This window comes from Macrotis lagotis, chromosome 1 (genome assembly GCF_037893015.1).
Source record: "Macrotis lagotis isolate mMagLag1 chromosome 1, bilby.v1.9.chrom.fasta, whole genome shotgun sequence".
Lineage (NCBI taxonomy): Eukaryota > Metazoa > Chordata > Mammalia > Peramelemorphia > Peramelidae > Macrotis > Macrotis lagotis.
In genome coordinates this window covers 519116884-519394305 of record NC_133658.1, presented here as the reverse complement: position 1 = coordinate 519394305, position 277422 = coordinate 519116884, and the positions used below count along the sequence as shown (strand labels likewise).

The 277422-nt window shown below is 35.8% G+C and overlaps 1 protein-coding gene across 1 annotated transcript; it reads left to right on the top strand.

Annotated features, from left to right (window-relative positions):
* Window positions 1-126148: 126148 nt before the first annotated feature.
* Window positions 126149-245286, top strand: TSPAN7 (tetraspanin 7). The gene is made up of 8 exons (XM_074214182.1): window positions 126149-126281; window positions 215778-215966; window positions 219281-219355; window positions 222180-222275; window positions 225269-225424; window positions 234770-234853; window positions 243120-243195; window positions 244201-245286. The coding sequence occupies exons 1-7, from the start codon at window positions 126201-126203 to the stop codon at window positions 243186-243188; spliced, it is 750 nt and encodes a 249-aa protein (XP_074070283.1). The 5' UTR covers window positions 126149-126200; the 3' UTR covers window positions 243189-243195; window positions 244201-245286.
* The last annotated feature ends 32136 nt before the right edge of the window (window positions 245287-277422 follow it).

The window sequence follows — 277422 nt, the reverse complement described above, 5'->3', positions numbered from 1 at the left end:
TCCCCAAGTTGCTTTGAGGATCAAATGAGAGTATGTTTATAAAACCTTTAACATGGTGCTGGAGGTATAGTTTTGTTGTTATTGAGTTGATTTTCAATCCTCTCTTACTCTTCATGAATTCTTTTCGGGATTTTCTTGGCAAAGAAAGAGGAGTTTCCCATTTCCTTCTGTAGCACATTTTTCAGATGAGGAAACTGAGGCTAACAGGGTTAAGTGATTTGCATAGGGTCACAGAATTAGTGTCTGGAATCATAATTGACTCAGGTCTTCCTGACTTTAGACATGGTGCTCTAGGAACTATGGTGACCCCTAATAGCCCACCTGACACATAGTAGGTGCTTAATAAATTCTTCTTCCCCCTTCCTGCTTCCCCATGATTTCTCATTTCCTGAGTCCCAGTGACCTTTTCCAAGTTTTAGTCCTCTTTGACCTTTCTCTAGCTTCTGACACTTTTGACCAGTCCATCCTGGATACTTGATCCTCCTTTGGCTGCAATGACACTACTTACCCCTTTCTCCTAGCTATTTCCCCCATAGATCCTTTGCTGGATCATCATGCATCACCTGTTCCCCTTAGTACAGGTGTCTCCAAAGTCTCCAGGTACTCTTCTTTCCTTGCATTCACTTTATTGTTGAACTCATCTGTTTCTATGTGTTTGGAAATCACCTTGATGAAAATTTCTATGTCTAGCCCAAATCTGTTGTCAAAACTCCAGTCTCACATGGATGACTGACTACTGATATTCTGCCAATGGTTAAAACTCAGCCTATTTGAGACAGAATTTAATCTTATTCTACATTCCCCCCTAATAAAATTCTCTCTTTCTATTGAGGGTACCAACATCCTCTCATTTACCCAACTTTATATAAATTATTTTCTCTCTTTATCTTCAATATTTAATAAATTGCTAAGTCCTATTTATTTGTTTTATGCAAGAACTCTTGCACTGGCCCTTTTCCTATCCATCATCATCTTTTACCTGGTCTTTTGCTAGTCCCTCCTATTTGCTCTTCCTACATTCAGATACTCCCCATACATGCAAAAATATCTTTGCTAAAGCACAATTGTCAAATCACTCCATCAATCAAAAAATCTCCAGGAACTTTCTATCAAACTATCTAAAATCTGGCTCCAATCTACCTTTCAACCTTATTCTTGCCTCCTCCTCCTCATCTCCATATTCTACTATCCGGCTAAATAAGAATACTAGCTATATTAGTACCCTACTGCTATACACTACATTCAAGTTTTCACATCTGTGCCTCAAAATAAACCGTCCTTCATGTCTGGGATGCATTCTATTCCTCCAGTCCTGATCCAGAAACCTTTACTTTTTTCAAGTCTAAGTTCAAGTCTCACTTTCCTCCATGAAGCCTTTATTGATGCCCCAATCACCCCACATTTATTAATACTCTGTCTCTGTTTCTTCCCTCCAATGATCTTTTATGCATATTTGTTTATGTAGTTTGAATGACATATAGTCTCTTACATGTCTTTGTGGTCCTAAAACCTAGTCTAGTATCTTGTACATAGTAGGAGTTTTATAAATGCTTATTGGAATGACCTAAGTTGAATTGATCAGAAAGAGTTTCATGAAGACTGTCAAATCTGATATAAAATATATTCAAATAATGGGAGAAAGGAAGAAGGGAAGTCAGAAAGAGAAGTACATTTGTGGGGACAGGTGATAGATGATGATCCAACAAAGGATCTATGGAGGAGATAGCTAGGAGAAAGGGGTAAGTAGTGTCACTGCAGCCAAAGGAGGATTTATTATCCAGGATGGACTGGTCAAAATGTAAATACATAAAAGGAGAGAGAAATTAATAGATAGGTGAGATCTGACTTGTAGAATATTTTTAAAATTTAACATTATCCTCTATGGCACAATAAAGTAGGAAGCCATTGAATGGATTGGAGTAAAAGAATGACATAAGGGAAGTGGTACACCAGGAAGATTTGTGGGTGAACAGATAGCTATCCCAGTTGTCTAGTCATGAAATGAAAAGGTGTGGCAGTACTGAGGATAAAGGGGCATTTTTAATGAAAAGTTGACAGGACTTGGTGATTGTCTGGAAATGAAAGAGAAATGAAATAGGAAACTCTAGATACAGAACCTATACTATGCACATTACTAAAAGAAGATTAGCATCATGGGCTCAGTTTATTCCTCTGTAAAGGGGATAAAATTTGCTTTCCACCTTCTTTCCAGGGATAAGATGAGTTTAAGTAATCATCAATACTCACTATTATGTAGAATTTCAAGTCTTATGAAGTACTTTTCTCACATTCATCCTAAGAATTAGGTATCACAAATATTAGAATTCTCATTTAAATTGATGAGAGAAGTGAGACTTAGGGATGTGATTATATGTCTTGGATGTGGAGGGAATGAGATGGAAAATATATGACCACACCATGTCAAATGTGCTTTGAAAGCTTGGCAAAGCATTTATTCTAGACGATGAACTAGAACTGGGAAAAGTTATGTAAGATGGTGGATCTATAGAGTTGATTTTTTAGTCTTGCCTTTCAGAGGAATAGATCGACCAAGGTCAGAGCTCTTAGGTATTTTTCAATAGCTCCTTAGTAGATGTGAGTGATGAAAAGATCATGAAACTGTTATTAATGCCCTTCTGTTCTTCCCTTTTCATCAGCCAATATTTCTAAGTGGTGTTGGTGAAAACTCAGAGCTACAAACGTTGCCATCAATTTCCTTGACCATGCTCTTCAATAATTAAATTATTAGTCCTTTCAGTGTCCTTGTGATGAGATTATAAATATTTAAGTAAGAATGAACATTTATTCTCACTATTTAAATGCATGGCCTTTTACCTCCATCAGGATGGAGGACTGTGTAATCACAGGCAGAGGCCAGAAGAAGCATTCTAAAAGTGGAAATCTCAGCCCCCTCTTCTCTCTTTAAAAGACTAAGAGATGGTTCTCCTGGCTGACTTCTGAGGGTAGTGGAATCAAGTACTACTCCATTGTCATGAGATTTTGGTAATGAGAATTGCCCACTATTTCCAAGAAACTAAAAAGCATTCCATAGGTCACTCATAGAAAAAAAAAGAATGCTTATTACATTTCTGTGATATAGTATATGGTCAGAGTTAAAACCTTTCCTGAGATCTCTAAATAGCCATCCTTTAAGTGGTGATCTCTGACTCAATCCCCTTCCTTTGACCACATTGCACAATGTGAGTCCCTCTTCCACTTGAGAATGCGGAAACATAACTTATACTGTATCTTAGGAAAAGAATGATAATAAGCAATTTAAAATACCTATTACATGACCATAAGTATACCAAGAAATTTACAAATATCTTTTTCAACTCTCCTAACAACCCTACATGAGATAGTTGCTATTATTATCCTCATTTTTCAGTTGAGGAAACTCAAGAGGAAATAAGTCAAATGACTTGTACAGGGTCAAACAACTAATAAGTAATTTTTATTTTAGTTTAAATTTTTTTAATTTTTTAAATTTCCCCCATCTATATGCAAAAGCAAGTTTCAAAATTTGTTTCCAAAACCTTGAATTCCAAATTCTCTCCCTTCCTCCCACCCCACTCCCTACATTGAGAAAGCAATTTACTTGATATAGATTAAAAATGTGTAGCCATGAAAAAAGTTACTATAATAGTAATGTTACTACAATAGTAATGTTGTAGTTACTACAAAAGTAAGCATAATCCTCTCCCCCCCCACAACCAAGAAAGAGAAACTGCAATAAAAACAAAGGGAAGGAGAAAAAAGTGTGCTTCCATCTATATTCAGACACCATCAATTCTGTCTTTGGATTGGATAGCATTATTTAGCATAAGTCCATCAGAGAAATTCGCTATTTTTTCCACAGTTGCTATTGCTAGTTAGTTGTATTTCCCTCCATCTTATTCCCCTCACCCCCCCCATTTATTCTATTCTCTCTCCTTTCACCCTGTCCCTCCTCAAAAGTGTATTGTATCTGACTACCCTTTCCCATGATCTTCCCTCTCTTCTGTCACATACACTCCCCCCCAGCCTCCTTTCTCCCATCCTTTTCCTCTATTATTTTCCTCTAAGTTAAGATAGATTTCTATACCCAATTGGGCATGTATGTTATTCCCTCTCTGAGCCATTTCCAATGAGAATAAGGCTCATTCCACTTCACTGCAAAAACTGTTTCTTGCCACTTTTATGTAAAATTAACTTACCCCATTCTACCTGTCCTTTCCCTTTCTCCCAGTACAATCCTTTCTTGCCCATTAACTCCATCTTTTTAATATATTATCTTCAAATTCAACTCTCTCCTATGCCTTGTCTATATGCGCTCCTAACTAATAAATGAGATTATTATATGAGTTATCAGTATCATCTTTACATGTAGGAATATAAGCAGTTCAACATCATTAAAACCCTTATAATTTGCCCTTCCCATCCATCCTCTCTGAGTCCTGTACTTGAAAATCAAACTTTCTATTCAACTATGGTCATTTCCATCTGCAAAGTTTGAAAGTCCCCTATTTCATTGGAAGCCCCTCTTTCCCCCTGAAAGAGTATGTTTAGTTTTGCTGTGTAGTTGATTTTTGGCTGTAATTCAAGCTCTTTTGCCTTCTTGCATATTCCACCCTATGAACCCCTTAATATAGAAACATCAAAATCCTGTGTAATCCTGACTGTGTAACTCCATGAAATTTGACTTGTTTCTTTCTGGTTGCTTGTAGTATTTTCTCTTTAACTTGGGAGTTCTGAAATTTGGCTTTAATATTCCTGGCAGTTTTCATTTTGAGATGTCTTTCAGGAGGTGATTGGTGAATTCTTTCAATTTTGATTTTACCCTCTGCTTCCATGATTTCAGGGGAATTTTCTTGGATAACTTCTTAAAAAATTAGGTCTAGGGTCTTTTTTTTGATCATGACTTTGAGGTATTCCAATAATTTTTAAATTTTCTCTTCTGGATCTGTTTTCCAGGTCAGTTGTTTTTCCAGTGAGATATTTCTTCCAGTTTTTTCATTCTTTTGTTTTCCTTTTATTGTTTCTTGATTTCTTACAAAGTTATCAGCTTCCTTTGGCTCTATTCTACATATTAAGGAATTATTTTCTTCAGAGAACTTTTGTATCTCCTTTTCCATCTGGACAATTCTGCTTTTTAAGGCATTCTCCTCATTGACCTTTTGGACTGCTTTTTCCATTTGACCCAAAATGATTTTTAAGATGTCATCTTCTTCAGTATTTGTTTTTATCTCCTTGACTAAGCTACTGACTTGGTTTTCATGATTTTCCTTATCATTCTCATTTCTCTTCCCAATTTTTCCTCTACCTGCCTTACTTGATTTTCAAAATCTTTTTTGAGCTCTTTCACTGCCTGAGCCCATTTCCTATTTCTCTTGGAAGTTTTGGATACAGAAGCTCTGAGTTTGTTATGTTCTGAATATGAATTTTGATCCTTCAAAGAACCAAAGTAATTGTCTATGGTCAGGTTATTTTTTCCTTTTGTTTGCTCATTTCCCCAGACTATGACTTGATTTTAACTCTTTGTTAAGGTAAGGCTCTGCTCCAGAGTGGAGGATGTATTGTTTCAAGATTTTGATAGTTTTTGCAACTATTTTCAAGGATAACCCTCAGGAACCTCAATTCCTCCAAGATCTCATGAGAGGCTCTGACAGCTCTCCTGGCCTGTGCTCTGATTTGTGGATGACCACAAGTACTCCTCTCTGCCCTGGAGCTGTGAGAAGAGTCCCAGATCCTCTGCAGGCCATTAGCTCTGTTGTGCTTCTGCTCCTCTTCCTGATCCTGGGGCCCCAGACTGAGACCTGGATCTGAGTAAGGGAGAAGCAACAGAGTCCTGCCTTAGGGAGAGGAAAGAGACTTCTAGAATCTCCTCTGATCCCATTACCATCAGTGGCCTGAGCACTCTGGAAGCAGCTCCTCAAGCCTGCTCCTGGTGGGAGCCAGGTCTGCATTAGACAACACTTCACTTTCACTCTGGTGCAGCAGGGTTTTCCTGCCAAGTTTCCCAATTGTCCTTGGTAATCCCTGGGCGGAGTGGTCTGGAAACCACCACTGCTGTCACAGATCCAGGAACTCTGGAGTCTGTTTCTGGATGGCTGGAGCTGGTTCACTCTGGCATGGCATGGACTATGCTGCAGACACTTTCAAATCCTAGTATAACCGACACTTGCTATGGATCTTCCAAGTTGTATTGGGCTGGAAAATTGTTTCATTTAGTCTTTTTGTGGGTTCTGCAACTCTAGAATTTAGTTAGTCATTTTTAAAGGCATTTGGAGTTATTTGGGGGAGAATTTGTGAGAGTCCCTGCCTTTACTCTGCCATTTTGTGCCCCACCCCATAACTATTAAGTATCTAAGGCTGGAACTGAACTCAGATCTTCTTGACTCCAGACAAATGCTCTATCCACTTTGCAACACTGCTGCCTAGAAGCTATCACACTTCTATACTAGGAGCTAAGTAGAATGGGTTTATCCTGAATCTGGAGTATATGGGAATTAAGATGATCCTTTGTAAGGGACTTAATAGTCGTGCTGAATTCAAATTTAGAGCTTCCAGTGCCCCAAAGAGAAAAAAATACAATATTAAGTATTTTTTTATGGTGGGAAAAGGAGTCCAGATCCAGGATTTCATCAGTTTAGAGAACTCTTTTTTTTTTTAGGGTTTTTTTTTTTTTGCAAGACAATGGGGTTAAGTGGCTTGCCCAAGGCCACACAGCTAGGTAATTATTATGTGTCTGAGGTCAGATTTGAACTCAGGTACTCCTGACTCCAGGGTTGGTGCTCTATCCACTGTGCCACCTAGCTGCCCCTAGAGAACTCTTAATGTGGAATTTCCCTCATCTGATGCATAAGGGAAATTATTTATAATTTGTAGATATCAAGAGAGATACCTGAAACATTGAATGGTTAAGTAGGCACACATCCTTCATGTATTAGAAACAGGATGTGAACCTAGGTCTTCTTGACTCTAAGATATATCCAGTGTTCACTAGGTCACCCTGCCTAACTATATCACATTTATATAAAATCATATAGTATATCCATATATACTCATATATGAACAAAGTATGCATTAAACCCTTACTAATTGCCAAGAAAATAGGTGGCGCAATATAGAGTCCTAGACCTGAGTCAGGAGTACTCATCTTCCTGAGGTCATATCTGGCCCACAACGCATATTAGTTGTGTGACCCTGGGCAAGTCACTTAACCCTGCTTGCCTCAATTTCCTCAACTGTGAAGTGAGATGAAGAAAATGGCAAGCCACTTCAGTATATTTGCCAAGGAAACCTCAAATGGGGTCACAACTGAAACTGAAACAAATGAACAGAAAAAAATGTGCAAAACACTGAGCTAAGGTATGATGATCCCTATTCACATTTTAATTAGAATTCACTTCTAATGGAGAATACAACACATATACTAGCTTTCAGCTGAAATTCAAAGTTTAAGTCTCACTTGGTCCTGGGCTTAGAGTATGACAAAAAAAGAGAAGTAAATACTGCTTTAATGTGATTTCCACTGATAAAATTATGTCAGTTTCTTATGTTGAATCATTTGATAGTACTAAAGTTCCGGGTTTTCAATAGTTGTATCTGTGGTACCTTGCAGAAGAAGTTATCAAGCTGCATCTTCAAAGGAACTATTCCAACATTTCTTCAGTTCAGGATCCTAGAATTTATATGGATGGAGAAAGTAGATTGTTAATTACATAGAAGCTCTAAATAAATTTCTTCAGAAATTTATAGTTGGAGAAGCAATTTCCTTACAATATGAAGGAAGGAAATATGGGTATTAGAGAGAAGCTTTGATATTTGACAAAGACCTGGAAGACAGGACCTTAGGGAGGCTAGGTGGGGCAATGTTTAGAGTACCCGCCCTGGAGTCAGGAGTACCTGAGTTCAAATCTGGCCTCAGACACTTAATAATTACTTAGCTGTGTGGCCTTGGGCAAGCCACTTAACCCCCATTTGCCTTGCCAAAAAAAAAAAAAAGACAAGATCTTGCTTTGAAAATAAGCCACTTTGTGACCTTGAGTCCCTCATAACCCTCCTCTGGGTCTCAGATTGTCCTTTATAAAAAAAAAAAATTGGATTTCATTGGATATCTAAGTTCCCTTTCAGTACAAAAATTCATTAGTTCCAGTTTTCCAGATAAAGAAAGAGAAGTTCAGAGAAGTTTCATAGGCTAATGATTACAGAACTACTAAAGAGGAGATCCAGTGGGTCACTCTAGTGAGGACTCTGTACTTTGGGCAGTGGTGTGAGTTTGGGAAGGAAGCCATGACAAAAAGGGGTGAGGATGGAGATAGTGAAGACTAACCCTTAGCTCACAGTTCCTACCGCACCAGAAAATATATAAAAATCACAACAGTTCACTTTGAAAAAGACTGGTATTGCTTGTGGAAAAGTGGCAGCTAGAGAGTTATTGTGAAACGATACACTTCACATACAAAGAGTGTATTCTCATTGTTTTCTCCTGGAAGAATTCAAGTAGAATAAACTTGAATTTTCAAAATATTCCCTGCTATATCAATCACATTGGAACAAATTCATATTTTTAAAACACTTATGTTAATAGAAATGACTATATTCAACTGGATCTATGATGATGCAGATCACAATCTTTAACTTGCTCACTTTGCAATTCTGGTCCATATTAACCATAATAGGTCCATTTCAATATGCTGGAGGTCATTCTTTCTTGCTCTGTCCTCTCAAGGCAAGGATATGAGTGGAACATTTGGGATATACTTAGATCTCTTACTTTCACCACATAAATGATTTCTTTAAATCATATATTTATTATTAAATTTCTTACTCCTATTTTTCTTCAAAGTTTTTTTTTTATTTTATGTTGTAGCCTGTTCATTGTCCATTGTCCATTTCATGATAATAATTTCAATTCTTCAAAGACTGTTGCAATCTCTATCTTGTAGTCACCTAATAACACTGGTAGAACATTGATATTAAAAAGATGGGTCTTTGTTTTAAACAGAAACCTCTTACCTTTACATTATGAACATTTTCTTTGAGAAAAGACTGGGGAGAGGCCATTGCAAGGCAACAGAGGAGGAAGTTGCAGTACAATTTCCTTAAATACTCCCGTAATTATCTAGGTGGCAGAGTAGAATCAGGAGGACAGGAGTTCTAATCCAACCTCAGATGCTTGACTCTTACTAGCTATGTGACCTTGGGCAAGTTACTTAACCCCGATTGCCTTCCATTCATGGTCATCTCCAGTTGTCCTGATTCATATCTGGCTACTGGACTCTGATGACTGAAGTGGAAAGTGAAGCTGGTGACTTAGCATGGCACCCCCTCACTAAAATCCAATTCATGTACTTTTTTCTTTTTTTTAATTTATTTTTATTAAAGATATTATTTGAGTTTTACAATTTTCCCCCAATCTTGCTTCCCCCACCCCATGGAAAGCACTCTGTCAGTCTTTACTTTGTTTCCATGTTGTACGTTGATCCAAATTGGGTGTGATGAGAAAGAAATCATATCCTTAAAGAAGAGAAGTCTAAGAGGTAACAATATCAGACAATAAGATATCTGTTTTTTTTTCTAAATTAAAGGGAATAGTCCTTGAACTTTGTTCAAACTCCACAGCTCCTTATCTGGATACAGATGGCACTCTCCTTTGCAGACAGCCCAAAATTATTCCCGATTGTTGCACCAATGGAATGAGCAACTCCTTCAAGGTTGAACATCACTCCCATGTTGCTGTTAGGGTGTACAGTGTTTTTCTGGTTCTGCTCATCTCACTCAGCATCAGTTCATGCAAATCCCTCCAGGCTTCCCTGAAATCCCGTCCTTGTTGGTTTCTAATAGAACAATAGTGTTCCATGACATACCACAGTTTGTTAAGCCATTCCCCAATTGAAGGACATTTACTTGATTTCCAATTCTTTGCCACCACAAACAGGGCTGCTATAAATATTTTTGTACAAGTAACATTTTTACCCTTTTTATCATCTCTTCAGGGCATATATATATATATATATATATATATATATATATATTATATATATATAATATATATTATACATACCCAGTAGTAGTATCGCTGGGTCAAAGGGTATGCCCATTTTTGTTGCCCTTTGGGCATAGTTCCAAATAGCTCTCCGGAAGGTTTGGATGAGTTCACAGCTCCACCAACAGTGTAATACTGTCCCAGATTTCCCACAACCCTTCCAACAATTATCATTATCCTTCCTGGTCATATTGGCCAATCTGGGAGGTGTGAGGTAGTACCTCAGAGAAGCTTTAATTTGCATATCTCTAATAATTAATGATTTAGAGCATTTTTTTTCATATGGCTATGGATTGCTTTGATCTCCTCATCTGTAAATTGCCTTTGCATATCCTTTGACCATTTGTTAATTGGGGAATGACTTTTTGTTTTAAAAATATGACTCAGTTTTCTGTATATTTTAGAAATAAGTCCTTTGTCAGAATCATTAGTTGTAAAGATTGTTTCCTAATTTACTACATTTCTTTTAATCTTGGTTACATTGGCTTTACCTGTGCAAAAGCTTTTTAATTTAATGTACTCGAAATAATCTAGTTGGTTTTTGGTGATGTTCTCCAACTCTTCCTTAGTCATAAACTGCTCCCCTTTCCATAGATCTGACACATAAACTAGTCCTTGATCTTCTAATTTGCTTATAGTATTGTTTTTTAAGTCTAAGTCTTGTAACAATTTGAATCTTGGTAAAGGGTGTGAGGTGTTGGTCTAATCTAAGTTTCTTCCATACTAACTTCCAATTATCCCAGCAGTTTTTATCAAAGAGGGAGTTTTTATCCCAATGGCCAGACTCTTTGGGTTTATCAAATAGCAGATTACTATAATCATCTCCTGCTTTTACACCTAGTCTATTCCACTGGTCCACCACTCTATTTCTTAGCCTATACTAAACAGTTTTGATGACTGATGCTTTTTAATATAATTTTAGATCAGGTAGGGCTAAGCCACCTTCTTTTGCACTTTTTTTCATTAAGCTCCTGGCAATTCTTGACTTTTTTATTTCTCCATATGAATTTACTTGCAATTTTTTCTAACTCATTAAAGTAATTTTTGGAATTTTGATTGGTAGGGCACTAAACAGATAGTTTAGTTTTGGTAGAATTGTCATTTTTATTATATTAGCTCTACCTATGCATGAGCAGCTGATATTTGCCCAGTTATTTAAATCTGAGTTAATTTGTGTGAGAAGTGTTTCTTAATTGTTTTCAAAAAGATTCTGAGTCTGTCTTGGCAAATAGACTCCCAAGTATTTTATATTGTCTGAGGTTACTTTGAATGGGATTTCTCTTTCTAGCTCTTCCTGCTGTATCTTGCTAGACATATATAGAAAAGTTGAGGATTTATGAGGGTTTATTTTATAAACTTCAACTTTGCTAAAATTGCTAATTGTTTCCAGTAGTTTTTTGGATGATTTCTTGGGATTCTCTAGGTAGACCATCATGTCATCTGCAAAGAGTGAGCATTTTGTCTCTTCCTTCCCAATTCTAATTCCTTCAATTTCTTTTTCTTCTCTAATTCTCTAATACAATATTGAATAGTAGTGGTGATAATGGGCACCCTTGTTTCACCCCTGATCTTATTGGAAATGCCTCTAGCCTCTCTCCATTGAATATAATGCTTGTTGATGGCTTCAGATAGATACTGCTAATTATTTTAAGGAACAGTCCATTTATTCCTACACTCTCTAGTGTTTTTAATAGGAATGGATGCTGTATTTTGTCAAAAGCTTTTTCAGCATCTATTGATATGATCATATGATTTCTGATAGGTTTGTTGTTGATATAATTGAGAACAGTTTTCCTAATATTGAACCAACCCTGCATTCCTGGAATAAATCCTACTTGATCATAATGTATTATCCTAGTGATGACTTGTTGTAGTCATTTTGCTAAGATTTTATTTAGGTTTTTGCATCTATATTCATCAGGGAACTAGGTCTATAATTTTCTTTCTCTGTTTTAACTCTTCCTGGTTTAGGTAACAGCACCATATTGGTTTCATAGAAAGAGTTAGGCAGAGTTCTATCTTTCCCTATTTTTCCAAAGAGTTTATATAGAATTGGAACCAATTGTTCCTTAAATGTTTGGTAGAATTCACTTGTGAATCCATCAGGCCCTGGAGATTGTTTTTTAGGGAGTTCAATAATGGCTTGTTGAATATCTTTTTCTGAGATAGGGTTATTTAGGTATTTATTCTCTTCTTCATTTATCCTGGGCAACTTATATTTTTGTAAATATTCATCCATTTAACTTAGATTATCAAATTTATTGGCATAGAGTTGGGCAAAATAATTTTGAATTATTACTTTAATTTCCTTCTCATTGGTGGTGAGTTCATTCTTTTTCTTAATCAAATCGACCAGAGGTTTACAATTTTATTGGTTTTTTCATAATACCAACTTTTGGTTTTATTTATTTATTCAATAGTATTTTCCTTTCGATTTTATTAATTTCTCATTTAATTTTTAGAATTTCTAATTTGGTATTTAATTGGGGATTTTTGTTTTGTTCTTTCTCTAATTTTTTTAGTCGTATGTTTAGTTCATTGATTTCCTCTTTCTCCAATTTATTCATGTAAGCATTTAGAGCTATAATATATCCCCCGAGAGTCGCTTTGAATGAATCACATAGGTTTTGGTATGTTGTTTCATTATTATCATTATCTAGGATAAAATGGTTAATTCTTTCTATAATTTGTTTTTTAGTCCACTCATTTTTTAAAATGAGGTTATTCAGTTTCCAATTTGTTCTGGGTCTATATCTCCTTGACCCAGTATTGCATATGACTTTTATTGCATTGTGATCTGAGAAAGATGTATTCACTATTTCTGTCTTTCTGCAGTTGATCATTAGGTTTTTATGTCCTAGTACATACTCGATTTTTGTATAAGTTCCATGTACTGCAGAGAAAAAGGTATATTCCTTTCTATCCCCATTCAGTTTCCTCCATAAGTCTACCATATCTAATTTTTCTAACAATCTATTTACCTCCTTAACTTCTTTCTTGTTTATTTTATGATTCGATTTATCTAGATCTGATAGCAGGAGGTTGAGGTCTCCCACTAGTAGAGTTTTGGGGTCTATTTCTTCCTGTAGTTCTTTCAGCTTCTCTTCTAAGAATTTGGGTGTTGTCCCATTGGGTGCATATATATTCAATATTGAAATGACTTTATTGTCTATGGTACCTTTTAGGAGGATAAAATTTCCTTCCTTATCTCTTTTAATGCTATCTATTTTTGCTGCTTCTTTGTCTGAGATAAGGATTGCTACCCCTGTTTTTTTTTTTACTTAAGCTGAAGCAAAATATATTTTGCTCCAACCTTTTACCTTTACTCTATATGTATCTCTCTGCTTCAAATGAATTTCTTGTAAGCAGCATATTGTAGGATTTTGGTTTTTAATCCACTCTGCTATTTGCTCTCCTTTTAAGGCAGAGTTCATCCCATTCACATTCAAGTTTATGATTACTAATTCTTTATTGCCCTCTATGTTATCTTCCCTCTGTTTGTATTTTCCCCCTTCCCCCCTTTTATCCATATTCCCCAGTATTTTGTTTCTGAATACCACCCCCTTCAGTGTGTTTGCCTTCCTATATCATAACCTCCCCTTTCTTTCCCCTTTCCCTTTTTCCATTTTCCCTTCCCTTCCTTTTGTTATTTCCCCTTTTTCCCCCACTCCCCTTCCCTTTCTCTGTCCCCCCTCCCCTTTTCCCCTTTTAATACTTGAAAGGTTAGATGTTTTATAAGTTAACTGAGTATGTGTAGGTTGACTTTAAGCCAAGTCTAATGAGAAGAAGATTCAGGTGTTTCTCATCTGCTCCCTTCTTCCCCTCTATTAACATAGGTTTTTTGTACCCCTTAGTGTAATGAGATTTACCCCATTCAGTCCTCTCCCTCCTCCAGTCTCTTTCCTGTCCCCCTTTTTAAGGAGGTAGTGTTTTTTAGATCATTCTAAGTCATAGAAAATTCTGAGTGTCTGTCCCTTCTAGTTCAGTATATTCTATCAAATAGAGTCAAAATTCCTGAGAGTTATTAGAGTTTTTCTCCCAAGTGGGGTTAAAGTCAGTTACATCTCTTTAGATAGCAGTCTCATGGATAGGTCATGAATGTCCATCATTTCTGGCTATGTGTATTCTCTCTGTTAGGGTTACAATTATCAAGATTTATGAGAATCTTTTTTCCCCCATGCTGGGATGTAGCCAGTTTCAACTTAATAGATAGCATTTTTTCCCTTTTACCTACCCCCCCCCTTTATTTTAACCTTTTCATGTGTCTCTTGAACATCCTGTTTGATGTCCAAATTTTCTGTTTAGCTCTGGTCTTTTCATCAGAAATCTTTGGAATTCTTCCATTTCATCAAATGTCCATGTTCTTCCCTGGAAGATAAGGCTCATCTTTGCGGGAAAGTAGATTCTTGGCTGCATTCCAAGCTCCCTTGCTCTTCGAAATATTCATTCCAGATCCTTCAATCCCTTAATGTTGATGGAGCTAGGTCCTGCATGATCCTTACTGTGGCTCCTTGATATTTAAATTGTTTCTTTCTGGCTGCTTGCAGGATTTTCTCTTTTATTTGATAGTTCTGGAGTCTGGCCACAACATTCCTTGGTGTTTTCATTTTAGGATCTTTTTCTGGTGGGGATCAATGTACTCTTTCAAGAACTACTTTGCCCTCTGATTCCATGATATCAGGGCAGTTTTCCATCACTAGATCCTGTAATATTAAGTCCAGGCTTTTTTTCCTCTTCAGTGTTTTCAGGAAGCCTTATAATTTTCAGGTGGCCCCTCCTGGATCTATTCTTGATGTCAGTGGTTTTGTTGATGAGCTATTTTACATTTGCTTCTATTTTTTCTATTTTTTGATTTTGTTTAACTGACTCTTTCTGTCTCATGGAGTCAGTTTCTGTAGACTCCATTCTTTTTTGGGGGGAGGAGTTTTCTTCATTAACCTTTTGCAACTCCTTTTCCAATTGGTCAATTCTACTTTTGAAAGAGCTTTCCATTTAACCAGTTGAGGTTTTGAGAGAATTAATTTCTTTTTTGCATTTGCCCAATTAAGGATCTGAGAGAATTATTCTCATTTTGTATTGGTCCAATTGATGATCTGAGAGATTTATTTTCCTTTTGTATTTGTCCAATTGTACTTTCTAAGGTTTTGTTTTCTTGTTGCAAGGTATTAATTGTCTCTCCCAAATTTTTAAGCTCCTTCCTTATTTCTTCAAGAAAGTATTTTTGTGCTGAAGACCAGATTGTATTCTCCTCAGAGGTTCCAGGTCTTTCTGAGTTAGGGTCTTTCCTTTCCAAGAATTTTTCTATGGATCCACCTTTCCGTTGATCCTTCTTCATTTTGCTAAGACCTGAGTTGGGGAGGGGCTGGTTCACAGGGGCTTGGGATCACTAAAGGCTTTACTGAGAGCAGTTCCACTGGCTGGCCAGTAGGAGGTGCTGGTTGCTTTCTCTGGAGTGTCTGTGACCTTGATTGAGGCCTTCTCCCTTTGCTTGAAGGGAGGAGTTGGAGCTATGGTGGGCTTTACCCTGGCCTGAGGTCATTCCTCAGCTGGGCTGGTTCTTCTGCTCACACACCTGGGCCTGAGGCAAAAGTAGTCTGCAATTGTTTACTCTGGGAAGAGGTCTGAGCTGCAATGGGACTCTTGAGTTCCTCAGACCAGAGGAGCCCAGGAATGGTGTCCCCAGCTCTCCTGCTCAGGAACTCTCCCCCCAGCCCTGTCCACAAGCTCCCAGGGGGACAGCACCAACACCAGCTCCTCTGCTCCCCAGTTGACTCAAGCCCATGTTGTCTAGCCCTACCTGATCCAACAGGTCTGGCTCTTGGGCCCTCAGACTCCGGGCTCCAATTCAGCTGTTAATCTGGTTGATCCTGGGCTGATCCTCCCTCTGAGCCCAGACTCACCTGCCCGAATTCGGCCAAAGCTGCTGCCAGAGACAAATGCTGAGGTAGATGTTCTTTCTCCTGGCTTTTCTTTCTGGATTTTGTGGGTCAGATTTCTTTTAAGAGGTTTTTTTCATATGATAGATGGGGAAGAGATCAGGAGACTTTAGAACTGTGCCTGTCTTCTCTCCGCCATCTTGGCCCCCAATTCATGTACTTGTCATGGCATGACCTCCCTGATGTTGTGGTCTTCTTTGAAAATGAAGGAAAAACATTAAAAACACTGGACTGAAGAATAATGAATAGGATCTCTTTTTTTAGTTTTTTTTTTTTGTAAGGCAATGGGGTTAAGTGTCTTGCCCAAGGCCACACAGCTAGGTAATTATTAAGTGTCTGAGGCTGGATTTGAACTCAGGTACTCTTGACTCCAGGGCTGATGCTCTATCCACTGTTCCACCTAGCTGCCCCAATGAATAGGATCTTGAAGAAGAAATTACAATGGGTCATCTGACTAGTTCAAGATCACAAATTTATTCTATAGGCAAGTGACCTGATTACTATTATCATTTACTTGCATTGTGTACCTAATCTATTCCACTGATCCATCACTCTATTTTTTAACCAATGCCAAATTGTTTTCATGATTACCCTTTTGAAGATCTGGTGTTGCTGGGCCACCTTATTCAATCTTTTTTTCATTGATTCCCTGGATATTCTTGACATTTGTTCTTCTAGATGAATATTGCTATTTCTTTCCTAGATCTATAAAGTAATTCTTCAGCATTTTGATTGGTATGACACTGAACAAATTAATTTCATTAGAATTGTTATTTTCATTAAATTGGCACAGATAACCCATGAGCAATTAATGTTGTCTCTGGTTGTTTGAAATCTTTTGTTTGTGTGAAATGTTTTTCAGTTGTGTTCATATAGTCCCTGGGTTTGTTATGGCAGGTGATCTCCCTAGTATTTTTTTTTTATTATCTGTGGTTATTGTTAAATTTTTTTGGTTTTGCAAGGCAACAGGATTAAGTGATTTGCCCAAGGTCACATAGCTTGTAAGTATTAAGTGTTTGAGACCAAATTTGAACTCAGATTCTTCTGATTTCAGGGCCATCCTTACTGTGTCATCTAGATGCCCCCATCTATAATTGTTTTAAATAGAATTTCTCAATCTCTTCCTGTTTGTTGGCAACATATAGAAATTCAAATGATTTATGGGGCTTTATTTTATATTCTGCAGCTTTGCTAAAAATGTTAATTGGTTCAGGTAGTTTTTAAAATTGATTCTCTAGGGTTCTCTATATCATTCTATTATCTGCAAAGAATATAACTCTGCAAGAGTTTTTTTTTCCTTATTTTTTTTATTTTTAACCATCCAGCCCTACCTACCAGTCATGTGGGACCATTTATCCTAACCCTACTGTTGCCCGAGTCCAGACTGGTTATGAATAATTGGGATAGATATTTACAGTGAGGTAGGAGAGAACACATTTATCTAGTTCTAAGAGGGAAAAGTTGAGACTGTCTGGTAATAAAGATTTGCTTTTCATTTCTTCCTATAACTCATTGAACTTCTTTAAGAATTTGGAGGCTATACCACTTAATACATATTTGTTTAGTTTTGATTGTTTCATTTGCTATGATAGTTTTCTTCCTTATTTCTTTAATTAGATCGATTTTTGCCTTTGCTTTGTCAGATCAGGATTGCTGCCCTTGCCTTTTTTACCTCAGCTGAAGCATAACACATTTTTTTAATGCATTTAAAATGAATGATAGAGGGAAAAATTGGAAAATAAATAAGTGTTGAGGGGAATCTTAGAAAGGCAACAAGTCAATTCAACCAGCATTTATTAAGAAACTACTATGTGCCAAACCCTGTACTAAATCCAAAGGAAAGAAAAACAATAACAACAACAAAGGGACTAACAGAAGGCTGTTGCAGTAGTCTAGAAATAAGAAGAGAAGAGCCTGAACCAGAGGGGTGGCAGAGAGAAAGGAAGGGAAAACACAGCCTTGGAATAGCTTCATGATTATTTCTTTTTTGCTGGAACCAGCAATAATAGCTAGTCACTGCTAAGGAAATGATCACAGAAGTAATTGAACAAGAAATATGGTTTTCTTACAGCAGAGTTATTGAAATAATGCCCAAAACAATGACAATCCTTCAAAATTGCATGCATTCAAAAATGCAAGCATAGCTTCCATTTCTTGGGTGTGTTCTGAGCAAGCTACACACACACACACACACACACACACACACACACACACACACACACACACACACATAAACCCACGCACACGGGTGCTCTCTCTCTCTCTCTCTCTCTCTCTCTTTCTCTCTCCATTTTTTGACAAATGCAGTAATTCTAGAAAATAACTACAAACTATTTCTATATCAAATTAAATTCATACCTTTGGAGTTTAGACAGTAATGGGTCTCAGGTAAAATATATTGCCTTCTCCATTGTATTAATAGTGGTTTGCTATTTGGAAGATGGTCAATAGTTATCTCTGGGTAAGTGATTCAGAGGTAGATTGTTTCCCTTTTCCCATTATGGGTATAGAAACAATGCCTCTTACTCTTTTGTAAGAGATGTAATTTATCAATGTCATCAGACCCTTCCAGACTTTGTATGGTACCTGAATATTTTTTTAAACTTTTAACAGTGTCCCAATTATATGTAAAAAATTATAGCATTCTTTTTAAAAAAAATTAGTTCCAAATTCTTTTTCTTTTCCCCCTGCTCCCAGACAACAAGAAATTTGATAAAGATGAATGATCTGAATATTCCAAACCACAACAGAGACAGATGGTGTCTTCTTCCATCCTATTTCCTGAGGTCACATTCCCCAGGTTTCTTGTTCAATTAAACATGTATTAAGTGCCTGCTCTATGCAGAACACAATGATAGGTGACAGGGATGTCAAGTTTAGATAAATAGAGTTACCTACCCTCATGGAGCTTAAATTCAGTAAGGTTATAACATAAAGATGTAGATAACTACAAGATAAAATATTTGCATGTAAAGTTAGCCATTACATGATTAGAAAGGTCTAGAAAAAAAGAATAATATATGAAGTTCAAAGAGGAAAGCTATTTGTGGAGATGAGGGATGTGGAGTGGATTATATATAATATAAATGTAAATATATAAGCATGGAAGGGGAAGGGATGGGAACAAGTATTTTATTAACATTTCTATTTAAAGTTTTCAGTTCCAAATTATATCCTTCCCTCCTTGCTTCCCCTACTCCATCCCTGAGATGATAAGCAATCAAATATGGGTTATACATGTGCAATTATGTAACACATTTCCCCTTTTAGTCATCTTGTACAATAAGACTTGAATAAAAGAAAGAAAGTGGGAAATAACATGCTTCAGTCTATATTTAAATAATATTAGTTCTTTCTCTGGAGGCTCAGTATGCTTCATCATTGTTCTTTGGGATTATCTTGGATCATTGTACTGATGAGAAGAGTTAAGTCATTCACAGTTTTCATTGAACAATATCACTGTCCAACATTCTCCTGGTTCTCTTCACTTTCACTGTATCAGCTCATGTAAATCTTTTCAGGTTTTTCTGAAATCTTTGTTGGTCTGTGGGGGTCCAGCCTCCGCGGGGTTCTTGGAACCTGACAGGAGGGATAGAGTCGGTGAAATGAGTTGAGTCAACAAGTGGGTAAAGGCAGGAGCAGGTTGACTGTCAGCTGCTTGGATTTATTTTTATAGTTTCAGAATCATGTATGTTTCAAGCAAGCAAGCAAGCTGAGATAATTTCCTTGGTTAGAAGAGTGTACAATTTTCATCAGCAATCATATAGTTCATATGGTTACAAGTTTTAATCATGTGATTACAAATTTAAGTAATAATCATATAGTTAATTGATTTCTTATCCCTACTCAGACCATGATGACCTTAACCTGTCTGTTACAATATTTATTACTACATTGTATAATTGTTAATTCATTTAAAGTTATTAATTAAGCAATTCTTTTAATGGAAAGTTTTTTATATTTTTTGTGTAGATAATATTTTTCGATACACTTCCTTAACAGTCTGTAGTGAGGGTCTTTATGCTTGTCCACCCATCCGTTAACTCTTACAATAACCAATTTTTCTTTCTGGTCTAGTTGGTAGAAGCCACAGTTTCTGTGACTTTTTTATTCTTTCCCATGAAACTAAGGCTGCTGGAGTTCACATATCAGTCACCTGTACTAGCTATTTTCTCACCATCTTTTTCATATATTCCTGTGTATGGTAAGGGGGGCAAAACTATTAATTTCCCTGGAATTCTATCTGACCCATCTTGTGTCTGTTTTCCCTGTATATATTCTGGCATCTCCTTGGAATTCCCAGTGCTGGGTTTCCAGAGATTTCCAGAAGCCTTTTGTATGCCTCAGGGAGAGGCAGTCCTGTTAAATTTGGACAGTTTACAATCTGTTTTATTCAAGGAAATTTTCTGAAATCCTTCCTTTATAGTCATTCCAGTATTAGGGTGAGTAAATATTGTAATTAATAATAAACCTATAAATATTGGTATGCATGAAATCCCTATATATCTATATCTATATCTATCTATATATCTATCTATCTATATCTATATATATATATGTATATATACTGAAGAAGGAAATGTTGTTCCATCAGGCAGTGTGACTGCCTTGAGTCTTCTTGCTGTGACTATGTCAAACAGCTTGGAGACCCTGGCTCTCAACAAGAATAAGCATTTATGCATTGCTTATTATGTGCCAGGTACTATGCAAATTCCTTTCCAAATATTTGTTCTTCTTCTCAATGGCCCTGGGAGGTAAGCAATAACCACCATCCTCATTTATTGCTAAAGAACTGAGGTTGACAGTTTAAATGACTTGCCCAGGATCATTTGGCTAGTAAGTATCTGAGATTGGATTTGAATTTAGGTCTTCCTGATTCAAAGTTCATTGTTCTATTTACTATAACACCTAACTTAGACTCTTCAGTGGGAGAGGAAACTCTAGCTCTGGTTGATTGTTACTCCTGAAATATGAATTATATTCTAGCCTACAGTTTACCTAATGCCAAAGGTAAGGAAGCTTCTGCAAAGAAGATCAAATCCTAGATAGTTTATACAGGCTGATGAGATGTGTTTCAGATATTAGGTAGAGAAAGTTATTTTGGTAGAGAAAGTAAATGCATTTCTCCTACTTATTGGGTGTATTTTAAGATAAACAATCACATACACACATACACACTGATTCTTAAAATAAATATTTTAGAAGATAACTTCAAAGTATTTCTTTGTTAAATAAAATTCATACATTTTGGATTTAGATGGAATAGGATTCAGGTATAGTTGGGAAAATGAGTTGTTTCTAGTGCTTTTCAAATCTCAAATTAGTAAATGCTTAATGTTTCAACTTTGTACTCAGGGGGCCTTTTAAAAGATTTTCTACAGATGAGGAGCTAGTTTGGGGAATATGCTTTTTGCTCTTCTGATAGGCAGTGTCCCATGGTGTGCTATGCTCTTACAAGACCTAGCTGTTCCAAGGAGAGTCATTGGGATTTGAGAGAGAATAGGGTTGCTGGTGGGGAGGACTCCCTTTGGGAAGGGTGTGAAAGGAGGGAGGGAGATAAATCACCTGCAAGTCTGAGGGGGAAATGACAGCTGAGATTGTAGTCACTATGTCTGAATCTGGTATTAGCACTGGAGCTTGCTAGGAGATGTAAAGGGGGAATTATTCTTGATCCCTGGATAAACATTCCCACCAAAAGTTGGTGGGGAAAGTAGTCATTCAGGGGAGAAATTCTATAAATATTAAGGACCTTATCTGATACTGCCATAGAGCCAACTGTGAAACAGGGAAGGAACTGGGTTGGGCCATATCTAGAGAGAGAGAGAGAGAGAGAGAGAGAGAGAGAGAGAGATTATATAGATATAGATACAGATATGATAAAGATATAGACAGATATAGAAATATATGATATAGATATATATATATAGTAGATAGATGGAGATGGAGATAGAGATAGAGATATAGACATAGATTCACTATATAGATATAAATATTGATATAGATTATACAGATATAGATATACAGTAGATCGAGAAGGAGATGGAGATAGAGACAGATTAGATGTAGAGATATAGAGATAGATATAGATGTAGATAGACATAGAGATAGATGATAGATATAAATATGAACTTCTTTCTCCAAGAGCTGAACTTGATATTCTGAAATGACAAGGGGGAGTGTTATTATTCAGAACAGGTTCTCAGGAAGTTTTGAGGACTTCCTATCCCACCCAGGAGAGTATGGAAGTATCACCTGCTTGGAAGCCCAGGTCAGTCATGACTGTACTCCAAGTGCTTTCTTGGAGACTGGAATGCTCACAGGAGCGTGTCTGTATTTTGTATGATGTCCCTTGTGAGTCCTGTTTTATCTTTTTTCTATTTGTAAATAAAATTCATCTACAATGAGTTTTCTACGTTGTTGGACTATAAGAGGAGTTGGTGTCAGCATACTGGGTGCAGTAATATATAGTAGTGAATTCTACATATGTTCCAGGGAAGAGGGAAGAGAAAAGAGAAGTTTCCTGTATAGTACTGTTACATTTTTGTTGTTGTTCAGTAATTCAGTCATGTCCTGCTCCACATGATTCCATGGACTTTGCCATGGAATTTTCTTTGCAAAGTTATCAGAGTGGTTTGTGATTTGCTTCTCCAATGGATCTGGTCATTGGACCCAGAAATGGAGAAAATGAGGCTGGTGATTTTTGAACAGCCTTCCATCACTTAAATCCAGTTCGCTTGCAAGTCAAGACATCAACTTCCTGATGCCATTGATCCTATTTGAGACCAAAGGATAAACAACAACTGACTTGCATTTACCGACATTAAAAATCAATCTCCCCCCCCCCTCCCCAAATAGACACATACAAACAGATACTCACAAAATAAGTCACTAGTGATGCTTAAGTCATTTTATTTCTTTGCTTCTTGTTAGTCATATGAGCTAAAGAAAGTGGAAAATTGGCATTACTGCTTTTCTGTTTTTTCCAGGCTCTCTCAAGTCACAAGGCTTTTCTATTTGCTCTCCAGAGGCAGCCTGGAAACTTTCACAGCCTAAGGTGATCCCTTGGTGAATTCAACACCCAGACTCTGGCTGGCATTAAGCCAGAACACCCCCTTGACAGTACAGTTGTGAATAAACACAGCCTTGTTTACCTAGTTAAAGAGGGTAAACACTGTCCCTCTGTGGCTCTGCTCTGAGACCCTGCAACTCTAAGACACCTGGTCAAAGTTGCAGCCAGAATGAAACTGAATTAGAAACTCCAGAGGAAACAGGGGTTCAAGTGTCTTGCAATAAGCTATCAGGAAGTATTATTCCTCTGGCAAGAAGATGAGTGACAAGATCAGCATTGCCAGCTTCTCTGTATTATTTCTTTACAGGACACTGAGATTCAAAAGGACTTTGAAGCAGGATTATTTTTGTTTTTTGTTTTTTTAGTTTGTTTTGTTTTTCCGATGTCTGGTTATTTTTCTGTCAATGGATTGCAGGAAGGGAGAAAATTAGAAAGGGAAAAGGATCTACCCCCTAGATAAATTGACCTGGGGGTACTTATACCTAATTCTTTTTCCTCCTTCTGAGCCCAAGTGGCTTAAATAGAATGTAAATTCTTTGGAGGGGTTGGAACTAGGACAGGAATCATTTAGGTTTTTGTTTTTTTTTAATTTTATGTTCTCAGTGTCTAGTATAGTTCCTAGAACACAGTAGGCACTTTAAAAGTGCTTGTGGATTGAACAACTGATTGGTCAATTCGGTTTTTAAGTGAAGAAACTGTCAAAAGAATCATAATAGAAAAGTATGTTTTTAAAAAGTTTCTGAACTGTTGTAGATTCTTTCATGCTTATAGAAGAAAAGGTAAAACTGGAATACAAGATATTTATGTTATAGTTAACAGTAATTGTGCTCTGCTTAAATGATTGTATGACAATGGAAAGAGTCTTGAATTTTAAGTCAAAGGACTTGATTTGAAATCAAGCTCTGCTCCTTATTAACACTATGACATTGGACAATTCTCAGACTTCCTTCTAGTTTCCTTATCTCTAAAATCTAGGGGCTTATGCAGAAATGATCTCTTCTAGCACAAACTGTTAATAAATATTTTTTATGCATGAACGGTCATAAGAAAAAAATTAGAGCATACCTTAAAGGTAACCTAGTTCAACTGTCCCATTTTACAGATGAAAAAACTGAGGTCCAGAGAAGTTAAGTGAGTTTTCCAAGGTGATTGGAATGATAATGGTGGTAAGAGGCAGATATGATAATTGAAACCTAGAGGTTCTATGAATACAAAGTCCAGAGGAGTTTGAATGTAAGAAACACCTTCCTATTAAAGTTATTGTTGCATTTTTATACAAATTCATTCCATATGACTTACCTTACCTATCCTATTTAGCTTTGTTATAGTTCTGAATAAAAAGCTCTCAGTCATGGTTTTAAAATTTCATTACATTTTTTGGTCTGAGTTAAAGACAGAATTTATTCTTTGATATGTCAACATTGACAAATGGGGTATTCAACAGCTACCTTAATCCATAGGCTCAACTGATCCATTAACTGTGTCTTAGAGGGTCTATTTCCCTTTAGGTAATGATAAAGAGGGAAATAACATGGGATTCTGTTGGGGGTTTTATTTAGTTTCTTGGAAAAAGGCCAGCCTCATTCAAATGAGACATATACATCATTTGAAAATGTAGCACATGAAAACAGCACTATATTGATGGTCTGAAGATCAAAGTCTGAGTTTTGACAAGTCCCTCACATCCCAGAGTTTTAGTTTCCTTCCCTCAAAAATAAGGGTAATATTTTCTCTAGTTACTTCCCGGTTTTGTTATAAAGCACTACAGAAATGCAACCAATCATTATTAATAATAAATATACACTAAATTTAAATGAATGCAAGGTCTCAGGAATAAACATCATCCTCTTCTTCTAGGTAGTAAGCATATTACAATAAGAACCATAGTATAGTCTATATGACTTTCATTTACAAATATTTTTAAGTGCTCAGATCTTCTTAACATGTTTTCAGATGTGGGTAAAATTCAGACAATAGGATCATGTTACAACTGAGTTATAGCAGTGCTCCTGGTAACAATCTTAGCTAGAGAATTTCTGTGAGAGAAGGGAGATCCTCACAAGTTTGGGAGGTAAGTGCATTATTCCCATTTTTCAGTTGAAGAACTGCGACTAACAGAGGTTAAGTGACTTGTCTAGGGTCACACAACTATTAAATATCTGAGGCTGAATTTGAACTCAGGCCTTCCTCATTCCAACCTCAGAATTGCAACAGTGTACTATGTAGTCATTTATCATAATGTGGATAAATCCACCAAATCTTTCAAAACTTTGCAAAACCACCTATTACTAATCATCTTCTTACTTCCATATCGCTAAGTCTTCACTTCACAAATATTAACATTCTATATTGAGGGTAAGAGTAATTGAGTGGTTTAAGGTGTCAAAATCAAGAAAGAATACAACAGCTGAATAACAGCCAAAAATTATGATAGTCAGAAAGTTAAAATCAAGATTTTCTTCTATTTAAAAAATACCTAACTTCAATCTTTTGCAAAATATAGTTTCAATACAATTTTTAGGAAAAAGAGAGAGAATCTGGATTTTGACACATAATTACTGGAGAAAAAGCTGACCTTTAAGACCTCAAGCATGGTGTAAATTTCTAAGCTTATCATATTACTAATCTAGTTCCTCCAAGGAGAAACAAAATGCACATGATAACATAGGTCTTTGTTAGAGAGGAAAAATGCACTCGAAGTACACGTGGAAGAGAGCTCTATTATGGACACTCTAGGTGACCTGACAATGCTTTGTGATTATTGAAGCACAAGTATTTTCTATTCCTCAACCAGGTTTCTTCTGAGAGAAGTCTATCACACATCATTATTCTTGGTTATTTTAAACTGTGAATTAGCATGTTCCCTAAAGCATTCCTCCCACCCACTTAGATCAGGTTTTTCTTGTCCAAAGGGTTTGCAGATAAAGGAAGAAAGATGGTAAGATCCTAGCTCTTGGTCTCAGCAAAAAATGGTTGTGCACATATAGGGTGGCAATACCAGTAAGGTGTTTGTACAAACCTTTCTAGAAAATCAACATGGGGGGTGGCTAGGTGGCACAGTGGATAGAGCATCAGCCCTGGAGTCAGGAGTACCTGAGTTCAGATTTGACCTCAGACACTTAATAATTACCTAGCTGTTTGGCCTTGGGCAAGCCACTTAACCCCATTTGCCTTGCAAAAACCTAAAAAAAAATCAACATAGGTCAACAAACACAACTTTCCTGAAATCCTAATTTTGCTTAAATGATACCAACACATCCCTTCCCATCAACACACACACACACACACACACACACACACACACACACACACACACACACTCCACATATATACAGAGACACTAAAAGACTTGTATTCTTTTCACTATGTCTAAAATATGTCACAGGATCTTAGAATTGGAGGGGGATCTGGGCCTCTCTTTTCCTTAGGACCTGGGGTGCATTTCTTGACTTCAGTTTCTTCATCCTCAACAGCAGCAACAAAAGCAATAATAATAATGGCTCATGTTATGATAAACCAAATGAAGACCTCCCTAGACAAAAATTATGATGCATTCAGATGTACGTAAGAAATCATCCTCTGAATTATCCAATTAGGAACTCACTAATCTCTGAGGAGATTTTATAGTCTTGTCACAACTTCACGATCTATAAAGCTAGGTGGCAGACAGTACTGTTTGGCCAAGTAAGGATGAGACTAGAAAATGGTGATAAATCCCTCACAGGGAGGGAACAAAATGAAGACCAGAATGATCCAAAAGGCATGGACCCAAATCATCAACATTTTCCTCTAAAAGGTGTCCATTCTAAGCCACATGTGTGCCTTACTAGAAAGTACAGAGATACCATTATTTCCCCCCATGCCCAATATTCTCTGTCCCCTTTCACCTGACATTACTTTTATATATTCAAACTATATGATAAGGGAATTTTTATTTATTAACAGTAGTTAAGGGAAGCAAATTGGAGTAAACTTCCAAGTACAAAATATATACACCCATATTTTCAATATATACAACATTCAATCCCTTTCAATTTTAAAATTTAGACACAAACACTCACCAAACTCAGTAATTGCTGACTGGCAACATATTTTTAAAAAAAAAAACAAATTTCACTGGTTATCTTTAGTTTAGTTTTTATATGACCTATATTTCTCAGGGTAACCCCTCACTCTTATAATGCTCAGAATGTCATGATAAAAAATTAAAAGAGGAAAAATTAATTCATCAAAACTAACCAAAATAGCAAAACAAACAAGGCCAAACCCTGATGTTACATTCAGTGTTCCTCACTAATTGTCTCCTAACATTTCTTTTAGTTCTAGTTTGTGGTTCCTTCAAGAAGGGAGTAAGAAATTACTCTATAGCATAAATAAACCACTTTTTCCCCCACTCTCCTAGAATTACTGAAATTCTTCTTACTGAGAGACTATAGGAATCACTGTCCCAATACTCTTTACCCATTGACTTATTAAGGATACTTCATCATTTTTAAAAAAAAATCCTCCACCTACTTTTGTCCCATTTATTCAATCTCTTGCTCTGTAATTCCATCCCATAAAACATACTGATTCACTTGTTAGGTGTATTTGTAGGGTACAATCTGAGGTGTTTGAGTTCTGCTCTTCTAATTTTTTTTCATTCTTTAATTCTATATTTTTATACTCTCATGCCCCCTTTTATCTCTTAAAGATCCCTTATTGTTTACTTTAGCCTATAGTCAATCTTAACTTTATTTTAACAAGGAAAACCTCTGATATATATCTCATTACTTATTCTTTAATTAGTAGTTGAACTTATTTATACTTTCATGTATTTTTGTTTCCATATTTTGGATACTGCAAGCTGAATATTCCATTGGTGTCTCAGTCATTTCCTGGCTCCCTCCACTCCATACCAATATCACTTTACTGTTGGATCCTTCTAGGCTAAGCTACAAAATTCCTCAGCCTCCTCATGTTGGGGAATATCATATTCTCTTACCTATTTTCTTATCATGAATAACCTCTTTAGGTATTGTATTGACTCCCACGAGTTCCCTTTTCCTTCAAGTTTAGGTCAGCCATGCACCCCAATTCCTGATCCTACACACCAATTCCTCTCTTCCTGCCTTCATTTTTCTAAACTTAATCAGTATCAGCTGCTTTTTGTGGAGTAAAAGGAAAGTGAGAATGATATTTTGGGCAGAATCATCTAGTCCCTAAAATCATCCCTAGTCATCCTCCTTTTTTTTTTTTAGCCCTTTCCAACCTTATCTTGTCCAGGGATAGGATGCTAGAAGATGTCATTTATTTGTTTGTTTATTTGTACTGTCTTTATTAGGAGCTGATAGCAGTTCATGTTTGTTCATCCTATTAGCATTTTGTTTACAAGGTGTTTTTTAAAAATCTATTTCAAATACCTCATGAGGGTCATATATACTTTATTCCTATATTTTACCCAGACATTATGAAGTTTTTGATAAAGTATTTCATTTAAAAAAAGTCACTTCAATATATCCCTTCAGGTAGAAACTATTACTATGTCCTTTTTCTATCAGATTTTGGAGCTCAGAAAAGCAATTTAAGATTATATAGTAAATTAGGAGGAAAAGTCAGGAATCCAGACGAAGAACTTTATAAACTAATAGCTGAACATCTTCTTCCCTATGGCACTCACAAATAACTTATAACATTTCTAAGACGTTTTAAAGACCCCAAAGCAGCCATAAAAATGTTTTATTTGCATTGTCTCTTCTCTCCTCCCTACTAAAAAATGGAAGGGGAAAAATTCTCTTGAAAATATCTGTTTAAAAAGAGGTAGGTAGGAAGGTGAAACAGTGGATGAGCCTGAAGTCAGGAAGACTCATTTTTCTAAGTTCTAATTTGACTTCAGACACTCACTAGCTGTGGGACCCTGGGCAAGTCACTGTTTGTCTCAGTTTCCTCATCTGTTAAATAAACTGAAGAAGAAAATGACAAACTATTCCATTAACTTTGTCAAGAAAATTCCAAAGAAGAATCGAACATGACCAAAAAAAGGAATGTACAACAATATTAAAAAGGTTTAAATGATAAAAATAATAAGATACTGATTTTCCCCGTCTTTCCTTCTCCTTTCCTCTTCTACCTTCCTCTACTAGTGTGGCATTGACAAGGAGATCAGCATGTTGAAGAGAAATGCCTATGAATTCGGGTAGATATCACACTAACTTCTCCTTCCTTGATTCCTGATCACCTAAAGAATTGCTTTACGTGGACGTTAATGGAGTTGGGGGCAGAAGGATGGTATTGATGTGACTTGTAGATATGCCCTCCCAGACCGAGAAACTAGGGACAGCTAAAGCCACACATGTGAGTGGATTTGGTGGCAGAAGAGCAGAGTTCAGAAGCAGAAATAGAGAGTGGGAGAATGGAAACGATGCAGTGAAACCATAGCAACCATTAGCCCCTTCAGCACTGGACTCAGACTGCGGCTGTGGCCATAGAGATTATGAAAGGGGAGTATTGAGATTAATGCTTTGCTACCAGGATGGCTACTCTCTCAAATAGACCTTAATTTTTCTTTTTTCCTTTTCCTTCCCTTTCTCCCAAAAGGGAATATGTTTGTTTCCTGAAATATATCTATTTCTTAAGTTAGTTTACCTGTTAATTTGTCTTTTTAGTATGATAATGAGGTTAACCATTGTATTGCTCATTTTTTGAGCAATACATCCTTGCTCAAAGTGAATAGAGACACAACGGAGAGAGACAGATTGATGGCTCTCTGAACAGAGTTGTTTTCTAGAGGGGAGGGAGGGAGGAAAAAACAGGGAGGGGGGGCTCAGAGTTGATGAGAAAGAATAATTGATTTTTTAAAATAGTCTCCCAGAGAAAAGTAAATACTTATGCCAGGATATCTAGGCAGCTAATCAATAGTCTAGTAGTAAGGCTGTGATTAATTGGGCTGATAGTAGAGGTAAGACTATAGAAATACTTTTTTTCCTTCTTCCTAGGCTTGGTTTGATAAGCCCATCTTAAGAGGAGGAAACAAGGGAGTGTCTTCATCTACACAAATATGAGAGACCAACTAGGAGTAACCACTAAGTTCTGAGTTGTGCATATACAATACAGCACTTCCATCAGTGTTAATGCTGCCCATTTATTTGCAAATTCTGCCCATAATCCTGAGTAAAGCTCAGGGAGGAAGATATGCATGACTCAGCTGCCTCTTTTCCCAGACTAGATTCAGAAACCTTAGCTTTTTTCTTCTTAGAATGCCAAAAATAACCCCCCAAAACTCTGATTCTTCACAAAACAGCATGATGTAAAAGATGAATATCAAAACTAAATAATTGTTATTTCTACTATATATCCTAAAATTAAAATCTATTTAAAAATCAAAACCAATTCATTTGAACCTGAATCATTAAAATTGAAGATACTATGACAAATACTACAATGGGAACTTAACCATTTAATTTAACAGCATTTTGTTGGTCTGAAAGACGTCAATTTTAATAAGACAATAAAAAATTCAAACATGTTGCTGTGGAGAAAGTACTGACTCACTAGTCAAAGAATTTGGGTTCATTTTACCTTTTTGTCTTTGAGCAAGTCATTTAATTTCCTTGGGCCTCAGTTTCCTAATCTATAAAATGAGGAAGTTTGAGCTAGATTGACTCTTAGGTCCTTCCTAGCACTACTTGTATGAGTTTATTTCACTTTGCTGGCTGTACAGTGAATATCAAATAGACCAAAGCAGAGTGCCAAAGATGAAAATATTTTATTTTTTAAAAAAGACATTGTGGCAAGAATGAAGTTTAATAGATGGAAGTATTGAACTTGTATCTGCAAAATGTTAAAAAAGAATTAGAGAGGTCCTCAGAATGTTCCCCATGGAGTTTTTATGTAAACGTACAGTAATGTACAATAATACAAAATTTAGGTTCCCTTGGCTAAAATCTGTCCCAGTGGAGGGACGTCTATACTATTTTATATCACAGATTCATTGAAGTATTAAGATATTTCCTTTAGCTTGATTGCTTTGATGAGAAACCAGAGAACACAGTGGATTTATGCTGGAGTCCTCTACCTTTGGAGAGCACTAATATAGAAAATGTATCCATCCCTTTCTCTGTGTGTATCAGCTATTGTCTTGATTTTCTGAAAGATGAAATTTACTGGAAATTGGGTTTTCAGCAGGAGATACCCTTTGATGTAAGTTTTTTAATCACATAATCTATTGGAAGCTGTATAAATGAACCCATTTTTCTGATTAATGGTTTCCAAGGGATAGGAAGAACATAAATATTACATTTATTCTTCTAGGGTCACTGCTAATTCTACCAGTATAACCTAACTTAAAGGAAATGATTCTATGCTTATTGGGGCTAGAACATTTAATCACTTCCTTTTCTGTTTTCAAGTATAAGAGTTGGGTCTAGTTCATCCCTGGGAATCTAGTTTTTAATGAGAGGGTGTCAGGATTCCTGTTCTCATACTTATCTTCTCACTAAACTATCACTCCAACATGCCAGAAATGATTTCATTTAGAACTTAGATTATGGCTGTGAATAGAATTCCCCCCCCCAAAAAAAAGAAATAGAAATATACTGTATGAATCAAGTATGGGACAGTTAACTTATTCCCATATAAAAGAAAGAAATGCTAAACATATAAGATTTATAGTATGCATTAATATATTGACTTAAAAATTTTCATTAACAACCTAAAACTATAGTTAGAATCTGCTGGAGGCAGGGGGTGCGGTTAATACTAAAATTCATCAGAAGATAAAGTGATTTGAATTACTTCTAATTTGGCATCTTACATATTTCATCTTGACTCTTTACTGTCTTGGAAACTGTCTGCTGTTAAAATGGTCAGACCTGCCTGGGCTAATGCTCCTGTTAGTAATGATCCTCTTCCAGACTGATGCAGTAGTTCTTGTGGGTTCCTTCTCAGCTACCATTTAGCTTTAATCATATGGGACTCAGGACTTCCAGACTATTCAAATCATAAGGTCACCTTCAAGCCTTGACATATCTATCTTGGGATAGATATTTACCTAAGATTAGGAAATATCAAATACAAAAGGGGAGAAGGAAATAAGAGACCTGGGTCAAGATTGCCCTAGTTGAGGGGTGGCTAGGTGGCATAGCGGATAAAGCACCGGCCCTGGAGTCAGGAGTACCTGGGTTCAAATCCAGTCTCAGACACTTAATAATTACCTAGCTGTGTGGCCTTGGGCAAGCCACTTAACTTCGTTTGCCTTGCAAAAACCTAAAAAAAAAAAAGATTGCCCTAGTTGAGTCCCCTTCAGGAACTGTCATGTGGACACAATCACCAATATATTGAAGTGAAAAAAAGATTATCCCTCCATGCCTCAGTGGAAGTCTAAAGTTACATGATGCTACCAAGAAAGTCAAAGCAGGAGAGTAAACTAAAAGTTACTTCTTCTTCTAACTGATTTAACATTCTGTACACTCCCCTACTTGCTCTGTTACATAATGGGGACGTCCAAACTATCATCCAGTCTTTTCAGTGCTGGGTCACCATGTGGTCAGAAGCAGGTCTCAAAACTTCCTCTAGAACTAGGAGGGCTTAATGAGCATGCTCCATAAAATAGCCTTTCTACTCCAAATAGACTTGAGAATAACTTAGAACCAAAACCATTCCTCCAAAATATTTACTTTCAGGTGTAATCAATTCCTGGAGTTCTATGGGAGACTCCAAAGTCACTATGATAATGAATAATATTACATATGTGTCCATATATATTTCTCACATGATGTCTATTAATCAATATTAGTTCTGCTATTAATATATTATAAATATATTGTTATTTTATCTATATATATAATATTCTGTTATTTAATATTATATAAATGAGATGTATTCATATCTTAGGTGAAAAAACTTTTAATTACTCTAAAAGGAAACTCTAGATTTTTACAAAATTCAAGAGAAGTAAATGATCCCAAGAGGTTAAAACAATTATGCTTGTTTTAAATTAATTTTAATTTTTTCAATCTATGAATGTCTATCTGCTTTCTCCTCTACTTCCCCCACAACTGAGAAAAAACACTATTTCTAACATGTTTAGTCAATCAAAACAAATTTTCAATTGACCATTTTGAAAAAACTGTATCAATTTTTCCTTTGAGTTCAGCATCTCTCTGTCAACAGGTGGCTAGCTTGCTTCATCGTGAATCCTCTGAATCATAGTTGATCATCTCATTGGTCAGAGTTACTAAATCTTTCAAAGTTGTTTATTTCAATAATATTGTTGTTATTGTAAAAAAAATGTTTTCTTGGTTCTGTTCACTTAGAATCAATTCATGCAAATCTTCTCAAATCTCTCAAAAACCATTCCTTTTATCATTTCTGACAACATAATATAATATTCTATATAGTCATATTATTGTCACTTATTCAACTATTTCTAAGTTGATGATCACATCCTCAATTTCCAATTTTTTGCTGCCACAAAAACTGCCATAAATATTTTTGTATATGTGAATTCTTTTCCTCTTTCCTTTATCTCTTTGAGATATAGACTTGGTGGTGATATCAATGGATCCAATAGTTTAATAACTCTTGGAGCATAGTTCCAAATTGCTTTCCAGAATGATTGGACAACTTCACAGGTCCATAAACCATATATTAATACAGTTGTTTTCCCACAGGCTTACCAGAATTTGTCATTTTCCTTTTTTAATCAACTTTTCCAATTTGATGCTACCTCCAATGTGAGGTAGCATCTCAGAGCTGTTTAAATTTGCATCTTTTAATTATTAGTAATTTAAGGTATTCTTTATATGACAGCTAGGTGCCATTGTGAATAGAGTACTAGTCCTGGAAAGTTAAATTTCCTGAATTCATATCTGACCTTAGACATTTTCTATCTGGAGGACCCTGGGCAAGTACTTAACCATCATCTTTGAATGATCTGGAAAAGACAATGACAAATCATTTAGTATCCTTGCCAAGAAAACCCAAAAGTCACAGAGTCAGGTATGACTGAAAAACTTCTCAACATCATCACCACTTATAACTGAATTTATTTCTCTAAAAACAGACTTGTTCATATCCTTCAATCATTTATCATTTTTTTTTGAGGGAATAGGGATTGAGTGACTTGCCCTGCATCTCATAGTAAGTATCAAGTGTCTGAGGCTGGAAATGAACCTAGGTCCTCCTGATTCCAGGACTGGTCCTTTATCCATGTTGCCACCTAGTTGCCACCAATCATTTATCTATTGTCAAATATAGTCATTTGATTATTGTCCAATCAACAATAAGATTTATAAAATATTGGGCACTGGACCCAGAGTCTAGGTGATTCCTACTTCTGTTGTGTGAGAGACTAATCCCATGGTGTATTGGATAGAATGATGACTTTGGAGTCAGGTAGATTTGTGTTGGACTCTTGCCTCTCATGCATAGAAGCTGTATATATATATATATATATATATATATATATATATATATATATACACACATATATATGAAATTTTTATATTTATTATATTAAAATAAAATATGTTAATATTATACAATGTCAGACATATATTTTAATGCATTTCTGAGTTTCTAAACTTTTATCCATATTGTCTGATGGTCTTTATGTGTTATTTATGGCTTCTTCAAAACTCCCCCCCAAAATTCCCATGAGCAGGTCCTGTAAACCCTCTGAGACTTAATTTCTTCATTTGTATAATTGGGAGATGATATCAAGTCAATAAGTATTTATTAAAATCCTACTGTGTACTAAACTCTGGGGATATAATAAAAGGTAAAAAACAATCCAGGATCTAATGAAATAAATAATATATAATAATATATAATATATAATAAATAAATATAAAATATTATATAAATATTAGCTATTATGGTTATTTGATAACCTGTTTAAGTATCAGTTTCTCCATTTGTAAAATGGTGATAGCATCTGACTAGCTTATTTTAGATAGTTTTTATGAAGATCTAATGAGGCAATGCATGTGAAAAGAACTTTCAGAAAGTTATTACTCAACTCCCATATTTGATGTTATGTTTTCAGCCATTTGAACTATCCCAACATACACATTTACACTCACATATAGACCTATCATATATACACACCTACACATACACAAGTTGTACTATAGCTGATGTTAGTCAAGATTTTCAGTTATCCATTCTTCATTTGTTGCTATGGGATGAAAGAAGTCAATTTGGAGAGAAAAGAAGATGGGAATGGATTGGAACAACACAGCCTCCTAATGCACTAGCAGCTGTGAATTGGCTGAGTCAGAGTCAGTTCGTCAACTGGGTGCAGCAGAACAAACATACTTCATGTAAAACCAATGTTCTCTGATCCAGACGGAGGAAGGTTTCTGTCTCATGCACCATTTACTGATTCAGGGGCTGGCTGTAGCCATCAATTCCCAGGGCTCCCTGCTGTGGGAGAAGCATTTGTCAAAAGAAATAAACCTTTTAGCAGAGAACCAGATAAGGAGCTATTTTCTCTTTAACCTCCTTTTCAGAATGGTATACATATTTTATGTATCAGACAGCCTTCTGGTTTGGAGCTGACTACTAAAAAGGATGACTGTATAGCCATATATGGTATATAGTCATATACTGTTCAGAAGTGAAGTTTGAAGATTTTTCCTGTTTTTAGACAAATGATATATTTTGGAGGAAGAAGGGAATTAAATGAAAAAATGTTTGCCATTGAATTATACTTAGCGATCATTTGTGTTCCCAAATCAAGATCAATAGGTTAATTTACTTAACAAAATACTATAATTATCCCTTCCACATCACAGGGGGTTAGAGACAGAGATCTGGAAAATACATGTAAAATTTTTGGTCCTCCCTTCCTAACCAGAGAAGTCTGAATTTTTTTTTCTTTATTTCCTCTTATGGACTGTTTTCAGTACCTTCTGGTAAATTCTGATTTAAGTTTTGGTCTTAGATTATACATAATTTAATATTAAATAAAAATACTAGCTTTTGTGTATTATCTACTGGCTTTCATGTTCTTTTCATAAACTTTAAGTTTTTATTTATTTTAATTTTAAAACAAATTGTATATATTTATGATATTAATATTAAATATGTTGATATTATATAATGCTAGACATATAATGCACTTATGAGTTTCTAAACATTTTCTGTATTTCCTGTTGGTCTTTATGTGTGGTTTGTGGCTTCTTCAAAATCCCCTCAAAATTCCCATTTAGTTTGTTATGCCAACCTGTGATGTATCAAAACAGTGATGGGGGGAAAATCACAACATAGAAGGTATAACTCTATGTTTCTGGACCTAAGTTCAAGTGTTTCCTCTATATAAGATGTTAGTACCTCTCTTCCCTCAAATTACTTTGTAATTCAATTCTCATCTATTACAAGGGTAATGTTCCTAAAAAATGGCATATACTGCCTATGTTGTTTTAAATAAAATCTGTGAGTTTGATACATTGAACCTATGAGAATTTGGGGTTAGGTTCCTGTGATCACCAAAAACTATTATCTTTTGCTAGATACTGATAAAAATCCAATTTTACACACACACACAATTCTTTATAGCAAAGCAGTAATTTCGAATATGTACTTTTCCTAAGTTCTGAACACAATAGCCAAGAAATAATCCATAAAATTCAGTACAAATAAAATTGGTAACCTGCAAAACATTTTTTCTTGCTGTTAATTCCCTAGAATTCCAATAACTTCATAAAAAATAAAACTACTGCTTTTGGACAATATTCACTTTTCATAATACATGAAATCTACAATGCAAATAAAATTATTCAAACTAAAACAGGGTATTGATTATATATATATACAACATATACATATATATCATACATATATGTGATGTTATATGTATATGTTGAATTAAAGTTAATTATGATTTGTCACTAAACTAATCAGATTTGGTAATTTTTCACTGTGTTTTCCTTTATATTACCATAATCATCATGCAACTCATTTTCCTGGTTCTTGTTATTTCACTCTTCATCAGTTCATGCAGATCTCAGATTTCTCTGAACTAGCTATATTCATTAACTCTTATAAGGTAATAATATTTTATCATATAGGCAGTGCAGTAGATATTGTACTAGGGACTGGAGTCAGGAAGACTTATCTGACCTCAGATATAAACAACTTTGTGACCTTGGACAAGTCACTTTGGCCTGTTTGCCTTAGTTTCCTCAGCTGTGAAATAATCTGGAGAAGAAAATGATAAATCACTCCAGTATCTTGTTAAGAAAACCCCAAATGCAATCAGGAAGAATTGGACAAAACTGAAAATGACTGAACAACAATAATGGTTTTGAACTTACAATCCTATATAAAGAATTGGCCCTTATTTTTTTCATAATGTTTAGAAATGGAAGGAATTTGGAAGATCATCTCATCTAGACCCCCTCATGTTGCAGTTGGTAATAACATATTATAAAAGTTTAACAAGCTCTTTGAAAAGCATAATACACTTTTAAATTAATCTGCATCATTTTTATTTTCTCTATCATAGCCACAAATTAGCAAAACAATAAATCAAAATCTCAGTTGCAATATTTGCTGATTTCAGAGGTAAAAATGCTTTGAAAATTTAACATTTGAGCTCTCTAGCACACTTTTGAATTTGGGTGAAGTTCTGTTAAATTATTTGCTTAATGCTTGTTTTCAAATTTCCTTCCAATATACTGGGATTTAGGGATAGTAAACAATTCAGTTTAGTTTTAATATTTCAAAATTCTGATGGACTTCTAGATTACTTTTAAAAATATTTTACTTCTTATTTTCTTCTTTAAAGACTTTTTCTTCTTTTTTTCCTCCCATCTCCCCTTTTTCACAAAATAAAAGACCTCTCATGTAATAAATAAGCAAAATCAAGCAAACAAGTCAATAAATTATCTGTGTCTTGAAATTGTATAATTCTTCTCCTTCTTTCCAAAAGGGAGAATGTTTCATCTTAGGTTTCTGAAGTTATGATTAGTAACTAAACTAATCAGACTTGGTAATTTTTCAGAGAGTGTTTTCCTTTATATTACCATAATCATCATGCAACTCATTGTCCTGGTTCTCATTATTTCACTCTTCATTAGTTCATGCAGCTCTCAGATTTCTCTGAACTAGCTATATTCATCAACTCTTATAAGGTAACAATATTTTATTATATGGCACAATTCTGTTCATGATGTGAAGTTTTACGCAATAAACACTATTAGCTGAAAAAAAAATGGAGAGGTGAAGAACTTATCTAATGTACCTAAGCTGGTGGTGGTGGGGAATTCCTGATTAGGGAAAGAGTTGTTCATAGGAGATATAATCTATGATTTCAATGACACAAAATGGAAAAGCCATTTCAAAAGCAACATCAAAACATTTGAGTATGGAAAGGAAATAGTTATCCTCTATTTATTTTCTATGATAACCTTTATATTTTATCTGGTTAGGAGTTCTCATCACCACCATTGTGAAAGGTATCTTTCTTCCTCCTCCTACTCTATTTTAAGTAACTCTTCAATATTTTATATATCTTTATGTGTTAAATATATCTTATTTTCTAAATTCATTTTTATTGATTTGAACTTGACACATTACCATTTATAAAGAACAGGAAAAAAAAGGATTGTACATGAAACTATGAAACTCTGCTATATACTGCCTATGTTGTTTTTTTATATTTCACATTTAATGTGGTATATGCTATTATGCTGTGCTTCTCTGTGTCATTTTGTCTTTTTTATATTTATTTTTTAACTGATTCATTTTCTGTTTTCTTTCCTTCCTTTTTTACAAAATCACTATCATTACCTACCACTCCCTACTAACCACCTGTCTTACAAAAAATAGATAGATAAAAGCCTTCCATTGTAACAAATTAATATAACCACACATAATTCCCTTAAATGACTGAGTCTGAGAATGTATGTCTCATTCTTCCCCTCTCATCCATTACCCCTCTAAAAGAGGTAAGGAACATTCTTCATCATCACTATTATTGCATAGATAATAATATAGTAACTAGCATTTATAAAGGTTTTCAAAGAACTTACACAAATATTGTCTCATTTTATCCTCACAACAACCTTGAGAGTAGGTGCTATTATTTTCCACATATTATAAATGAGGAAACTGGCACCATCAGAAGGTAAATGATTTGCTCAGGATGATATAGCTACTAAGGGAGGATTTGAACTTGGATCCTCCTGACTCATGGTCCACTGTGCCACCTAGCTTCCACATAGTCCCTTAAGTCTTTATTAATAGGTTTCCTTTATGAAGAAAGTGCTCTCCTGGTTCTGCTCATCTTATTCTGTATCATCAGTTTTTACATATCCTCTCAAATTTCTCCAGATTGCACTATTTCTTTTTTTTCTTTTTTCTTTTTTTTAGTTTTTACAAGGAAATGGGATTAAGTGGGTTGCCCAAGGCCACACAGCTAGGTAATTATTAAGTGTCTGAGGTCGTATTTGAACTCAGGTACTCCTGACTCCAGGGCTGGCACTCCATCCACTGCGCCACCTAGCCGCCCCAGGATTGTACCATTTCTTATGGCACAATAAATACTGCTTATCTATCCACCAAATTATGGGCACCCACTTTATTTCCATTATTTTGCTAAAACAAAAAAGGGGGTTTGGCTTTCTTCTTTTGAAAACCATTTTTATCCTTTGACCATTTATGTACTGGAGAAAGGCCTTTGTTCTTAACATGGAAGGGACAACTGAACCCTCATTAGTTACCTCCCCAGCAGGAGGCAGAGCATTTTGCCCTCCTCACTCCAATGCAGCCAGAGAGAAATCAGTTGAGGGAAGTAGGAGGGAAGGGGTCAAAAAGGTGGTACTTTTTTATGAGTTTTTGCTTAGCAACCAATCAAAATGCATTTTTAATGACATATTAAGTAGACAAGAATAATCAAAGAAAAATATAGACTCATCAACCTTATGTACTCTCATGGTTGGGAGCAAAATGGTCAGTTTCTCCTTTACATACTTTTCTATCAATTCTCTCTCTCTCTCTCTCTCTATATATATATATATACGTATATGTATATATACATATATATATACATATATATATATGTATATATACATAATACATATACACACATCTTAGATATCATACCTTTATCAAAAAAATGGGGGTAGCAAATGCATATTTTTGTCATTTTAAAATTGACATAGTGGATAGAGGGAAGGTCCTGGGGTTAGGAAATCCTAAACTACTAAAAGTAGCTATTTGACCCTGGTCAAGATATAAGCTCTGTTTGCCTCAGTTTTCTCACCTGGAAAATGGGAATGTCAACCTACCCCTCAGAATGGTTGTGAGGATCAAATGAGATGATAACTATAAAGTACTTAGTACAATGATGCATAATAGGTTCTTAATGATTATTTCTTCTCATCTAATTCTAACTGAATTGATTTTGATTGTTCAAAAACTTAATTTTCATATTATCAGAATTTCCATTTTATCATTATTTCTTTCCCTTATCAGGAATGCTTTCTCTATCCATAGCAGTGAAACATATTTATTTCTATTCTCTAATTTGTTTATAATATGACATTTTATATCAAGGTCATGAATACATTGGGAACATTTAGGTATGACAGTACATTTTCTCTCCTTGAATTTCTTTTCTCTGCCTTCCCATGTCATAGAAGTCTTCTTGTTTGTGGTACTTTAGAAATAGAAGCAATGCCAGACTTTCATATTTCAAAGAGATAGAAATGTGTTATCTTGGTGGCAAGAATTAGGGAAGATCCTAACATGCATCATGTCAAATAAATGCTTATTGAAGGAAGTAGTTAATAATAAGTTGAATTTTAACTGATTCATATTCAACATTAACTTTGTAAGGTTTGCCTCCAACACCTGTGTCTCAAGTATTCCTCCCCACACTCACTGATAGGATATAAAAATGTATAACTCAGCCCAGTATTTGCATGGAAATCACTCACAGCACATTAAATGATGCTCCCCTCCTAATCTGATTACCAACCACCAGCAGCTGTTTTAGGAAAGAAGAATAATATCTAGGAGACAGCACTAACCCAGGGTGCCCTCTTCACTTGAAGAATGTGTTTTTTGTTTTGAGTTTTGCTTTCCTTGCAAGTTGAGAATCAACCAAACACAGATGCTGAACAGAGATTTTAAGAAAATACCTTCCCCTAAGAAGAGGAAGCACATTGGAGTGTCAAGCTGCCTCCCCCAGGTTCAGGTCTACACAGTCTTCACCAGGGCTAGGGAGAAGAGAAAAAGGTTGCTGAGGCTAAGCTGTCAAGGGAGGTCTTAGAAGTCTGATAGTGGATGTGACATTCTGCAGCACCTCTCCATCAAGACTCAAGTCAAGAGGGGCAGAGCCAAGATGGTGGCGTGAAGGCAGTATTTCCAGGGAACTCCTCCCCCCCCAAAACTTCAAACAAAAGCCATCAAATTATGACTGTAGCCAAAATTTAGAGGGGCAGAACCCACAGAAAGACTGAGTGATACATTTTCCTAGTCTAAGATAACTTAGAAGTTCCTTGAGAAAGGTGTGTTTCACTGGGACTGGGGGTTGGGAAAAAACCGTGGCCACAGCTCAGCCCAGCCCAGCCCAGCCCAGCCCAGCCCAGCCCAGCCCAGGGCAGTACAGCCCTGCCTAGAGATCACCAGCAATACTTAATAATTACCTAGCTGTACGACCTTGGACAAGTTACTTAATCACATTGCCTTGCAAAAAAAAGTTAAGTCAAAATATGGAAATATGTTTTGTATGATTGCACAGACATAATCCCTTATCTTCTCAGGGAGGGGGGTTTGGGGGAGGGAGAGAATTTGGAATCCAAAATTGCAAGAAATGAATGTTAAAAATTGTCCTTAGGGGAGAGAGAGAGGGGGAAGATCCTGGAAGAGGTTGGTCAGATACAATATACTTTTTGATTTTTTTTTTTGCGGGGGGGGGGGGGTAACTTGCCTGGAGTGATTGTAGGGCTGGGTGATTGTAGTGTGTCTGAGGATGGATTTGAACTTCAGTCCTCCTGGCTCCAGGACCAGTGCTCTGCACCACTTGGCTGCCCCACAACACACTATTGAGAAGGAACAAAGTGAAAGGAGAGAGAGGATAGAATAAATGGGAGTAGGAAAGAATAGATGGAGGGAAATACAGTTGGCAATAGCAACTGTGGGGAAGAAATATTGAAGGAACTTCTCTGATGGACTAATAAAGAATGTGATCCATCCCAGATAACAGGGCTGATAATATCTTACCACAGACTTCAGTCTTCAGAAGTACAATTTTTTTCTTTTTTCTCTCATTTTATTTTTCATATGGTTTCTCTGTCTTTGTATGAGGAGGGGTATTATGCTTACTTTTGCAACAAAAATATTTTAGTAATGTGAAAATAAATAAATATGATTTTTAAAAATTGACTTTACATGCAATTGGAAAAAAAATTTTTAAATGAAGAAAAAAAGAAAAGTCCATGAGCATAGAATAAGAGAGAAAAAGACTTCATTATCAAGACCAAGATTGATCATTATAAATCTAAATTGTTTCTTATGAACAAATCTTGTTTTGCCACTAATGAGATCTTATAAAGTTATAATTGACAAATATGTATTAAATGCTGTCTATAGCAGGTTGGTGCTACAGTGGATAGAGGGCCAGAGGCATTTTGGATGTATATTGGAGGTTATATAACTATATGCAAGGATATGCTGACAAATGTTTAACAACAGGTTCTTCAAAAATTGATAACCCATTTTAAAGTTTAAAGTGCATTATTAACATTTTTCTTCATTACTTTCTTAAACCTGGACAAGGAAGAAAACAGGAAAGCAGGCCCTATTTATACTGTCTGCCAATTTCCAAAGTGTAAATGCTTACACTAAAAATTTAACCATTGCCTCTAGAGCTGGCTCCAGCATACGCCTAAGCATAAAGGAGATTCATTTTCAGGTAAAGATTAGACTAGATAATATCTGCAGTTCCTTCTAACTCTGAGATTTTTTGAACTGGCAAGAAATGTGAGACTAGGACAAAGTAATAGGTATCTTTTTTAGGGGAAGAGGTGGGTGGGAGGGAGGGAGGGAGGGATTTAGACCTGTGATCTCAATAGTGTAGGAATTCCCTAGAGAAGAAACTCCCTACACCAAGGCAGATTAGCAACTAACTGTTCTATAAGTTATGACCTTTGTGAGTTGCCTCAAGGCACTAAGAATTTAATTGGTATAGCAGAAGCAGAAGCAGACCTTGAACTTGGAGACTTTCTGACTCCAAGACTGGCTTTTATTCATATCTCCCACACCCACCCCATGCTAGGCTTATTCCTGATTTTCTGAACTTCAAAACTATGCCTCCTCTATTGCTGGCTCATCTTGGAACTTCCCAAAATTCCAGGGGCCTACTCACCTCGAACACCCTACCTTCAAAGCTTCTTCTCCCCTTTCCTACCCGCTTTCTTCCATTGATAGATTCCTCCTGGAGTTTCCATTCTGTGAAAAGATTCAAGTTGATTTACCTTTATTCTTTTCTTAGCCTCATTCCTGACTTTCTGGATTTCAAAAAGTACCTTCAATCTTGAAACAACACTCCCCTGTGCCCCCTTTTCAACTTTCTTTTTTTTTGTTGTTGTCTTCCCCCAATGAAATGTAAGCCCTTTAAATCCCCAGAGCATAACACAGTGCTTTTTAAGTCCTTCCTTCCTCCCTCCCTTCCTCCCTTCATCCCTTCATCCCTTCCTTCCTTCCTTCCTCCTTCCTTCCTTCATCCATCACAACATTGTCTCTCCTTGAATGACTTGCATTTTTCTAATAAACTACAAGGCAGAAAATTGCCTTAGAGGAGTGGGATAATGAGGAGAGTAAAAGGGGCAATTTTAAGCACCAAAAACTGGTGGCACTTCCATAAACAGTGAATAGAAGAGTAAGAAAGAATGGAAATCTGGCTAATTGGAATTCAAATGTCTCTTTCTGTTGATGGACCTTTCTGCATTTATCATCTTTATGGATGATCTAAAACTCAGTGTCTCAGATGAATAAATGTGGTTTTTATCAGAAGGCTTCTAAACTTCACAATCAACAAGCAAATATGATTCACCTTGCTTTGTGACAGGGAGCTGAGATATGGCAAAATTAAAGGACTCAACCACAGTAGCATTTAATTTTTTTCTTCTCTTTTTTTTTTTAAGGCTTGGCCATCTTGCCCAAGTTGTAAGTATAGGGGCTAGTTATAGACAGTTCCACCACTGATCAGCATAGATCTGATCTGCTCCATTCTGATGTTTCCTAGGTCATACTTAAACAACCTGGTGCCTACACACACACACACAGAAACAATATTGATGGAAAACTTAGCTCAGGTGTAATCAACATAGTCTAATGAAGCTCAGAATTCCTGAGTTCAAGTTAATCCTCCATCTTTGTCTTTCAAGGGTGCTAAGACTACCAGGTGTGTATCATCATGCTCAGCTAAATTTTTAAAAATGTTCTATTAATGCTTTTTTAAAAAAAATCATTGTTATTTCCAATGATTACCTCATCCTGAGTATAGGTAATCTCAACAAACACATTGACAACATATGCTTGGTGCCACACCTATAACCTACCACCTCTCTGCTGAGAGAATGGGACATGTTGGATTGTTTTTGTTCTAAAGGCAAAATTGATCATTCAATTGCACTTTCCCAGTGGTACAAGAACAGACTTCAGACTTTCTGTCCCTCTCCTCCCTGTCCTCTCTCCTTTAGTAACTGACCTTTGGATAGTGAGGTCAGATGATTCACTCATTGAGCAAACATCTATTAAGTCTCTGGTATGTGTAGTAATGTCCTCTTCAAGGAGCTCTGAGCTACAAAGATAATCACAAAGATTCTGTTCTTATACATCAAAGAGTTTACAAAGATTTAAGTAATTCCAGGTCTTTCTCTTTCTCCTTCCCCCAATATCTGGGGATTTCATATGGTTAGTTAGAAAAGTCTTTGCAACTCTTTGGCAGGAAATCAAAGTCTTCAGAATTACTTTAAGGTCCATTAAATTATGCCTATTAAGATTTCATTAGAGCAGAGAGAGAGAGATGCATCTGTTTAAAAGTATATTCCACAGAATGGAGGACATGGTCAAACCAATGGATTATTCTCCAAAGATACCTTACCACCTTAACAATTCCTGAGCCTCAACTTCATTTCTTCATTTTGCACAGATTCAGAGATTGTAAATTATTTTTTAACATTAGACAAAGGAAAACAACTAAAATGATAAAACTCCTGTTGTCTCCCACTGTAACCTTTCCTCTCCTCATCCCTTCATCAAAAACAAAACAAAACAATAGCAACAACCTACTATATCCCATTAAAGGTTGATGGAAGTTAGAGGCAGTATGATGTAAGAGCATTGTAATGGGACTGGAGATCACAGAGTATCAGAGTTAGAAGGGATCTCCTTGTCTTTTGGATTCAACATCCTATTGAGTTATCTCTGACAGCATAACAAATTAGGAATTGACCATATTGGGCACTATGTAGGTAGAGAGAAAAGATCACTGAAATCAGAAGATCAAAGTTCTGATCCCAGTTCTCTCTTTAACTACTTGTTTACTTCTATATCTTCATCTCTCAAATGTGAATAATGGTAATTATGCAATTTATCTTACTGTACTATGTGCTGAGTTTAGAGTTAAGAAGACCTGAGTTCAAATCCAACCTCAGATATTTATTAGCTTTGTAACCTTGGCCATGTCACTTAATAATTTTTCTGTGTCTCAGCTTCCTCAACTGTAAAATAAGGATAATAATTACAAGCTCCTCCCATTGTTGCTGTGAGCATCAGATTAGATCTTTATAAAGTTCCTTAGCACAGTGTCTCACATATTATTATGGTTTGTCTTTTGTATTCAAAGAGGACCAATGACATCAAGATGTTTTGATTTGCAAATGAATCGAATTTAAGTTGTACAGAGCCATCAGCCTCACACTCTCTTCCTGAGTCATTAAGGTCCAGTGGCAAGACAAAAGTCAGGATGATTTGCAATGGTCCAGGATGCAGTGAATGACCTTGGCACCTTTGATGTTTGACCACAGCATCTGCTTCACTTACCTTCATGGATAATGGAACAAATTGTTCTCATCTATTCATTCCACAGGGAGAAGTTTTCACATTCTTTGAGTAACTCACCAATGGTTTGAAATCCTTCCATGACACTCATCCTGGTTTAGCCTTTCTGCCTAGATAATTTTCCAAGGTGTGACTACTGAGCATGCTACAGGCTCCCAGGATCCACAATTGAGAGATGAATGACAGATGAACTCCAAAGATAGATGAGTAGTCCTGAAGAGAGCTAAGCAAACCCTCATACCAGAGGTGCTACTGTTCCCTAAACATCCCAATCAACCTCAATCAGTCTGAGGGGCTTAATAAATATTTTTTTTCCTTCCTTCCTTTCCCCTCTAGAATGCAAGCTTCTTGAGGGCAGGAAATATTTCATTTTCATCTCTGTATTTCCAGTATCTACCACAATGTTTGGAACATAAGAGGAGTTTAATAATTGCTTATTGATTGATTAAATAAAACTTCATAACTTCAAGAGGCATGCACAGAATTACACACAGCCAAGGAACCAGGAGGACTTGACTCTAACACCAGCTGTATGACCAGGGGGAAATTATTTAACTTCATCATGTCCCAGCTGGATGGTGCAATGAATATAGCAACAGCCCTTGAGTCAGGAGGATCTGAGTTCAAATCCAGTATTAGGTACTTAATGTGTAACTGTTAAGTGACTTGTAAGTCACTTGGCCCCAATTGCCTCAAAAAAAAATTACAGATCTTTGACAAGTTGTTGATCTGCCTCTGAGGACTGAATTTTAAAACCAGAAGTTTAACACTAAAAAAAAAATCACAGGTCTGGTTGAAATCAAAATATACTATGTAAATGTAAGTTTTTGTTATTAAACACTGAACTTGGAAGTATCATTATTTTTAATGAATTATTTGGTTCTGAATCATTCTCATGAAAAAATTCCCTTGGGTTCCTTTCCTCATCAATCAGAAACTTTCATATTTGTAGTCCCTTTAGTTACCAGTCAGTAAAAAAGCATTATTAAGCACTTTCTAGATGCTAACCTCTGTGTTGACAGTTGGGATGGGGGCACAAATAAAAGCATGGAATCTCCTCTCAAGGAGCTCACCATTTAATAGAGGAAACTCCATTAATAATGTAAATTATTATGCATATAAATAACTATGTGTATATAAGATATATGGAGTGTAAATGGAAGGTAACTTGAGGAAGAAGGAAGAAACTGGAAGATGGGAATAGGGAGTCCTACTATAGAAGGAGGAATTTGACCTTGAAGACCAAGGAAATTTAGTTTCTAATACCTTCAGTGGGAAGTGCTTTTTCAGTATATTTGCTTCATGCTAAATTCTATTTTAACCAACAAATTCATGATGTACATGTTCATTGTTTTCTTTACCACTTAATGCCTGCATTCATCATTTTGAGAATAACATTGTTCATTATAAAGAAAAAAATGCTTTAAGAAGATGAATAGGATGAAAATATGGAAAAGACATTTCCCTTTCTCCAAAATTAGAAACATCCATAACCCAATGACTCAGAATATGATATTTTAATTCTAGGAAGATTCATCCCCACATTGACATAAAACACAAGAGGTTTAAAAGAGGCTCAAGTGTCCAAAAGTTCATGACTCCAACACAAGGCAATTCATAATAGTCCATGGTTTTTACTGGGTCAATTAATTCACTCCTCCTACTCAGTAACTAGGCCAGAGTAACCATCTGTAGGAGAGAGGAATATTATGTGGGTGAGAAGTAAAAAAACCCTTCTTAGAAAGTACATTCAATAGCAGGAGACTAATTTAGATTTAGCTCTGTAATGACACTTCTATTCAGCCTACCATCTGTGAAGGAGAGGTCAAAATACTGTTGCATTTGCTCATAGTAATGCGTAGTCCTTTAATGCAGGATTTTAAATTACCATGTTATAAATAAAGCATCCCAACAATAAGGTTTCACATTAGCAACAATTTAGAGGGAAAAAAAGTAGAGAAGAGGTAAAATACTTTTCCCCTGACTCACTGAGAAAACCAGAAAGGAATGAATCCTTTTTATTTCCATTTGATATGGTAAATGTGTTGCCATTGACAGCAGCCATAAATAACATATCAGAAAGATTCATTGAGGACATCAATAGAATAGAATACAAATTTAGGTCATATATATATATATATATATATATATATATATATATTAAACAAATTAAAGGTCACATTGAATATTTATTCACAGTACATCAGGTCGGGTTGGGAAAGTATAGGACATGATTCCTACCCTCAAAAACCTTCAAATCTAATTGGAAGAACCAGATATCTAAAGATGAAAATGTAATTAAAAATAGAAGTTAGTGCATGATTAGTGACAAATGAATGACCAAAATTATGATTACTAGAGGAGTTCCAAGGAGGGTGAGACCACCTTTGCTATCTTTGGTCAAAGGGGACTCCAAAGAAGAAGTGCTATTTGAATTGGGATCTTAAGGCATTGGAATTTTGTATCAGCAGAAAGGAAAATAATTGGAGTGTCTCACATTCCCTTTTAAGGTTTGGTTGTCTAAATCTACATCTACAAAGATCAAGGAATTACCCCCTATGTTAAGCTTTACTTCGTTGCCTTTCTTTCTACTTGGGACAACTAGAGGGACTTGGGTTTGGAAAACTGGAGAAGCCAAAATTTCATTTATTTGATAACTATTGGGCACCCTAAAATCATATTTAATAATCTAGTTTTCAGAAGTTAAGATTGATAGGTATGAAGAATGTTTACTATAAATTAGAGTAAGGTCTCTGACAGAGTGGCATAGAGTGCTACACCAGGAAAAGAGGTTGAAAGGAAAAAAATGAAGATGAAGAACATTAACTAGAAGAACTCACCCCCTCAAAAACTTGACACTTAGGCTGAGAATCTTGTATTACAGATCAAAGGTTTAGTGAAGACTGATGGGAGTAACAAAGGAGATCATGAGGAAAGACTTTTTGTTTATCAAAGTAAGGAATGCTGCCTTTTCTGAAAGTAAAAAAAACCTATGAAGTTAAACAAAAAAAGAGTCTAATAGAGTCTACTCTTCCCTTGAAGAAGATATAGCCAAGAAATTCAGCTGATTTCCTAACCATATATTCAAGCTGAATAGTGTTAGGTAGAGATTGAGATCAGTTAGTCAATTAATCAACTCAATAGCAGCTGTTTTGGACATTTTTTATTTCCTTTTATTCTCCTGTATCTTTTGCTTAATATTCTAAGACTTGTCCCACAGTATGTAAAAATTTACTTAGGAGTCTTACTTAGTATTCCTCAGATAAGAAGACAGAGGAAGAAGATCCGCTGTCCCTGACTTTTACACAATAAGCTAAACAAGATGTTTAATCTGTAACTTGATTGACATTGAAGCAAGAATGGGATTATGGATCTATCATCTCTTTAACTTTTACGGCCTAAAAGGAATGTAGAAGATATTGATATGTAAAAAGAATTATCATTTTCCCTCTTGATGTAATTTTTCCTTTAAAAATCCTTGTCAGAATATTTATGGTTGTTCAGGCTTCTTCTGAGACTTGAATTTAAGCTCCAGCATAGTAATAAAATCTAGCTATTTACCTCCACAATTTCTGCATTGTGGTAAATATATATTTGAAAGTAATTACCCACCACATAAACTCAGAGAGAATATAGTTCTCTGATAACAGAATAGTGCAATGATATCTCTAAAAGCTGCTGGGGATCCTATAGATTAAAGATTGAAATTGACAATTTATGTGTGTACCTGGCCACATGTGGCCCTTCACATATATTCTCTAAATTTGTCCATGCTTCGCACTGATATTGAGACAGTGTGTCCAGTTAATGAAGTAAATGTTTTATTGCATTTACATAAGTAGAGAAGAGTTGTAATCTCTATAGAGATGAAATAAAAAAGGATTATCTACAGAGATGAAATAAATCTCTGAAACATTAAAGACAATAAACTGACAGTAGTATGCAGAGCTGAGAGGCAAATCAAGGATATTATATATGCAATTATATAATAAAAGAAAAAATTTCCATAAAATTTTATTGATGGAAATTCAAACTATAAAAATAATTGAGTACAATTTTTAGAGGTCTAATCATGAGAAAAATGTAATAACAAATAACATTTCACTTAATTGGAATTAAAGTTAGTATTTCCAATAATCAAAATCAATTGAAAATTTTCTTCTGTTAATGCAGATCCATAATGAGATTTTACATATTTTATTTTTGAAAATGCCTTTGCACAGATATATTGCCAAATATTGGTATCAATTCATGAGCATGTGATTTTAATTGAGTATATTTATCATTTGGGAAGCTTTTATAGAATTCTATTAGAGTCTCTTATTATTTGCCTTTTAGCATGCAGATTAATCATTTCCAATTGAAGGTTAGGTGGAAGCTCCTCAATTGCACAGTTAAATGAATTTTGAAATATAGAAATTTATTTTGCATTTGCATTAATTCCTCCTCCCCAAATACTGCTGAGACTGTAGTCTGAGCTCAAATAATAAATTCACTGAAAATTTGTGTAGGAATGGAGATTCTTGTTTTAACTTTACAGCACAGGAAGTGAATAAAGCACCTTGTATTATTTGTGATTCAAACAATATTAGTTGCCATCAATTTGACTTTACCACAGCATGCACTGTACATATAAGCATTATTTTTGCCTTGAAATTTTAGCTGAATTCATCAAGAAACATTATCAAGTCTGAATCAAAAATCAGTTTTCAAAGTCATTCAGTGTTCAGTCATAGTTCTTGTTCAGAAAAAAATTTAATTTCATCCCTGATCTGAAAAAAAAGGTAATAAAACTTTTGTTTTGACATAATAGGTATGTCCTGATAAAATAAAATAAATGTCACATTATAGTGATATACATGACTCAAAATGCTGTTAATAGTGTCACTACGATTTGTAATGTATTTGAACAACATTTGAAGTGATGAGTACCAACATACTATGGGGACTAATCACTTCTGCTGATTAAGCAGGAAAGCAGCCAGCCATAGACAAACAATATATGAACAAATGAGCAATAAAACTTTATTTAAAAAATTTAAATCCTTCCGTAGCTTTTAAGTGGAAAACAGTTGTGGGTCTAATTTGGACTCTTGTTTTAGAAAGTAGTTATTTTTCCAGACCAGCCTTCAAATGTGAACCCACATTTCCATGGTCAATAGTATGACAAGGTGGGAATACTTGTCCATAAGGATCTGGGATGCCTGGTTTTAATTCTGGTTCCACCATTAGCTTTCTGGGTGACTGTAACCAAGACATTTGAGTTTCCTAGGCTTTCTTTTTTTTATCCAAATAATGAGAGGGTTTGAAAAAAGTGATCTTGAAATGTCTCTTTCTGTTTCAAGATCCTTTTTTTTCCCCCAGGGAAATCTTTTCCACAAATTAGAGAAAGTGGAACTCTGTCAAGACTGACAAAAAAAGTGGAAAGAGGCCATATGAGATTGAGAACCATTCTGGAATTTAATTTGTTTCAGAAGACTGATAAGACCAAAAATGCCTGACCAAGTATTCAGCCTTTCCCTCCTTAGCTAAGCTGGTCCTTAGCCAGGGACCACACTCAAAGTTTTTCCATAATGGTAGGACCTGCTGAAGCTTGCCCTCTACTATCATAGACCTTGAGAACTCAGGGTAGTGTTTGCATCCTAATGAGGTACTGAATAATATTTCTAAAGAGGAAAAGAAAATTCTGTAAAATATATGGAAGAGGATACAAAGCAATTTAAGATTAGTAATAAAAATGAGCAATATATAATGTTTTAAGGTTTATAATGTATTTTATATAGTTATTTCTTTCTAAAAATTTTAACAGCATTTATATAATGTTTTAAGGATTGTAGAATATAGCTACAAATATAAAATAGCTAACATACATTATATATTAATTACAAATTTATAAAAATATGTAACAGCATTTATATAAAATTTTAAAGTTTGCAGAATAATATATTATCTATCTGTGCTACCCTTAAAACATTATGCAAATACTATCACATATTTTTAAATATACAATGTATAATATATATAATATATATAATATACATGTATGATGTGTCTATCTCACACATCATAGAGATACTCACATATAAACATATTAACAATATTAATTATTTATATATATATATATATATATATATATATATATATATATATATATTATATGTGCACATATAAGTGTAAATTTGATCCTCACAACCCTGGGAAATCAGTGCTATTATTATCTCCATTTTACAAATAAAGAAGTTGCAACTGAGAGAGGTTAACACACATCCAGTATGTACTTGAAGTAGAATTTTAACTGAGGCCTTCTTGTCTCCAAATATTCTATTCACTGTGCTACATAGCTATCTATGTTTTCTCAAAAAAAAATTTTTTTTAATTGGCAGGAGTTAAGAGTTTCTTGCACAGTTCTCTTCCCTGTTTTTTTGTGTCTTGAAATATTTGTGATTGTTGATGATTGGTGAATTCATTATTTAAAAAAAGAACACTGAAAAAAAGAAAAGTATAATTGGAAAGCTGATTGTTAAGAAAATATGATTTTGTACATATTGTATCCATTAAGCTATTTTTCAAAATATAGACATGTAACATCATAAAAACAAATTGTCAGCATTGTAAAACATCCTCCCATTCATGTGGTTTTGCTTTCTTTCATTCTTTCCAACTTTCCAGTTATATACATACACGATTATCTAATATTCAGGCAGGTCCTCAAGAAGAACATTGGGTTGATTTAAGATTTTGTTCAGTTTTCCTATATGAACTTTGCATCAGTAGAACACCAAACATTTCTTCTTACGCACTTTTCTTCAGCATTTCAGTACTCCACTAACAACAATGACAATAATTTTTCCTCCAATTAATTTAAATTTTAATGTCTTTGCAGCAATTTTTTTCTCTTTAGGAACATTTAATATTCAAAATTCATTTCAGACTATTAATAGCTTGTTATAAATTCCTCAAGGGTGACTAAACCAGATACTATTATCTAACATTTTTGTGAAATACATAGAATTTAACACAGTGTCTTGTACCTAAAAAGTATCATTTTTTGAAATCATATTTTGGATTCTGGAACTTTCCTTCTTTCCTCCCAAAATAAATGAATCAACTCAACTCTGATGTTATTACAGCCCAGGTATAGTCAATGTAGTTTCCTCTCCCCTCCCCTCCCCTCCCCTCCCCTCCTCTCCCCTCCCCTCCCCTCCCCTCCCCTCCCCTCCCCTCCCCTCCCCTCCCCTCCCCTCTTCTTCCTCAATCTCTCTCTCTCTCTCTCTAATTTAGATGTTCATATACACTTTCCTACTATCAATCTTTTCTATCTTTTCCACAAATTCAAGAAAATAGATCTTTATTATGATTGACAAAGAAGTAGAAAGTGGTCTGTAATGGATTGAATACCATTTTAGATTTTAATTTATTTCAGAGACGGTCAAAACCAAAAATACATAACAAGTAAGCAATCTTTCTCTCCTTAGCTAAGCTGGTCCTTAGAAAGCAGGTATAGCATGTTGCCAGGGACACTCAAAGTTTTTCCATAATGGTAAACCTACCTGTTGAAGCTTGTTCTACACTGCCTTATTTTTATTATTATTATTATTATTATTATAAAATAATGACTATTTTTTAAAAATTCTGATTTTAAGATGATTTTTTGCAATTGAATTCAAAAGTCTGAAAGTTGAAGAATGATGAACATCTGAAAAAGTTTTGTTCTTGTTTCTGCTTTATAATTCATTCTAGGTTTAAAACACAATTGCTATCCTGGTGCACTTCTTATTGCTAACACAGATAATAGACAAAACTCATTTCAATAGAAATAGTGTTTCCAATTAATTCTTTTTTAGTATCAAAGAAACATGTACAAAAACAGGAAAATAGTTTTTTCTACTTAAGTGATTTGAACTTGTTCCTATCTCTGGAAAAAAGTCCTAGTTGAATTTCTGACCTTTCTAGAAGAAAAGATTACATGTTTTGGTCTTCCTGCTGTAGATAAGAAGGGTTCTGTAGGAAAATGATTTGACTCCTTTTTTTTTTTGCTTAGTTTAAATTAAAAACAAAAATTCCTAGGGCACTAGATGGCGCAGTGGATAGAGCATGGGCCCCAGGGTTCAACTATGACCTAGATACTTAATGATTAATTAATTGGCTGTGTGACCTTGGGCAAGTCACTTAACCCCATTGCCTTGCAAAAACAAAACAAAACTTCTAGTGCCAGCTTCTCAAATTACAATTTAAATGATATTCCTATTAAACTACTAACTGTGAAATACAATAGATACTGGATATATAGGATATTAAGGAATTCTTCAACCCATAGGTCTCAAGATATTATCTGAGAGTAACTCCTCCCACCTTCATCTATTTGCCTTGAAGTCAATAAATGAGGAAGCAAGGTAGGTAAGAAAGAAACTTTGATTAGCATCATCTGATGGGCATTTGATCCATCAGTTAGGCTGATTTAAGATTTTGTTCAGTTATCCTATATAAACTTTGCACTGGCAGAACACCAAATATTTTTTCTTGGGCTATAAACAATGGCTATGAAAAAAAAGGGAGGAAACAAACATATGTGTGTGTTGTACAGATATATACATACACATACATATTCCTTTGTATGTGTGTATTTATGGTTTTATGACATTTAGGAAGACATTTGGGGGAAAAGAGGAAAGTTGAAGCAGCCTATCAGGTGAGTCTGCCAGACCACTTTCCTTTTTTGGGAGGTTGAACAATAGGAAGAGGATGTTAAGTAATTTGGGGAAGAATGTGTTAACTTTGGAGTCTTAGGAGTTGCCTAAGACCAGGGCTGTGTCAAAGAGATAAAGTTTTCTCTGTAGTTAATCTCATTAGAATGTCCTGTTTAGGCAGCAAATTTCCTAGCTAGTGAAGGCCTCCCTTTAAGACAGAATGAATTGGGGCACACCCTGTCCTTGCCAGCCTAGGGGTATCTATTTATACAACCCTGTTGCTCTGTTTCTCTAGACTATGAGGTTATATTTTCTGGAAGGAAGATATTTTCACCAAACTCACAATACATAAAATTTTTGTATTTTTTTTTCCTGCTCCTTCCACAAAGGCAATCCAATTCCAGAAACAGAAATACAAAATAGTGTAATGAAAAGCATTTATTGTTTCCTAGGTACCATACACAGTGTTAAGTTGGGAAAACAAATACAAAATTGAAATACCTGCTGATTGTAAGGAGTTTTCATTCAAATAGGAAGGACATCATGTTTGTGGCAGTGACCAATAGGTAAAGGAGTTTCATAACTCCTGGGAAAACAAAAATTGTCAGTGTAAATAAGGGGTAGCCAATTGACATGCCTTTTCCGGGAGCAATGGCAGTTTTGCTGGGCTAAGAATGCTCAGAACCAAAGTTAGAAGGCAGTCAGGAGTGGGCTGATACCAACTTCTTGAATTTCTGGTGTAAGCATTTACACCTTGGAATCTGAAAACTTTACAAATCAGGACTTCGTTTATTGTTTTGTTGATTATATAAACTTAAGGTGATGAAGAAACTGTTAATAATGAGAATTCAAAGGGCAGCTAGGTGGTGCAGTGGATAGAGCACTGGCCTTGGAGTCAAGAGGACCTGAGTTCAAATCCAACCTCAGACACTTAGTAATTACCTAGCTGTGTGGCCTTGGGCAAGTCACTTAACCCGATTGCAGTAAATAAATTTAAAAAAATTTTAAAAATAATGCAAATTCAACTTAAAAATCCATAGCAGATAAATATTTCACTCATCCATCCTCAGTTGTTTGTCAAACATTCACCAGAAAGCTACTAGAGATGGAAAAGCACAGTAGCCAAGCAGAGCTTTAGGGGAGAAGATTGAAGGAGGCCAAGTAGGCCAGTAAAGTCATATAGTTTAGATTACTCTGGGAATGGTCTCCATGAGTCTGATTTTGATGGTGCAGTGTTACCAGAAGCCAGAATCTTAGAATCATAAAAAAATCTCCACAGTTTGCTTCTGTCATTTCTTTTTTGTTTGTTGGATCCAACCTCAATATGACTACTACTTGAAAAACAATTTTTAATACCTTAGCTATAGCCATAACTTCATCAAAGTAGTTTTCTTCTCTCTGCTTGATGATAATGATGATAAATAGCAAGAGCAATAATAATGCATGATGATGATGATAATGAACTAGACAGTCATTTATTAATCTGGGTCTTTATAATATGATGCCATCTTCTCAGGTATTTCTTAATGATTAAGAGGGTTTGGTTGCTCTTTGTATGATTGTTCCTCATCCTTCCTACTCAAAAAAGATCATGACATACAAGTGAATTGGATTCAAGTGAGGGGGGTGCTGTACAATCGTCAGCCTCACTTTCTCTTCTAGAGTCATCGGGATCCAGTGACCAGATATAGATCAGATGACTGGAGATGGCTTTTAAAAACTATGGTCTTTCCTAGATCATAGTTTGATGAAGCAATGGCCTATTCTGTAATTAAGGCTAGATAAGAGAGAGATGAGACAAAGGGGTCAAGAATGACTACTTTTGCTTTTTCCAAAATAAATTTTTTAAAAGTGGGGGCAAGTCCCCCAAGGTTTTTCAATGATCAGTGCTCCTCCCCTTAGGGTGTGTATCAAGGTGTGCTGCAGCTGGTCTTGAATTATCTAATGAGCACTGATTAAGTGTGTGAGCATTTATATCTCAGATATTGGCAAGCCTTTGAAATCCGGACTTGATTTCCTAACTCTCTTTCCTCCCTCCTTCCCTTCCTCCCTTCCTTCCTTTTTAGCCTTGTTTTTTTAGTTTCTGTTTATTTGTGTTTCCTTCTTTCTTACTGTCTTTCCTCATGTATAAGACATATCCTTTTTCAAAAAATTTAGAGTCTAAAAACTATAGTGGTTGTAGATTTTTTTACTTGCATTTTCCATTTTTTCGTGCTTTTTGTCTTTGAGGTCATTGTTTCACATTTGTTTTCCATATATTTAGTTACATTTTGCCATGTTCTGCCCAGAAATGACTCAGAAAAGGTTTTGGTACAGTGTTGAACTCCAGTTCAAAGAGATCCACTTCGCAAAAGTGAATGGAAATTGTGCTGCTGAACGTCAGTTTGGTCCTCCTCCAATTGAGAAAACAATCTGGGCCTGGCTAGGAGAACTCCAGGACAGAAGAAGGCCATGACAGGCAAGTCAACCAAATGGCCTGATTTAGAGAGGGAATTGAAGAGATGGATTGAAAAGCAAAGGGCCATTGGAATTCCTTTGTCCACAAAGATGGTTCAGCAGGAGACCAGAAGAATTGCTGATGAAAAAGAAGTGACTGATTTCAAAGGAGGACAAAATTGGTGCTTCAGGTTCATGAAGTGGAATGGACTAAGCATGCATCCATGCACCATACTTTCCCAAAATAAGCCTGGAAACTGTGAGTAAAGGGTCCTTGAAGTACATGATGAATAAAACTTTAGTTCAATAGTTTTAGCTAATTTTTTTTCAAATTTTGGGCCCCCAAATTAAGGTGCATCTTATACATGGGGCAAATATGGTTTCTTGTTCATTCCTTTTTTTCTTTCCTCCTTTTTTTTCTTTTTTGATTGTCTAGTTAGTCTAAAGAAGGGCAACTAGGTAGGGAGTTGATAAGAGTGCCAGGCCAGAAGTCAAGAAGTCTCATCTTCATGAGTTTAAATCTAGTCTCAGGCACTTCTTAATTGTGGGACTCTGGGCAAATCACTTAACCCTGCTTGCCTCAGTTTCCTTATCAGTTCCTTAAATGATCTGTAGAAGGAATTGGCAAGCCACTCCAATATCCTTTCCAAGAAAACCCTAAATGGGATCAAGAAGAGTCAGACATGACTGAAATAACTGAATCACAACGGTCTTAAGAAAGCACTAATAGAGAAAATTAAACTTAAAAATGTATCAGGGGTATATTTTTGTTTGCTTAGAGCTACTATTGTAGCTCTAGTCAGTGCTATGTTGGGGTCAAGAGAAATAGATTAGGGCACAATATGAAAACAATTACAGAAGTCTGGTTTGTGCATTGGATGCTCATGAAGAACCTTGAATCATGAGATATTTGAAGAGAATTTAAATATCAGCTAATCTAATCCCTTTATTATATTGAAAGATCAAACCCTTTTATATAGAAAAACTGAGGTCCAGAAAGTGAGTTGCCCTAGGACACACAGCTAATTAGTGACAAAACAAGAACAAGACCAAGGTTGGCTAAATACTAATCCACCACATTTTTATAAGTGACTCCCACCTACTTTTTCATTCTTTTTTCATATTTCTCGCTTTTTCATATTCTCCATTCTAGTCACTATGTCCTGTTAACTATTCCTCATTGATAGCATTCAAACTCCTACCTCCATAATATGTTATCTGATGCTCTGTTGAAGAAATGTAGGAGGATGTTTAGCTTAGAGAGAAGAATTAAGGGAGAATATAACTACTTTTATGTATTTAGAAGAACGATTATCCTTGCTTTTGAGTGTTTGAAAGAAGGCCATCTTAACTAGGAAGATCCTGGAGCTTTTTCCAAAACAACTTTAAATGAAGCCTCTAAACAGACCCTGAAATGACAACCCACCAAAAAAAAAAGCAGAGTAAAATAAATTCTCAACTCAAGATATCAAGAAGGAATTTTAGTAAATGTCTGTCTCATGTGGGTAAAAGGGGAATATAACACAATATAGGCAAGAGAATTGGAAAACTGGTGTTGCAGCAGGCCAACAGAAAGGGTCCCAACTCCAGCCTGGAAGTCAGAGTTTGAACCCCTGGAATGCTGGAGCAACAGGAAGGACTGGATTAGGCTATACTAACATAGAAAACAAACCTCCAGTACCTGAAAAGCCATAGGCAAGCAGTAAACCTGGAACCAGACCCTCAGCTCTAGCACAAAAAGCTAAGAACTTTGCCCCAGGAACAAAGCTCAACTATCAAAATAAACAAAAACAAACAAAAAACACCAAAAAGAGCACTAATCATAAAAAAAAATGATTCTGATAGGGATGGTGAAAACACTATTTTAGAAAAAAGGAAAGCAGTGACAAAATTAGAAATAGTCTCAAAATTACTCCCAAAGAGACCTTTGGGAAGAGCTCAAAAAGGCTTTTATATTATTCATATTGGGCAGTTAGATGCAGTACAGTAGAGAGAGTGACCTGGAGTCAGGAAGACTTCTCTAGGAGTTAAAATCCAGTCTCAGATATTTACTAGCTATGTGACTCTAGGCAAGTCACTGAACTCTGATTGCTTAGTTTCTTCATCTACAAAATGAGTTAGAGAAAGAAATAGAAAACCATTACATTATCTTTGCCAAGAAAACCATAATTGAGGCCACAAAAAACTGGACATGACTGAAAAAAATGGACAACAGCAGCAATAACAAAACCATATATAGCATGTATAAGTATGTATGAATGTATTTCTACCTGGAAAACTATTTTCTTATTTGCCTAGGTTCTTGCTACCACCTTTTATTTTAGAAAAGATGATCTTATTCTTGTTTGGGTATTTTTCTCTTCTATTCATGATTTTGAGGGGATCTCAGATAGCATTTGTTCTCTAGCCTAATCCACTGGGAGCAATCATAGTCCCAGAAATCTTGGTAATTGTATTTTTGTTGTGCTGTCTTGCAGGAGATACTTTCTTAGCAAATTGAAAGCTTTACTTCTCTTCTAAATATTCTTAACTGTGTGTATACTTTGATCAACCAAATAAATGTATAAATTAAATATGAACAAATCCTTAATTAAAGGAGATTAAAGTACTTTGTCCATTAGATAAAGACAAATATATCATACAGGACATCCTCTTGGGCTAAGGTGGAGAGCTAGTCAGGGGAAGGGTAATGTAATCAATCCACTGACTGAGGACAGCAAATTCTAGGAAGTGAGAATTTCTGGTTCCATTGTAATTTGAGGAGACTGATGCTTATGCCTTTTCCAAAGGACTGCAGAGGGGAAGGGAGAAGCAGTGAACCCAAAAGAATTTTCCTGATCAACCACTGTAACCAAGATCAAAAGAAATGAAGTAAATTGGGAAACAATTTTTACAAGTGGTATTTCTGACAAAGGACTTGTTTCTAAAATATATAGAGAACTGAATCAAATGTTCAAAAAAAAACAAGCCATTCCCCAATTGACAAATGGTCAAAGGATATGCAAAAGCAATTTACAGATGAGGAAATCAAAGAGATCCATAGTCATATGAAAAATTGCTCTAAATCACTACTTATTAGAGAAATGCAAATTAAAGCATCTCTGAGGTGCCACCTCACACCTCTCAAGACTAGCCAATATGACCAATGTGATCAATGTTGGAAGGGATGTGGGAAATCTGGGACACTAATGCATTGTTGTGAGAACTGTGAACTCATGTAGCCTTTCTGGAGAGCAATTTAGAATTATGCCCAAAGGGCAACAAATATATGCACACCCTTTGATCCAGCAATACCACTACTGGGTCTATACCCTGATGAGATTATGAAAAAGGGTAAAAACATTACTTATACAAAAATATTCATAGTAGCCCTGTTTGTGGTGACAAAGCATTGGAATTAAGTGAATGCCCTTCAGTTGGGGAATGGTTTGATAAACTGTGGTATGTGTATGTCATGGAACACTATTGTTCTATTAGAAACCAAGAGAGATGGGAATTTAGGGAAGCCTGGAAGGATTTTCATGAACTGATGCTGAGCAAGATGAGCAGAACCAGAAAAATATTCTACCCCTAAGAGTAACATGGCGGGGGGGGCGGGGATGAGCAACTTTAATAGACTTGCTCATTCCATTAGGCACAATTTTGGGCTATCTGTGATGAAGAATATCTGTATTCAGAGAAAGAATTGTGGAGTTTGAACAAAAACTAAAGACTATTACCTTTAATTAAAAAAAAAACCTTATCTTATTATGTAATTTTGCTATTTCTTATACTTTATTTTTCTTCCTTAAGGATCATCACATTCAACTTAGATCAATATATAGCATGGAAACAATGTAAAGATGTTAACAGCTGCCTTCTGTGGAGGCTGAGGGAAGGGAAGCAAGATTAGGGGAAAAATTGTAAAATTCATAATAAATAAAATCTTTCTTTAAAAAAAATAATTGTCACAATTCCTCTCCCCACTCCCACATTGAACATGGTATTGAGGAAATTGGACTGATAGAAAATAATACATCTGGGGGTGGCTAGGTGGTGCAGTGGATAGAGCACCGACCCTGGAGTCAGGAATACCTGGATTCAAATCCAGTCTCAGACACTTAATAATTATCTAGCCATGTGGTCTTGGGCAAGCCACTTAACCCCATTTGCCTTGCAAAAACCTAAAAAAAAAAATACATCTAGTGTAAAAAAAAGACATTCTAGTGAAATTGTAATGACTCTATTTTTTTAGGCCACTAAAATATACCTGAACATTCTTAGAAAGGTATAATTCTACAATATTTGAATGTACATATGATTACATAAATACATATGAATTTGAATGATAATAGTATAGAATTATAGAATCTGTCTTAGAGTTATAAGAATATGGTTTGTGTCTGTGTCCACACTTGCTAGAAGTTTGCCTCTAGCAAAGTCATTTATCTTTTCTAATTCTATTTTCTTATCTGTAAAGTGAGGATGACAATATAATTTTAAATATTTTACTTGGTTATCCTAAGGAAAGCATCTTGAAATTTATACAAATTTGCTATTATCATCATCACTGTCAATATCATTATTATTATTATTATTATTATTATTATTATTATTATTATTGAGAGGCAGCCTTCAAGTAAGGAAGACTTGGGTTTAAGTGCTGCCTCTGAAACATGCTGGCTGCAAATGTCTGAGCAAATTACTTAACTTTTCAGTACTCTAGGACAGTAAAGTGAAGAAAAGGTGCAAGGGTTTTTTTTGTTTTTTTTTTTTAGATTTTGCAATATAGTGGGGTTAAGTGGCTTGCCCAAGGCCACATGGCTAGGTAATTATTAAGTATCTGAGATCGGATTTGAACTCACGTACTCCTGACTCCAAGACCGGTGCTCTATCCACTGCGCCACCTAGCCACCCCTGAAAAGGTGCAGTTTTACAATGTGTGTATGTGTGATAGAAAGGTCACTCATTAGAAATTCTCTACACAATCATATCACAGGTCCAGTTTCTTCTCACTAATTATTATTTTATAAATGCAAACTATTATTTGGGGAAAAAATGACTTCCCTTGTCCAAGCAGAGTGGATAGAGCACTGGACCAGGAGTCAGGATAACCTGAGTTCAAATCCATTCACAGACCAGCTGTGTGTGATCTTGGGAAAGTCACTTAACATATTTGCTTTAGTTTTCTCAATTGTAAAAAGAGGATAATAGCATCATCTACCCCCAGGGTTGTAGAGAGAATCAAATGAGGTAATAATTATAAAGTACTTAGTAAAGTACCTGGTAAAAAAAGTAAGTTCTGTATAAATGTTAGCTATTATTGTTATTGCTATGATTATTATTTTTATTCTTAGCATGATGATTGACAAATAGCAAGTTCCATATAGATGTTGCTGTTCATTCATTTGAAGTTATGCCCATCTCTTTATGACCTCATTTGGGCTTTCCTTGGTAAAAATATTGAAGCAGTTTACCATTTTACAGATGAAGAAACTGAGGCAAACCAAGTTAAGTGACTTTTCCCAAGGTCACACAGTAGTAAGTATCTGAAACCAGATTTGAACTATCTTCAAACCCAGCACTCTATCATTATACTACCTAGTTGCCCATATAAATGTTAATTATTGTTGTTATTATTATTATCATCACCATCATGATCATTAGTAGCTTTGGAACACAGAATCCTGCCATACAGGAGGGCCCTCCTGACCTATTGAACTCACAGAGTCTGAGATCCCAATAGCCTTCACCAAAAAGGAACAAGAAGACACAAGTCAAAAAACAGAGGTCTTGTCATAATGTCAGGTCTCAGAAGGCAAAGGGCTCTTTTGAGCCTCTACTTTTATACTATTTATTGTCTCTCATCAAAAGCTAAATACAAAATAAAGCTTCCTATAGAAGTTTATAGTCCAAAACTTTTCAGATATTGCATTTGGAGGGTTGCAAAAACTGTTAAAACTCTCCCAAAAGAATAAGGAAGCTCTTTATGTTTTGGACTTCCAGGAAATCATGGGAAACCAAATAGAAATAAAATGATTTTCCTTGTCTTGACTGCAGGGAATAGAATAGATAGAGCATGACTTATTCTGTAATTTGAAGCTTTAAGGAACCAACTAGACTCGGTTTGAAATGTGTATTTTGGACCCTATTCTTTTTATGACTCTTAAGAAAATGTAAGCAGACTAGTTTTTGTTCATTCATCATGTTGACCTTGACTGATAAAAATTTTGAGCTCAGTAAAAATTTCAAAGTATTATATAACTGGGGGGCTGAGCCCTTGATCAGTTTTATGAACCTTCCCCAATCAATTTGCTAAGAATTCAGGGTATAGATCTTTGAAAAAAAGGACACCTACATGTCTAAGTCCATTGTTGAGAAGACAAGAGGACCTTCTATGACTCTAGTTTCCTTAAAGATATTTGGCAACTAGGATGGGGAGTGGGTGGGAAGAAATTTATCAGATGAATACTCTCCCTGTGGTTTGTAAGAGTGAGCTATGAAATATGCCTGTTCAAGTTGCAGGATATAAAATAAATCCTCAGCATTTCTATATATTACTAGCAAGATACAGCAGCAAGAGCTAGAAAGAGAAATCCCTTTTAAAGTAACTTCAGACAATATAAAATCCTTGAGAGTCTACCTGTCAAGGTAGATTCAGAAACTCTGTGAAAACAACTATAAAACACTTTTCATACAAATAAACTCAGATTTAAATAACTGGGCAAATATCAACTGCTGATAGATAGGCTGAGCTAATATAATAAAAATGACAATTCTACCTAAATTGAAACTATTTAGTGCCTTTACCAGTCAAACTTCCAAAAAATTCCTTTAATGAGCTAGAAAAAATTGTAAGTAAATTCATATGGAGAAATAAGAAGTAAAAAAATATCCAGGGATTTAATGAAAAAAAGTGCAAAAGAAGGTAAGACTTTAGCCTTACCAGAGCTAAAGTTATATTATAATGTATCATTCATCAAAACTTTCTGGTATGGGCTAAGAAATAGAATGGTGGATCAGTGGAAAAGACTAGGTGTAAAAGAGATTGCAGGAAATGATTACAGTAAATGAGTATAGTGATCTAGCGATTCCACTGCTGGATCTATACCCTGAAGAGATCATGAAAAAGAGTAAAAGCATCGCTTGTACAAAAATATTCATAGCAACTCTGTGGTGGAAAAGATTTGGAAATCGAGAGGATGTTCACCAATTGGGGAATTGCCGAACAAATTGTGGTATATGTACATTATGGAATACTATTGATCTATTAGAAACCAGGAAGGATGGGAATTCAGAGAAGCCTGGAAGGATTTGCAAGAAGTGATGCTGAGGGAGATGAGCAGAACCAGATTTACATTGTACACCATAACAGTAACATGGGATTGATGATCAGCCTTAATGGACTTGCTCCTTTCATCAGTGCAATAATCAGGGATAATTTTGGGATATCTGTGATGGAGAATACCATCTGTATTCAAAGAACTGTGGAGTTTAAACAAGGACCAAAGAATATTCCCTTTAATTTTAAAAATTTATCTTATGTAATTTTGCTATCTCTTATCTGATTTCTCTCTCAACATATTCAATTTTGATCAATGCACAGCATGGAAACAATGTAAAACCATCAGACTGCCTTTTGTGTGTGTGGGGGGGGGAAGCCAAATTGGAGGAAAAATGTAAAATTTAAAAAATTTTTTAAAAAAAGAAATATGCTTGCTCCCCACCCCACCTTTTTAATCCTTTTTCTCCTTTTCTTGTGCTTTCTCTCTGAGATTGCTAGACTTAAGTGCAGTAATGGTGGAGAGTAGGAATTACAACTTTGAAGAGCTCCCTGGAAACAATTTAAAATGATCACATTGCAGGAGAGCAAGTAAATATAGGAATCTAATGAGACAAGATCACTGGAATATACTTCCTGTATATTTTTATGTATGCCTGTAACATTCAAGTTGCCCCCATCTTTAAAAAGAAGAAAAAAATACTTCATTAGGTCATACCACCCCCAGTGGTTACCATTCTATATTTCCCCTCCTTTTCTTAGTAAATCTTGAAAAAGTTGTCTCTACTGCCTCTATGCTTACTTTTCTCTAGACTCCAGTCTGGCTTCCAAATTTACCATTCAATTGAAATTATTCCCTCAATAATGATCTCTTAACAGACAAAACTAATGGCCTCATCCTTCTTGAGCTCTCTGAAACATTTAACAGCATCAAGCACTTTCTTCCTGGGTACTCTCTTGTCTCAGGTTTTTGTGATATTGTTCTCTCTTATTCTTTTCTATTTGTTAGACTGTTTATTTTTAACTTCTTTTATTGGATCATCATCCATGTCATACCTTGTGGTGAACCCCAAGTCTTAGACTATCTTATCTTTTTTCTCTATATTTTCTCATTTGGTAACTTCATTAGTTTTCAGGGGGCCAATTATCATCTCTAAGCAGATGACACCTAGAACTATATATATATATAAAGCCCCTAATCTCTCTGTTGAACTCCAGGCCCACCATCCAACTGGACATTTTGAATTGCATCTTAAATGCTCATCTTAAAATCAGATACTCAGATTTGCAACTTTAATGACATCTTTGCCTCCTCTGTTACCAAATCTTGTGATTTCTATATCCAAAAGGTCTCTTAAATATGTTTCTTTCTCTTCACTCACATAACAACCATCCTAGCTCAAACTTTCATTATCTACCACCTGAACTATTGCAATAACATGCTATTTGGTTGTCTAGTCTCTCCCTACTTTTATCTATCCATTGTTGTTTTTTTGGCCTTCACTTTCAAAGACCTGTGACATCACAGGGCTATGTCTTGACTTGTACATATATTGGCTTTAAGTGGTGCAGAGTTAGTTGAACAAAGTCATCAGTCTTACTCTGTCTTTCAGAGGCCTATTTATTACCCTCAAGTTGGGTTAGTCCATATGTTGAAATAATTTTTATCCAGATGTGGCTTCTAAGTATGCTACAATTTTTTGGAGCCACAGGTAAGGGTTGAGTTTCAAATGTTCACAAAGGTCAATAAGTAGCCCTGAAAAAGGGTTCCATAAACCATCATATCAGAAGTGCTAGTCCTCCTTGAATATTTCATACATTTCTGTTTATCCATGACAAAGTGATTTTCCTTAAGAACATTTCTAACTTTCTAACTTTTATTCTTTCCCTCTCTTTCCCTTTCCATCTTTTTTCCTTTCCTCTCTCCTTCTTTCTCATACTCTACTCTTTACTCTCTCTCTCTCTCTCTCTCTCTCTCTCTCGATCCAATATAATCTCCTCTGTTTAATATTTAAAACTCTTGACAATCTGGATCTACTTGACCTTACTCAACTTCTCACAGATTATTTCTTCTTTACTCCCTTATCTTCAGTTTTTTCCTCTACAATTTTCTTGACAATCATTAAGGTGCCAGAACCACATTCTGGGCCCAGGGCCCTTTTCTCTTGGTTGACTATCTCTACTGGAACATTTTCAAGAAAAGCAGCAACTTGGCTGTCATCTGGTTTGCATTATCTTTTCTGTTTCTCTCCCCTCTGGTTTTGTAACTATAAATCATGAATAAATCAACTTTAACACTATTTCTAGATGTGGTGTGTCAGTCAATTCCCCTATGTCCCCTTCACTATCTTTGAAACTTTCTGTGCCAAAGCATTCTTCCTTGACCATTGCTCCTCTATATATGTTATTTCCCTCAGTTAGATTGTAAGCTTCTTGAGGACATCATGATTGGCTCTTAAGAAGTAGCATTCTTGCTGTTTCTCATATATAGGATACTTTATTTCACATCTTTGTACCATTTCATCTGACCCCATGCTTAGAATGCTATTCCTTAACACCTCTTGGAATCCCTACTTTTTTTTCAAGAGTTGGTCTATGCCTTCTGCTTGAAAGTTGTTCTAGCTGCTAGTGTCCTTGCCTCCAAATTTACCTTGTGTCTTCTAGCTATAGATTTTTTAATATGTTTACATTACAGCACATTATCCCATTAGAATGTAAGCTTTCTGAGGACAGAGAGTATTTCACTTTCATGTTTGCATCTCTAGCTCCTAACAATATTTGGCACATGGTGGTTCTTAATGAATGGTTGTTGCTTGACTGATTGATATAAGGACCCTTCCAACTCTGAATCTATGCTCCCTTGTACATAGTGATCACAAATAGGTAAAAAAATGAGTAACTAGTGCTTATTTCTAGAACTTAAAGGCTTATCAGATACCTCCTTTTTTTAAAATTTATTTTTAAGGGGTTTTTTTTGCCCAAGGCCACACAGCTAGGTAATTATTAAGTGTCTGAGACCAGATTTGAACCCAGGTACTCCTGACTCCAGGGCTGGTGCTCTATCCACTGTGCAACCTAGCCACCTCCTAGACACTCCTTTTTTTTCCTACAAATTTCCTCGTAAGTTGTGATTAAAGTTGTGATTAAAAAAAAAAAGGCAATCAGTCAAGTGAGCTCTTTGGTTAGAGAAAACTGAATGACATCACCCAATTCTTTTCTTTTTTTTAAAAAAAAATATTTTATTTAAGGCAATAGGGTGAAGTGATTTGCCCAAGGTCACATAGCTAGGCAATTATTAAGTGTCTGAGGTTGAATTTGAACTCAGGTCCTCCTGATTCCAGGGCTGGTGCTCTATCCATTGTGCCACCTAGTTGCCCCATCCAATTATTTTCTAATCAAGAAAGTATTGAAGGCAATGGAGCTTGATCATTCAATGAATAAATATTTATCTAGTACCTCAGGTTTTTAAGCTTTGGAGCTATAAAAGGAATCAAAAGATAGTCTCTGCTTACAATCTAATAGGAGAGATAACTTATAAACAAATATCTATAAAACAAGCTCTCTATAGGAAAAATGGGAAATAATTAAGAAGGGGAAAGTACTGAAATTAAGAGGGGCTAGGGAAGGCAAGATTTTGGTTGGAACTTGAAGGAAGCCAGGGAGGTCAGTAGTCAGAGGGGAGGAAGAAGGCATAAATGCCTGGAGACAAGAGATGTAGTGTTTTGTTCATAGAAGAGCCAGGAATCCATTACCACTAGATCAAAGAGTATCTGTTGGGGATTAAATAAGAGTAAGAATGCTGGAAAAGTAGGAGAGGGATATGAAGATTGTGAAGGGCTTTGAAGGGCAGAGCATTTTATAATCTGCTCTTGGAGGCAAAAGGAAGCCACTGACATTTATTGAATTGATCTAAACAAAAGAGGAGTCTATTGTTTTCTAAGGCAGAAATCCAAATTCTTATGGAGAGCCAACAAAGAATATAGGAGGATAATCATTTATTTGACTTGGCTATCATGCTTATCTCAATGTAACCTATCATATCCCACTATTGATTTATATTGAGCTTGTGAACCTTTCAAATGGCCAGGAAAATTTTCTGTTCAGTTTTCCAGTCATGTTTCCACCACCTTGCATTTATAAAGCTGATATTTTAAAATTAAGCTTAGAACTTATATCTATCTCTAATGAATTTATTCTTATTAGATATGACCAAATAGTGAAGATTTTGAAGATCTGTGCTGAGATTGATTATCATCCATTGTACTAACTATGTCTTCCAGGTCTGTGTCTTTCACAAATTGAATGAGCAAGTGGCATATGTCTTTATCCAAGTCACTGATAAGAATGTTGGGGGGGGGGGGACAAAGCTGAAGACAGCACTTGAGACCTCCATCTAAGCTGGTATCAAATCACCAATAACTTCTCTTTGAGAAGTCATTCAATTAGTCACCTGCCCTATCATCTATCCAGTTCACACCTCTCCATTTCACCCACACAAAGATCATGAGAAACTTAGTCAAATGCTTAGTTAAAATCTAGATAACTGTATTGATAACATTTCCTAATCATCAGCTTAGAAATACTGACTAGAAAAGAAATACAGTGGATCTGGTATGCTTCATTTTCCATGAAACCATCATGGTTCTTCATGATCACCACTTTTTCCCCTAGATGTTCATTAACTACTTCTTTTATAGTACATTCTAGAATTTTCCTAGAAATAAAAATCAAGCTAACTGACCTATAGCTTTCAGATTCAATTATCTTTCTTTCTTTAAAAACTGGGAAGGGAATAAGACTTTTTTAGTGCCCTACTATGTGCTAGACACTGTGCTCAGAAATTTAAACTATTACCTCCTTTGATCCTCAAAATAATACTAAAATAATAAATAATATGAGTAATAATAATAATAATAACAAAAAACCTGGGATTGAGGTACTATCATGGTTTCCATTATGTAATTGAAGTAGACAGAAATTAGGTAATTTGCTCAGGACCACACATCTAGAAGTATCTGAGACTAGATTTGAACTCAGACCTTTCTGATGCTAGCCTGGTACTCTATCCACAGCACTACTTTCTCCAAGTCAGTATCACCTCTCTTGCTCCCCATAATCTTTCAAAATTCACTGCTAAATACTCAGCATGCACATTTTTTTTTGTTTTGCCTTGTTTTTTTTTTTAGTATTTTAAGCTATAGTTCCTAAAACATCTCAAGTACACTTAGGCATCATCTTAGTATTTACCTATTTATCATGGGGTGATTTGATTAATGATTTGATCTACTTAGAGTGATATTTCTATTGGACAAGTCAGGGATTGAAATACCATATCTGGTTAGAATGATGGGCTAAATCTAGCAATAAGAAATTTAACAGAGTAAAAATGTAAAATCTTATACTCTTAGTTTCAGAAAATCAGCTTCCACAAGTGAAAGGTTGGTGTGATTAGGCAGTTGTTATTCTGAAAAAAAAATCTGTAGGTTTAAGTGGACTATATTTGAGATAGAGACCAAAAATGTTAATAGCATCTTGGGCTTAATTACAGGAAGTATAGTTATCTAGTGAGAATAACACCTCTGGGGTATAATGCTCAGATTCAGGTATCATACTTCATAAAATTCACTGACAATCCACAGTACATATAGAAGGTCAAGATGTAGCTCAAACAGCACCTTCCACATGAAACCTTTCCTACTTTTCCCAACTGCTAGAGCCTTCCCTTCTTCCCAACCTACCTTATCCTTAAAGTAGGGAGACAAGTAGAAAAGAACAAAATAGAGATTATGCTATAAGAAAAAGATCACCTGGGAAGACTTTTGTGAGGAGGAAACAGGAAATCTCTCTTTCTGTATTTGAAGAACTGACAGAAGGAAGAAGGATTAGATTTGATATGCTGGTTCCAGATGGCAAGACTTGAATGAATGGGTAGAAATTGTAAAGACACAGATGTCAGCTTATTGTAAGCAACATTGATAATTGATAATTAAGTACGTTCAAAAATTAAATGACTGTCCTTGTAAGTAATGGATTCTCAGCAAGGAAATATTCCATTTAGATTTAAATATTGTATGATGATTTAGATGGTACATAGAGCACTGAACCTCCAGTCAGAAAAAAACTGAATTCAAACCCATTCTCTTGCTGTAGGATCCTGTGTAAGTCACTTGACTTCTGTTTCCTTGTAAAGTGGGACTAATATATCTCTAATGCACACTCACATATTTAAACTTTCATGCATAAATGCATACATAAATATAAAGAAAACAAATAAAATAAACACAATGCAGTGAAATATGAAGTAGTATGGTAAAGAGAGTAGTAGCTGCAGGAAAATCAGGAAAGTTTCATGTGGAAGGTAATATTTAAGTTTATTCTCAAAGCAAGAGGGGATTCTATGAGGCCAATGTGAGAAGGGAATGAATACATTCTAGGCATGGGGGATTGTTATTGTTGAGACTTTTTAGTTGTGCCTGACTTTTCATAACTCCATTTGGGGTTTTCTTGGGGTAAAGGTGCCATTTCCTTCTCCAGCTCAATTTACAGAAGAGGCAGAAGAGTCTGAGGTCAGGATCTTCATTTAAGAAATATCACTTTGGGGCTGCTAGGTGGCGCAGCAGATAAAGCACCGGCCCTGGAGTCAGGAGTACCTGGGTTCAAATTCGGTTTCAGATACTTAATAATTACCTAGCTGTGTGGCCTTGGGCAAGCCACTTAACCCCGTTTGCCTTGCAAAAACCCTAAAAATAAAAAAAAAAAAGAAAAAAGAAATATCACTTTGGCAACAGTCTGCAGAAAGGACAGGAGGGGAGAGATATAAGGCAGGGAGACCAATCAGAAAACTGTTGGAATGTTGTAGGGGAGAGGTGAGGAGGATCTGATCTAAGGAGACAACTGTGTGAGTAAAGAGAAGGGGTAGGATGAGGTGGGAAGTGAAGGGAAGACGAATTTCTCTAGCAGGAACTGTGCTACTTTCTTTATTGATATCTTATTTGATTCTCACAACAACCTTGCTAGCTAAGGATTGTTATTATCCCCATTTTACAGTGGAGGAAACAAAGGCAGATTTGCCTGGGGTTACACTGCTGAGACTGGTTAAGAGAGAGAATATTATAGAATGAATAAATGAATGGTTAAACTGTGAGTTTTAAGGGCTTCTTCCCAGAAACAATTTTTGAGACCAAGGAAATAGAGTTATAGGGTTATATAAATAGAGACCTTTAGGCTGGCAAAAGCCTGATTTCTTAAAATGATTTTTTTTTCATAAAGGACTCCACTAGTTAAGAGATTTACTGTTCAAACAAGATATAGTGAGATTTACTAGAGTAAAAACTTTATCTCACTTTAACACACTTGATCTTGGGCAACTCCTAAGACTCCAAGTTTAATACATTTTCCCCAAATTGCTTGACATTTTGTCCCTATTCCTCAACTTCTCAAATAAGAAAAGTAGTCTAGCAGCCTCACCTAATAGGTTGATTGAACTTTCCTCTTTGCCACTTAATGCTTCCTGAAGATTGAGTAAAATCCTATGTATGTGTGTGTGTATATCTAATCCTATATGTATGTGTAGATCTATTTAGTTTGCAACTGCCCATCAGTTGATAAGAATGAAACTTTTTTTATTTTCCAGCCTTTCCTCTTGATTTATTGACCTCTAGTCGAATGGACAATGGAAGGGAAGATTCATTCTCTGGTCTTGGGACCACTGAATTGAATGCTTTCTCCATCCATATGGAAGTAGCAATTGCAAGATGTGAAAACTAATTGGGATATTTGGGATGAGAGACAGTCTGGAGTCAAACATAATGGCAAGATTATAAACCAAGGAAGGCTTTGAAATTCCTTCCAATTCTAAGATTATGTAAAAAATTCCAAAGGAGGAAGCAGATCCAAAGTCAGTGGTTCTGGGTCAGCAGGTCATTAACAGAGAAGTGTATGGGGATATGCCAGGTCAAGGTCAGCAAAGTCAGACAAAGTCACATCTATTGGGAATCTAAGAAAAGTCAGAGTGAAGAACAATGGCTTTGCATAGTTGTTCATTTAAAGGTTCAGGACTCACTCCAGTGTCGATCTACCTTCTACAATAATTCTGTTTTGGCAAAACAAGACTTTCTCTTTTATTTGCCTTTGGATAGTGGAATACCATATTCTCTAAACAAAAATGAGGAAGTTGGGTGTGAGGCATGAAATGTGTTCTTTTGGGCACCATAGAATCACAGAGTTAGAGCTCTATTATCCTACTCTTCAGTCTTTGTTTACACACTCCCATAGTAGGTAGGAGGATACAAGGATCTAGAGGCAAAAAGATAACAGACTTGCATCTGGTGTGTGTGTGTGTGTGTGTGTGTGTGTGTGTGTGTTTGTGTGTTTCATATTCCTCAGATTTTGCCCCCTCTTCTCAGATTTCATTCAAACATATGGAAGTGTCTGCCTTGGACCTACTGTTCCAACAGAGGAAGCGTATTTACCTTTAACCTGGATTTCAATTCAAATGGACATCCTCTCAGGAGCAGAGCCACATATTGATTTTTTTAACTGGCTCTACACAAGTATTTAAGATCCAAAACATCTGAGGCAACTCGGGAACTGACAGGCTGTGAAATGTTTGCTTAACGATATGCAGAACAAACCAAACCCACCTGACAACTGATGTCACATAAATACAAAACAGTTTCTTCATTGCTGTCATTTTCTGAAAGGAACAACACAGGATGCAGTTAGATCTTTTCTCTCCTTTTCTTTGCTAAAGAACAGGGTTAGCACTAAACAAAATTGTCTTCAGTATCACCTCCCCTTCTCTCATTCTCCCTCTCCTCTCCCACTTTGGCACACAAACACATCCACCCACAAAGACATCCTACATGAATATCCTCTTTTAGCATGATAAAAATCATGGAATCTGGGCAGTGGAAGGGACAGAGAAGCAATGGAGAGGTCCAACTTCAACCAATGAATTCATTACAATGATTATACCAAATGATTATTCAGGTTCTACTTGAATAATTCTCTAAACAAGGAATTCTTCTTTGGGAAGCAATATGGCAAAGCAGATAGGGTGATGAATCTGCAAACAGGAAGATGAATTTGAATTTTGCCTATGTCAGTAGCTATATGACCTCAAGCAAGTGACTTAGCCCCCTGGAGTCTCAGTTTCCTCACTTGTAAGACATGTTTCTATCACAGAATGCAGCTTAAAAGAGGTAAAATATGTAAAACCCTTTGCAAATGTTGAAGCACTGTAATAATGTTAGCTATTATTAGGTTGAGCCAAAACTGCCTCCCCATAATTTCCACTCATTGGTCCTATTTATACCCTCTGAAGCCTCACAGAATGTCTAATCCCAGCTACTCAATGCACTCTTAAAAATATTTGTAAATAGGTATCATTTCCACCCTAGGATTATAGGATTTAAAGTTAAAAGGAATTTCAGAGATCAGTTAATCCAATCTCCTCATTTTACAGATGAGGGAACTAAGGCAAACAGGGTGAAGTAACTTGTGCAGGGTCACCCAGTGACTAAGTTCTGAGGCCAGATTTGAACTCAGGAAGATGACTCTAGGTCCCAATACTCTACCCATTATGCTACCTAGCTGCCAGACAAGGGATTTTAGAAATCAGTTAATCCAATCCTCTCATTTTACAGATGAGGAAATTGAGTCCCAGAGAATTTCTGACTTACCCAAAGACACACTGGAAGCAAACAGCCATAAGGCTGAGACCATGAGACACATTGGTGATACTCCCTCTGATTGCCTATGGAACAGAGTCACTGCAGTGAAGGCTTCGCTTCTGTGAATGGTACCAGTTCCTACTTGAGCAAGTCAACAGACTGGATTGAGAGCCCAATCAAGAATACATTCCAAGTCAGATTCAGTGTCTTTGATTTCAACTTGGATTTGAACAATTTTTCCAGGGAGGCTATGTAGGAGCAGTGTAACTTTCTTTACTACATTAATAATTCATCTGTCCTGTAGATAAGTGATTGACTTAGACCTTCAGTTTTGACTTTGGATTCTGCCTGGAACTATACCTGGTTCATTCACAGTCTGAGTTTTTGCCTGTTTATAATTCCTAGTGAGCAACAAACCAGATGGTATAATGGATAAAACATCAGATCTGGAGTCAGGAAGAGTCTGACCTCAGATAATTATTAGCTGTGTGACCTTGGACAAGTCACTTAATCCTGTTTGCCTCAATTTTCTCCTCTGTAAAATGAGCTCAAGAAGGAAATGGCAATCCATTCTAGTATCTTTACCTGAAAAACCTCAAATGAGGTCATGAAGTATCAGACAGGACTGAAAACTAAACAACATTAAAAATATCCTCCCCCCAGAGACTACTGGGGCTCAGAATTGCCCATGACATATAAATCTCTTAGGGCTCTATTGGCATTGTCTACAGATGCTGCAATTGTTCAATATAAGAGGACCCTTGAACCCAGCACATTTAGTTTCATTGTTCAATTGCACAAGCCAGGGATGATCATCTTTGCATTATACATTTGACCTCACTTCCCTAATAAGGCAGTAAATGGTATAGAAGATTATACAAGGACTGTGAGCAAAATCTGAGTTCAAATCCAGCCTCAGATACTAGCTGTCACCTGGGCAAGTTCATTTAACCTTTATTTTCTTTTTCAGTTTCCTCCTTTATAAAATGAGAATAACGATACCTATTTTCCAGATTTGTTGTGAGGATCAAATTAAATAATACTTGGAAAGTGATTTACAAGCCTTAAAAAATATGAATTCCAGCTTTTGCTATTACACTCCCTCCACAAATTGCCGGGGAGTGACACACAATTACACTTATATTTCAACTTTCACACCATCATGTCATTCTGTCTCTCTCTTTCCAAACATGTCATATTCCCCATCCTCTCTCCTTTCTCCCTACTGAACAGTGGGGGCCTACTTCTCTAGACACCTATTCCACTGATTACCAATATTAGAAGAACATTGATAATACCTGTTAAAACTTGCTTACATTTATATTCAAGTAAATAAGTAGCAAACTAAAATGTTAAGAACCCCCCCCCCCAGAATATTGAATAGATCATCTTGAACTTGGAAAAGAGAGACATAGATAATTATGGTGATGATATTTATCCTTGTAATGAAAAGAATGCATGGATGAGTTATGGGACAATTATAAGGAAAACCAACACTCATAGGAATACAAACCCTTCAATGGATCCATTGAAAAATCCAAGTATTCATTAGGGGAAATTATTCAAGAATTTTCTATTTAAATGTTATCCTCAAGGTTTTAAAATTCAATCTCATAAAAGGTCTTGGTCATTATGCCATCTATTACCTATTTTTATGAATACTCATTTTAAGGATAATTTGTTGATGGAAGGTTTGAAAACATTCATCTGTGAATCCATCTGAGTCTTTTTCTATGAGATATTTTACTCTACTATTTCTTCCCTGAGATTGTTCTATTGTATAAAGTATGGTTCATGTTTTTAGAGATAATTATCTATTTTAATTTCCTTAATATTTTTTAGTTATATAACTATCTAATAATGATAGTCTTAATTTCTTTTGAATTTTCCTCCTGTTTATTTTGGAATTTTGTTGATTTGTGTATTCTTTCCTTTTTAAAATTAACTCTGCTAATTATTCATTTAATTGAACTTTTGGAAATAAAAAACAGCTTCTGGTTTTATTATCAAATTAATCACTCATTTTTTAAAAAAAATCCATTCATGTCTGCTTTTAGTTACAAATTAAATTCTATCTTATATTCATTGTCCTGGCCAACTGAGATCATTTTGGCCCCTGATCCTGTCAATTAATAGTTCTTTCAGAGAGAGAGAGAGAGAGAGAGAGAGAGAGAGAGAGAGAGAGAGAGAGAGAGAGGTTACTGACAATCTTCCTTTTTTGAATGTATAGAGCAGAGACCTAAGATAAGATTTGAGAAGTAGAACCTCATATTCAACACTATAATTAACTAAGAGATTTAGAAACTTCTTAACTTGCTCCGGCAAAAATTTTTGCCTTGTTTTCAATAAAATTTATTTTACAATTTTGAGAACTACAAGCTTTTTAAATAAGGAATTGGACTTGGTATTATTGAGGAGTACCATGGTTTTGATTTAATTAAATTTTATAGATATTGTGTCTACCAGCTATCACAATGTTTACATTGATTTGATAATTTATTCTAGAATTCTGCTGAGGACTGAATTCTGCTAAGACTCGTCTTTTTTTTTTTTTATCATTTTCAGGACTTACCTTCTACTTTCTTTTTCTGAAGATATTCATAATATTTTCTTGTCTTCAGTGTTCTGGCACATTTCCCATTCTAGATTGTGCCTAATATCTAAGAGCTTTCAATAATCTGTTTCAATACTCTGGATAGTTCACCCAAGGTAAAAAACTTGTAGTCAATCTAGAGCAGCGAGGTGTTCTCTATCTTCTCGTCTATCTTATGTTTCAAGACATATTTATTTTACTTTTCTACATTTGCATGACACCTTACTAAATGCCTTACTTATAGGGATTGCTTCAATCTTTGTATTTCTATCTTCAATATCTGGCACAAAGTGAATGTTTAATGCATATTTCTTGCTTGTTTTCTTGTTTGATTTTCTCATTGCCAGCCTGAAAGATACATTTATTCAATTTTGGGACTCTACCTGGGGCTATCCTGATTGGTGGGAGGAGTGATTTTCAAAACTCATTAACCCATTCTATTTAATTAGGCTAATGTTATTTTTCATATTTCTGCCAGTTAGACAGGAGGGCACCAGGATCTACCTAGATAAGGACTTCAGCATCTGTTCCACAAGCTGCTGGAAACCACACCCTCTTCTCTTCTTTGCATTTTTTTGTTTTGAAAATAGTAATCACATCAATATTACCACTGTTACTAGAAAGGGTGAGGCAATCGATTACCTCCATGACTATTCATAATCTTGAGACTCTTCAACCCCAACTCCCTTCACTGATCATTACATTTCTATATGTGCTATTGTTATCTTTCCATTCTTGAAGATGACCAATAACATTTGGAAGGACATGTCCTGATTTGCAAATGGATTAAATTTAAGTGAAGAGGGTGCTATGCAAAGGCACCAGTCTCACTCTTTCCTCCAGAACCATCTGAGTTCAGTGGCAAGACATATATCAGGACTACTGGAGATAGTCTGGAATGCAGTGATCTTTTTAAGCTAAAGTATTTCATTGGTTACAGTTTGTCTGAAGCAAAGCTCATTCAGTGATTAAGTCTAGGTAAGACAGGAGGCAAAGATAAAAGGCCTTTTATCTGATTAAAAAATCAATTTGGGAGAGGAAGACCCTCAAGGTTTCTGGTCAAAACAGAAACAATTGCTATTTACAATTGCTCTAAGCCAATGCAGCCCTAACTGAGATCAAATGAGACCTGAGCTGGGACCTATTATTGGCCAATTGATGAGAAACAATGATCTGGTATTAAGGCAAGGTTGTTAAAAAAAGAAATCTAGCCCATAAACCCCAAGATATCTTGTGAGGTTTCACTGATCAAAATTTTTATTCCTTTGGGCAGAGTACCTGAAGGTAGGGGTGTTGTTGAAGGATTGGGGTCTCCAATAAAAGATTGAGAGACCTTAAATAGTAAATGAATTCACATACATCCCTGGGATTTAAAACTGCTCAGGATTTATTATAGATGGCTGCAAAGTGTACAGATTAAAACGTTTTCTTCTAGAAAAGCAGTAAGCACTTTGAGCACAGTCTAGTTGGAGAGAGAGACAGACAGCCAGACAGACAGAAAAACAGAGGCAGAGAGAAAGGATAGATAGCAATAAGGGCTGGCTTAGTCTGGCCACATGGCATAGGAGCCCATGGTTCTCTAGCAGTCCCATGCCAGGAGCATGCAACCTAAGATAGAGAGAGAAAGATAGCCATACTTGCAAGGTGAAGGTAGGGAAAGAGGGGTGGGGAAAAGGGGCCAGTGCTTCTCTTCTGGACTTAAATGTACTTTTGTAGTGGATTGGATAGGGGTATTGCTTGAGAAGGTCTAGCACCTGGTTCAAAGTCTTCTCCCAAAGGCAAGATATGTTCTGGTCCATCTTGTACCAAGGTATGTGACCTCTAAGTCCAACACATCAGCATAAGCTTGACCCATCAATGAGGGTATTTGGAAACTGGAAACTGTAGGAAAGGGGAGCAAGCCAAGGTTACCCCCATCCTGGAATGGAGTCACTTTAAACAACAGAATTTTCCAGATAGGTACAAGCTATATTTTTCCTTCCACAAAATTTGTTTCTAATCATAATATCTACTATGTCCATAACTCCTTGCATCAAGGATATAATTCCCTAAGTGGACAGAGGGAAAGGAGGGAGAGAGAGGAAGGAGGGAGGGAGAAAAGGAAAGAAGGAGGGAGGAAAGGAGTAAAAGAAGAATGGAAGGAAGGCAGGAAGGTGGGAAGGAAGAGGGGACAGGAGGATGGGAGAGATGGAGGACAGGAAGGTGAGAAGAAAGAAAGGAAGGAAGGAAGGGAGGAAGGGAGGGGGGAAAGGGAAGAAAAGAAGGAAGGAAGCAGCATTGCCCAACTGGAACTGGCCAGTTGTTTTCCCAGTGGGGCAGCTATTCCTACTTAAAGATTATTGCTTGTCCTTGTAGAGGACCTTAATCACTGAATATGTACTATACATCCCTATTAGAATTTAATATTGAAGGTAGAGAATGTTTCATCTTTATACTTGTGTCCACAGTGCTTAGCAGAATATCTGACCAACATGTAAGTGTTTGAGAAATGCTTGCTAATTGACTCGTTCATTCAACAAGTCCTTATTTACTAATATGTTATTTTGTAATTGCGAATTGGTTGGATCTACTCTGGAAATCAGCTTGGAATCACCTCAGAGATATTATAGGTTTGGTTTCAGATCACCTCAGTAAAATGAATATTGTGATCAAGTGAATATAGCAACAAAGTGAATCATACACATTTTTTGGTTTCTCAGTGCATAAACATTTATGCCTGGTTGAAGAGATAAATTGTTATAAAAAATTTCCTAAAAATTAGAGTAACTCCCCCCCCCCCCCCCCCCCAGTGAATGAGATGCCTTGGGAGGTAGCAAGTTTTCTGTCATAAGAGAGAGGTCTTCTGGCAGAAGATGAAAGATGTTGAATGTGTTAGAGTGGCATTCTTTTTCAGATGTGAGTTCAAGAACCTTCTAACTCTAAAATTCTATGATTCTAGTTCTTGATTATACAAAAAATTTCTGATTCTCGAAAAGCATACCAACATGGTATTTTTTATCCTATATCCTTAAAAATGGAAATTTGCCTATTTCAAACAATAACTGATATTAGAGAAGTAGAAATGAGTATTGATGTCATTAATTTTGTGACTTAAAATTGGAATGTCCAGTGGTGTATAAGTCGACCTCGGAGATATCACAGGTTCAGTTTCAGATCACAGCAATAAAATGAATGTTGCAATAAAACAAGTCTCCCAATGTTTTTGCTTCTCAATGCATATAAAAATTGTCTTTATACCATACTGTAGTCTATTAAGATGTCATAGTATTATGTCTAAAAAATATACAAAATTTAAAAATTCTTTATTGCTAAAAATTGCTAGCCTTCATCTGAGCCTTCAATGAGTTGTAACCATTTTCCTAGTGATGGCTGCTGATTGCTCGGAGTGGTGGTTTCTGAAGATAGGGGTGGCTGTACCATTTCTTAAAATATGAAAACAATGAAGTTTGCCTCATAGATTGACTCTTTCATTTGAACACTTAGAGGCCTCTATTATTTTTATTTGTTACTAATTGACCTAATTTTAATATTGTTGTATCTCAGGGAATATGGAGGCCCAGCGAGAAGAGAGAGCCCATACAAGCAAGTCAGTGGAGAAAGAACACACATAACATTTTTATGTATCAAATTCACTCTTATATGTTTTCAGTTCAAGGCATCCCAAACAATGATGTTACAATAGTAACATCAAGGATCATTGGTCACATTATACCACCATGATATAATGAATGACAAAATAATGATGAAAAAGTTTGAAATATTGTGAGGATTAACAAAATGTGACAAAGAAACATAATGTGAAAACATGTTATTGGAAAAATAACTCCAATATTGCCTGACACAGGGATGCTACAAACCTTCAATTAAAAAAAAAACCTCAAGATCTGTGAAGCACAATAAAGCAAAACTCAGTAAAACAAATATGCCTGAAGAGTGATTGAAATATCCATCCATTCCCTTTGAAATACAGATTTCAGTACTAGACATATAATCCAAGGGAGTTAATGATAAAAGAAAGAGCCCCACATTCATCAAAATGTTTATAACAAGTTTTTACTAGCAAGGAATTAAAAATAAAGTAAACATCAATTAATTATGGAGTGGATGTTTATTTTATTTAAGATGTGGTACATGAATGTTATTCTTCTCTAAGAAATAATAAGATAACTATAGAGAAGCATCAGAATAAAAGGTATGGTCAAAATAGGAAAACAACACACTGACTATAATGTAAATGAAAAGAGAAACAACAACAAAACAAGGGAAATTTCATCTTGTAAAATTATAATGATCAAAGTCAGGACAGAACCCCAGAGGAGTTATGACAGGGTGCCTCCTTTCTTCCTTTGAAGAGGCAGGGGATCAGATATGTTGAAACCTACATATAACGTCAGATATGTTCATTTTTCTCTTAAAATTTTTTTAATGAAGCATGGCTCTGAGGCAAGGGAGATTATATATATATATATATATATATATATATATATATATATATATATTCTGTATAGACATACACATAGACACATACATGTATTTGGCACATAGTGAACAAGTATAAATTACATATATGTTTAGTCAGAGAGAGCATATGGCTCATTAGTTGTATTGAAAATATTGCCTAGTTCAAGATGAACACTTCTTAATCAAAAACAGATGCATATTTTAAAATACTCAATGGTTCTGATAAAGAATTACAAGTTCATATGTATGTGTATAGAATATATAAATGTATATTATACACTTATACCTATGCAGACATTCACATACATATATGTATATACATATACACTCACAATGTATATATTTGTGTATATATGTGTTAGTTTGTGAGCATATGCACCTGTTGTGTATAGAACAATGTATCAGGCATTAGGAGGAAAAAACGAGATCTGTCTGAAGAAACATATATAGGTGTTAGAAAATGTACTAACTTAGATTTTTCAAAAGATGGTAGTTAACGAGGTAATAGAAGACAAATATGAGACTATATAGTATCTAGGTGACTCAGTAGATAGTTCTATAGTAGGGAGAACACATTTCCTAGTCATGTGACCTTAGACAATCACTTGATCCTATTTGCCTCAGTTTCCTCATCTATAAAAGGAGTTGGATAGGAAAATGACGAACCCCACCAATATCTTTGCCAAAAAACCCTAAATGGGGTCATGAATAGTCACACACGACTGAACAACAACATGAAAGTAAAGTATGATCCCATAAAAATATTATCAGGAATGCTAAGGGTTAGAACTTATTAAGGTTGGTGAAGGAAGTTAAGGACAACAAAAGCAATTATTTTAATTTGTTTTCATTTTTACATATAGGAGATATTTAGGAGATTTTAAATATATTAGGAGATACAAGAGGGTCAAATGTAGAGAGAGGATCTTCAAGTAAAGGTAGATGGGATAATGATAACTGATCCCAGGGAGAAGGAAGAGCTACTCAAGTTTCTGTTTTATCTTCGATGGAAAAGACCTTTACACTGGAAATGACAATCAAAAATGATACTCAAGATAAGTTAGGAGATAGTGATAAGGCACCCATCTATCCTTGATGAATTCAATTACCCTGACCTGGATGAATTACATCCTCAGTTCCTGAAAGAACTGGCAGGAGTGATTACAGGGCTATCATTAGTGATCATTTAGAAGATCATGTAAAATAGCTGTCCTGGCTTTAAAAGGGGGAAGGGAACAGTCTGCAAACTATAGTCTAGAAAGTTTGACTTTGATTCCTAGGATCAGTTATCATTAACCCATCTTTGATTCCTAGGAAAATTCTTTAATGTATCATTAAAGAGATGATTGCAAAGAGGAGAGGAGAAAAGGATGTAGTGATTACAAAGTGCCAGCATGTAATTTTTTAAACATAGAAATTGATAGGTAGATAGATAGATAGATAGATAGATAGATAGATAGATAGATAGATGGATGGATGATTGAAAAAAGGAAGGATAGGGAGGCAGGAAGATGAATGGGTGGATGGATGGATGGATGGATGGATGGATGGATGGGTGGATGGACAGAAGGAAGGAAGAATAGATAGACTATTAGTTAAATGCTTGTTATGTGCACTGTGCTAAGCATTGAGGACATAAAAACAAGCCAACAAGAAAACCTTTCAAGGAACTTATATTCTAGTGGAGAAATATACATATATAAAGGAGGCTAAAAAAAGGAGATGATATTGTCATGATTTGGAACTGGGAAGTAGTGTTGAGTAGTGGTTTCAAACTCAAGTAGAAACTGAGGGTCACTAAAACATACATAAGGATCTCTGAGGGCAAATGTTAATTAAGAAAATCACATATCAACATTTTATTTGGCCTATTGTCTTTATATTTATTTGGATTATTATTTCCCATGGGAAATTAATTCCCTTCCCATAGGAAGGGGCACATATGTAATATTTAAACTCATATCACACTAGCTTTCACTGAAATGACAATAATAGCCCCTAGCTCAAGTCTCTGTGGCTCATTGTTTAGGTTTTGACGACTTAGAATGAGTATAAATAGCAATTTTTTTCTGTTCTGGTCAGAAAATTTGAGGGTCTTCCCCTCTCAGATTGCAATTTTTATGATGGTAAATTAATCTTTTGTCTTAATTCTAATCTAACTCTTAGAAATTGAATGAGAAGGCTTCAGAAAACAGACTTGGATAAGACTTTAATATAAAAAAAGCCAAGTCACCCACTTCATTCCAGGTCATCACTTGTCTTCTGAGACTAGAGGAGAGAGTGAGGTTAATGACTTTGAGTATCTCTGCCTCATTTAAATCCAGTTTACAGGTAAGTTAAGACATCACCTCATGATGTTACTGGTCATTTGAGAACAAAGAACCAGCAACAAGAACAGTAATCTCTGATAAAGATCTTTGGTTCCAGACAGCACAGTACACAACCTCATCTTTAAGAATTTGGTGTTCTAGGAGTAGAGTCCTAGGGGACAAATGGAGAAGACAGTCGGAGTAGAGGCAGGTTATGGGAATGGCCAAGAATTATTGTGGAGGCAAAGGTTCTTTACAAGAGAAAAGGAACATTTATGAGAGAAGGGGAGGAAGAATTAATCCTATTTTTGATAGAATTACTCAACTACTAGATGAGGGAACTGCTGGGAATATATCAGGGGTGTGCTGATTGTTGAATTTTTGGTGTGAGGATTTATATTTTGGAAATTGGCAAAGACTACAATCAGAACTTGTTCTGTGACTTTGTTGATTGCCTAGACTTAAGAAGTGATAGAGACAATACTAACACAGATTAAATATAAAAGTGTATTGTGCTTTTTGGAGAGTTAATTGTTAACACATTCCTGGATATAGTTTACTTAGATTTCAGCAAAGCTTTTGATTATTACATACCACTTGTGAAAAAAAATGGAATGATCTGGATTAAATGACAATACAGATTTAGAACTGATTAAAAGAGTTCTTGTTAATGGTGCAGTTTTACAATCACAGAGAGTCCACAGTCAGGGATATGTGGATAGAAATTTAACAACTGGCTCTGAAAATAAATAACATGCTTTTAAGTTTAATTTGCATTGTTTATATTTTATCCATCACTTTCTTAAATCTAAACATCAACAAAAATATCAATTGCTGATTTATAGCAAGGTATAAGTGCACAAACTGAAAATTTACCTATTAGCCATCAAAAACTTGTGGGAGTTGGATGTAGCATACCCCTTTCTTCAGAAGAAAGTCCTAGGGATATGTGCTTGTCTCTTGACTGTTAAACATTTTTATCAGTGACAGGGTTAAAGGCATCTATGGTATATTCGTCCCATGAAATAGGGAATAATACTGAATAATAAAATAATACTCAGGTTCAAAAATTATCTTGACAGGCTAAATCTAACAGGATGAAATTCAGTAAAGATGAATGTAAAGTCTTGAATTTATGTACAAAATAAAATCACCTTTACAAGTAGAAGATGGAGGGTCATAGTTAGACAACAGTTGTTCTAAAAAAAATTACCTTGGAATTTTAGAAGATTATAATTTCCACATTAATTTCCACATTGATATGCTAGTCAAAAGAACTGTGATCCTGGGCTGAATTAAGATGGGGTGCAGTTCCAGAAAGAAGCAGGTATTAGTGTCTCAACTTCATCAGAGGATTGTTTAGGAAGAAGATAGAAACTAGTGAGGGTTGACTATTTATGAAGCTAGGGCTGAATCTTTACTGACTCAAATCACTTGATACTAACATATATATATATATATATATATATATATATATATATATATGTATATATATATATATATATATATATATATATATATGTAATGCACCTTACAGTATCTGTTTGTTTTTCAAAACAACCTTGTAAGATAAATGATGCAAATATAGTTTTTCCCCCATTTTATGGGTAAGGAAACTAAGAGCCCAAAAAGTAAAGTAAGTGATGAGAACCAGGTTCTGGTCTTCTCTGAATTCTAGACCAATATTCTTTCATTTTTAGAAAAGGGCATAAGACTAGAAGAAATTAAGAAATAGAAGTCAATTCATGTGACACCTCAACCATAGACACTTTCTCTGACTCCCCAGCTAAGACAACTAAAGTCCTTCCTTCTTTAATCTCTCATACCTTTCTGACATTTCCTTATACACTTAATCTATATTTTATTATAGTTGTGTAATATCTCAGCTCTATGCTCAATTGCATCCTTGTGAGGATGAGAAGGCTGTTTTATTTTAGCAATCTAATGGATCTAATGCAGTATCATTATGAAAATAACTCAGATCTATAATATTTATCATTTCAAAGTTTACTAAGTATAATATTTATCATTTCAAAGTACTAAGTACTTTTCTAATAATAATGTAGGAAGGAAACAAGTATTAAGCTCCTAATGTATATCAGGAACTGTGCAAATATCACCTTTGATTTGCCATTACTCTTCACATTTTACTACTGAGAAAACTGAGGCAGAGTAGCTTGAGTAATTGAAGATAATTGAAGATCAATTTTATTAATAAGAAAATGTGGAAACTGAAGGATAAAGAGGTCTAGTTGTTGTTTGTCTTTCCTTTTTAAAGATAACTGATGTGTGACATCACAGGATGATGCCTTGTCGTATGGGTGAATTGGATTTAAATGGGACAGAGTTGCACAAAGTTATCACTTACTCTCTGTATCTGAGGTAGAATTTGAACTTAGGACTTCTATACTTCTCTGCTTACTATACTACCTAACTGTTTATGTAGTGAGAGAGAGTGAAGATTCAACTCTAGATTCTTTGACTCCAAAATCAGCATTCTCTTCACTATGTCTCATTTGACAGTCCTTAGTATTCTCATTCTTATAGAGTAGAAAAGTGAGTCTGTGGCCAAATAGTGTCAGAGATGCACTCAAACTCATGTCTCATGTTTCTAAATTCCAGTTATCTCATTTGATCCTAAAATAACACAAGTGTTTGATATTCTGGATTCTTCTATCCCTATTTTTTTAGAGGGAGAAAGTAAAACTCAGAGAGGTTTAAATGATTTGTCCTTAGTCAGACAGTGAGTAAGTTTTAAAACTCCTGTCTTTTAAATCAAATGCTTAAATTGAATTCAAGAATCTATTCCTTCCCTGCTCACCTAGTCCATATGCACACCTGGTAACCAACCCCAGAAGATTTTAGAGCCTTTCCATTCAAAATTCCCCCTAACTTGCTTCTCCTGCTTACAAGTTCTTCTTATAGGACTGGGGTTTGTTGATAGTTAAATTTATTAGATTATCCTTTATCTCTCCTTCCACATTTTCCCAACTCCTCTTGGTGTGTGTATTCTAATAATGATTTGCTATCAGATTATAAAAGCCTGCAGATGTAGATAAAGACAAATCCATCTGGTCATGACTTTCTATAGATGCAGAGTGGCAATAATGAAAATTCAATTACTGACCAACAGCCAGTGAAGGGCATGAATTGCTTGTCCAACTTCACTTCCCTGGGATCAGGCCAATGGCATCTGCTGCAACTTGTAGCCAAAATACCCTATAGTAGTTAAATTATGAGCTCATTCTTCTGTTGTAGAAATGGCTGTTCAAACAACTGTGATTCAATTGGGGTATATCTCCAAGTGAATGTATTGATTCACTGGCCTCAAAAGGCAATACATTCCATTTTTTCTTGCCAAACTCCAGTCCAGCTCCCCCCCGCCCCAGTAATCCAACAGTAATTGCAGGTTTAATATTAGGAATTAGGAAAGTCGACCTGGGAATCAGAGTCCAAGAATAAAAAATCAAAATTTCATATTAATTTCCAGTTCTAATAACAGTGTATAACAGATATATAGTTTGTGGCAGGCCCAGGCAATGATTTGTTATTAAATGACCAAAAAAGTTCATTGTATCATATTTTAAAATTAACCTTCAGTCAAGTCCTCCCTGTGATGAATCTTAAATAGACATTTTGCTTCTTTGTTTTCCACCATCTATGTTACTTGGGTTTCAACACAAAAGAACATTTTGCCTCTCCCATAAACCGATCATTTGAAATCATGTCACTCACTATGCAATGTGACACAACTGCAGATACTCAACCACCCTCCTCAGTTACCTAGGTTGTCTCTTTGCTCTGATTGGAGGGCAAAGCAACAAACTCTTTCCAAGGATCTCCAATATAAACTCAGAATATTTAGGTAGCTCCACTTAGCTTTAGCACCTTTGCTTGATCTCCAAGAAACAGGAGGAAATCTTGGTGGAACTTGTTCTGTACTCCCACCCTTTTTATTAATATTTGTGTATTGTTTTCCATCATTATCTTGCAAACTCCTTTTTCTTATTTTTATCCTCACCCAATACTTGTCACAGTTCCTAGAGTCACACAGGAGGCACTTAATAAATGTTTGTAATTGAGTCAAATCTTTCCCTGGGTATTCAAGTGCTATCCTGAGCTCCTTTCTTTGTCCATTCTATAATTTCACATTTATAGGTTACTTTTCATGAAACTTCCAAGCTATCTTATAAATCTTATTTTATAATTTATAAATATTCCTTTGTTGCAAATTACCTCATTGTGTGTGTATATCTATATCTATATCTATATCTATATCTATATCTATATCTATATCTATATCTATATCTATATCTATATCTATATCTATATCTATATCTATGTCTATCTATATCTATCTATCTATATATATATATGACAAGTTTGAATGATCAATTGAAGGTCACACAATAAAGGTATACATCCCATTTCTCACTATTGATTCCCATTTCCATTCCATTGGAATGGTCAGATGAGAACAATTTCTTCCAATGATCATGAGGGTGACTGAAACAGAATTAGGTTAATCAGGACTAACTGGTCCAATATCCAAAAAAAAAATGATTTGGCAGTACTGGTTCCATTCAATAGCCCCTGGCCATCTAATTTGATGATACTATCCAGAACAATGCATCTCTCCTCCCCTCCATCCTCAGACTCAGAGAAATGAACATAAAACTTCTTCTGTTACTATAGCAACAAGAGTCTGCTTCCAAAGTGATTTCGTGGGAGGGGCTCCCAGTGGCAGGAACAACATTTAGAATCAGAAGGGTGATCCAACAGATCTTTTCAAGGATAAGACTTTCTGAGTTCTACTGAAAAAGATTACCAGAAATAGAAAGAACGACTAGATTACCCTCCTTGGTGAAACCAGAAAGATACAAATAAAGCAAGGGAGGGAATAATTGATTTGGCCCTTAGCTTGAGTCAGTCTTCCAAGAGAGGCATTTGGACTGAGTATTCAAATATTGTTGGACCTGAAAACACTCAAATAGTTTGCAACAAACATTTTCCTATACTTCTCCAATTGCTCAGCAGAAAATTGATCAGAAGTTGTCCAATGTCTCTAATAAAAGGACATTTTCAGCTGCCACAGGTCCTGATTTCCCACTATAATGTAGGAATGAGTAAGGTCATCCTCTCCTGGAAGAAAGAGGTTAAAGCATAGTTTTTTCTTCTTTTTTTAAGAGCCAAACATGTAAAATCTTATTGAAATGTGTTATTGTTACAAAGAAGTCATGAATGCAGAAAGGAATGGGACTCTGTAGACTTCTGCTTGCAAAATTTGCATACTCCCTCAACCCTTGCTCTTTTTAGATCCTGGGCAAGTTATAAAGTTGACCAGCATATTCCTTTTTTAATTTTAGAAAGGTTTTATTTATTTTGAGTTTTACAACTTTTCCTCCAATCTTGCTTCCCTCTCCCCCACAGAAGGCAGTTTGTTAGTCTTTACATCATTCCCATAGTATGCATTGATCTAAGTTGAATGTGATGAGAGAGAAATCATATCCTTAAGGAAGAAACATATAGTATGAGATTAAGCAGAATTACATAATAAGACAACATTTTTTAAAAATTAAAGGTAATAGTCTTTATTCTTTGCTCAAACTCCACAATTCTTTTTCAGGATACAGATGACATTCTCTATCGCAGATATCCCAAAATTGTGCATGCTTGTTGCCCTGTTGGTATAAGCAAGTTCATTAAGGCTGATAATCACTTCCATGTTGCTGTTAGGGTGTACAATGCTCTTTTGGTTCTGTTCATCTCACTGAGTATCAGCTCATGCAAAATATAGTTTTTAGAAGGGAAAAAATCCCTCTAAATGCTATGACACAAGTACAGCATTATGGTAAGGGGTATAAGAGTCAAAAAAGGATATGAGTGTTGATTTGTGCTTTGTATAGGGGTTTCCCCTGGAATGATACATTCACAAGTTGCTTTCTTAAAATATTTATCAACTGAATGAATGAATGTTTTAACTGTTCCTGGTCTGCTATGAAGCAAGTGACTTATGATTGCCTCCATACTTCAAGCAAGAAATCAATCAAGAAGCCTTTATAAGCACTTACAATATGTTAGGCATTGTCCTAGGCACTGAGATACAGACAGAAACAATAAAATAACTTCTATTTTCTAGGATCTTACAAGGAAAGAGATATATAATATACATGTATATATATATATACATATACAGAATAAACATAAAGGGAATAAATACAAGGTATTTTGGGAAGACTTTTGCATAGATAGATCACAAAAGACTTCATCTAGAAGTTGGTACTTAATCTGGGTCTTGAAAAAAAACAGGGTTTATGAGGTGAAGGTAACAATATTATGTATTTGAAGCATGGGACAAAACCATAGCAAAGTCAGTGATGCTAGAGATGGAGTATTATATGTGAAGAGCATAAAGAAGACCAGTTTGACTGGGTAATTGGTGTATATTTATCCCTTAAATACTTTCTCACTTGATTATCCAGGTTGTAGATAGATTATATATAGATGATAGATAAATTATAGAGAAAATTATATTAATTTCAGACATATAGATAATAGGTGATAGATAAATTTAAAGACAAGTTTATAGATGATCAATTGTAGATGGATGAAAGATTAAATAGATAGCTGGATAGATATTTAGATAGATAAATAGGTGATTATTGGATAGATAGCTAGATAGCCAGACAGAAAGATAGAGACAGATAAATTGTATCACAGGGACAGGATCAAAAATGACATTCCACTTTAAGTGATATTTTTTCTGGCATAAAACTTTATTTTTCTGTGGTAGAGGGAAATCAGTTACAAAATTTTATTTAAAATGTCTCATATTTACAATCTATCCACCTCCTCTCACCAAGGATATGTATATATGTACCTTATAGGACTAGAGAGGGACAATTCCACCCATTCTCTGCAATGTCATTTTGTTCTCTTCTCTATGGCACTGGAAAAATCAGGGCCACCAGACACCTCAGGTCCCAAAAAAGGGCTGTCTCCCTAATTCTTAAACCATACCTTCTACCATCTTCCTTATATTAGCTTCCTTCATACAGAGAGGGATCATCAAGATTGTATGGGGGTACTGGTTGAAAGAGGTTGGAGTGATGAAACATCCTGTGCGTGTCCTCTTATTCCAACTACCAGACCATTTCTAGTTACTAGAATAAGAGGAAAAAGTCAGTCATTACCCCAGATCAGGCAGTGAGAAGCCCTAATTTTTTCCCTACTACTTTCCCTTCTTTATTATTCAGGAATTCCTGGCCAAGTTACCAAGTTTTACATGGAAGGACTTGGATGTAGAATCAAGCATCGAGAAAATTTTGGACTGAATCAAGTCTCCTTATGCATAGGAATATTCACTGCACATCCATGAAGATCATAGTAAAAAGCAAAAGAGGCATATTCCTCCTTTCTTCTATCCTTCCAATTGCTTAGCAAGAACAAATCCACAGGTATCCTTCATTAAGAATACAGTACCTGCAGTTTTAGTCAATGCATTCTTTAGGCACTTTAGCTGATTATTAAAATCTTCATTCATAGATTTATGGATTTAGAACTGAAAGATCATTCCAACTCTCTCATTTCACAGAAGAAAAAACTGGCCTAGTGAAGTGACTTGTTCAAGGTCCCATAGATAGCAGAATCAGCTTCAAACTCAGACTTAGTGGGCAGTAGGATGGGGTGTGGGGTTCCTCAGTGAACTGAGTGAGTCTACTAGGGATATTTAAAGATATTTAAAGAGGTTTTACTTTGCACTGTGTTTCTGCCTCCTTAGCATATACACTCCACTTTAGTTACCCTATATCTAGGGCACCACTCCTTTTCTGAGATGTTTGGGTTACAGAAGTTTGCAGAAAATAACTACTCTGATATCTTGCCAGTTGTGTGATCCTCTTTTTGGTGAACATTTAGCAACTGCTTCAGCAAATGAAGTTATTTCAGTGTGTCCTCAAAGCATTTTCCCCTGCCTATTCTATGTGAAGTCATGATCATTTTAACCTATTGGACAACTGAGCATCTGCTGTTTTCACAGAGTAGAAAAATAAAAGTATAAATGGTTGTTTTTAAGAAGTTTATATTACCAATTGAGGGACATGAAGGAAAAATTTTAGGATCTTGACAAATTCAATTGCTTCTCGTTCTTCCTGATCTGAGAGAGAGGGAGAGAGAGAGAGAGTCAAAGGCAGACAGTGCTTGTGTGATTGCTTGATCTAGGAACCATTCTTACTAAACAAAAACAAAAACAGACAACTGAGGTGTGTTTTGTTTTTTCTTCATTTTACTGTGTCCTTTCTTCTCTTTGAGTGCCCCCTCTCTGCATGACTCATGTTCTAATAGGTAAATTAGTTGAATTGATTAGAAGACTCCGAATCATTTCAGAGCACAATGAATAGTATATACTGTGGTTCAGTAGTTGCCACACTTGGACATGACATCTGAAAGACTTGAATTTGAATCATGCCTCAGATACTAGCTGTAAGACTCTGGGCAAGTCTTTTGACCTTAGTTTTCTCATCTGTAAAATGGAAGCAGTAATGTCAACTATGTCACAGTTATTGTGAGGATCAAACTTTAAAGTGCCAAATAAATTCTAGTTATCATTATTATTATTATTATTATTATTATTATTATTATTATTATTATTATCATCATCATCATTAAATTGTACTAGATGTCTTTCAGTCAACATAGCAAAATGATTTATCAACAGAGGGCCAACTCAGAAGCAACATCAACAAGACACTAAACAACCAGGAGGAAAGTCAACCATAAATATCTTTTTTTTTTTGAAGAAATTATTCTCATGTGCTGCCAAATAGTCAGCTGAACAAATTCCTATCATTTGCTTGGCTGGTTGTTTCAATATCCTAAATGCAAACAAAGCCAAACATTCCTAAAATCCATCCAGATCCATCAGTCACTGAAAGTGAATCCAATAATGCTGACTGTCTGCTCTTGAAGTTGTCTTTCATTTTCAAAGAGGATCAGTGACGATCAGGGGTGACTCATGAGAAAATTGGACTTAATGGGGCAGAGTTGCACAAAATCTTCAGCTTCTTTCTTCCAGAGCCATAGAAGCCCAGTGGCAAGGCAAAAGTCAGGATGACTGATGATGCCATCATTCTTGCAATAACAAACTCAAGGTGGTGGGACCTTAATCTTAAGGAAGCCATGGAATGAATGAATGAATGAATGAATGAATGAATGCTCTTCCTTTTTATGTGTTTCACTAGAAGTCAAATTGAACATGGTAAAATCTGAGTTAAGCCAAATCTCATTACTTCAGTTTCATGGAATTCACCATCTTTCACACTGACATTTGGGGACAGTAAAGTGATTTAGCAGCACCATGTGCTCATGACTCAGAAGGAACCAAATCACACTTTGTTCTGTAGGAGTCCAGAGGAACTGAATGGAATGATTATCAGCTCACACACAGCACCATGAGAAGCAATCAGTATAGGCAAAAAATATATATACTTCTTTCTCAAAATTCTAGGCAAATAGCTAAGGGACCCAAAAACTATTTCAGGAATAGTAAGTGGGAACTTGGCCGTTTTTGTTCTTGCTTTACTCGTTTTTTGTAATGATTTTCTTTAAAGAATGATGCAAAGGTTCTTTAGCATGTTCCATTTCATCTAGCTGTATGTTTTCCACTAACAGGTGCTATCATTGCATGGGGTGTGAATATCTGTACTTGTTTAAGAGAAGCATCCCCTGAGATAAACAATTCTGACTAGGTTCTTAGACCAGACATAGTACTCTTTTTCCAAAGTCCAGTTCTCACTCTTGGACTGTAAAATCATTAAGATAGAGAGAACTCATTTGATGCCTGTAAATTTTTAAGAATTTATTAATGGTTTGAGAATTGACAATCACAAATTATATTTTCTCCAGTTCCATTTGAGATGCAAAGTAAAACAGAAACAGAACTGTATTTTTCTTTTTAAAGCTGACATTCTTGAACCAAACCCTGTGGTATAAACGTGGCCCAACAGAATCCATGAAAATTTGTTTTAATTGGTTTTCTATTAGTCTGCCTAATCCATTGGGAAGTCCTAATTGCTGAGATAAGTCTTGACTCCCCACAGCTCTAAACATGCCTAGCTGACTGCCTTGCATCATTATTCTTCCTTCTCATCTATTTCAGCCTAAAATGGGACAAAATGAGCTCCTTTTACCCAGTGCTGATTATAAGCTGACCTGGCAACCCTCCAGCTGGGATTCGTAGGGCAATCCATTGCTTGCCCTTTCTGAACTTGACCCTCTAGAGAGGACCATTTTAAAATTCAAATGCAAGGAGATGACTATTAATCATCGTGTTTTTGGCAATGACATAATTGCCCCTTGAAGAAATGACTTGGCAGCCTCCCAAAAGAGAAAGAGATTATGTCTTTGAGGAGAGTTAGCTTCTGCATACAAATCCCTCTGACTACTTAGCCTTTAAGAAAAATTGTGAAAAACACTCAAATGAACATACAAAATGGAGTCCAAGAACTCTTGTGAGCTGGAAATGGAGGGATGGTGGACAGCATCATATCAACTAAAATGAAGACAAACAGAACCAAACCACAGAAATCTGGGCCAACTGAGGTGTTGACCTCAGGATCTATATTTTTTTCCTGTCAGAGAAGTCTTTCCCTCTGAAGTATGAATACTTAAAAGTTCTATTTTATAGTATAAAAAGAAGCTTGCAAAGTAGCCATATGATCACTGACCTATAAACCAAGTTATTTGGATTTTAGTCTCAGCCCTGCCACTAATTAAGCATGTGACCCTGAACTCCTCACTTAGTTGGATTTTAGTTTCTCAGTATAGTGTATAGGGTCTTAGATTTATAATTAGAAAGATTTGTGTCCAATTTCTACTACTGTAGACAACTACTCTGAGTCTGTTTCCTTGTCTGCTAAATGGGGATAATTGTACCTTCAGTACCTACCTCTCAGGGTTGTTTGGAGGTTCAAATGAGATTATATATATAAAATTCCTTGCAGATTTTGAAAGCTTCTGTAAAGGTTGTCTATGATCAGCATTTCTTCATCTGTAAAAATGAGGGGTTAGACTCTATTCAAAAGTTTCTTTCAGTATGTATCAGCAGTCTCTGAAATGTTTGTATGCCTCAGTCTGTTCAAGATAGAGTGATATTTTATTTAGATGAGGGATTCCTGACCTTTTTGGTGAAATACATCTCTCTAGCATTAGGATAAAGCCCACAGGCCCCTTTTCAGAATAGTACTTTAGATTTTTTCAATTAGAGACTAGTGAAAATAAAAATATAACTTTATTTTCATCCAAGTTCCCTCCTGCAATCTATCTACAGATAAGCTAAGAACCTCCGAGCTAAATTGTTTTACAATGAACTGACTAAACTTTATGAGGGGGTGTTATGATTTCAGGAATGAAGTGAAAGCTCCCCTGATTCCTTCCAAAACCTATCAACTTCTCATGTTGTATAATTAGTCTTTATAAACCTTAAAGTGGATTATCACAGCAGATAACACTATATAACTGGTTTTTGTTTGTTTTTTAGGTTTTTTTGCAAGGCAATGGGGTTAAGTGACTTGCTGAAGGTCACACAGCTGTTATTAAATGTCTGAAATCAAATTTGAACTCAGGTCCTCCTGACTGCAGGGCCGGGGCTCTATCCACTGTGCTTCCTAGCTGCCCCAACATTGTATAACTAAAAGAGCATTGCCCTACAATCAAAATGTCTCAACTCTGACACAATTTGCATGATTGTGGGAAGGTTACTTCTTTGACACTTAGTTTACTGGCCTCCAAAATGAGAGTAATAATAGTTCAACTACCTCTCTCTCCCCTAGGATTTCTATGAAGAAAGTATATTGTCATCTTTAAAGAGTTACATAGACATAATACTGATCTATCTCCCAGTTAGAGATTTAGTCTAAAGTTTGTATTTTTTATTAATGTGTAAATAATCCTCCTCTGCAATGTTCCACAAAACTTACTGATATTAAGTATATTCACAATAATCTGTCAACAAAGACATTATTGTGAATAATCTCCCGAGGCATACATTTCAATACATTTCAGTAAGAGTAGCAAGGGTTAAAGGGCATGAAATTTTGGAGGACTGATAGGGGAAGAGATACTACAAAATTAGGGGAATGGAGAGATGCACCTCCTTAATGTGTTTTTGTTGTTTCTCTGATGGTTTTGGAGGTGGAGGGGGGGAATGAGCAGGGGGTGAGGGGGTGTCTGCCTTACCTGCTGCCCCCCACCACCACATGACCTTAAATTGTCCTATCTCAATTGGGATGGAAGTACAAAGGCTACTTATGAAGATCCCATCCCACTCTGATTAGTATAAGAGATTTTGACTTGCTCTACTTTCTACCCCTCCTTAGGCAGCCTGGTGGCCCTTTAAATTCACAAATGTGAGCTTACTACCACCATCACCTCCACCACTCAAAGTCACCACTACTATTCATATCACAATTAGAACAAAAAATGGAGAATATTCAACTAAAACATGTTGGTCCTAGACTTAATGGGGACATCTAATCAAATTCCCAAGCTCAAACGATCCACTATTATGTCTTCTCAGTATCAGGAATTACAAATGTTCACCATCTCCCCTATTATATGTATGTATGTGTTTATGTATATTTATATGTATATATAAAACATACCAGTAACTTGTCACATATACATGACACATATACACATACACACAGATAGATGATTTTTTTTTCAATTAAGTCATTGATGACCATGGAATCTGATGTTCAAGGAATAATTTATGAGGGGAAAAAGGAAGGGTCATGGTGCTTCTTGCCCTTTATTTTTTTTTTAAATTATAGTATATCTGAATAGGATCGGAGTAGGGGACAGAATTAAATCCTATAAGAAATCCCCAAAACTTTGTGCAGACAAGATGAGTTAGACAATCAGTCAGCTCCATGACAACATCTTTATCTTTCCTTTATGACCTGAGTTGAACTGGTATGAATCCCTGCTCCTGCAACTGCTTTTCATTATTCCCCACCCCCCCACTTGTTTCTAAACTTTGAATTTCAGTACTGCAAAGACAACTTGGTACCAACCTCACCTATCTGAATCTGAACCCAACTTCCAAGATCACCTATCTTACCTATCTGAATCTGAACCCAACTTCCTTGGTCCCTCAGGAAGGATTGCTCAATCCACATATTTATATTGTTTAAAGTTTGGCTGATGAAGTTAACTATAAATTCAGAATCAGAGCTGTGTCTGAAAGGGGTCTTTGAAAGAGGAATTCAGGTATGAAAAAAACAATTGCCTCCCTAGCCATTTGTCCTTGCTCCTTATCTTCAAAGCCCCTGAATTACACCTCCTTGAGAATTTCCTTCCCACCTGGACATAGCTTCCTTCCTCCTTAGATCATTCCTTACCCTTAGCTCATCCCCTCACCTCCTTGTTCCTGAAAATTCAAAGGTCTCTAATACTGACTATCTGGTAAGAGGGAGGAGACTTAGTTTCTCTATTTAGCTTCACCCTGCTCTCCCTGAGGCAGAAAATTATATTGTCTCATAGCACCTCCTTTCATACTATTAAAGAAACCTTTAACTATATTGGTATCCTTTATCTCTGCATTGTTCTTTCAGGAAACTGACACCAGATCAAGTATCAGAGACCTTCTGGAAGGGGGATTGAGCTTCCTTTCAGGGTTCCTCTGCTTTCTGCTATATGGCAAATGGAAATTCTGTTTAGTTAAAGTAGGGTATGATAGGAATGAGCAAAGAAAATAACATCCAGTCAGCTACAGGATCTAACTTTATGACTTTGTGTACTACAGCCAAAACCAAGGATCAGGAGCAATAGAGACAGTGAGAACATCTAAATCTCCAATACCACCACCCACTATCCCTCCATTCCCCATCACCTATCCCTACCCCCTACCTACCCTCTCCACCCACTACCCACCACCACTACCACCCTCAGCCCCCTCTCCATCATCCACCACCACCACCACCACCTCCTCCACTCAGTCTCCATTACTATTCATACCACAATTAGAACAAAAAGGAGAATATTCAATCAAAGCATCGGGAATTGTAGCCAACCCACACTTGCAACCTCTATCCACCTCCCCCGGTACCCGGAAAGCAATATTTTCCTTCCAGTTAACAGACTCCTTCTACTCATTCTAAACCAAAAGATGCCAGCTGACCTCTTTGTTTATCTGTCACTCAAACCAGCAGTCTTCTTACTTCTTTCCACCCATATATTCCTCTTGTGGGAAAAAACCTCTATGAGCAACTATTCCCCTCCCCACCTATTCCTCTTAAAGTGCTAAAAGCTGAGGAGAGGAACATAACCCGGATTCTGTGAGCAGCAATAACCTGTGCACTTATATCTGCCAGGCCTCCATCTGGCACCTCCATCTCTCAGAACAAATCTCATTCCCCTACCAATTTTCTCTATTCCAGTCAAATTGGAATATCACTCTCCCCAGAGAACATCATGAGAAACCTCCAAACAGACCATGCCCCACCCCTTCTCATGCTCATGCAATATCAAAGTCATAATCATAGGTGATTGCCAGTTCTTCTCCATTTGGATGGAAGGAGACTCACAGGAATGTGAAAGAAAGCACCAGAATTATTGTCCTATGTTAGAACCAAGATCCTTTTAACTTAGTATTACAATTTTGAGCACCAGAAATACATTGTAGAAGGAAGGTAGAATTGTCCATTCTAACACCATCCTAATAGATCAGAGTTCTGTGTTCTAAATATTCTGGTCTTCAAAACACCGTTCCCTGCCCTTTACTCACATATATGTGTCATCTTCCCTATTAGAATATAGGCTTCTTGATAGTAGAAATTATCTTACTTTTTTTGTATTTTTATTTCTGCATATAGAAAATTGCCTGTCAAAGAGTAGACACTCAATAATGCTTTTTTTCATTCATTTGACCTTCCCTTGCTTTTTAATATATTTCATATTCATTTTTACAACATAGTAATAAACATGTCTATATGCCACAATTTGTTTAGTCATTCCCGAATCAATGAGAAGCTATTCCCCATCCTTCCACATTCCCAGTTCTTTGCTACTACAAAATGTGCTACAATTAATATTTTAGTGCATATAGGACCTTTCTTTAATCTCATTGGAATACATAACTATCAACAACATTTCTGAGCCAATTGTATTGACAATTTGGTCACTTTTTAAATGTAATTCCAAATTGCTTTCCAGAATAACAAGATCCACTAACAGTATATTAATGTGCTTGTCTTTGTTCACAGATTATTTCCATCATTTGTCACCTTTGCCAGTTTAATGAATATGAGATGAAACCTCTGTATAGTTTTATTTGAATTTACTTTGGTATTGTTTATGTAAAGCAACCTTTTATATGACAGTTAACCACTTGAAATTCTTTTTTTGAGAATAATTTATTTGTTAATTCTCTATCTTTGATATCAGTACCTCATTACAAGTATTTGATGTAAAGATTCCCCCTTTGACCCAGTTGACAGATTTCTTTCCTCATTGCACTGATTTTTATTGTTAATGTTATTGTTACATAAGACTTCGCTTTTTTGATTGTTTATATTTTTAGCTTCTAGCTTCTTCTGAGGAAATAAGATCCAGAAGCTTCCTGCTTCCTATATGAAATAGTACTTCCTTTTATTTGTCTTAAATATACTGTGTTTAAAACTCTTAAGAGACAGCACAGAGTTCTAGCATTATGAGTTTTAAATTTACAGTCTGTGTTTTGCCTCTTTGGAACCACCACAAGTAGAATGATTTTTATCCAGTCTTCTCTGAGGCAGTATGGTATAGAGTTAGCTGACTCAGGAATTGGAATTGGGCAAGTCACAACTTTTCCAAGTCTCAGTTTCCTAATTTGTAAAATGAAAGGATTAGATTAAATGATCCTTAAGATTCTTTCCAGCTCTAAATCCTTTAAGCTTTCAAACATGAAAAAAAAATGATTAATTTACAATATCCATATGGTAGATTCTCTTTCCACTTGTATTATTGAATTGCCTTTTCTGGATCTTTTTTCTTCTTCATTATCTCTTTCTTAAGGAGTCAGGGCCAATATTCAGGAGTGAATCATGTGGTTCTTTATAAAATAAATTAATATTGTTAGATTGAATTCTAACTTTTTTTAAAAAATAAGTCATCACAGATAAAATAAGTCATCAAAGTCTCATTATACTATTTCAAAGCTCCATCAGAGTTGAAAATAAACTTCTAGTTCATCCATTTCATTTTACAGATAAGGAAACTAAGTCTATTGAGGTAAAGTTATTGACCTTCCTTTTTTTATTTTTTTTTTTTTTGGTTTTTGCAAGGCAAGGGGGTTAAATGACTTGCCCAAGGTCACATAACTAGGCAATTGTGTGTGTGTGTGTGTGTGTGTGTGTGTGTGTGTGTGTGTGTACTCCAGTCCTCCTGACTCCAGGGTCGGTGCTCTATTCATTGTGCCACCTAGCTGCCCCCTGACCTTCCTTTTGAAGAGGAAGAAACTAAGACCTAGAGAAGATAACTTGCCCATAATCACACAGATCTCTCTTATTAGATTGTAAGCTCTTGGAGAGTAGGGTCTGGTTTGTTTGTTTGTTTTTTTCTCTTTTCATTGTACCTTCAGTGTCTTGTACATTGCCTGGAACATATAAATATTTACTAACTGATTTGCTGTCTACTGAACTCAAAAAATATTGCCAATTCTTTTCATAAGATTATAGACTTGCCACTTAAAGGGATCTTAGAGGTCATTTTGTCTAATTCTTGTATTTTATAGAAAAGGAAAGGGGAGACTCAAACAGATTAAGTAATTTGCCCAAGGTCAAACTAGTAGTTTTGTGAAAACTTGTAGGTTTAAAACCTAGTTCTATGCTCACTGCAACTCAGTCACCTCTTCTTCACAAAGAGGGGAGGAGGAAGATGAGAATATGAAAACCTAAAAGTTCCCCCACTTGGTCAGAACCAAACTCTATCTAGGTCAACATCTCTGAGTGTCTATCACATCAAAATACCAAGTTGAAAAGGGAAATATTCACTTATCTAGGTTTCTATAAATATTTGTCATAATTTAAATAAAAACTTCTGAGATCACTGATTTTTTTGCCCACTTTTCATCTGGGCTTTCAGGAAAATGTACATATTGCTTCTGGCAAAATAATATGCTTGAAATCTTTCAAAGATCAGCTATCATGAATAAAGACAACCTTTTCTCCATTATGTATGATTAGTGTTATAAATGATTAATCTGGGTCTTAATAGTTGTACATTTGGTGAAGTGAAGGTATTGTTTATCTTTGAATAGTTTTAACATCTCTAATGAAAATGAAATATTTAAATCATAGAATATGAAATTTCTATTCAGAAATGCACCACCTAGAATTTATCTGCCCTAAAAGAAAAATAGAAGATAAAAGTAATGTTCCCCTCTGTTTCTTTGAATATAAAATGAGGGAAGATAAAATGGTCTCTAAGGTCCTTCTTAGCTCTAAAATCTAAATCTAAAATGTAAAAGCATCTAAAGTAAAATTTATTGTTGTTTTAAAGTAATATGTTGCCTCTATCTATATCCTGGTTTCATAATTGAATCTCATACTATAGATTAGTCATTCATTTAGACACTAACAAGGGCATCTAGGTGGCACAGTGGATAGAACACTGACCTTGGAGTCAGGAGGACAGGAGTTCAAATCCAGCCTCAGACATTTGACGCTTACCAGCTGTGTGACCTTGGGCAAGTCACTTAATCCTGATTGCCTCATATCCAGAACCATCTGCCGTTGTCCCGATTCATATTTGACCACTGGACTCAGATGGTTCTGGAGGAGAAAGTGAGGCTGATGACTTAGCACAACCCTCTGCCTTACTCAAATTCATTTCACATGCTTGTCATAGCATCACCTCCCTGATGTTGTAGTCTTCTTCAAAAAATGAAGGACAAACATTATAGATACTAACAGCATCATCCCTTCCTCTCTGATCATTTCCTCCATAAGCCATCTAGCAATATTTTATTTCCCTCTTCTCTTTTCCCAAAAGCCACAAATCTTGTTTGAATCAATCCTGTTTGAATCATGCCTATCATTGTTCTTGGATGGGGTAGGCCAATCTACCTCTCTAAGGTTCTAACCTGTAACTTTCTGGCCCAAAGTGCCTAGTCCTCAGCATAATGTTTTTTTCCCCATAGAATGTAAGATGATTTAAGGTAAGAACTGTTTTTGTTTTTATATTTGTATGATAAAAACTTTGGTAGCTAGGACTGGAGTAAGGAAGACCTGAGTTTAAATGTGACTTCAGATACTTGTTATCTGTGTGATCCTGGGCAAGTCATTTTACTCTATTTGCCTCAGTTTCCTCAATTTTTTCATTTTCTTTATAATTCTTTATTTTATTTTCCCAATTACATGCAATGGTAGTTTTCAACATTCATCCATTTGCAAGTTTATGAGTTCCACCTTTTTCTACCACTCTCCTTTCCCTTCCTCTTCTCCAGCCCCCTCCCACCTCCAGGCAGCAAACAATCTGGTAAAAGTTGTACATGTACAATTGTGTCTTACAAGTTTCCATATCAAATCATTTTGTGAAAAAGAATTAGAACCAATGGGAGGAGGAGTGGCAAGAGAAAGAAAAAAACATAAAAGAAGTTTTAAAAAGTGAACATAGTATGCTTTGCTCTGCATTCAGACTCCATAATTTTTCCTCTGAACATGAATGGCAATTTCTGTAACAGCTCTCTCAGTACTGACCTTGTTGAGAGGAGTTGCATACATCACAATACTGGTTTTTTTGTTTGTTTTGGTTTAAATTTTATATTTTTATTTTCCCCCAGTTACATGTAAAAACATGTTTTAATATTAATTTTTAAAATTTTGAGTTCTGAATTTCCTTCCTTTTTCCCACCCCACTCCCCCTCACTAATAAAGGAAGTTATTTGATATATGTTAAACATGTGTAATCATGCAAAACATTTCCATAATAGTCATGTTGTGAAAGTAAACAAAGGTCCCCATCCCCCCCCAAAGAAACCTTGAGAAAAATCAAATTAAAAAAGTATGTTTCAATCTGTATTTGGATACCATCAGCTCTGTCTTTGGGGATGGATGGTATTCTTTATCACAAGTCCTTCAGAATTGTCTTGGATCACAGCATTTCTGAGAAGGGGTAAGTTATTCACAGCTGATCATCCTACAATATTGTTGTTAATATATATACATATATATATGTATATATATTACATTTCCCAATGCATCAGCTTATGTAAGTCTTTCCAGGATTTACTAATTATTAGTTCTTATAGCAGAATAACATTCCATCATAAAAATCACATACTGCAATTTGTTCAGTCATTCCCCAGCTGATGGGCAACTCCTCTAATACCTTGCCACTAGAAAAGGCCTGCTATAAATATCCTTATATGTAGATTTGTTTCCTTACTGTTTTTCATCTCTTCAGGAATATAGACCAGGTAGTGATATTTCTAGGTCAAAGGGTAGGCATGGTTTTATAGCCCTTTGGGAATAGTTCCAAGTTGCCCTACAGAATTGTTGAATCATTTTACAACTTCTCCAGCAGTATATTAATAACTGATTTTCCCTACATCCCCTCCAGCATTTTCCATTTTCACGTTCTGTCCTATTAACCAATCCAATTGATTAGTATCTCAGATTTGCATTTCTCCAATCAATAATGGGTTAGGAAAATTTTAAAATATGGCCATAGAGAGCACTGATAGCCTCATCTGAACACTGTTCATATCTTCTGATAATTTATCAATTGAGGAATGGCTCTTATTTTTTATAAATTTGAGTGAATTCTCTATATTTGAGCAATAAGGTCTTTATCAGAGAAACTTGTTTCAATATTATTTCCCACAGTTACTATTGCTAACTCTACTTCCCTCCATTCTTTGCCCCCCCCCCCATTTATTCTATTCTCTTTTCTGTCATCCTCCCCTTCTCAAAATACCTTTGTCTCTGACTCTTCCCTTCCACAATTTCCCTTCCCTTCTATTCCTCCCATCCTTTCTCCTATCCCAGTCCCTTCTTTTTTTCCTCTAGAGTAAGATAGATTTCTATACCAAATTGAATGTGTATGTTATTCTCTTTCTAAGCCAATTTCAGTGAGCATAAGAGTCCCTCTCCCTCAACTCCCTACTCTTCCACTCCACTGCAAAATTTTTTGCCTCTTGAATGTGAAATAACTTTTCCTATTCTACCTCCCCCTTTCCCTTTCTCCCCGTACATATCTCTCTTATCCTTTAGCTCCATATTTTGAATATATTTCTGACTCCCACCTGTGCCTTATCTGCATATGCTCCTTCTAACTGCCCTAATAAATGAGAAAGTTTAGGTGGGGGGGAGGGAACTAGGGTGGGGGAAGGGAAGTAAGATTGGGGGAAAAATTGTAAAACTCAAATAAAATCTTTAATAAATGAGAAAGTTCACATGAGTTTTAAATATCTTTCCATGAAGGAATATATGCAGTTCAACATCATAAAGTCCCTTTATCCTTCATATTTACCTTTTTATTCTTCACTTGAGTCTCATATGTGAAGATCAAATTTGCAGTTCAGGTCTGATCTTTTCTTCAAAAAAGGTTTGAAAGTCCCCTATTTTATAGAATTTCCCATCTTTCCCCCAGAAGAGTATGTTCAGTTTTGCTCATAGTTGACTCTTGGTTGTAATCCAAGTTCTCTTGCCTTCTGAAACATCATATTCCAAGACTTATGATTCCATAATGTAGAAGATGCTAAATCTTGTTTTAACTGGACTATGGTTCTATAATAATTAAATTGTTTCTTTCTGGCTGCTTGCAATAACTTCTCCTTGGGAGTTCCAAAAATTTGGCTATATTCTTGGCAGTTTTCATTTTGGAATCTCAGGAAGTGATTGGTGGATTCATTCAGTTTCTATTTTACCCTATGCTTCTAGAATATCAGGATGGTTTAACTTGATAATTTCTTGAAAGATGATGTCCAGGGTCTTTTTTTTTGTTCATGACTTTGAAACAGTCCAATAATTTTTTAAATTATCTCTCTTGCATCTCTTTTCCAGGTCAGATTTTTTCCAATGAGATATTTCACATCATCTTCTAGTTTTTCATTCTTTTGGTTCTGTTTTATTCTTTCTTGATTTCTCACAAAATAATCAGCTTCCCTTTGCTTAAATCTATAGTTTAAGGAATTATTTTCTTCAGTGTGCTTTTGTATTTCCTTTTCCCTATGGCTAATTCTGCTTTTTAAGACATTCTTCTCCTCATTGCATTTTTGGATTTCTTTTTCCATTTGAACCAGTCTGGTTTTTACGATGTATTTTTCAGTACCTTCCCTACTTGATTTTCTTCTATGATCTGTGACCAATTCATATTTTTCTTGTAGGTTTTGGATGTAGAATTTTTTATTTTGTTATCTTCTTCTGGGTATTTTGTTATTCCCTATTCTTATAGTAACTGTCTATGGTCAGATTTCATTTCTTCTGCTGTTGCTCATTTCTCCAGCCTATTACTGGGTTTTTAACTCTTTAATAAGATAGGGTTCTGCTTCCAGATGGATGACACACTGTTCTAAGCTTGGGGGGCGGGGTGTTGCAACTGTTTTGCAAGATATGTCTAGGGACCTGCAAGTTTTCAATTCTTTCAAGGTGGTTTGATCTATTCTCTTGGAGTGTTATTATCTCTGGGTGATCACAAGCACTCCTATCTCCCCTGGAGCAGGGAGGAGGGTCTGCTGTTGTTCTGTGGCAGCAAGCTATATTGTGCTATTGCTCCTCTTTTGGGGATTGTGTCCTGAGACTGTGACCCAGATGGGCAAAGTAAGAGAGTCCTACCTCAGTGATAGCACAAAGACCCTTGTGATCTCCTTACTGTCTGTTGTATGAAAGCTCCAGAAGCAATTGCCTCTGTTGATTCAGTGGCTCCCAAAGACCCCTTCTGGTCCTCTGGGATTGGGTCTGTACTATTAAGTAGACTGTGCTCTACTCTCACCCTGATAAGACAGTCTTTTCCTGCTGACCTTCCAAGTTATCCTTAGCAATCTCTGGACTGAAAGGTCTGGAAACTGCCACTGCCACTGACCCAGTTCCCTGTTTCCTGCTCTTGGATTGCTGCATCTGGTTCACTCCAGTTTGGTATGCCAGTTCCTCTCTCAACCTGGTACAACAGACCCTTCTTACCAATCTTCTAAGTTATCTTGGACTGGAAAATTTTTTCACTCCATCTTTATGTGTTTTCTGCCACTTTAGAATTTATTTAGTCATTATTTAAAAGGTTTGGAATGATTTGAGAGAGAGCTCAGGCAAGTCCCTTACTCTTTACTCTTGGCTCTGCCCCACCTGACAATGCTGTTGCGAGTATGTACAATATTCTCTTGGTTTTGCTCACTTCACTTGGCATCAGTTCATGGAACTGCTTCTGTGCTTCTCTAAAGTCTGACTGCTCATGATTTCTTTCTCTCTTTTTTTAACATTCATCCATTTGAAAATTTATAAATTACAATTTTTTTTTCTAAAACCTTCTCTTCCCTCCCCCTTTCCCTTGTCAGCAGTCTGGTAAAAATCATACATGTAGGGGCCGCTAGGTGGCTTAGTGAATAGAGTACTAGTCCTGGAGTATCTGAGTTCAAATCCGGCCTCAGATACTTAATAATTAGCTAGCTATGTGGCCTTGGGTAAGCCACTTAACCCCATTGCCTTGTAAAAAAAATCATACATGTACATTTCTGCTTAACATGTTTACATATTAATCACTTTGTGTTAGAGAAATTAGGACTAAGAGAAAAAAAAAGAAAACCATGAGATAGGAAGGAAAAAGTAAATGTAGTATAGATTTAAATTCTTGGGGGGGGGTTAATTCCCACCCCCAAATGTGAATGGCATTGTCCTTAATAGATCTCCCAGGGTTGTCCTAGATCTCTGAACTGCTGAGAAGAGTTGCATCTATCAAAGTTGATAAACTTACAATATTGTTATTATTGTGTACAATGATATCTTGGTTCGGCTCTCTTTTCTCAGCATCAGTTCCTGCAATTCTTTCCATGCTTCTCTAGGGTTTGACCATTCATAGTTTTTAATAGAACAATAGTACTCCAAAACATTCATATACCATATCTTGATCAGTCACTCCCCAATTGATGGGCACCCTCTCAATTTCAAATTCTTTGTCACTACAAAAAGAGTTGCTACAAATATTTTTGAACATGTGAGACTTTTCCCATTCTTTTATGATCTCTTTGGATTAAAGACATAGTCTGGTATTGCTGGGACAAAGGGTAGGTTTCCACATCTATAAATTGATTTAGAGAAGGAAATGGCAAACCCCATTTGGGGTCAAAACTCCAAATGGGATCACAAAGTGTAGGACATAACTGAAACTATTGAACAACAGCAAGAAATTAAAAGCACTTAGCATAGTGCTTGGCACATAATAAGACATTGATAAATGTTTATTTCATTTATTTATTTATCTATCTATTTTTTTCATTCATTTTTCATTTATTCATCCATTCAGCATTCTGATTTGCACACAAGTTGATGGAGAGACTTTTCCTTTTTCTCTTTCCAGTTTCTCAACTAAAAGAAGTGTGCTTCCTAGGAGGAATTTTTATAAGAATCGATCTTCACACAAAGGGTTGACTTTTTGAGTAGGCAATTGTAGGTACCTCATATCATTTACCAGGAAATTCTTCCCCACAATCCATTCCTTATTCCCTACAACCTAAAGTGACCATTAGAGATTTATTCCCTTTTTTCTAGCTTTCTGTTCTTAAAGAATCATCCACTAAAATGCAAATACTTTTTTTTACCTTGAAGTGAAACTTGAATGTCTTATGATTTTCAACGTTGGGGGGGGGGCACTTTTGAGTAAGTTCTTTTAGCCAAATTAAAGTCATTTTTCTACTAGCATTTTAGGGTATGAGCTGAAATTCTTTGAAGAGAATAATCTTAGTAGAATGGAATGTGTACTAGTCTGGCAATCAGAAGTTCTGGGTCCTGGGTTCTCTCAAGAATGAATTGTGTGTGTGACCTTAGACAATGTTTTTAAATTCTTCCTATCTGTAAAATGAAAAGTTTGGGCTAGCTACTCTCTAGAGTTCTTTTCATTTCTGAAATTTTCTAAATAACTTTGGATTTGAAGCCTATTAACTTTATAATCATTCAAATATTAAATTGACCTTGTCTGGTTGGTTGTTGTCCTTCATGCTTGAAAAGGATCAAAATGGCATCACTATATTGGGGTCAAGGTTCTGTGTGTCTGATTATAGCTGATCTGACCAATATGAGCTCAGAAGGTTCTACCACAGGTCAGGCACAAATGGTCTATATGAACATTTGGAGTGGAGATATCTTTAAATGTGTACATTTCACTTTTATTTTGAGTTGCTGTAATTCTGCTTTGCTTTTACAGAGCACAGAGCCTTTTTATTATTATTATTTTTTTGCTACAGACACATCTTACTGGACAGTGTATCTCAAAATTGATTCCAAAATTCTTTTTTTTTTTTTTTTTTTGCAACGCAAACAGGGTTAAGTGCCTTGCCCAAGGCCACACAGCTAGGTAATGATTAAGTGTCTGAGGCTGGATTTGAACTCAGATACTCCTGACTGCAGGGTCAGTGCTCTATCCACTGTGCAACCTAGCTGCCCCCTGATTCCAAAATTCTTCAGAGAAACTTTGAGAGTAGCTTTATATTGATTCTTTTGACTTCTGTGTGAACACTCACCTTGCGGGTGTTCTTTGTAAAGTATTTTTTAGGCAAATTTATTTTCGGCATTTGAACAATATGGCCAACCCAACAGAATTGCGCTCTCTACAGTAGAGTTTGAATATTTGGCAGTTTAGCTCAAAAAAGGACTTAAGTGTCCAGTACCTTCAGTTGCCTTGTGGTTTTCGGAATCTTCTTAAGATAATTCACATGGTATTGATCCAGTTTCCGGTCATGGTGTTGGTGGATTCTTTACAGGCATACAATGATTCTGTAGACCTTCTCTTTGGTAGGCAGCCTAATACCTCTTCTCTCATACACTTTCCTTTAGAGCTCCCCAAGTACTGAGCTAATTATGGAAATGCAAGTGTCAACCTCATCATCTATGAGTACATCCTTAAAAAATATACCGCCAAAGTAAGTGAACTTATCAATAGTATTTGGAATTTTTCCATTTGTTGTAATGATACTTCTATGTATGGCTGATATGTTGCTAAGTGTGTTTTGTTGGTATTAATTGGTAGGTCAAAATTAGCACAAGCAGCCAAGAACTGATTAAATGCACAATCATCTGCAAACATAAAATTCATATACCAATTCTCCCCCAACTATAGTCTTAGCTTTTGTCCTTTTCAAGTTAAATAATTTACTATCATTGCTGACCCTGATACCTTTTTTTGTTCTCATTGAAGGTGTCAGAAAACATCACTAAAAACATCATGTTAAAATCTGTGAGAGCAAGCACACAGCCTGCTTCACTCCATTAGTGACTGGGAAACTGTGAGAGCACTGTCCAATATCTAGAGCTTGGTTATATGAAGGAGGAATGGTGTATGCAGACTTCTGTTCTCCTCCTGGCATTTCTCCTAAAGTTGTTGGGCAACTTTATCGAGTCAACTGCTCCTCAGCTCTTTTTGAAGCCACACTGACTCTCAGATAGATGACCCTCTTTCAAGTGAAGGCTCAGCCTTTTAATGAAGACTCTGGCAAGAATCTTGCCAGCAATGACTAAGAGAGAGACCTATGCTACCCCCCATCCCCCAGCCATAAGGTTGTCATAAAATAACCTATTTCCTTTTTCTTTATTGAAATGGATAATGGAGGGAGCTTTAAAGTCCTGAGGAATAATTTCTGCTTGCCATATAACCTAGAAGATTTCAGTTTTGCATGAATAGTGGATCCCTGTTTTGTAAATCTCAGCTGGAAGATAATCAGCATCAGAATCTTTGTCATATGAGAGGAGCCTAATGGCATTCAAAACTTCTTCAATTGGAAGTTCAACTACAGGATTGTCTTCATTCGGAATTATATGATAAATGACTTTAGCACAGGTTTACAAGCTCTGTTGAGAACATCAGGGAAGTGTTCAGCCCATTTCTCCAGGATCTTGTTCTCATAGATCAATGTGACTCTATTAGTGCTGAGTAGTTGGGATGCATGGGACCATCTGTCTTTGGCCCATAAATAGCCTTTAGGACATCACAAAAGTGCTTTGGAGTGTTACTATCAGTGTAAAACTGAATTTCATCTGCTTTCTTACTGAACCAAGAATACCATATCTTTTAGCCTTGCTTGAGCTTAAATTAAATTTATGAGAAATTAACCTTATAACAGCTCTATATAAAGGGTATTTGGCAATGATTTATCTTCCTACTGTGCAGATTGGGAAAGAAAGAGTCAAATTTAGCAGTCTGAACTGGATTTGATAGTGGGTATTCCTAATAGGTAAAGTAGCTCCTTGCAGGCTCTGTGTGTGTGTGTGTGTGTGTGTGTGTGTGTGTGTGTTTGTGTGTGTTTGCATGTGTATGTGTGTGTGTAAGAGCTGGAAGAAACCTAAAACAAATATTTGATGGTGTCACTTTGTATTATGTGTTCATACATGTAGAAATTAAAAGATTAATAAAACAGTACAAAAGTTAGCAAAATGATAATTACATCTGTAAATTCAAAATAAGATCAAAAGCTAATCTAAATCAATCCAATTTTCTGTTTACTTAAATATTGCCAAAATAAACATTTTACTTCTGTAGACATGTCATCTTGGTCTGGCTTAATATACACAGCAAAGATATTCTGGAGACCATGCCCTCTTTTGAGATGTTATGGTTCAGTAGGACTGACTCCTTACTCAGTAAGTTGTAAAATAAATAGGTAAAGGGGATGTATATTATCACTTTATCTATTTAACATAAAAGCAGAGTAAATCATATGAAATGCCATGCTAGATGACTCAAAAGCTGGGAGAATTATCAATAATCTCGGATATGCAGATGATACCACTCTGATGGCAGAAAATGAAGAATTAAGTCTCTTGTTGAGAGTGAAAGAAGAGGGTGTAAAAGCTGATTTGAAGCTGAATATCAAAAAAACTAAGATTATAGCAACTGGACTCATCACTTCTGGCAGATAAAGGGAGGAAAAAAAGAAAAGCAAAGTAAGATTTTTATATTCTAGTGCTAAAGATCACTGCAGATGACAACAGTAGCCATGAAATGGAAACATTCCTGTTCATGGGAAGGAAAGCTGGCAAATCTGAACAGCATACTAAAAAGCAGAAACATCACTTTGCTGATTAATGTCCATATAGTCAAAGCTATGCTTTTTTCCAGTAGCAACATATCTTTGTGAGAGTTGGACTACAAGGAAAGCTGAGCCTGCAGAATCAACTTTTAAATTATGGTGGGGGGAAAGACTCTTGAGAGTCCCTTGGAAGCAAGGAGAGCAAAGCAGTCAACGTTTAAAAAAGTAATTCAGACTATTCATTTGGAGGACAAATACTGAAACTGAAGCTTAAATATTTTGATCATAGAATGAGAAGACAAGTCTCAGTGGAAAAGACCCTGATGTTGGGAAGGATCAGAGACAAAAATAGGAGGTAGAGGATGAGATGAACAATATCATGAAAGCAACAAACATGATCATGAACAGACTTCAGGAGATAGTAGAGGACAGAAAGGTCTAGTGTACTTTGGTCCATGGGGTCATGAAGAGTCAGAAATAACTGAACAATAATAAGGACTGGTCCTGTGATTTCATTGGTAGAATAAATTCTCAAGTAGGGAAACTCCCTTCATCAGTGAAAATGGATACCTTCTAGAAACTTAAAGCCTTTGGGAGTTTCCAGAACATTGAGAGGTTGAGACTATCCCAGAGTACCACTGCTAAAGACAACTTTTAAATTTCAGTCTTCCTGGCTTTGAGTCTACCATTCTATCTACTAACAAAACAAGCAGTTTTCAAAGTGTGGCTCTAGGAACCCTGGGTGTCCCAGAGACTCTTTCAGGAAGGTCTATGAAATAAAATCCATTTTCATAATAATACTGAGACATTATTTAATCTTTCTTTTTTCAAATAATATCTGTATGAAGCTGCATTTTCTTCATATATTTCAGCCAAAACAACACCACAAAGGCTTGAATGTATAAGCAAATATGAGAATCTGTCTTCTATTTAGTTAGATATTAGAGTGATTTGCAAAAATATGTAAAACAATGACACTCAACTACTTTTTAATTTTGGAAAATATAGTATTTTTTCATAAAACAAATGAGTTATTAAAGGAATTGATAAATATTTTAAAATTTGTACATCTTAATTTTAATACAGTAAACATTGATGATATAACTCAAGTAACAGGAGTCCTCAGTAATATTTTTAGAATGTAAAGGGTGCCTGAGATCAAAATAGTTTTAGAACTGCTACCCTACCATGTTGATTAAGTAGGTATATGTGATTATGAACTCCTCTTTTCCACCTGTTTTCCTATATTCTCATCTATCCTTCCTAAGTCTTCAGTCTCTTTATTCTCTTCACCTTTTGATCCTCGATTTCAAAACTCTTTAAAGGATGAGATATATTCCTTCTCTCTGAATTACAAATCACTGATAAAGCATAATGTTTTATTCCTCTCAGAGGTACTTGCCTTTTACTAGAGACAAAGCCTTAAACCAAAGGAAATCATTTTTAATTATGAAATTTAAATTAGGTGAACAGGATCACTAGCTATCATTAGTAGATAGAATTCAGGGCCTAGGGTCAGGAAGAATCGTCTTCATGAATGCAAATCTCATCTCAGAAACATATTAGCTGTGTGACCCTGGACAACAATTCCTTAATCCTGTTTACCTCGGTTTCCTTGCCTATAAAATGAACTTAAGATATGGTAAACCATTCCATTTCTTTGCCAAGAAAATCCCAAATAGGGTCAGGAAGAGTCTGAAATGATTGAACAACAAAAATAAATGAACAGGTATTTTGTGGGATGTGGGAAACTGAGAGAAGTAGGTGAGGGGAGGACTGTTCCATGCTCTAAGATCTACCCATAGACTACTTACCCTTTTTTTTTAAAAAAGTGTTCCCTAAATGTTTATTTTATGCTTTCTCTCAGGTACTTGAAATGTGTTGAGGAATTAGCAAAATGATTATTTTAGGACAAAATTAGGTAGGAATTTCCCAAGGTCATGCAGACAGAGGAAATACCTGAACCCTGGTTTTTCTTGCTTTGACCTCTCTTCTCTATCTTTCACAAGATATCTAAATAAGTGGTTTTTGACACCTCAATCTCCACTTTTTTTACCTTTCCCATTTTGTGCCCAACATACTCAGTCTCATCTCTGTTCCTTAATCTTCCCATATTTCCTTTTCTTCATCTGAGTATTAGCTATGTGATCAGAGAAACTTCCATCTTCTGGTATATGTTTTTCTTATTTGTAAAATAAGGGGCTTTCACTACATGATCCTTTCCATTTCCATTTGAATCCTATGAAAACTTAGTGACTTGGCTCACAAGGGTATTTCTTTGAATTATGTAATGAATGACTTAGAAATCCTTGGAAAATACAAAGAACTGTTTCAGTTCTAAGAATAATTATGCTCTAGGATTTTTAAATATATACTCAGGCCTAAAACTGAATAATCAGCAGCAGCAAGAAAAGATTCCATTTCAATGTGAAGCAGAAAGTGTCTGTAACTTGAAGCATCATCAAAACTGCACTATCTCAAATTACATCATCTCACTTATGAATTTAGTGTCTTCTAAAACTATGAAGCAATCTGGAAGAAATCAGAAGTTATGTGCTTAATGTTTCTGGCTTTATTTCTCATGTGGGGACATGAATGGGTAACTGTGGCTATCAAGTATCTGGGGATAAATTAATCGAATTTGAGAGGTGGTTAAAATTAGATCCTGACCATAAAATAGTGGTAGGAGGAAAAACAGCAGAATACCAGAAGATGACTAAATTTGACCTAGAGAAAGCAAATAATTTTAGTTAATTCAAATTTCTTCATTTTTTGAAATAAATAGCTTTTGATTTCTCATCATCTTTTTTTTCCAAGTTATCATTCCTTCCCTCTTCTACCTAGACAGCTTTTCCTTATAACAAAAGAGACAAAAGGGGAAAAAAAGCTGTTTAGCAAAATTAAACAATACTTTAACTGATTCTGACAGTATATGCAGTGATCTAAACCCATAGACCATCACCATTCCCAAGAAGTGAGGGAATTGCCTTTTCTCATCTCTTCCTTAGGAACCATCTTGGTCATTATAATTGCATAGACCTGAGGGTTTATGTTGGTTTCTATTTTGTGTTTTATTTTCTAGGTATATATTCTTATCCCCCCCCCCCACAAAAAATGTAAGTTTCTTGAGGGAGCAGCTAGATGTTTTGTTTGTTTGTTTTTACTTTTTTGCTTTGTATTCTTAGTACCTAGCCCAGTGCCTCTCTCATAGTAGATATTAAGACTATTGAAAGAATAAATTTGCAATGTGGTTATAATTGTTTTCCTGGTTCTGTTAACTTAGATTAATATTATTTCATATTTCCCCTGTGTTCCCCTAAATTCTTTGTATTCATTTTTGTATTAATTTCCACTATATTCTATTTTATTATTAATATTCCATTATATATGTGTGAACAGAATTTTGCCATTCATGCACTAATCTAAGATGGAGGGATCTACTTTTGGAAGAAAGCATCTTCTGCTTTCCTACTATATGGGTGAGAGCAACTTCTATCCATTGGCTTCATAGTTAAAACTGGCTGTATTTACAACTTCCAGACTTGTCATCTTTCTCTCTTCTACCAGCATCCAGGGGACAAAGGTCCTATTAATCCAAAGCTTAGGCACCTTGCACTAGAATTCTTTGGACCTATAAGCCTAAGCTATGGCAATCTGTGAAGCAGAATTCCAAGCCAGATGTTACCAGAGGATCAAATAAAATTATTTGTAAAGCACTCAACACAATGCTTACATATAGTAGTAGCTATATAAATACTAGACTAATTCAAAGCTTTATTAATAGTGTGTAAGTAGTTTCAAATACTTGGTTTTAAGTAAATTAACCAAAATCAATTCCCAACTTTTTTTAAAAACATTTTTTTCCAATTTGCTAGGCATGAGGTGAAAGCTCAGAGTTGTTATTTGCATTCACTTATTGTCAGTGATTTAAAATAATTTTTCAAACTGCTAAAAATATTTCTAAGACTATATATCTTCTATCACTGTTTATATTATTTTGGGAATCTTTACTGGAGTCAGAACATTTTGAAATTACTTGCTAGGGATAAAAACCAGAACAGTATGTTTTCAAAAATAATATTCTGACTGTATGACACCCCACACTTCCTGCTACTGGGATGGCTGAGGGTGATGGACCTCTTGAGGATTTCTGATCTATAGTAGGTATGGTTGATTGGATATCTCCACTCAGTCTGGCACTAATATAGTGAATGCCACCAGGCTGCCTAAAGAGCTCAGACCAGTCCAAGAAGCTCCCAAAGTCCATCAGTAGTGATATCAGACCTTCTGTTGCCTCTTGAAAATTGGCAGGTTTTGCCTGTCCTAACTTCCTTATTTTCATTCTTGCCTCATCTTAAGTTTTAGCTCCTTAGTGAAAAGGATTTCCCACTCCCATCCTCTCTTCCTCCTCTTCCTCTTCCTTCAATATGAAAATATTAGATTCTTCCTCAAGATATTTTTACAGAACTTTACCTGAACAGATCCTTTGGGACAGATCCCAGGGAGCCCAGTATTAGAGTCCTAGACTGGGAGTCAGGAAGACATCTGTTGTGGAAAGGGACCCAGAAAGATTCTAAGAATCCTATCCTGGTTTGTGGCCCACTGTCAGAGAACTCATATAGACAGGAACCTATTTCAGTCAGCTTTTATTACAAGTAAGCTCACAGAGTAAAGAAAAAAAGGGGTTTAAGATACTTGAATGACTGGGTTGAAAGGAGATTGCTTATAAAGAAAGATTGTGGACCTTATTCCAGGTACCCTAGAGATTAGGGAATTTTCCAAATGCAAAGTTTTCAAGGATGAAGTTTGAGAGGAAGGGAGGGAAAGCAAGGGAAGGCCTTGGAGATAACGGTACAAAGATGTTTTGTCTCAGAAGACAGTCATACTCAGGTCAGTTTATAAAAACATGCTTATGCTAGTAATTCTCTGTCTGAGACCTCTTTTCATACAAAGCTAGGTGCAATAATATCACTGTTAATTCTTTCATTTCAAAGTTCAAGTTAAGCACTTCGGTTAACCCCATCATATCAGTTCATATCCAAGCTCAGATACTTATCAACTGTGTGACCCTGGGCAAGTCATTTAATTTCTCTATGTCTCAATTTCTACTCATGTAAAATGAAGGTAATAATAGCAACTCCCTTAGGATTATTGTGAAGATCAAATAAAATAATAACTGTAAAGAGTTAAGTACAATTCCTAGCATATTTTTATTTTTAGATCCTCTCTCAATCTTTGTGGCCCCTTTGGAGTTTTCTTGGCAAAAATACTACAGTAGTTTGCCATTTTCTTCTCCAGTGGATTAAGGTAAATGGAGATTAAGTGATTTGCTCAGGGTAACACAATTTTAAGTAGCTACTCATAAATAGGTTTTTGTTGAAAAGAACTGAATTTTAATTGTCACTGAAATGTGATTTAGCTTTTCTTATCTTAAGCAGGATACCTTGTACTTCTGGAATTTGTTGGCAGCAACTAAACAAGAGATTAAATAATTTATTGGATTAAGCTACAGAAGACCTAAAATGTATAGATGTAGTAATAACAAACAATAGTAATAGGCATAGCAGAAATAATAAAATGAGCATTTATATAGCACCCTACTATATGGAAGGCTGTTCTAGCTTTTTAAAAAATTAAATATTATCTAATTTAATTCACACCATAACTTTGTACAGATGAGGAAACTGAGGCACACAAAGATTAAGTGATTTGCCAGGTTACCTAGCTAGTCAGTGCCTAAGGCTGGATAGCATTATTTCTCACAATTAGTTCTGGTGAGCTCTATTTTATAATTTAGCAGGCAGACAGAAGATGGAAATAACCCAGTTAAATATCTCTTTAAGGTAGTCAAGGAAAGGGAAAATATATCCCCACCTACATACAAAGCTGTGGCACTCTAGTCATCATCCCTGGGGATATCTGAGTGGGTGATGCTATTATTGTGGATAATACTTGCTTGTATATCCAGAATCTAGACTCATGATTAAAGAAATTGCTTAGGAAACAACCCTAGCTAGTATTTGGTTGGTGTTGGGGCTGGGAGCTGGGGGTGAGGTGGTTATAGAAGTGTAGATGCTGGATAGGCTTCCATCTAAACCAAGATATTTATAGATGAAGGAGATGAAGTTTCTAGAAGGGACTTATTTAAAATCCCTTTAGGGGATTTTAAGAGGTGGCAAGTGGCAGATGTTAAGTACTATATTAGTCACTAAATTGAATTGGGGTATAAGCCTATTTTGGATGGAGAAGGTGGGAGGAGCCTGGAAAAGGTCCTTTTTCTCTTTAATTATTCCAGAAACCATGCTGTTATTTAATTTGAACCTTCAAGGGAAGAATTGGTGTGTGTTTTGTTTTTTTAACTATAGAAGGAAGGCATATTTATAAACACAAATATTTGAATCTTAGAAATATGTAAAAATACTTTTTTTAAATTAGATGTTCACCCATATAGTCCTATTCTCTCCTTTGTTTATGCTCTTGGGAATAGAGAGGAGAGCTTTTTTCACTGACTTTCTTAAATGTATGTAATTACTTATTCTTTTACCTTAGGTATAAGGGAAAGTCAAATGATTAGACTCAAGTTACTTTGTATAGAATTCATGGAGCATTTATCACATATATCTAAGTGTTATTGTTTTTATCATGCCCATATATTACTTTACTGGAATGTAAACTTGAAAACAAGGACTGTGGTATTGTTTTGATTATATACATAAATAGATGAGCAGTAATAATAGTATGTGAGGCTAAGATCAAGTATAGGTTTGGGCAGCTAAGTGACACAGTGGATATAGCACCAGGACTGGAGTTAGAATGACACGCTCAAATCCAACCTCAGACACTTTAGTAGCTGAGTGACCTTGGACTAGTAACAATGATTGCCTCAAAAACCCAAAAACAACAAAAATAAAGTTGCAAAGATGTTTGAGTCATTTGTATAAAGATGATTGGAATACCAGACAATGGAGTTCATATTGGATTTTAGAGCTAATAGGGAACCACTGTAATTTATAGAGTCTGAGAGGAAGTTGGTCAAATCTGCACATTAGAGAAATCACTTCGGCAGTTGTGCAGAGAATGAATTGAAATGGGGGGAGACTTGAAGTAGGGATACAACTTGTGAAGCTATTTGTCTCAATGTAATGACCCAAGGGTCTGTACTAGCATGGTAGCTATGGGAGTGGAGAGAAGGGAATGGAAAATAGTGATGGTTTGTTAATGGAGGCAGATATGACAAAATTTGGCAACCAATTAGATAAACACATGTTGAGGAAGACTGAGGAGTGGAAGATGACCCTGAAGTTGCAATCCTGGGTGACTGGAAGGTGATTTTATCCTGTACAGAAATACTTACATCTTGATTTATCTTGAGTCAGTGTAACTATAGGAGATAGAAGGCTGACCCTGGAAACAGGAAAACCTGGGTTGAAGTCCTTCCTCTGAAATTTGAAAACAGACTTTAGTATCTTTATTAAATATATACACACCTAGAGGATGTGTATACACACACACACACACACACACATCAATCAAGCATTTGTTTACCTCTTAGTGACTAAATATCACTTTACAAGATTACAAGTTGCTAATGAGTTGTCAGTGTATACCAACAGAAGAAATGTCCATATTGACTTCCCCCACCACTGAAATCACATGGAGAGTTTCATATATAACTTTGTTTATCTGATGGTAATTTATACATAGAGCATCTGTATAAAATAAACATCTAAGTATTATTTTCTGAAAAAAAAAGATGAATAATTGAAAAAGTCAAATACTAGAGAGACAAAATCACATCCTCACAATTTTCCAGGTATGAGATAAGATGATTACTTAAACTTACCCATAAACACACACACACACACACACACACACATATACACACATATATATATGTATATGGTAAATATGTAGTATTTATTTTGTGTAAATACACACATACATATATTATATATATATATATACATATATATATATATAGTGTATGATGATGTTTGACCTTTGTTCTCAAAGAAGATCATGACATCAGGGAAGAGATGTCATGACAAGGACATGAATCAGGACAACTGGAGATGACCTTGGATGGGAGGCAATCAGGGTGAAGTGTTTGTCTAAGGTCACACAGATAGTAAGAGTCAAGTGTCTAAGAACATATTGAACTCCCGTCCTCCTGACTCTAAGGACAGTATTGTTTTGATTATGCTACCTGAGCTGCCTCCTGAGCTAGAGGGATGTGGGTTTGAGTCCTACCTTTGATACATATTGACACCTAATCATTGCTGAGTGAATGATTGGCAGTATTGTATGTGTGTATGCACATACATCATATGTTTATGTATATGTAGATATCAGTTACTTCTTAACTTTCAAAAAGTCAAATATAAGCTCTCTTACAGGAAAAAAATAAATAGCTTCAAGCAAGTTGGAGGAAGAAATTTATTTTTATTACTGTTATTCTAATATATACAGGGAAAGAGAAAGAGAAGGAAAAGAAAACTGAGCCTACTAATTTTATTCCTCTGTAACTGGAGCCTTTAACTTCATCTCTTATCAATGGAGTGTCAATACTTCATGTCTGGGATCCTGATAGTTTCCATAGAGGGAAACTGATGAAACAGAATTCATAAGACACTGGGAAGCAAGACTACATTGTACTCTATTCTTCTTTAGGTAAGAAGGAATATAGAACCAAAGTATTTCTCCAAGTGAACTCTGGATGAAGGTGGCATGATCTGTCTACTGAAGTGTACTAGACTGGACACACCTTATTCCTTTTCCATGATCTAGGTATAGGCGGTTTAGGAACTCCACTTGTGACCCTTAAAGGACAAGGAAGACAATCATGAGGTTCTGTATAGAGGCAGAAGTCTTCACAGATTGTAAACTGTAGAATTCCATTGTGAGTGGTTCCATATACTTGTATATGAGTGTGTGTGTGTGTATGTATGTGTCTCAGATCATATATATATGGTCTATGTAGTGAAATATATAGAACATAGTATCATAGATTTAGAAGTTGAATGTAATTTAGAGTCAGTCTAGGCCAACCCTCATTTCAGAAATAAGTAAATTGAGAAGTCAAGAAAAATAGATAAATTGGAACCCAGGGAAAATTAAGTTACTTACTTCCATAAAATTTACTTCCTGAAAATTTGTGAGAAAGATTTACCAAAATGCAGGTAGAAATGTGATTTAGAATTTATTAAAATATATGAATTATGATATAATTTAAGTTAGTTAAAAATAAACATACATAAATATATAGTGCCCAAGAAACCCAAACATCTTTTTGGAAATTCATTGAGTCAACAAATATCCATTATGTGCTTACTATATGCCAGGTATTCAAAAGCAATGAATGCAAAAATAGTTGAGTTAAATGAAACTTTGGCATCTTATTATGTAGCACATATTACCTATAATTAACCTCTACCTAGTTTTTAAACTAACTTTTTTAGTTTGTAGTTCATAATCAACTCCTCCTGAATCAAGTTTTTTCATTCTGCTTTTGTGACAGGTGTGTCTCATTTGCAGATAAGCTCATTTGCAAATAGGTTAGTAATGAATTCTTTCTTCTGTCCATCGCTTTCTCTGTTATTTTTACCAAAATTTCTGATTAGATTTTCCTTTCTTAACTTCTAGCTTCTTTTTTGTTAACAAACAAACAAACATCATGACCCCAGTCAGAAAAAGATTTTTAGTTAACACAGCACTGCAATAACATTCCATTTCTAACCTCCTACTTTTAAATTGCTTTTTATCACATTTAGGCTCTGTCAGAAATACCACTATAATTTGTTAGAAACAACAAAATCAACATCTCAAAATTTGAAAATGGTGCTTTTGTATTCTTGGCTACTTTACTCAAAATAATTTATTTTTAATGTGATTTTTTGGTTGCAATTGGCATATGAAAAACAATGAGCTTACCTTTCAGAAAGAGAGAACTATAGTGGTAGTATTTATTTTCTTTTATAGATTAATTTGTTATAGGGGAAAATTACAGTCTTTTAATATAAGATCCTATTATTAACAGGCTGAGTGCTTATAAAGGACTGATGAATGCAACACCTTATACATATATTATATGTATATGCACACAATAATCCTGATATCTTTGGTCCTTATTAGATATGAACAAACAATGAAACCAATTTCTAAGTATTTGTTTAAGTATGATAAAACAAAAGCAAAGTGAACCTTCAGGCAATCAATAGAGTTAATCTAGGCTGTAAAGTAAAGATTTGGGACCTGAAATATAATAATAATAATAATAATAATAATAACAACTGTTATAACTACTACTAGTCCCAACAACAATATTATTGCTGCTGCTGTTACTACTACTACTGCTACTACTACTACTACTACTTTAAAGAATCCACCCCAAAGGTTCAAATGTAATATTTGTGCCCAACTTTTGGTAGAGCATTCCAAGCTTGAATTGGTCTGATCAGACACATTATAACTTGATTCTAACAAAGGGATGTCATTTTGACCTTTTTTTTGAGAATGAATGACAAAAGCCAACCAACACACTACTTCTACTGCCAGCAACTATAATTTATAAAGCACTTCAATTTTGGCAAGTCTTTTACAAATTCTCACCTGATCCTCATAAGAGCTCTGAGGGATCCAGGTAATTGTTATCTCCATTTTATAGATAAGGAAACTGAGATTGTAGAGGTAAGTGATTTGTCAAAGGTCATATAGTCAGTAAGTGTCTGAGGCAAGATTTGAACTTAGATCTTCTCCACTTCTAGTGTTCCATCCACTGTGCCATTTACTATCTAAAGTTATTCATTTCCTGGCCCTAGTTCATCAGGGATTACTTCAACTTTGCACTTTAATGGGATAGTTCTTTCTTGTATTTGAATGAAATTGGAATTTGGTCTATCATATGTAGCCTTGGCACATTTTGTCATATGAAGTGCATTTCACAATAATAAGGCAGGTAGGATTCTAATAATTTTATTTTTATGCACAGATTTATTGGAGAGGTACAATAAAAAAAATACTAAAATTAACAAATGAACCCAAGCCCCTAGATCGTCCATCACTGTGTAGACATAAACTTACTGAAGATATTGGACATGTTTATCTTCCAGAAACTAATTGAGTCAAATAAAACCATGCTTTGAATAAATGAAATCTGTGAAACAGTGCAAAGACTCTGGGTGATTGGCAGTGTCAATCTCCTTGACTGGCTTCATTTAAGCCAAATCGCCATCCCTTTATGTAGTGAATAGAGCAAATATAACAGGTGCTGTAGGGAGTATAATAAAATGCCATCAAATTTGAATAAAAGATTCCTACTCATTGAATATTCATGCACCTGTTACATGTGTTTTCTAGAGCTGGACATGTGCAAGGGATAAATGTCAGCAGGATGCTTCAACAGCTGCTATGCTGAAGAGTCTTAGAATAATTGGAAGGACAGCAGACAGAAGTGCTTTAAGCTTCACTTTAGATGCTGTAACATAATTGTGGCATATTCGGAAAGAACTGTGGTTGACAAATTTGCTATATGATAATCAGAGACAAGGTAGACTTGTTTTATTTTGTTTTGTTTTATGAGAAAAGATATCAGAACCACAAATAGTAATGTTCCCTAAATGTCAGAGGAAAGTCTATATTGTGCAATGCAATTTGAAAAGGACCACTCATAAAAATTATCCAAGTACCTGCATGAACATTAAGCTACCAGTGGTGTTATCTTGGTACCTAAAAGATGATGGAATATTTTCTAGGGAAATATTCAGAAGAAAGGATTCATATTCCTTCATTTAAATTTATGTTATGACTTCTCAGGAAGGATAAGAGGGCAGGAATCCAGGGGAAAAAAAGCAAATGAAAACTAAAAAAAAAAGCCAAACTTCAGACAACTCTTTCATGTCTCTTTAGGGGACATATATTTTAAAAGGAAAGTACTGAAGTTACTTCAAAAGGCTATCATATGCCTAACCAGATTTCCCACTTCAACATAGATTGCTGTTCTCTCCCTTCCTTAGAAAATTGAGACTTTCAAATGATATTCTTTCTAAAATAACTTTCTAAAAGCCCATAAAAAGATACATGTCTGAATACATAATATTTTGTGTAAATGAAGACGTGTGAAGATAAATATTTAGTTCTGGGAGGGTAAAAATGCAAATATGACATATTTTAAGTTTAATTGGTATCACTGATATCTTTTCATAATATTTTTGAGTCTAGACAATCAATAAAAAAAATCAGTCAAGGCCTGATTTATAGTGTCTATCAATTTCTGAGGTGGGAATGTTCACAGTGAAAATTTAACAATCAACCTTCAAAAGCCAATTAGAACTGGCTTCAACATACCATAGTGTTCATGTATATTTATCTATACATATGTAAAGGATGCAATCTTAGCTTTAAAGAAGCCTTTGGGAGTAAGTTATTTTTGATATCCAAGAGTTCCAGATACCTGAGCATTTACCGCTTTCAAGAGTAAAACCAAAACTTTTAATGTTTCAGATGGAAATCTTTCTAGGATGGTTATTATATTGTACATGAAGCCCTATGATGGATATTATCTCATTTAATTATCACACCAGTCTTGTGAGGCAGGACAGAATTATTCCATTATGTGTAAGTAATTATTTTCCTTTTACTTTTGGGCATCTAAGGCAGAATGGTTTAGTTCAGACATTCTATTTGTTTTTTTTTTTTTTGACAAGGCAATGGGTTAAGTGATTTGCCCAAGGTCACACAGCTAGGTAATTATTAAGTATCTGAGGCTGGATTTGAAATCAGGTTCTCCTGACTCCAGGGCTGGTTATTCTTAATCTTTTCACGTGTGCTACAGCTCCCCCAGGAAGAATGGTGAAGCATATGGCCCCTTCTCAGAATGTGTTAAAAATGAATAAAGCAAAATAGATTGGAGTACAAATGAAACTAATTATATTGAAATATAGTTATAAGAAGTTCATAGGCCCTAAGTTAATAATCCTATGATAAAATGGAAAGTTTGGTCTCAGGAAAATCTGGATTCAAATTTTACCTGTGTAACACATTCTACCCATGGGAATCATTTAACCTTTTAGTATGCCGGGAATATGACAAGTTGTCTATCTAAATTGATGTAAGAAATTCCCCCCAATGATGATATAACAGGTCCAACATTGACCCCCTCAAAAAACAAAAAAACAAAAACAGAGGCATCTTACTTTGGGATGGCTCTAATTATCAAGACATTTTTCCTTACATTAAGCCCAAATATAAATCTCTGAAAATCTTTGCTAGTTCTACCCTCTGAGGACAAAATAAGTCCATCCTTTCTTTCCCATGACAGATGTTTGAATATCTGAAGATGGTTATCATGGTTCTCACTAGGTCGTCTCATCCCCAGGTATGTCCCTCCTCAGTAATTTCAGCCAGTTCTCATCTAACATGACCTCGAAGCCTTTTATCATCTTAATCACCCTCCTTTTGAATGTTCTTCCTAAAACATGGATCCTAGAATTGAACACAACTCCCCAGCAGGGTCTGGGGGGGTGCACTGTAAAGTAGACCTATCCCCTGTGATTATCTGTAATTAGTTTATAATAAGACTTCTGGACGCTGTGTTGCTTTGTTACTCATTTTGTTCAGTTGAACTTCCAGATCTTTCTCATTGCCATTGTCTCCTCCATCTTGTCTTCACTTCAAATCTTTGAATATTCTCTGTTTGTGTGTCTGGCATATATGTAGGTATTCAATACTATTTTTGTTAAAGGGGGTCCTGCAGATTTTGATTTTTCATTATCTTAATAACTCAGCACAACCATCAGGCTCATCCTGGTAATTATGAAAGAGTTCTTCTATAAAGCCACTGTATTGTCATAGCATCTCTTGGCTTGAGAAAAAAGGAGGAATGTAGCATTTGCTTATCTTCTTCCATCTCTCTTTTTGCTCTTGTTTGTTCCTTCCTTTCTACCTTAGTTGAGGAGATATGGTGTCATTTTAGTCATGATTCACCTTTTCCTCAGACAACCTCCCATCTTCCTCACATGACTGTTTCTTCCCCCTGTTTATACAGTGACCTCACCAGGCAGAGACTGCATCTAATTCAGTGATAAATAACCCATAATAACCACCACCACCACAACAGACTGCGGCAGGCTTTTCCAAGGCTTGTTCTTTCTATTTTTACTCCTCTAGCTTCATGAAGGAGCTTATTAATATAATTTGCATCTGAGTGTGAGGCCCTGAAGGGTTAAGCTCTGCTCCTTTCTTAATGTGCTTAGAATAATCTATGAATTATATTCTCTCTGGACATAGCAGCTAAGAACGATGTCACATCTTTTTCATAGATCAATTGATTTCCTTATATGAAATGTACCCACAGGTTGGATTAGCTGCTTTTCCATCTTTTATACACGGGCAAATTCTCTCGTTATTACCTGACATAAAATGGTGTCTCTTATGATATAAAAAGGTCTTTTATCTGGGTGCTCATATACCGATCTTCCTGAATTTTCTTGTTGTTGATTTATTGACCAAACAACAAATGATTAGCCAAGCTCGGGCGTCCAGAGAAGCAGAATAAATGTGAAACTACTTGCAAGGGACAACCTCTTTGGAGATTGCTTCTTCGTTTGTAAGGTTCCTGCAGAACCTCCATTACAGGATTCTAGATGCTTCATTTTGCAAACTTAGCGTCCTATAAATATCAGCTATTCTTGTTGCCCCAGCTGGAGAGACACTGATGGAGAGGTCTGAGCAGGGAGAGACATGGGCTGCCTTTTATTCCAATCTTTTTTTTTCTCAAAAAGGAGAGATTATCATAATTACTCCCTTGCTGCAGTTGGTTTGCAGCGAGTCAGAGATTTGAATCTCTCTCCTCTCAAATCAGCGCTGCCCGCTGTGCTTCCTTCCCACCTGTCAAAGGCTGCTTGCCGTCAGACCCCCGTTGGCACTGCCCCTCTGTTGACCCACTGGGATGGGTTAATAGTAATTTGCACCGGATGGTCAGTGGGGAAAGGGCATGCGAAGACACGTGTGTGTGTGTGCCCTCTGCCAGCTGGGCAGCCTAGGTCCATGCCTGGCCCGGCCAGCGCGCTCCCGCCCCGCTCCTTGCAGGAGACCAGGACAGGTGCCCGGGAGCCTAGCGAGGCCACGGGCCATGCCAGTAGGTGAGCGTGTTTATTTAGGTTCTTTTGCTCCGTAAGCGGGGTGCGGCGGGGCCGGGCCCACAAGGGCCCCCCAGGGCCGGCCAGCCGGGGCCCCGCCGCCGCGGAGACAAGCGGCGCGGAGCAGCAGCGGCCGCACGGCCTCGCACTCGGGCCCGCGCCCGCGCCCGCGCTCCCCCCCCCGCCTCCCCGCCACGCGCGCGCGTGCGCACACGGGGCCCGGGCTCCCCCCCGCCGCGCGCGCGCACAGCCCACACACGCGCTCTGGCGCTCGCTCGCCGGCTCCCACCCCCATCCACCCACCTCCCCTCCTCCCGCCCGCCCAGCGGCTGCCGAGCTTCTGTAGTATGGCATCGAGGAGAATGGAGACCAAACCCGTGATAACCTGCCTCAAAACCCTGCTCATCATCTACTCCTTCGTCTTCTGGGTGAGTGCCCTCGCCGCGCCCCTGGCCCGGGCTCCCGCAGCGCCGCGGCGGGGCGGGGACTGCGCGGCCGACCCTCGCCCGCCCGCCCGCCCGCGGGGAGCCGGGCCGGGTAACGGTGCGCCGGGGCTGCCCGGGGGCGGGGGGCATCTCTGCAGCAGCGGCCGCGGACCCCGCCGTCCCGCGCGGGGCCCTTGGGGGCCGGCGCCGGGGAGGGTGGGGGCGCTTCCTGCGGTCCCCGCTGTCTCCCTTTTTGGGAGGGGGAGGGAGCGGGGCTGGCCGGGGACCCCCGGACCCCCAAGGCCGGCTCTCCCAGAAGGGCGCTGCCGCCCCCCCGTGAAAGCTGTGCAGGTGCGCGTGGAGCGGGTCCCGGGCGCAGCCGCCCCCCACCCGCCTTGCCCCCGGGGTCCCCGATCCGCGGGCGGGGGCGCCCTCCGGCCCTGCCCAGCCCGCCGCCCCGGGCCCGTGCAGGAGGGTGACGTCATGCGCCCACAGCCCGGGGCCGGGGTGGGGGCTGCGCCCCCGAGGGGCGGGGCCGGGGCCCGTCCGTGTCCCCAGACAGGTGCAGAGGTGACATTGCCGGGAGGCGCTGGGGGGGGCGGAGAGGAAACAACCTTTCCGGGCAGGTGGGGGCTTCGCGCTCCTTCAGCCCGGGTCGCCAGCGACCTGAGGAGCCCCACGGCCCACCCGTGGGCGCCTGCAATCCCGCGTTTCCCTTGTGCGATCTGGGTCATTCACTCCCCTTGCAAACCGAGTCTGCAGGGAAAAACCAATATTGTCTTTGATTTGCTCAGCCAGCGCTTTTCCCTCCCCCGCCCCCATTTGCCCTAATTTTTGGTTTGTGACTTAGTGCACAAAGATATGTCTGACAGATATAACTCGGCCCCGAATGAAGCAATCCATTTGTAATGACTGGATTCGTGTCTGTGTGTGTGTGTGTGTGTGTGTGTGTGTGTGTGTGTGTGATTTATGGCAAGGAGAAAGGAAAAGTTGTGATTTAAAAAAAAAAAATTCTGGCTGCGCCAGGCTCCCCGGATCTGTCTGGAATGATAATCTCTCATTTCTCGGATCAATGACACAAATGTTACAGCACCTTTGAACGGTATCTAGGTAGCACACACCGGCTCTCAGATGATGAGGGGAAAATCCTTAATCGGTGCATAGAAGATGATCAAAAAATAGGTTTTATTTTAACCAACAAAACCGTGTTAGACCAATTTTAATAGTCATAGAGTCCCTAATAGTATTTTATTTAGTCGCTGGAAATGTAAGTTATTTTAAATTCATAGCAGTTATTTCCTTGATCTGTTTGCATTAATATAAAAATTACTAACATATATTCTTTTTGCCATATATACTTTGTTTTCAGATTGGGAGGGGATGGAATTGATTTAGGTAATTATTTTCACTTCTAGGAAAAATTAGAATTTATGATTAGATATTATTGATAATAAAGTCATCCTCATAGGATTATCTGAATCTAGTTTTTCTAATGTATAACTAACTTCCTCCACCCCTAACCTATTTTGCCTCTCCCTGCCTCAAAACCCTCTGTTCCTTTCCTCTTTGACCCTCTATCTTTATTCCCTTTTCCCTTCCTCACTTTTGTTCTTTGGCAATTAATGTCATATAAGCCATCTCAAATACCATTTTAAGTATAATCTAGATTTTAAGATATTTTAGACAAGAATGACTTAATATTCTACAGCTGCAACAAAAGATTTCAGGAATTTAATTTACCTTCCACTCTTTAAAAACAATTAAAAGTCATTTAAAACTAATCATTGTTATTTCTTTGTAAAAAAATGATTGTTTTTAACCGTCTGCATTTTTCTAATGATGGATACATTTTTTTTCTCCGGTAGATTTTCAATAAGGAGGAGGATTTTACATATTTTTGTTGACATTCTCATTTGAGAGTTTTATGGAAACGTTTGGTATGACAAAATGGAAAATTAAAAAAAATGTTGCTAGAGTCTTTATGTCTTTTTTCTAGGCGAATGTAGTGAAAAGATTGATTAGGACTTACATCTTTGTGTTATTTGGGACTGTTTTGATCAAATGATCACCGTGGTCTTAAAATAATAATACTGATTTTCAGTGGCAAGGGGAAATGGAGATCAATTTGGGAATTTCTTAAGAGTGCCCTCCCTTCCACTTTCCCAAATGATCAGCTTCCAGTATAACCAAGTTTTCAGCAGAATTTTTCTTCAGTGATTGGCCCCCTGTTGTCTTCATCTGGCATATTTATAGTGCCAGCCTGTGTAGGAGGTCTGGCAGAGGTGAGCCCACACTGTTAGTATTTCTTTAGGATTTTGGATCTGAGCAAAATTTAACCTTCTGCTGCTTCCTTTCAAGTTACTATAGGGATATGTTTTTTATTTCTGGAAAAATTTTGGAAAACACTTGCACAGGCTATATACTCCATCTGGTATGTTAAAAAAAAACTTCCTTTAAGTTCAGCCCTTCCTCAAGAAGCTTTCTCAAGTTCAAAATTGTTGTCTTCTCTCTCAGAGTTCCAAAAAAAACCTTTTGACCTCTTCTTTGCTACCTTCACTCTCTATTTTACATTATTCTTCTCAATGTGTTATGGTCATTGACAGTAGTTTGCCTCTATTTTCAGGCCTACCACAGTGTGTGGAGTACAGTGGTATTTTATAGTTAGATGTTTTTGACATGGGAGGACTTAGCAGACCTAGAGTTAATACAGACCTGGCCAAAGTAATCCAGTTCTGACATCACAATATACAAATACAACACTCTTTAATCATGGATGTCACTGAAGCAGGAACTAGACCTGGGTAGAGTCTGGGTTGTGTATGTTTATTTGCTTTACATTTGTAGTTCTAGAATTAAATTGTAGTTCCAGAATTGACTCATTATTTTCTTAGGGTTAATTTTGTGTCAATAGGTAACTTGATCTTTCATTTGATTATTCTTCTGTGTAACTGGAATCTGGATCAGTACCATTAAAATTCTGTGCCCATTTACTATGCCTATTTTTTTTTTTTTGCAAAAGGTGACATACATTTATTTGCTTAGGTGGTGTGAATGGGTTTTCAAGGAGCACAAGGATATTCAACAAGATCCTTGTATGATACATGTGCCTAAGGAGACAAGTTAAATAATGACAGCTGTCTTTCAGTTTAAATATCTTCCCTTACATGCTGTGTAAGCTGATACTTTATTTAACTTAGGATAATAACTCTAGAGATGGTAGGGAACTCAGGGAAGAGAACACTGAATTAGATTCCCCTCCTTTTATAGATGAGGAAGATAGCCCAAAGTAGTGAATAGGGTTGTGATTTGATTTGAGTCAAGGCTAAAGCCAGTGCTCTTTTCATGGTATTATTTATATGGCTTTAAAATACTTTTTATATATGTTTTTATATCGTTTTATTTATATATTCAAGGAAAATCATTCTAATAATAGCTTGCATTTTACATACTAACAAATGGCCTATTTTTATGGTATCTTGTGGTTCATTTAGTATAACAGCTTCTCTTGGCTTATTTCAAATCCTTGAGAGTCAGGAAGGGTCTTTAAAAATAGATTCTGATATGGCTGAGGTGACTTGAAGGTGATACTGCCAGGGCTTTGGGGAGGAAGGATGGATTAGATGACCTTTTGGAGGACTTTGAATCCTAAAATTTAGTGATAATATTAGTTAATGATAAAATATATAGAGAATCCAAAAAGTTAAGTAGAAATCTTTCACAAATGGTAAATACTTTTAAATTTAATTTAACTAATTTTTTAGGGAAAAATTAAAAAAAAAATCCCAAACTTCTTATGCGTAAACATAAGGATTATGTTTTCCCAGTACACAGGACATTTTTGAGTGCTTTTCAATTGATTAATATTTTGCTGCTAGAGATTCAAATTAAAAATGATGTAAAAACTTGGAAGTTTTATTTTTAAGACCAGTTTTTTAAAGCAAAATTTAGCATATTAGGGTTGAGTTCTTCCATTCCACAAAATTAGAAAAACAGTATTAGTTATTGAACTGCAAATGTAGTATCTCAAATTCCTCTTTCACTTAAGAAAAATTGATGGTGGTTCTTGGAAAGTTCAATTTTGAAATCAAAATTAGTATATAATTGGTATATAAATTAGTATATATAAATTATAGTATATATAAATTAGTATAAATTAGTATATAAAACCTTGCTTTCAATTGTCCATCTTTATTTTTGTTTCTCTCTAGGGCTATTAGTGATATGAGTGTATGTGTGTGAAGATATATATTTTTGTATATATAATTTATCAGAAATTTTTATTTTTGCTGTTTTTAAGACTTTGATTTTTCTTGGTCCCCTTTTCATGAATAATTTTTCCTTCTTGGTTGAATTTTTTTTCTACCTTCATGTAAGCTAAAATCTGGAATGTATTGGAGGATAAAAAATGTTATTTTCAAAAAACCTTAACTTTTTGTCAATGAATCTATGCTTCTGTGGTTTAAGAACTCATTTAGTGTAAGGAATGTGAAAAAAAATAGAATTCTAGTGTTAAGAGGTGAGGGTGGGGTCTAAGGTCTAACTAGACAATATAGGAAGAGCTCAGAATTCAAGAGAAAACATAATGGCCCTGGTTAAACTACAGGTTAGTCTTGACTTTTAGTTGAAAGTAGTATTAGAGAGACTCAGTTACTTGGCAAGCTAGACAAACCAATTCTGCATTGATTTTGGAAAGGGGAGTCCACTGAATTTTTTTGAATTTGGGTGAGAAACAAATGGGGATATATGTATCTATGGAAAGAGACCCTAACGAGGTTCAGATTAATTCCTCATCTCTTTTTCTCTAGTCCTCAGTTCTCCTGTGAGATGAAGTTGATTCTGGTTCTAATTCTTCTATCACTACCAACAAGTCTGATGGGACCAGTGGATTAGTTCATTTGAGCTTGCTCAGGTCCCCCAGGGTACCCTTAAGTCTGATTGAATAGAGATAATTTACAGAGACTGGACCTGTGATTTCATTGGTATAGAGAACTCCCAGGTGAGAATATATATACTCTACTAAAATAGGTTGACACTTTCTCTCATTTAAAGTCTTAAGAGAGAGTTGCCTAGAGCATTGAATGGATAAGTGACTGGTCCAGGTTCAGTTCACTCAGCAAGGATGTGTTAAGAGGGAGGATTTTAACCCTGATGGACTTTTGGACCATCTCTTATTTTGTCCTGAAACATGTTTCTTCTTATCCTTGCCTTTGATCTTGCCTTAATTCCATCATTCCCCCATTGTGGGTGATAAAAATACACTAAAGAAAATTTTCAGAGACTGTGGCTCATGAACTTTTCTTTTGGAATGCAAAGTCTTTCTAGGAATAGTCTAATAATAATAATAATAATAATAATAATAATAATAATAATAATAATAATAATGATAGTTTGTTTTTCTTAATCCTGAGAGGACTTCGTTAGGAATATTAACCCAGTGAGAGTTTTACTGGGAATATTCTACTCACCATGAAACCTTCTATTATTCCCCTAGACCACACCAATTTTTCCTTCTCTGAATTCTTACTGGTCTTATCATTTGTACGATTCAGCATTTAAAACAGTCTTTTATTAAAGGTTTTCATTCTTTGGTCTTTCCACCTGTCTTCTAAAAATCCTTGAAAGTAGGGATTTATACTTTAAAAAAATTCCCACAGCTCAGGCACAATTTTGTGCATACGGCAATGCTCAATAAATACTTTGTGAATAAATAATCTGACTCAGACTTTCTAGGATTACAGCAATGAGGAATAACCAGAGATGTTTGATGTTGAGGCTTCTTGCCAAAGAGTTGGGGACTTTCAGACCAGAAGAATTTTAATTGGAGACTCTTTGGTGCATGGACCCAACCAAGAAAATTGTGAACTGATGAACTTTTAACTATGAGTTATTTGAATAGGTTATTTGGGGAGGGGTAAGAGAAGATGAGTTATCGCTCAGTCACATATGTATAAATACCCTCATTTTCCTGTCTAGAGTGATGATGACTTAAATGCTGCTGTGATATCGATAAAACAAAGGAAGAATCTTTTGATTTGAAGAATCTTCAAAGTCCTTTGAATTCCCTAGGAAGAAGAAAATGTACACACAAAAAAAAGCAGTGGAGAAACAGTGGGCTAGTCAAAAATTGTTGCATATAGGGGTGCTAGCTCCTATGTTACTTTATCTCATTAAGACCTAAATTTGTTTCTAAAATAGGTATAATATGGCATATCATGCACCTCATAATGTTATTTTGCTTTGAAAACTCTAAAGAGTTCATAAATATGAACTCTTAATGGTACAATATATCAGTGGAATTCTTTCAAAATATTTGTAATCTTCAAATCCATATGGAATGAATTTTTAATCTTGCTGAGTTCAGGATCTCAGTAAGACTTCCAATATAAACCATATTTAGGTGACTTCTCATATCATAAATTTTTATCATATTCTGCTTATTCATCTTTCTGGCCTTCAGCATCCCTGTTAAAAAATGGAGCTATGAACATTTTAGCTTTTATAACTGATGTTTTAAGAATGAATGAGGATAACTATTGTATTTTGATAAGCTTACGATAAGCTCAGCATCAATACAAAGTAGAAGTAATTACCAGACTGTTAATTTAAAAAAAAAAATCTTTTTCTGCTAGGTTTCTATGCAAGGAAATACTTGTTTTACTTTGACCTAGTCTGGATAACAAATGGAGGTGAATTGTACTCTCTCAGCATGTAACATCACCGAAAAGTTGAGATCTAAGCTTCTTAAAAGTATAATATTTGGAATGAACTAGTAGGTGTGTGTCATGCTAATTATTTTGAGGAAGAAAAGCAGCTAAAGGGTGCATACATAAATTGGTTTTGCTTCTGTTTGAATTTATACCCTTTGTCATCTATCACAAGATGACTTGACCTTACCATATGAGCTGTCTTTCTTTCTGTCTTTTAGAGAGACTTAGTGCTGTTTTTCCTGAAAGCAGCATTTACTGCACAGCAATTGTTTGCTCTCCTTATTTTTGGCAGTAAAAGCCTTATATTTCATGTCATCAAAATAATGCAAATCAAAGAAACATTTCATTTTCTTCTAAGTCTCTGGTAGCATAAATTTTCCTGCTCATTTTGTGTGCTCATGTATTTTTTATCATTAAAATATTTATTTTAGCATTTGTAGTAGTCATCTGCTTACACACTGAATTTAGCAAACTGACCGGCCAATAGTCACATTTAGCACTATTCTAAGCATGATTTCAAAGCAAATACAATCTATTTCCTTTCTGTTCTGAGAATACTTTGGAAAAGAAATTATATAAATATAAGGTATTGTTATTTTTCCCTTCATCTCTCCATCTTGCCCAGGTGAGCAGGAGCCACAGTACCATTACTAAAAGGGAGCTTCAGTCTGTTTCGTTTTTAACTCCACCTTAGATGACATAGAATCTGCCCCCCCTCACCCCTGGTTCTCTGCAGGACCTAGTATATTGAGACCAACTTAGTGTGGACCTCTGGTCAACAGCAGCTGCTTGCCACTGCAGCTCACAACTGCTAAGCTCAAGATTTGCCAGCTTCAACCAACCTCAGTCTGGGATTATAGACTTATATGACTACCTCTAAATAAAATTATAGATTTTTAAATGAACTAGATATTTGATCATGAGCAAGTTGATTAGTCTCTGAATTCAGTTTCCTTTTTGTAAAAATAAAATGGAGATAAAAATACTGTCTTGCATGGTGGTTGTAGTGGAAAGCATTTTATAAAATCGCAGGTATTATTAGTGAAGAACTCTTTGGGCTACTTCCCCACCCTATACCTAAACTGGTAGATGGATCTCCAGGGCATCAGTTTATATCATATTCAGTGTACTCTTTGGGTCCCAATTTCTAAAATTATATGCCATTACTGGTACATGTGTTTATACATACTTAGCCAGAAATCACATAGTTAGCTAAAAACAAAGGCATTTTAATGAGATGTGATAATTAGAACAAGCTTCAAAACATTCATAGTTAAAAACCTGGTGCATACTCTTGCACAAATTCACTCAAATTAATGAGACCGGTGGGCACATACATGGGAAGAAAGGCTCACACATAAGTAATACATATAGTCAAGGAAACTCACCTCTCTGGCCCTGTCAGGTCCTGATGCCCTTCCTCATGTTGTATTGCATTTCCATGGTACCCCTTACCCTAGTGAGTGCAAAAGAAATAATAAATGGGGCCTTAAATTTATATAACCCAAATAATGATTCAACTAAATAAATAATAAATTTAACCATATTAAATAACAAAGTAAACCCATCAGTTTGAGTACCCCTATATAGGCAGAAATAAAATTATAGTTAGTATATCCAAAAATCTAATGTTTTGAAGATGATGCCCATGAATTGAATGTCAATGTATATCTTATAATAGATGAATTTTCTGTATACACAAATTATAGGTAATAATGTAAACTAGACATTCTAAATCAAGAAGGCAAATTTAATATTATAGATTTAATGGAATGAGACATGAGACTGAAATATCCCCTTGGAAGTTGTGATCTGATTCAGGGTATTGTCATGGTTCTGAGTTTGCATTGGAATGAAATGATATTCATAACCATCTAATAGTTATCAAAGGAAGTTTACTTAGCCATAGCCTAGATAGGATACTTAACATTGGTTCTGGTGCTGGTCATGCTGGTATACTCTTTAAGCCTTGAGGGAGAGCAACTCATGTCTCCTCATGGACTGGCTTTTCTATCCAGGCCACCAGGATGCTGTGTCCATGACCCAAGCCTTAGACTCGGGGCTATTTAAGACAGAAGAACAGTTTTGGGACCGTTTAAGGATAAACCAGTCTAGTCTGCATGGCAGATATTCCTGCCATGGAAAGATATACCATATAATCATATAATAAGGATCTGGGCATGAGAAGAAATAGAATTCTAGTGGAGAGGAGTGCCTGAAAAAGCTTTTAGATTAGGATCAATATGTGTGTGGGGGGGGAGCAAACTAATATTGAGGGAATACTATAGACTTCTTGCATGTAGCCTTGGGTTTTCCAGGTATCTGAGTATTTGTGGGAATTTTCTGCTTTATATTAGTGGTAAATAAGATTAAGTTGAGTATAGTTTTATGTGAATGCTAAAGAGTTTGAAGTAGATTTTAGCAACAGGGAGTTCTATTCCATTTCCTAAGATTCTTTAAGAAGTTGGTATGAGGGTGATAAAAAGTATTCAAGAATGAAAATTTGAAAACACAAAGATTCTGATAACTCAAAAGGGCTTTCTATTTTTTTTTTTAGGTTTTTTTGCAAGGCAAATGAAGTTAAGTGGCTTGCCTGAGGCCACACAGCTAGGTAATTATTAAGTGTCTGAGACCAGATTTGGACCCAGGTACTCCTGACTCCAGGGCCAGTGCTTTATCCACTATGCCACCTAGCTGCCCCCCAAAGAGCTTTCTAAAGAGAAGACTTGTCAGTCTATTACAATTTTTAAGTAACATGACACATAAGATGGATGCCAAACATATAAGTGAGATCAATCAAAGAAGCGCTGGTTAAGTGCTTCTTATGTAGCAGTCACTGTGGCCACTATGCATAGAGAATTCATTTAGTGGTTAATATAAATTTGGCTACTGTAGAAAAAAATGTTAGTAACTCAAAAAGTACTAAGGCTAGGGTTGAAGATTTGGGACAAAACAAAGTTTTTTATTTGTTTTTAACATATTGAAGATAAGAAGACTCAAAGAACATATAGCATTGGTGCTTGGTGGTGGAACTATGCATAGAGAATTCATTTAGTGGTTAATATAAATTTGGCTACTGTAGAAAAAATGTTAGTAACTCAAAAAGTACTAAGGTGAGGGTTGAAGATTTGGGACAAAATAAAGTTTTTTATTTGTTTTTTTAACATATTGAAGATAAGAAGACTCAAAGAACATATAGCATTGGTGCTTGGTGGTGGAAGGGACAAAGATAACAGTGTGGGGTGAAGAGCCAGCTCCTAGATTCTTTGCTTCTGTTTTCTCTGCTAATAAGAATAAACAGTGTTTGATTGGAGGACAGGAAAAAGATGTTTAGCAGGGAACTGAAACCAGACTAGATAGCAAGAAAAAAGAGAATTGTTCCTATTGAGTTCATGACTGGAGGCCTGGGTACCTATAATAAAAGAACTATAGGAAAAGTACTAAAAGAACTAGTAGATGCAATTAAGCCTCTGTTAGTAATCTCTGAAAGATCTTAGAGAATGTTGAAGGTGCAGGTTGGGTGATGACCACAATAGAGAATTGGACTTGGAACAGGGAGAGCTGAATTCAACTCTTGCCCCCAGATGTTTCTGTACTTCAGTTTCCTCATCTGTAAAAATGAGTTGATTGGCCCAAAAGCTCAACCCCTAGACTGAAAACTCATTATTTGACAAAAATTACTCAGAAACTGAAAAGCATTTTTCCCCTTGGTTTTTACAAGGCAGTGGGGTTGAATGACTTCCTAGGTAATTATTAAGTGTCTAAAGTCGAATTTGAACTCAAGTCCTCTTGACTTCAGGGCCGGTCTGTCTATTGCGCTACCTAGTTGCCCCTGGAAAGCATTTTTGTTCAAGGTAGATATAGACTAGCATATCTCATTATGTGTACAAAGATTAAATATATTACACACACATATATATATATATATATATATATATGTATGTATTTTTAGAAAAATTTTGTTTGAGTTTTACAATTTTCCCCCTAATCTTGCTTGCCTTCCCCCACCCCCACAGAAGGCAGTCTGTTAGTCTTTACACTGTTTCCATAGTTTACACTGAGCCAAGTTGAATGTGATGAGAGAGAAATCATATCCCCGAGGTAGAAAAATTAAGTATAAGAGATAGCAAAATTACATAATAAGATAAGTTTTTTTTTTCCTAAGTTAAAAGTAATAGTCTTTAGTCTTTGTTTAAACTCTACAGTTCTTTCTCTGGATACAGATAGCCCAAAATTGTCCCTGGTTGTTGCACTGATGGAATGAGCAAGTCCATCAAGGTTGATCATCACCCCCATGTTGCTGTTAGGGTGTACAGTGTTTTTCTGGTTCTGCTCATCTTGTTCAGCATCAATTCATGCAAATCCTTCCAGGCTTCCCTGGTTCCCACCCCTCCTGGTTTCCAATAGAACAATAGTTTTCCATGACATACATATACCAGTTTGTTAAGCCATTCCCCAATTGAAGGACATTTACTTAATTTGCCACCACAAACAGGGCTGCTATGAATATTTTTGTACCAGTGATGATTTTATTTTGCCCCTTTTTCATAATCTCTACAGGGTACAGGCCCAGTAGTGGTGTTGTTGGATCAAAGAGTATGCACATTTTTGTTGCCTTTGGGGCCTAATTCCAAACTGCTCTCCAGAAAGGTTGGATGAGTTCACAGCTCCACCAATTATAATATATTACTTTTAGATTAAAAGGGCACATCCATCAACAAAGTAGAGGTTTGAGGCAGAAAATGCCTTTGACAGTTTAATATATATATATATATATATATATATATATATATATGGGAAAATTTATGATTAAACAAGCAAGAGAATCACAGAAGAAAAGTAAAACTTTGATGCCATAAAATATATAATTTTTCATACATTAAAAAACCAATATGGAGTGGCTAGGTGGCAGAATGGATAGAGCAAAGGCCCTGGAATCAGGAGGACCTGAGTTCAAATTCAGCCTCAGACACGTAATAATTATCTAGCTATGTGACCTTGGGCAAGTTACTTAACCCTAATGCCTTGCCACAAAACCAAAACCAATGCAGTTAAAATTAGAAGGGAACCTAGTTAACTGAGGCGGGGGGGGGGGTGGGGGGGGGTGGGTGGGGGGGGGCGCGACTTTTCAGCAAATTTCTTTGATATAGCTCTCACTTTCAAAGAGTGTGTGTGTGTGTGTGTGTGTGTGTGTGTGTGTAATCAGCAAGAGCCAGGTCAAAAGATAGGAATAGGCAGTTTTCTTTCTTTTTCTTCTTTTAATATAATACATTTTATATTATTCTTCCTCACATATTATTTTTTCATAGTTTTCAACATTCATTTTTATAAGATTTCCTCAAGACAGCAAGCAATCTGATAAATATTATACATGTACAATCATGTTAAACATATTTTCATATTAATTATGTTGTGAAAGAAGAATCAGAACAAAAGGGAATATCCACCAAAAGAAGAAACAAAAACCAAGTAAAAATAGTATGCTTTGATCTGCATTCAAACTCTACAGTTTTCTCTGGATATGGATAACATTTTCCATCATGAGTCTTTTGGAATTGTCTTGGATCACTGTATTGCTAAAACTATCTTAGTTGATCATCATTCAGTGTCGCTGTTACTGTGTACAATATTCTCCTGGTTCTGTTCTTTTACTCAACATTAGTTCATATAAGTCTTTCCAGTATTTTCTGAAATCTCTCTGGTCATATCTTCTCTAACTATAGTATCGCATTACATTCATTACACCACAACTTGTTCAGCCATTCCTAACTCATAGGCATCTCCTCAATTTCCAATTACTTGCCAACACAAAAAGAGCTGCTATCATTATTTTTTGTACATATGGGTCCTTTCCCTTTTTTTATGATCTCTTTGGCATACAGACCTAGTAGTGGTTTTGCTGGATCAAAGGGTATGCACAGTTTAATAGCCCTTTGGGCATACTTCCAAATTGCTTTCTAGAATGGCTAGATCAGTTCACAGCCTCCACCAACAGTGCATTAGTGTTCCCATTTTCCTACATCCTCTCCAACATCCATCATTTTCCTTTTCTGTCATATTAGGCAATCCTGATAGGTGTGAAGTGATACCTCAGAGTTGCTTTAATTTGCATTTCTATTATCAGGAATGATTTGGAGCATTTTTTTCTCAATGTAGATAGTTTGAATTTATCTGAAAAATTGCACTGTCAACAAAATAAAAATACTCCAAATCATTATTAATTAGAAAATTTCAAATTAAATAAGTTCTGAAGTTTTACTTCACACCCATATCAGACTGGCAAAGATGACAAAAATAGCAAAAGTTGTAGGCAAGGGTAAGCTGGAGCCAGCTTGAACAGACTCATAAATAAGAGTTTATTATTAAATCTACAGGGTGAGCATTCACACCTTTGAAATCTGAAGATATTATGAATCAGTACTCAGTTAATTACTTTATTAATTCTTTAGGCCTAAGAAAATGATGGAGAAAAATAATAACGTACATCAAAATTAAAAGTGTCTTGTTTCTTCAGATTGTTGAATATTTACCAGCACAGCACCCCTTGGGTTTAGGGGCCACAAGGGAGAATAATAATAATAATGAAGACATTTAAGTAGCACTATAAGTTGTGTGCTTTATAATCATTATCTCATTTGATCCTTTTAATAACCCAGTAAAATAGATGCTATTGTTATCCTCATTTTACAGATAAAGGAACTAAAGCAAACAGAAGTTAAATAACTTGCCCACGCACACAGTTAGAAAGTATCTAAGATTAGATCTGAACTGAAGTCTTCCTGAGTCCAGACCTGGCATTCCACCCATGGTACTATCCAGCTGCCCACACCATTGCATTATTGTTGGAGTTATTGTTTTAACTATGCTAGAAAACAATTTGAAATTGTACCCAAAGTCATCACATTATGTATACCATTTGATTCTCTTATTAGACATATATTTCAAGGGGACCAAGAATAGGAAGAAAGGACCTATATGAATAAGAGTATTTATGGTAATACTTTTGTAATAACAAAGAACTGGGGGGGGAAAGGTACCCATGATTTTGGAGTGAAAATTTTTTATATGAAGTAATGGGATATTATTTCATTATGTGAATGACCAATTTGATAGTTTCAGAAAAATATGGGAAAGAGTATGTGAACTGCTGCAGAGTGAAATGAGCAGAACCAGGAGAATAGTTTACATGATGACAACAGTAATGTGAAGAACCACCTTTGAAAGATCTTGGAATTCTAATCAAAGCAAAAAAATAATGGCTTCAAAAGACTGATGATGAAGTATACCTCCCAACACTTGACAGAGGTAATGTCCAGAATGAGACTCCAGTTTTCAGATGTGGTCACTGTTTATTAGTTGTGCTGGACTATTGTTATAAGCAAGAGCTTCTACTGGAGAGTTGGGTGGTAACCAAACCAATAAGCAAAAGAGAATCAGCAAAATATTTTTTAAACTCATGGAAGAAAAAAATGTAACATACAGAGAAATTTTGTTAACTTGTTTTTTAATGTGCCCCTGTGTTCATATATATAAATATATATGTGCATGCATGCATATCTGTATGTAAAGATATGTATAGGTATATATATGCATATATATATACTCATACACATGCCTATGTACATACATACTTATTAAAATGAACTATAGTAACAGAAATTGAGTTTTCTGAATATTGAAATAACTGACCTCGGCAATGATTAAGTACAAAGAAAAAGAAAAAAGTTATTTAAAAAAATAAAATGAGGGTATTGTACATGCTCTGAGGTCCCTTTCAGCTCTAAATATAGGACCTGTCATCCTATAAATATGGTCAGGGATTTCCCAATCTTCAAAATAGAGAAGAGAGTAGAGTTTTCAAATTACAAATCGGTAAGATTGAATTATCTTCCTGGAAAAATTCTAGGACATATCATGGAAGGATTTGTAAGCATCTAGGAAAGAAAAAAAGATGATTACTGAAAGCTACCTTGACTTTTATAGGTCATACCAGACTTATCTACTTTCTTTTTTTAAATATGTAGTAATTAAGTTGGTGTGTGAACTGCAGTATTATTTTATGCAGCCTGCCTGTGGGTTTTAATTTTCACAGGTGAGAAAATATAATAATAATTTTTGTGGAATGCATATTAGATTTTAAAATTCCATCACTAATAAATAATCTTTTTGATGTTAATTTTCTTTAGTGTTTTATGGATGGAACATATTGCATGGAATTTTCAATCGATCTGTGGAATGTTTTCCATCTGTACAATGCAGACCTAGTCAGTTGTCACTTTTATTGTTTTGTGTTTGCTTTCATGCTTCACACCTTTGCCTGTTGAATTGATACTATGCATTCTCCCACTTGTTAAGAAGTTATGAAACAACCTTTTACATCTAGGAACCTTGACCCCAGAACCCTCATGTAGCTCTATGTCCACTGAATGTGGGCAGTATTTTTCTTCTGAATGCTACCCACAAATAATTATTTTATTTTAATGCAGCCCTAATATAACCTAATATTGGACACAGCCCTGACTTAGACCATCACAGGCACTTAATGGATGTTTGAATTTTTCCTCTTAGTAACTCTTCACCAGACTCCATTCCGTTCTTTGAGGCCTGGTGAAATGCTGTATCTTATTTTCAGATCTTTATTGGTGGTCATAGTCCTTAGCTCAAAGTGAAGTCATCATATTGTTTGTCAAAAAATAACTACTTTAGATTAAACTACAATAGTTCTTTTGGATGACCCCTCCCTTAGGGCAGCTATCACTCTGTTCATTATAGTTTATAACCTTTTTCTGACATGCTTCCTTATCACAGTCAGCCAAAAACATAATTAACTTTTAGAAAGTAAAAGGTGACATAGTTATAGTAGTTTCCTTCCAACATCCCACAAATTTGGGGCACACGTTCCCCCAAATACAGATAGAGCCCATGAGTAGAGAAGGCTCAGAATTAGAATAGAGTGATAATGAAACACACGTGGAGGGAGCTTGTACAGCCCGAGCAATTTACAGCTCATGGTTATTAGGGTCTGGAAAGACTTTCTCTCTTAGTAGAGTATTCATGAGGCCTGCTGCTTTCTCCAGGCTGGATCTTGAAGGCCAGGACATGCTCTCTTTGGAGTGACAAGAGCCAGTTCTTTTCTTTGCTATCAAGGAGTCTCACTTCTCACAGTACCTTCTTCTCTTGAGTGACAGCTTTTTGTATCTGTGATTCTCTAGTGTGTGCGTTTCTTGGTCTTTCAAACTGTGCCTCAGAATCTTTTTTTTTGACAATATGAACTGCTAGATGGAGTGTCTCCCACTTCTCTACTGGATGCCATGACCAGTAGAGGCAGGGGGAGTCCCTTTTTTCCTTCTTTTTTCTTTTTAGGTTTTTTTTTTTTTTGGCAAGGCAAATGGGATTAAGTGGCTTGCCCAAGGCCACACAGCTAGGTAATTATTAAGTGTCTGAGACCAGATTTGAATCCAGGTATTCCTGACTCCAAGGCCGGTGCTTTAACCACTATGCCACCTAGCCACCCCTTTTCCTTTCTTCTTGTATGGAACCTCCTGACCCTGCACTTTTATCTGGGAACTACATCCTGGACTGAACTATTACTGAGCATATCCAATATTTGGTTATCCAATGAGATTGTTCCTTTAGTTCTCTCAGTGCTAGGAGTTCACATTCTAGAAAGGAATGCAACTGAAATTCTATAGTTTAGCACTTTTTTCAAGCCAAATTAGTCACCATTTGTGACTAAAGCCTGTATTATATCAACTAAATTGGAGGGAAGAGGAAGTTTAAAGCTTTCCTACCGTAACACTATTGTTTGACAGGCAAGTAAATCAAGGTAATTTACGGACTGGCTATCATGAGAATGAATTGTTGAATTCATTTTGAATTTCATCTTCCTGAGAATTTTATTTATTTAAATGATGAAACTAGAAGATAAGCTATCTTTGACACAAGGATAATCCTCAAGTTTTATTATCTTGAAGCACAATTATCAACTGGTGGCATTTCTTCTAGATTAAATAAGTAGTGTAGTATATATGCATCTTATTTTCCACTCAAATCTGTATATATCCAGATTAGTATTCAATGTGGAGTTGTATTTTTAATTTACCTCAGCTAACTCATACAGCTGTCTGTCTTTCTATCTTTCTAAAATTTGATGCCAAGCCTCCTTCTTATCTATTCTGTTTATTATGAATAATATATAATTTTTCTTTTAAAATAAAGGCAATTTGTTAAGTATATAAATAATTTGTTAAGTATATAAATATGACTAAATGTTTACACTTTTAGAAGAGTTTTGCATAATAAATATACAACTCAAATTCTTTATCAGACTATGTCTTCTGATTCTTGGTTTAGGAAATACAATTATTATAATTCTGCTTTAAGAGAGATGAACAATATAGTCACTTCAGAAAATATAGTTTTTTTGGTCTGTATATCAGCTAGAAAAACATGATTTTTTTCTTGATTGCTGCATATACACTTTGCAATTAGCATATGTTACAAATATTACAGAAGGGAAAAAATATAAAAAATATTGTAGAAGGGAAAACATTTGTCTGAACTCATTGTATTATATACAAAAGAGTGAAAATTCAAATTTTACATACATAAAACACATGATTTAGGCCCCCCCATTTTAGATGATGATGTTTGGAAATAAGACTAATACCTTCCTCTCAGCTAAATGGATTTCATCAGATTTTATTTTCTGTGATAATTTATGCTTTTGGGGCATAATTTGATAGGACATTTATTGTGCAGTTTCATGATGTTGGTCAGAAACTACATTTGGAATTGGGGCCCAGATTTACATCTTACTTTTTATTACTGCAATGTTTGACATTGCTTCATTTCATTTCATACATTTTACAAATAAGGAAACTGAAAGATAGAAAGGTTGACTAGGTAAGAATTAAGACATATTTTAGCTCTCAATGCTATGACCCTTACCTCCTTCTTTCTAATTTCGTTATTACTTTGAGGGTATTACCATGCTCCCAGTTACCCTGAAACCTAGGTGTTACATTTAAAATTTCACTCTCACCCTCCATATCCAATGAGAGTGGCCTCCTTGAACACAACACTCCAAATCCTGAGGATTTTCACTGGTTTGTTCTCCCTTGCCTAGAATGATCATTTTTCTTTTATGCCTCATCTCAGCTAAGTCCATTTTTTTTTTGCAAGAAACCTTTCCCAATCTTGAAAACCATCTTTGTTTGTAATTTGAAAAAAAAAAACAAAATAAGTAATAAAAGAAGAAAAATTTAAAGAAAAACTTTACCCAAGTCTGCTTAATCTAAGTGCTTTTCTTCTGAGATTACCTTGGATTTACCCTGGGCATATTTGTTTTTACATAGTGCAATGTGTATCGTCACTCCTATTCAACTTTAAGCCCCTTCAAAATTTGCCTCCTTTTTTGCTTTTCGTTTGAATTTCCATTTCTGTGCTTCATACACAATAGACACTAAATGAATACTAATTGACCTACTGAATGTTCCTTTAAACAAAATATTGTTTTCCTTTTTATTTCTTCTGATTTTGTTAATTTTTATTTTTATAGAGGAACTTTCCTATAACAATGAAATCAGGTGCAATTCCCAGTCATTTTACCATGAATATTTTTTCTTTGGGGGGAAATTTATCTGATATATGATAAATTATGTTCCAGTCTTTCATGTAAAAACTTCATTTTTTTCTTTTAAAAATGATTTTCATTTTACCTTTCCTCTCCTCTCCCTTAAAATAAAGTGTAAAAAAAGAGTAGAAAAACAGTTTAAAATCAACCAATATATAACAGAAGATTGATATATCCATTCTGGTATATATGTAGTCTCACCTCCACAAAGAAGTGGAATAGGTGACTTCTCATATCTTTCTTGTCTTCCAGGAGATTGGGCCTCAGGAAATAGTTATCCCTAGGAGGACTTCTGGAAAGCACCAGCCCACAGTAGTGTCTGGCCTTTCTCTTGCTTGCCCCATTCAACTCCAGGACACAACATCTCTATGATGGTCCACTAAGACAATCTTAGAAAGTTAACTAAAAAATTAATTCAACCAATAACATTGGCAATAGCTTTATATAAAATAAGTCCACATAAATCCAAGGAACATTAACAGGAAAGAGCTAGAGAGACAAATTCATTTCAAAAGAACTACAAAATGCATGAAAAATTTAGAAATCTACTTACCAAGAAACATAAAAGAAATATATGAACCCAACTACAAATCACTTTTTATACAAAGATAGTCGAAATATGGCAGAGATATAAATTATGTGTGATGAACTGTCCTGATATGATAAAAATGAAATTCGTTATTTCTTTAATGCCATATCAGTCAAATAAACTATAAATCAGAGAACTGGTAAGAGTAACAAAATTTGTTGGAAGAACTGAATAATTAAGAGTCTCAAGAGAAATAATAAAAAAGTGGTAAGAGAGGGCCAAGCAGTATTAACTTCGAACTATACTGTAAAGCAATGATTATCAAAAAAAATTGCTAAAATTTGCTAAAAAAAAGAAAAGTTGAATAGTAGGACAGATGAGGAAGCCAACAAACACATAAATCAGAAACAAAGGTCTGGGGAAAGGACTCATGATTTGATAAATATTTCTAAGAAAACTGGAAAGTAGCCTGGCAGAAATTAGGTGCAGATCAGGATTTCATACTATATATCAGAGTAAGCTCCAAATGCATATAAGGCCGAGATATAAAAAATTACAAAAAAACTAGTAACTATGGAGGAGTATAGAGTCCAAGAATGTTGACCTTGATGGTTCAGTGAATAAAAGAATGGGTATAATTACACCATTACGTTCTCCCTTCTCTGTGTTTATAGTCATGCAGATGAAATTGCTAGTGATAAAATTTTAACATTTTAAGTAAGATAAAAGCTATAGCCAACTTTATGCAAACATATGGAATATTACAATTTATGTTCCTAGTTCAGACATATATATATGTATATGTGTGTGTGTGTGTGTGAACTTTATAGGCATTATTTTATAGTCATACTTTGTAGGCATTGATTGGGTCCATGAAGTACTATGTTTATAAAAAAAATGATTTTGCTTTACCCTGAACTTAATACCAAAAAAATTCTATAAATTGAATATGAAAAGAGGCTCATATATGAACATGCAAATCTTTATTATATATAGCTTCCTTTTTAAAAAGTATGTCATAAGTTGGTATGCTATTTTTCAAAGTTTTGCTTGCCTTTATTTCTTTTGAATTCCCTTCTGTTCTTCTTGGTATTGTTTTTAATGCTTCAGTGATATTTGTTTTCCTTTTGTTCTTTTTATCAGCAATGATATTCTGAACCTCACCTTCCATACAAAAAATTCTTCACCTTCAAATTAAAAAAAAAGAAAAAACATAATCCATATAACAAACATAATCAAGCAAAACAAATCCACATATTTGCCATATCCAAAACTGTATGTCTGATTATGTATTTCAGGTTATTCCCTATCTCTCAAGAAGTGGTTAATAGGTTTCACTACTGATCTTCTGGAATTGAGGTTGGTCAGTCAGTAGTTGACAACTGTGTGTTTACTATGAACCAGGCAATGTGCAAAAGGACAGGAAAACAAAAAGACATATCTCCTTTTACTTATCCTGCCTTGTCAGATTGCTTCCTGCACCAATCTATTTATTCTTAAATCTTTAAACCCTCTATTCACTAGTATCTCCTTTACTGCCTCCAAACATGCCCATTTTTTCCTCATTCTTAAACACAATCCCCTCAACCCTTTACTTGGTCTGACCATTCTGTTACTCTCCTCCCTTTTTAAAGTGAATTCCTTGAAAAAACAATCTATAATAATTACCACTTACTTCTCTCACTTTCTTATATACTTTTCTTATATACCCCCAAGCATTCTGTCTTCTGAGCTTATCATTCTACTGAAACTGCTTTCTCCACTGTTACAAGTTATCTCTCAATGGCAAAGTCTAATTGTTTTAAGAATGTTTTCAGTCATTTCTAAGGGTAAGAAGTACCCAGCCTACATAGTAAGGGACACCAATAGATTTCCTTTCCATCACAACATCTATATAAACTCAGATCCCTTTGATGTTTTTCTTTGTTAAGTTATTTTGCTTCATCACAAGTATCCATGGTTTAGGAATCTTTATTTGGGTCTTTCAGGAGGACAAGATTTTAAAATGGCTTATTCTCCCCAAACATATACCTCTAATGACTTGGCTTCTGCTAGAAGAATGGCTTTTTAAATTGTTTGTTTCATTCTTTCTCTTTCCCTTTCCATTCCTTTCCCTTTTCTCTTCTTCCCACCCCCCTGCCCTTTCTGCATTCTCTCTGTTCTTTGAGAGTAAATTTTGTGGCAGTCTTCCTGATAAGGAAAAGAATAGTAACTTTAAAATGAAATCCTTATTATTGCTAATTATAAGAGTTTAACAGTATTAAATGAAATTTTAGGAAATTAATTTTGTGATATTGTCATTAAATATATTAAATAGGGCTCTTCTCAATTCTTTATCTCTTTCCTTAAAACCATAATGCTCCTTGGCACCATTGTTAAAATTTATTTGCAAATCACTGAAGTCTGGCTTTATACTTACTTCACCCTTTCTCCAGTACTTTTGCATTGGAATTTGTGTGATCCCTGTTAGATTCCTTGAGTATTATAGCTATTTGGCATATTGATGTTTTGAAAAGGTAACCTAGTTTTTAAAAAGTGATTAAAAGTTCAATATCTATGGAACAGAGCCTAGATGGTGACATGAAGGCAGAATTTCTCATAAATTCTCTTTCAAAATATTCTAAAAACTTTAAAATTATTACTCTAACTAAATTGTAGAGAGGCAGAACTCACAGAAAGACCCAGAGAAACCATTCTTCAGCTCAAGGTAACTTGAATATCAGTGGGAAGGTTCTGTTCTACCAGGTTCGAAGGTGAGGCAGTGCAGCCAGGGGTGCACTGTGCCAGAGTGAAAGAGTTTTGATCTTCCAGGGAACAACTTCCAGGCCACCTGAGTCCCTAGGGGAATTGGGTTTGTGGTAACAGAAATGGCATCTAGTTTTCCCAATCCAGGGATAACCAAGCACAAGTTGGAAGATCAGTGGGGAAAAGTGCCAGAGTGAGTGCACAGCTGAGGCCCTTAGCAACTGAGACCTTTAGTGGAGTGGCCCCAGGGTAGTCCCTGTAGGGGAAAATGGAAGCAGGCTTGCATAGCCACCCAGCAAGGGAGATGCCCAGCAGCTGGTTCCAGAGCACTCAGCCCACTGTCAAGATCTCCCTGCTATTCCTGGGGCAGGACTCGTGTGCTTTGTCCATATTCACCTGATCACAGTCTGGGGCCCCCAAAGCCATAGAACGGGACCCTCCTCACAGCTCCAGGGCAGAAGGGAGTGCTTGTGGTCATCCGCAGACCAAAATACAGCTCTTAAGACCTAGGAGGAACTAAGGCCCTTGTGTGTGTGCCCCAGTAACATTCAGCTTAGGAAGTACCCCCAAGCCAGGGCATAAGCTGGGGAAATGAGTAAAGAGAAAAAAAGGAACCTGATCTTAGATGATTACTTTGGTCCCATTGGGGATCAAAACACACACTCAGAAGATGAAGGAATTCAAGATTCTGCAGCTAAAGCCTCCTAGAAAAATAGGAATTGGGCTCAGACTAAGACAGAGATCAGGAAAGATTTTGAAAATAAAGTAAAAGAGGTAAGAGGAAAAATTGGGAAGAGAAATGAGAACAATGAAGGGAAATCATCAAAACCAAGTCAGCTTAGTCAAGGAGATACAAAAAATGTTGAAGAAAATAACATGTTAAAAATAGTTTAGATAAAATGGAAAAAGCAATCCAAAAAGTTAATGAGGAAAAGAATATGTGAAAAAGCAGAATTGGTCAGATGGAAAAGGAGGTAAGAGAGCAATTCCTTTAAATGTAGAATGATGGCTTTGTAAGGAATCAAGAAACAGTAAAACTATACCAAAAGAAATGAATAACTAGAAAACGTGAAGTATCTCTTTGAAAAAACAACTGACCTGGAGAACAGATCCAAGAGGCTTGACTTCATTTGGAAAGAATTTCTACAGGAAAATTGCCCTGATATCCTAGAAGCAGAGGGCAAAATAGAAATTGAAAGAATGTACCAATCTCCTGAAAGAGATCCAAAAAAATAACCCCCAAGAATATTATAGCCAAATTCCAGAACTCTGAAGTCAAAGAGAAAACCAGAAAGAAACAATTCAGATATCATGGAACTACAATCAGGATTACACAGGATTTAGCAGCATCTACATTAAGGGGTCATAGAACTTGGAATGTGATATTCTGGAAGGCAAAAGAACTTGGAATGCACCCAAAAATCAACTACCAAGCAAAACCGAACATCCTTTTCCTGGGGGAAAAGATAGATATTCATTGAATTAGGGGAATTTCAAACATTCCTGTTGAAATGACTATAGCTGAACAGAAAGTTTGATCTTCAAGTACAGGACTGAGGTGAAGCATAGAGAGGATGGACAAAAAAGGTAAATTATATTATAAGGGATTTAATGATGATAAACTGTGTGTATTTCCTGCATGGGAAGATGATACTGATAACTCATAGGAACCATCTCAATTAATAGAGCAGTTAGAAGGAGCATTAAATAAACAAGGCACAGGAGAGAGCGGAATATGAAGGTATAATATTTTATAAAGATAGAGTGAATGGATGAAAAAAGGAATATATTGGGAGAACATGAAAGGAGAGACAGAATAGGCCAAGATATTTCGTGTAAAAGCATCAAGAAAAAAGCTTTTGCAATAAATGGAAGGAGGGGAATGTGTGAATCTTCATTCTCATCAGAAATGGTCAGAGAGGAAACAACATACACACTTGATAGGTTATAGAAATCTCTTACCCTAGAGCAAAAAGGAGAGGAAGGGGATGGGAGAAAAGGGACAGGGGAGGGGGTGATACAAGAGAGAGGGTAGATCATGGCGCAGAGGGTAGTCAGATACAACACACTTTTGTTGCTTTTTGCAAGGTGTAGTGGGTTTGGATGCCAGTCCAGGACCACATGGCTGGGTGGTTTTTGGGTGGTCCTTCTGGCTATCCTATGTGCCATGCAACCTGCCCCATAGTAGCACACTTTTGAGGACAGAATGAAAGGAAAGAGAAAATAGAATAAATGGGAGTGGATAGGAATGGATGGAGGGAAATACAAACTGCAATAGCAACTGTGGGAAAAAATATGGAAGTATGATAAAGAATGTAACCTAGCCCAGAACAGAGCTGATGGTATCTGAACATAGACGGAAATACAATTTTTTAAATCTTTCTTTCACTTTGTTTTCTGTGAGATTTTTCTATTTTTTGTGGGGGGGAGGGGGATTATGCTTATTCTTAGAAGACTGTTTTAGTAATGTGTAAATAAAGAAAAAATGTAAAAATAAAATAACAATTTTAAATAGAACTATACATATATATATCATAAAAAGTTCTATATCCTTTGTCTCAAATCTTGCTGATAGGTATCACCAGGTAGAAATATCTCATATATACCCAAATGCATATTCATAACACTTTTTGTGGTAGTGCTATGTTGGGGAATGACTGAACAAATTGTGATGCATAAATATAATGGAATATTACGTTTGTCATAAGAAACTGAAGAACTGAGAGAAATATGGGAAGAAAAATGAACCGATACTAAGAAAATTTAATAAAATGAAGTAAATTATATGCAGTCAATCTTCAACTTTCATGTATCTAATTTTCTTCAAGCATTCATGGATTTTATTAATAATCTCATCTTTATTTTTGCTTTGGTACCAATACACATTCATGGCTATGTGCACAGTAAAGAAAAAAAAGGGACAATGTTCTCAAGTTTGTACAGCAATTAGTATCCTTCTAGGTGTTTCACACATCTTGTTCACTTTACTGTTGTAGAATGAAGTTCCTTCCTTGTTATTCATTACATATTTTCATGGTCTTTAAAACTCAAGTTTTGTGTTACAATTATGCTCCCATAGCATAGTGCAATTCTTTTGGGCTCTAAGGCCAAGCTTGTAAAGTCAGTATTGTGACTTAGTGAGAAATTAAAGGTGTTAGATAAACTCTGTCAGAAAGTCAGCAGCCACTGACAGCCTGAAGACCTTTGCATGAAGCAGAGGTCACTGACAAATCATTACAAACTGGTGCATTCTTCATGATCTGCAGCACCATCCACTAGAGATGAAAGAAAGAGCATCTTCTGAAATTGTCTATTAAACTTGCAATATTCTTTCCCTTGTTTCAGACGGTAGCCAAGGTAGAGACTTTTACAATAGTATAGTATACAGTATATTGCTCTCAGAGTGGAAGGGAAGGTTCAGGTTAGAAAATGTTTTAGTTTTAAGAATTTTACATGCTGTACAGTATGATACTGTAGATTTCGTATATTATTAAAAGTGTTTTATGTGTACTGTTATCTTGGACATCCTATTATAAAAATCAGTTTGTGAACTGTTTGAAAAATTTATGCTAGACAAATACATGAAGTTTTGGTGAATAATGAATATATTGAATTCTGTTCATCTAGAATTTAGCCTAATAAACTGTGTGTAAAATACCACTATTACCATTTATATTGGACCAGGAAAGCAATGTGACAAATGTGATATGGTGTTCATTTTATCTGCTTCCAAGGGAAATGTTTCCCATGTCCAAAAAAATCATTGTCACAAATTCATGGCTAGGTTTGTAATGAGGAAATTGTTGTAAATAGATATTGCAAAGACCTTTAATATATTTACATTTGGATCTCCTTCCTACTTTTCAAACAGGCCCAGCCTGGGGTATTTTAGATGATATGTAAAAAAAAACAAAAACAAAATCTTGAGTCCTTCATCATCCACCCATCAATAACAAGGTATAAATATAAGTGAACTTATCAGATACAAAGTCCATGGAATTCTCAAGTTCTGAACTGTCCCAAGCTTCCTTCTACCCCTCCATTTACTGGAATCCCTTTATCTGTCTATCTTTCTATCTTCCTATCCATTTAATATTTGGTGCCAAGCCTCCTTTTTATCTATTTTGTTTATTATGAATAAAATATACATCCAAAGCCATGGCCTAGACACAGATTTTATCTTCTAGGTTTTACTGACACCTCTCTTGTTCTCTTATATTCACTTTCCTTGACTGTAAAAGGGGAATAACAGGAGCAGCTATCTCTTACAATTGTTGTGGGGAACAAATGAGATGTGAACATGCTGTAGAAATAAATACTCCTTGCACTCTCCGCCTCACCCTTCATCTTCCCCAGCAGAACAAACATTTTCCCCCTCATCCCCACCCCTCTTAGAAAGCCACCTTGCTCCCTTTGCTTTGAGAAAAGCTTCACTTTCTCCTCTGTGTAATGTTCATCTCTATTATATTGATAAGGGTCAAGCTCCTCTACCTCAGAACCCCCTCTTCCACCCTCCCCCATGTTTATGCTTTGCTTCTCATTCCTTAGAAACTTTTCATCTTCCATAAATGTATGTGGAAAGACTTTATTTTACTCCTTTCATCTTCTCAGGTGAAAAGTCAGAATATAGTAGTTACTTTTCTAGCAAAAATACAAGCGTTACACATGATACAAATCACTGCACAATCTGCCCCACTCTCCATAATGGTTGAGAATTTCAGCTTTCTTTCTTGAAACTATTTGTGAATATTTATACTTTAACCCTAACATTTGTTTAAAATATTTTACAGCTAGTCATTTTCTAAAAGTTAAAACTTTTTATAGCCAATTTTCTTTACCTGCAATCTGAAATCTATCAGTTTATCTGTCCTGTTAATTTCATTTACATTTTCTTAACTTGTTTTCCTTTGTCTTGACCACTACCTTCTCCTAATTCTTTCTAAACCTTCCTCTTCAAGTTTTACTCTAAGTCCTCCCTCCTCCTCCTCCTGCTCTTTTTGCCCAAGGTCACAAGCTAAGTAAGTGTCTGAAGCCAGATTTTGGATTTTAACTCAGGCCCTCTTGACTTCAGGGCTGGTGTTCTATTCATTGTTCCACTTAACTGCCTCTCCTTTCTTCCTTTTTTTAAAGAAAGATTTTATTTATTTTGAGTTTTACAATTTTCTCCCCCATTCTTGTTCCCCCCGTTAGTCTTTAGTTAGTCTGTTAGTCTTTACATTGTTTCCATGGTATACATTGATCTCAGTTGAATGTGATGACAAATAATATCCTTAAGGAAGGAAAAATAAAGTATGATATAGTAAAATTACCTAATAAGATAATGGTTTTTTCCTAATTTGAAGCTAATAGTGTTTGGTCTTTGGTCCAAGTACACAATTCTTTCTCTAGGTACAGATGGCATTCTCCATCACAGATAGCCCAGAATTGTCCCTTATTGTTGCACTGAAGGAATGAGGAAGTCCATCAAGGTTGATCATCACCCCCATGTTGCTGTTAGGGTGTACAATGTTTTTCCTGGTTCTGCTCATCTCATGCAGCATCAATTCATGCAAATCCCTCCCGGCTTCCCTGAATTCCCATCCCTCCTGGTTTCTAATAGAACAATAGTGTTCCATGGCATATACATACCACAGTTTGTTAAGCCGTTCTCAAATTGAAGGACATTTGCTTAATTTCCAGTTTTTTTGTCACCACAAACAGGGCTGCTATGAATATTTTTGTACCAGTGATGTTTTTACCCTTTTTCATAATCTCTTCAGGGTATAGATCCAGTAGTGGTATAGCTGGATCAAAGGGTATGCACATTTTTGTTGCCTTTGGGGCATAATTCCAAACTGCTCTCCAGAAAGGTTGGATGAGTTCACAGCTCCACCGACAATGTATTAGTGTTCCTGCATCCCTTCCAACATTGATCATTGTCCTTTCTGGTCATATTGGCCAGTCTGAGAGGTGTGAGGTGGTATCTCAGAGATTCTTTAATTTACATTTACCAAATAAGTAATGATATGGAGCAATTTTTCATAAGACTGGATTATTTTGATTTCCTCAGCTGTAAATTGCCTTTGCATATCATTTGTCAATTTGGGAATGGCTTTTTTTTTGAAAATTTGACTCAGTTCTCTGTATATTTTAAAAATGAGTCCTTTGTCAGAAATACTAGTTGCAAAAATTGTTTCCCAATTTGCTACATTTCTTTTGATCTTGGTTACAGTGGTTTTTTTCTGTGCACAATCTTTTTAATTTAATGTAATCAAAAATTATCTTACTTGTTTTTAATGATGTTCTCCATCGCTTCCTTGGTCATAAACTGCTTCCCTTTCCACATATCTGGCAGGTAAACTACTCCTTGATCTTCTAGTTTGCTTATAATATCGGTTTTTTATGTCTAAATTCTGTATCCATTTGGATCTTGTCTTGGTATATAGAGTGTGAGATGTTGGTCTAATCTAAGTTTCTTCCATACTAATTTCCAATTTTCCGAACAGTTTTTATTGAAGAGAGAGTTTTTATCCCAATAGCTGGACTCTTTGGGTTTATCAAACAGCAGATTACTGTAATCATTACCTGCTATTGCACCTAGTCTGTTCTGATCCACGACTCTATTTCTTAGCCAATACCAGATAGTTTTGATGTCTGATGCTTTATAATATAATTTTAGATCTGGTAAGGCTAAGCCACATTGTTTTGTACTTTTTTCCCCCCATTGAATCCCTGGAAATTGTTGTCTTTTTATTTCTCATATATTTATTTAAATACAACATTTTCTAACTCATTAAAGTAATTTTTTGGAATTTTGATTGGTAGGTCACTAAACAAGTAGTTTAGTTTTGGTAGAATTGTCATTTTTATTATATTAGCTTGACCTATCCATGAACAGTTGATGTTTGCCCAGGTATTTAACTCTGATTTTATTTGCATGAGAAGTGCTTTGTAATTGTTTTCAAAAAGTTTCTGAGCCTGCCTTGATAAGCTCCTAGGTATTTTATTTTGTCTGAGGTTACTTTGCATGCGATTTCTCTTTCTAGCTCTTTCTGCTGCATCTTGCTAGTCATATAGAAATGTTGAGGATTTTATATTCTGCTAAAGTTGCTAATTATTTCTAGTAGTTTTGTAGATGACTTTTTGGGATTCTCTAGGTATACCATCATGTCATCTGCAAAAAGTGAGAGTTTTGTCTCCTCCTTCCCTATTCTAATTCCTTCAATTCCTTTTTTCTTATTGCTGAAGCTAATGTTTCTAATATGATATTGAATAGTAGTGGTGATAATGGGCATCCTTGATCTTATTGGGAATGCCTCTAGCCTCTCCCCATTGCATCAACAAATAGTTTCAGATAGATACTGCTTATTATTCTAAGGGACAAACCATTTATTCCTACACTCTCTAGTGTTATTAGGAATGGGTGCTGTATTTTGTCAAAAGCTTTTTCAGTATCTATTGATATGATCATATGATTTCTGATAGCTATGTTGTTGATATAATTAATTATATTAATAGTTTTCCTAATATTGAATTAACCCTGCATTCCTGGGATAAATCCTACTTGATCATAATGTATTATCCTAGTAATAACTTGTTGTAATCATTGACTAAGATTTTATTTAAGATTTTTCCATCTATATTCATCAGGGAGATAGGCCTATATTTTTCTTTCTCTGTTTTAACTCTTCCTGGTTTAGGTATCAGCACCATATTGGTGTCATAGAAAGAGTTAGGCAGAGTTCTGCCTTCCCCCATTTTCCCAAAGAGTTTATATAGAATTTTTATAGTTTTATAGTTTTATAGAATTCACTTGTGAATCCATATGACCCTGGAGATTTTTTCTTAGGGAATTCCATAATGATGTTGAATTTCTTTCTCTGAGATGGGGCTATTTAGGTATTTAATTTCCTCTTCATTTAACCTGGGCAACTTATATTTTTGTAAGTATTCATCCATTTCATTTAGATTATCAAATTTATTTGCATAGAATTGGGCAAAATAATTTTGAATTATTACTTTATTTCATTCTCATTGGTGGTTGAATTTACCTTTTCCATTTATGATACTAGAAATTTGGTTTTCTTCTTTCTTTTTCTCCATTAATTTTTAGAATTTATAATTTGGCATTTAACTGTGGATTTTTAATTTGCTCTTTCTCTAATTTTTTTTAGTTGCATATTTAGTTTATTGATTTTCTCTTTCTCTGATTTGTTTATATAAGCATTTAAAATAATATATCCCCTGACAGCTGCCTTGAATGTATCCCCTGGGTTTTGGTATATTGTTTCATTATTGTCATTATTAATCTAGGATAAAAATAGTTCTTTCTATAACTTGTTGTTTGATCTACTCATTCTTTAAAATGAGGTTATTCAATTTCCAGTTCTGGATCTATATCTCCTTGGCCCAATATTGCATATGATTTTTATTGCGTTATGATCTGAAAAAGATATTCACTATTTCTGCCTTTCTACAATTGATTATTAGATGCCCTAGTACATGGTCAGTTTTCGTGTAAGTGCTGTGGACTGCAGAGAAAAAAGTATATTCCTTTCTATCTCCATCCAGTTTCCTTTATAAGTCTATCATATCTAGGTTTTCTAAGAATCTATTTACTTCCTTAACTTCCTTCTTGTTTATTTTATATTAGATTTATCTAAATCTGAGAGTGTGAGATTGAGGTCTTCTTCTAGTAGAGTTTTGCAGTCTGTGTCTTCCTGTAGCTCTTTCAACTTCTCGTTTGGTATTTGGATTCTGTACCATTGGGTACATACATATTTAGTATTGAAATTACTTTATTATCTATGGTACCTTTAAGGAGGTTATGGTTTCCTTCCTTATTTCTTTTAAAGCTATCTGTTTTAGCAGCTGCTTTGTCAAGATAAGGATTGTTACCCCTGCTTTTTTCACTTCAGCTGAAGCAAAATACATTTTGCTCCAATCTTTTAGCTTTACTCTATATGTATCTCTCTGCTTCAAATGAGTTTCTTTTAAGCAGCATATTGTAGGATTCTGGTTTTTAATTCACTCTGCTATCTGCTTAAGTTTTAAGGGAGTGTTCATCGCATTGACATTCAAAGTTATAATTACTAACTCTTTATTGCCCTCCATGCTATCTTCTTTCTGTTTGTACTTTCCCCTTTTTTCTCTTTATCCTTATTCTCCAGTGTTTTGTTTTTGAATACCACCACCTTCTCTGTCTTTGCCCTCTTATATCAACCCCCTCCCCTTTTTTCCCCTTTTCCCTTTTCCGCTTCTTCCCTTCTTTCTGTTATTTCCCCTTTTTCTCCCCCTTCCCTACCCCACCTTTTCCCATTTTAATGCTTGAAAGGTAAGATAAGCCAAGTCTGATGAGCTGAAGATTCAGGTGGCTCTCCACTCCTCCCTTCTTCCCCTCAATTACAATTGGTCTTTTGTACCTCTTGATGTAATGAGATTTACCCCATTCAGTCTCCCTCCATCCTCTCTTCTCCTTACTGTCCCCCTTTTTAAGGAGGTATTGTTTGTAAATCATTCTGAGTCACAGAAAAGTTATGAGTGTCCATCACATCTGGCTATGTATATTCTTTCAAATAGAGTTGTGATTCTCAAGAGTTCCAGGTGGGTATAATAGCCAGTTTCATCTTATTGGATAGTGGTTTTTTTTTTTTAACCTTTTCATGGGGCTCTTGAGCCTCTTGTTTGATGTTTCTATTTACCTCTGGTCTTTTCATCATGAAATCTTGGAAGTCTCCCATTTCATTAAATGTCCATCTTTTCCCCTGGAAGAGAAGACTCAGCTTTGTCGGGTAGTGGATTCTTGGCTGCATTCCAAGCTCCCTTGCTCTTCAGAATATCTCAGGCCCTTCAGTCCATTAATGTTGATGCAGTGGGTCCTGCGTAATCATTACTGTGGCTCCCTGGTATTTAAAATTTTTCTTTCTGTTTGCTTGCAAGATTTTCTCTTTTATCTGATAGTTCTGGAATTTGGCCACAACATTCCTTGGAGTTTACATTTTAGGATCTCTTTCTAGAGGAGATCAATGTATTCTTTGAATAAGTATTTTGCCCTCTGGTTCCATGATGTCAGGGCAGTTTTCCATCTAAATCCTGTAATATTAAGTCCAGGCTTTTTTTTTTTTCTCTTCAATGTTCTAAGGGTTCTCCTTTCTTGATCTGTTCTCAAGGTTAGTGGTTTTACATTTTATATTTTCTTCTATCTTTTTGGTCTTTTGGTTTTGTTTAACATAATCTTGTTGTCTCATGAAGTCATTAGTTAATGCCGATTCCATTCTTTTTTTAGAGAAGATTTTTCTTCATTTACCTTTTGCAACTCTTTTTCCAATTGATCAATTCTATTTTTGAAGGAGTTTTCCATTTGCCTAAGTGTAGTTTTGAGAGAATCATTTCATTTTTGCATTTGCCTAATTGAAGATCTGAGAGAGTTAGTCTCATTTTGTATTTGTCCAGTTGTATTTTCTAAGAATTTGTTTTCTTTTTGTGAGATGTTAATTTTCTCTTGCAACATGTTAATTTTCTCTTGAGTTTCTTTTCCCAATTTTTCCAAGTGATTTTTAAACTACTTCCTGATTTCTTCAAGGAAGTCTTTCTGAGCTGGAGACCAATTCATATTCTCCTCAGCAGTGCTAGATCTCTCTGGGTTAGAATCTGTCTCTTCTAAGTATTTCTCTATGTGCCCCCCTTTTCTCTGCCCTTTTTTTCATCTTTTTAGGATCTTGTATTGGGGGGAACTGGCTCTCAGGTTTGCTTTTGAAGATCCTAGAGGCTTTGTTCAGTTGGCTTAGTAATTCCAAGGGCCAGCCATTGGGGGTGCTGGTTGCTTTCTCTGGAGTGTTTGAGGTCCTCAGCAGCAGGGGCTGAATTGACTCTGAACACTGGACTGGGCCCTGGAGGAGGGAGTTAATCCCTTTCCATTGAGTGAACTCTATTACCCTGAGGGGCTGGTAGTGGTGGTGGTGGTGGTGGTGATTGTTTATTGTTTGTTTTGGGCAAAGGGCTCTGCTGAAAGTATGGAGTTCAGGTCCCTGGCCCTGCTGGTTGTTATTCAGGTGTGCTCTGAGACTCTGTGCTGGAACTCACGCTGCTGTTGCAATTGCCGCCCCCCCCCCCCCCCCCCAGGGCAAAGACACTGCAGCTAAATCTGGATCTCGCACCCACCACTCACTGAAGTCTCTACTGCTGAGGCTGACCCTCTTTCTTTCTTCAGTTGCTGTTCCCGAGTTGATCCTTTGCTCTCCCGGTTCACCTACAGTCCCCTGACACAGACCTTTTTGGTACGTGTTCTTCTCCTAACTTCTCTTTCTGGGTTTTGTCAATCGAATTTCTGTTAAGAGGTTTCTCTCATGTTGTTTTTGAGGGAAAAGAGGAGCACTTATCACAGTGCCTGTCTTCTCTCCCCCATCTTGGCCAGAAGTCAGAAAAAAGCTCTGCTTTATTCTTCATAATCCATTTTTATCATCCCTAATTGTCCTTGATCATGTTTCTCTTTCAACCTGGAAGTTTAGTATGTAAGTTGGTCTCCAGATTGCTCTCCTTGAGATTTTCTTTAATTTCTTTCAAATTTTACCAAATTTCTCATTAGCAAATTCAACTTATGACCTCTCTCAGAGTTCCAAACCCTGCCTTCCCCAAAGAAAACATAGCCTCTAACACTTCGGGTGTTGCTGAATTGTAATTGGAAAATATTTAGCAATTGGAAAATATTTAGCAAATATTTAGCAAAATAAATAAAAATACAGAGAATATTTAGCAAAATAAAAATAAAAATACAGTAAAACCTTGATAATGTTTGCATTTTTTACTAAGTTAAAATGATAACGATAATAATCTTTTTGTAATGTTTTGTGGTCCCAGGTTGTATATGAATTTGATCCTATATTTCTAAATGATCTCTTATCCCTTTATTCAATTTAAGTCATTTTTCCTTCTACCACTCTTTTTTTTTTTTCCTTAAGAATTCAGACTGACCAGTTAGATCCTGGCTTACATCTTTGATCCTGGCTCCCCAAGAGGCTAAGACTAGCAGATTCCTTTAAGCTTGATAGTTCTGAGGTTTAATGAGCTATTTCTGTTTGGAGAGAGGAGAGCTAGGATCCTCTGCTCTAAATTCAAGATTATGCTACAAGTTCTTGGGATGCAGGGTGGTGAGGGAAGGCAAGGGTATCATATTGTCTTAGGAGGATTAAACTGACCATGATTAGAAAGAGCAGGGCAAAGCTCCCATGCTTACCAGTAGTAGGATGGAAGTGTTTATACATACATATATATATATATATATATATATATATATATAGCCCCTTTGTATTTTTCAGCTTCGGTAGAAGACTCAGGCTTAAAAAAAGAAAAGAATTAAAAGATAATTTGCTGATTACATAACTAAGAGGGTACTACTAATCTATTAAGCTAATCTGATCCTCCCTTATGATTATTATTACTGTAATAATACTTGAATTTAATGTATCAAAACTGGAATTTAAAAATGAATATCCTTTAGCTTAATCAAAAAGGTCCTCACTGATAGTAAATTGTTCTGACCTGAATAGCTGATTTGAGCCTCTCTGAATATGTTTGTCTCATTGACATGATTTGTGTTGAGACATTGAACTACTGATGTAACATCTCAAAAATTGTTTCTGACAATATTCAAGAAGATTATAGGATCATTGAATTTTATTGTTGTGATTGACCTTAGAGATGATCTTTTAAGATCTCCTTATTTTATAGATGTAGAAACCAAAGGCCCAAAGGAATGTGACCTTCCCAAGATCACATAAAGGACTAAAATCTATCTCTCTTAATCCCCTTCCCCATTATAAGTGTGATATATAGAAATTTTGCTTATAAGTTTTATTGGTGGCAGTAATAGAGAGAAAATTTTTTCAGGTAATATCATATTTTTCTTCTACCTGAGACATTCTCATTAGTCTTTTCCATATTTAGTAAAGTCAGGGATCACTTATAGATATCAAAAGTATCGCCTATCTCATTTTTACTCCCCCCATACCCTCCCACCAATTATTGTCATAATTCTGTATACAAGGAACCATTGATTAAGCCCCATTTGGATCACTGTTTTGTGCATCAAATGTAGTTCTTTTGACTTTTCTTTAACCCTGACTCTACTGATGCCTTATTGTGAAACCTGGGTAAAGTCATTCAGTCTCTTGATGTCTTACTTTTTCTGTCTTTATAGGATATGAGAAGGTTACTTATTTGTCTCTTCAGAATTTATTTTGCTTTTTTATTTTACTTTTTTAAAAAAATTGAGTAGTTTTGGAGGGAACACTCATCTTAAATACAAGGCAGCAGCACATCTTATCTAGTGTAGCTAGATATATAGCAGTAGGAGTTTCAGAGTGTGTATATCAATGATCTAATTGAACCAAGCAAATTCAATAGAAATTTGAAAATAATATTCTAGAAAAAAACGTTTTTCAACTTTTTTTCCCAATGACCCCATGAATTGTAGGAGTTTAGGCTGTTAAGAAAGTAGAACATTCATTAGTATTAAAAAAAAATCCATATTTGTAAGTGTAGTATAATCAGCATGATACATTATTGAAATCAATTAGATTTTAAAGAAATTGTATATTATAAACTATAAAACAACACAGATTACTGTTTAAGTCATTTTAAGTTGGGAATTCTTAATACATTTGTCAGTGTATTGAAAATTACTAGGTAAATAAAAGTCCCCTTTTCAAAGTGGAAAGGAGAATAGGAAATTTTAAAATGTCAAAAACTTCCTACATGGAAAAGTTAGAGGAAAATCCCTTCCTATCTCTCTTCTACCTCCCAGGAGAATTAAGTATTCAAGAAGGAAATATAGATGAGGATGAAAAGGGGATTCAAAATATATCAAGAAACTAAATCAAATCTGTAATATGTCAACACTAGGCAAAAGGAAGTTGAAAATAAGTGGATATTTTGAATTGGCAAATGATTTTAATTAACAGATTTAATTATGTGTATGTAAATTGTTTATGTGCATACACACACATACTCATGTAATACCCTATGAAAATAATTATCTTTTAAATCTAGAAAAGTATATCGAGAAACTAAATCAAATCTGTAATATGTCAACACTAGGCAAAAGGAAGTTGAAAATAAGTGGATATTTTAAATTGGCAAATGATTTTAATTAACAGATTTAATTATGTGTATGTAAATTGTTTATGTGCATACACACACATACTCATGTAATACCCTATGAAAATAATTATCTTTTAAATCTAGAAGCAATATAAAGACTGTTCTAGACCACATGCTTCTCTACTTGGCTGCTTTAGAGAATTTATATTAAACAAAGAGTAGTACAATCCCATATTTTCTGAGCCTCCAGTTAGGAAACTTCATAATGGTTAAGCAGAAGTTTGGCTCTCTGCCTTAATTTACATTTATATTTATCTTTAGATAAACTTCTGACCTGTTTATGCTTGACACAAAATTTATATTATAGGGCACAGTAGTATTCCCATCACAATCATTTGCCACAGCTCTGTATTTCCAACTTTTGCCACTACAGAAAGACCTGTTATAAATATTTTTGTACATATAGGTCCTTCTCCTTTTCCTTTGATTTCTTGGGGTACAGACTTGGTAGTCTGTCAAAGAGTACGCACTTTGGAGATTGTTCCAAATTGTTCTCCAGAATGATTGGAATAGTTCACTACCTCATCAGCAGTTCTTTAGAGTACTGATTTTTTCCTCATTCTGTCCAACATCTGTCATTTTTATCGGTATGACATAGTACCTTTAATTTGCATTTCTCCAATTAATAGTGATAGAGAGCATTTTATAGATAGCTTTGATTGTTTCTTCTGCATACTACCTGTTTAAATCCTTTCACAATTTGTCAATTGAGGAATGGCTCTTTTTAAAATAAATTTGACTCAGTACTATATTCAATATGTATTTGAGAAATGAGGCCTTTATCAGAGAAATTTATATTATTTTATTTCCTACAATACCTTCTAGCACAGTGTAGTTTATCTGATTATCCCTTTTAATTAGGTCTATTTTGACCTCTGCTTTGTCTGAGATCATTATTGCTACCCCTGCCTTTTTTTTCTTGGTTTTTGGACGGCAATGGGGTTAAGTGACCTGCCTAAGGTCACAACTAGGTAATTAAGTATGTTAAGTCACATTTGAACTCAGGTCCTCCTGATTCCAGTGTTCATGCTGTACCCACTGTGCCACCTAGCTGCCCCTACCCCTGCCTTTTTTACTTCAAATGCAACACATTAGATTCTGCTTGAGCCCTTTAATTTAACTGTCTTTTTGTTTGAAGTGTGTCTTTTATATACTGCATATTCTTGGATTCTGGTTTCTAATCTATTCTCCTAACTGCTTCTGTTTTCTGAGTGAGTTCATCCCATTCATAGTAATGATTACTGTGTGTTTCCCAACATCTCCTCCTTCTCTGTCTGTCTCCCTCTATTTCTTTATCTCTCCTGCCCTCTTCTCAAAAACTATTTTTGTTTCTGACTACTGTCTCTATTAGTCCATTTCCCCTTTTATTTTCCTCCTCACAAATGTCTCTTATCCTCTTTCCCTCCTATTTTTCCTCTTGTGCAATTTCTATACACAACTGAGTGTGTATGTGTGTCTGCAAATGTATATATGTGTGTGTGTATATATATATATATATATATATATATATATATGTAACCAATTCTGCTGAGAAAGCAATTCAAACATTGCCTATTACTGATCCCCTCCCCCCAATTTTTTCCCCTCCATTGTACAAAGGTCTTTCTTTCATGTTCCTTTTGTGTGGACAATTTACCCCATTTTATTTCTTCCCCTTTTTCCTAGTACATCCTTCTTTCTCACCCCTTCCTTATTTTGGAGATCATTTCAACATAATCCATTCTCATCTATGCCCCCTCAATATATTAAGACATTTTAACTTACCTAATAATGATAAAGTTCTTAGGCATTATATGTAACATCTTCCCATACAGGAATGGAAACAGTTTAACTTTACTGAATCCCTTATGATCATTCTTTCAAGTTTTTCTTTTATATTACTCTGTTTAATTTTTAATTATGTTATAGTTTATTATTTTTTATGTTATTCTTTTATCTTTACTCTCATGAGTCTTCTGTTTGAATGTCAGAATTTCTTTTCAGCATTGGTTATTTCATAAAGAATGTTTGAAAGTTCTGTTTCATTAAATACCCATTTTTCCCATCAAAGGGCTCTGTATAGTTTGCTGGGTAGATTCTTTTTGGTTTTGATCCTAGAAATTTTGCCTTCTGCATATTTTATCCTAAGCCATTAAGTTGTGTGTCATTCTTACTACAGTAAGCTTTGTAATATATGAATTATTTCTTTCTGGCTGCTTAAAATATTTTCTTTTAACTTAGGAGCATAGGAAGTTTTTATTTTGTAATCTCTTTTAGGGGGTGGTTGAAAGCTTCTTTCAATTTTATTTTATTCTTGGGTTCTAGGATATCAGGACAGTTTTCCATGATAATTTCTTGAGATATGATGTCTAAGCCCTTCAATTTTATATAAATATTTTATTTGTCTTCCAATTATATACAATAGTAGTTTCTACCTATCATTTTTTGATGTTTTGAATTTTATAACTTTTCCCATACCCTCCCTCCCCACTAGAAGGCAGTATGATAATCTTTACATTACTTCCATGCTATACATTGATCAGAATTGAATGTGTTGAGAGAAAAATTATATCCTTGAGGAAAAATTAAATATTAGAGATAGCAAAATCATGTAGTACATAAGACAACTTTTTTTTAAAAAAATTTAAGGTAATTGTCTTTGGTCTTTGTTTAAACCCCATGGTTCTTTCTCTGGATACAGATGGTACTCTCCATCCCAAATACCCTAAAATTGTCCCTGATTGTTGCACTAATGGAAAGAACAAGTCCATTAAGGTTGATCATCACCCCCATGTTGCTGTTAGGTTGTACAGTGTTCTTCTGGTTCTGCTCGTCTCACTCAGCATCAGTTCATGCAGATCCTTCCAGGCTTCTCTGAAATCTCGTCCCTTCTGGTTTCTAATAGAACAGTAGTGTTCCATCACATACATATACCACAATTTGTTCAGCCATTCCCCAATTAATGGACATTCACTCTATTTCCAATTCTTTATCATCACAAACAGGATTAGGCCCTTTCTTTAACCATAGCTTTCAGATAGTCTAATAATACTTAAATTAACTCCTCTTGATCTGTTTTACAGGTTAAATTTTTTTCCATTGAGATATTTTACATTTTCTTTTATTTTTTTCTACTTTGTTTTATTGTTTCTTCATATCTCAAGGAGTCATTAACTTCCACTTGCCCAATACTAATTTTTTAGGAATTAATTTTTTAATGAGATTTTGTACCTCCCCCCCCCCCCTTTGGTCAATTCTGCTTTGCAAGGAGTTTTTTCTTCAGTGAAGTTTTGTACTCTTTTTCATTTGGCAAGTTCTCCTTTTTATGGAGTTTTCTTCAGTGGATTTTTGTGCCTCTTTGACCATTTAGTGAATTCTGTTTTTGAACCTCTTTAACCAAGCTGAAAATTCTTTTTTTCATAATTTTTTTCCTTCATTCTCATTTCTTTTCCCAGTTTTTCCTATACCACTCATCTTTTTTTTCTTTAACTCTTCTCCAGGAATTTTGTTCAGACTTGGGTTGAATTAGCATGTTTCTGTGAGACTTTTTAAATAGCTATTTTTGCATTGTTGCCTTCTGAGTTTATATCTTCTGTGGGAAGACCTCATGGCAGGTCTTCCCTGCCACCATAGTAGCTTTTTATGGTCAAATTCTTGATTTGTTTTTTTCTTATTTTTCCTAGACTATTTCTTGGACTTTATGTTAAAGTTGGGTTTTGCTTACTGGGATGGGTTTGTGCTAATGTTTTCAGAGATAGTGCCAAGGGTTCTGCAAGAATGATCATTGCTCTTCTGGTCTTTCCCAGAAAGGTCCCTTGCTCCCCATGACTGACCACCAAGTACTTCTCTCTGCCTTTGCAGAGTACAGTTATCAATCAGTGTCAGCTACCCAGCTCCTATAAAGGGTCCCAGGAATCTCCAGTTATCTGATTTCTCTCTTATCATCTCTGACCTGAGAGTTTCTCAAGCTGCTGCTTTTGTGGTCTCTGTGATGATCTTTGTTGCCACTCTAGTATTGACTCCGGAAAGGCCTCTACCCCCAGTGCCACAGATGACTTCTGCTGCCTTTTAAATATTTTTAGATTGGAACAATGTCTCACTTAGACCTTTTTGTTGGCTTTGCCTCTCCAAAGTTTTGTTTGTGGTATTGTTTTAAAGTGGTCTGAAGGGGGCCGCTAGGTGGAGCAGTGAATAAGAGCACCAGCCCTGGAGTCAGAAGGACCTGAGTTCAAATTTAGCCTCAGACATTAATAATTACATAGCTGTGTGACCTTAGGCAAGTCACTTAACCTCATTGCCTTGGAAAAAACCTAAAAACAAAAAGTTGTCTGAAAAGGAATGTTGGGAAAGTTCAATTGGGTGGATGCCCTAATCTGCCATCATGGTTGCACATGTTTTCTTTTCCATTTATTTCTTCTTAGTGCCCTAGTTTGGTGCTTTGCCTCTTGTGCTTAGGTGGTCCATTTTAAATTTTTTTGTTGAGTTCATAAAGCTTAGATGGTGGTGGTGGGGAACCCCAACAGCATCTCATTTTTCTACTGTTCCTTGTTTAAGTGGGAAGAGAAAAAGAAAAGAAGTATCATTTTTCTTATTTGATATATCAACTCTTTCTTTTTACATGAACAAGAATCAGATATAATGAGAAAGATAGGTCCAGGATGCATTCTCTGTCAGTAGGTAAGAGCCAAGGATTCATCATAGTAAGAAGATAGATCCATTGGTAATAATGCTACTTTTGTGCTTATTCACTACTATTCTTTAAAGTACTTCTAATTTATAGTAATTTTAGAAAGCTTTTTTCTATACTGATATAGTCTATTCATATTAGTGATAGTACTGACTCATCACTTAGTCGAAAATGTGTTTGCAGTTGTTTTTCTAATAGTAATGGTTCATTCTTTACCTCCTAGGATTCTCTTACACATACTCATTCCAAGAGGCACAGTTAATGATGTAGTCTGTGACTCTAGAGAAGGGTTCTTTCCTTGAATAAAATTTGACCTTCATCTGTTAACTCCATTAGTGAACTGAACTAATCTGCACATAAATTTCATATTTAAAACACTCAGTATTTATTATAAGGGATATAATTATGTTTAAGGTTATAGTACCTGACTTTAAGGAATTTTAAAACTTAGGTCAAATAAGAAACATATTCAAAGGACTGTAATAAAAGGTAGCCCTTAATAAATGTGAGATGAATATGCTATATAATACATAGTCAAAAAGAAGGGGAGAGAAAAAGATTATGTCTGATTTAGCAACTAAAATTGGGTATTCTTTCTTTTCTCTCTTCCATGACTTTTGAAGCGTTAATGATGAAATGAAATGAGTTGGATCACCATAGAGAGAAAAGCAGGGGGGGGGGGTGTGTATATGTGACTGAGGTAGAGTCAGAAAATGAAGCCTTCTAACTTGTATTGTCAGATTTTAGGAAAGTGAGGTCCTAATAGAAATCTGTCCTTTACATGGCTGTCAAAATCGTCTTCATAAATCAGCAGCTGGTCAAGTCCCATGTCACTCTTGCTGCAGTTTAAGATTTGAACTGGTTTGATCTAAAATATGATCCTTGGGCATTCAATCTGTTCTAACTTATCTCACTCTCATTCCTTGGCTTATGAGAAAAACATAATTTATAAATATTGATTATATAATTAAATTTTGACTATTAAAGGGGAAGATTTCTAATTTGTGGAAGTTTGGATTAGGTAAGTTTGAGGGAAAATGGAGTTTGGAAAAAAAAAGACAAGAGATTGTCACAGGACAGACAAAAGTGGCTAAGTGGACAACCCCATCCTTAGTATCTTCAATGACAATATTGGGCACATCGATCCATTAATAGCAAAGAAGTTCATTTAAAATGAACTTAAGGGAAGAGTTGTGGAGATGTACAATTTGACTTCAGTACCTTTTTCTGTATTTAATTTTTATAAATGATGTTCCTGTAAAATCATTAAGAGAGAACTGAAACAAAAATAGATGTTGAACATATACTTAGAGATAATTTTTAGAAATAGATTTTGATAGGCTGATCTACCCAAATTGTCAGCCTAAGCTAGTGTTGGCGACCTTTGTTTTCTTATAATACACACTTGGTTATGAAATACCCATTCCAGATGCCTTTAAAAAAACTGTTCTGCCAATGTCTAGGTGAAAGTAATTTAATATCTAAACTTTACAGAAGTACTCTCCCTGAGGCAGGTGATGTACTGCTCTTAGAAGCATAGACAGAAAAGCAGATAGCCACTGTGAAAATGAACACTGTGTGTGTGGTAAAAAGATTGTTCTTATTAGCACTTCAATTTTAAGTTATTGCAAACTGGGGTCAGTTTTTAAAGGTACTTGGTGGCCCTGGGGTGGAACTTCACACATCCACTCTGCAACTACCCAGCACTCCTATGATAATGAATGCAATTCTATAATTATCTGTGTCTTTGTGATTAAACTGCACTGAACCTTACACATAGTAGGGGACTAGGACACGTTTGGAGTGAATTTATTGCATCTGTGCTCCAGAAATGGGCCTCACAGAAGCCTGTGAAAACACTCTTGAGTTCTTCATTATGACTTTATATTCTCATGATTGAGAAAGTAATAGAGTCAGGACCTTTTTCTGTTCATATATTCATTTTAAGGAAGCTTTCTGCTGGTGGTGATGATTTTTGAATAGCCTCTGTAGGTGTCATCTTAACTATGATGGAGTTATGTTGTTGAGACTGTGAAATCTGATCAAGGCCAATCCTTTTAGTCAAATGCTAACTGAGATCCTGGGCAAGTAACCTCACTTTTGTTTGTCTGAGTTTTCACATTTGTAAATAATAGCACCTCCCTTGCAGGACTTTTGTGAGATGAAAGGAAATAGTGCTTGGAAAGTGACTGGTCCAGTGCTGTTGCAAAGTGGGCACTGTTAGCTCCAACTGCTGTTGCTAGTTGAGAAACCCACATCCTGAGAGGCTGTGACTTGTCTAAGGTGAGACAGTCAGTGGTAGAAGGGGCATAGTCTTAACTTCTCCTTCACCAAGCCTATCCTTCTCACCATCTTAACCCAGGTTTGTTTATGAACGTAATTATTTAAAACATTAGAGAGTTTGAAACAGAGGAGGGCGGTTTAGGAGGGACATAGACCATTGGTTGGACTGAGGAAAAAAAAAGATCAGGGAAAAAAAAACAACCAGAGGTTTTTCTAGGCTGCAATAGCTATGATAGAGGTGATTGTTACTGACATGAATAGGCTTCATGAAAGGGGAGATTTTGATTAGTATTTAAAGGATATATAGAAACTCAGCAAATGAGGAAAGAGAAAAGAAACACCACATACTAGGAATGAAAAATGAAACGAATTTGCTAAATGTTTATTATAAACAAATGCTATGAATGCAAATATAAAAGCAAAGTTAGTCCCTGCCTTCAGAGAGCTTATGGTGGAACTGAAAGAAGACAATACTTATTGTGGAGTGGTGACCTGGGGTACACTTTGTTCCAGAAAATTACAGGAATATTAAGTGGAACCATACTCTCCTTCGTGAAAAATAGCAATTTATTTGAGCATTATTTTATTATTGGAAAAATTCAGAATCTGTAATTGAAGAATTAAATAGTCAACTTATTTTATATAATTATCTTATAAATATCATATATTTATAGAATATTATTATTTTGTGTTCTTAATAAATTATTTAAGTATAATATAAATATTTTATAATTAATAGTTAAATTAAAATAGAACTTCAACTTCTTCTACTCCACCTTCAACCCAGTAGTTAACGATTTCAATTTTCCACTATTCTTTGCTCTTGAGTTCCTTACTTCCTTGTCCTACCAAAACATTTTTTCTTTCCAAGCATCTATCCAGGGTTATTCCCAATATCTTCCGCATCCATTCCAAATCAGAAAGAATTGAATGGAGCTAGAGAAAGTCTCACAACCATAATGACTGTATACATACAAATTCATCTTTTCCAATCTCTATTGTGCCCTCACTGTATTGTAAGAAGATTCTTTTTCTCATTCTCCATGGAAGCTATTCGTATCTCTAACATACCACCTCTCTCAGCTGAGGTCCCTGGCTCTTTGCTGAGAAAACTGTGATCATTCCAAATCATCTGTCCCTTCTGCTATTCTCTTCATCTCAAGACAACTTGATAGTCTCTCACTCTCTATTTTCCTTTCCCCTCTAACAAGGCAACAGTCTTTCTCCTTGTCAAAGCTGACCCCTCTAGGTGTTATCCTTTTTCCTTCCTGTCTTTTCTCTAATACTGCAACATAAGTCCTCTTTCCATCTCTCTCATCTTCAACCTCTCCTATTGATTTCTTCCCTTCTTCCCTCAAATATGGCAAACATGTCTTCCCTATGCTCAAAATGCCTCAACTCTACCATCTCCTCAGGCTAACAAATTTTTTGAAAAAGCTTTCTACATTCATTGCCTCCAGGTCTTCTTCCCTTACCCCAGTAGTAGAACTAGCTCTGTCATTGAGCCAAGAAGACCCTTTCTCTTTCCTTCACGAGAAACTTCATCTTTAATTTCTATTCCTTGTTATTGACTGGAATGTCCTCCTTTTTTGCATCTGTCTAGAGGCCTTCTCTTCTTTTAAGACACAGTTCGAACATCATATTTCTGCATGACTCTCTCCAAAACTATCTTGTATTCATTTACTTAGTATTTAGTATTTTATTTATTAAATTTATGTTTATGCTATGTATATTTGTATATGTAATTATGGTCTCTCCCTAATATAATGCAAACTCCTTGCAAATAGGGATTATTTCATTCTTTGTACTTGTACTCTCTTGTGAAACTTGTAAAACACATGCAATGCTTGGAATAGAATAGATAATTGGTAAATAATTATCAGTTCTTTAATACAACACATATTACTTAAACTGTTTTCTTATCCTAAAATCTATCTATATCTATATGACTTTGCCTTTCTTTCTCCCTCTTATCGGGGGATGGTCTTAGACCTCTGGCATTGTTACTTACAAGGTCTGTAGTTAAAATGAATATAAAGCATTCAGGAGAATTTGTGGCAGAAAAATTGGCTTTTAAACTTTGGATCTTTTTTTTTTTAGTTTGAGAACCAAGAATTAGTAAAGTTATAGAAGTTATTTACCTTTACTTTGAGCAAATAGAGCAGATAGTTTTCAAAGGAGCTTAAAAAGGCTTTTTTATTATTATCTGGATATTCATTATCTGAGTCCTTGTAAAACAATTCATCTGCAGTATTCATTTTACATAGTTGTCTCAAATCGAAACAGATGCCTCCTGACCCTTACTGATTTAGAAAAGCCTCAAATTAACATTTTCTATATTGTATTTTTATTTATTTTGTTAAACATTTCCCCAATAATATTTGAATCTGGTTATGGCTACACTTGGAAATTTTGGGGACCATTCTAGTCATAGAGTTTGACATCACTGAAATGTAGGTACTGAGACATTAAGTGTTTCTCCAGAGCATAGTTCTTCCTGATGGTGAAATGGTTCCTTTAATCACTACACCAAGTTGCCTTTCTTTGTAGTTGTGTAGACACTTAAGTCATCATAACATGAAAATTAATGAAATGTCTGCTTCTAAAATATTCCACACACAAGCATTTCTTTCCACTTCTCACTGTGTTCTGTCTTGGTCTATTTTTATCAAAATCCTTATTGGTCAATCACTCATAAGTAGGTGCTTCAGAAAAGAAGGATTTATTTATTAAAAGATTAATAAGAACCCTTGGGCTATTTTATGAAACTTTAAAATACTTTTGAAACAGTGAGTTCTATGATCTTATGCTGTTATATAATTTTTGGGAAAATACACCTCAAGTCAAAATTTAGTCATTTTTTTCAAAGAATTTATATATTTTTCTCAAAGAATACAGGTTGTAATTATAATCTTCATTTTATTAAGTGATTGGGACTGGACTTGTGATTTTTTTGGTTTAGAGAACCCTTGGGTGAGAAAACTCCCTGTACCAATACAAGTTATTACTTTCTCTGAAATTTATAGTCTGAGAGTTCCCTAGTTGAGAAGTTTAAGTGACTTGTCTAGGTCTTGAAATCAGATTGTGTCAGAGGTGGGACTTAGATCTAGCTGTGCCTCTGAAGTCATGCGACCTCTAAATTTTACTAACCATAGGTAAAATAAACTTTTCCCATAAGATATTATTTTCAAGATAAAGGCCCAAATAAATCTCTTTTCCTCACTATTTATAATGAAATATTTGTTTCCAGTTTTTGGTTTTTCTTTTTTCTTTATATGAATTCACTTTCATACAGAAAGCAGCCTTTTCTCATTACCAATTAACTTCATATACAGAGGACCTCCTGTATTTAATTAATGTGCTTTAATGAATGAATTTAAATGGGTTGGAGTAGATTTTTGAATTCATGTATGTGTTATATGTATGTGTTTAATGTCTCTTAATGCAATGGCCTTCATTTAATTTTTATAGATCCTGATGTGTTTTATCATGAGTATATATGGAAAGACCCTTGATCTCCAGCTATATGTTCTATGGTCACTATTAAAGTGTGGTCAGCAGAAGTTGAATAATTCATTTAGTACATTTACAAGAACATGGGCCAGGGGCATAAGGACCTAAGAAGAATTTGTCATAGAGATGTAAATACAAGTGGTGTTGGACTATATCTTAGTTTCTTTCTAGCTCTAAATCTATAATCCTGCGTTCCTAAATGAGTACTTTAACTTCCCTTTTAATCTCTACTACCTCTTTTTTACCAACTTCTAGTGAAACTTCCCTATCCTCTCCCCTCTCCCCACATTGATTTGTAATACCAATATCATTTGTACTAGTTTAATTTTTTAAATTTAAATTATATTATATATATATAATATAATTTAATTTAAGTCTGTATAACACACTGGGCCAAATAATAGAATCATAGATTCTCATATTTTGAAGGTCATCATGTCCCTGCCTGACCTTTATCCATACTTTACAGGAATCCTCTTTTTAATATGTCAGCAAGAGATCATCCAGTTTTTACTTCAAACTTTCCAGTGATATATAATTTGTTGTCTCCTAAAGAAATCCTTCCCCTTTTGAACACCTTTAATGATTAGTAAGTTGTTGCTTATATCAGCTTGAAATCTGTCTCTATAATTTCTATCAAGTTCTGCTATCTGTAGTAAAACAGAACAAGAAAAATCTTCTTTCTACATTACAACTCTTTATAAACTTGGCTAGAGCTATCCTATCTTTAAAAATTCTTTTATTCCACATGCATCCTTAGTTCCCTTAGGTGATCTGCCAGTGATATGATTTCCAGTTTACTCATGATCCTGGTCAATTTTTTCTGGTTTGCACACTGTTTAGCCTATTTCCTTCCTAAAATGTGACATCTACAACAGATTGCAGTTCTTCAAATATTATGGATTAGGGAAGAGCATACCAGGACAATAGTAACTCTCTCATTGTGAATTTTGCACAAATTGAGCATAATATAGCATTAGGCATTTTTTTTCTGGCTGACCTAACACATTGATAGACTATACTAAAGTCTTCTAAGATCTTTTTTATTTTCTATCTGATTTGTGCACATTAATCAATTGTCTAGTCATTCTTTCGCATCCTGTATTTGTAAGCATGATAACTTTTTAACTCAAGTGAATAAATTTGCATTTTCCTTAACAAATTTCATTTTATTAGTTTGTACTCATCATTCTAGCCTTAAAGATCATTTTGGATCCTGACTCTTATACATTGTGTTAGCCACCCTTCTAGATTCATATCATTTTTCAAGGTTGATGGGTATACTATTTTTCCTTTCTTCATCCAAATTATTGGTAAAATATATCGAGCAACAAAGAACCAATGACAGATCCCTGGTACCTCTTTTGAAAATCACTTTTCAGGCTGAAATTAAATACATTTTTTTCTTTGGGCTTAGTAATTCAGGCTGAACACCACTAAAGGTGTAATTATCCAGAACACTTATCTCCCTATTGTCCTCAAGGATAGTGTGGGAAACTTTGTCAAATGCCTTGATAAATTCCAGGTATGCAATATTTACAGCATTTCATGCATTTGCTAGTTTAATAATTTTGATGAAAAAGGAAACAAAGTTATTGTGGCATGCTTTTTTTTTGTTGTTCTTGATTCAGACTGACTCTAGTGATCATTGTTTTTCTAAGTGCTCACAGACCGTTCTTTTAAATGATGTACTCTAGAATTTTGCTGGGAATCCTGAAGTGAGACTCATTGATCTCACCCAATGTCATTTGAAAATATGTCATCTCTAATTCCATCAACTTTCTAACAAGGGATGAGAATCTTGTTTCACCATGCTTCTGAAGTTGTGCTCGGTCTTTGCTACAACAAAAAAAGTGCTGCTGTAAATATTTTTGTCATTAGTTACATACTTTTCCAGTCTTTGTAAAACTATTCATATTCTTTGTTGTTTTGGGGGATTTTTTTTGCAAGGCAATGGGGTTAAGTGACTTGCCCAAGGTCACACAGCTAGGTAATTATTAAGTGACAGGGGCCACATTTGAACTCAGGTCCTCCTGACTCCAGGGTCAGTGCTATATCCACTGCTCCATCTAGCTGCCCCTGTTGATATTCTTTGATAAGGAGGATTCTTTGTATTTTAAAAGGAGATATAGTTATGATTTCTCTAATAATTTAAATGTGACTTGGATGTATGTCATTTAACTTCTGCACCTCATTTTCATCATCTATGAAATGAAGTTTTTGAGCTTAAAATCATTTTACATATTTTATCTAACACAGAAGTTCCATATGAACACATTCACAAAAATAGTTTTTAAATGCGTTCTTATTAAATATATTATTTGAGTTTTACAATTCCCCCCCAATCTTACCCCCCCCCCCCACGGAAAGCAATCTGTCAGTATTTACTTTGTTTCCATGTTGTACCTTGATCCAAATTGGGTGTGATGAGAGAGAAATCATATCCTTAGAGAAGAGACAAGAATTCTAAGAGGTAACAAAATCAGACAATAAAATCTGTTTTTTTTTCTAAATTAAAGGGAATAGTCCTTGAACTTTGTTCAAATTCCACAGCTCCTTATCTGGATACAGATGGCATTCTGCTTTGCAGACAGCCCAAAATTGCTCCCAATTGTTGCAGATGGAATGAGTGAGTCCTTCAAGGTTGAACATCACTCCCATGTTGCTGTTAGTTTTTCTAGTTCTACTCATCTCACTCAGCATCAGTTCATGCAAATCCCTCCAGGCTTCCCTGAAATCCCGTCCCTCCTGGTTTCTAATAGGACAATAGTGTTCCATGACATACATATACCACAGTTTGCTAAGCTATTCCCCAATTGAAGGACATTTACTTGATATCCAATTCTTTGCCACCACAAACAAGGCTGCTCTAAATATTTTTGTACAAGTAATGTTTTTACCCTTTTTCATCATCTCTTCAGGATATAGACCCAGTAGTGGTATTGCTGAGTCAAAGGGTATGCACATGTTTGTTGCCCTTTGGGCATAGTTCCAAATAGCTCTCCAGAAGGGTTGGATGAGTTCACAGCTCCACCAACAGTGTAATAGTGTCCCAGATTTCCCACATCCCTTCCAACAATGATCACTATCCTTTCTGGTCATATTGGCCAATCTGAGAAGTGTGAGGTGGTACTCAGAGAAGCTTTAATTTGCATTTCTCTAATAATTAATGATTTAGAGCATTTTTTCACATGGCTATGAATTGCTTTGATCTCTTCCTCATCTGTAAATTGCCTTTGACCATTTGTCAGATTGGGAATGGCTTTTTGTTTTAAAAATATGACTCAACTCCCTGTATATTTTAGAAATGAGTCCTTTGTCAGAATCATTACTTGTAAAGATTGTTTCCCAATTTACTACATTTCTTTTGATCTTGGTTACAGTGGTTTTATCTGCAAAAACTTTTTAATTTAATGTAATTGAAATCATATAATTGGTTTTTGTTGATGTTCTCCAACTCTTCCTTAGTCATAAACTGCTCCCCTTTCCATAGATCTGACAGGTAAACTAGTCCTTGATCTTCTAATTTGCTTATAGTATTGTTTTTTATGTCTAAGTCCTGTAACCATTTGGATCTTATCTTGGTAAAGGGTATGAGGTGTTAGTCTAATCTAAGTTTCTTACATACTAACTTTCAATTATCCCAGCAGTTTTTATAAAAGAAGGAGTTTTTATCCCAATGGCTGGACTCTTTGGGTTTAACAAACAGCAGTTTACTATAATCGTCTCCTGCTTTTGCACCTAGTCTATTCCACTGGTCCACCACTCTATTTCTTAGCCAATACCAAACAGTTTTGATGACTGATGCTTTATAATGTAATTTTAGATCAGGTAGGGCTAAGCTACCTTCTTTTGCACTTTTTTTCATTAAGCTCCTGGCAGTTCTTGACTTTTTATTTCTCCATATGAATTTACTTACATTTTTTTCTAACTCATTAAAGTAATTTTTTAGAATTTTGATTGGTAGGGCACTAAACAGATAGTTTAGTTTTGGTAGAATTGTCATTATATTAGCTCTCCCTATCCATGAGCAGTTGATATTTGCCCAGTTATTTAAATCTGATTTAATTTGTGTGAGAACTGTTTTATAATTGTTTTCAAAAAGATTCTGAGTCTGTCTTGGCAAATAGACTCCCAAATATTTTACACTGTCTGAGGTTACTTTGAATGGGATTTCTCTTTCTAGCTCTTCCTGCTGTTCTTGCTAGACATATATAGAAAAGTTGAGGATTTATGAGGGTTTATTTTATAACCTGCAACTTTGCTAAAATTGCTAATTGTTTCCAGTAGTTTTTTAGATGATTTCTTGGGATTCTCTAGGTAGACCATCATGTCATCTGCAAAGAGTGAGCATTTTGTCTCTTCCTTCCCAATTCGAATTCCTTCGATTTCTTTTTCTTCTCTAATTGCTGATGCTAACATTTCTAATACAATATTGAATAGTAGTGGTGATAATGGGGACCCTTGTTTCACCCCTGATCTTATTTGGGAATGCCTCTGGCCTCTCCCCATTGAATATAATGCTTGTTGATGGTTTCAGATAGATACTGCTCATTATTTTAAGGAACAGTCCATTTATTCCTACACTCTCTAGTGTTTTTTAATAGGAATGGATGCTGTATTTTGTCAAAAGCTTTTTTCAGCATCTGTTGATATGATCATATGATTTCTGATAAGTTTGTTGTTGATATAATTGAGTATACTAACAGTTTTCCTAATATTGAACCAACCCTGCATTCCTGGGATAAATCCTACTTGATCAGAATGTGTTATCCTAGTGATAACTTGTTGTAATTGTTTTGCTAAGATTTTATTTAGGATTTTTGCATCAATATTCTTCAGGGAAATAGGTCTATCATTTTCTTTCTCTGTTTTAACTCTTCCTGGTTTAGGTAACAGCACCATATTAATTTCATAGAAAGAGTTAGGCAGAGTTCCATCTTTCCCTGTTTTTCCAAAGAGTTTATATAGAATTGGAACCAATTGTTCCTTAAATGTTTGGTAGAATTTACTTGTGAATCCATCAGGCCCTGGAGATTTTGTTTTTAGGGAGTTCAATGATGGCTTGTTGAATATCTTTTTCTGAGATAGGGTTGTTTAGGTATTTAATCTCTTATTCATTTAACCTGGGCAACTTATATTTTTGTAAATATTCATCCATTTCACTTAGATTATCAAATTTATTGGGATAGATGTTTGGCAAAATAATTTTTGAATTATTATTTTAATTTCCTCCTCATTGGTGGTGAGTTTAACTTTTTCATTTCTGATACTAGCAATTTGGTTTTCTTTTTTTTAAATCAAATTGACCAGAGGTTTATCAATTTTATTGTTTTTTTCATAATACCAACTTTTGGTTTTATTTATTAATTCAATATTCTTTTTCCTTTTGATTTTATTAATTTCTCCTTTAATTTTTAGAATTTCTAATTTGATATTTAATTGGGGATTTTTGATTTGTTCTTTCTCTAATTTTTTTAGTTGCATGTTTAGTTCATTGATTTCCTCTTTCTCCAATTTATTCATGTAAGCATTTAGAGCTATGATATATCCCCTGAGAGTTGAATCCCATAGGTTTTGGTATGTTGTTTTCATTATTATCATTATCTAGGATAAAATGGTTAATTCTTTCTATAATTTGTTTTTTGGTCCACTCATTTTTTTTAAATGAGGTTATTCAGTTTCCAGTTTGTTCTGGGTCTATATCTCCTTGGCCCAGTATTGCATATGACTTTTATTGCATTGTGATCTGAGAAAGATGTATTCACTATTTCTGCCTTTCTGCAGTTGATCATTAGGTTTTTATGTCCTAGTACATGGTCAGTTTTTGTGTAAGTTCCATGTACTGCAGAGAAAAAGGTATACTCCTTTCTATCCCCATTCAGTTTCCTCCATAAGTCTACCATATGTAATTTTTCTAACAATCTATTTACCTCCTTAACTTCTTTCTTGTTTATTTTATGATTCGATTTATCTAGATCTGATAGCAGGAAGTTGAGGTCTCCCACTAGTAGAGTTTTGCTGTCTATGTCTTCCTGGAGTTCTTTCAGCTTCTCCTCTAAGATTTTGGGTGCTGTCCCACTAGGTGCATATATATTCAGTATTGAAATGACTTTATTGTCCATGGTACCTTTTAGGAGGATAAAGTTTCCTTCCTTATCTCTTTTAATGCTATCTGTTTTTGCTGCTGCTTTGTCTGAGATAAGGATTGCTAACCCTGCTTTTTTCACTTCAGCTGAAGCAAAATATATTTTGCTCCAACCTTTTACCTTTACTCTATATGTATCTCTCTGCTTCAAATGAGTTTCTTGTAAGCAGCATATTGTAGGATTCTGGTTTATAATCCACTTTGCTATTTGCTCACGTTTTAAGGGAGACTTCATCCCATTCACATTCAAGGTTATGATTACTAATTCTTTATTGCCCTCTGTGCTATCTTCCCTCTGTTTGTATTTTCCCCCTTCCCCCCCCTTTATCCATATTCCCCAGTATTTTGTTTTTCAATACCACCCCCATCAGTGTGTTTGCCCTCCTATATCACCCCCTCCCCTTTCTTTCCCCCCTTCCCTTTTTCCCTTTTCCCTTCCCTTCCTTTTGTTATTCCCCCCCACCTTCTTTCCCTTTCTCCATCCCCCCTCCCCTTTTCCCCTTTTAATGCTTGAAAGGTTAGATGTTTTATAAGTTAACTGAGTATGTGTAGGTTGACTTTAAGCCAAGTCTGATGAGAAGAAGATTCAGGTGTTTCTCCTCTGCTCCCTTCTTCCCCTCTATTACCATAGGTTTTTTGTACCTCTTAGTGTAATGAGATTTGTCCCATTCAATCCCCTCCCTCCTCCCGTGTCTTTCCTGTCCCCCTTTTTAAGGAGGTAGTGTTTTTAGATCATTCTATTTCATAGAAAATTCTGAGTGTCTGTGCCTTCTAGTTCAGTAGAGTCAAAATTCCTGAGAGTTATTAGAGTCTTTCTCCCAAGTGGGGTTAAAGCCAGTTACATCTCTTTAGATAGCAGTCTCATGGATAGATCATGAATGTCCATCATTTCTGGCTAGGTATGTTCTCTCTGTTAGAGTTACAATTCCCATGGTTTATGAGAATCTTTTTCCCCATGATGGGATATAGCCAGTTTCAACTTACTGGATAGAATTTTTTTTCCTTTTACTGCCCCCCCCCCCCCTTATTGCCTTTTAATGTGTCTCTTGAACCTCCTGTTTGATGTCCAAATTTTCTGTTTCGCTCTGGTCTTTTCATCAGAAAGTTTTGGAATTCCTCCATTTCATTAAATGTCCATCTTTTTCCCTGGAAGAGAAGGCTTACCTTTGTGGGAAAGTAGATTCTTGGCTGCATTCCAGGCTCCCTTGGTCTTCGAAATATCTCTTCCAGGCCCTTGGATCCCTTAATGTAGATGCAGCCAGGTCCTGAGTGATCCTTACTGTGGCTCCTTGATATTTAAATTGTTTTTTTCTGGCTGCTTGCAGGATTTTCTCTTTTATCAGATAGTTCTGGAATTTGGCCACAACATTCCTTGGTGTTTTCATTTTAGGATCTTTTTCTAGTGGGGATCCATGTACTCTTTCAAGAACTACTTTGCCCTCCGATTCCATGATATCAGGGCAGTTTTCCATCACTAGATCCTGTAATATTAAGTCCAGGCTTTTTTTCTCTTCAATGTTTTCAGGAAGTCCTACAATTTTCAGGTGGCCCCTCCTCAATCTGTTCTTGAGGTCAGTGGTTTTGTTGATGAGGTATTTTACCTTTTCTTCTACTTTTTTCTATTTTTTGATTTTGTGTAACTAACTCTTGCTGTCTCATGGAGTTATTAGTTTCTGTAGACTTCATTCTTTTTTGGGGGGAGGAGTTTTCTTCATTAACCTTTTGCAACTCCTTTTCCAATTGGTCAGTTCTACTTTTGAATGAGCTTTCCATTTGACCAATTGAGGTTTTGAGAGAATTATTTTCTTTTTGCATTTGCCCAATTGAGGATCTGAGAGAATTATTCTCATTTTGTATTTGTCCAATTGAGGATCTGAGAGATTTATTATGCTTTTGTATTTGTCCAATTGTAATTTCTAAGGTTTTGTTTTTTTGTTGCAAGGCATTAATTGTGTCTCCCAAATTTTTAAACTCCCTGCTTATTTCTTCAAGGAAGTCATTCTGTGCTGAAGACCAGATTGTATTCTCCTCAGAGGTTCCAGGTCTTTCTGAGTTAGGGTCTTTCCCTTCCAAGAATTTTTCTATGGACCCACCTTTTTGCTGACCCTTCTTCATTTTGCTAAGACCTGAGTTGGGGGAAGCTGGTTCACATGGGCTTGGGATCCCTAAAGGCCTTACTGAGTGCAGTTTCTCTGGCTGCCCAGTAGGAGGAGCTGGTTGCCCTCTCTGGGGTGTCTGTGACCTTGATTGAGGCCTTCTCCCTTTGCTTGAAGGGAGGAGTTGGAGCTATTGAATTCTTTTGTCTTCAATCAATGGTGGGCTTTACCCTGGCCTGAGGTCATTCCTCAGCTGGGCTGGTTCTTCTGCTCACACACCTGGGCCTGAGGCAGAAGTAGTCTACATTTGTTTCAGGAAGAGGTCTGAGCTGTAATGGAGGAATTGACTCTGTGTTCCTCAGACCAGAGGAGCCCAGGGATGGTGTCCTCAGCTCTCCTGCTCAGGAATTCTCCTCCCAGCCCTGTCTGCAAGCTCCTGGGGGACAGCACCAACACCAGTGCCTCTGCTCCATAGTTGACTCAAGCCCCTGATGTCTAGCCCCACTGCTGATCCAGAAGGTCTGGCTCTCGGGCCCTCAGACTCCAGGCTCCAATTCAGCTGCTAATCTGGCTGATCTGGGGCTGATCCTCCCTCTGAGCCCAGACTCAACCACTCAAATTAGGCCAGTGTTGCTGCTGGAGACAAATCCTGAGGTAGATGTTCTTTCTCCTGGCTTTTCTTTCTGGGTTTTGTGGGTTGGATTTCTTTTAAGAGGCTTGTTTCATTTGATATATGGGGAAAAATTAGGAGACTTTAGAACTGTGCCTGTCTTCTCTCCACCATCTTGGCTGGAAATCCCACAAAAATATTTACCAAAAAAAAAAGGTATGTAAGGAGACAGCTTATTTGAAAATAAAAGAGAAAGACATCATGGTATACTAGAAAGATAATAGACATGGAATCAGGACTTGAACTAGATGTGTGATCTAGATCACATAATTCATAATTTATTTGATTCTTGGTGTCTTCAGGTACTTAACTAAGCTGAAAAACAGCATATAATCAACAACTATTACATGTAGATGTTTTTAAAAATTAAGAAGACAATTGGAGGTACACTGTCTTTTCTTAAAGGATACAGAAAAAAAAACTCAGTTCATTTTATTTTAATTCATCCTGCATCATGAAAATTATTCTGGTTGCTGTAAATACATCACTTGCTATTGTTGTTTACACTGGCAATCTAGTAAACTAAAGAGGCTATATTAAATGATTTAAAAGGTTGGACCAAAAAATGTCTTTGAGTCATGTTAAATTTTCCTTTTAGCCCTCAAAAGTTTCCATTTTCAAAGATGCAAGAATAAATGAGTTCACATTTGCCATATAAAGAATAGGAGCTCTCGCTCTAAAGTATGAACAGAATCATAAAATCAGGTATAGCAAATTATAATTTTGTTTGATTTTTGAATACTCTAATTGAACCAGTTCAGCCTTAAGCTTCTTTAATAGATTTGCAAAAACTAATTGGCCTTATTTATTTATGCTATAGCAGACATTGACTTCTTGGTATAGATTAATTTATAATTTTGTTGGAAAGCAAATGTGATGGTCTCTCTAAAGATTCATTGATCTTGGGCTGGCAAGTAAAAAGAAATGTTAAATAAATATACTATAATAGTTGTATTTCAATATTAGAGCTAATAAAATATATCTAAATGTTGAATTTATTTATGTTTGATAATTTTTTTTCAAGTGAAATGTTTTGTTTTAGAAGCAAATTACTTCCTTAGGTTCTCCTACTGGTCATACTGACTCTTACTGGTCATGTTTCTACCGAATATTATTGTAACTCAGATAGCCATTTTACCTAAAAATGATGAGGAGGACATAATGACCTCATTCAAGTTAGTACATAGTTGATTTTGAACTTCAGTATCTGAATCCTGGAAGCAGTTAAGAGAAAACTGTTATAAATAAGGAAAGACAAGGCAAAGCCATATGGCTTACACAGCAAGATACTTGCATTGCATTATCTACAGTGACATAATCCTTTTAAAAAATAACCTATTACAGCATTTGAAATCTTCTGTGAAATGTAAGTTCCAATAAAAAAGGAAAATAAAATTAACAAGCAAAAAACTGGGAAAATATATCTGATTGCTTTTAGAACAGCTTGTAATAGCTTTCAGGGAAAATGTATATTTAATCATGTGAAGTAAATATATAGGAATAGAGGATATATTTTTCATAAAGTTATACCAATCAAGTATTATCTATTTAGAAAAATTGTTGACAAAATGAGACTACTTATATTAGTAGTCTTATATTAGTATTGTCAGTTTGTTGAAAAAAATGAAATCCTTTTGAAAATATAGGGTAACTACCCCTTTTACCCCATTCATGGAAACTGCAGTTTCTTCCTCAGATTTTACTTTTGAGCTCACAAGGATTTCACTGGCAACTGATCTCTAAAGTAGGGCATTTCTCATTAAAGCTGTACATGGGACCAACTTTTTTAATGTCCTATTTTGTTTGTTCTTGTCACATCTAAGGTATTCTTCTGGGCCAGGTCTATTTAGTGATTTAGTCTCTAGGTAGAGACTATAAGAAACAGAAAAATTTACTGATGGGAAATTGAAATAATACTATTTCTAAAGGATACTGCTTCCAAAGATATTCCTCTCTTCTTCCTCCACAATTGGTCACTGATGCAGCCAGACCGTTAGGACAGGAAGGCAGTCTGGCAGTCCCTGAATGGCCTGTAGGGACTTTGAAAAGCCTTTGTCACCAACTCTCCATGGACTGAGACTTTATGTTTTAGGGAGAAAGGAAGCCAGATGGCCTCTTTGGAGCCTGAAAGGGAACTAACTGCAGCAGCCTTCACAGAACAACTATTGCTTTGTGGTGAGCTTCAAAAAATATTTTGGGGAGTTATCCATCACTAAATAATCTTTAAAAAGTACTAAGAGAAAGTTCACTGGAAGCAGAGATTAATATAAATAATTTTAAACCACCACAATCTAAACAGTTTTCTGAAAACAGAGGGAGTAATGTCAGGAGACAGTTCATGGTATTATTTTTGATATAACATAGGGCCTCTTGCTCCCTCATGAGTTGCAGAGATGCTTCCAGATCTTTCACCATTTCAGGAGGGTACCCAAACTATGCACCTCATCATTCCCTACCCAGCTCTTCTCCTGGACTTATCACCTGGAAAAACTCATCATCCTGCAAGATGGAATCAACTCTGTAATTCACACCTTGTGGACCATTTCCTATTCCAACTGCAGTCTTCATTATCATTTTAGCAAAGTAACTTAACTACAGTGTGGACTGTATGGGTTGTTCAGAGTGGGCTAACACTTCTGGAGTAGGGCTTGCTGAGCCAATTTCAGGGCTACTCATCTATTTTTGGTATCTCTCTCTGGCACTCAGCTCTCACATGGGTCTCCAAGAAACTGTAACATGCCTAGCACAAATTTCATAGTAAAATCTTCTTTGCAGAAGAGCTAAACTAATTTGAGGGTAACTGACAGATCTCAATCCTCTTGGTAAATTAGAGGACTTCTACATGTGAAAGCTTCTCCCTGTTGAATGGGCAGAGTGCAGCTAAAGGAAATGGGCTCTCCCCACCAAAGGAAAAAAAGCAATGCTTCTTTTGATATATAAGTTCTGATAAGTATCGGTACTTGAATGGTTCCATCAACTCAATTCTGGTGAATGGTCATCCTTTGTTCTTGAGGAAGACCATGACATTAGGGAAGTGATATCATGACAAGCATGTGAATTGGATTTGAGTGAGGGGATGGTGTGCTAAATTGTCAGCCTTTCTTTCTCCTCCAGAGTTATCTGGATCCAGTGGCCAGTTATGAATCAGGACAACTGGAGATGACCCAGGATGTGAACAGTCAGAGTGAAATGGCTTGCCCGGGGTTTCACAGCTCATTAGTGTCAAATGTCTGAGGCCAGATTCAAATTCCTGCCTGACCCCAAAGCCAGTGTTATAGCCATCTTGCTGCCCCTCTGGTAAAAACACAAATACACCAAATCCTTTGTTTGCTTGAATAAATTCTCCATATTTAAAAAGAAATCAAGTTTGCCTAGTTGGTTATCATGGCAAACATTTAAATCATAAGCTCTTTTTTAAGTCAAAGGTCTCTAACTTAAGAAACTCAAAATCTATCACAATAATATTGCACACACACATACACACATATATGTGTATGTAATAAAACTTTTGAAGAAGTTTAAACTGGGTGTTTTTAGCCGTCTCCTTTTAACCCTCATGAATTTAGCTGTCTGACATTAGAAAACTAATATGTCTACCAAGTTTTCATTATTTACTAGGTCTGGAAAGCCTATCATTCATTTCTTTAAATATCAGTGATTCTCCCCCTACCCCTTTGCATCTGGTACAATATTTATGCCAAGAAAATGGATATGCATTAGAGAAATGCAAATTAAGCTTCTCTGAGGTCCCACCTCACACCTCTCAGACTGGCCAGTATGACCAGAAAGGATAATGATCATTGTTGGAAGGGTTGTGGGAAATCTGGGACACTATTACATTGTTGATGGAGCTGTGAACTCGTCCAAAATTTCTGGAGAGAAATTTGGAACTACACCTAAAGCACAACAAAAATGAGCATACCCTTTGATCCAGCAAATACCACTACTGGGTCTATACCCTGAAGAGATGATGAAAAAAGGGTAAAAACATCACTTGTACAAAAATATTCATAGCAGCCCTGTTTGTGGTGGCAAAGAATTGGAAATCAAATAAATGTCCTACAATTGGGGAATGGCTTAGCAAACTGTGGTATATGTATGTCATGGAACACTGTTGTTCTATTAGAAACCAGGAGGGATGGGAATTCAGGGAAGCCTGGAGGGATTTGCATGAACTAATGCTGAGTGAGATGAGCAGAACCAGCAAAACACTGTACACCCTAACAGCAACATGAGGGTGATGATCAACCTTGAAGGACTCACTCATTCCATCAGTGCAACAATCAGGAACAATTTGGGGCTGTCTGCAATGGAGAATACCATCTGTATCCAGAGAAAGAGCCGTGGAGCTTGAACAGAGTTCAAGGACTATTCCCTTTAATTTAGGGGAAAAAAAACCAGACTAGATATCTATTGTCTGATTTTGTCATCTCTTATACTTTTTGTTTCTTCCTTAAGGATGTGATTTCTCTCTCATCACACTCAATTTGGATCAATGTACAAAATGGAAACAAAATAAAGACTGACAGATTGCTTTCTGTGGCAGGGGGAGGGAAGGAAGATGGTGGAAAAATTGTAAAATTCAAATAAATTCTTTAATAAAAAAAGAAAAAAACAAAAAAATGGATATGGCATTCAATTTTAAAAGAACATCCTGTAGAAGTGTGAGAACACTTATAGATGGAAATGGTTAAAAGATGAAGAGTTTCTTTAAGTTCGAAAAGAGAAAAAAGAAAATGTTTTTTAAACTTGTTTTACTTCTGTGGGTTCAATTTTCTATAATTTTCTGCCAAGTAAGAGCATTCTAAAATTTTAGATTAATTTATAAAGTGATCTTGAGTTTTTTATGTAGTATTAAATTACAGTCATAGGCTTTGACTTTTTGCTTGAGTATATAATTTTATTCTAGGTAAAAAAAGTATAATGCATGTAACCTTTTTGTACTGAAACTTCAAATTAATGCCGTCACAAAGCATGGTTATAGTACTCTTGCTTCTATCTAGATTAAAAGGAGGGATCATCATAATGACTTTTTTCCCATATAGTGTTGAAAAATCTATGTGTTTATGGGAGATTGGAATATCCTTAAAATGGAAAAATAGAATCTAATTATTATGCATATGGTAACAAAATATGGTATATTTCTGATATATATATATATATATATATATACTTATCATATTTTTGCATTTACAAATATATGACAATGAAGTATTTAGGGATTTGAGAATATTTTTCACTTTCCCCATTTTTGTACGTTGTACAAATTGGGTCTGTACTGGGATACATCTAAATGACCCTTCCTCCTGTCCTTAAGAAGTTTCTGAAATACATTAATGACATGTTAGTAACCTTTGCTCCTGAAGGCAGATGTAGAATATTTTTAGTGCCAGAGAACTAATCCCAACTGTTCATTTCTCTTTCAAACTTAACTTATTTTGAAAAATTTTGTCCCTTAGTTTACATAGTGGCAAATGACTGTTTGGCTACATTTGTCTATTAATGATCAAAATGTATTTTTAGAAACAGGATTATCTACTTATGCAAGATTGTCACCTTTATTTTTTTAAATTAAATTTTCTTTTCTCAAAACTTGAAAACAGAAATGGTTTCCTACACGAGTCTTTCAAAATCATTAGATTTCTGGACTGATTTTCCTATGAATCTTGAATTCACATAGTAAGATTGATATCTTTTTCATTCACTTGTAATTACTGGTGTTTATATGGACAGTTTTAAGAGTATTGCTGGGTAGGGATAATAGTTAATTTGAAGGTTTGGGGAAGTTTGTTAGGGCAGGAGAAAGAATCAGACAAGACTGTGTATTTTGCCTGTCATTTAGCAGTAAATGAATGATTTGTGGTAAGACAGGTGGCCACACCAAAGAAAAGAAAAACAGCCCACATACAAAATTTATATATCTGAAGCTAAATTTTTTGAAGAATTTTTTGATTCATAAACCAATGGGGCACAAATTTTGAGGCTAAGAACATAGTTTTAATTATCTCACTGTGAGAGCTTCCCTGTGTGAGAATTGACCTTATCTAAACTGTGGGTACCCAAGTCCCACATAAAAAACATAACTTTTGGTTTCAGCTCATAGTATGATAGAAACAGAATAATTTTTCCATTTTCCCCTCATTGACAGTAAAAAACCTTAATCTCTGTTTTAAGCTGCTTTCTTTTATTAGTTGTTTGAAATTGTATTTGAAATATTTGCCTCCCCACTAATAAATTTACACATAATAAGGATGACTACTTAGGAAAATAATATGTGAAAATATATCAAGTTATAAGTGTATCTTACATTTATATTTTGAATTTAAATTCAGTATTTGGATGGCTCTCTATTTGCAGGGTCACAGCAGCAGAAACGGTGATGTCTTCCAAACAGCATGGGCACTGGAAATTTAATAAGTAATTTAAGACATTATTTTAAAATTTATACTTATTTCCTATATTGAAAAGGGTTCTTTTGCTCATATATGCAAAGCATTGTGTTTGTATTATTGAGGGCAACGAGGCAAAGCGGGCCCATAAGATGTGCTCATAGGAGAAGGGACACATCCTGGTTTAGAGAACCTGGGCAAGACACTTAAAACCTCTCAGTGTTCTTGGTTAAGATTAAATTTTGCAGAGAAATGCTTAATGTTTTGCTATAAATTCAGATGAGCCGCCACTTCAGAAGTTCAACCTCATTTACATTTTTGTTAGCAGGATGCACAAATTTGAAATATTTGGCCATTTGGCATTTAATTAGTCTTAGAAAAGTTGAAATATAACTATGTCTTATAATTTTTTTTTTAGGTTTTTGCAAGGCAAATGAGGTTAAGTGGCTTGCCCAAGGCCACACAGCTAGGTAATAAGTGTCTGAGACTGGATTTGAACCCAGGTACTCCTGACTCCAGGGCTGGTGCTTTATCCACTACGCCACCTAGCTGCCCCGTCTTATAATTTTTCTTTGAAATTCTTACTTTAGTTTTATTGACATCTTATCTGATTTCTATTAAATAGGCAGTCACCTAATTTTAAAAGCCTTGAGTTGTGAAGTAATTGTAATTACTTCAGGGCAGTTTTGTGTTAGTAACTAGTCAAATAGTTTTCAGTTTTGGAGGAGAAACTAATAAAGACCTGGGTAGATCAAATGTCATAAAATCCAGAGACTTTAGAAATTTTCTAGTGCAGAGATATCTAACATGAATCCTCAAGGCCAATATCCTTGAGAAATGTTTAGCAAAATAAAAGAACAGTTACAACATCCATAATGTTAATTTGTGGTTTTCTTAATCCATATGCATGGAACTGTTTCCATTATTTTGACACCACTGATCCAGTTCATTCTTCCCTGAAACATTAATTCCTTCCACAAAATTGTGACAGATGACCCTACTTAAAGTACCTCATGATGTATCCCGGTATCATTTGTTGGTTCTGCTTAGAAAGTTCTTTTTGGGCTGATGTCTTTCTTCTACTAATGCCCATCAATGTAATATATACTCTACTTTTGGGAATACTTTAGAACAAATCTTCTTTATGAAAGTCCTTCAAATACTGCAAATTTACTAACCAATTTTCATGACACTGAAAACATGTATAACTAATCAGTGACACTTTTTTTTCTTTTTCCTCAAAAAAGGATTTTTTCTTTTATATAAACTCAGAACATAGTCTTCCTAACTTGTAAATTTCAGTTTTGGGAATTATTAACAATGTATTTTGAATAAATGATTTTTGATACTTGGTTCACCCCAATCCAATTAAACAGAAAGACCTATGGATTGAATCACTCACTCAAACATATGTGTGTAAACCAGGTGGGAATAAGTCCTTAATCACTTTGGGACTGTAGTCCTTTGATTATTATTTGGAATCAGAAGATGCCACATAGGAAAGATTTTATGATTTCTTGGAGATGAACAGACATTCATTGCCCTATGGCATGATATATATGGCTGCATTGAGTCAGATAGTTAAGGGAATTTCCTCTGAGACAAGAGCAGAATAGAATTTCTCTTTCATCCCATTGACCAGGTGATGACCTTGTAAACTATAAAACGTCAGGTGGAATTCCATTGATAGCAGTGTTCCCAAGTAGCAGGGTCAGAGTTCTCTAACAGGGTTTAAAAGAAAAATTTAAAAGAGAAGTAGCAAGACTTAGTTTAAGGAGCAGTCAAAAGACCTGAGTCATAAACCCAGAGGGTCAAAAATCAGAGTAATTGATGAAGTCTTGAAAACTTTAGTGATCATTTCATTCTTCAGAAGATTGAGGGTTCTTATAAACATGTTATACAAAGGTCTAGATTAAGAGTTATGAAAGTTTGATGTTGACTCATATAATGATGAAATTGACATTTAGGATCATAGATTTGCAACTGGAAGCTATTTTAGCTTTTTTTTAATTTTATAGATGAGGAAACTGAGACCTTGGGAGCTGAAGTGAATTGCTAGAATAGGAGTAGTAATAGTCAGAGGTGGAATTTAAATGCCCATCCTTTGACTCCAGGTCAGAGGTCTTCTCACTGTACTATTGTTATGTCTTACCATAGGAAATTATGGAATGTAAAATACTGAAAGTTGGAGGGAGAAAATTAACTATAATAGAACTGGGCATAAACTTTTGAGTAAAAACTAGGTTTAAACCCTACTGTAATGACTCAGAGAAAATAAAAACAAAGGAAAAATAAAAAGATAGGTAAATATTTGATTTGATTTTTAAAACAAATATATTATCTCTCATTAAAGTTGATAATTGTAATAAATTTGAAATGTTTTCTTAGCTTGATAAAAGTTTAAATGATAATGTTTCAGTAAGGATGATAAAATTAGCGGAGGCCCAAACTCCCAATTGTTCTAGAACTATCCTGATGTGAGTTTAATGTACTCAAGGGAAAAGTTTGGTATCCTCAAGGTTATGTATAGGTTGTAGTTATTCTGAGACACCCATTTTGTAATCTTTTTGCTGGGATGTGCTTATATTTATGATTTTTTGACTACTAATGAAACCTTAAGTTTGCAGAAAAAAAGCCATTGTACTATTTACACTTTTCCCTCCTCTCCTCCCCCCTCCCCAGAACCAAATACACTGTTCTGACCCCCTACACCTTTATAATCCTTGACTACTTTCAAGGTTGAGATTAGACTTTATCTTCTAAGTGAAGGCTTTTGTTTTCTGCCTCTCACTTAGTTGTTTGGGATTCTCCACCCTACCAGTTTATCTTACATTTTCTTATCTGTGTATATATATTGTGTCTTCCTCTCCACTTTACACCTCAAGAATATAAACCCAGGGACAGTTTCTTATTCCTGGTAAAGTACTTATTTCCACATGTATAAGATTTACTCTTTTTCAAAAAAATTTGGGGTCTAAAAACTGCGAGTGTCTTGTACATTGGTTGTAGATTTTTTTGCTTGCATTTCCCACTTTTTCCCGGTTTGTTCTCTTTGTGCTCATTGTTCTGCATTTGTTACCAGTATATTAGGTTACATTTTGCCTTATTCTGCCCAGAAAAGATTTTTGTATAGTACTTAATTCAAGTTTAAAGTGATACAGTTTACAAAAAGTGAATGGAAATAGTACTATCAGTTTGGTCCTCCTTCAACTGAGAAAACAATTCAAGACTGGCTATGGGAAGAAGAAACCCTACTGAAAACACTACAGCAGAAGAAGGTCATGACAGGCCAATCAGCCAAATGTCCTGAGTTAGAGAGGGAATTGAAGAGATAGATTGAAGAGCAAAGGGCCATTGGAATTCCTGTGTCCACAAAGATGGTTCAGCAGGAGGCAAGAATTACTGATGAAAAAGAAGTGACTGATTTCAAAGGACACAATTGTTGCTTCAGGTTCCTAAAATGGAATGGACTAAGCATGTATCCACGTACCAGACTTGCCCAGAAGATGCCTGAAAGCTATGAGCAGAAGGTCCTTGATCATGATTAAAAAAAAAACAAAACGAGTTCAGTACCTTTATGTAACTCATTTTTTTTTTCAAATTTTGGGCCCCAAAATAAAGTGCATCTTATACAGGGGAACATCTTATACATGGAGAAATACAGTACTATGTATATAGTAGCTACTTAAGAAACATTTGTTGTTGTATTTGAAAGACAGCAAACTATTTTTCACCTTATTCCATTACTTTGGTGACATTCTGTAGGATTGAAACTTTATTTTAGTTTTGTAGTGAATTTCTTCTTGGATTGTGTAAAGTCACTTAAATTGACTCAAACTGTAGGCCTTTATGAATTGCATCCTCTGGAGGAATCCATCAAATGCTACTAGTTTTATATTAGTTGGAAAGATGTAACAGATTAAGTTAATGCCACCATTAGAGAGATAACTGGTATAAAAGAAGATCAATGAATTTGGGGATAAATCCCAGCCCTAATACAAACAAGTCACAGATCCTTGAGGAAATTGCTTAACTTGCCTGAAGCCAATTTTTCTTCTGTAAAATGGTGATAATGCCTACATTCTACATATTTGTAATGAAGAAGAAAAGTCTTTGTAAACCATAAAATAACTTACAATAATGCTTAGTTTCATATTTTGCAAATCTATAGTACTTTTTTTTAGTTTTCAACTTCTTGATCCCTCTGCAACATTTAATTCTATTGGATCCTTTCTATTCCCTACCCTAGGCCTTTTATAGTCTCTCTCCCTCTCCCTCCCCTTCTCTTACCTGTCTTAGTCCTTCTTAGTTTCATTTCCTTGCTGGATCTTCATGACATGGTCATTAACTGTGGGATTACACAGGTTATGTCCGGGGTCTTCTTTTCCTCCATTTCTGCATATTACATTGGTCATCTTATCTACTCCTCTGGGTTTAATTATCATCTTTATGCATTTGGTACCCAGATCTATATATCCAACCTTAGTCTTTACTTGGATTCCAGCCCAACTCAGCTTCTTTGACATTTCAAACTGAATGCCCCATAGCTATCCCAGACCCAACACACCCACAACAGAACTCTTCTCTTGCCCCTCCTACTTATGACTTTGTCTGATAAGGGCACCCCATTCTTGCAGTCACTTGGTTCTCCACCCTAACTCTTCTTTCTCACAGTATTTTACCAATCAAGTTTCCAAGTCTTATCAGTTCTATCTTTACCAAACCTTTTGCACCTCAGCTCCTATTTCTTCTTTTCCAGGCCCCCTTATCCCTTTGCTGGACTGTAGCCAAAGCCTCCTCAGTGCCTACCACAAGTTTTGCCCCCTCTGCTCTTCTCTGCCACCAAGCTACCAAGTGAATCAGTCAGCAACAACTGATAGTCTGGATTTTTTAGAAGTGTTTCTGTCTCCACGGTTCTAATAACAATGTAAAAGGACCATTGCTGATGAACTGGACTTGGAAAAAAGCAAACTTTCTGTTTAGAAGCAAGGAATAGTTGCTGAGTTAGAAAAGGAGACTGTGAAGAACTTCTTCCTCTTATAATACTCTTTTAAAGCCTTGCCTTATCCATGTTTTCTCCTGTCTTCTATAAGCTGGAGGAATCAGAGGGGAAAAAAATCTTATTTTCCCTTGTATAACCTTTAGCTTCTAGCAGTTTCCCCACATAACAGATGCTTGATATACAAATTAAATCTAGGCCACTGAATTCAAAAGTGGTTGTTGTTAAATAGCCAACTAGTTACTGATTTCCTTCCACAATCCTGCCAAACTGGATTCAAACTGTTTCCTCAACTCTTCATTCTAACTTCTGTATCCTTGCCTTTTCACTAACTGTTTCCTATGTTTAGAATGCATCCATCTCCTCTCTCAGAATTGTATTTTCTGCTTAGCTCAGGAACTTCCTTCTTTGTAGACATAGAAAGATTATCACCAGTAGACTGTTGGTGAAGTCTTTGTGTTTGGTAAGTTAGGAAACCAAAAAATACACAATAATTGACTTATATGATCATGGTGAATTTGTGGTTGTTCAGTTATTTTATTGAATGCCCTATGTGATGATGGGGAATAAGACAATGCCATCAGAGAAAGAGCTTCAAGGTCAGGGCTTGTTGCTTAAGTGAAGAACTCAGATTCTGACCCCAGAGGTATGAAAAATGTAGACTTTAATTCACAGGCCTGCAGAGTTCACAAATATCACAGACTGCAAGCAGTTCACATATTTAAATTCATCTGGAGGACAGTCTGAATGAACAAATGTTGAGACAAGATGCCTGAGTTAGAAAGAGGAAAGGAATATAAAGACAGCCATAATAAATGACTGGGTTTGGATCTACACGGATCCAGCCTGGTGTTGGGTCCGTATTGTTAGTTACAGGCCTGGAAAGAAGTAGTCTTGTTGAGAGAGAGACAGACAGAGATGGGACCCTCAAGTCCAAAAAATTAATAATTTCCCTGTTCCTTGCTTCATATCCACTGAGCAACCTAACTGCCTTCATGATAAATAGCTAATATGAATAAGAGCACACCACAGAGCTACCAAAGTATCCCTAGAGTACTGTAGTTAGTAAGCACCTAAATGTTTGGTTGAATTGAGTTTGTTGTTGGATCCATATACTAGAAAAATTTTTGTTGCCCTGTATCAGAAACCCTGTTTTGAATTACATAAATTACAATATTCCATTATATTGAGTTGTTTTTTGAAAGTATCTTATGCTGTTTATTGTTTTCTTTGATATTTTTGAATTTTAACTTTCTTTGACTTTGATAAGTAGAAGATATGTTTGCCAGGGAAAGATTGAGGTACTGTGATAATCCTTCCCACCTTTTCACAGAACAGGTCTCATTTCATTTGTGACCTAATTATACTCAACTTGTATTCCTCATGTTTCAGAATTTGAAGTTAAATTATATGGTTTATTACTCTCTTTCATAGATCAAAGGACATGCAACTGTAGAGTGTTCAGATATATTCCTGAAACTTCTGTTCATTAGCATAAGAAAAATCCAGGGAAAGGAAAATATACCGGCTTCTCTACAACAGTACAGCAGTACCGATCAGAATTCTTTTAAGAAAAAAGTGTAATACATCATTTCCTATGAGTTTAGCCATTTCAGCAAACTCCAAAAAACTAGTCATCAAGACTAATGTCAGAAACTATAGGATTTTCCTTAGCTAACATTTCATGTACTTATCCTATTTCTACCTTATGACTTTCTTCCCCTCCCCCTCCCCAACCCTCCCCAACCAGTACATCTCTTAAAGAATGGGAAATGTCAGAATTTATTTATTCTAAAAGGAAAAAAGAAACTTCTGAGATTCCTTTTCTGAACCATTCTAAACATAATAACAGTAGTGATTTAAATTTGAACAAGAAATAGTGTTTTCTTGAGCTTGATTAGAACTGAGGAAACAACAAAGCCAAATAAAAGATAAACCCTACCTTCCAGGAGTTTACTGTCTAATATGAGATATAAATATATTATGAGATGTAAATAAATTATTGTAATGCAAATGTATAAAAGAATAACCGAAAAGAAGGCCCTGTAAATTTAAGAATCAAAGAGATCATTTCTAGCCATGGTAGTCATAGAAGCCTTCATTAAAGAGGTGGCCAGAATTTCAGCTATGTTTGAAGAATGGGTAGAATTTCTACAAACAGAGAGTAAGGCATAAAAGAAGGAATAGACTTGTTAGAGGGGTAGAAAAATGTATTTTGCCTGGAGTATGAATCTCTGTAGGGTAGCAATATATGTGATAAACCTAGAAATCAATCAATAAACATTTAATAAGCTCTTTACCTTATATCAGGAACCATCCTAGACTGCTTCAACCATCTTAGACTGCTTCCCCCAAGAAGCATACATTCTTTGAGAGGAGACAATATGTACATATATAAGTATACAAAACATGAGCAAAATTATTACAAGATTATTTTTTTGGGGGGGGGCTCAGTCACTGGCAGTGGAAGGAAGGAAGGCGGGGAATAGGAGATGGTTTCCTAACAAAGGTAACATTTGAGTTGAGTTTTGGAAGCAAAAATAAAAGATAAAGGAAAAATTAAGAGGACATAGGAGATGGCCTGGGCAGAGATCTATAGAATGCCATGCATGAGGAGTAGCAAGGAGGCCAGGTCCGACTGGACCACAGAGTTCCCAGGGGGAAAAATAATACATAGCAAGGTGGAAGGTAGGTTGGAGTCAGATTGTGTAGGGTTTGATTGCCAGAGAAATTTACTGTTGATCCTAAAGGCAATAGGAGAGCCACTCTGTTGAAGGTGTCAGTGTCAAGAAAAATCATTTGGGGGTTGGATCTGAGTAGGGAAAGACCTGGGATAAGGATATCAATTAGGAGGCTATTGTTATAATCTAGGGGAGAGGTGATGAAGGCCTGAACTGATGTGGTGACTGGTTTACTGGAGACAAGAGACATTGGTAGAAACAACAACATTTGACAACTTACTAGATATGAAGAGTGAGGAATGGTGAGAATTTGAGGATGAGGTAGACCTGAGTATCCAGAAAGATGTACTCAACAGGAAGAAGAATGCTTGGAGGAAGTGTGAGTTTTGTGGGAGAGGTAATCAGGTCTGTTTTGGATGTGTTGTTTGAAATGTCTGTGGACACCTGTTTAGAAATATTCAAATGGACAGTTGGAAATATGCAACTAAAAGTGGTTTGAATCCAGTGCAATTAAGATCTGGAATGTCAGGCTAAGGACCTGGGACTTCTCTGTGTGGCACCATGCAGTCATTGCCAGTTCGGAGCAGTAACATAATATCATTAAAATTGTGAATTGAAAATAATTTTCTGTATTCTGTCATGGATTATGGACAGCTTGGGACTTGGCACTTTTATTAAGTGTTTGCTTTTAAAATTATTTCTATTTTTTGTTTTAACATCTACTTAATTTTCAAAAGTATGTCTCCCCCTATCATATAAACAAATAGATACAAGACAAGCAGTAGTATAACAATAGTGATAACTAACATTTACATGATGCTTACCATGTCCCAGACAACACTGTGTTAAGTGATTCACAATTTTATCTGATATGATTCTCACAAGAATCCTAGTTTTTTCCCCATTTCATGCAGATGAGGCAACCAAGATAAACAGGCTAAGTTATTTGTTAAGGTATACAATTAGTAACTATCTGTGGTTGGATTTAAACTCAGGTCTTCCCATGGTACCATCAAATTGCCTTAGAGTAAGTGGTCACCTTGGGCAAGCCATTCAATCCCTCTGAATTTCTTTACCTGTAAAAATGAAGAGGTTGAATTAGATGACTTCCAATTTCCCTTTCAGCTGAAAACCAGCCAAAAGGGAAATTGGAGGTCAGTTTGTGAATCCTTTTTTCCACTCTTAACTTCTCTGTTAACAGGAGTTCCTGTCCTCCATACTTGAAAGTAAAATTTAATTAGCATCCTAATGAAATAGTGCGTAATAAAATTTAGCCCCTGTAAAAAAGCAAAAATATTTCTCTTTTGATGGCAGCTTTGATTTATTTCAACAAAAAGGTATTCTTTTCTGTTGTTATTGTAAATGGACATCTTTGTCACTGAACATAAATTCACTATAGCTGGGCATACCCCAGCCTTATACTAGCTCTTTGTACTTATTCCAAAGGGTAGAATACCCTGCCCACTCCTCTACCCCTGCCTTAGTAATAAGTAAGGCAAATAGTTTAGTGGAATTTTTTAAAAAATTAAATTGATATTTTATTTTATTTTTCTAATTACATGCTGAGACTTTTTTTTTAAATCCAGAAGCTAATGTCTTTGGGTTTGTCAAATACTAGAGTAGGATAGTTATTTACTACAGTTTCTTTTGTACCTAATCCACTGGTCCCACTTCTCTATTTCTTAACCAGTATTAGGCAGTTTTGGTGAATGCCATGAGTAGCAACTTCTAATCTTCCTTTCCTAGTGGATATAGCATCCTAGACAATACTGCCTAAAATTTAAGGGGTAGTGCAATGAGATTAGCGTCCTAGACATACTGCCTTTAAGGGATAGTGCAGTGAGATTTAAAAAAACAAACAAACCAAGCTTTGCTTGGTTCATTCAATCTTCACCCTCTTTTCTAGACCCTACATCTTGACATATAAGAAATAAAGTCATTCCATTCCTTTCTTATGTTATTGCAGCAGGGACAGCAGATAAATTGTAATTGCTGTGAGATTAGGGAGACTTGTTCTCAATGAATCTGTGTTGACTACCTCCCTGAGTTCTTCATCTATGAAATGAGAGAAACAATTGTCCCAAGAGATAGCATAAATATTGTTCAAAAAGCACCTTGTAAAATGGGAAAAATTCCTATACTTTCTCATAGGGTCTTCATAAGGGGAAAAAAAAATCTTCATAATCTAGAAAGTGACATGTAATGTGAGTAAATGGTACAACCAAATGGTTCCAAGCTGATCATGGGAAAAGCTACAATTCCTATCACTTGGCCACAAAATCTGGCAACTCTAGTTTGGGGCTCTGAAGGAGCTTCCTATAGGAAACTGTGTTTTCCAGATATTTGCTTTAAAGCCTCTGCAGTTCTGTGAATAAATGAATGATTAAAAAAGTATGTATTAAATCCTTGCTATGTGCAAAGTACTGTGGTCAACACTGGGGAAACAAATAGATCAGTATCAAAGCTGCTATCAAGGAGCCTGCATTCTAATGGGGGACACTATTAGGAGGATTTGGTTAAATTAAATTGAAGGGATTAGGACTTTAAATTTCTCATAGCTTAGAAACAGTTTCCATCCTACCTAGGAATTCACATGCATGGTCCTGTGATAAAAGATGAAAGGACTGAGGAAACAAAGGCTTAAAAAAGTCCAAATAATTTGATTTATTAAGCAATGCATGCCAATTGCCTAACATATTGGGATTGGCACCTTCCTCTGCTTAGGCCCAGAATACAGGAGGAAACAGATTTTTATACATTAAAACAATCAAGTAAAATCAGTTAATTAAAAGAAAACAATTCAACACAAGGTAATCTGATTTCTAATTATGGGAAAGATTAGTGACTTTCAATTTGGGAGAAGAATGAACAGTTACAACTTGAAATGAGAAAAGAAGGTGTCCCACTCCCCTTAATGTCTGGAAACAATCAAAGGAAGATGGAAACAATAACTGATTGATCAGCATGGAGCCAGTTTTCAAATAAGACATAGGCATTGCTTGAGATGTACAATTGTGAGAAATTCTTTGCATCAGTCTTTGAATCTGATCAGGTTTTTAGGCAGCATAGTTAAGGGTTTCTGAGCAAGGTAGAGGTGGTCCAGCTTCCCACCCATGCAGGACTAGCTCCAAATAATATAGGAAGGCTTTCTCCTGGGTCCCACAATTGAATTCAATTTTCTTACCAGACAGAAATTGAATCATACCCATGGCTGAATAGAAGCCAGGCTAGCTCCAGAACTGAGGCAGTTACAAGATGGAGTCCATTAACCTCTTGTGTCCCAATCCCTTCAGTTTACTCAATGATAGCCTACTTACAAGGAATTGAATTTTAATGAATAGACTAAACTAATTTCGTTTTAGAATGCATTGAACATCCTCTGTGTAGCTAACTCTGTTGCAATTGACTCACAAAGTCATCCTGCTTTCCAGGAGCCCCAAACCTGCTTCAGAAGACAAGGCACAAAATTGTGTAAGACAATATACAATAAAGGGCTGCAGTGACTATAAATAAGGACCAGGCATCCATTGTAGTCAGCACTGTGAGCAGTCTGGAAGAGGATGCGGTCCTCCAGGGAAGAGAGAGTCCAGCTTGGTAGAATCTGGATAGATGAGAATGGGGAGAGAAATCAGTACAGGTAAGGGCTAGGTAAAGAGGGCATGAGCACAAAAGCTTTAGGAGGGAGACCATCCTAGATGAATAGAACACATAGTAGGAAAAAGTAAATGCTCCAATGTACCTGTCCCTCTATATTCACAAAATTAGATTAACACCCCTTCAGGGTGTTTCAGCAATATCTGTGAAAGGAATAATTCTTTTCTTTGAATATTAATTTTATGTTGATAAATGTGTGATTGCATCCCATCTGTTTCTCCTTATAATTTGTTGAGTTACGTGTGAAGATGTATCCCTTTCCTCCACTCCTGGCCTCCAGTTGAAGGTAGGTTACATTATAATGCTGAAAAAAAAGTGATTATGAGCATACAACCACCAGAGCCCTCCTGTGTCAGGAAATGGAATTTGTAAATCTTGTTCAAGAACATTTACTTAACTGCTTGTTCCTTGAAAGTATCTTTGGTACATAGAGTTTTTCACTGGCATGGAGCTGATAGCTGCAGTTAGCTTAGGATGTTTGGCAGTCACCTAAGGTGATTTTTATGTGAGCAGATTGAAGGAGAATACAGGAAAATCTGTTTATTTTCAGAGCTTCTCTATGAAAGGTCAGTAGGTGGCAAGCCTTATACAGTGTTACCAGTGTTTAGGTTACTAGCCCTAAGGTCATGAATATGATTTTTCTAGGACATTACTCTGCTAACAGGTTAAAAAGCAGAATGGATATCAATGAATTTAGGGATATCAAACCTGAAGCTCTTTCAATAACTGCAGCAGGTACTACTTTCCGTGCATTTAAATTTCATTTTTATGAAGCTTTATTGGCTTCTCTTGTCAATAGACCCTTTCCTGTATTGCAGCTGTTTCTGAATCTGTTTCCTCAGTTAAACCACAACTATGAACTATATTCTGCCAGCTTTAACCTTCAGGTTCTTGTTTCTGACTTTGAAATCTCTTGGAGATTTGGGAAATTGAAGGAGTAAGTTCATTTGATTTACAATAAAGCATATTTTGTAAACCCTTCTGATTAAAGTAGGTCAAAAGCCAAGGGATAAAGTAATTTGTATCCTCTTTTGAAAATTTTTAAATGAAGCATTGAGATCAGGAGGTTCACACCTTGATTTAACAATGCAGTTATTAAATATATATATATATATATATGATTAATGTTATTATATTATACACATGCTGCCTTTCATCAACGGTTCTTAGGCAGAAAAACCAAGTATTTTAAAAGTCGAAAGGATTGAAGAGTAATAGGGAAATATCAAAAGCTCAAAAACTCAGTTCATAGAGAGAAAATCATAGATTTAGAGCTGAAAATTATACAATTTTATAAAATAGAAAAGGAAAGTAGTTTGACATGATCACACAAGTAGCATCTAAGAGAACCAGGAGTCAAACCAAGGGCTTTAGAATCCAAATAAATGCAGCATTCTTTCCTCTCCCTGGAGAGACTCAGTACAATACAATGAATTAAGCCTGGACTCAGTTTTTAAGTCCTGTCTGTCCCTTTCACTAGCTGTGTGATCTTGGGAATGTCACTTCTGAGCCTGTTTCCTCATCTTTAAAACAGTGATAATAATCAATGAACATTTATGAAGCACCTGCTCAGCCCTGGGGATACAAAGATAGGCTAAAGACAACATGATGTCTGCTTCCGGAGCTCATGGTGTAACTGGGAATGTAACATGCAGATAATGTAGCATGCATGTATGTTATATATATATGTGTGTGTGTGTGTGTGTGTGTATGTATGTATATATGTACATATATATAATATATAAATGCACATATATAAATATATATATTTTTGCACACATATACATATATATGCTCATCTTGTTTCCCTCTTTGTAAACTCCTTGGGGGCAGGAACTTGTATTTTGCCTCTTTTTGTGTCCACTGTACTGCCTGGCACATAGTAGGTGCTTAATAAATGTTTATTGATTGACTGAATAAGAAATAATCAATAGAAGGAAGGCATTAGAATGAAGGGGGATGAGGAAAATCTTCTTGTACCAAGCAAAAGAGGCCAAAAGGTAGAGATGGGGAAGGAGACCATTCTAGGCATAAAACATTGACTTCATCTGTAGGGTGGTTGTAAAAAAAATCACCCTAGAAAATACTATATACAAAACATGAAATCTGATTCCTTCAGTATGGACCCATCTGACCCCCTTGTGATCTTGTTCATTATAGTATGACCTCTCATAGGTGCTTATGTTGCATTTGTAATAAAGATCTATCACAATGACTACACAGATTGACTTCATAGAGCCTAATGTTTTATTTTTATATTTCTCATATTACATTTATATTAATATAGAAGTGTTTAATAAATGTTTGGTTGAATTGAGTTGAAAATAGTGAAATGAAGTATAGATGAATCCAAAGCTTTGGAATTTAAGTAACTAAAAGACCATGCCATATTATGACTTGAGCTTAGTTTGCTAGGAAAGCTCCAAAGAATTGTATAGGCTCTTGACCCCACCTTAAAAATAGATTCAGATATTTTTAAGCAGCAATTTTATTTTTAAAAATGGTCATATATTAGGACACAGAGAAATTTCACAAAAATGTAAAAAGGCAGAATTACAAAACATCATTTATAGACTACAGCATAATAAAAATAATAATCCAGTAATCAGTAATCAATCAATTCAGAACAGACAGAAGACAGAGACCTAAATGGAGACTTACTGAAATCCTAAATAATGACAGAATATTTAGTTCAAAGGATAAATCATAGTAATAGCAATTAGATGAAAGGCAATGATGATGATGAGATTAACGTAAAAAAGTTTCTTGGGGGGGGGTTCAGCTAGGTGGCATAAGTAGATAGAGCATCAGCCCTGGAATCAGGAGGACCTGAGTTCAAATTTGGTCTCAGACAAATAATACTTACCTTAGGCAAGTTACTTAACCCTATTGCTTCGCATAAAAATAAGCAAACCAAAAAAACGAAATAAAAAAAAGTTCTGGGATGCATCTAAAAGCAGTACTGATAGGAAAATTTACTTCTCTAAAAACATATATTAACAAAATGCAAAAAAAAATTAATGAAGTAATTATGCATTTGAAAATTAGGAATACAAGAAATTAGGCCAAAATGAGTATAAAAGAAAATTTGAAATTAGAGGAAAAATATAGTAGAAACTAAAATAGCTATTGAATTGATAAAATTAAATGTGCTTCTTTGTAAAAATTAACAAAATCGATCATCCATTAGCAAACTTGTTAAAAAGAGGGGAGAAAATCAGATCTGTCAAAATACAAAATAATAAAAAGAACAAAGCTAAAGTGTAATGGAACCAAAATAAATAAAAAGAATTATCTGAACTAGCTATACACTGCAATATGCCAACAAAATTAAGAATTCCTAAGAAAGACAATTGCTTTAAAAACCTTAAATGCCCAAACTAATAGAACACCAGATTAGCATTGTTGAATAGTACAGTCTCTGAAAATAAAATAGGACTAACTCTGAAGGAACTACCAAAAGGGAAAAGATTCCTAATCCTGATGTGATTGCAGGGGAATTCTTTGCTTCAAGTTATTTTTCAATAATGTTAAAGGCAAAACTCCTTTGATCAGACATATATAGTACTAATATAAAACCATAGAAGGATAAAGCAGAGGAAAATTCAGACCACTATTATTAATGAATAACAATTCCATAATGTTAAATGAAATCCTGTCAGACTCTAGCAATTTATCAAGAAATCATTCATTACATGAGCAGGTGGGCTTTATACCAGAGATGCAAGGATGGTTCAAAATTCAGTAAACAATTAATATAATTAATCATATTAAAGACAAAAACATCCCAAAGCTCATGTTTACCTCAGTAAATGCCTTTGACAAAGTACAGAATGCATCACTGACACCATCACCATCATCATCATCAGCTTACAATTTATATAATATTTTAAGGGTTACAGAGAACTTTTACATATTCTATGATGTATGTGATATTAAACCCCAGTTTTCTAGAAGAGTAAACTGAGCCTGGGAGAGGTTAAATGACTTGTCCAGAATCACAGCTAGTAAGTGTGTGAGATAGGATTCAAACTCAACTCTTCTTGAAACCAGATTCTGCCCATTTGTACCAAAAAAACCTTACAAAGTATAAACACAGAGGAAGCTTTTTTTCCACTATAATTAAAAACATCTATCTAAAACCAGAAAAAAGTATTGGGTATGATTGGGATACACCAGAAACCTTTTCAACAAATGTAGACATAAAACCTGTTCTTACCCTCTCCCTTAAATTATTTTATACAAGTAGGTAAAATAATTGAAATATAGAAATTCTAAATTTATATTCATTCTATCTAAAAATGCTAACAGTATCAATAAGGTAAGAGAAAGAAATGAAATATGTAAAGGTAGACATGGAAGAGACAAAATTATCTTTTTTGCTGATAACATGATGGTTTATTTTGAAAATACTAAGGATTTAACAAAGAAACTAAATGAGTAAATAATTTAAACAAGTATTAAGGTTTAAAAATACCAGCCCTCTCCCCATACATAGGAAAAAAATAGACTCAGTTTGGACCCTCACTATAATCTATCCACACATCTGATATTAAAAACTCTTTCAGGAACTGGTGAAATTCTTAATATAGATACCCCACAATGTTTGTGTAGGTCTTCACATCTTTTGATCATGATCGTTATATAGTGATAGCTTTTTCCCATAAAATCATAGCATGTTAGAAATGGAAAGTTTTCCCAGACATAATTTCCTCCAGTCCATTCATTTGGAATCAGATGAGGAAATCAAGGTATATAGAAGTTAATTGGCTTGCCTTTGATCATCTAGCCAGTTGGTAGAGTCTTAAAGAGGTAACTATGAAACAATCATTTACTCTGCTTCATAAGTAGAGAAATTTAAGTGTAGTGAATCTGGGATCAGTGAACTGTCAAATCTGGAATTATATCCCCTATTAACTCATAAGCCCCATATGTGATTTTTTAATCCCTAAAACTTTTCAGTATACAAGTTGAACATCCTGTTTCAGAGACTCCTTTAAAATCTAGGTGAAAACCTAGAGCTTTAAAACATAGTTTATTTTGTGTTAATTTAGTCCATGTTTCTGCCCACTGAACTTAACTGGAATAGCTCTCCAATAAATTAATACTTTAAATATGAAATATAATTAAATGAGGCTTTAGGAGAGAATGAGGGTAATTAATTAAAGAGGGGCATGTCTAGGCTGGTTTAGTTGAAGCAGAACATGCCATTGAAGCCATGATTGTGTTTTCAGTAACCCTGACACTGCTTAATCACTACTAGGCACCTCATCCATATCCCCCGCTGACTGTTAACCTTCCTTACTGAAGCTCTCTCCCCTCATTTGGTTTCTGTACTATTTCACCTTTCCTCCAAACTTTCTTGACAATTCTGCCTCCTTTGAAGCAGAAGGTTTTTTCTCCCCAACCTTAAATGTGGGCACTCCATAAGATCAGCCTTTAGCCCTTTGTGCCTCTCTTTTTCTGTAGAGAGACTACTACCTGGGATGGTTTAAATAATTAAATTTTTATTCTACAGGCAATAGAAAGCCATTGGAGTTTATTGAATAGGGAAGTAATAGTGTCATATCTTTTCTTAAGGAAAATCATTTTGACAAATATGTAGTGGATTGGATTGGAGTAGAAAGAGACTTTGAGGCAGGATGGATTACAAGCTCATTGTCCAGTCAGGAGATGATGAGCTGAGTAGTGAGAAGAGTAAATGGCTGACATGCTTTGGAAGTAAAAATTGAAAGGTTTGACAACTGATTAGATATATGGGGTGAGGGAGAATGAGGAATAAAGAATAATGCTGAGATTTTGAACCTAGGATAATGGAAGGATGAGTGGGGATCTCTTGATGGAAATAAGGAAACTCAGTAGGATGAGAGTTTTTTGGGAAAGATTATGAGTACTATTTTAGACATTGACTTTTATGTGTCCATGGAATATCTGGTTTGAAATGTTTATAGTTGGTGATGTAGACCTGGGATTTCAAGAGAGAAACTAGGCTTTAGATCCTCTACTTATCTATATATAGAGAAGATAATCAAACCCTTAGTGGCTCATGAAATTATTGAGTCAGAAGATAAAGAAAAGAAATGGCCGGTGCTCACATAAGTGGTAAGCCAGCTGCAGAATCTGCAGCAATGGAATGATATGAGGATCAAATCATAGGGGAGATGTTGTGTATTGGTACTTGTGCAGTTAGTCCTGAAGGAATGGCCACCAGAGGACAGAGAAGAGAGGGGGTTGAGGGAGAGTTTGCATGGCAGAGAGAGCATACGGATTATAGTGATGTCAGTGGAATATGGATAAGTCTGGTTGAGTTGGAGATAAATTCCATAATTGGCAGTCGCAGTGAGGTTGGGGTGTACTCTATCTTTTTCACCCTTCACATTCTTGCCTTTGTTTGGGGGGGATTGTCTCTTACTTTGGAGATCACTGTTCAAGATGAAAAGCTCATCTAGAATCATGTCTTCTACCTCCCCCCCCCACACACAATGCCTATCATATAGTAGGTACATGTTAAATATTTGTTGGTTTAGTGAATAATTGAAATTCCAGACCATTTGTCATAAGGGCAATTGTGCAAAAAAAAAATGTGAATGAATCAGCACAAACCATTTCCTCAACCCCCCCCCAAATTCAAAGTACATATCCTGCTTATAGTGGGTTAGTAATATTAACTTTGTATACAGGGGACATTTTTATGATAGTAATTAAGAAAATAGTTCATATTTGGATGACTACATGAAGATATAAATGCAATTATGAAGGCTGCCCTGTTGAATCCTTTTTACATTTTTTTGGTATATCACTTGCTTAAAGAGAGGGCAGCAAAAACATGTCCAGGATACTAAGTGCCTTTTATTTTTAAAGTTCAAATTTATATTTGAATAAAGGGATATATCTTTTGAGTATTGCATAGCTTTGCTTGGTCACCCATCCAAAGTGTAAACAACAAACATACCAATAAATTTGGGGAAATGATTGCCATATTTAAACCAGAATTGATTAAATAATAAAGGATAAGCAATAGGATCCTGGAAGATTTTCATTTTTCTTTATTTGATCTTCATTGCCTCTCAACTGCCCAAATTGGGCAAATTTATATAGTCCAAACTTGTGCCTGTATAACATAGAAGATTTTTGTCCTTAGCACACATCATTTGGACAGAAGCATCCAACTCTTGCTTTTCTTTAAATCCCCCTTTCCAGAACATACATATATGTGTGTGTGTGTGTGTGTGTGTGTGTGTGTGTATACACATAATATTTAAAGGTGCCTGACTGTTTTATATCTTGTATTTCTTACTTTTAAAAAGTTGAAGTTGTAAAATGATAACTAAAAGACACTTCAAACTATTGATGTTTATAATCACTTAATTAAATGACTGACAAACCTCCAGAGACAATTAGACTATAGTTTTCATTAAAGACATTAGAGTTGGGATCCTTCTGTTCATCTTTTCAACTTAAGCATGCATTTCTGGTTTGGGGTTTCTGTGTATTATCTCTTTCCCTCCACCCCAGCTTCTTGTGCATGTCTTTTCTTGATAATAGTTCCAGGCCTTCAAATGGACTTCAGCTTATATTTATAGTTTCGATATCTTGAACTTCCTAAGTGCTATATATATATATATATATATACACACACACATATATATATATATATATATATATATATATATATGTATACACACACACATATATATATATATTTTAAAGTAAACACAAGGAAGTAATGAAGTATTTCACATGAACTTTTGGTGTCAACATTAAAATTGTTTCTGTAAGTTGTAAAAGAGGCAGCAAGAGTGGTGGATAAAGAATTGGCCTTGAAATCAGGAAGACTTATTTCAACTCCCACATCTAAATACATATTATAGGTGTGGTCTTGGACAATCTCTGGGTGTCCTAGGCAGCTCTCTCCTAAATTAAACTCATTAACTTTGTCCCAGACCCAAAGATTCTTAACCTGGGAGTCAGAGGATAGATTTCAAGAAATATTTAAACTTCAATGGGTAAAAAAAATCACTTCTGTTTTCACTAACTTATAATTGAAATTCCTCCAGTTATGAAATAAAAACAAAATAACATCCTGAGATTGCCAAAATGGGGGTCCATGACACCAGAAAGGTTAAGGACTTCTACCTTCTTCTTTTCCAAACTTCCTTATTTCTATTGAAGGTACCATCATCCTTCTAGTGTCTTATATTCATAATCTCATAATCTTGGTATTAACCTGGGCTCTTCACTCTCCACACATTCTATCAGTTGCCAACTCTTGCCATTATTTCTTTCACATCCAGCTTCTTTGCTATTCTCATGGCTAGTCTCTTAGTTCATGCCATTATTGCTTCTTGTCAAGTCTCTCATCTCTTTGGTGAATCCTCTGTACTTCTACCAAAGTACATTCACTTAAATCCACTCATTCTCACACTTAATCAACTCCTTTGGCTATTTATTGTCTGAAGGATAAAATATAACACTCTGTTCCTGCACTCCCTCGATTAACTTTTAATATTCCTCACAATTTGTTCACAGCCTTTCTTTTCAGCTTCACTGGACATTACTATATTTCCTGTATTTTGTGATCCAGCAAAATTGGCCTTCTGTCTATTCCTCCCTCGTGGCACTCATCTTCTTTCTTATGCCTTGGCACTGGGTAATCCCCCTTCTTACACTGGCCTCCCTGAGTTGCTGTCTTTCTTTTAAGATGTACCTCCTGGACCAGGTATATTGTATCCCCATACTTCTCAATTCTAAGGAGATTGAAACTCATCATTGACGAATCTCATTATCTCAAACCTCATCTCTGCCCCTCTGTTTGGAGGGTGAAACATAAACCCCTCCATTTAAGGAGGGGAACAGAAGTGATATTTCCCCAGACTTCTTTTTTTCTATCTAACTGCACTCATTTTAAGCTTCTTTGACTTTTCTGGAAATTTCATTTTGGATTTCTTTTGATTTTCAGCTTTCTTTTGTGTGTTTTCTTCTTTCATTAGCTTGTAAGCTCCTTGAGGATAGGGACTGTCATTCATGTTTGTATTCCCAACACGGAGCACAATGGCTAACACATAGTAGATACTTAATCAATATTTATAGATTATGACTATTGACTGTCTGTTGAGATCATAGTTTCAGTGGGGCTATGACCAGTTAGTATTTACACCAAATCCAGCACCAATATGGTAGAGGAGCCACCAAGCTACTTCAGTAGGATGAATTGGCCTAGATCAGAAAAACAGAGAAGCTTCAAGCTTTTGTGCCCATCAATATTGGAACTGCCAGGCAAATGAGTAGCCAGCTTAGTTGAGATAGGAATATTTGGTCTCAAAACAAATCCAAAAGATGCATTTTCATCAAGAAGCCTTTCCTTATGACCCCAAATGCTCATACGCTACCTCTAAAACAATGTTGTATTTAACTACTTTGTATATATTTGTATTTATTAATTTTACATTTACATAGGGTATGTTTTTATATGTACTTGTTTCCTCCATTAGAATTAAAGTTCTATCCAATAAGAATTGTTTCATACTTTGTATTTGCATTCCCAGCTCCTAGCCTGGGACATAGTGAGTGTTAATAAATACATATATATGATTGAATTTGCTAAAGAGATGCTGATCAGCGTGGGATGAGTTTTCTCAGAAAAATTCCTTATGCTATTGAAATCACAGGTCCTGATTGAAAAGAAAAATAATTACAGCAAATAAATTTTATGTCTAATAAATTGATTGATAAAGATCTGTAATCTTGTTGTAGACTTTAAAGTTTATAAAAAGTCTCATGTGGATCTAATAGAAGTGAAATATTGACCCCCCCCCCCCAAGAACTAAAAAGAATGTGAGATTCTTGTGAATCATGGCATCTTTTTCTAGGTCATTTCATCATGTCATCTAGCTCTTTTTTTTTTAGGTTTTTTTTTTTTTTGGCAAGGCAGTGGGGTTAAGTGGCTTGCCCAAGGCCACATGGCTAGGTAATTATTAAGTTTCTGAGGTCAGATTTGAACTCAGGTCCTCCTGACTCCAGGGCTGGTGTTCTATCCACTGTACCCCTTGTCTAGCTCTTGATGAGGTGAAATGTAGAGTCAAATTAGTTGAGCCAGAATGTGAGGGCACAAGAAGATGAAGAGTTAAACAATGACCACTAAGTAAAGCTTTGATATCTTGGACAGTTTGCTCATTTCTAAAATGAAGTCATTAGACTAAATTATTTCCAAGTTTCCTGCCAGAGTTTACATTCTCTGATTCCATTCATTTTCCCTAGATTTCTTAGAACAGTTGTGTAACCATGGTAATTAGAACAATGTTATTGGACACTAAATGTACAGTGTATGGCCTGTACTAAGGGAGTTATATACCATGTGTATAATTATCATATAGACTTCTCAGCACCTGTCTTATATAATCAGACCTAGTAGACTTATAGGAGTAAGAAAGGGCCAAGAGCCATTTCATTCTACTATTTGGTCCCCTTAGTCCCGTTTAAGACTAAAATGATATAAAATAAATTTCATCCTATAGAATTTTGAAGCAGTCTCAGAGATAAACAAAACTCTAGTTAGCTTATTAAGTGTACACAAACATTTCTAAATCTTGGACTAAATGTTTCTGCAAGGAGCACTTACCTTTTTATAAAATTCATCTTGTTCATTAGGTGATTTACAATAGCCAGAATGTGACCACCAGTTGTACTGAAAAGAATGATGAATTTGTGCTTAGAAAACCTGTCTTCAAATTCATACTCTTCTGTTTCCTGCTTACTTGACCTTGGATAGACTATATCTCAGTTTCTTTATCTCTCAGATCACTTTAGGACCAAATTATGTAAAAATGCATATACAAACTCTGAAGCATCTACTAGATCAAGAAATATTTTTTAAAATATTTTGTTTGTTTTTCCAAATACATGCAATGGTAATTTTTACTAATCATTTTTTTTTGCAAGGTTTTGAGTTTTACATTTTTCTCCCTACCCTCCCACCTACCCCTGACAGAAAGCAGTCTGATATAGGCTCTACATTTATAACTGAACTAAACATAGATACATATTGATCATGTTGTGAAAGAAGAATCAGAACCAAATGGAGGAAAGAAACCACCAGAGAGAAAAAATGATGATATAATACATAAGACAACTTTTAAAAACTGAAAATAATAAACTTTGGTCTTCATTTAAACTCCATAGTTCTTTCTCTGGATATGGATGGTATTTTTTCATCACAAGTCTTTTAAAATTATCTTTGATTATTGTACTGCTGAAATGAACAAGTTCATCATGGTTGATCATCACCCCATGTTCTTGTTATTGTGTATAATGTTCTTTGGGTTCTGCTCATTTCACTCAGCATTAATTCATACAAGTCTTTCCAGGCTTTTCTGAAATCCCATGTCTCATGATTTTTTCGAGAACAATAGTGTTCCATCACATACATATACCACAATTTTTTTCAGGCATTCCCTAGTTGATAAACATTCCCTCAATTTCCAATTCTTTACCACTACAAAAAGAGCTACTATGAATATTTTTGCATCTGTGGATTTTCCCCCTTTTTTCATGTAGATCAAGAACTCTAAATTTATGAACTGATATGAGAAAAAATTTACATCTTTATTTCCCCAAACGTTTAAGCTAAATTTAGAATTTCCTTCAATTAAAACTGTTGGTAGTAAATTAAAATAATATTTTTATTTTCCCAGATTGCCAAAGGGGGGCGCATGAGACACACAAAAGGTTAAGAACCCATGTACTAATGACTGAACTGAAACAATTACACAGTTTAATTAAGTGATCTCTAAAGTCTCTTCTAGTCCTAGGGCTTTGATTCTAAAAGGTGGTGGGCAAAAACCACTGCTGATGAAGATGAATGTTCTATTAGATGTGGTGATTTGTGGTTAATTTAGAGGTTGTAAGGTTGGTAGTGTTTCCACCAGGCCACAGAATGTGGTTTACCTTATGTCTCTGTAGTGTCTTTTTCTGAAACCACAGAGTTTACTATGTTTTCTTTAATTGGAAGCAAAAGTATTTTTTTTTCTATAAGGAAGAAAAACTGGCATATTGATTTACTTGAGGTGTCTCAACTCCCAGCAACAATAGTTCCTTCAGGGAGTTATGAAGTTTCCCAGTAATGGAAAGCAGAAACACCCATTCCAAATCCATGACCTTACTGTAGATCTTGAGATTCCCCAATCCATAGAATATCCTTCTTGAGAAAATGGGTGTATTTCTGATGAGGAAACAAAGAAAAAATTTCTACACAAATTACATGATTAACTCTCTTCTTGGGTGTTGGGCTGAAGAAAGGAGGAGTGGGACGAAAGGGGTATTAAATGTTGTAGCTTATTGTAGACCTTAGAAACAGACTAAAACCAATTTAGGAGACAAGAACAGGGGAAAATATTGTTGAGGATGACCAAAGAATGACAGTGGTTAATCTAGACTTTTTCTTTTGAATTTTTTTTTTGTAAAGCCTATTGTAAAACAAACTTTTACAGCTCCTCTTTCCTTCCCCATCCCCTTAACCTCTTAGCTGAGAACCTCACTTCAGAATGTTTTTTTTAAATTGAAGCCCTTTACTGACAGCTTCTTCCCCATCTCATCTCACTCTGATATCTCCTCCCACTTGTAAAAAGGGGTGACCTTTCTCCTTGCTAAGACAAACTGCTCAAAAAACATCCTTAATCCTGTTCCCTACCATCTTCTCTAGCAGATTGCACCCCTAGTTATTCCTTATTTTTCTCTCTTCCATCTCTTATCTACTGTTGCCTTCTCTACTCTCTACAAACATGTTCATTAAAAAATCATTTGAGCTGAACAGCCCTAAAATTACCATCAGGTGGCTCCACTTCATCTCTATTCACTCTCTTCTAAACTCTTTATAATCTGGTTTCAGACCTCATGATCCAACTGAAACTGCTTTCCAAACTTAACACCAATCTCTTTAAATACCAGATCCCATGGCCATTGCTCAGTTCTCATCCTTCTTGAACTCTCTGTAGCTCTTTGATTAGTGATGACTCTTTCCTCCTATATTTTTATGATACTATTCTTTCCTGGTTCTCCTTCTACCTCTGTGAGTCCTCCTGTTCAGCATTCTGTCTACTGCTGTGGACAGAAGGTTAGGGTTATGGGTATGCTCCCAAGGCTCTGGATAGGCCTCTGTTCTCTTTTCCCTTGATACTTTGTTACTTGCTGATGTCCTCAGCTCCCATGAGTTCAGTTAGTATCTCCGTGCAGATGATTCCCAGAGCTGTACAAGGTATCTCATAAGTTCTAATGCAATTTTATATACAGAACACTCTGTATATAAATTCATTGACATTCATAAATTTTACACATTAATGTTATAATAATAAGTGTAGATATTAATATGAAGTATTGCTTACTTTATACTCCCTGTGTTCCCAAGTTTGGGGCAAAAATGGCAACTAATCTCCACCTCAATTAGAATTCGTTCTACATCTTTCCGACTCCCTAAAGCAGTTGTCTAGTCAGTACTTAAAGATGTTCAGTGATAAGGAATGTATTACCTTATGTCAGTCTTTATTTTTCTAATATCTCTTTGTGGTTTTGAGAGACCAAAGAGAATGATAATACTCCTCCATGTAACAACCCTTCACATACTTGAAGATTATTACCATGTTCTCCCACTCCTAATATCTTTTCATATCTAGCCTCAACATCCCTAGCTCCTTCACCTGTCCCTTATAACCTGCTTAATTCTGTAACCTAATTAATTTTGTCCCTATTCTAACCCCAAATTCACCTCCTGACTTAACTCTGATCCTAAATTTGCCTCCTGTTTCTAACTCCAACCTTTCCGTAAATAGAAGGTTAGGGTTATGGCTAGAAATGAATTTAGAGTTAGGGTTAGAGTTAGGAAGGGGAGTTTAGGGTTAGAAATGAATTTAGGGCAAGGGTTGGGAGGCAAAATGCAAACAATGTAAATGTTGGATTAAGTGGTTTTCAGAGCTGAACACAATGGGGGCCAGTTGTGATCTGACATAATCAAGGTAGGGCAAAATTGTTAGTCCTCTCATTCTGGACACTATGCCTCTTTTAATGCCAACCAAGATCATATAACAAACAGGGCCTAGGACAACTCCCTTCTCTGGAGTACTAGACTAGAGACCTAACTCCATGCTGACATAGGTTGACATGGAGGTGTACTACTGCTTAGAACCATTTGAATTAACTGATTCCAAATCCACCTAAACCTATTGTGGTCCACATCTCCTTACACCTCCTCACCCCATTATCCCATCAGTTATCAGAACTTGTCGTTTCTCCTAACACAGCATCTGTCACCTAGAACCTTCTTTCTATTCACACACAACCACCATCTTTATTTAGGTCTTTGTCACTTCTGTCCTAGATTATTGCAACAACCTCCTAATAGGTCTCCCTATCTCAAGTCTCTTCCCATTTCAATCCATTTTCTGTACATAATTGCCAAAGTGGTTTTCATTAAGGGTAGATCCAACCATATCACTTGCCTACTTAGTAAATTGCAGTGGTTCTCCGTTACATGTAGGATAAAATAGAAGCTCATCTGTTTAGCTTTTAAAGCCCTTCATGATATGCTGTGAACCCATCTTTCCAGCCTTGCTGTATATTTCTTTTTATCCATTCTGTGGCCTAGGCCAACTGGAATTTTCTTTACTTTTCTGCACAAACAGTGAAATACACCTCTCTCCATGTCTTTGCAGTGACCTTCCAAATATCTAGAATATACTTTCTCCTCACCTCTACCTTGCAAAATTCATCACTGTCTGCAAGGCTGATTCTTCTTCTGTTACAGTTAAACTCCCTTGTATTTCTTTGTTATGGATTCTGTATCTTTATATGTGGACATGTCTCTGTTTCATTTTTTTCCTTTGTATTCTCAGCATCAGCACCATTCATGGCACATGGTTAAATACCTAATGAATACTTGTGGATTGATTGTCTTATCTTTCCATCTTGTTCACAAGAATACTAGGAAAGCCTTTGTTGAATACTATGTGAGAGCAAGTATGCTCTGTCCTTGAAATCCCCTGCACAATACATTTCCGAATCATTGAATGTTAAATTATTATATCATATAGCAAGTTTTCTTGACTGCTCAGTACATTGGTCAATCTGGTTTTAGAATAATTCATTGAAATTCAAAGATGTAGATGCAAAGATAGCTGTAGTTGGAGATCTATACAAATAAATACATACTTCACACATACACACACACATACATAGATGCACATATACATACATACACACACAGGCACTGGGCTTTCTGTCTAGGATCCTATGCTTGTCTTACTTTCATGGTAACCCCATATTATTTAATCATTCATGTATGTGATGAGGTAATCTTATCTCTTTCAATAAGTATGTATAAAGAGGGAAAAGAGAAAGAAAATAGAACCGTTTTCTATTTGACCACCAGATGTCAGCAGAGAATACTGAACATGCCATCAGACTTATTTCCAATATATTTCACTATCAATAACAGATCACTACCAGCAGCTTCAAAGTTTATATGTTTAGTTCTGTTTTTAAAGTTGCCATTATCACCTCTTCTACCTTCTTCTCAGTAACACTCCAATTCTTTTTCTTGAAATGAACTTAAAAGAAGAACAGCATAACATGTGTCGCTAAATTCTAGAATTTAGAAAACAGTCTTTGGACTTCATTTGGTGATCCAGCTTTGGAATTTGGATTAATATCATTACACCTAGGCCAGAAAGGCTAGTTAAAATTTTCTGTTGTCCTAGAATTCTATAGTAGTGAATTTTGCTTAGTAAAAAAGAAACTCACCAAGCGTTTTATAAGTAGGGCTTAGAAATACTCGTTTGTATAGAAATTTTTGTTGTAATGGTATTTTTGCTAATAAGATTTAACATGAAAAAGATAATAATGCTGTGCCTTGTCACTCAAATACATTTTCCTTACAAAAGTCCAAGGGATTAGTTAGTATTTCTGTCCTTGTTTTATGAATGAGAAAATAGTCTTACTTAACTAAAGTTAAATGACTTACCTAAGACCTCTTGTTCAGCTGGTTTTCAGTAATATCACTCTTTGTGACCTTTTCATGACATTTTCTTGACAGAAATACTTGGAGTAGTTTACTGTTTCCTTTTCTGGTTCCTTTTACAATTCATGAAACTGAGACAGACAAAGTCAAGTGACTTGCCCAGGATCACAAAGGTAGTCAGTGTCAGAGACCAGATTTCAACTTTCTGACTTTAGGCATAGTATTCTAACCACTGTGCCATCTAGCAGCCGTGCCCAAAGCCTCATAGTAAGTTACAAAAGTTATCAGCATTGTAGGGTTGAAAATATATGTCATTATGTAATATCCAACATGAAAAGGTGCTTGGAGAGAGAAGATTTTGGTTGGTAATTTCTACATATGTTTTGCAAAACTGAGAACTGAAATACCTCTCTGAATATATAAGCAAATCAGATAATCATCAACCATTTCATATGTCATGGTTTGGCATTCCAGTGTATAAGGATTATTTGTTATAAGACCCATAGCACATTGTGACATGCAGATTCTGGATTTTTTTTTTCAGAGCCATTAAGACTGAAATACCAAAAATGTGTGGCTTTCTATTTATCCTGACTACTCTTTTTAATTAGATGCTTTGCCCTTTATTCCTCCCCTCTCTTTCAGATCACTGGTGTTATTCTTCTGGCAGTTGGAGTCTGGGGCAAGCTCACTTTGGGCACATACATTTCTCTTATTGCAGAGAACTCCACCAATGCCCCCTATGTGCTCATTGGGACTGGCACAACCATTGTGGTCTTTGGCCTGTTTGGATGCTTTGCCACATGTCGTGGAAGCCCATGGATGTTAAAATTGGTGAGTGTATACTGTAATTGCTTATGCAGTTTTAAAAAGCATACAGAAGGAATGGTGATTCTTTGGGCAAGAAAGGCCTCAACATCCAAATACTCATTTAACCATTATTCCCTACTAAAAGCAAAGTGGAAATTCAGTTTTAGCCAAAATTAGTTAACACAAAGAAGAGTGCTAAAACAACAGTGGGTCCACTCTGTGAGGCTGGCTGGCAAAAGCTGTTGCTCAGAAATGTAAAGATACCCTTTATAATCTCATGACAAAAGGTCCCAATACCAGTTTTATGTTCTGCACTGGAAACTCCCTTCAGCCACATTACACATATTCACTGAGCAGCTCAGGAGCATGACCAGCAGCCTTCCATTTGGAATGATTTCATTTTTTCCTTTTGGGAAATCAGTTTTCTCATCTCAGCTGTGGCTCCCTTGGTGTTCACCCTCCTTTCTAATCCACACTGTCTCACCACAAGCCATGGAGATCCAGCTGTGTGCCATGGAGCACAACTCAGCTAAAGTTTGCACCATGGCAGGTGCTTTCTCCAGGCCTAGAAAAAAAGCCATTGTATTAATCCTTCACACCAACCCTATATTTGGAGAAATTAGTGAAAGAGAAGAGGCAGAATAATAAACATACTCAGTGTTAAGCTTCTGAGGCTCCAGACTCATCTGCCTTTGGCTCACCTGAGTTGCTTCATTTCTGTTGCAGTCATAAGATACCAGTGCCAGGACAATGTTCAAAGTATATTTATCCTTTTACCCTCTATTTACATTCCCACCCCAAATGTTCACATGGACTATTTGTGCCCATCCTGTGTTGGAGCCAAGCTCCTCTGATTAGCCACAGTCAGTAACTTATCTGTAACATGGTGATGTTGTTTTGGTCCTCTTCAATAACAAAGGATAAGAACCAACAAATACTAGCAAGTAGAAAGCAAGCTAGACTTTGGGATTGGGATGCTGCTGGGATTATTAGTGCTTGACCAGCCATTTGTGTACGTTTTGTGCTTAAAGTGCCTTTCATAATACTTTTCATTTTTGAGAATTATTATAATAGTTTTTATAACTGAAATGAGGTCAGGATTTCCATTTAATGTTAAATTGTCACTCAATGAATGGGTGAAGTAGCAAGTTTTTCAGCCTCACCGTGCTTGGTTTAGCTTAACCCTGAAGGTAATGACTCAATATTACCTGGTGTCAGAACTTGGTCTGTGACTAATTCACAGTGAAGAAACCACCTTGAGAACTGATCTCTTTATTGTCAGCCTCTACCAGAGGGATGAACAATAGGACCTCCTTATTAACCTTCCTTATTTTCCCACTAGTAGTAAAATATGCAGAGTTGGGATCAGGAACCAAGGTATACATCATTGCTCTCTGTCTTCCACATGTGCATACACTTATACTAGTGCCCAAAATAAACCAACTATTGTGAACCAGACCTCAGGGATGACTTTAGCCAAGGAGAACAAGGGAGGAGAGAAATTACTCTTTTCAAAACAATGATAACTGATCTAATAAAAGAATTTAAACCTGATATAAATACATATAAATCTGTGAAATGACCATGGGACCCCTGCCCAAACTGTAGTACCACTGAACACTACTCCAAACCTGTAAGAATATAAGCTATGACTTGAGATAAAAGTAAGTTATTATTTGGGAGAAGTTCCCTTTGGAACAGGAAAGAGAAATTTTTACTAACCATTAGAACTTGGGTTCAAGTCCCATCACTGCTTGTATCCTTGAACAAGTCATGCATCAATCTAGGTTTTAATTCTTTTCTTTAAAATGACAGGAGGGGCGGCTAGGTGGCGTAGTGGATAAAGCACCGGCCTTGGAGTCAGGAGTACCCGGGTTCAAATCTGGTCTCAGACACTTAATAATTACCTAGCTGTGTGGCCTTGGGCAAGCCACTTAACCACACTTGCCTTGCAAAAACCTAAAAAAAAATATGACAGGAGATAGATTAGATGATTTCTAAGAACCCTTTAGATGATTTCTAAGAACTCTTTAAGATCTTTATTCTGTTACTCGAAGGAGAAATTTTTTTTAATAGTGGAATATACCCCCAACATTGTATTTATGTTTTCATTAGGTAAGGTTATATTGCCAGTGCTGACAGTATCATCAGAAGAACTTCTGTTGGTCTGAATGGAGTAACTGTAATACTTTGATGATTGTATCACCATAAATAAATACACCAGTAATTCATTGGTCAACAGCAGACTAGCTTGCTGAGAGGAAAAGAAGCTTATGGGAGGGTAGGATAGTATCCTCCCATAGCACTTCAACTTCTATCTGTATCTAATACAGGATATTTTTAATAGCCAAGGTATTAAAGTTTCTACTTCCTTCACTGAGAAGACAAATAGTACTATGTGAAATGATAGAATTTCCAAGATAAGTACTAACCTTTCCTCTTTTATATGAACTCCAAAGTCATAAATGGAAGGTTGTTTGACTCCTGGTAAAAGGCTTGTGGACACTACTTACAGAGAAGTTTTTCAGAACACTTTCAGAAGTGTTTGATAACCAGCACTTGAGGTAATACTTTCAAGAGCTCATTGCCTAAGATCTAGGATCTATTCACAATGTTAAGGATGTGCATTTGTCTCTTGGAGATAGGAAATCATTGCTCTGTGTAAATGTTTAGAAGAGTTGAATTGGGAATGAGTTATATTTAGATTGGTCCATTTTCATTGTTCTCTCCAATGATTGTTAACCTATGTTGTTATTTTTTTTCAGTTGAGATAATCCCAAAATTTTATGTTTAGAAAAAGAATTAAATTAATATTTCCTGCCATTAACATATACAAAGTTATCCTAGTAAAAGAATTTAAGCTGGGTATACAAACAAATATACATATAGATCATATAGTGATGGCTCAAACTGTAGAAACATTCAACACTATTCTAAAAAGTTGTTTTTTTAGATTTTTGCAAGACAAATGGGGTGAAGTGCCTTGCCCATGGCCACAAAGCTAGGTAATTATTAAGTGTCTGAGACCAGATTTGAACCCGGGTACTCCTGACTCCAAGGCTGGAGTTTTATCCACTACGCCACCTAGCTGCCCCCATTCAACACTATTCTAAACCTGTGGAATTATCAGCTCTAATTTTACATAGAAACAAATATTTGGAGGAGGTTACATTCCCTTTTGGGCACAGAAGAGAAATGGATATTATAAAAGTTTTTGGTTTTGTTTTATATTACTTATGATATATTTATTGCCCTGCTTCTGGTTCTAAATCTTTCTTCCTAAAAGTGTTTTGAATTTAATTCTTCACATTTGACCTTGTCCCTTCCCCCCCCCCCAGTATGCCATGTTCTTGTCCCTGGTGTTCTTGGCTGAGCTGGTGGCTGGCATCTCAGGTTTTGTGTTTCGCCATGAGGTAAGTGCATACAAATCAGGGTAGAAGAGTCACACCATTTTTGGAAGAGAAGATTCATTGAAACCTTTTAAAATGTGTGCAGCACATACAAAATGCTGAGTTTGATTTACTTACATTGAATGGTGGTAGTTTTCTAGTTGCTTCATGGGCTGAAAATTATGATGTCAAATAGAGTTTTGACCAAAGTTCAGAGCTTTAATTATCAGATATTTACTCTCAAGTAGTCTTTATGTACTTATCATGAATGGTCCTTCTTTAGCCCTATTAAAATGTCAAAGAAAGAGTTCTCTTGGAGATAGAAAAGTTTATAATTTCAGATTGATCCATCTGCATTGTTCACACCAATGATTGTTAATCCTATGTTGTTCTTATTTTTTTTTACAATTGGAATAATCTCAAAACTTTATGATTAGAAAAAGAGGAATTAAATTAATATTCCCTTCCATTAACATAAAGCTAACCTAGTAAAAGAATTTAAGCTAGGTATACAAATACACATACAGATCACATAGTAATAGCTCAAACTGTAGACCCATTGAACACCATTCTAAACCAGTAGAACCATCAGTAATGACTTGACATAGAAGTAAATATTTGGGAGATGTTGGGATCCCTTTTGGACAAAGAAAAGAAATGTGTATTATAAAAGTTTATGAGTATATAAAGTTTATAAGTATTATAAAATATAAAAGTTTGTAATATAGAATAAATATGGCTTTAAATATAGCTCTTTCAGTTAACATGCCCACTTAGGCATATTTGTGTGTGTGTATGTATGTATGTGTGTATTATGCTGTGGTGGGATTCAAAAAAATTAACCAGTTCACTGAACTCAATATAAAATTAGATATTGGTTCTGCCAAACCAGTGTGAATTGGCTGAATCCCAACACCATATTTATTAATGTACATATGTGTATATCTGTATATACACATATACACACATAACAGAGGAAGAATTTTCAAATCTATAAAACCAAGCCAAAATAATTTCTTTATATATTATAAATATCATATCTTTCCAGAAGTAACAGAATACATATAGATAGGTGTGTTTACAATTTGAAAATTCATAAATTAAACTATCAAAAATTCAATGAGGGGGATTAAAGGAAAACCTTTGCCTATTTTTTTCTTGGTCAATGAAGTCTGGCAGTCTTCTTTTTTTTTTTCTTTCTGAGAAGCAGTGGCAATTTCTACAGCTGGTTTTAATATCCCCTAAAAATGCCCTGTTCTTTAGAGTTCTACTTTGAGTGAGAGTAAGTAAAACCATGGAAACTAGTGCAGGAGAAACTAACTAGTCCCTGATTTAAAATGTGGTATTCCCTTCACTTTGGTTCACTTTTTCAATCATAAATTCTCCCTTTCCTAAATACTGTCCCATTTCTGACAGTCCTTTGCTTTCACTTCATTAAATACCTTTTTAACATATAAATTACAGAAACATGACTCTAGTAATCCTAGGCAGGTAATAAGAGGTACTGTTTCAGTAATAGAGTATTTTCTTCAGTTAATTCACTATATTCACCACTATTCTCCCTTAAGTCTTGCTTTTTAACTGCTTAAATAAATGTACATTTCATCACTTTTGGGTATCCCTTCTAGTGATACAAATTGCAACCTGTCCTTGACTGTCTATTCTGTAAGACTTCTTTTTCATGATCTCCCTTGAGTTTGCTACAGAGTTCCACCCAATGTAATGTAAGTCTTCCTCACCTCCCACTATCACAAAGATAATAGGACTGTCCACCTGCTATCTTTCCCCTTATCTAGGTCATCAGCATCATTCTCTCTTTCTATACATTTCCTCAATAGCATTTTTTTTATTTCTCCTCTTCTCTAAAGTTATACCTTTTATGCATTGCAAACTGCTTGCTGCCTCTTTCCTCAGAACCTCTTCACTCTCTTTTATTCACCTTCAATTCTTAAAAGATTGTTATCCATGTCTCAGAGCCGTACAGTAATGCTATAAAAAGCCGAAAAAGATGGACTTTTGTTTCTAGAAGAAGCTTGGAATATTTAAAGGTGCTTTTCAAATTTCTGAAGATAATCCAGTCTGCTTCCCTCTGTCTGTTTAATTCTGGGCCCATTTTATTCATTTTTAATGTCAGTCTAAGACACTGGCACAGGACCATCCAGCATGATGTGCCATCATCAGAGAAGGTGCTGTGCTCCATGAACAAAGCAGAATTGAAGTAGCTCAAAAGAAATGTGAGATGCACAAATGTAGGAATCACCCTATTTGTTCACTTGGCCTATTTGTGCCTGACCTGTGATAGAGAATTCCGAGATCATGTTGGTGTGATCAGTCACAGTCAAACACACTATAACTTGATTTTATCATAGTGGAGTCATTTTAGTCCTCTTTGAGAACTAAAGACAACAACCAACCAACCCAGACATTTATATACCTAATGTAATTCATGAAGCAAAGTCAAGCTTCATTCTTGTTTTAAAAAAATGGAAAAAAAAACAAAAAAGAAATTTGGATATAAAAGACTTTAAGGAATGTCTCTAGGTCTTAGGTTCTAACTGTAAAAAGGAGGGGATTGGACTGAGTAATCTCAGAATACCCCTTGAGCTTTAAGAATTGTGTGTCCTGAACTTTTAACTCCCATGATCAGTGATTCAATGGCAATTTTCCCAAGAGGTTATTTTAAAATGAAAATTAATATGTTAACATGAATTTGCTTTTGCTTAATGTCCTCAGCACTTAGCACAGTGCCTAAGATATAGTAATCACTTAATAAATGCTTGTTGATGTTGACTGAACCTATCAAGTTGGTGGAATAATCTCATGTTGCTTACCTTCTCTTCTTCCTTAGATCAAGGACACTTTCCTTAGGACATACACTGAAGCCATGCAGAATTACAATGGGAATGATGAGAGGAGCCGTGCAGTGGATGATGTGCAGGAGAGTGTAAGTTTAAAATGGCAAGATAGACAGCTAAGGAGAAAATTCTCTGCAAAGTCATTTGTCAGCTGCAATTTGGGGTTTGTGATATGCTTCCATCATTAATTTTATAGTCTTCCCTATTTTAAAATTTTTGATCATTTTATTAAGAGAGATAAAATATTACTCCTGAGTTCAGTTTCCTACAGATTGGCTTTCAACAATTTACCCAGATATTAAGAACTTCACAGAAAAAGTGAATCTCTCCTGGGTCACTTGCCTTTGTAACTAAACATATACTTTCCTTCCTGAATATGTACCTTGTTAATAGCAGAATTATGTCCATTGGAGAATTGATATATCCAAATAGTCAAGTGGTAATGTGGGGATTGGAATTCAAAAGAGTCTGAGCCTAACCATAATGATCCAGTGATGATCTGAGTTAATGTGACATTTAAATCTATCGGAACTTTTAAATTCATCTAGAGAATAAAAAGCACCCAGGATGGAGCCTTGGGACCCAAAGTCAAGGGGTATAGTCTGGGTGATGATTCAAGCAAGAAGATTGACATTAATCACAGCTAACATTGAATAGTAAGAGGAAAATCAAGGCAAAATAGTATTACAAAAACTCAGAACTTTAAGCAAGTCAATGGAGGCAATAGATTGAAAAGGATGAGAACAAAAAAAGACCATCAACTTGTCATTTAAAAAATAATTGGTAATTTTAAAGTAAACAGTTTCAGTTGATGAATCAGAAAGTAGAAGTCAATGGGTTGAGAAGAGACTGAAAGTGAATGTGATGATTGTAGAGAACTCCACAAACTAAAAGTTCCATTGAGGAAGGGAGATAAAATGATAAGATAGTTTGAGGGATTGGGAGGGTCAAGTGAATTAAGAATTGAGAATAGTTGGACATAATTTATGGTAGCATCAAAGGAATCAGTTGATAGGGGAGATATTGGAGATTAGAGAGAGGAAATATAATGTTAAAGGTAGTCTGCTAGAGAAGATGGGAAGGAATGAGATCAAGGATATACATATATATATATGTATATATATTTATATCTGTATACACACACACACACACACACATACACACACACACACACACAGCTAGGCAGCTAGGCGACACAGTGGATAGAGCACAGGCCCTGGAGTCAGGAGGACCTGAGTTCAAATGTATCTCAGACATAATAATTACCTAGCTGTGTGACCTTGGGCATGTCACTTAACCCCACTGCCTTGAAAAAACTTTTTTAAAAAAGAATAAAAAAAATAGAGAGGGGATTGTCTTGATAAGGAGCAAAGCTTACTCATCAGAGAGTGAAATAAAGAGGAAAGACTGGGGTTTAGATATGAAGAAAAGAGGAAACTCACAGTGAATGGTTTCAATTTTCTTACTATAAGAAATGTTTAAGGGGACGGTTTTAGAGAAACTTGAGTTGACTTCAGTAAACATGAAAAGTGAATTGAGCAAAAGGAGAACAGCATATACAATGACAATCACAATGGTGATGATAATGATGTTTGTCCTTAATTCTCAAGAAGACCATGAAATCAGGGAGGTGTTGCCCTGATATGCCCTTGAATTGGATTTGAGTGAGGTAATGCTGTGCTACGTCACCAGCCTCAACTCCAGTGGCCAGCTATCCTTCAGGAGATGGCTCTGAATGTGAAGCAATCAGGGCTAAGTGACTTGCCTAAGATCCCACAGCTAGCATGAGGCCAACTGTGAACTCAGGACTCCTGACTCCAAGGCTGGTGCTCGTCTCTATTGCCCCACTTAGCTCCTGTCTATTGTGCCTTCAGGAAGTAGATAGAGCACTGGGCTTAGAAATCAGAAAGACTCATGTTCCTGAGTTCAAATCCAGCTTCAGACTCTTGCTATAAAACCCTGGACAAGTCACCTAATTCTTATAGCAACTGTATTATAAATATGAAAAGCTTTGGAAGACTTTAAATTGTTGGTCTGTGCCATGATCAACCAGGATTCCAAAGGACTCACAATGAAATATGCTACACTTCTCCTGATAGAGAGGTGATGGACTCAGAGATATATATTTGTTTGGACATGATCAATCCCAAAATTTGTTTACTTTATAATATACACTACTAGAATTTTATTTTTCTTTCTTTTTTTTCCCTAGGGTGGTATGGGAGGGAAGAAAGTAGATTTTCATTATTTGAAAAAAGAAAATTTTAATTTTAAAGCTTTATTGAAGAATGATAGGAGGTAAAAAGAGTCTCTATGGGGGAACAGTATGAAGAATCAATTAGAAGGAATTTAAAGGATCACCTTTCCACAGTCAGGATTCAGGTATTTGCAACATATAGTTATAGTGGCCCTGGTCAGGTTGGTTACTTGGATTCCTCCAGTCCCATTCAGCAGCACTTGAGTAGAAGTGGAGAATTTAGATGGTGGGAGTAATGTAAGGTTGGATTTGATAAGGTATAAGCAGTAATGATGCTAGGAGGCAAGGAAATTTAAGAATAGAGAAAAGCATGGACTTGAATTGCTAATTGTAGCATCAAGATTGGAAAGTGAAATCAGAGCAGGGATAATGACTTAAGAAAATACTGAGAGATGAAGGAACTGAAGCTTTAGGAAAGAAATGGAGTTATAGGAGATTAGCAGTCCCAAGAATGTTTTAGGTTTTTTTTTTTTGTTGTTGTTGTTAAGTGAAACATCTTTGAGTAATAGTGAGATCTAGGGTCTGACCACTCTTATGCATGGTTGAGGTGGAATGATAATAGTAGGTTGTTGGCTTTGAGGAGATTGAGGAGCTGCGGGAGTAAAAATGTCTGAGGGAACATCAGCATAAATGCTGAAGGTCCCCTATTATAAGCTTCAAGCTGGAGAGGAGAAGATGTGAAAGAGGTATTAACTCATTATGAAAAAAAATAGGAAATGACTGCTTTGTGATTCTTGGCCTCACTCTCTTTTCCTGTCTATGAAGAGTAGGCAAGGGGATTATGATGTGAATAATTTCTCAGATCTTATTTTTGTTTCTTTATAGTTAAGCTGCTGTGGTGTTCAGAATTATACTAACTGGAGTACTAGCCCATACTTTGTGGAACATGGGATCCCTCCCAGCTGCTGCATGAATGTCAGCGATTGCAACCCCCAGGATCTGCGTAACATGACTGTGGCTGCCACTAAAGTCAATCAAAAGGTTTGTTTCCTTGAGGACTGTGAAGAATTTCCCGTCAATAACTATTATTTTGTTGATTGATGTAGTGGAATCACAGCAGGATGAAGTGAGGAAAGGGACTTGGGAAGTAGTTGTTAGGATATTTTTCCGTGATTTTTGGAAAGATGTTGGAAATACAAACCAATAAAAAAGCAATTGGGGTTCTAATGTTTCTGGTACTTCAATCTATATCTATTTTCACAACATTAATATCAGGGAAATCTAGTCCTCTATTTCAGTCAGCTTTCCCTTCTTACCACAACCTAACAAAAAAATGTCAGATTTAGTATGTCTGTATAGTTAACCCTATTGGTTATGCCAGATGGTGGACATCACTTTTCTTTCTGAATAACTTGCTTGATGGTGAGTATTGTGATTCTTCTAAAAATGTTAGCCTTTGCCTTAGTGGATCATGCTGATATAAGGACAAACCAATAACTCCTTCTTCAACTTACCACCCACTCCCTGAACTCTGTGAAATTAGAGGGGAAAGATTGTCACAAGAGAATCTAATAACAGAAAGCAAAAAGTAGTAATTAGGAAATTTAAAATGTAAAAAATGAGAATGTGAGAGGGATTCTGTATTGCAAGTTGCCAAAAGATGTGAATGAGCTAAAGGGACAGCTTGCCAATGTTCTTCAAGAACTCTTTTACATAAATCCAATTTTAATTTGTGTAAATCTCTTTTGCTAAAACTACAGAAAAAAATTAAACTATTTTTCAAGTTGTCTTTGTTATCTAAATATAAACTTTTTATTCATACTAGCATACATTTTTCTGGTTTTAATTTACGTGTGTGTGTGTGTGTGTGTGTGTGTGTTTTTAAGTCAAAAGGCAAGAAGGGGAATGATAATGGCTCATGTTTATGTCCTGCTTTGTAGTTTACAAAACACTTTGTTCATGAGAGTCTGGTGAAGTATGTATTGTGACTATTGTCTCAATTTTGCATGTGGGAGAAGCAGTGTTTTAATTTTCTCAAGGTCACATAATTCAGTAAGCGTTTATCAAGACTAATACATTTAAAGAACTGTATTGGGTATTGGGAAAAGAAAGATGTTAGAGAGTTACAATTTACCTGCAGATTAGTAATACAAGTATGTATTCAGTTATGGAAGCATATTAAACTCCACAAAATTCCTGGGAGTTAGAGGTAGGCAGACAGCTTGAGGATCAGAAAAGGCTTCCTTTTGGAGATGGATTCTGACCTGCTCTTTGAAGGCAGTGATGAGGAAATGAAATGTTGTGTACAGTACACACCGCCTAGGCAAGGGTCAGAGGCAGCTAGGAGGTGGTAATATATTAAGATTAGGGAAGGCTTTCTTGCCAAACGAGAGTACATTTTAGAGTCAATTAGGAGCTACTGAAAATTCTTGAACAGAGGAGTGACTTGATTGCCTGGTAGTTATTTGGAGAGGAGATCAAGAAACTAGTTAAGATAAAGAAAAAGAAAGCCATTAAGGAGACTATAAAAATTTTGCAGATTAGAGTTGGTGAGGCCCTGAATAAGAAGAGTGGACACAGAAAAGGGACAGGAGAGAATAAAGAACTCAAACTGAGCTTGTGACTAGAAGGCTTATAAACCCTATGGCAAAAATAAGAAACTTAGTAAGAGTGGTCAGTTTAAAGAGAAAGATAATGTTTTCAGTTTTGAATGTGTTGAGTTGGAAATGCCTATTTGATCCTATTCTTATTCCTTTTTCAGCGGTCAGCATCTGACTCATCCTCTGCCTTTCTTTCCCAGCTCCTGCCCACACTCTGGCTTCACAAACTCCATAACCATCCAGTTCTGCAGTCTTATAGCAATGGTCAAGCCTTGCATCTCACAGTTACCTACTTCCCTTTAAAACAAATAAGCACAACAGAGCCAATCCTAATATTTTTTCCCTATGCCTTACCTCTTTAAAACAATTCTCGACCCTCAAGACCTGTGGTCCTTCCAGTGGTCCCCAGTCCTTTCTCATGCCCATATCTAGAGTTACTACTTTGGTCCCATGCTCTGATTGACCCTGGAATCCCTGACCTCTTGCCCTGGCCATCTCCATCACTTGCCAAACCTTAGCCCTATTACTTCCACCATCTGCCTCCTCTACTCTCGCAGCCTGCTTAAGGGAGCTAGAGGAAGTCATTCAGCTTTCCTGGCAAGGCAAACTCTAAATTCCTGTTATCCAACTGGAACAGAACCACTTTTGCACATGATGATCCTTTTATTCATCTCTAATTGATTCCCTTTCTTACTCTTCACAGAAGGTATTACATACCCTCCTCTCTCCTCAGGACTCCCACACTTCTCCCTCCCACTCTGAGCTTACTTTAGTGAAAAAAATCAAGGTCATTTTCTGTGAGCTTTCTCCCCTCTTTATTACACAATCCCTTGACATCATCTTTCACTTTCTTCTTTTCTCCCCACTCTGACAATAAAGCCTTTCTTCTTGCCAGGCTCACTTCTGACACCCTCTGCGCACAGCCTTGATCCCAGCCCTTCCTGCTTTCCCTAGGGCCCTCTCCCCTCAATCACCTTCTCCCTGCTTCTTCCTTCTCTACTTCTCACATGCCTAGGTCTATACATTAAAAAAACATCTTCATCAGATCCTACCTTTCCCTTAAATTATCACATATCTCTCTAGCCTTTCTCAGAATAAGTGTATTTATACTCATTGCCTCCACTTCCTCACTTGTCACTTCTCTACCCTTGGTATTCTGACCTCTGACCTCATCCCTCAAATGAAACTGCTTTTTCAGAATTAATTATCAGAGATCTCTTGCCACATCTTCTCTCAGTCCTCATCCTTCTTGACTTATCTACTAACTTTGGCACGATTAACAGCCCTTTCCTTCCCTCCTTGCTGGGCTTTTGTCCCACTGTTCTCTTCTAGTTCTCTTTCTCCCTGTCCAACTCCTCAGTCTCAGCTTATCACCCATATCAAACCTCTAATAGTGGGGATTCTAAAACTGTATCGTGGATCCTCTTCTCTTTCCTAGTGACCTCATCCCCTCTCATGGGTTCAATTATCATTTCTGTACAGATGACTGCTGGATCTGTCTATCTCTTGAACTCCAGTTTCTGCATCACCAATTGAACATTTCAAATGGAATCTCCCAGAGATAACTCAAACTTAGTGTCTGTAAAACAGAATTTATTATCCTTCCACTCCCCACAAACCACCCCTGATCCAAACTTCCCCTAGTTCCACCAGTCTTCTAGTGTCTAGTGGAATTATGCTCTTGTCCACTCTATATGCCCATTAGTCACCAGATTTTGCTATTTTTGCCTGAACAACATCTTACATCTGTCCCCTTCTCTCTGTTCACACAGTTACTCTTAGTGTAGCCCCCATAACCTCTTATCTAGAACATTGCATTGTGAACTAATTGACATCTTTGCCTCAAGTTTCTCCCCACTCTGAGCCAATATCCACAGTGCTACTAAAATGATTTTTCTTAGGCACAGAACTATACGAATTTTCCCATTCCCCTACTCAATAAACTCCAAAAGTGGCTCCCTAGTACCTTTAGGATAAAATATAAACTCTTGTTTAGCTTTCAAAGCCTTCAGATAATGGTTACAGACCATCTTTCTGGCTTCACTTTGTGTTGCTCCCCTTTTTGCAGTTTATGATCCAGCCAAACTGACTGCCTCTCAGTTCTTACATTTAAGACTGACTTAAAATAGATAGGGGATAAAAAATAGTTACAAAAGACTTGTATTCAAATCCCATTTCTCATGTTTGCTGTCTTTGTGAAGATGTTGTACTAGCTGACTTGGTACAACTCAGGATGAACTGTCCCTTCCACCTCAAAGTCTAGGATTCTGTGACCCAAATGAGTTGTTATTGCTACCCTAGCAAGACCCATGTCTGTCAGCAAGGGACTCAAGCATGTAGCTCACCAGAAGTAGGCAGAGTCCAGGTACAGTTCCATTGGAGGTACCCTAGAACAGGAAATCAGGTGCCCATATCATCCCTACTCCACTTTGCAAATAACCACTTTCATAGAAATGTAACAGTTCTAAGACATTTGTTAATTTTACTTTCTTATCATCTATGCACCCCACCTATTGGACTGCTCTGCTGTTCTTTACTGTGCACATTTTCAAAAGGTTGGATGTAAATCAGATTTGTACAATTTTAGCCAATTTCAGTTGCCCTTTGGTAGTAAGTTCATAATTTAAAGCAATTCTAAGACAAAAAGTTTTATAAAGTGGAAACAAATAAGTTTACTGGAAGGCAATGGACTGTTAGGTCCAAGTAGCCTAGCTTTAGTATTATATTTATTATTGGCTTCATGTGTGACCTCAGAAAAGTTAACCTTTCTATTGCTTCTCTTCTCTGAATTCTTCATGTTCACTTTTTAAAATTATTTTTTTTTCAAGCGAATGGAGTTGTGACTTGCCCAAGGTCACACAACCGGGTATTAAGTGTCTGAGGTCTAATTTGAACTCAGGTCCTCCTGACTTCAGTGTCAGTGCTTTATCCACTGTGCCATCTAGCTTGCCCCTTATGTTAAGCATTTCCAATTTTACTCATAAAAAAATAGTTTTAAATACTTTGGAAAGTTTGGGAACTTTCTGTTTTTGACTTCCTTTTGGTATATGTCTAGCAATGGGATTAAATGGTATCAACCTTTTAATGAACTCTATTAATTCCATATTGGTTTCCAGAACAGTTGGAGTACTTCACAGTTTCACGAATAGTCACTCTTTGGTTGTCTCTGTCTTTCCATAATCCCTACAGCATCTATCATTCTTATCTCTGAATAAATCACTGGAACTCTCCCATTCTGTAAAATGACAGATCTAAGATAGGTGATTTATTTATTTATTTTTAAGAGAGTTTATTTATTTTGAGTTTTACAATTTTTCTCATAATCTTACTTCCGCCCCCCCCCCCCACAGAAGGCAATTTGCTAGTATTTTACATTGTTTTCATGGTATACATTGATCCAAATTGAATGTGATGAAAGAGAAATCACATCCTTAAGGAAGACACATAAAATATAAGAGATAGCAAGATCAGACAACAAGATACCAGTTTTTTTTCCTAAATTAAAGGTAATAGTTCTTGGTCTTTGTTCAAACTCCACAGTTCTTTCTCTGGATACAGATGGTATTCTCCATTGCAGAAAGCCTCATATTGTCCCTGATTGTTGCACTGATGGAATGAGCGAGTCCATCAAGGTTGATCATTGCCCCCATGTTGCTGTTAGGTGTGTTTTTCTGGTTCTGCTCATAAGACAAGTGATTTAAAAGGACTCTTTCAGCTTAATTTTTATGGCACTGTGAAAAGTCTATATGATTTTACAAATGTTAGATTTTTTAAGTTTGCTCCAATATTTACTAAATTGTTAGTAAATGATTCTTTATATTCTTTATTCCATATATATTTATTGTTTTTAGGCTTTATTCTTTTTAAAAACTATTTGAAAATTCACTTTACTTCCTCTTTCTCTTCTTTTCTTTGATCCTAACCTCACTCTTCTTCCCCATAAGAGAAAAATAGTATGAAATTATGTCCATGCTCCTAAAAGTTAAAAAATTTGCTAACTATAAATGGAATAAAACTTCACAAAATTTGGTAAATGATAATTCAATTATTCTTTCTAAAATTTGCATCAGATAACTAGGGATTATAGTCATACAAGTCATACAGTAGTTGCTAAGTTAATGTGCGTTTCTTTGAATGACAGATTGTGGACATATAAAATACAACTTGTCAGAAGATAGAACTCAGCTGGAATTTTCACACACTCCAGGGATTGTGCAAAATAAGGGGGAAAGCAGTGAAAATGTTAGCCTGACAAATTGCTAGGCACTAAATTAAGATAACCTAGAAAAACCATGCTTTCTTTTGCTTTAAAATTAGACAAGTTATTTAAAAAATTTCTCAACAGTGTGCTTTCCCTGTTTTAACCAGCTCAGACTTTAGTCTGACTAATGAATTAATGTAACTGTTAGGTTTTAGAAGATATAAGCTCTATGCAAAATTGAGTTGTTAGCCTTTTAAGAAAAATAGAAAAATACCAAATTCTATTACCCTTTCATTTTTAAAATGAAAAAGTTGATTCATAAATGTTATATTTAACTTAATTTTGTACTATATAGGCCATAGAACAATGATTGTTTAATGAAATAAATAAATAGAGTGATCTCAAATGAACTAAAGAATATGGCAGTGTTTTTAAAGATGTGATTAGTACATGTTATTAATGCTGAAAGAGTTTTGTAGTTGATTTGTATCCCTGCTCTTGAATAATCATTTTCACTTTATATTATTAAATCAATTTAAAAAATATTCCTGAAGTCTTGTTATTTGGACTTTAAATGATGAAGATTTGACAAGTGAGTTCATTGGAATTGTACCCCTAAAGTCACTCAATTATACTTTTTTTTTGACCTAGTGACACAACTACTTTTTTCACAGCAATATTTTTCGTTATAGCAAAAGACCAGACACTAAGTGAATATTGATCAGTTGGGAAATGACTAAACTTATTATGGTGTATGAATGTAAAGAATTATAATAAATGACAAAAGAGATGAATTCAAAGAAACCTAGGATGACATATGAACTGATGTGAAATGAAATGGACAGAACTAGAAGACTAATTCATCTAGTGACTATTGCATTTTAAAGAAAAACAATTTCAAAAGACTTAGGAATTCTGATCAATATAATAACCCAGCAGTGATTCCAGAGGAGTGACAATAGAGCATATTGCTCACCTCTGGTGGAGAGGTAATGAATTTGAGATTCAGATTGAGATAACCTTTTTTTTTTTTCAAATAAAATATAAGAGATAGCAAGATGTGGATTTGTTAAGTGTAATAGGACTTATTTGATGCAAGAGATGATGGAGTATTTTTTGTTTGTTTTTTAATTGAGGTACGAGGGAATTTTTGTAAGATAAAAAGAAATCAAGGTTCAGAAGAGAAAACAGAAGCAATACAGTAGTTTGCTAAATATTTGTTGCTTTTTTTTAAAAGAGACTGTTCCTACTAAAAATAGTCATAGTTTCTTTCATATGCATATTCCTCTTTCCATTCTCCTTTTTTTAAAAAGGTTTTTACAAGGCAATGGGGTTAAGTGGCTTGCCCAAGGTCACACAACCAGGTAATTATTAAGTGTCTGAGGCCAGATTTGAACTCAGGTAGTCCTGACTCCAGGGCCAGTGATATCCACTGCGCCACCTAGCTGCCCTTCCATTCTCCCTTTCGTGTTAATTAATATTTGTTAAGTATAGAATGTCAACAAAAAATAAATTTAAAATAAGACATTTTGTTTTGCGTGTTTTCCATGAGACAATGCACAAAATCTGTCTCTTTTTACTTGAACCAGATTGATATGGCAAATCTCAGAAAGGAATAATCATTGGCTAACTAGTGACACTCTTTTTCACTTTTAAACTTGCTTAAGTTTAAAATCATCCATTTAGAAAAGCACCAATAAACTTTATCAGTCACAAATAACCACTGTTAGAAACAACAGTTTTAACAATTAAATTTTGTGTCCTTCACCATTATCTCCTCCATCTCCACTCCTCACCCCAAAGCAAACAATTGCTCCCTTTTATCTATATTGTGAAATTCAAACTCCTTAGCCTGGCATTTGAGGCCTCATAATCTGGTAAACACCTTCCTGTTTTTGCTTATCTCTTATTTCCCATAAAACTAGAACCCTAGTCATTCCATCTCCCTTAGGCAAGCTTCTCTTTTACTATTCTCTGATACGAACTCTTTACCCTAGGAAAGATGACCTGGATTCAACTCCTGTCTCCTCCATTTACTACCCATATGACCCTGTGCAAGTTACTCCATCTCCATGGACCCTTGTTTCTTCATCTATAAATGAGAAAGTAGAACTAGATGGTTTTAGGGATCCCTTCTAGCTCTAAATTTGTTATCACTCTCAAATATTCCATCTTTTGCTAAGACTTAACTTTACTCATGTTCTGACCTCAACCTAGAGTACCCTTTACCTTCTACTCTGTCTCATTTTAAATGGATAAAATTTTTATAACATTGTTACTTTTATAAATTCATGACTTCTAATATACTTAGAATAGAATTTAAATTTATATTTCATTGCATGTCTATTATAGGCAGAGATTTTTCTGTGCTGGTATAAATGCAAATAATGAATCAGATATTTTTGCCACTGTTTTCATGTACCTTCTATTCCAAGAAGAAGGATATTCCACAAACACACACAGTACTATACTATACATAGCCAGTACCATGATGACTCTATTATGAAACAGAATAAACTCAAGAGTAGCAAAAATACTCTTTGTATTCAGAAAAAGGAAAGATCATTTCTAAGCTGAGAGAGTGAGGGATCAATGGAGACTTATACAAGGTGTGGCTCTTGAGTTCAACCTTAAAGTTGGAGTAGAATTTCAGGTATAGGAGATGGGAAGAAGGGACATTTCTTTGTGTAGCAAAAGGTCTCTAACACAAAATACAGAAGAGAAAAAGGAGGAAATAGGTCCCTGCATGCAAGAACTTACATTCTCGCGCATGGGTGGCATTAGTTTACTTAGATTTTAGGCTGTTAAAATTGTTTTTTATAAATTCCCCTTAAAATCAATATTTAATCCATTTAATTATGTGTATTCATTTAACTATGTAAGAATAAAGAATTCCCATACCTTGGATTGTGTAGTAACTTTACAAAGGTGCACAGTTACATTTGCTGTGTGTGTGTGTGTGTGTGTGACACACACACAGAGAGAGAGAGAGAGAGAGAGAGAGACTATGCCTAGTATAGAAAGTATATCAAGTGTAGAAATACTTCTCAAGAGAAATCATGCTATAGTAAAAATAGTGTTGCTTTGAAATCAAAAGATATGGTACATCTTTCAGCTCTGCTTCTTATAGTTATAGGCCTAGAGCTGGATGGAGGTCATGTTATCTCTTCTCATTTTACTGATGAAGAACCTGGACCCAACAAGGTCAGGTGACTTAAAGTGTACCCAGAGAACATAAACTAGCAAACATTACACTGATTAGCATGTATGCTATTATTAACACTTTGATATAGCTGTGAGTTTTTTCAATTAAATACTGCCTACAGTGAGTGTTGGACTTCACAGTATAAGTGAAAATAAAATTCTAAATTGACAAATATGGTTTTTTAAAATATTTAGTTTCCATTCAATTAGATGGTCTGTTTTAAGTATTTATTCCTTTAATTAAAAAAAACATTTACTGCTTCAAATGCTAAATGCTGACTAGGTCATATTTCATATATGAAAAGTACTCAGGAATTAAACCAAATCCAAGACCTCATAAGTCATGTGTCATAAAGTGTTATCTGTCTTTTTCCCCCTTAGGGTTGTTACGATCTTGTGACCAGTTTTATGGAGACAAATATGGGAATCATAGCTGGAGTGGCTTTTGGAATTGCATTTTCCCAGGTATGGGATATATTTGTTCCCTGGTTTATATACTTGTTGATTGATTGATAGTTTCTGTACTCTCTTTTATTCCAATCCCTCATCCAGCTTTTTGCTACCTTGCTAGATCACCTTTTATTTTAGGAAAATCCAATGGAATAGGGAAAGAACCCAATGCTTATTAGTCCTCAGGTCATCTGTTTATTAATTTTCCTTTTTCAACTTAAATGAAATTTTTCCATCAAGGGAATATTGGTTACAGTTCAACTAATGACTAGCTCTAGAAAAACAACCTGTCTCTCCATTAGGTCAAATAAAGGTTAATCCAACAAATCTAGCTTAATTGGAGCATAAACAACTCAACACATCACATAACTGATCCATACTTAGGAAAGGCTTTCTTTGTTGTTGTTTTGCTGGTTAACCTTCCTCTTTTTTTCCCCCCTTTGTTACTGTGGATTTTGTAGAAGATCTCTACCTTTAATGGGGCCGGTTTCATTTCGCATTCATTCTCAGTCTTTGTAATTGACTGTTTTCTTTTTTTCTCATTAACTTCTGAAATGTCAGGTAAATTTTTCCATGTACCCATGTTCTAAAAAGAACTATAAAGTCCAATTTTCATTTAATTCAGTCATATAAATCAGGCCTATGAAGAAATTGAAGAAAATTAATAAAACAACTTTAGAATCTTAAAATATATTTAAAAGTTTTTTATAAACGTTGAAAAATATCACCTGTTGATAAACATGATAAACATCTTAAAGAATTTCATTCAATTAATGTTTAAATTTAATCTAACTCATCCAAACCCAAATAATTAAAAATTATTTCTCCCTTAATATTTTTCTATATTAACGTATATATTATATTAATTATATCAACTATATAATTATAAGATATAATATTGTTAAATTAATTATATGATTATAATTACATTAACTATGTAAAATTGAGTTTAGGGAAGTTTATTTTTACATGTATATCCTATGAGATTAGAAAGATTGGACAGATGAGTTGCTTTTTTTTCCCCCTTTCTAAATAATGGTTTAAAAACTAAAGGCATTCATCTCAGAAAATAATGTAGAACCATTTATTGCAAGTGTGTTTGATTATTTCTCATTGTAATTTTAGAATTCTTTATTTTGCAATTAGTTGGGTTTTCTAAGCCTTTTAAATGCATTATACCAGCATGAAATCTCAGAAGAAATGATCACAAGCAAAATTGAATTAAATACCCCTAGCATTTCTGATGCAATATCATAATATCGTTTTTGGATTTCAAATCAATAGTCTTTTGATCTAGTCATTTCAGGGCCTTTTACCAGGTTGTTATTGTTGTAGTATTAATACAATAACAGTAGGTATTTCAGTTACATCTTATCTGTCAGGATGGTCCAATATTTTCAAGTAGATCTTGAACCCTATGGATGATGATGATATATAGGGCTTGAAATACAACTCTTTCTGGATGATTAAAAAATGAGCTAATGCATAGCACACTGACAATGTCAAGGTAAATTAGAAAGGATAGATTTGTATTTATTACCAAGGAGTCTTTATCCTTGGGGGGGGGGGAACTAATTTTGTTTAAATTTTCTCTGATGAATGTCCAGAGAAGCAGCAGAGTGTAATGGCTAGAGAACAAGATCCAGTGTTAGGGGGAAAGACCTATGTTCTCATCTTGCCTCTGACACACACTGACCATATGATCCTGTCTGAAAAGTGAGAATACTAATAGCATCTACTTCACAAATGAGAATAAAATTAGTCAAATACATATATATATATATATATATATATATATGATATAATGTGCATATATTATATAACATAAATAATATATACACATATGCTTATTTTATATTTTACTGCATATTATTCCTGTTCCCTTTTAATTGTTAGGAAACTCTTCTTAATATGAAACTGAAATCTTCCTACCTATCTGTATACTCCCCATTGTTCCCAATTTTGCCTTTTAGGGCTAAGCAGAAACATCCTTCTTCCTTATACCAACCTATTAGAGATGTGATGCCAATAATTATCTCATTCTTTCTCTCCCTAACAAATGTTTCCTTCTCAAAGCTAAACATCTCTGGTTCTTTAGTCAGTCTTCCCTTCCCCATCCCATTCTCCTATAAATACACCTCAACTTGTCAATGTCCTTCCAAAAATGAAATACCCAGAAGCTAGCTCTCCATATATGCCCTACTCAGGTATTCTATCCCTTATCTTGGGTACTGTGCTTCCATTAATGTAGCCCAAGGTCACATTATCTTTTGTGGCTGCCCTCTTGTTTATACTAAACTTGAGGTTGTCTCCTGACACTGAAAATCTGTTTACTCCCACCTATCTTCTTCCCTTTCATTAGAAGGAATATATTTGTTTAAAATTCAATTCAAGTGGAACCATATAGAAGATACTGATTGGGAAGGAATTTAAGCAACTGTGTGTCATCATTCTGTATATTTTCCTTTAGCATAAAGTGAAGAGAGAGTACTGCCCTAAGCTTCTAGTCAATGCCTGGGGAAAGTTCCTGCCATAGAGAGGTCACACCCCCAGGGATGAAGAAAAATTGATGCCTGCCAACTCTCTGTAAATGGTAAAAGTATTTTACATCTGAAGTGGTCCTCAGAACAACTCTATGTAGTCTCATATGCAAGTCATAGCTAGAAACCTATTAGGTGCTACAGATTTCTTTCTTTGTTTTGTATATAAGGAAACAGGTTCAGAAAAGTTAAGATCTGAGATATCAGAAAGTCCACAAAAAGCCTTAACCTTCACAGTAATCTATCATAACAAACTTGAACTGGGGGAGAAGATGATCACCATGCTTTATCAATATTACTACAGCAGTTATTACAGCTTCCTGTTAGTGGTGTCAGCATTGGGATTCATTGTCCCCTCAATTGATTTCACTTCCCCTTCAGAGAATTTTGATCTGAAGACTACAGAAATGGTAGAACAGTTGAGTGAAAAGAACTCCATGAAAGGGACTAATGAATAATAAACATGCACAAGCATGTGAAAGCACTTATGTTAAACAGATGAATTTATTGTTGATCCTAGAGACAGTCGAACTCTGAGCATGGATGTGGCATGATGAGACCTAGGTCTTTGCTGGATGATCAACCAAGGTTCTGCCTCCCTTTCTTTTCTCTCTGTGTGTTCTCTTGGGGCATATTAAAAGGTTATTAGAATATCCCAGGCAAGAGGTGATGAAAGCCTGAACAAGGCGAGTAGTTTGAAGGAATGGAAAAAAAGCAATAAATAAAAGAGATATGGGAAGTGACTTGACAAGATACTGAAATTGTTTGAATACTTTGGATAAGGTAGAGTAAAAGGCTGATGATAACTGAATTTGTCATTGAGTAACTGGAAGGATAGCAATACCCTTGAGTTTTGGCAGCATTTGTTTTGTAGGATTTCTCCTTCCTGACCAAGTTATTCCATATAGTAGCAACTTTAATTTGGAGGAAATCAAACCACAGAGCAACTTAACTGCATCTCTCTCCCCCTCTTCTTCCTCCTCCCAAGCATTGTCATGTAATTTGTGGTCAGGATGTCACAGCAATGATGATAAGTGGCTCCTGTTATTTTTATAACACTGGAAGATTTACAAAATACCCTTCTCACAACACCCCTATGAAGCAGGTAATAATAACTGACTTTTATAAATCATTTTAAGGTTTGCCAAGTATATTATTTTGTTTGAGCCTCTCAACAGTCTTGTAAGGAGAATAAGATTGGTGCTATTTATCCCTATTTTACAGATGAAGACCCTGGGATTCCATTTACCTAGGGCTATACCATTATTAAACATCATAGTTAGGATTTGAACCCAGGTCCTCTGACTTCAGGGCTAGGTTTGTCTTTCTTCTACATGAGATTTCCTCAATATGGAAACCCACATGTCCTGGGTCTAAAATGATTGAGAGAGTTCCCTACTTAGATTTTCAGGTCCCCTGTTTTCTCCCCAGTTTTGTAACTTGTCCTGGGGCTCCCTCAGGATACTGTGGCATTTGACAGCTTCAGGACCTGGGGTGCTCCCCCCTTCCTCTTACCCATGCTCAGAACTTGAACAGACAGCTGTTATTTAAAGATGAATTGGTTGATTGTATTTGATAACAAGATCCGTTGGGTGTCCCTGTGTGGATGAGAGGTTGGGGGCAGAAACAGTCCCCCACCCCAGGCTCCCTGTCAGAGTTCCTGGGCCTCCCTTGTGGCTACTTCCACCAGGTTCCTGTATAGCCAGAGGGAGCTGTTGCTTCTTTTAGCCTCCTTTTGATGTTAGTTCACCATGTCTTGTTAATATTAATCTAAACATTTTGAAATTACTTCCTGTAGTTCTTGGCTGAGCAGGGAAATTTCTCAAACAGCATTTTTTCACTCACAACTTCGCTTAAATTGTTAGAAATTTCCCCTGAAGCCCAAAAGAAGTTCTCTATTGAATTATTAACATATAATCTTCCCAACTTCAAAATAGTTTCAAAGAATTTCAACTAGCGTTTGTCACTCACCACAGTACTCAGGTGTAACTTTGCACCATTATTTCCCTACTGCTTTATGTAAAGCTCAGGAGACAGAGACTAGATTCTCCCTGAAGAATAGAAGCACTAACCAGGGGAATGAGAGGCTCTCTTGTCACCCAGGGGTTTTTGCCTCTTCTCCCTCTGGTCCCAGGCCCTCAAGCAGCTGCTGTCTGAACCTCTGACTGATTTGTGACCCATAGTTTTCATTGACCCTGTGCTGTGATCCGTAGCCCGGCTGCCACTGCCAAGGTGAACCTAGACTTTGACCTTGGTAATAATGGATCAACACCACCTTTGACAGGAGAAATCCTTTTCTTTTACCATTTTCCTAATTTTGAAAATAACATCTTAAAGATGCATAGTTCCCCAGAGAAATTACTAATGAAGAGAAAGAAGAAAATGTTGACAAAGCAGGGAGTATTAAAGTATTTCATTTTGTTTTGTTAGTCATTAGATTGGGATTACTAAACACTGTTCAACATAATATAAATAGTGACATGTATCAACCTGGGTGACTAAATTATTTTGGTTAGTGGCCCCATAAAGTCTAGATGGCCAAGGGCCTCCCATTTTACAGCAGAGGAGAATAGGTTCCCTTTCTTCTATAGTTCTCTTATTTTCAAGTAGAACTGTTGTCTTGGTAATAATGCATCAATGGGAATTTCTAAAAAAAAGATTCTTTATAGTTATTATGGTAAATTGAAGCTACATAAGAAAGATGATATACAGATAGTCATAGGGATCATTTCCCAGCTGTAAAATAGAATACATTCTGTGTATGCCAATTAATCTGGTATTTGTTTAATCTGAATAAAGATGGATGGAATTTGCTGTATTCAGGTTAATCAAGTCTGGCAGTCATGCATTGTTTGTTGACCCAGGCTAAATGAAAGGACAGATGCAGCCTGTGCCTTTGGGTATAGAACTTGATTCTGCTTTTATGAAGATAAAATATTTGGTTTTAATTTTTTATAATAAAATACCTTGGACAACATCTCTTCCCTTTAGAAAAGGAATTTGGGGTATATAATTATTTCTCAATTCAAAATTCTGATTTGATTGAAATCCAATGTCTCTAGTAGTAGGAATAATAATAATTCACGCATGTGTGATACTTTTAAGTTTACTATTAAGTTGTTTTTTAAGTGATTCTTTCCTGACAATATGATGAAGTAAGTAACTAAAATGTTATCTCCGTTTTTACAGAGTAGCAAAATGAGATTTGAAGTTGATAATTGGCTTGTTCACCATTATAGCTAATAATATGCTTGGGAGCTGGAATTTGAATCTAAGTCTCAAGACCAAATGTCTTTTTAACATATTATACTTCTAGTATAGAAAGATTAGCTAAAGATAAAATGTCCCTGTAAGGCCTTCAAAATACTGGATCTCAACTGTTGTCTAAAATCCACTGTGAAGGCAAACCCACACATATTTTTATGTGACTTAAATAAGCTGCAATTTAGTACAATTTTTGGAAAAAAAATTCTTTTTTGTAGTATATAACGTAAAAAAATATTTTTTTTAATGCTTCAGAAATGAGAAGAAGAAATGAATTTCAAGCGAATTTTCTATCTATTTTGTAGTTGCTTTTTCAATGTTAAAAGTTACTGGGTCCAGCACTTAAGAGCTGCGTGTCTCCTGCTTTACCTAAAACTCTTGCTTCACTAAAAAATGCAGAATGTGTGTTTTCGCCCCAAAGGCCATGGATTTGCTTCCCATATTTAACAATTTTTTGAAACATTTTCTTGATCTGTTATCTCTAAATTGCAGCTAAGTATGCTTGTGCTGGAATATTTTTTATGATATTTGTCTGAGAACTACAAAACATGAAATAGGAGATTCTCCTGTATCAGGAATACATAAACACACATGAAGATGGCATAGAGAAAAGGAAGCAACTATATCACAGGATATATCTGAGGAAGCAAGGTTTGGGGGCTTTTAGGTTAGACAAATACCCCCAAAATCTTTAAACCTTTTTCAGAAATTGAGTATCTATAATCTGTTGAAATTCAGTAGCAAGAGAGAATTTAGGGCATAACAAGGAAGATATTCGAAGATGTATGTCCTGCAGCAGTGATTCCAAGAGTCAGAATCATTAAGATGGAAATGGATTGTTGAGAATAAGCCTCCAACACCAATTGGTATGGGACTCCCTCTCTAGTAGTGGACATCCATGTCCCACTCTTGCATGAGAGGTGAGTGAAGTTAGGTGAGTGAAGTTGATAAGAACAGGAGAGGGAAGAAGTCTAGTCTTGTTGGTCTCTTTATGGCTTCTAGTTTCCATTGTTGAAAGAGAAGATACATGATGCTAGAGAAAAAAAGACTCTAGGAGAAAACCAACATAATAGGAAGTCAACATGAGAGGTGCTAAAGCAGTCTCTATCAAGTCAGTCTTTTCCCCAATTTTTTTAGAGTTTCTTTCTAGACTTTCCCAAGCTTCCTGGAATCTAGAACCCTCTAAACAAAATGGCAGGACCAGATCTCTCCTCTCTTGTGCTCTCATCAACTGTGTCTCACCTTTTATTCAGAAATGGGGCACTGATTTCTACTAGTAAAGAGAGAGTCCCACAACAAAAGTACAGGTTTGCATCCAATGACCTTGGAGGTACTGTCTGATTCTGTAAATTCTCTGAAATTATATTATGGCCACTCACAAATAAGTCATAATAAACTAACTAGGGTTCATATCTCCTTGAAACATGATAATATCTTCTTCCCATTCTTCTTCTCTCACCCTCTACCCTAATCTTCCTAAGGTTAAAATTGTGTTTATGTGCAGCAGCCAAACTGGTCCAGTATTATTAAACCTTTCATTAAGGTCAGAGGTTGACAAACTCCCTTTGCCAAGTACTGTCCTCACCACAAAAATGTAATTGAGAAATGCTTAACAAAATAAATAAAAATACAGCAGTGCAATACAGATAAGGTAAATTTGTGGTTTTCTAAGTCAATGTGTAGTTTTCAAGATTTCCTTTCTATTTGATACTTCTGAACAAAGCCATTTTAATTGTATGATGCTTTTAAGTCACTAAAACAACTGAGGGGTATAGGATAAGTATGAGGAACACTATACAGCATTTTTTCTCTCTGAATTACATTGGCCGGTTTTATAGTATATCGTGAATGGCAACTGAAGTCCAGAATTGTCATTATGTTTGCCAAATAAATAATGAATGTGGCTAAATTTTTTAAAAATAGTGTTTGTTTGAGAAAAGAAATAGATATTAAGGCTAAGATATAAAATTGGGCTGTCACAGTAAGGATTTTGTTTCTCCAGAGATCACAAACCAAGATTTGCCCAAGATTCTTGATGTCACCACTCCTTTATCTGGTTCATCTATGCCATAGCCTGAATTAAGGAAAATACCTGTTTCTTCTGTTGAAGCAGCATTAATCTGTGACAAGATTATTTTAATTTGTAATTCAAAAGCATGTTTTAATATATTATGAGTTAGTATTATAGCTGAGTTTTTTGTAAATCTCTATTGAGAGCTAAGCTACAAACCAAAGCCTAAATCCAAATTCCTGATGCTCTGGTTTCTCCTACATTTGGGACCAATAACCCTGAACTCAAGGTTCAATGTATTTTCTCCCATCACACCTGATTTAAGTTTTTCAGGAAATAAACATGAGAAGGGAGTCTCCAGAATAAAGTTCCGGTTGTCCCCAGTGGCCAGAATCTGCTCAGTGATGTGGAAGTAACATATTTGACTGACTTTATTCTCTTTTGCATTTTTCTTCTCTTGTAATAGTTGATTGGTATGCTGTTGGCCTGCTGTCTGTCCCGGTTTATCACTGCCAATCAATATGAGATGGTGTAATAAAAAGGCAAGTTTAATTTATACTTTCATGTACTTTTATTTATATTTTAGGTACACATACTAATATTTGCATATGGATATGCTATAGAAATGTTGCCCCAGAGGTTCTGTTAATGGGCAAACATTGTACTGCTCAGGTTTGACAGCTGGAAGATTGATTGATTGATTTTTGTCTTTTGGTTTCGAAGAAGACCATGACATCAGGGAGGTGATGCCATCAAGCACATGAATTGGATTTGAATGAGAGGGGTAGAGTGATAAATCACCCAACTTCATTTTGTCCTCCAGAGCCATCTGGTTCCAGTGACCACATATGAATCAGGACTACTGGAGATGGCCTTGAATGCGAGGCAATCAGGGTAAAGTGACTTAGCCAAGGTCACATAGCTAGTAAGTGTCAAGTGTCAGAGGCTGGATTCGAACTCCTGTCCTCCTGACTCCAAGGCAGTACTCTATCCACTGTGCTCCCTAGCTGTGTCTAGATGTTCTAAAGGCAGCATTGGTAGAAATAGTATCCTGTATGCTTTTTATAAGGTTTTCTTTTGCTTGATCCACAAGATTTAAACAAACAAGTATTTCTTAAATGGCCAACTGTGTACCAGGCCCACCCTGATAGAGAAATAGATCAAGCCTTTATTAAGCATCTTCTGTGTGCCAGACCTACCCTGTTAGATACAGATAGATCAAGCTTTTATTAAGCACCTTCTGTGTGTCAGGCTCTGGGTTAAGTATTAGGATACAAGCAGACAAATATTCCCCTCAGAGAATTTACATTCTAAGAGAAGAGAAAGAAGACCACATATAATAGGATGTGAGAAGGGATGCACAGGGTGGGTAAGAAAGGTCATGCAACAGTCAAAGAGGAGAGACCAGAAGAGAAAGCTAAGTAGTAAAGTTAAAATATCAAAGTGAGCAGCATTTACTGTGACACATCTTCCATAAACAAAGCCACAATTTTGCATTATTTGTGCCTGAACTGCTGATCAGTTAATTTTCTTCCTTGGTCTTTCAGGGATGTTGGGGAAAGAAGAAACCTGTTTCCAAATTGGGAGCTGCAAAAATCTAGGAAGAGATTCAAGGAATGTTAGAGCATATTACACACACACACACACACACACACACACACACACACACACACACAGACACACACACCCCGCGCTCTTGTGTGCATCCACATACCCTCGAGCGCCAACAGACATGGAGTCCTCGCTCCACTTGTCAAATCATACCATGCCTAGAGTTCCATTCTGTGAAATACTGTTGTGCCACAGAGAGTAGCCCAAATTGTTCTGCATCTAGTACTGTCCAGCACCCCATCTTCAAAGGCCCTCATATGATGGCTCTCTGGGTCCGGCCTTGTCCATCCTAGAGCTGCGTTGTAACTTAAAGGTAATCCATTAACAGCGTTGATCAGACTCTGCATGTAGTGGCTGGAGGGCATCCTTAGCCTTTCACCAAGGTTAATAAATGTTGCACATGTTCATCTAAACAAGTATATAAAATGTATCTCTTCTTTTGGTTTAAACTTATTTGGTTTTTATTTACTGCTTTACTAAGGACTTTTCCTCCCCTTCCTCAAACTATCCTAATCTTGGAAAGAAAAACCAGTAATTGACCATGAAGATATTCAAAGGGAAATTTTTGAAAATGTCCTACTCGAAGGAAATTTTTTTCTAATTTTTGAATTTTCTTTAAATTTTTGAATATCTTATGCCTAGTATGTATATAAACCATTTAGTGAATTTTTGCCTCTGACTTGGAAACTGTGTAGTACTGTTACAAATCTGTGTTGTTGCTCACTATAAAGGCAATAATGTCACCTCTTTTTTTCCCTAAAGATAATATAAACTAATCCTGATTGTTCTGTACTTTGACTTTTTTTCTTTGTATAATTTTATTTCTTTCTTGCATTGATGTTGCAGTCAATAAGAATATCATCAAATTGATTAAAAACGAGTGTATGGGGAGGAGCAAAAAATTCAAACACCTTTAAAAAAATAGAAATTTTAAAATAATGCCTCTGTCTAGCATGCCAAGAATGCATTGATATTGTGAGCATTTGTGATACATGTGTTAATAAATGGAGCCATTATGAGTTTCTTTGTGGTATTTTTTTAATCACTATATGTACTCCACACACACACACACACACACACACACACACACACACACACGTGTGCTTTCTCTCTGTTAATGTCTCTTTCACTCTCTGTATGAAGCCTCAATATAGGAGGTTTTGTTATCACTGAGCATTTTGAAAATTTTAGGCATTGATGAAGTGAATATTTTTGCATGAGGAAATAGAACTGCCAAACTGATTTTAAAATCACTGTCTCAAACTCCTGTGAAGTGAATGTAACAGATTTTGGCAGAATGAATTGTGGACTCTCCTGTTTTTCATCATGTGGATAAAATTCAGTCTGTGGACAAAGGGATCATATTATTCAGTTTTCCTGATGCCAGGATAATATGATTGTGTAAAAGTGTGAATTTTTTAAACTTGATTAAAGGAACATTTAAATTTTAAGGGGCAATGAGTTTCAATGATAGTAATTATGTAGAACTCATTGGCTTCCCAACTCAGTGGCTGGGTTCCTACATAAATGACTAGGGAATGTCAATGATATCCTCATAACCTGAGGGAAAATGAAGGTGTGTTGCTTTTGAGCATCCTACAATTAGTAAATAAAGGAGGTGACTTCCTTCCCTACCCCCAACACTCCCTATCCCCCTGAAGCAGTCAGGGTTAAGCAACTTGCCCAGGGTCACACAGCAAGTGTCTGGGATTGGATTTGAACTTGGGTCCTCCTGACCCAATCCACTATACCAACTAGCTGCCCCAAGGAAGTGGCTTTCTAAGTAGATCTCTATTTCTACACAAGAACTTATAGAACTTGATAGTTTACAAAGCAATTTTGTAAGCATTCTCATTGGGTCCTTATAGCCAGAGGTTGGTGTGGTATACAAGGAATATCCTCATTTACAGGGAAGTAAACTAGGGTTTAGAAAATTAGTATATCTGTCCAAGATCTCCCAACTAGTAAATTAGCATAGCTGATTCATGAAAATATAATTATTCTCAGCATAAATTAGGTATCCATCAGGGAAATTCTGAAGAAAGACTTTTATGGAAAATATATTTCATAACTTTTTAGTCAGTTTAAAAATACTATGCACAATTTGAGCAACAGAGGTAGAGTGTATGTAACACTTTTTGATTTGCAAAGTGCTTTACATTCCATTACATGTTACTGCATTTAATCCTCATAACCAATTGAGGTTAAATTAGCTTCCCTAGGTTCCCTGTGTAGCAAAGGAAACAGAGAAAATTGATTTAAGCAATTTATCCAGGTTTGTACAGCTAGGAAGTATTTATGACAAAATTTAGGAAAGCTAAGTGGGCACAGTATGTAGAACGCTGGTCCTGGAGTCAGGATGACCTGAGTTCAAATCTAGCTTCAGACACCTGAGACTTACTAGTTGTGTGACCTTGGGCAAGTCACTTGACCTTGACAACCTCATAGCCCTTGTCCTGATTCATATCTGGCCACTGGATCCAGATGGCTCTGGAGGAGAAAGTGAGGCTGGTGACTTAAGCACAGCTCCCTCACTCAAATCCAGTTCATATACATATCACAGTATCACCTCTCTGACGTCATGGTTGTCTTCAAGAGTGAAGGACAAATAACAAAATAGAATTTGAGCTCAAGTTTACCTGAATTTACATGTTAGTATATATAGCAATCTGAATATGTGTGTGTGTGTATAAACCTATATATATATGACATACTTCTAGGTTTTATTTGCATTATTAATTTTTTCCACCACTTAAATCTATATTGTTAACAAAACAATTCCTGATTTATAGTGCTTACTGATTTCCAAATGTAAATACTTGAAATGAAAATAGAACACAAAAACCAATTCTAGCAACCCTCTGGCTACAACCTTTATCTCCAAAAATCATGAGTACTTCCCACACAACTGTACTCCCCATTAACAATAATACCCACTAACAATAGTACACACAATTATCTTACTAAGATGTCTTAGGTTGAACAGTTGCACCAAACAGCCCTCTCATAGATATAGGCTGCATTATTCTCTCTCATGTTCACAAAGTATCTGTGTGAAGAATGAGCTCAAACTATAAGTACAGTGCTAGGTAAGACAAGTGTATGATAAAGTTAACCTAGCTCCTGGTTCTAAAAAACTTGAAATTTTCTTCATAGAACTTTTACAATTGTTTCGTAGGGTATGCTCCTTTTCATAGTCTGAATCTCACCAGAATCATCCCTGTCCATTTGGAATGACTCTTCTCCCCATCTGATTCAACATCTATTGATCCAGTAGCAATTCTTTTTAAAACTATGTGGGAAAGGGACTTTCTGTACTCCTTTGGAGGATCTCCCTTACAAGCAACCTCCAGTTTCCAATCTCTCCCATTTGCAAATTGATGAATGGACTATTTCTGGAGGGCGACTTGTGCAATAGATAAAATGCTGGGCCTGGAGTCAGGAAGACTGATCTTCTTGAGTTCAATTCTGGCCTCAAACACTATGACCAAGGACAAATCACTTAACCCTGTTGACCTCAGTTTCTTCATCTATAAAATGAGATGGAAAAAGAAATGACAAACTGCTCTAGTATCTTTGCCAAGAAAACCTCAGAGGAGTCACAAAGAACCAAAACATGACTGAAATGACTTAACAACAAAAGGTTATTAAATATTGGGGGGGGGGGTGTTTGAGGTTGAAGCGGAAGTGGAAGGAAGAAAGAAAATCTATTCCCCCCCCCCCCACCAAGGATCTGACTTCACAAATGTACAAAGTTTTAAATACCTTGAACTTAGGATTAGTTACTTAAAGTCCTTAGAGACTTAATTTATTTCCTTAGTTTTTTTGAGGAATTAACACCAGGGTTGAGCTTGGAAGACAGGGAGGAATTTCAACAGACATGATAGGAGATAAATCCATTTTGTGAACAGGAGCTAGTATAAACAAACCATAGTAAAGGGTAGAGAAAGAGTTCAGTTTAGCTGAATAAGGGCAGAATTATATTTTTAAAAGAAACAAAGACTAAATGCTAGGAGGGATGTTTATACTTCGGAACGCAACTGGGAACCACTAGGATAGTATCTTAGGAAGATAAGCAATGATGAGAAGGATGGATGGAAGAAGAAAGATACTGAAGATAGATCAGTTCCATCTTGTCTCAGATGTTTGTACTTCATAAAAGGATCAAGGTGTAGATGCATATTTATACCAGTCTAAGATTTCATTATCACCTTGTGATTACATCCAGAACCTTCCATGACTGTATTCACAAAGGGGAGAACCCTCTTTCCCTTATGGCTATGCACATACACAAATACATGTTCTATTAGGAAAATCCTAAATAATGTTCCTGTAACATTCAGTTATCTGTACACTGAGAATTTGGGCTCACTACCTTGAATATTTTTTTGCATTGACTTTTGAGCATTGAATATTTACATCATGGTTTAATGTTCATGATATATAAAATTCATTGTTCTTCAATAAAATCTTGTAAAATAAAACATAAATTGGAAGACAATGGGGGGGAAAGTAATGGCATAGTTAATCCAAACAGCCTTGAATCTAGGGATGACCCCCTCTTCTGGACTAAATGCTACTCTAATAATGGAATCATTATGAAGCCATTGTCTTGGTATGTGTACTAGGGTTAGTAGACCATCAAGGACATGAAGAGTCATTTGCTATCTTGGCAGATCTGCCTTTGGAGATCAAAGAAAAGCAGAAATACATGACTCCCTGGAGAAGGACATTAGAGACAACTGGAATATTAGAGATATAGAGACCAGCACCTTTTGGAGTGGAGTGGATCACCCAGGAAGTCATAATTAAATCACTAGTATGGAACAGTCCTGGCATTATGCTGATCAAATTCTTTTCCCTAGAGAGCTCCCCATTCCCATAGTTATTAACTCAAAGATTTTAACTCCTTTATTTCCTTCCCTAACATCCCCCTCCTCTGTATTTCTATAAATGGAGTTGAATCACTGCCAGACAGTCAAGTCAAGAAAGCTTCTACCTAATACTATCTAAAAGAGAGCTCTTGGCATCCAAAGACACAGCCATTTATGGCTAGCAAACTTCCACCATCCCTTTCTCTCTCAAACCGTCTTCTACCAATAACTTAGGGTTGGAATTATTTGGATGACAAGAAGCACAAGTTACTCCTTTCATATCCCAGCTTCCTTTAAGCCTTCCCCAAATTCCCTAAATTCAATTATGTATTCAATAATTATATATATATATATATATATATCTTGTTTATACATAATAATTGCACATCTTTCCCATTAGATTGTGAATTCCTTAAAAAGGAATTTATTTTTTGCCATTTTTTTGTAGTGCATAGCAGAGTGACAATAAGTCTTTTGACTTGACCACCACCCCCAAATAAGAAAAGTTACTCTTTCCAGCTCCTCCATTTTGTAATCTCTGGATATTGAACTTTATTTGAAGATGTTTCAGGAAATTTTTTCTGAATGTTTTCTCCTGAGGCAGGTTCAAAAGTCCTCTACCTGTGAGCATCTTCATCATCATCCACATTTTGGACTTCTCAAATTAAGATGACTTACGAACATTACAGGCTCAACATGTTTAACACAGATCTCATGATCTTTCCCCCAAATCTGCTTCTCTTTCTAACTTGCTCTTAATTACTCAGACTATAACCTTGGTCATTTTTCACCCTTCACTCTCACTTCTCACTGCCACCACTCTAATCTAGACCTGCATCACTTCAGTCCCAGACTAGTGTTTGAAATGATGGTTGACCTCTCTACCTCATGTCTTTTCTCACAACAACCCATCCTCTACTCAGCTGCCAAAAGGATTTTCCTAAAGTGCAAGTCTAATTATATGCCTTCCACCTACCCACCACCACCTCCTTTTAAACTCTTTTAAACTCAATTAGTTCCCTGTTACCACCAGAAAAGAAAAACTTCTCTTTTATTCTTCTGCTTCCTACCTTTCCAGTCTTCTTACTCCCCTTCACATAATCTACCGTCCCATTTTCTTTTCTTTCCTCCTCTTCCCTTCTTTTCTTCCTCCTCTTTTTCCTTCTCTTCCTTTTCAGCCTCCCCTCCTCTTCTTTCCCCCAAGTCTTCCTTCTGCCAATATCTTTTTTTTTTTAGGTTTTTGCAAGGCAAATGGGGTTAAGTGGCTTACTCAAGGCCACACAGCTAGGTAATTATTAAGTGTCTGAGACCAGATTTGAACCCAGGTACTCCTGACTCCAGTGCCATTGCTTTATCCACTGTGCCACCTAGCCGCCCCTGCCGATATCTTCTACTTGCAATGCATATTATTTTATATGTACATATTTGCATATTTTTCCCATTAGAAAAGTACAAATTTTCTCTGATCTCCAAAAAAGAGAATAGGATATAGTAGATTCTTCATGCTTGCTGCCTAAGACACACACAAGTCTTAGAGAAACCAGTTTATTTTTGAGAAGACCTGGCCAATTCTGGGAGTGGACCATTTTTTTATTTTAATTTTTAAATAAGTAAGTTTTGGAAAATAGACGAAGCAAGAGATGGTTGTGAAGTAAGAAACTAGAAGATAGGAATTTCACCATGGCTGTATTGGGTAACCAGAGAGCAACTAGTTTCCTATTTCTCTCAGCATTTTCTCTTTTTTTGCAAGCTGGTGGTCAGAACAGAGATATTAGCAGCAGTAAAAGAAGTAGGAGGCAACTCCTCTCCTGTTAAGCATATCAGGGTCCTGGAATGAGAGATTTTGGAATCTCCTGTCTCTAGTGGTGGCTATAACATAATGTAAAATCCCAGGCTTCCCATTCTCTCCTACCTTAGGCTTCCTATGTCCCATTCTAGCTCTGCTCAACTTCCCTCCTTTCCCAGTATCAATTAATTAACTAGTACTGCCCTCTAATTTTTAATTCCTTGTCCCTTTGACTGGGTTCCACCAAACTTGAGTTATTTTATATCAGTTGGGCTCTTTGCATCACGATCTCTTTAATTCTTTATCACAATATCCACATTGTCTGCCTTGAAATGCATCTCTTCTCAACCCTATAATGTTCCTTCCATTCTATCTCAACTGAGAACCTTACTTCATACTGGTCCTGTTGCTGTGAATTCTCTTCCTCCTAAACTCTTCTGGCTTACCCTAGCTTTCTTCAAGAGAAAGCACATTGCAAAGCAAATTAAAGTCATTTGCAATGAGTTCTCTCTTCTTTCCTGGTGTTTTAGAATTCTGTGACATCATTACTCATTCCTCCCTTGCTCTACTGTGTCATGAAGAGGCAACCTTTCTCACCAAGGCCTCAGTGTACCCTTGATCCCATCCCTTCCTGTTTCCTTCAGTGAATTACCCCACACACAGTTATCCACCCCCTTCTAATCTTCAATCACTCCCTATCCATTGGTTCCTTCCCTTCTGCCTACAAATATGCCCCGGTTCTCTTTTAACCTTAAAAAAATTCTCATGACACTATTCAAATTATCTATGCATATATATATATATATATATATTATAAAGATATATAGGGATATATATATATATATATACATATATCTTTTCATAAATATAGAGAGGTCTACATAGATATGTCTATCTCGATGGCTGTTCTTGGCAACTTCTCTCTTCTCAATTCCCTTTTTTTTATTCACATAAACACCACCCTAGATCAAACCTTCCTTACTTCTTTTCTATCTTGGACAGTTGTAAAACCCCCTAATTGATTTGCTTGCTTTGACTCTTCCTTATCTATCTGCCACATTGTTGCCAAAATTATTTTCCTAAATCGAGTGCTAATAATATTTCTAATAATAATAATAATAATAATAATAATAATAATAATAATAATAATAATAATACTCAATAAACTCAAGTGGCTGCCTATGACTTCTAGAAACAATAAATAAAAAACAAACTCATCTGTTTAGTAATTAAGGCTCTTCACAACTTGCTCCCACTTACATTTATGGGCTAAATGCAAAGATCCCTTTAATGTTCCAATTAAATGACACTATATCTCCCATCTCTATCCTTTTTATATTAGTCCTTCCCTCCCTGGAATATCCTCCCTTCTTACTTCCATGTCTTAAAAATCTCAATTCACTTAAAATTTAGCTTAAGTATCACACAAGGCCTTTTCTGATCTCCCCTCCCAGTTGTTATTACATTCTCTCCCCCCCCAAAATTGTATTTATATACTGATTCTGTATATGTTTCATATAATTTCATATGTACATATTGCTTCTTCTGATATAATGTAAGCTCTTTGAGATCAGGAATTGTTTGTTTCTTTGTTCCTTGTATCCCACAGGGTAGCTAGGTGTAGTGGATAGAGCACTGACCTTGGAGTCAGGGGGACAGGAGCTTGAATCCAGCCTCAGTCATTTGCCACTTACTAGCTGAGTGATCTTGGGCAAGTCATTTAACCCTAATTGTCTCACAACCAGGGCCATCTCCAAGTTGTCCTGATTCCTATGTAGCCATTAGACCCAAATGGCCCTGGAGGAGAAGGTGAGACTGGTGTGTAGCATCCCTCACTCAAATCCAATTCATGTGCTTTTCATGACATCACCTCCCTGATGTCATGGTCTTCTTTGAGAATGAAAGACAAAATATTATTAGACTTTGTATCCCTCAATCCTTAGGACAGTGTCTTATATGGCAGATGCTTTAAAATGATTATTGCTTTATTGAATCTACCCAGTATTCTAGGATTGTCATTTAGAAGTCATTGGCTTTCTTCTCCCAATGATTACTTATTAAAAATCTGTTGCCAAATATCTCTCCTTTTTAACCTTTCTTCACACTTTATTCTGAAATACACTAGCTAATCTTCTGGATATTACCCCTCTTTGTACTATTGTAATTCTTGGTCTTCCTTAACTCCAGTTGATTCCCTTTCCAGTTTATCCACAATTCTTGAATAATCAAAGGTCTATCAAAGGTCCTCAGGTTTTAAGGTTTTAAAAATCTCCAATTGCGGGAGATTCAGTTCATAACTCTATATTGGGATTTTTCTTGGCAGAGATACTGGCTTAGTTTGCCACTTCCTTCTCCAACTCATTTTACAGATGAAGAACTAAAACAAACAGGGTTAAGTGACTTGCACAGAGTCACATAGCTAGTATCTGAGGTCAGATTTGAACTCATGAAAATGAGTCTTTTTGACTTCAGAATTGTCATTCTTATCTACTGTGTTACCTAACCACCCAAAATAAATCTCCATCAGCACCCACTATTTCCCTAATAAAGTAAAAATCCATCATTCTGGCCTCCCAAGGTCTTCCATAATCTGACTCTGACTTCCCTGCATGTCCAATCCCTTCACATATTCTATGATCCATACAAACTAGAATATACTTCAGCCTTGATTCATGTTATGCCCTTTCCTCTTTCCATGCCCTTGTTCAGTTCATCCCCCATAGTCGCTTTCATCCATCTTCATTGTCTTTCCCACAATTCAGATATTATCTCTTTTATGAGGTCTCCCTGGAATCCAACTAGGTTGGCTCTTCCTTAGATTTCTCATGTTATTTTGTCCAATTCCCTGAGTTTTCCTTTTATCCTAGTTGTGTGTGTGTGTGTGTTCCCCCCATCCCCCCCCAAAACCCCTCCCACTTCTATATGGTATGCTTTTCCTCAAACATTAGATTGTTTACATAGTTGCTTCTAACAATCCATCTGAAAAAGTTTTATTTTTCATTTGCATATACTTAACAGTAGCCAAAAAAGTCTGCATGTACCATGATCATGAATGACTCAAGCCCTTTATTCCCAACTATATTTTGATTCAAGTGGTTCTGCTACTACCTCAAGTATGATCTTCCCTCCTAAATCAGCTTTCTATCTTCTCTACTTATATTTACTGTTTCAGGTGTCACTGTGTAGATAAAGCCCATGGCTAAGGAGGATTTTCCTCCTTCCCAATGGAAAACAGAGCTAAATTACTCAGAGACCAAATTGTCTCCTTCCATGAAGTTAGGTTTTGAAATAAAACTTCCCTATTGATAATTGCTTTTTAAAAGGTATTGATAAATATTTGTTAAAAGATAGAGGTCACTATGTTTAAGTGATCTAAATCAATAACAAAGAAAGTTATCCAACTCCTAACCAAGTAGTAATAGCTTAAATACCCAAAATGCTTTTGAATATAAACAAAATAGGATTTTCTTCTTCCTTGACCATGTATAATTGTTATTAGTATTTGGTTTATCATTCCCTGCTCCCCCCACAGTAGTGGTGGTAGATGGTGGTATGTGGAAGGGGAAAGTAGGGCAAATAATTGATAATTAAAAAGGAAAAAAAATGAAGTGATATAACCTTCCTCCAAACAATGAATAAGCTCCTGATTTCATTTATTCTTCAAGTTTATGTAGTTATCTTTTTTTATTTGTTTGTTTTGGGGAGACAATGGGATTAAGTGGCTTGTCCATGGTCACAATTATGTATCAAGTGTCTGAGTCCGGATTTGAATTCAGGTCCTCCTGATTCTGGACTGGTGCTCTATTCACTGCATTACCTAGCTGCCCCCATGCAGGTATCTTTTGTTTTGCTTATTTAGGGAACTTAAAAAATGCAGGTTTGTAAAATTCATAAAAACTCAGAGCCCCCTGATCAGAATACTTTTAATTACCAGTACAGAATACAGAGTATATCACTGATTTAAACTTGTTTGCAAATAAGCTATTTTTGTTTTCCCATCTTCATTTTCTGTGCAACAAGTAAAAATTCAGAAACAATTGAGATATATCTTATCTTTAATCTGTTAAAAAAAAACCAGCTTCAAAGTGTGATTGAAAAATAGCAAGTAACAATTTAAAAGGAACAGCAAAAAGAATTCTGATTCTACATGGTATTAATGCATGCACACGGGTACAGCAAGAAAAAAAATTGAAAGAGACATTAAAACTTTTGACTTTAAAAAAAATTTATTTTAAATTTAAATATAAAATAAAGAGAAAAAGTAAAAAATTTATCATGTGCACAGCAGAATATAAGATTTGAAAATATGAAGCAATAAATCTCCATTTCAAGGAAGCCTATATAATAACTGTTGTGTTCAAAACTATTCATTTTTCTTTGCTTTCTTACAGATTTTTTTGTTCTTTTCTGTGCAGTTTTAAAACAATGCATTCATATACATATTTCCATATCATGCATATATATATATATACATACATATGGATATCTATAGGCACATATATGTGCATATGCATTCATATAATATATATACGACTGTACTATACTTATTTCTACATGTCTTCTATTTCGCTAAACGTGTAATAACATCTTCCTTCATTAAGTCCAAGTCTTTCCATATTCTTCTATCTACCAGTTCATCATTATCTATACAACTGCAATATTCCAACCTTATACTGTCTACTTATTTTAAATAGTCTAAAACAATATTGATTAATATGACTGTCATAGAGTAGAGCTTCCCTATTTTTCTCTTTTGATTAAATCTATTTTAGCTTTAAATTTGTCTGAAATCATGATTACTACCACTGCTTTTTTTACATAATAAATACTATTCCTAGTCTTTATTTTATGTTTCTGTGTATCTTTTATTTTTATAACACTTCCTGAAAGCAACATACTGTTGAGTTCAAAATTTTAATCTGCTATCTGTTTCCATTTTATGGGTGAATTCATCCAATTCACTTTCTAAGCTATAATTACTTATTTATTTTTCTCCTTCCTATTTTCCTTACTATTCTTAACTTATTTCTATCCTTCCTCACTCCTTTGCTTTGTTTCTACCCCTCACCCTATTCCTATCCCTCCTCACTCCTCTGCTTTACTTCGGTGCTCTACCTTGCCCTCCTATTCCTTAACCTATGTCCTCTCACCCCTTCCTTATCCTCTCCCCTATTCTATTCTCCTTACCTTTTTGATTCTACTGAATTTAGAAAGCTTTTATACTCTTCCAAATGCATATATATATATATATATATATGTATTTCCTTCGTTATCCCATTCCCATTGCTCTACATACCCTCCAATGCCCCCCCCCCATCATTTTCCCTTATCTTCTTATTTCTTTATGGGATTTAGAAGACTTTTAGACCTTTCCAAATGTATCCTCTTTTTCACAGCCTTTAAGCACCACTCATCTTGGCAGCTGAAAACTAGGTTCTCTGGGCCATAAAACAGAGACTGAACTGACAAATAACTGTAATCCCACTGAAGAAATCTCCCCATCCCTTTTAAAAAATACTAGAAGAATATACTTCATTCAAAAAAAAGATATAATAATAATAATAATATCTAGCATTTGTATAAGTGCTTATTATGTTACCCAACTCTGTGTTAAGCATTTTACCGTTATAATTTTATTTGGTCCTCACAATAACCCTGGTTGTTGGTGCTATTATCCCATTTTACAGATGAGGGACCTAATGTGAACAGAAGTTAAATGACTTGCCCAGAGTCACACAGTTACCAAGTGTATAAAACCAGATTTGAACTTGTCTTCCCTGTCAGATGGTGCAGTGGATAGAGCACTGAACCTGTGTCAAGAAGATTCTCTTCCTGAGTTCAAATATGACTTTAGATACCTCTTATCTATGTGTCCCTCGACAAATAACTTAACCTTGTTTACCCCAGTTTTCTCATCTATAAATTTTGAACTGTAGAAGGAAATGACAAACCAATCTAGTGTCTTTATCAAGAAACCCCCAAATGGTATCATCAAGAGTCAGACATGACCAAAAAAATGGCTGAATGTACACACACACACACACACACACACACACACATACACACCCTATTTCAAGTCTCAATGTTCAATCCACTATGCCTCCAAGCTGCCCCAATGAACTTTTAAGTAGTTGGGGCAAAATATGCAGGAGGCGGGGAATGAGTTGGCTATATATTATAGGTGGTACTTCAAATTTCCAGTGAGTGGTCAGATATAATGAATTTTCTTTTTTATTTCTTGCAAGGGGCTGGGATTAGATGGCCTGTCCGGGACCATAGGGTTGGTTGGATGCTGGGTCTAAGGGGTGGTTTAGGGGCTCTGGGCCTCTTGGCCCCAGGGCTGGGTATCTGTATGCTGTACCACTCAGCTACCCTGCAGCAGAGTCAGAGTGAAAGAAGAGAGAAAATATAGTACATGGTAGTGGAGAAGTACGAAAGGAGGGAGTTGCGATCAGCAATGGCAACAGTGGAAAAATATGGAAGTAACTTTTGTGATGGACTTATCATAAAGAATGTGATCCACCCATGACAGAGTTGGTGGTGCTGGAACACAGAGTGAAGCACATTTATTATTATTATTTTTTTTTGGGGGGGGTGCAGGGCAAATGGGGCTGGGTGGCCTGCCTGGGCCGCATAGCTGGGTGATCATTGGGTGTCTGAGGCCAGATTTGGACCCAGGTGCTCCTGGCTCAAGGGCCAATGCTCCGTCCACCACCCAGCCACCCCTATTATTATTATTACAATTTTATTTTATTTTGGGTCTTTTTTTCTTTTTTTGTTTTTTGCAGGGCAATGGGGTTGGGGTGGCTTGCATGGGGTCACACAGCTGGGTGATTGTTGGGTGTATGGGGCTGGATTTGGGCTCGGGTGCTCCTGGATCCAGGGCTGGTGCTCTGTACACTGTGCCACCTGGCCATACCTATAATTATTACTATTATTGTTTTAATTTTAATTTTAATTTTTTTCTCTCCCCTTTATTGCTCAAGCAAGTCTATATTTTGGGGGAGGGGTATTTTGTTTATTTTTAAACGAGAATATTTTATTAATGTATAAAAAAACATTTGTACAAAATGAGAATAAATAAATAATTTTTTTAAAAAAGGTTAACTCACAGCTCTAGAAGTCCTTTTGTTGAATACCTCAAATTTTTCTTTTTAATTATTATGTAGCTTTATGGTTGAGTCTTTCCTCATTAAATCCAGTCTGTATCTATCTCCTGATGCAGACACTGCCAGCCTTTAATGCCTCTGGGACAGTTCAAATACTCCAGATCCCTATAGTTCAGAAGGTCATTTTCTGACCACAAGTCCTCCCCAATAACTGATTTCTTCTCAGAGATGATTCTTCTTTCTACCCCCAAACACTGAATTCCTTGGTTCCCATACCAGTCTGCTAGTTTATACAAAATGTACAGATCTTGAACAATTTATTTAACCAAACAGAACACACTAACACTTTGTATCACTTTACTGCATCCAATGTTTGAAAACTTCCATATTGAACTTCTATATTGAGTTTTTATACTTAGTTTTGGAGAAATATTCTCACCTGGTTAAGGAATCAGACATCATCTTGAATATTCCTTTATGCAGGATGACTTGTATACTCTCCCTACAGATTTACTATTTCTTGAATTCATCAAAGTCACTACTGTATGTATGTATGTATGACAAAGCCTACAGCCCCAAGTTCTAGAATGATTTGGAATGATTTTTACATGATCATTTTTAATACCTTGTACTAAAAAATCTCAGGAAAGCTACCAAGTATAGTTCATAATCAAATACAGTGATTAATAACCTTCTATACTCTAATGCTCACTGATAATATTTAACAAGCCATTGTCATTGTACACAGTTCTATTAGGTTACTACTTTCCTTGGTGCTTGTAACAAGCCTCCCCTAGCCTCAAAAGAATAGGTTTAAGTAACTTCAAGTGTGGAAAATTCTTTTGCAGTATATTGTGACACACGCACACATACATGTGTATATATGTATTCACATGCACATGAGTATTATAGGTATGCAATACATGTATATATGCACATATGTGTGTGTTGTGAGGCCTTTTCACTTGTTACCTCGTGACAAGGAGGTAGCTTATTATTTAGTTAGATAAGTAGAATGGAACCCCTTTTCTTCAAGGAGTATTATAACTGCACCCTCTGGGGGTGGCTAGGTGACACAGTGGATAGAGCACGGACCCTGGAGTTGGGAGGACCTGAGTTCAAATTTGGCCTCAGGCACTTAATAATTACCTTAGCTATGTGACCTTGGGCAAACCTCTTATCCCCATTGCCTTGCAAAAACCTAAAATAATAATAAATGGACCTTCCTGCATCTGCAGAAGATCCCATTTTAGTACCAAAATAACTATATGTGAGTTCTATTGCTTGCTGAATAGTCAGTGCTTTGTCCTGCTTCAAAGAATCCTTTTTGTTTGTATCTGTAACCTTTCCTAGATAGAAAAGAGGGACAGTCCTTACCCAAAATATTACTTCTGCCAGTTGTTACTCAAAATAGAAATGCAAGTTAACTTTCTGCTTTCCCAAGGAGGCTCCCTTATTTTTAGCATAGATTTGTTTGTGGAAAAACAAGTGCTTCAAAAGTTCCTTTGTTTCTTAAAGTCCTCATCTCTTTCCTTTCCTTTTCAGAAACATTATGACTTGCAGAATGTTATCTTGGTACAATGGAAAGATTGTTTGATGTCAAATCATAGGACTGGGTTTTGAATTTGAACAAGTAATTTAATCTTTTTTGAGATTCAGGTTATTCATTTGTAAAATTAGAAGGTTAGAATAGATAGTTTCTAAGACTTCTTCCAACTCTAAATCTATGATCTGATAAGTCTCTGTAGGACAAAACAGAAAACAAAAATTCTTGCCCAAGAGAAGAAAACATCTGTATAAGACAACTTTTCAGAAACAAAAATAGCAGCTTGACATCTTTATTAGTATAAAACACATCCATATAATTATGTATTTCTATATAAACTTATATGTATATAGCTCAAGGTTGATCAGTTCTGATCAACTAAGTTCCCTTAAACTCCTTGATGGAAAAAATAGGATATTGCTATTTCCTTCTCTAGTGGGTCAAGACAAACAGAGGTTAAGTAACTTGCCCAGGGTCATCCAACTAATATGTTTCTGAGGCCAGATTTGAACTCAGGTCTTCCTGCCTCCAGGCCTAGTGATCTATCCACTGAACCACCTAGCTGCCTTCCAATAAAGAATAGGTGACAGGAACTACAAGATGTAACAATGCACTTCTTTCAGACTTTGAGTAACCTATTTGAACTTAGTAATTGATAAAGTTATTAGAAATGACAGTTCTTCCTCCAAAGAAGTCTACATTTACTTTAGGGAATGGGTGGAAGTTATTTATTTTGATACATCCATGGATATGTTATTTACATGAATACTCACTTCATTAGAGATTGCAGTGCACCCATGCCTTCTCATCCTGCCTTATCCTCATCTTTGTCCTTTCATGAAATGTTGATAAGGAAATATAGCTAGGGAGACAGCATGACAAAGTTAAGAAGACTTAGATTCCAGGATCACCTTTAAAATATATCAACCGTGTGACTATGGACAAATCACTTAACTTCTCAATTACCCTGGCGACACTCATTCAGACTGTAAGTTACAGATAAGTTGCTGATCTGTATCTGTATTCATTCTGGGAATTCATCATGCCAACAACTAAAAAAGCAAAGTTCTGAAATTTGAAAAAAGGAAATGAGAAGGCAAAAAAATGAACACACTGGAAGACTGTATCTGAATTTTAAAAATATCTCAAGGATGGCAACACAATATTTGTTACTCTCTATTTAAAAAAAAAAACTTTGCTGCCACATGATCAGTCAAACTCCTTTTCTGGTCACACATATGCTTGATGGTCTTTTGTATCTCTAGTAACATTTTGTAGCCTCTTAAACTGATCATGTTTCTCTACTGCCCTTTGGTTTCAGAAGATGAAGAAGTCAAATATCTCCTTCTCTTTTTCCAATATTTAGTGGCTGATGCTCTCTATATAGATAATTTTGGATCAGTATTCCCAATATTACATTAAAAACTGTCAGCAGAGTCCAACACATGCCTGTACTCAAAAAAAATTGAAAGTAAATGAATACTTGTCTATATTCTAAGGTAACTGAGAAGACTCCCTAGTATGTGACTGCTACTGATGTTCCTCTAAAATCTCTGGTAAGTCTTAATGTCACTACTATGGAAAGTGAGATTTATCGACTACAGTTAGATTATATAACTGTTGATCAAAGTATCATTTCTTGTGAACTGGTCTTGAAATTTGGAGCATTACTGGTTGGCCAAGGTACATATAGATGAGTTCATGGACTTTCCTTTGGGTGAGTGGTTCTTGGAACACATTCACCTACTTTTTTTTTTTTTTTAGGTTTTTGCAAGGCAGATGGGGTTAAGTGGCTTACCCAAGGCCACACAGCTAGGGAATTATTAAGTGTCTGAGACCAGATTTGGACCCAGGTACTCCTGACTCCAGGGCCAGTGCTTTATCCACTGCTCCACCTAGCTGCCCCACATTCACGTACTTTTAATGGTCTTAGATATAGCTATCTGTTATCAGAATAGAATGCTACATTGATAGTTTCTCATAATAAATGTAAAGGTGACATATTCAGGAGCCTTGAGAGACAGCTGTCATTTGTTGCTGTTGTGTGTGCATTGGGGTAGGGGAAAGTAGTAATCTGAACAGTGCAATAACTAATGATAATTTTGAGAATCATACTGAATCTCTCACAGTTATAAATCTATGATCCTCAGAGCAACTATTATCCAACAGTATGGATTGCTTGCAAAAGTTAAAAATGGAAAAAATTCAAATTGTTGAATTTTTAATTGGCCAGCTGACATTAAAAGCAACTGTTATCTACTTCAAAGAAAATGATTAGCTCTTAACATGAAAGCAGAAAAGGGTTATAATATATTATACTTAATACAAGTATTTCTACTACTGCTGAATGGAATTTCTTCAAATAGGGGCTACACTGGACATTTCAAGATCATAAATGGATACAATGAGCTTTAATTTGCCAGACAGAAGTTCATTTATCAGTACTATGTTGAATCATTAAGTGGTTTATAGCAAGTTACTTAAGTCACTGCCAGAAAACATCCTCCTAGAACAAGTACCCCTTCATTTGGTTCTTCAGAGATACTGATGTTCCATGATTCATAGTTTAATTGCAATCCTAGGAAAATTTAGAGATGGATTTGTGTGAAGGAATAGTTTAATGAATGAAAGCCCTTCAAAATTTCACAAATTTTGCTCTTCTACTTAATTTGCTCTTCTATTTAATTCTGGAAGGGGCAACATATAGAAAATAAACAAGCTATTGAATTGTGCCTTAGTTTCTCTATCTATAAATGGGGATAAGAATAATAATAATAGCACATACTTCCCAGGGCTATTATGAGAATAGAAAGAAATAATGGAAGTACCTTGTAAGCCTTAAAAGGTTGTATTGATACTATTATAAAAATAATTGTAATAGCAAAACTTGTAAGTAAGCAGCTACTGTACTTGTATAACAATATTAATAACAGTAATTATTATCAATTGTGTGGATAATGATTACTATTATTATCTATATACTTGCTTGGGATGGAGAGGAAAGTAAGATGATGTAAGAGTTTCTACCCAAAGATAAGAGATGCCATCACCTTGATTCATGATAAATGGGACTTGACATTTCTTAGGTCTTCTTGACTACAGACAGGGCTTAAGTGACTTAGCTAGGGCCACATAGTTAATAAATATTTAAGACTGGATTTGAAGTCAAGTCTTTCTGCTCTATGTAGTGACTACTGTATCACCTACCTATAGTCGTGTTAGGATTCAAACCCAGGAGTTGTGACAATTTTTGGCAACTACCAAAGATGGATAATGTTTTTTGTCCTTCATTTTCAAAGAAGACCACAACATCCGGGAGTTGATGCCATGACAAGCATACAAATTAGATTTGAGTGAAGGGGTGCTGTGCTAAGTTACCAGCCTCATTTTCTCCTCCAGGGCCATCTGGGTTCAGTGGCCAGGTATGAATCAGAATGACTGGACATGACCCTGAGTGTGAGACAATCAGGCTTAAATGACTTGCCCACAGTCACACAGGTAGTAAGTGGCAAGTGTCTGAGGATGGATTTGATCTCATCCTCCTGACTCCAAGGTCAGTGCTCTATTTCCTATACCTAGCTGCTATGTAGGATACAAAGAGCAAAAAAACAAACAACCCTTGATCTCAGAAAGCTTACAGTCTATCAGAAGAGGCAATTAGTACATATGAAATTATATATGACACATATACAGAATGAGTATATAAATGCAAATTTTGGGGAAAGGTAATAATATCTGGGAAATCAGGAAAGGCTTTTGTAGTAAGCAATGCTTAAGCTGAATTTTAAATAAGCTGGGATTTTTAAGAGAGGGGAGTAAGAGGATATTCCAGGGAGGGGAGGACCAATATAACTGGAACATTAAGGGGATTCTTGCATTAAGCCCACAAAGTGGTAACAAGTTATGAAGAGCCTTAATTACTAAACAGAGGAATTTGTTGTTTATTTATTGTTTCTATCATAAGAAGCCACTTGAATTTATTGAGTAGTATTGTTATTAGAAATATTATTTGAACTCTTGGTTTAGGAAAATGATTTTGGTGGCAATGTGGCAGATAGATAAGGAAGAGTTATCATTTAGGTAAATCAATTAGAGGGAGGTTTACAATTATCCAAAATAGAAGTAAGGAAGATTTTAACTAGGGTGGTGTTTATGTGAATAAAGTAAGGGGACTGATTAGAGAGAAGCTGCCAAAAAAGAATAGACATTATAGATAGAGGCATGTAGCCCTCTCTATAGTTATGAGTGTATATATCTATATAGATAGATAGATATGTGCATAGATAGCATGAATAGTGTCAAGGGAGAAATTTTTTAAGATTAGAAGAGAATCTGGGTATACTTGTAGGCAGAAGAGAAGGAACCAGATAGATAGATAGATAGGGAGTAATTGAAGATTAGAAGGGGTGATAACTGTGTGTGGGATAATTCACTGGAAGAAATAGGAAGGAATGGGATCAAGGGTACATTTAGAGGGATTGGCCTTGGTGAGAAAGGTTGCTCTTCATGACAAAGTGGAGCAAGGGAGGAGAGAATGAGTAATAATGTCACAGAATTCTAAAACACCAGGGAAGAAGAGAGAACTCACAGCAAATGGCCTTAATTTGTTTTGCAATGTGCTTTGCTTTGAAGGAAGCTAGGGTAAGCCAGAAGAGTTTAGGAGGAGGAGGATTCACAACATCAGAACCAGTATGAAATAAGGTTCTCAGTTGAGAGAGAATAGAAGGAGTGATATAGGAGGTTTGAGAAGAGATACATTTCAAGGAAGACACTGTGGACAGTGTGATAAAGAATTAGAGAGAAGGTCTGTCTTGATGCAAAGAGCTGAACTGATATAAAATAACACAAATTTGGTGGAACTCAATCAATAGAGCTGCAAGACTGCAGTAGTGTTGGATCTAGAGTCACAAAGACCTCAGCTCAAATCCAGTTGCAAACACTTATTAGTTATATGACCATAGGCAAATCATTTAATTTCTGTTTGCCTCAGATTTCTCATCTGAAAAACAGGAATAATAGCAGTATCTTGTGAGGATTAATAATAATTGCAAAGTGTTTAGAATAGGCCCTGGCATATTTTAGATGCCGAAAAATTTTATTATTATCAAGATTTCTTGGGGTGGCTAGGTGGCGCATGGAGGGGCGGCTAGGTGGCTCAGTGGATAGAGCAGTGGCCCTGGAGTCAGGAGTACCTGAGTTCAAATCCAGCCTCAGATACTTAATAATTACCTAACTGTGTGGCTTTGGGCAAGCGACTTAACCCTATTTGCCTTGCAAAATCCCCCCCGCCAAAACGATTTCTTTCAACCATATTCAGCAATACATGAATGGGGGAATGGAGGAAATGGATGGTAGAAATAATCCAGAGCTAGAGTTTGAAGAGATTATGGACAAAGGGACAAGCAATTCAAAGTTAGAGAACAGTGCAAGTTAATTATAGCATCAATACTGGGAAAGGAGGGAAGTTGAGCAGAGCTAGAATGGGACATAGGAAGGCTAAGGTAGGAGACAATGGGAAGCCTGGGATTATTTTTATTGCATTATTATAATTATTGCATAATTATTTCATATTGCAATCCAACAATAAATTAAAAGGTAATATGTAAATTTCAGATTGTTGCATCAACACTGTGATAGAAAAATTTCCTCAGACTTCCTAGGCTGTCATTGCTAAGTTGTCTTTTTACTTATGATCCTGAATAATCCAAGGATTGTTATCCAAAGGAAAATCCAATGATGAAAAAAATAGTGCCAGTGACATATGACAATTGAATAATTCATCTAGGTCAACTGAGAAGTGACAAAATCAAAATGGTGCATTAAGAAATTAATTTGGGCAATCATGTAAAGGATGGGTTCCTTCCTCCTCCAAAAGTGATATTAGACCAACTAGAACATTAAAAAATTATTGATAGTAACAAAATAGCAGTAGGGAATTGAAACATTCCCTACCAGAATTAGATAAATATGCAAAGAGATAAGATGGAAAATATGGTTTTGTGAATTATCAGATAAACCAGATTTAATTGATTTATAGTTATGTCTGAATACCAGAGAATAAACATATTTCTTAAGATCTCAAATCATAAACTGGAACATAATGAATCAAAACAAGTATCAAAAATCAGATAGAATAAACATATATTTTATAGATAGCAATTAATTAAAATACTAATTGATAACTGAAATATAAGTAAAATATCAAAACCCAGATTGAGATTAAATAACCTCTTGACTAATGAATGAGTCAAAAACAAGTCATAACAATAAGCAATAGCTGTTTTAAAAATAATCCTCAGCATTTTCACACTCAACTTTCATGACACCAACCTTTGCATGATTTTGTTAAGTATTAACTTCATTTTTACTTTCATGCTGGCAACCACATGTATTCCCAACTATGTACTGTAGAGGAAAAAATGAGAGGCATAATGTATACAGTAACTTTTATATCTTCAAAAAGGAGAAAAGTATTCATAAAAGCAACGAGGGATTTGAAAAAATGGTAAAGAGGCTAAATTTGTGGGTAAATAAGATGCTCACCCTTCTTCCCACCTCCTGCCTCTGAGCTTGCAAGCTTACCAAGTGTCCTGCTTACTTGTTGTTCATTCTGCAAAATTCCTGAATATTCAGATTGGCCTGGCCCAGTAGCAAGACCTCCCCCTGCTGTATCCAACACATGAGAGTGACACATAAAGTCAAGGACTGGCTGAAATGAATCAATAAAATACCACACCAAAATGTATGTGACAGCAAGAATGTTATTTTTTTATTTATTTATATTTATTTTAGTACAAATGATGTTTTTTATACATTATTAAAATATTCTTGTTGAGAGTAAACATAATACCCCCCAAAAATATGCACCCTCATGAGCAATAAAGTAAAGGAAAGAGGAAAAAATAAAAATTAAAAAAATGATAATAATAGAAGCAGCCAGGTGGTGCAGTGGACAGAGCACCAGCCCCAGAGTCAGGAGCACCTAGGTCCAAATCAGGCCTGGGACACTTAACAATCATCCAGCTGTGCAACCCTGGGCAAGCCACCCAACTCCATCTGCCCTGCAACCCCCCCCCCCCCAATAACAACAACAACAACAACAATAATAATAATAATAATAATAAATGTGCTTAGTCTGTAATGGGTGGATCACAAGAATGTTATTCTGAGGATAATATTCCCTCTGAAAATGACTATTAAAAATTAAAAAAGAGATAACCAGTGATCAATACAAAAAACTTTAACCCCATTGTAGCTGTTTACCAGAATGCCAAAAGGGTTAAAAGCCCCTCAGTAAGGTATCTCTGGTAGCCTGGGTGTATCTGTTTACCAGAGGATCCCCTCAAAGGGGTTTGCCAAAAGGGTTAAAGCCCCTTAGTCAAGGGGCCACTAGATGGTGGCAGTGGATAGAGCACCGGCCCTGGAGTCAGGAGTACCCGAGTTCAAATCCGGCCTCAGACACTTAATAGTTACTTAGCTATGTGGCCTTGGGCAAGCTACTTAACCCCATTGCCTTGCAAAAAAACCCACAAAAACTAAAAAAAACTAAAAAAAAAAGGCCCCTTAATCAGGAGCCTCCGGTACCCTGATCTGGTGTCAAATTGGTGAGAAAAAATACATAGGAACAAAAGATCCCTTTTAAGCCAAGATCCTTTATGAATTTGCACAGGAGTAGTAGAATATTAGTTCAGGTTACACTAATTGCCTGCCTTAAGGAGAACCAGATGAGTTTCAATAAGAGATTCAGACTCCTCAATAGTACCAGATATGTAAGTTTTAAAGTCTTTCATCTGCTAAATTCCCAGGGGAATGTCCATGTTTGAACTATGGGAGTCTCTACAAGCCAGAGGGAAGAAACTATCTCCAGGAAAAAGGGATATTCATGGGACTCTGACAATAAGGAAGTATCTTCTCATGCCTGTTTCCAGCCAAGTAGCGTCAAAGGACTAGGGAGGAATTCTCTCATGACTACATTTCTATGTCAAAGTTTTATTTACCCCCCATACCACTAAGGAGGAAATAAGAGAAGACATCTTCTGAGAACTTCTTAACATAGAAAATGAAAAATCAATTTTAAACCATTCAAATATCACTTCTGAAAAGAAAATACCAAATCTGCAAACTTCAGGACATATAGTAGTTATATTTAATAATTCAATCTGGAAACAATAAGTTATGTAAGCTATCAAGAGAAAAAATATTTAAATACCAAGGAAAGGGAATCCAAATTACACTTGACTTCTACACCCATTGGAAAGCATAGGAAGGAATGAAATAATTTATTCCAAAGAGGAATGAAGCTCAGGATGCAGCCCAGGGCTACAAATTAGGTCTTAACTATAAATGAAAAAAAATAGCTATTCAGTAATAATGAGATGTTAGAAATCAGACCTAAAGAGAGTATTTACTTCTCCATTATCCCAAACAACAGAAATTTAGGAGGAATGAATAAATGTATTAGCTAAGGACAGAATAGCAAGAAAGTGACCACAGAGACTGGGGGAAAATCTATCTAAATGTATACAAGGAGATTGGTAAAGTTAGAAGTTTGGTGGAAGTAATAGAAAAGAAGGAAACCTAGGGTATTGTGAGCAATAATTGGACACCATACCTATAAGTAAACCAATTTTTTTGTGGGATTATATTATAATATGGAGATGTACATGAAAGGGATACAGAAAGCTTGGAGATAAAGAGAAATGTAGAATGTGAATAGGTGAACTCAAGAGCTAACAACGAGAGGAATATAAATAACCCTGTAAAAGAAGAGTTTGCTTAAGGGGATGGCCATCAATTGGGGAATGACTGAACAAACCCAGGTATATGTACATGATGGAACACTATTGTTCTATAAGAAATCATGAGGGACAGAAAAGACTTGCATGAATTGATGCTGGGTGAGATGAGCAGAACCAGAAGAATAACAGACACACTAACAATATGGAGTGGTGATCAGTCATGATGGACTTGTTCACTCCATCAGTGCAATAATCAGGGGGCAATTTTAGGGTATTTTTAATGGAGAATAACATCAGAAGGAATTGTAGAGTTTAAATGAAGACCAAAGCTTATTATCTTCAATTTTTAAAAATTGTCTTATGTATTATGTAATTTTGCTATCTCTAGAGTTTTCTTTCTTCCTTTTGAATCTGATTCTTCTCTTACAAACTTGTTCAGGTGGGATCTATGTTTATCATGGATGCAAATGTATTTGCCTGCTATTGGGAAGGAAAGAGAAAATTGTAAAACTCAAAAACCTTGCAAAAAATGATTGGTAGAAATTTCCATGGTATGTAATTGGAAAACAAGTAAAGTATTTATATAATTAAAAAAAGAAGAGTTTGCAGGAAAGTGGAAAAGGAAGAGGTGAGGAGAGTCAAAAAGAGGAAGGATGAAGAGAAATGTCTAAGAAAAGAGATGGTAACCTTAAAATGGGTGTGGTCTACAGAATTTAATTCTGAAAAAATTCACTTGTCCTACTTTAGGAGGTGGAACAACTGGTACATAGGGGAACAGGAGGGTTTGAATATAGGAAGTAGATTTTGAACCAAATGGAGAGAAAATGTAAATGGAACATATAAGTGATAGACTATCTAAAGAGAAACAGGAGCGATCCTATCATGGGGCAATATCCTCTCTGACAACTACAGTAATTGTTATTGTTTTGGGATTGAGACTCAATGGGAAAGGGAAATTCATACAGCAGACTACAAGGCAAATAGTGAATGGATAACTTGGAATTTCTTAATGCTTGTGGACTATATAGAATAGGGAGACAATAATAATTATAGGGATCACGAATCAGAATGGAAGCCTTGCCAACACAAAGAGGATAATGAAGATAGTAAGAGAAATGCTTTTTTAAAAAGGTCACAGTTTTTAAAAAAGTTAATGAATTTTAAGACATGGAAGGGGAAATCCATTTGAGAACAAAAAAGGGGGGGGAATCATATAGCTATGTAAAAGTAAGAGAAAAATGAACTAACAAGCAAGACCCCAAAGATAAAAAGGTAGCAAATGAAAGGAGATAAGTGATGAGGGAGGATAAGACAACCACTGGTAATAAGATCACCATAGAAAGGTTAAGTAAAGTAGCTGAAGAAATATGGTACTAAGTTTACAGCAGAAATGGAAAAATTATAACTTGGGAAAAAACCCAATACTAGAGACAGATAGAGGAAAATATAAACTTAATTCTCATAATTTTAAATGTGAATGGATTAAACAATCTAATAAAATGAAAAAGTGAGAGATTAGATAAGAAAACAAAATCCTGAAATTAGTTACTTATAAGAAACACATTTAAAATTAAGATATACATAAAATAAAACCAAAGGCAAGTCACTTAATTGTTTTCTCATAATAAGTTATACATATCTCCCAAAGTAAAATATTTTGTATAGAACCTATAGTAAATACTATATAAATGTCAGTTATTATTATAATGAAATGTGAACAGCAAGTCATCAGGGGAGCCAGGTGAAGATGTTGCTAGCTCCCACTGGCCAACCATTCACCACTACTGGGGGAAAACACCTTCAAATCCCTAAGGAATATCGTCTTTGTATATGAACTGTGGGAGAGAATGAATGAAAAATGTCTATTCCTTTACTCAGGATTAAGTCACTAGAAGCACTCAGTACTACCAGTAAACCCACTACTCATCTTTTCTAGTGTCAATTTATTTTATATAATTGTATGTGATGATATAGCTATGAAATTCCTAAAAGGGAGAAAACTACATGGATAACTCAGTTTCACTGAGGGGAGGTAAATAAAATGGACTTATGCATTCATTAAGAGAAAAGCAAACAATGGGAGTTTATTTCAAGAAGGGAAGGATATCTAATTAGGGTTAGAATGCCATTCTCTGGAGGAATGCAAATCTATCTTTCCATCTTCTACAATGTTGATTTCATTGTAGTCACTACTTGCAAAAGGTTATTTTTAATGTTTTTTTGGTGAAATAAACTTTTTTTTCTATGATGAAAAAGAAATATGGGCTCTACTTTATAAGTTCCAGATATTCAACTTTCCCAAGTGTCAAAAAATGTTTTTTCTGGGTCTCTCTCAAATAATGATGATTCAAGACAAGGTCTTCATGTTCTCATTCAAGAACCATACCTCACTGAGCCTTTGGTGGATGGGATGGGTCTATCTATAGCTGTAAGCAAGAAATCGAAGTCTGAAAATTACTTTACAATTCAACTGGGGAAGGGGAGGTCAATAAAGTTAATGCTCAGGTTTTTATATGCAGGCATTCACTCTAACTGGACAATCTTTCCCTTATTCTTGATGGGTTTTTCATGTATCTTACTCTTATTAGAAAGAAATTGGTGATTCATATATTATATGACCATAGTGTTAGTTCTTTTTTTCCCCTTTCTCCTACATTCATGACTTACTAAAATGTTAAACCATTTGAATTCAAAGGTATTTGGGAGGGAAGTGAATTTTGAACATAATTTGTCAAATTTTTTCAAAAATAATTAAGCATCATCCATGATCCAAATCCTAGGCTATTTCCAGTTACCTCATTTCCACACCTACTGATGGTTCATTATTTTCTGGAAAAAGGTAACTCTTATACATGGGGAAATATGGTACAATGTCCTTTCCTTCCTTCCTTCCTTCCTTCCTTCCTTCCTTCCTTCCTTCCTTCCTTCCTTCCTTCCTTCCTTCCTTCTCTTCTCTTCTTTCCTTCTCTCTCTCTTTCTCTCTCTCTCTTTCTTTCTTTCTTTCTCTCTTTCTTTCTTTCTTTCTTTCTTTCTTTCTTTCTTTCTTTCTTTCTTTCTTTCTTTCTTTCTTTTGTCTGTATTTCTGTCTTTCTTGACAATAAAGTTAAGTTACTTGCGCAGGGACACACAACTTGGAAATGTCTGAGGTCATTTTCAGGTCCTCCTGACCCCAGGGTTATCTCTATCCACTGCATCACCAAGCTACACTGTACAGTGTACTTTCTAGGCACTGGACCATGCTGTCATAAATAGCTGCTCCATGCTTGGAGGCCTTATAATGTGATAATAATCTACCCATACCTTAGAAAGAGGAGCTCTTTCTTTCAGTCTTGCTTCAGTAACTTCTGCTTTGTTCTCAGTTTTGTAAAACCATGCCTAGTAATGTGGAGGGAGGAAGACTGACCTGACTATCTAAATTCTAACCGCACCTTTCCCCATTAACAAGCTGTGTAACCTCTGGGTCTTAGTTTTCTCATTAAAATGAGTATGTTGGTGGAGATAAACACTAAGATTCCTTTCAGTGCTAAAATTACATGTATAAACACAGACAATGTTGAAAGATAAAGCAAGCTTTACTTTCCACAGATATTTTTGTGTAATTTGTTCAATAAGAAAAAATATTATGCAACAGCCTACATAACTATAATGACCCTATTAGGAATAGCAACTGTCCTTTGGGTAGACATGTGGAAAGACTTGTGAAGAAATGCCTTCTTCTCAAGACTTATATGTTATGTAATCCTTATTTCCTTTTCAAGATGAAAAGTTATTAAATGCAGAGTTGGATTTCAGAATCACTAATATCATTATTAATTGACATGAAATTCATGAGAACCAAAAACCAAAGTTAGGGTCAGATGGTTGTCGAACTCTTCATGACCCCCTTTGGGGATGTTTTTTGGGTAAAGATACTGTAGTAGTTTACAATTTTCTCTCCTAATTTATTTTACAGATGAGTAAACTAAGGCAAACAAGATCAAGTGACTTGCCAAGGGTAATTTGTGTGCCTGGGGTCAGATTTGAATTCAGTAAGATGAATGCTCCTGATTCCAAGAATGGTGCTCTATTCACTATACTACTTATCTATATGAAGGGAAGAAAAACCATTAAGAGAAACTAGGATCAGAAACACTGATGAGTCTAGCCTGTTTGGAGAAGCTAAAATGGGTAGCCAGAAGAGACTGTATGACTTGTCCAGTTTGAAAGCAGGGAAGAACACAGCAACTTTTAGGACTAGAATTAGTTATTTCTGGAAATGAAAGAGGTGACAATGTCAAAAACTTAGTTCCTGTATGAACTGTGATGAAGTCACAAGAAATTCTTCCTTAGAGTCAGGAGCCCTAGGATTCCAGGATCAGCTCTATCACTGAAGAGTGACATGGTCACTAGCAATTCTTCTACCTCTTTGTCCCTGGCTTCTTCATCTCTGAAGGTGTCATTGCATTCAACGACCTGTAAGGTTCTTTCTAGCTTTATGACTCTGAAGTGATTCAAGTAATGAAACTGCATATCTGCATGGGGTCTGTCTGTCCCCTGAGATTTACTTTAGAGTGAGTAAGGAATCTGATGGAGGCCAATACACCCTCATCTACTGATCAAGCATGAACTCTGCCCATAATCAGGACTAGTTCTAGACAAAACCATGGAGCCACCAAAGGTTGAATGCAGTACCCTCAGTCTGTGTTAGCTCAGCATCCTTTCTTCCTTCCTTTTTCTCTAACTACGAATACAGATCATCTTTGCTCTCAAACCATCTTCCTCTCATCAAAACCCACTCTCAGGAAATAAACCAATAAAGTCCATTCACATTAGGGCACTTAAACGCTTAAGGATTTTGGAAGCTTAATGGATTACCTCTCCCAGGAGTGTTTGCTCTTTAGCAGGCTGTTCAACCTGAAGTCAAAGAGGGTTTGTATTCAGTTTCTGCACTTGTAGAATGGAGGAAAAATGGATATTACCCTCCCAAGATTGTGTGAGGATGGAATGAAATAATATTTGTGAAGTATTTAGTGCAGGGCCTGGCCCATAGTAGGGGCTTAATAAATGATTATTCTATTCTAGAATGTTCCAGACACTAGACACTTGGGATAAAAGGTACTGCCAAGTGCTGGGAAACAAAAAGAAAGACAAAAAAAAATCCATACTACTATTTTTCTATATAATTCTTCAAAAGTAACATGCTACTGGCAGATACTGGATCCAAGAAATCACTAGACTGGAGAATTCTTCTACTTCTTAGGATGAAACTGATTCATTATAGACACTACTTCTGGCAGGGGTTTTATGATTCAGATGTTGATTCACAGAGGCAAGATGGGATAAGAAGATCAATTTGTCAGAATGGGACAATTTGAGGACTACATGAGTCTAGCTGAGCAAAAGTCTCTGCTTCATCTTTGGTAAAGGGGAATCATATTATCCTCTTCCCAGCAAAGCATAACATCACAACTCCTATGTCTAAATTAGCAATGGGCCCACTCCTCAAATTCTGTTGTTCTTGTAAAGGGTCCAACCTAATTTGATGAAGGGTATGTTTCTGAGGGATGTTGACATGCTCCCACAAACAATAATATGTAGTGGGAAGCATCAGCACATTTTTTCCATTGATTTTGACCTCAAAGTAAAAACCCTTTGATAGTTCAATCTTATTTCCTCCAGGCTTTAGAGCCCTAGGCCAAACTCATGATCACTATCCAGGTTATATAGGTGAATATCTTAATTTCTCTTTTCCTTCAAGGGTCTCTCACAGGCCAGCTATGCTGCCTGAGATATACACATTGAATATGGAAAAATGCATGGTTTGGTTTTGTTGACTACAATTAGTTTTGACAAGGATTGTGTTTTTTCTTTCTTTTTTTTTACTTGAGAAGGAAGCAATAATGTTACCCCTGAAAGAAAGAAAGAAAGAAAGAAAGGAAGGAAGGAAGGAAGGAAGGAAGGAAGGAAGGAAGAAAGAAAGAACATTGAAATATTTGGAAAATGTCAGGAGTAACAGAAAGAAATTCAGAAGGAAGAACAAAAAGGACAGCTTTGAAAATAACATGTTGAATTTATTACATTTTGAAAAAGCAAATAGAGATTCATGATTTCATATATATATACTACTTTTTCTCTGTTTATGTTTTATTAAAGGAAATATTAAATATTATAATTATTATTAATAATCATAATAATTATAATTATTATAATAAATATTAAAGGAAATATTCATTTTTGGGGGGGTATTTATAAAGTTTAGAATTTAGGAAATAATTTTTAAAAATAGGGCATAATTCCTAGATTATTTTAATTTTGACCTGTAGTCAAACCTACAACCATACCAGCAAGCTAACAAGAGCCCTAAATCAGATTTCTCTTTTTCATTGTTTTGCTTCTTCCTTAGCCATCTCCACTCAAGTTCTTCCTACTATTTGGGTTGGGTTATGAAATTTTTTTCAGTTCCCCTTTTGTTCCTGTAAGGGTCTAGTGTGTCCTATAGTTTATGTTTGTTTATAGATTTTCAGTGATTTGATTGAGAATGGGGGTTATAGGGTACAGAAACTAGAAAGTCAACTTCTTGAAAGTCAATGCCAGCAAAAGATCAGTCAGAAACAGAGGCAGAGACAATCTGAAGCTCAGATGTCAACCAATATGAAAATGCTTGAAGTTATACAACTTGACCCCGCCTATGTATCTGAGGCCATCAGAAGACTATTTCCAGCATGTGCTCCTCAATGAACAAGATCACTCTGGCTGCCTTGTAGCATGTCTTATCAGAGGGAATGTACAGAAGCATTTTCTAAATATCCAATGCATCTCCCTGAAGTGATGCCCTGTCATTGACTTGACTCCTCTTTTAATCTTTCTATTAAACAAACCTCCCAGGATCCAGGTTGGTCAAAGGAAGAGTCTGCAATGTATGTCTCCCATTGCACTTGGGATTTTGCTCTGACCTTTGCATGTTTCTTCTTGGTAAGTCATTTTTCTTTCAGGCATGAACTTTATCCATGGATTGCTCAAGACTCCCAATTGTTTTCTAATAGTGCAATAATGCAGAAGGGGAAAAAAAAGAAGAAAAATCTATTTCAAATTCACATAACAGTACCAGAGAATCCAGATGTCACCCTCCCAGCTCTCTCCCCGTCCCACAATAATCCACCCTTCTACAGACACCCTCAAACAAACAGCACCACCAACATTTCCCGAAGGAAACTCTGAGAAAAGGAGAGTCATTAATAACTTCCTAAGCTGGGTATAAGGAATAAGAATGAATATGCCCTTTCCAGAAAGTCCCCAGAGATATTGAGGGAGAGATTGTTTGAAAATCAAAACAGCTCCATATAAAATTAATCTAGACTGGCAAAAAGATGGGGATCTGTCAATCAATCACATCTGTTCCCTTCAGGCAAACAGCTTGAAGCTTTTTCATAGGAAGGCAAAATTAGGAGGAAAGTTAATGGTAACAGCAGGGATATTTATCTTAATTCAGAGATATGTAATAAAATGCCTGCTAAATAATGCCTCCTCATGTACAGTAGGGTAGATAGTGCAGCTGGAGAATTTGAAATAGGTGGTTTCTACCCCCAATACGTGATAAACACAGAAGGAGCCTTGGAGACCAACTGGCTCCCATCTCCCAGTGTGGAATAAGCATTCACTGTTTGAACAAGCCTCTGCTCACTGCTTTGTAACCTTGGGAAAATCACTTTGTCACCCCAGGCCTCAATTTCCTCAGCAGCAAAAGAAGGAATTAGGACTCAACTGCCTCTGAGATGCCCTCTGCTCTTTGACTGGAGGAGTGTTTGGACTAGTTGAGTATCCTTCCATAATCAAATCAACTGTGAAAAAATAGGTGAGAAGTGAGTGGTGAGGGTGGAGGTTTGGGGAAGTCCATTCATTCACCCTTGGCCATAAATGAGAACAGCCTTAGGGTCATTATCCTGCAATGGGAAAGATGTTTGTAGCTACACTGGAAACCTATCCATATGGGCCTTGCAGAATAATTTATAAACATCTTATCAACAGTCCTGTGAGGTGCTGTTTTTCTCTCCATTTTATAGAAGAGGAAACTGAGAGGCACAACAAAGGTTAAAATGATTTTCCCATGTTTCCCACAGCCAGAACACACACATACACACACATGTACACAAAAAATACATATAAAATACATATAAGTAGAATAAATTCAAGTAAATGTAAAGTAGTTTGTAAGTAAATGTAAGGTAGTTTGGGAAAGAGGGCACCAGAATTGGGAGAAGGGGGTCAGGAAAGAGTTCATGAAGAAGGTGATATTGAGCTGCAACTTGAGGGAAGAGATTTCTGAGGGATGGTGACATAGTACTTTCTGGACATGTGGACATCCAGAGCAAATGTCCCAAGATGGGAGATGGAGTATGAGAAACAGAAAAAAGGGCAGTTCGGTTGGATGTGGGAAGGGAATTACTTATAATGAGACTGTTAGAAGTAGGTTGGGAAGGGTTTAAAATCCAAACAAAAGTGTTTATATTTAATCTTATAGGAAACCACTAGAGTTGACCAAGTAGAGGAATGCCATGGTCAGATCTGCACTTAAGGAAATTCATTTTGATAGCCTGAAATGCAGAAAGACTTAGGCAAGAAGAAGCTAAATTGTCCTATTTCCTTCCATTGAACCTCTTATGACATGATCTCAAGCTCCTTCACTCTCTTTGTTGTAATTTATTTATATTGTTTCTAAAATGCAGGGCGGCTTGGTGGTGTAGTGGATAAAGCACCAGCCTTAGAGTCAGGAGTACCTGGGTTCAAATCCGGTCTCAGACACTTAATAATTACCTAGCTGTGTGGCCTTGGGCAAGCCACTTAACCCCATTTGCCTTGCAAAAACCTAAAATGCATGGCCAGAACTGAGCAAAATACCCCGGATGCAGTTAGACCAGGGTATAATTCTCATCCTTGAATTATACTTCTCAATATAGTATGAATCTATATTGTTTTCTTGAAGAAATTGTGTTGCAAACCACTAATAAGTAATAATTAAAATAACAGGTTTTTAACTTCACACATGAAATATGGCAAAAAATGATTTAAAAATGGAAAAAGTCAGTTTCAGAGGGACTATAAGAAGGTTAACACACAAACACACTGATA

Excerpts from the sequence above, each read along its gene's own strand:
- TSPAN7 (XM_074214182.1), top strand. The coding sequence starts at position 126,201 with ATGGCATCGAGGAGAATGGAGACCAAACCCGTGATAACCTGCCTCAAA. Across the intron at positions 126,282-215,777 it reads TCTACTCCTTCGTCTTCTGG|ATCACTGGTGTTATTCTTCT; the intron begins GTGAGTGCCCTC and ends CCTCTCTTTCAG. Across the intron at positions 219,356-222,179 it reads GTTTTGTGTTTCGCCATGAG|ATCAAGGACACTTTCCTTAG; the intron begins GTAAGTGCATAC and ends CTTCTTCCTTAG.